The sequence below is a fragment of the Hylobates moloch genome, unplaced genomic scaffold (assembly GCF_009828535.3).
Source record: "Hylobates moloch isolate HMO894 unplaced genomic scaffold, HMol_V3 SCAFFOLD_20, whole genome shotgun sequence".
NCBI lineage: Eukaryota > Metazoa > Chordata > Mammalia > Primates > Hylobatidae > Hylobates > Hylobates moloch.
The window spans coordinates 16,644,161-16,853,423 of NW_026652295.1; the positions used below are offsets into that span (position 1 = coordinate 16,644,161).

Below are 209,263 nucleotides of genomic sequence, written 5' to 3' on the forward strand. Positions count from 1 at the left end.
TTGAAGTGCAGTGGCATGATCTCAGCTCATTGCCACCTCTCCCTCCCAGGTTCAAGCGATTCTCCTGCCTCAGCTTCCCAAGTAGCTGGGACTACAGGTGTGCACCACCATGCTCGGCTAATTTTTGTATTTTTTTAGCAGAGACAGGGTTTCACCGTGTTGGCCAGGCTGGTCTCAAACTCCTGACCTCAAATGATCCGTCCACCTCAGCCTCCCAAAGTGTTGGAATTACAAGTGTAAGCCACAGTGCCTAGCCAGAATGCACAAATCTTTTTACCTTGTAAAAGTTTCAGTCCTGTGAAGATATAGAACATCAACATAACCCCAGAAAGTCTTCTCATGCCCCCTCCCAGAGTCAGTCCCATGTCCCCTGCCTCCAACAACTAGAGGCATCAATTGTTCTGATTTTGTTTTGTTTTGTTTTGTTTTTGAGACGGAGTCTCGCTCTGTCGCCCAGGCTGGAGTGCAGTGGTGCGATCTCGGCTCACTGCAAGCCCCGCCTCCCAGGTTCATGCCATTCTCCTGTCTCAGCCTCCCAAGTAGCTGAGACTGCAGGCACCTTCCACCATGCCTGGCTAATTTTTTTTTTTTTTTTTTTTGGTATTTTTAATAGAGATGGGGTTTCACCATTTTAGCCAGGATGATCTCAGTCTCCTCACCTCGTGACCCGCCTGCCTTGGCCTCCCAAAGTGCTGGGATTACAGGCGTGAGCCACCGCGCCTGGCAGCCTGTTCTGATTTTTATTCCTTCTTACTTTAGCTTGTTCTAGAATTTCATATAAATACAATCATACAGTCTGTGTTCTTTTGTGTGAGGCTTCTTTCATTCAGCATAATTTAAAAAATTTGTCCATGTTGTTGTATGTATCAGTATCTCATTCCTTTTTATTGCTGGCTAGTATTCTATTGTATGTATATATATATATATATATACCACAGTTTGTTTATCCATTCTTGTGTTGATGAACACTTGGGCCCACTTCCAGTTTAGGGTTATTATAAACAAAGCGGCTGTGAACATTTCCATACAAGTCATTTTTTGAACATACGTTTTCATTTTTCTTGGGTAAAGACCTCAGGAGTAGAGTTGCTGGGTCATAGGGTAGGATTATGTTTAATTTTATGGGAAACTGCCAGACCATCTTCCAAAGTGGTTATACTATTTTATACTTTCATCAACACTGTATGGGAACGTCTGCTTTCTCTTTCTGCACTGTAGCTTTATTTCTCATTCACTCCTTAAGATGCATGCCTTTGAGAGCTGAGCTTTATATGGGGAGTTTCTAATCGACTCCCACGTTGGATGGTCCTGAGACTTCATTCCCTTCTTGTGTGCCCTAAGTGTCAATCAACGTTTTGCTACAGTTCACTGTAATTGAGAAAATACCCTTAGGATAAAAGCCAGTTTCAGGAATATGCCTCCTAGGATTCCTGTTTTTATTTCATTTTGGCATTTGCAAATTCTTCACGTGTTTGCCAGATCGTTGAAATGTTAAAAATACATAATTATTCATAATTCTTCGTTGTTTTCCATGAAAGAGTCATTTGAGAAATCTAGTCTGCTATGCTATCATAATGGGAAGTCTGAAGAATATACTTTTAAAAAGTAGATCAGGCCGGGCACAGTGGCCCATGCCTGCAATCCCAGCACTTTGGGAAGCCAAGGTGGGCAGATCACTTGAGGCCAGGAGTTCAAGACCAGCCTGGCCAACATGGCGAAACCCCATCTCCACTAAAATACAAAAATTAGTGGGCATGGTGGCAGGCACCTGTAATCCCAGCTACTTGGGAGGCTGAGGCAGGAGAATCACCTGAACCAGGGAGGTGGAGGTTGCAGTGAGCTGAGATCACTCCACTGCACTCTGTCTCAAAAAAAAAAAGTAGATAAGATCATCTCGTACCTCTGATTAAAGTTTTCTGATGGTTTCATCTGGCACTTAGAACAAAACTTCAGCTTCCTGGCTGGGCGTGGTGGCTGACACCTGTAATCCCAGCACTTTGGGAGGCCTAGGGGGTGGATCACCTGAGGTTGGGAGTTCAAGACCAGCCTGGCCAACATGGTGAAACCCCATCTCTACTAAAGATACAAAAAATTAGCTAGGAGTGGGGGCACACGCCTCTAATCTTGGGAGGCTGAGGCAGGAGAATCGCTTGAACCCAGGAGGTAGAGATTGCAGTGAGCCAAGATCGTGCCATTGCACTCTAGCCTGGGTGACAGGATGAGACTCCATCTCAAGAGAAAAACAAAACAAACAAAAAAGAAACACAAAAAACAAAAAAACCTCAGCTTCCTATTTTGACCTTTATGATATGACTTATGCTTACTTCTAGGTCATCTTAAAACATTGTCCTCTTGCTATGTTCTTCTTGCTGATCCTCAAACACACTTACCTTCTCTCCATCTTGGGGCAATAATTCCTCCATGAAGCTGCCTCTGTGTTTCATCTTTAATGCTTCAGAGAGACTTTTACTGACTTTGCCGCCAAAAGTAGACCTCCCCCAATACCACTCCTTATCCCAATAGTCTGTATTCTCATAGCTCTTATGACCATAAGAAATTGTGTTATTATTTACCTATTTATTTGCTTCTTGTCTGTCTTGCTCTCTAAGAGAATGTAAATTCTATGAGAGCAGGCACTGTTTCTTTCATTTCACTGCTGTTTCCCCAGTACCTAAAATTGCACTTGTAACTTAGAAGGGACTCAATGAACAGTTGTTAAATGAATGAAAGAATGAATGAATTCTGTAGCGACTAACATTGCACACATATATAACATATATTTATGAACTGTAAGTGTAGTCATGCCTGAATATGTAGATATTAATTTTTTTTTTTTTTGAGACAGACTCTTGTTCTGTCGCTCAGGCTGGAGTGCAGTGGCGCCATCTCAGCTCACTGCAAGCTCCGCCTCCCAGGTTCACGCCATTCTCCTGCCTCAGCCTCCCAAGTAGCTGGGCCTACAGGTGCCTGACACCACACCTGGCTAATTTTTTTATTTTAAAGAATAAATTGCTTTACGTTTATGTCTCCTTTACATGGTATTATTGGAATTCTTAAAGAATTTATATGTGCATAGGCATACCTCAAAGACGTTGCAGGCTCAGTTCCAGACCTCTGCAATAAAGATATCGCAATAAAGGGAATATTGCAATAAAGCAAGAGTCACACACATTTTTTCTTTCTAATGCATATAAGACTTATGTTTACACTATACCATAGTCTATTAAGTGTGTAATAGTATTGTCTAAAAAAACCAATGTGGGTCAGGTGTGGTGGCTCTTGCCTGTAATCTCAGCACTTTGGGAGGCCGAGGCGGGTGGATCACCTGAGGTCAGAAGTTCAAGACCAGCCTGGTCAACATGGTGAAACCCTGTCTCTACTAAATATACAAAAATTAGCCAGGCGTAGTGCTGGGCACCTGTAATCCCAGCTACTTGGGAGGCTGAGGCAGGAGAATGGTGTGAACCCGGGAGGTGGAGGTTGCAGTGAGCCGAGATCATGCCATTGCACTTCAGCCTGGGCAATAAGACCGAAATTCATCTCAAAAAAACAAAACAAAACCAAAAACAATGTACATACCTTAATTTAATAATGCTTTGTTGCTAGAAAAAATTCTGGCACAGAGACATAAAATGAGCACATGCCATTGGAAAAATAGCATTGATAGGCTTGCTCAACACAGGTTTTCCACAGTCCTTCAATTTGTAAAAAGTGCAGTATCGCAAAGCACAATAAAGTGAAGTGCAGTAAAACAAGGTGTGGCTGCATATTACCTATACATTGCAGAAGTGATACTAAGTATTTATTTTAAAAGGAGATGCTGGTTTTCAAAGGGTTGAGAACCACTGTCCTAAGTGCTGATGATTCTCTATCCTCCAAGCACCAACCCGTATTTGTCTGACATTCTACTGGACAGCCTACCCTCAGATATTGCATGGCATTCTAAGTTCAACACCTCCAAAACAAAACTCAGCATCTGACTCCACAAAACTTCCTCCTTGTGCTTGGCTTCCAGGTGTTACACTTTTGCCCAATCATCATTTAATCAGTTGTCAAATACTATCTTTGTACCTGCTTGACACCACTTGCAATTGTCTATTCCTTTTCTTCCCCATTACCATGTTGTAGTTTACATGCTCATCATCTTGCCCCTGGTACCTTGAAACATTCTTCTCTGGAGTCTTCTGCTGCCCTTATGCCACTACTATTTACTCTCTAAATAGCATTTATAGTATGTATATCAAATAACGCACAGCCTGTTGTGGGACTTTTCAGCCTCAATAGTTGCATGAGCTAATTCCCCTAACAAATCTCCTCTCATTTATCTGTCTATCATCTATGATCTCTCTATCCATCCATCTTTCTATTTATGTCCTACTGGTTCTGTCTCTCGAAAGGACCATTACTAATACAGATTTTGTTACCAGCAGTGGTACTAGAGGAACAGAATTTCTTTTTTTTTTTTTTTTGAGACGGAGTTTCACTCTTCTTGCCCAGGCTGGAGTGCAATGGTGCGATCTCAGCTCACTGCAACCTCTGCCTCCCAGGTTCAAGCGATTCTCCTGCCTCAGCCTCCTAGCTAGCTGGGATTACAGACTGCACCACTGCACCCAGCTAATTTTGTATTTTTAGTGGAGATGAGGTTTCTCCATGTTGGTCAGACTGGTCTCGAACTCCCGACCTCAGGTGGTCCACTTGCCTTGGCCTCCCAAAGTGCTGGGATTACAGGTGTAAGCCACCATGCCTGGCCAAGGAACATAATTTTAAGGTAAATGTCCTTAATTGGTTCTGGGGCTTCTGGAAGTGGCTCGTTAATTTGATTAGACCTAAAAATGCTAGGGACTCTACTTCTAGTAGTACAGAGGGCACTGATAGTCCATGGCCTGAACTGTTTTAGAGATACGCAAAATAAATGCATTTTATACTTGTAATTTACTACTTATAAGAGGCAAAGAATGTAATGACGCTATACATAATATTCTCAAACATTTGTGGAAAATCAAGAAATATAATTGTGTCCGAAATTGGTTCTTTCCGGTGGGCTCTTGGTCTCGCTGACTTCAAGAATGAAGCTGCTGACCCTCACGGTGAGCTTTACATTTCTTAACGATGGTGTGTCCAGAGTTTGTTCCTTCAGATGTGTCCGGAGATTCTTCCTTCTGGTGGGTTCATGGTCTTACTGACTTCAGGAGTGAAGCCAAGACCTTCAGAGTGAGTGTTATAGTTCTTAAAGGTGGCATATCTGGAGTTCTTCCTTCCTCCCAGTGGGTTCACAGTCTCGCTGGCTTCTGGAGTGAAGCTGCAGACCTTCGTGGTGAGTGTTATAGCTCATAAAGGTAGTGTGGACCCAAAGAGTGAGCAGTAGCCAGATTTATTGCTAAGAGCAAAAGAACAAAGCTTCCAAAGCACAGAAGGGGACCCAACCAGGAGCGAGTTGCCACTGCTGGCTCAAGTGGCCAGCTTTTATTCCCTTATTTGGCCCCACCCACAACCTGCTGATTGGTGCGTTTTTACAGAGTGCTGATTGGTGTGTTTACAAACCTTTAGCTAGACACAGAGCACTGATTGGTGTGTTTTTACAGAATGCTTATTGGTGTGTTTACAAACCTTTAGCTAGACACAGAGAGCTGATTGGTGCATTTACGATCCTTTAGCTGGACAGAAAATTTCCCCAAGACCCCACCCGACCCAGAAGCCCAGTGGGCTTTACCTGTCATAATGATGTTGGTTGATTGGTCCTAGTGTCACTGGATAGAGTGATGAAGGAAATGGATGATCTCCCGGATTGGATTTCCTGACTCCCAGTCCACGTAAGTGACTTAAGAGTCTCTAGGTGTGTCCTGAGTCAGAATCTTCTCTCCTGTAACTACAAGTCTGAAATTGCCAAAAATCAAACACAAACCCTCATCACATGACTGGTTGAATTGCAAGAAAAGCTGAACTCTCAGCCTCACAGACTATCTACTGCTAAAATGAGGGCATTGATTAGGAAACGGTGGAATTCTGCAAATTGTGATGAAGACGTGTAGGAAGACCCTGATGAACCTGATGAGTCTCACTGGCCAGAAGTGACCTCCCCATTTCTACTCCCACCCTCAGAGGCAGCAGTGTCCCCACACACAGTGGTATCAACCTTTCTGCTCCCTTTGAGGGGATTAACCGGAAATAGTAATGGCTTCCCCTGAGGCAGTAGCCATACAAGATAATGCTGATTCTCCTCAGGACCCAACCCCACCACCCTTTTTTGCTTCTAGAACTGTAACTAAACTCAAGTTTCATCAGGTCCCTAAAGGCGAAATACCAAGTGTGAGTCAGGAGGAGGTGTGCTACACTCCAAAAGGGCTACTAGACTTTTCTAATTTATAAAGCAGAAATATGGAGAACACGTGTGGGAATGGATATTAAGGGTGTGGGATAATGGTGGAGGGAACCCACAGTTGGATCAGGCTGAAATTTGTTAATATGGACCCACTAAGCAGAGATTCTGCATTTAATGTTGCAGCTCAGGAGTAAGAAAGGTGCTAACAGTTTGTTTGGCTGAAACATGGATCAAAAGACGTCCCATCAACAGCAAGTTAGGAATGGCTGATGTCCTGTGGTTTACCGTACAGGAAGGGATTCAAAGGTTGATAATGCTAGAGTGAATTTGCCACGTGAAACCTCACCCACACTAGGAGGGCCCAGAAGACATACCTTTCACCAATGCCTTGAGAAATGGATTTGTAAGGACAGCCCCCGAATCCCTGAAGAGCTCTGTGACTGCTCTTCCCTGTAGACCATACCTTAGAGTGGGAACCGTAGTCACTTAATTGAAAAACATAAATGCAATGGTAATAATTAGATTCCAAGATGGTAGGTCCCAAGTGCTGGCACTCAATGGTCAAAGGCAATGTAGGGGTAGTTACTGTAAAAACAAGAGGCAAGGCAACAATTGCCACCCTACCTACCTTTCTCTCTCTTAGATGGGCAGAGATGACTCATGTAGTTCCTTTTATAAATGAATCCACAGCCAGGCGCGGTGGCTCATGCCTGTAATCCCAGCACATTGGGAGGCCGAGGCGGGCAGATCACGAGGTCAGGAGATCGAGACCATCCTGGCTAACTGGGTGAAACTCCATCTCTACTAAAAATACAAAAAAAATTAGCCAAGCATGGTGGCAGGCACCTGTAGTCTCAGCTACTTGGGAGGCTAAGGCAGGAGAATGATGTGAACCTGGGAGGCGGAGCTTGCAGTGAGCCAAGATCAAGCACTGCACTCCAGCCTGGGCGACAGAGCGAGACTCCGTCTCCAAAAAAAAACAAAAAAGAATCCACGATCCCACTTCACTCTACCATCATAACCTAATCACCCCCTCATTAGGCCCCACCTGCCATCACTGTTGCATTGGAGATTAAGTTTCCAACACATGCTTTTGGAGGGACATTCAAACCTTAGCTCAGACTTAATGGAATCACTGCATATCTGTCATGGGCCGAGTAATTTAAGCTTGGAAAACCCCCCAGAACACTACAATCCCTACTTAGTGTTGTGAAGCTCACAATCTTGTTAGAAAATGATGGTATCACAGAACGTTAGAGCTGGAAGAGACTTTTGAACTTTAATCCAGTCCATCATTTTACAGAAGAGGAAACGGAGTGGAGGACACACCCTGAAGGCAAGTTGTAGTAGAACTGGACTAGAACCCAAATTCTCTGGTAGGAACACTAGAATACACACACACAAATACACACAGTTGTGCCTGCACACACACAGAGAGTAAGAGAGTGCAATAAGTGCATGCAGCCTTACTGGTTAGCCAGTAAATGAAACCCTATTTAAAAACTGGGAAATACAGCTGGGTGCAGCGGCTCACGCCTGTAATCCCAGCACATCAGGAGGCTGAGGTGGGCAGATCTCTTGAGGTCAGGAGTTCGAGACCAGCCTGGCCAACATGGTGAAACCCCATCTCTACTAAAAATACAAAAATTAGCTGGGTGTGGTGGTGCACACCTGTGGTCCCAGCTAATCGGGAGGCTGAGGCAGGATAATTGCTTGAACCCAGGAAGCAGAGGCTGTGGTGAGGCACTCCAGCCTGGGCGACAGAGTGAGACTTTGTCTCAAGATAAATAAATAAATAAATAAAATAATAAAAACTGGGAAATACTAGTGAAGTGATTGAGATCAATGTGCAGCATTGGATAAGTAACTTAAATTCTTTCTGCCTCTGTTTCCTCACTTATAAAATAGGGATGATAATGGCTACCTTTCAGGGTGTTCTGGGAAAGATCAATGATGTATGTAAAATACCCTATCAGCTAGGGATGCTTTTGGCTGCAAGGAACACAAAATCCAACTGCTGGTGTTCTAAACAAATAAGGGTTGATTTTTGTCCTATTAAGAGCATGAAGGGGCCGGGCGCGGTGGCTCACACATGTAATCTCAGCACTTTGGGAGGCTGAGTTGGGCGGATCACGAGGTCAGGAGATCGAGATCTGCCTGGCTAACACAGTGAAACCTGGTCTCTACTGAAAATACAAAAAAATTAGCCAGGCTTGGTGGCAGGCGCCTGTAGTCCCAGCTATTCAGGAGGCTGAGGCAGGAGAATGGCATGAACCTGGGAGGCAGAGCTTGCAGTGAGCTGAGATCATGCCACTGCACTCCAGCCTGGGCGACAAAGCGAGACTCTGTCTCAAAAAAAAAAAAAAAAAAAGAACATGGAGGTAGGTGGCTGCTGGCATTTAGTGGCATGGGTCCCTGAAAGTTTCTTGGCCTTTCCTTTATGCTTGTGGCTTCATGATGTTCAAATAATGTGAAAGTTCCACATGTCATGTTTGCATTCAAAGTAGGAATAAGAGGAAACGAAGAAAGACTCTCCTAGGCACATCTATCCCTTGTCCTGGGGACAGTAGTTTCACCTAGACATGCCCCAGCAGGATTCTGCTTATGTCTCATGGACCCAGTGCCATCAGGTCATTACCCCTAGCTAGATGAAAAGGTATAGGAAGCTAAATGTTTGGCTGCTAAGCCTCTGGAGTGGGGATGGCAAGGGAAAGGGGGTTGGGAATAGCTTTTTAGTAGCCAATGAATGGGACCTGCCATAAGAAACTATAAGAGGCCTATTAAAGCGCAGTTTTTGGAATTTTAAGTAAACCTTTGAGGCTTGCCATGACCCTATCCAGGCATTTTGACTTTCAACAATGAACTTTCATTGCAAAGAGTTAATAAGAAAGCATGAGCTTGTTTTGGTGTGCAGTTTGTAGCTCTATCTCATCACTTACTTTTCACATTTTATGGATTTCTTGAAATTGCCCTGGGATTATGGGAATTTGGTGACTCAGGTCATGAACTCCATTATTTTGGCTTTAGCCTTCAAGGTAAAGATCTGATAGTAAGCTGGTCTTTACATCTATTTTTAACATCTTGGATTTGGAGGTAAAGGCGATTGTATGGAACCCCAAAACACATTCAAGGTTGTGAAATAATGAAAATGTAAGTGGAGGCATGAAGATTCAATGTGTTCTTTATCATCCTTCGCAGCTTAAGTAAATGACTGACTATTCTCAGAGTCAAAAATAATTCAGGATTTAATTGGCAAAGGTATTTTAAGGTTCTGTCTTTTTCTATTTTTCTCCTGCCTTGGTAAAGCTATGAGTTATGTTGTAAGCACTGAGCATCTTGAAATAGTAGTTACTAAGACAACGTATTAAATTAAGAATTAATTGGATTTTTAAAAATTCTCCTGTGTGTACATACAAACATATTGGTATTATGGTTCTCATTTTACCTTGGCATAATATCCTCCTAAAGAGAAGCCCATATATCTTTGGATTCTGAAAATTATCATTTTCACACCTCCATAAGCAAATAGAATCCTTTTGACATATAAAGGATCTCCTTCCTAGGGAAAAGTTACTTATTATATACTCGTTAGTAGGTCTCCAGGCTGGCTTCCACCAAATTTTAATAAATCATTGTGTTTTCTATAAGTTGATTCCCCAGTTCCCATAATTATTTGCCGATAATGTCCAAGCATGTTTTCCGTATGCTTTCCTTAATTTATTGTGAGCACATGAGAGTCCTCTAAAGTGGTAAATTATGCATCTCAAATCTAAGCTCTGTAAGGGCTAGCAAGTGCTACTGATGATATGAACTACGTAGTCCAGTATATTGTTGCAATTGTCTACGGAAACAAATGTAAGCTTTCCTGTCAATGCAGAAGGTTAGGGTCAGAAGGCATCTTAAAGAGCACACAACACATCCTACTTATGTTACAAAGAATCAAAAGCATAGATTTTTGCGGGGTTTTTATTTTCCTTTTTGTTTGTTTGGGGGGGACAAGGTCTCACTCCGTCACCCAGGCTGGAGTGTATGATCTCAGCTCGTTGCAGTCTCAACCTCCTCGGCTCAAGCAATCCTCCTACCTCAGCCTCTCGAGTAGCTGGGACCATAGGCACAGGCTACTACACCTGACTAATTTTTGTACTTTTTGTAGACATGGAGTTTCACCTTGTTGCCCAGGCTGGTCTTGAACTCCTGGGCTCGAGCAGTCTGCCCACCTTGGCCTCCCAAAGTGCTGGGATTACAGGCATAAGCCACCGTGTGCCCAGCCTGCATATCTTTCAGTAGAGATAGTATGGCAATATGCTTCTCCCCATAGGCTTCATTCCCTACCTCTGCTGGATGTAAGGCACTATGCTAGATCTTAGGGATACAAAAAGGACTCAGATACGACCTTTCCCTAAAGAGCTCATGATCTTAGGAACCTGCAAGAGGAATGAGAAAGGTGAAGGGCCCTGATTTAGGTAGATGTCAACTCTGCCCATCTAAGGGAGAGAAAGGTAGGGAGGGTGGTGATTTAAATTAAATGAAGCCTCTTCTCTTGTTCATTCTGTCTTCTCTAAACAATCTTTAGCAGAAGGCAAAGTGATAGCTTTATGTTCAGAAGACTGAGAAAATAAATTTTGACTCAGCTATTTACCCCTTTGCATCTCAATTTCTTTATCTGTAAAAAGGATGATAGTAATACCCATTATGACAATGTACATAGTAAAATAGAGCCCCTAACTTGTGCATTTTAGGGGGAGGAGAATGTACTATTCTCCAGGTGGACTTCAGTGAATTTGATTTTCCTTATGTTTATCCAGCCTCGTTTTTCTCCCTCATACAATTTGTCCTTCAAGGCTAAGACAAAACTTCCATCAACAGCCTTCCTCTTGTGACTCTCAGATCCGGTGGCTTCCAGGGCTGTTGGCAACACAAACCCCTTAGAAATCACAAGAGTGAAGCATAGGTTAGGGGTGTGGGGTTGGGGTGGCTCAGTAGGGTGTGTGGAGTAGGGAGATGGAAAGAAGATTGTAGCTGCCATCATTGCAGGCTCCTCAGCTGTGATTGGGATGTGGCTTCCAGCTCTTCTATCTCTAAAACAGACGATGAATAGAGAGCCTTCGGCCTCAGCACTCAGTTTCCACTCCATCCTCACTTCTCATCTCCCACCACGAGGGCACAAACCAGGGCTTCTTTAGCATGGTTTAGGCAACTGCCATGCCCTCCACTTAGAATAATTGGGCACTTCATAATTCTTTTTTATTATAAACAATGATGATTTTCTTCATTATAGAAAGAATATATGTTATTTTTTAATCAAAAAATTGAAATACACTTTTTATTATTTTGAAGCTTCACCATCTTTTAAATGCAAGCACGTAAGTGAATTGTTGAAAAAAGTTTTTATTTATTTATTTTTTTTTTGAGACGAAGTCTTGCTGTGTTGCTAGGCTGGAGTGCAGTGGCATAATCTCGGCTCACTGCAACCTCCACCTCCCAGGTTCAAGCGATTCTCCTGCCTCAGCCTCATGGGTAGCTAGGACTATAGGCGCCTGCCACCACACCCAGCTAACTTTTTGTATTTTTAGTAGAGATGGGATTTCACCATGTTGACCAGGATGGCCTTGATCTCTTGACCTCGTGATCCGCTTGCTTTGGCCTCCCAAAGTGCTGGGATTACAGGCATGAGCCAACGTGCTTGGCGGAAATATATATTTTTTTAATTAGCGTAGTGCGGTGGTGCGTGCCTGTAGTCCCAGCTACTTGGGAGGCTGAGGCAGGAGGATTGCTTGAGCCCAGACTTTCAAGGCTACGATGAACTATGTTCATGCCACTGTACTCTAGACTGGATGACAAAGTGAGACCCTGTCTCTGAAAATAAAACATAAAAATAAGTAAAAAATTAACAAAAAAGCAAAAAGTTTTTAATGATTTGCTAAAATTAAATCTATAAATATCAATATTTCATCACCACTGTCTCATGAAAACTGTTTTTTTTTTTGGCTTAAGCTTTTAAGCATCACAATAATAATAGTTGTATTCAGAAGATTCATTTGCATCATTTCAGGTATGTTGGGTAGATATATATATTGTGTATATTTAGTGTGACATTATTTTTAATACCCACAAAGTTGGGAAACAATGAATAAACATTATGTCAAGGACTTTTTTTTTTTTGGGATGGATTCTCCCTCTGTCGCCCAGGCTAGAGTGCAGTGGTGGGATCTCGGCTCACTGCAACCTCCACCTCCCGGATTCAAGGGATTCTCCTGCCTCAGCCTCCCAAGTAGCTGGGAATATAGGTGCTTGCTACCACACCTGGCTAATATTTTGTATTTTTAGTAGAGACGGGGTTTCACCGTGTTAGCCAGGATGGTCTCAATCTCCTGACGTTGTGATCCACCTGCCTTGGCCTCCCATAGTGCTGGGATAACAGGCATGAGCCACCGTGCCCGGCAGGTCCAAGATTTTTTTTAAAAGACATCTTGGGCTGGGTGCGGTGGCTCATGCCTGTAATCCCAGCACTTTGGGAGGCCGAGGCAGGCAGATGAGGAGGTCAGGAGATTGAGACCATCCTGGCTAACATGGTGAAACCCCATCTGTACTAAAAATACAAAAAATTAGCTGGGCATGGTGGCGGGCACCTGTAATCCCAGCTACTTGGGAGGCTGAGGCGGGAGAATGGCGTGAACCCGGGAGGCACAGCTTGCAGTGAGTGGAGATCGTGCCACTGCACTCCAGCCTGGGCGACAGAGAGAGACTCTGTCTCAAAAAAAAAAGACATCTTGGCCTGGCACAGGGGCTCATGCCTCTAATCTCAGCACTTTGGGAGGCCGAGGCAGGAGGATTGCTTGCGGCCAGGAGTTTGAGACCAGCCTAGGCAACATAGTGAGACTCAGTCTCTAAAAAAATTAAAAAATTAGCCAGGCGTGCTGGCACACACCCATGGCCCCAGCGACTCAGGAGGCTGAGGAGGGAGGATCGCTTTAGCCTGGGAGGTCAAAGCTGCAGTAAGCTATGATCACACCAGTGCACTCCAGCGTGGGTGACAGAGTGAGACTCACCTCAAAAAAAAAAAAAAAAAAAAAAGACATCTGAACTCACAAATCAACTCCATTGTGGAGGTGATCAAATTATAGAAGAAACAGTTGCACACTTACCACTAGTTCTGTGGTCTTCTTTGTCTGTCTCTGGTGCTCCACCATACATCACTTTCTCAAGGACAGTGCACAGCTGAGACTTTGTCCTGCTCACACACTGAGATGTAGAATAGAGGAAATTATTCACGTGGGTCAGCCATTTGGGGCTTTTAAATGATCAGATTATTTATCTATAGAAAATTTTACCCTGAATTACCTAAATATCTGCCTTGGTCCTTTGATCCATTTTATAAGTGTACCCACAGGGGAAGATTGAGTCATAGTTAAAAGAATGTTTGTTTATCTACTTATGTGGTACACTAAAAGAGGGAGGCATCTTTATCCAAATCTGAGTTGCCTGGCAACTGAATCAGCTTTCCATTTCTAGTTAACCAGCTGTGAATGGAGCCTTACAGAGTCCAAGAATCACACTAATACTCACGTATTCATGGGAGGCCTAGAACCAAGGTCAGTAACTCAGCTACAATCTCAATAGAATCTATATTTCCTGCATTTATTTATTTATTTATTTATTTTTTGAGATGGAGTCTCACTCTGTCGCCCAGGCTGGAGTGCAGTGGCGCAATCTTGGCTCACTGCAAGCTCCACCTCCCGGGTTCACGCCATTCTCCCGCCTCAGCCTCCCGAGTAGCTGGGACTACAGGCGCCCGCCACTGCGCCCAGCTAATTTTTTGTATTTTTAGTAGAGACGGGGTTTCACCATGGTCTCGATCTCCTGACCTCATGATCCGCCCGCCTCGGCCTCCCAAAGTGTTGGGATTACAGGCGTGAGCCACCGCGCCCGGCTATTTCCTGCATTTATTATTTATAAGTCATAGGCTCCCGGATTTGAAAGAGGTCTTAAATGTATTGGAAGAGGCCTTACTTTTTTTTGAGACGGAGTATTGCTCTTTCGCCCAGGCTGGAGTGCGGTTGTGCGATCTCGGCTCACTGCAACCTCCGCCTCCCGAGTTCAAGTGATTTTCCTGCCTCAGCCTCCCGAGTAGCTGAGATTACAGGTGCCCACTACCACGCCTGGCTAATTTTTGTATTTTTAGTAGAGATGGGGTTTCACCACGTTGGTCAGGCTGGTCTCGAACTCCTGACCTTGTGATCTGCCTGCTTCGGCCTTCGGGATTACAGGTGTGAGCCACCGTGCCTGGCCAGAAGAGGCCTTACATATTAATCTAAGTGCCATCCTGTAGTTAACTTCACTGTGGAGTTATGGGCCAACCTCGGCATGGACATCTGCCAAGTTTAGTTCTAGCATACTCGAATTTTAACAGATGATGAGGTTTCAAACTATTAACCATGTGCCTATTTCAACATTTTTTGTTTTCTCATTTTTTAAAAGGACATGCATTATGTTTTCAATGAAGAAAATCACTATTGCTTATTCCATCTTTGGACAGTTTTTACTCATAAAAATTATTCCTTATAATGAGACAAAATCTGTCTATTAATTCTCCCAGACAATCATAGTTTATCTCTTGGTGCCTTATAGATCAAATGTAATACCTTTCCCATAAGACAGGTTAGCAATATGTTATCCTCATCTAAGTTTTTCCTTCAGGCTAAATTTTCCCAGTTTCTTCAGTCAAACCTCACACATAGTGTCAAGTCCCTTCACTACCCTAATCAGTCATCTCTCAACTCAAATTCATTTTTGCGTATTGTTTTTGAACCAGGACTCTGGAAGTAGAATGCAACCTTCCAGAAATGACACAGTGAATTGGGACCATGCCCTAACTTGAATAATACCATTATCTTGTGAATGCAACTCAAGATTGCATGATCTGCTTGATACAAACAATCTCTAAAGTTGATAGGTATTGGGTTTATTGAAGATGAAAACCTCTGTCACTTAAACATATCTCCTCCACCATGTTCATACACTTTGGGATTTTTTTGGACCCAAAACAAGACCTTAAATTTATCCTGCTAAATTCCATTCTATTTAATTCTGTCCCTCATATCAATATATCAAAATCTCTAGATTCTTTCTTACATATATCCTTTCTTTCAGCTCAGTGTCTTGCAAATATGTGATGTGCCACACCTTGTATACATTTACCCAAGTAGATGACAAAAAAATTTAAGTAGATAACAAGGATAGAGTCTTATGCTAAGCCTTGAAACTCAATGCTAGTGATCCATTAATCTACCCCTTGATTATTGCCATTGAAGCGGTTGCTAATCCTTACATATAGCCCATAATCCTCTATCTTCATGAGGAACAAACTATGAAGAACCTTATCAAATACCTTGCAGGAACCAGAAAAAGAGAAATAAAATATATTGCCTACCTCCTGCATTCAGTTATCTTTACATCACCTCATTTAATTAATTTGTGTTTTTTTAAACAAAGATTTAGTGAGTACTTATTATATGTCAGGTGCTATTCTAGGCTCTGGGTATATGCAGCAAAACTTCTTTTTTTTGGTATTATCATACATTCAAGTATTATCCTCATTTTGCAGAGTAAGAAAATGAGACTCAGAAATGTGAACTACCTCACAAAGTGAATATATACTGTAATAGCATCAGAGCCAGGATCCAAACTTAACCATGTAAATTTCTTTTTCACTGATGGATTTCATCTCTGAAGTACACACTCACTGTAGCTACTAATACTCAAACACTTCAGTTTTTCAGCTTTTGCCTTCTATACATAATACTTTTTTCTTTTTTTTCTTTTTTTCTTTTTTTTGAGACGGAGTCTCTCTCTGTCACCCAGGCTGGAGTGCAGTGGTGCAATCTTGGCTCACTGCAAGCTCCACCTCCTGGGTTCAAGCAATTCTCCTGCCTCAGCCTCCCAAGTAGCTGGGACTACAGGTGTGCACCACCACACCCAGCTAATTTTTGTATTTTTAGTAGAGACGGGGTTTCACCATGTTGGCCAGGATGGTCTTGGTCGCTTGACCTTGTGATCCGCCCACCTCGGCCTCCCAAAGTGCTGGGATTACAGGTGCCCAGCCTAACCGGATTTTTTAAAAGTAATTGAAATTTGGGTCTTTTTTTTTTTTTTTAGTAAAAGTAAAAGGCATAACAAAAAGGCAGCCTCCCGAATTTTCAAGTCTCTTTGTGCCTCTCAGAAACAATTGTAGATAATAGTTACCTGCATGCTCTCCACACCTAATTCTCTATGCATGTATGTATATGTATGTGTATAGTTTTTGGACAACTTTCCATATTAGGGCAACTTGTCACATTCTTTTTAATGTGTGCATTATATACTCCTGTACAAATGTAGTACTATATTTGATTTAACCAGATTCCTGCTGATGGATATTTAGCTCTTTTCCAAATCTTCACAATGAAAAGCAATTATTTTAACTTAACTGATCAATTCAAAGTATACTTATAAGGCACATACGAAATGCCAAGCTGTGTTCTAAGCACTTCGTAAAAGTGCGCTCATTTAATCTCTAAAATAACCCATTGAGGTAGGTTTTACCATTATCATCTCTGTTATACAGATGAGAACACCGAGGATAGAGTGAAGTAACTTGTCACCGGTCACACTGCTAGTAAAAGTCAGAATTCAACCTTGTTCTGGCTCAAGACTCCATGCCAACCTTTGGCAGGCTTTGATGCCTCTCTGTTGCTGCAACACAATTGTCTATTCCCAAAGTAGATCAGCTGCTAAGCATAAGGAATGAAAGATGCTTTTAGTAGCCAGCATTAGCAATGCTGTGAAAAAAACTAGGAAAGAAGATTAAAAAATTGACAGAATGGATCAAGACAGCCACTCCTATTCCACCCTACCACACCCATTCAACAACCTCTGCAAAGATTTTTAAAAGGTAGACAGACCAAATTCCCCTGCAAATGTGACAAATTTCCCTGCAAACATGAAATTACTTCTACCAGACACATTGAGGGAGTGGAGGTGGCAGCTCAAAGAGCTCTGGTTTTTAAATTCTGCAGAAAGACAGTACAGACACGAATACAATTTTGTACAAAGCTTCACTGGAGTCCATGATTTTAAGTTAAGGGTAAACACAATCTAATCAAGGCCTTTTAAAATAATTTGTCTCGAGAAACCTTTTTATCAGAGCTATTTTCAGTCAGAGGAGAAACAGTTTTGTTGCTGAAAAGCTCAAAAGCCAAATGCATTAAATCCTTTTTCCCAGATGCAAAGCAATTGGTTCTCTGGTGCCAATTTTTATATTTCTTAAGAACGGTGGCCAGGTGCAGTGGCTCACACTTGTAATCCCAGCACTTTGGGAGGCCGAGGTGGGCAGATCACGAGGTCAGGAGATCACGACCACCCTGGCTAACACGGTGAAACCCCGTCTCTACTGAAAATACAAAAAATTAGCCGGGCATGGTGGCGGACGCCTGTAGTCCCAGCTACTCGGGGGACTGAGCCAGGAGAATGGTGTGAACCCGGGAAGCAAAGATTGCAGTGAGCCGAGATCGCGCCACTGCACTCCAGCCTGGGCGACAAAGCGAGACTCTGTCTCAAAAACAAAAACAAACAAACAAACAAAAAACAAGAATGGCATTGCATGCTGCCATTGGTAACACTGTTTGAATACTGTTTGAATCTCAATACTGGCAATACTGTTTGAATCTCAAAAGACTTGAGAACCCTGCCAATGTTTTGGGTTTTAAACTTGATAAAGCCCACCCTCCCATTCCCAAGGGGTAAATATGAAACATAAGTTTCAGTTCCTCTTTGTACATTCAATGCTAATTATCTCAGTTCTCTAATTTTATTTCTGCCCTTTGGTACAGCTGAAGCTTTGCTGGTGTATTAGTAACGACATAAATGTTTGCACATTTCTGAGAGTCTGCGGATATGAATCACCTTGAGAGAAATAGCTTTGATCACAGCATGAGAGCTACATTTCAACAATTTCTTTACTGTGTTGATGTTATTGGTGGTAAAAAGGGAATTTGAACTTTAGGATGAAAAACATAGAAGATAAATAAAAGAGAGGGAGCTCCTGCAAAGTATATGTAACTCTTACATCAGGCAGCCCAAAGAGAAAAAATTCAGAAAATTAATGGTTCATTTGGGAGACACAAATTAATTTGATGATCTGATAAAAGAAAAAAATAACATTTTCCTAGGTTTAGAAGAATTTACAAATAAATTTTCAGAAATGTCGAAAATCTTTGAAATGTTTCTTGACGTTTCATTTGACAACCCCAGAGGTCAGACCCACTGAGGGTTCAAAGGCTGTTGGCTTCCCACTTCCATCTGATGGTCCCTCATTTCTGATATGTCCCCTCCCATCTAGTGTGCTCTTATTATACCACATGAGACACACAGTCCGGGAGGGGATTTGAGCTCTCAATAGCCATTTTGTTCTTCTGCTCTTGCAAGTGAAAGATGAATCTTCACATCCAAAAATTAAATATACATCATTGCTCTGTTTGGAATGACACCAGAAATATAAACTAAGAGAATGATAATTACCAAGGCCAGGGAAGAGTGGTGGGGTGGAGATGAAGAGAGTTTGATTAATGGGTACAAACATACAGTTAGATAGAAAGAATAAGTTCCAGTGTTCGACAGCACAGTAGGATGACTATAGTTAATAATTCATTGTGTATTTCAAAATATCTAGAAGAGAAGATGTGAAATGTTCTCAATACAAAGAAATGTTAAGTGTTTCAAGGAAGATATCCTAAATACTCTGATTTGATCATCACACATTGTGTGCATGTATCAAAACATCACATTTACCCATAAATATACACAATTATATATCAATGAAAATTTTTTTTTGCCTGGGGGTAGTGGTTCACACCTGTTAAGCCCAGCACTTTGTAAGCCAAGGTGGGAAGATCGCTTGAGCTTAGGAGCTCGAGACCAACCTGGGCAAAATGGCGAAATCTCATCTCTACAAAAAATACAAAAATTAACCGGACTTGGTGGCATGTGTCTGTAGTTTCAGCTAATCAAGAGGTTGATGTGGGAGGATCGTGGGTCACCTGAGCCCAGGAGGTCGAGGCTGGAGTGAGCCATGGTGGCACCACTGCAGCCAAGCCTGAGTGACAGAGCCAGACCCTGTCTTAAAAGAAAAGATAAGAGAAGCTTTTGTTTTTTCTTGGTTTTATATAATCTATGTAGAAAACATGTGTGAAAGACTTTGAAATGTACCAAAAGATTACTGAGTGACTTCAGTGGAAAACAGTGTTCTGCTTATGGTGTGCCCTTGGGTTATCTGGTTCTATGGAGCATGTGTCTTTCATTGACTTTGAGCTATCTTACAACTATGCAAGTTACAGATAAAAGATTTTGCAAACATTTTTGTCAATAGACCTGCAAATAAATTCCACTTGGTGAAGACCCAATTGATTTATCCACCCTGCAGAAATAGCCAGTTTTGCATCTATTTGCAAATTTATTTCATGGCTTATGTATATATCTCCTCTTTTCAAATTCTCCTTGGAATCAGTTATAAAAAATCTTATTTTTCATTCAATTGATTTCATTTTGAGGCTTCTTTTAAAATTTCCATCAGTACATTGTCCTGGCTCCAAAGTACTGTGCCAAGAATTTAATCTTGTTTTGTTTTGTTTTGTTTTGTTTTTGAGACAGAGTTTCACTCTCACCCAGACTGGAGTGCAATGGTGTGATCTTGTCTCACTGCAACCTCCACCTCCCGGGTTCAAGTGATTCTCCTGCCTCAGCCTCCTGAGTAGCTGGGACTACAGGTGCTCGCCACCACGCCCATCTAATTTTTTTTACTTTTTAGTAGAGACAGGGTTTCACCGTGTTAGCCAGGATGGTCTTGATCTCCTGACCTCGTGATCCGCCTGCATTGGCCTCCCACAGTGCTGAGATTACAGGCATGAGCCGCTGTGCACAGCCAAATATATTCTTAACCCCTCCATCGGATTACTCATGCCAATATTTTCACAGCTTAATTTTTTTAAGCCATAAAAATTGCTACTGGCTACCTTGATTTTGTTGTTGTTGGTGGTGGTAGTGGTGGTGGTGGTGGTGGTGTTAAGTTAGGGAGAAAAATGACATGCAAGTGAAAAAGCAAACAGATCCATTGCAGCATTCATGTTGAGTATGAAATGGGGGGGAATTTGTTTCTAGGTGTGTAATGCAGTCAACTGTAAAAATTGATGCAAGTGGTCAGAGGTACGCTAGTAGTTATTTAAGTACTCTCCAGAAAAAAAAAAAATAGCTGATTTGCAACCTAGGTGCCCATCAACAGAGGATTAGATAAAGAAAATGTACATATACATCATGGAATACTAAGCAACCGTAAGCAAGAATGAAATCATGTCCTTTACAGCAATATGGATGCAGCTGGAGGCCATTACCCTAAGCAAATTAACACAGGGACAGAAAACCAAATACCACATGTTCTCACTCATAAGTGAGAGTTGAACACTGGGTACACACAGACACAAAGATGGGAACAATAGACACTGGGGACTACTAGACAGGGAGGGAGGGAGGTGGGGACTGAAAAACTACCTGTTGGGTACTATGCTCACTCCCTAGGTGATGGGATCAATCATGCCTCAAACATCAGCAGCACTTGATGTACCAGTGTAACAAACATGCACATGTACCACTTGAATCTAAAATAAAATTTGACATTTTTAAAAACTAAGAAAATAAGTGATTTGTAACATTTTCCAATTTCTGTGGCAAAAATACTTCCACAGTGGTCAATTTCAAGCTTCTAGAATGAGCATCACTGAACTTGGGGTGGAGAAGAGACATGCTAATAGGCCCTTATGCGTCAAGTGAGCCCCCTCAATTGGAAGTGAGGGGACCAATTTTGGCCAGTACTTAGGGGAAAAAATGCCTATGACATTTGACTCCTGGAGTGAATCATTTTTCATAAAAGATTTTGTAGAGTTATTTAAGGCTGGTTTGGACCTGGCACATTAAAATAAAGCAGTATTTGTTTATTTTTCCTGACTTTTTGCCAACTATTTTGATCAGCTGTCCAAATTTGCTTTCTTTCTAAAAAGTATTTTAAGAATGAGAATTGCATCTATTCTAATATTTATCTTGAAGTGTTTCCCATCATTGTGAAGTTTAATCTGTATTTTTATATCAGGAAGAAACTTTAATAACAATTAAAGCTAAGTGGTTATAAGAAGAAATATAATTTTATATCTTTTTTTTTTTTTTTTTTTTCAGATGGAGTCTTGCTCTTTCACCCAGGCTGGAGTGCAATGGTGTGATCTCAGCTCACTGCAACCTCCACCTCCCGGATTCACGCCATTCTCCTGCCTCAGCCTACCGAGTAGCTGGGATTACAGGCCCACGCCACCACGTCCCACTAGTTTTTGTCTTTTTAGTAGGAACGGGGTTTCACCATGTTGGTCAGGCTGGTCTCGAACTCCCAACCTCAGGTGATCCACGGGCCTCAGCCTCCCAAAGTGCTGGGATTACAGGTGTGAGCCACCATGCCTGGATAATTTTGACTTTAGAATTGCTCGAATACCAGTGATACTCCTTCCTCCATAAATACATACATAGTTTGATCCCATTCAATATAGTTTTTTTTTTGGCTGTTTGTTTTGTTTTTGAGACAGTCTCGCTCTGTCGCCCAGGCTGGAGTGCAGTGGCGCAATCTCGGCTCACTGCAAGCTCGGCCCCCTGGGTTCATGCCATTCTCCTACCTCAGCCTCCCTAGTAGCTGGGATTATAGGCGCCCGCCACCACGTCCGGCTAATTTTTTTGTATTTTTTTTAATAGAGACAGGGTTTCACCATGTTAACCAGGATGGTCTCGATCTCCTGACCTTGTAATCCGCCTGCCTCGGCCTCCCAAAGTGCTGGGATTACAAGCGTGAGCCACCGCACCCGGCCCCCCATGTGTTTTTATAGAGATTGTACCACTTCAATTCTTTTAAGGCTATGATGTCTTTTGAGCTAATTTTTGAGTATAGTGTGAGATAAGATTCCATGTTTGCTGATTTATATGTATATATATAATCTATTGAGGTATTGCTTTTTTTTGTAGTGGATATCCAGTAAGCCTCATCACTATTTGACAAAAAGACTTTCCTTTCTCCATTTGTCATGACACCTTTGTTGACACCTTCATTTCTGCATTCTCAATTCTATTTCACTGGTCTATGGCAGAGATCACAAAATATGGTCAGTGGCCTAAATCCAGCCTACTACTTTTTTTTTTTTTTGTAACATTTTAATAACATAGCCATTCCCATCTGTTTCCACGTGTCTGGGCTGCTTTTGCATTATAATGGCAGAGTTGAGAAATTGTAGCAGAGACCACAATGCCTCAAATACTTACTCTACAGCCCTTCATAAAAACAGTGTGCCAACTCCTGATTTATGAACTTATCATTATGTCAACACCATACTGTCTTTATTACTGTAGCTTTATAAGTCATGACATCAGATAGTGTAAATCCTCCAACTTTGTTTTTAATCAAAAGTGTTTTGGCCATCCTAGATAATACTTTGTATTGCCATATAAATTTTAAGATCAGCCTGTCAGTGTCTACAAAATAGCATGCTAGGATTTTGATAGGGATTGTGTAGAATCTATAGATTAATTAGATGAGAATGACTATCTTGACAATACTGCTGTCCCTCTGTATTTGTGGGGGATTGGTTCCACAACAACACCCACCTCCCACTCGGCAACCCCCGAAACCGCCACACCCCCTAGCTTTTTTCCCCTGCTACCAAAATCCATGGATGCTCAAGTCCATATAAAATGCCATACTATTTGCATATAACCTCTGCAATCCTCCCCTATAGTTTAGATCATCTCTAGATTATTTATAATACCTAATAAAATCTAAATGCTATGTAAATAGTTGCTATACTGTGTTGAGGGTTTTTTGTTGTTTTATTTTGTTTGTTTGCTTGTTTGTATTTTAAGAAACGGCATCTTGCTCTGTTGCCCAGGCTGGAGTGCAGTGGTGCGATCATAGCTCACTGCAGCCTCAAACTCCTGGACTCAAGCAATCCTCCCACCTCAGCCTCCCAAAGTGCTGGGATACAGTCGTGACCCACTGTGCCCAGTTGTATTATCTTTTATTTGTATTATTTTATTGTTGTATTATTTTTAATTATTTTTTCTGAATATTTTCCATCTATGGTTGGTTGAATCATGGATGTGGAACAGGCAGATACGGAGAGCTAACTGTATTGCATCTTCCAGTTCATGAGTATGCAGTCTCTCTGTTTATTTAAAGTTTTAATTTTTCTCAACCATGTTTACTTTTCAGTATACAAGACTTTGATATTTTTGTTAAATGTATTTGTGAGTATTTTATTATTTGTGATGTTATTTAAAAAGAAATTGTTGACCGGTCGCAGTGGCTCACGCCTGTAATCCCAGCACTTTGGGAGGCTGAGGCGGGTGGATCACAAGGTCAGGAGATCAAGACCATCCTGGCTAACATTTTGACTGAGGCAGGAGAATGGTGTGAACCTGGGAGGCAGAGTTTGCAGTGAGCTGAGATCGCGCCAGTGCACTCCAGCCTGGGCAGCAGAGCAAGACTCTGTCAAAAAAAAAAAAAAAAAAAAAGAAGAAGAAATTATTTTCTTAATTTCATTTTCGGATTTTTTATTTATTTCTACTATATGGATACACGATTGATTTTTGTATATTGATCATATATCCTGCGAACTAGCTAACATAGTTTATTACTTCTCTTTTTTTGTGGATTTTAAAGGATTTTCTACATAGAGAAATGAACACAAATAAACAGTTTTACTTCTTTCTTTTCAACCTAGACTGGATGCATTTTGTGTTTTTGTTTGTTTGTTTGCTTTTTAACTTGCTGCAGTGACTACAGAATATATTGAAGAATATATTGTTGAACAAAAGCAGTGAGAGTGGACATCCCTGCTTTCCCCCTAATTTTAGGGGTAATGTTTTCAGTCTTTCACTATGTAATATGATTTTAGCTATAGGTTTATCATAGATCCCTGTTATCACGTTGAGGAAATTCCCTTCTATTTCTAGTTTGTTGAGATTTTTTAATTCATGTATGGGTATTGGATATTTTTCACGTTTTTCTTCATCAATTGAGATAGTCATGTGATTTTTGCTACTTACTATTCATTCTATTAATATGATGTATTACATTAATTGATTTTTTAGGTGTTGAACCAACGTTGCATTCATGAAATGCATCACACTTGTTCATGATATATAACCTTTTTAATACACTTGAATTCTGTTCCTGAATTCATTTTTCTAATATTTTTTGAATTTTTTTTCATGTATGTACATGATACTGGCTAATCGTCTTTTCTTGTGACTGCACTATCTGGCTTTGTTGTCAGGGTAATACTGGTCTCAGCATGAGTTTAAAGGTGTTCCCTCCCTCCCTATTTTCTAATAGTTTGGTGAAAATTGGTATTACTTTAATAAAATTCACCAATGAAGCCACTTGGACCTGAGCATTTTTTTGTAGGAATACAGTATTTCTAACTGCTAATTAGATTTCTATTAGAAATTACTGGTGCAATTTCTCTTTCTGTTTTAGGTTTATTCACATTTTCTATTTCTTCCTCAATTAGTTTTTGGAATTTGTGTCTTTCTGCAACTCTCTCCCCATCTGCCCAATTTCAAAGTTTGTCTTATTAGTTAGCATAATATTGCTTGTAATAGTCTTTATACTTTCAAATTTTGATAGAATCATTAGTGATAGCCTCTTTTTTGTTCTTAATTTTGGTAATTTGTGTTTTCTCTCTTATTTTCTTTGTCAATCTACATAAGGGTTTGTTAGTTTTATTGTATTTTTGATTTTATCTATTTTCTCTATTTTCTGGGTGGGGGTTTCTATGTCAGTGGTTTTCATTCTAATCTTTATTATTTCCTTCTTATGCTTGCTCTGGGTTTAGTTTTCTCTTATTTTTCTAGTTTTTTAAGTTGGAAGCTTAAGTTATAGATTTGTGAACTTTCTTTTCTGATACTAGCTTTGCTGCAGATTTGATGATATTTCTTAATGAATTCAATTTAAAATTACCAGGTAAAACAGTACGTATCTGTAAAGTTTATACCATGGTAAGATCATTTTGACAACTAATGTTTAAATTACAAATAATATCAAAATGCTTTGCATATCTTCTGTGCTGGCAAAAGCTAAAATAAGAAGGAAGATCTGTATTAATATGCTAATTTTCATAAGATGTATTTTCTGATCTTAAACTATGAGATAAGACTCTGATAGGATTCTATAAATGCCTTTCAAGCAATGAATATGGTCTGTGTTTGTTATTGATACCAATACTTGGCAGTACCTGTCTGCGTAAAAAGCCATTTTCAAACATGAAATACAGAAAGTCTCATTACAGATCAGCATAAACATAAGAACATTTGCAGTTGACTGATGTTAGGGAATACTAAATTTGAACCCTAATTAAGCAAAATGTCGTCTCAGAAAAAGAATTGCATTCTTGTGATTAGACCTGTATTACAAAAAGTTCTTAATTATTATGATTATATTTTGAATTTCATCATTGAAAAATGCAAGAAAATTTATTTTCTCATATATAGATAACATCACACATAAGATCCTTGATTGCTTCTTGGCCTACAAAACCTAAAATATTTATGATTTGGCACCTGACAACAAGAGTTTGCCAGCCCCTGTCTAAGATAATATCTGCCTAACAAATTAAAGGTTTACCCCATCTGGGAAATGATAACATCTCTAGCACCTCTAGAATTTTTCATACACAATGTCTGGCATTCAAAGAAAAATTACTAAGTATTTTTAGCAATAAAACAAATTACTAAAAGCCAAGAGAAAAAAACAGACAATAGAAACAAAGATATGTATTATAGATATTGGAGTTATCCAATAAAAATTTTATTCAATTTAATGTATCCCTAGGTCAACTTCTTCTTGGCTAGATCCCAAAATTGAATATCACCACCCTTCCTTCCTTGATAAAGCTGGCACAGGTGTGTCAAGTGATGATTTCATCAGCCCTACAAACTAGAAAAGTAGAGGAAATGTGCCTTTAGAGCAGCATTGTCAAAGAGAAATGTAACGTGAGCCATGTATGTACATTTAATTTTGAAGTAGCCACATTTTAAATAAAACAGGAAAAAGACTGAAATCAATTTTAATATGCTTTATTTAGCCTAGTACATTCTAAATATTATTTCAACATGTAATCAAATTAATTTTTTGTGAAATTGATTTTTGAGATGACTTTTTTGTACAAAATCTTTGAAGGAAGTTGTAATGGAGAGAACGTTGGAATGGAAAGAGACAATGGCCTTAACTTATTGTTGTTGAAAATATCTTATTTTTAAAAGGTTACAAAAATATATTTCTTTGTGAGTGCATTGCCTGGAACCCTAGCCAGGGACTTGGAAGGAACTGAGGCAAATGAAGCTTAAGCTTCATTAGCTAGAAGGATAAAGGAGAAACAAATATTATTGGCAAAACCGCAATTACTTTTGCACCAACCTAGTAACAACCGGTATGCACTGGAGACTAGGGAGCTGAGAAGACAGAGGACAAGGATAAAAAAGAAACATACTACCATTTGCATTTCATCTTTCTGATGTTTGTGTCACCTATTAAAAATTAAATTTGGACTGGGCGTGGTGCCTCACATTTGGGAGGTTAAGGCAGGTGGATTACCTGAGGTCAAGAGTTTTAGACCAGTCTGGCCAACCTGGTGAAACCCCATCTCTACTAAAATACAATGATTAGCTGGACATGGTGGCGGGTGCCTGTAATCCCAGCTACTTGGGAGGCTGAGGCAGGAGAATCACTTGAACCCGGGATGCAGAAGTTGCAGTGAGTGGAGATTGTGCCATTGCACCCCAGCCTGGGTGACAAGAGTGAAACTCAATCTCAAAAGATAAAAAATACAGGCCGGGCGTGGCGGCTCACTCCTGTAATCCCAGCACTTAAGAAAGTCAAGGTGAGTGGATCACGAGGTCAGGAGTTCGAGACCAGCCTGGCCAGCATGGTGAAACCTCGTCTGTACTAAAAATTAAAAAAAAAAGAAATTAGCCAGGCATGGTGGGGTGCGCCTGTAATCCCTGCTACTCAGGAGGCTGAGGCAGTAGAATTGTTTGAACCCAGGAGGCAGAGGTTGCAGTGAGCAGAGATCATGCCACTGCACTCCAGCCTGGGCGACAGAGCGAGACTCTGTCTCAAAAATAATAATAATAATAAAAGTAAATGTTTTAATTGAGGCCAAATATTACAAATTGGAAATGAGTGGCAAATACATTAGACACTAAGTAAACACTGCTAGAAGCCTAACTAAAAAAAACAGTTGACAACCAGTGAATAAAGCATCTATCCAAGAATTCTGAGGGCTATCCATAGACCCTAAATGCCAAACAAGTAGTAGGATAATCATTCCATTTATCATCAACCCTCAGTCTCTCTCTCCTTCACAAATATTACACTGAAATATATCTAAGTATTGCATAATTCAATTCTTAATTTAATTACATGGATACAAAAATTCTGCTAATATTAATTCAGAAAGTGGAGAACTTTAAAGTTGCGCTATGGCCCTAGCCTCATTTGTCTACTAAGCACGTAAAACGTGCCCAGTACAAATTGAGATGTGCTATAGGTGTAAAATACCTACCACATTCAAAGATTTTGTAAAAAATTGATCTCAAAATTAATTTCACAAAAAATTAATTTGATTACCTGTTGATATAATGTTTAGAATGTACTAAGCTAAATAAAAGTATATTAAAATTAATTTTATTCTTTTTCCTGGGTTTTTTTTTGTTTTTTTTTTGTTTTTTTTGAGGCAGAGGGTCGCTCTGTCGCCAGGCTAGAGTGCAGTGGTGCAATCTCGGCTCACTACAACCTCCATCTCCCTAGTTCAAGTAATCAAGTAATTCTCCTGCCTCACCCTCCCAAGTAGCTGGGACTACAGGTGCATGCCACCATGCCCAGCTGATTTTTGTATTTTTAGTAGAGATGGGGTTTCACCATATTGGCAAGGCTGGTCTCAAACTCATGACCTCAGCTAATCTGCCCTTCTCGGCCTCCCAAAGTGCTGGGATTACAGGCGTGAGCCACCACGCCCAGCCTCTTTTTCCTGTTTTATTTAAAATGTGGCTACTTCAAAAACTAAAGGTACATGCATGGCTCACGTTACATTTCTCTTTGACAATTCTGCTCTAAAGGCACATTTCTTCTACTTTTCTAGTTTGTAGGACTGATGAAGACATCACTTGACACACCTGTGCCAGCTTTATCACTTTTCAAGAGAAAGTTAAATTCCAAAATACCAAGAGCAAAAAAACCTCCCAGAATGAGAAAATTACATATCTATCACTATAATTGAATAGATCTATTAAAGTGTTATATAATTACATTGTTTCACAAGTTTGAAATCATCTCAAGAATTCTCTTTAAAGTAATAAGTAGTTTCTCCAAATAGTTCGTTCTAGTTTTTTTATTACCAACACACTTTATGCCTCTCTTAAATATCTTAAATTATATAAAATGAGAATGATGAATTTTTATAAACTTTAGAAAATAATCTTATAAGGAAAAATTTATAAGCAAGCAAAAAAAAGACATACAAAATTTGATGTTTTTTAAGGAGTCAAATTCACTTATTACAGTAAGTAGTGTACTGGCTTACCCATCAATATCAGTCTACAGATAAAAAACTTGGCTGGGTGCGGTGGCTCACACTTGTAATCCCAGCACTTTGGGAGGCCGAGGTGGGTGGATCACGAGGTCAGGAGTTCGAAACTAGCCTGACCAACATGATGAAACCCCATCTCTACTAAAAATACAAAAATTAGCTGGGCGTGATGGCGTGTGCCTGAATTCCAGCTACTCAGGAGGCTGAGGCAGGAGAATTGCTTGAACCTGGGAGTTGGAGATTGCAGTGAGCTGAGATCGCACCACTGCACTCCAGCCTGGGTGACAAAGTGAGACTCCATCTCAAAAACAAACAAACAAACCCTTAAGGCAAGGTGCTTCAACATATAAAAATTATGATAATATACTACATTAACAGAATGAAGGAAAAAAAGCTACATGGTCATCTCAGTTGATGTAGCAATAGAATTCTCGACAAATTCAGCACCCTTTCATGACAAAAATACACTCAACAAATTAGAAATAGAAGGAAATGGCCGAGCACGGTGGCTCACGCCTGTAATCCCAGCACATTGGGAGGCCAAGGTGGGCAGATGCCCTGAAGTCAGGAGTTCTAGACCAGCTTGGCCAACACGGCAAAACCTCTTCTCTATTAAAGATACAAAAATTATCCGGGTATGGTGGCATGTGCCTGTGGTTCCAGCCACTTGGGAGGGTGAAGCAGGAGACTTGGTTGGACCTGGGAGGTGGAGGTTGCAGTGAGACAAGATGGTGCTACTGCACTCCAGCCTAGGTAACAGCACAAGATTCTGTCTCAAAGGAAAAAAAAAGTACTTAGAAGGGGAGCAATATAAACTTTTAATTTTAATTTTAAAATTCAACCCTCACCACAAAGAGATACCATAACACACCTATTAGAATGTCTGACATTGGAACACTTGAACATACCAAGCGTGGGTGAGGATACAGAACAACTGGAACTCACATACAAGACTGGTGGGAATCCAAAATTGTACAACCAATTTGGAAAGCTTTTTGGCAGTTTCTTTAAAAGTTTCAGCCAGGCGCAGTGTCTCACACCTGTAATCACAGCTACTCGGGAGGCTAAGACAGGAGGATGACTTGAACCTGGGAGGTGGAGGTTGCAGTGAGCTGAGATCACACCATTGCACTCCAGCCTGGGTGATAGAGAGAGACTCTGTCTCGAAGAAAAAAAAAAAGTTTCAAAATACTCCTACCATATGACCCAGTTATTCCACTCCTAGGTATGTATGTATGTATGTATGTATTTATTTATTTATTTATTTATTTATTTATTTATTTTGAGACGGAGTCTCGCTCTGTCGCCCAGGCTGGAGTGCAGTGGCGCAATCTCGGCTCACTGCAAGCTCCACCTCCCGGGTTCACGCCATTCTCCTGCCTCAGCCTCTCCGAGTAGCTGGGACTACAGGCGCCCGCCACCATGCCCAGCTAATTTTTTCTTTTTTTGTATTTTTAGTAGAGATGGGGTTTCACTATGGTCTCGATCTCCTGACCTTGTGATCCGCCCGCCTCGGCCTCCCAAAGTGCTGGGATTACAAGCGTGAGCCACTGCACCCGGCCATAGGTATTTACTTGAGAGAAAGAAAAGCATATGTCCAAATACTTGTACACAAATGTTGATAGCAGCCTTATTTGTAGTAGCTCCAGACTGGAACAATTCGCCATCAACATGTGGATGAATAAACAATGTGAGATACAGCCATAAAATGGAATACTACTCAGCAACTTAAAATAATGAATATGGATAAATCTCAAAATAATAATGTGGAGTGAATGAAGTCAGCCAAAATATTAATACAAACAGTATGGTTCCCCATATATAAAATTAGAGAACGTGAAAATGAATCTATAATGACAGAAAGTGCATCAGTGGGTGCCTGGGGATGGGAGAGGGGCCACAAAGGGCGTGGGAACAGGATTACAAAGAGACTCAAGGAAACTTTTGGGGACAATGGATGTATTCATAATCATGATGCTGGTGATGGTTTCCTAGGTGCATACAGATGTCAACACTTAAATTATCGAATTTAAATATGTACAGTTTATTTTATGACAATTGTGCTTTAATAAAACCTGCTATCAAATTATGCTTTACTCACTCCCAGTACTTTGGGAGGCTGAGACGGGTGGATCATGAGGTCAGGTGATCGAGACCATCCTATCTAACGTGGTGAAACCCCGTCTCTACTAAAAATAAAAAAAATTAGCTGGGCGTGGTGGGGGGCACCTGTTGTCCCAGCTACTCTTGAGGCTGAGGCAGGAGAATGGTGTGAACCTGGGAAGTGGAGCTTGCAGTGAGCCGAGATCGCGCCACTGCACTCCAACCTGGGCGACAGAGCGAGACTCTGTCTAAAAAAAAAAAAAAAAATTATGCTTTAATAAAACCTGAACCTTAACAATATCTGCCAAGTGTTTGACTTCCTTATATAAAATTAATAAACAAGAAGCCCTCCTGATGGCTTTAGACTATAGGCCTGTGGGGTTTTTTTGTTGCTTTTGTTGTTTGAGACAGAATCTTGCCCTGTCACCCAGGCTAAAGTGCAGTGGCATGAACATGACTTCCTGCAGCCTTGACCTCCCAGACTCAAGGGCTCCTCCCACTACAGCCTCCCAGGTAGCTGGGACTACAGGCGTGTGCCACCACTCCTGGCTAATTTTTATATTTTTTGTAGAGAAAGGTTTTCTGCATATTGTCCAAGCTAGTCTCAAACTCCTAGGCTCAAGTGATCTACCCCCTTTGGTCTCCCAAAGTGCTGGGATTATAGGCATGAGCCACTGTGCCCGGCCCAGGCCTGTGTTTTTTAAAATCTCTGAAGCATGAGATAATGGCGATGAGGAAGAAGTGCTGGAGATGCATGGAGTGGAAGAACCTTTTCTCCTCTCAACTGTTTCTCCTACAACCTATTGGTCAGCTAAATGCTGTAGTGTCCAAAACAGAAGCCATTAGCCACATATGTCCATTGAGCACTTGGAATGTGGCTAAAGAGGAGTTAAATATTTTATTTTATCTCAATTCATTAATTGAACTAATTTAAAATTTAATGATAATAGCAACATGTCTAGTGGCTGCCATGTTGAACAGAACAACTATAAAACACTTCTTGCTAGAAGTCTCTTTATCATTGTTCTGTCCCTGTCCAATTGCTATTTTATTTTATTTATTTATTTTTGGGGGCAGGGTCTGGCTGTGTTGACAGACTGAAGTGCAGTGGTGCAATCATAGCTCACTGCAGCCTCAACCTCCCAGGCTCAAGCAATCCTCCTCCCTCAGCCTCCGAAGTAGCTGGGACTACAGGCGCATGCTACCACACTCAGCTAATTTTTGTTATTTTTTGTAGAGACAGGGTCTCACCATGTTTCCCAGGTTGATCTCAAACTTCTAACATCAAGCGATCCATCCACCTCAGTCTCCCAAAGTGCCTGGATTACAGGCGTAAGCCACATACCTGGCCCTGCTATTTTAGTTTTCTGTGTCCTCACAAAGATGTAGAGGAGACTTATTCTATGAGGGATACAGTGGGAGGACAGAGGGAAAAGTACACCTGAACTCCTCCACCAACTTGGACATGAACACCTCCATCATCACAGAAAGTTCTTTTGGTGGCCGGGCGCGGTAGCTCACGCCTGTAATCCCAGCACTTTGGGAGGCTGAGGCGGGTGGATCACCTGAGGTCAGGAGTTCCAGACCAGCCTGGCCAACATGGTGAAACCCCATCTCTACTAAAAATAACAAAAATTAGCCAGGTGTGATGGCTCACTCCTGTAATCCCAGCTACTCAGGAGGCTGAGGCAGGAGAATCACTTGAACCCGGGAGGCAGAGGTTGCAGTGAGCCGAGATCGCGCCTCTGCACTCCAGCTTGGGTGACAGAGCAAGACTCCGTCTCAAAAAAAAGAAGAAGAAGAAGAAAAAAGAAAGTTATCTTGGCCCCTGCTGCTCTTGGTTTGCTGACCATGTTTGAACATGATAGATTTGAACCAATGTGAGAAATGAAATTTGCTGTCTGCTTACTTCCAAAGCCAAGAACTGATGAGTGATTGAACTGCACTGATGGCCTGTCTTAAAATACACAAAGCAAATGCTACCATGAGTCAGCCAAGATCAAGCCCCGCTCCAGAATGCAGACTGTCCATCACTGCTCCAGAAACCAGGGAAAAGACATCTGGGACTTTAAGCACTGGGGCTGGATTGTATGTGAAGAGTTGAAAAACTACAGAATGTATTCTTACATAATGGCTAAGGTTCCTCCACTGATAAATGCCAACATTCCAGTGGACCACGGAAAATTGTCTATTTTGGGCCACTCTGTGGGAGGCCATGGAGCTCTTACTCATGTTGTGAAGAATCCTGGAAAGTGCAAATCTATGGCAGCATTTGCTCCAATTTGCAACCAGTTCTCTCTTTTTGGAGGGTGGAGGTGGGGATGGGGCAAAAATCTCTCAATGGATTTTTGAAATCAGATCACAAAAATAAAAGGCTTATGAGGCTGCCATTCTTAGAAAGTTCTATTCAGGTTCTGGTTAGACGTAATCAAGGAAATGATGATGAAACATTTCAGCAAGATAGCTACTTCCTTACACCAACTGTTTTTAGATTTCAAGAGGCTTATAATTACAGTTACCTTTCTTTGAAGTCTTCATTAATGACCACATCAGACTTCATGCAAAATACCTGAACGCAGGAAATTCAGACACTGAAGTCCCTTCTGAATTATATATTACAATAAAGGAAAATGCAGTTATTGTATTTGAAAATATGAGTTTTATGACCCTAAGAGATCTTCATTCATAGTAGAATCATCTTCCAAATAAATGTACATAATACAAACAACAAAAAAACTTCAAATGTATACTCATGATTTTAGAAAGTGTATCAACCTTCAAAATGTTTGAATGGCCCCATCCAGTTACTTAGACTTTTCTATAGTTCCTTTATTTATTTATTTACTTATTTATTTATTGAGATGGAGTTTTGCTCTTGTTGCCCAGGCTGGAGTGCGATGGTGCGATCTTGGCTCACTGTAACCTCCGTCTCCCGGGTTCAAGTGATTCTCCTGCCTCAGCCTCCCAAGTAGCTGGGATTACAGGCATATGCCACCACGCCCAGCTAATTTTTAAAAATATTTTTAGTAGAGATGGGGTTTCACCATGTTGGCCAGGCTGGTTTCGAACTCTGGACCTCAAGTGATCCGCCCGCCTCGGCCTCCCAAAGTGCTAGGATTATAGGTGTGAGCCACCGCACTCGGCCTGCTTTATTTATTTATTTATTTATTTATTTATTTATTTATTTTTAGATACGGAGTCTCTCTCTCTGCCACCCAGGTTGGAGTGCGGTGGCACAATCATAGCTCACCGCAGCCTCAACCTATAGGGCATAAGTGATCCTCCCACCTAAGCCCCCTGAGTAGCTGGGACCACAGACACTGTGCCACTGCACCTTGCTATTTATTTTTTTAAAATTTTCTGTAGGGACAGAATCTCCCTCTGTTGCCCAGGCCAGTCTTGAACTCCTGGGTCCAAGCAATCCTCCCTCTTGGCCTCCCAAAGTGCTGGGATTATAGGGATGAGCCACCTCGCCCAGCCAATTGCTTTTTTAAAAATGTGGGGCAGATAGGTCTTACTTTACAGATTTCTTTGACACTTTTTATAAAGTTGTAGTAAATTATTCAAGATTTGGCTGAAGATGAGTTTTGTTGCATAAAGAATGAATTTTCACTGCTGCATATGTGAGAAGTAAGAAATTAATCACTTTTTTTTTTTTTTTTTTTTGAGTCAGAGTCTAGCTCTGTCACCAGGCTGGAGTGCAGTGGTGTGATCTCGGCTCACTAAAACCTCCGCCTCCCAGGTTCAAGTGATTCTCCTGCCTCAGCCTCCTGAGTGGCTGGGACTACAGGCACGCCACCACACCCAGCTAATTTTTGTATTTTTAGTAGAGATGGGGTTTCACTGTGTTGGCCAGGATAGTCTCGAGCTCCTGACCTCATGATCTGCCCGACTTAGCCTCTCAAAGTGCTGGGATTACAGGCGTGAGCCAACGTGCCCTGCCCATCACTCTTTTTTTTTAGAATCAACTTAGATTCAAGACCCTGGAATTTTTCTTCTTCATTAGGTCAGAAACTGGAAATATCAACTTTATTCCATTCTGTGCCATAGAATTCTCTCTCTTCTCAGATACTGCCCCTCTTCGCAGGCATTTTGCAGAGGTGCCATTGAATTTATTTCGTCGCTACTAGGAGAAATCCACAGAATTGTAGTTAGGTGGCTACTGAGGTTCCAAAAATGCAGAATTTCACCCATTAATGCTTTTATTATTCTTAAAACGTGAAATTAAAAAGGTAGCCTCACCAGACTCTTTCAATTTCAATTCAAGATTACTTTCAGCGAGACCCGCCATATGGTCATGGAAAGTTGACTTGAAAGATTTTGTTCCACTCAGGCCCTGTTTCCATGGGCCAGTGATGCTCGCAGCCCGGCCAGCCATGCTCACCACCCCGGCACCGTGGGCTGTCTTGGTTCTGTCTGTCCTCACTGGCCGCATGGTGCATTCTGCCTTTCCTGCTGCCTGCTCCTGGGCCTGCCTGCATGTGCACATTGCTGTGGGGCTCCATGGGAATCCTCACCTCTTTTTGTCTCAGTCACTGCGCCTCCAGTTTGCCAAGCGTCCAGCTCTTATGAATCCCTGGAAAGTAGAAGCCTGGGGAAAGAGCCAACACCAAGGAGGGCCCCAGCTCCCTTCTTCACACCACTGTTCCACTCACTATTAACAGATCTGATGGGGCCCATAGAACTTCTGAAATGGTATGAGTGAACATATGCTGTCTCTAAAGCATAGAAAACCCAGCTGCTTCTGATCTAGTACCATATGAAATCTTATTCAAAAGAACAGGAGTGGCTGGGCATGGTGGCTCATGCCTGTAATTCCAACACTTTGGGAGGTGGAGGCAGCAGGATCACTTGAGGCCAGGAGTTTGAGACCAGCCTGGACAACAGAGTGAGACCTCATCACTACAAAAATTAAAAAATTAGCATAGTGCATGCCAGTAGTCCTAGCTACTTGGGAGGCTGAAGTAAGAGGATTGCTTGGGCCCAGGAGTTCGAGGCTACTGTGAGCTATGATCCCACCACTGCACTCTACCCTGGGTTACAGCATGAAACCCCATTTAAAAAAAAAAAAAAAAGGAAGAAAGGGAGGAAGGGAAGGAAGGAAGGAAGGCCAGGTGTGGTGGCTCATGCTTGTAATCCCAGCACTTTGGGAAGCCAAGACAGGTGAATCACTTGAGCCCAGCAGTTTGAGACTAGCCTGGCCAACATGGCAAAACTCCATTTCTACAAAAAATACAAAATTTAGCTGGGAGTGATGGCACACACTTGTAGTCCCAGTTACTCGGGAGGCTGAGGAAGGAGGATTGCTTGAGCCTAGGAAGTAGAGGCTGCAGTGAGCAAAGATTGCACCACTGCACTCCAGCCTGGGTGACAGAGTGAGACCTCGTCTCAAAAACAAAATAAAATAAAAATTTAAAGGCTTGAATAAATTTTAAGAGAAAGAAAGAGAAAGGAAGGGAGGAAGGAGGGAGGCAGGGAAGGAGAGAAGAAAGGAAGGGAAGGAAGGAAGAAAGGGAAGGAAGGGAGGGACAGAGGGAGGGAGGAAGGAAGGAAGGAAGGGAGGGCAGGATGGCAGAAGCTAATTAAGATATAGTTGACAAATAAAAATTGTATACAGATGCCCGTTGACTTACAGTGGGGCTATGTCCCAATAAACCCACTGTAAGTTGAAAATACTGTGAATGGAAAATGCATTTAATACCCCAGATAAACCCATGGTGAAGTCAAACATCCTAAGTCAGGACTGTCTGTGTATTTACCCAATGTGTACAATGTGATGTTTCTATATATGTATACACTGTGAAATGGTTACATTAAGCTAGTGAACATACCCATACCTCACATACTTACTTTTTGTTGTGGGACATTGAAGATCTACCCTCTCAGCAATTTGCAAGTATATAATATATTATTATTAACTGTGGTCACCATGCTACACAATAGATCTCCAGAACTTGCTCCTCCTCTCTAACTGAAACTTTGTACCCTTTGACCAACATCTCTCCATGCCCCACTCTAGCCCCTGGCAACCACCATTCTACTCTCTGCTTCCCAGTTCAACCTTTTGAGATTCCATAAGCTAAGTCTTTATTGTAGCCTCAGAGATTCTTGTGCGAGCACTGATGAGATGACTACCCCAAAGCCCGCATGGTGTAATCAAAGTGTGCATGCTGATACATTTCCTTAATTCAGGAATTTCCCCCGTGTGATCAAGCTCTCATGTCGGCAGCTGAGAAAGCCACTAACAGCTGGGGAGCTATTTTCTCCTTTAGTCACAAGATGATAGAGATAATCCTGGATGGGAAGTGTGGGGGAGAGAAGGAGGAGAATGTTCGTTTTTCTGACCAGAATTGGTAAGGGGGCTCCTAGAGCTTCCTTTCCTGTAGACTCAGCATCTAAATAACTCATGATGTTATCCTGTACGTTCAATGAGAAACAACTGGATCAGATCAACAAAACACTTGAGGTATCAGAAAGAAAGATCAGGTTTTAAAAAATCAGCCTTATTTTTTTGTTTGTGTTTTTGAGACGGAGTCTCGCTCTGTCTCCCAGGCTGGAGTGCAGTGGCGCGATCTCGGCTCACTGCAAGCTCCGCCTCCCGGGTTCACGCCATTCTCCTGCCTCAGCCTCCTGAGTAGCTGGGACTACAGGCGCCCGCCACCACGCCCGGCTAATTTTTTGTATTTTTAGTAGAGACAGGGTTTTACCATGTTAGCCAGGATGGTCTCAACCTCCTGACCTCGTGATCCGCCTGCCTCGGCCTCCCAAAGTGCTGGGATTACAGGTGTGAGTCACCGTGCCCAGCCAACCTTATTGTTATTTTTAAGGATCATTGCAAAAATATTTCACCCAGACTGCATTGTTGCCAAAAACTGAGGAACCCATAACACTCAATAGAGTATTGTTTTCCAAGAGTGAGGTCTGGCCAGGACAATTATTCAAAGTTAATCCCTCTTGTTTTGGTCATCAACAAAACAATGACTATGGAACTAAAACAGGCAGAAACTTGTATATCTAGAACTGGTCTTTGTAAAACGTTTGTACGTACCCTGACTAGGAATCTCCCTGACTGGAGGGAGAGTTACTATTTCGGAATTTTCCACTGGCTGTCTTAGAGATTCCATGGAATTACAGGTTAATCCACTCTTTTTTGTATATATTAAACATTATAAATATTCTGTATTTAATGGTGCCAGGTATATAATATGCACGGTATATACAATATTAAATTCATAATACACCACTGACTTTCATTTATTGTTTAAGATTGCTTTTGGACAATCAAAGTTTCTTCTAGGCAATACATATTTTCCCTATTTTTTCCTAAGTGTTATGTGTCACAATATTCACTTCAAGTGATATTTATTGAGAGCCTTCTATGTGCCAGGTGTGTGATATTTGGGCATTTGTTTCACTTCAGAGGGGGTTGTTAATTTCAGCTAAGTTCTGGGTAGACTTCTCCACACCTCTCAGTTTTCTTTCTTTGCCCTCGCCTGCTGCCCCATTTCTAGCAATAGTATAAAAACTTACTTCTGCCTTGATTAAATGAGAGGGGCAGGATTCTACTCAATACTCACAATTTTATCTTTAAAACTGAAATCTAATGCTTTTTTTTTTTTTAACGGAGTCTTGCTCTGTAGCCCAGGCCTAGGCTGGAGTGCAATGGCATGATCTCTGCTCACTGCAACCTCTGCCTCCTGGGATCATGGAATTCTCCTGCCTCAGCCTCCCCAGTAGCTGTGATTACAGGCACCCGCCACCACGCCTAGCTAATTTTTGTATTTTTAGTAGAGACAGGGTTTAGCCATGTTGGCCAGGCTGGTCTCGAACTCCTGGCCTCAGGTGATCCACCTGCCTCGGCCTCCCAAAGTGCTGGGATTACAGGCATGAGCCACCACGCCCAGCCTGAAATCTAATTCTTGATTTCAACTATAGATTATGGCTTCTCTTTTAACTTACAACTACAAAATATACCACATAGAAGAGATATGAAAAGAAATGAAAGAATACACAAATACATGCTGTTAGGATGATGTGATATTTTTATCTGTTCTATATTTTCATTACTTTTAAGATTCTATATTAAAATGGAAAATAAATAAACTTGCTTTCTTACTAATAAAACCTAACCATCGGCCTCAGGCAATTTCACCCTCTGAAGCCTTCTTTATACTCAGAGTACAAGCGTTAAATATCATATTGGTAGCTTTTTCTGGATTCAAATTGGCCTACAGGTCTCTTACATTCTCTCAAATAATTTCTCTTCCTCAGACTGTCTCTAAATTTTGACATCTGGCTTTTCTCTTATTAATTTTGCTATCAAAACCATTACCGTATTTGTTCTCAATAATTGTAATTTTTATAAAAACATGTTACATGCTTTTGGCAATCGTTTTATTTCCTACATTGTTTAAGATAAACTTGCCAGCCAGGTGCAGTGGCTCACGCCTGTAATCCCAGCACTTTGGGAGGCCAAGGCGTGAGGATCATGAAGTCAGGAAATCGAGACCGTCCTGGCTAACATGGTGAAACCCCGTCTCTACTCAAAATACAAAAAATTAGCCGGGTGTGGTGGCGGGCGCCTGTAATCCCAGCTACTGGGGAGGCTGAGGCAGGAGAATGGCGTGAACCCGGGAGGCGGAGCTTGCAGTGAGCTGAGATCGCGCCACTGCACTCCAGCCTGAGCAACAGAGCGAGACTCCATCTCAAAACAAAACAAAACAAAACAAAACAAAAAGATAAACTTGCCTATTTCTCTGCAAGTCCCAACTTTAAATCTGGATTCGTTTCATTAAGCAAACTAATGAAACTATAGACTCACCACTGATTGCATATCATGAACTGTCCTTGTTCAGGAACACCATGTATAGGTGTGTGGGTGGCTTACGGATGAATGGAGGATATTTGCTAACAGGTGACAAGAGGAAGAGACACCACATGGGCTGGTAGCAGCCCTTTCCTTAGGATTGAGTAATGACATAAAAGACATTTGCGATATCTATGGCCTTGCTTTTAGGCACTTACGGGTTGATAGGGGACACTTAGAAAACAGAAAACAGAAGAAATTTAAGATAGTAATTTCTTTCTAATTTAATGAATAAACTGTAAATTTCAAAGGTATTTGAGGAAGAGATGCAAGTGGACTGAAGCATTCAGGTACAGTTCTAAAAGTCAGTGGCATTTAAAAAAGATGATTATGTTTGTTAAGATCAGTGGTCTTATCTATTTTTAGTTACATAAAATTTTTATGTGGGGACAATCTTATCCACAAGGTAGATTATCAGAGACACACACAGTGGTTTGAGTGGTGTCAGGCACCTCCTTCCTCTTCTCAAATACCTTCTTCTAACCCACCCCGACTTCAATACCTGGAATTTGAGTTAAGGTACGGCCATCATAAGATGGTCTTTTAAAAAAGAAGATATTTCCAAAAGGCTAAACCTACCAAACATGATCTACCCAGATGATTCTGATGAATGAGGCCATTTGTGTCTCAAGTCAAACAGGCCCTCAGGAGAAGATTTGGAGAAGAGATCATAGAAGCCAGGATGCCATCTGATACAGCAGCCTGTGGTTTTGTTTTCTTTGGTTCAGTTATCTGTGCTCATCTGTAGTCTGAAGATATTAAATGGAACGTTCCATAAATACACAATTTTAAATTTCAAACTATGCTCCTTTCTGAGTAGGGTGATGAAATCTCAAGCCGTCCTGTTCCATCCTGTCCATTTGTGAATCATCCCTTTGCCCAGTATATTTATGCTGTCTAACAAGCTTGTCCAACTTGGGGCCTGTAAGCCACACGTGGCCTAGGATGCCTTTGACTGTGGCCCAACACAAATTTGTAAACTTTCTTGAAGTGTTATGAGATTTATTTATAATTTATATATATATATAAATTATATATATATAAAATTTTTTTTTAGCTCATCAGCTATCATTAGTATTTTATGTGTGGCCCAAGACAATTCTTCTTCCACTGTGTCCCAGGGAAACCAAAAGATTGGATACCCCTGCAGTCCAGGCTGTCTGTTGACATCATCAGCTCCTGCATCCAACCATAGCCATGGTAATGACTCCATGATCCAGTGTCACTGATATGGTTTGGATCTGTGTCCCTACCCAAATCTCATGTTGAATTGTTATCCCCAGTGCTGGAGGTGGGGTTTGGTGGGAGGTGATTGGAGCATGAGGGCAGTTTCACATGGTTTGGCACCATCCTCCCTTGGTGCTGTCCTTACAATAGTGAGTTTTCGTGAGATCTGGCTGTTTAAAAGTGTGTGGCACCTCCCCCCTCCCCTTGCTCCTGCTCCTGCCACTTAAGATGCCTCACTCTCCCTTTGCCTTCCACCATGATTGAAAGCTCCCTGAGGCCTCCCTAGAAGCAGAAGCCGCTATGCTTCCTGTACAGCCTGCAGAACCATGAGACAATTAAACTTCATTTCTTTATAAATTACCCAGTCTTGGGCATTTGTTTACAGCAATGCAAGAATAAACTGATAAAATCACCCAAAGCAGGTGACTGGTCTTCTGACATAATCATCAGAAGATGAATAGTAGCCTGACTCCCCATCACAAAGCCTACGTCATTCACCTCAGCTCATTAAATCCCACAGGCATCTTATCATCTCACATCACCACAAGAAGAAGAAGGGCAAGTATAGTACAACGAGATACTTTAAGAGAGGGAGAAGGACTACATTCACATAACTTTTACAACAGTATATTGTTATAATTGTTCTATTTTATTATTAATTGTTATCACTGATCTCTTACTGTACCTAATTTATAAATTAAACATAATAGGTACATATGTATAGGAAAAAAATATACTGTATAGAAGGTTCAATACGAATCTGTGGTTTCAGGAATCCATTGGGGGTCTTTGAACGTATCCCTCGTGGATACGGGGGGACTGCTGTATTGTATAAGCTTTATAGAATTTTGAGGTCCTGGGTCACCTCCTCTGTTGAGATTCTAGCAACGCCCCTTATATAAAGAGTGCATTAAAAAGTTTTATTTTGTGTAAACAAAGGTAAAAGAGCAGTAGAATCATTCTAACCATAGGTTAAATAGGGAAAAAGGATTTTTCCCCTGAGTCTACTGTGTTATCAGCCCTTGAGTTCAGCCTTGGCTGTTGCAATTGGAGTGTAATCCATGGGGACAAACTCAGTGCAGAGGAGGTGGCTCAGAATGCAAGGACAAGGGCACAAGGTGGAAAAAGAGACCAGAATACTTTTAGCAATGACAAGGAAGGAGACATCAACTCAAAAGAAATATACAGGACAAAGGAGATGACGGGAGACATTTTGAGGTAGAGGGGAGAAAAGTTGAAGGAGCAGAAGTTAACACAGTTATCAGCCTCTTTGTCTGGCACATCATGAGATCATGGGCTAAGGAAAAAGGCAGGTTTGGGCTGCAATCTCAAGGGGAACTGAAAAGATTTAGAAAAGCCCAGCTACTGTCCTCTTCTTTCCAATTCCACTATTTTCTGACCCAATACTGTACAAGAAAATGTTATCAACAAATATGTAGTCAATGATCTTCATGTGTCTGGCCTAAGAAAATAGCGATTAACCAAACAAACCTAATCCCCACTTTCTTGGAATGTATAGGTCTAGTTGGAAAATACGGACAATAAGTATCAAAGAGTTGTGAGGAAGAAGTGTTCACTGGGGGCTAGCCCTTTTGGGGAGACATCATATAGCAGACAGATGCTATGATAGGGCTAGTTCAGGGAAGAGTTCAGGCTTCAAGTTGATGCTCGTTACTTTCCCCTCCAGACTAGCTTATTATTTCTTAGTGGATTTCCCTGCCTCCTATCTCTTTCTAGTCCTATATACCACCACCAAATTAACCCTTGTTATCATGACTATGCTCAAAAATGGTCAATAGTCCCCCAGTGCCTACTACTTAGGCTTCAAACATTTTAGGCTGAGATTGAAGGCTTCTACCAGCCAGGGCCTAACCTTCCTTCCATACCTGGCTTCCACAACCGTCCATTCCAGCTAAACTCACAGACTGTCCTTCATACATGCCATCCTTTATTACCTCTCCACTTTTGTCCCTGCCCATCATCTTGAGGGTTTTTCCTCCACAATCCACTCTTCATGTCTAATTTCCACATGAAGACTCAACTCTCATGTCCATCAGAAAGTGTTCTCTGATCCCCAGTCTAGAAGCAACCTTCCTCTCTTCTGAACATCCATGGAAATTTGTTCATACTTCTTTTAGAATTTTTTTACGACATTCCTAGAACTGTGGTTATTTTTATACTCTTCACATCTTCCTACTATATTATCAACCTAAAGACAGGATTTGTGGCTCATCCACTCTTAGACTCCATAATACTTTATACTCCAATAAAAAACAGATTTAGCTAAGGAAATACTCTGCTAATGTTTGTTGAAGTTAGTGCTAAAAAAATGTCATATGAATGGATGCTTGGAACTTCCCTGTGATCCTGCACACATTGATTCTTATGGATATATATTTTTTCCGCATTTCTGGAATACAAATGTTCTAAATGCATACATACTTCATCCATCCATCCATTCATTCATTATTTAATACAAACATATTGAATGCCCGCCATATGCAAGGTATCCACAGGATAGGGAGGGTGCTGGCTCTGGCTCTATGCAATGTACGCACTCATTGATCAATGTTTATGTCATTTTGTTTCCCTTCTTTCCAGACAAAGGGAAGCAAAGACTCACTGCACCTCATTACTGTCAGCAGAGAGCAATGTGTAATTGGAATGACCTTTGTATAAGTGCTGACCTATGGGGTCAGAATAAGCCTTATAATGTACAGAACCAACTTATGTGCAATTTTAACATCGACAGAGAATACTGGCCTTTAAGAAATTCATCTCATATTTATTGTTTGGAGATTTTACTTTCAGAAGATATCGGTTACATTTCCCCTCTTTTTTTCTCTTCTCTGCAATTATTTTCCTGGCATTCATTCAATAAAGAGATTCAAGTCACTTTTTTAGACTGAAATAAACTTTGATGAAAATTGAAAATCAATGCTTTCCTTCTAATGACGTTAAGAGAAAAGCCTCCAATTTTGTAATTATAATCAATATGTAAAGGGGAAGTGGCCACAAATATGCTGCACATCTTAAGAAGCCGAATGGGTTTGGTTACTTTAATTTTTAAATAATCAGGACATTTTAAAAGTTGCTATTTATAAAATACTTTTTAAAAATGTCATCACATGCACTGAGTGCACCCAGTCTTGATGCCTCGCTAAAGGGTTAGCTGTCTAGCTCCTTCTCCTCCCAGAGACTTTATCCTCATATTGGGTCTGGGGACACACGTGCCGTCTCTTGATTCCTAAGGATCCATTACCCATTTCTCTGCACAAATCTTCGGGGATCCAACCTATCTGTGCCTCCTTCAGCCAGGAGCCTCCGGATCTTTCCAGACTTCTTTGCAATACTGCCTCATGCACTGAATCCATTTCTCGCATAGACTGGCGCTTGGCAGGCAGGCTGGCGTTCCCTGGCTCTGCCTTCCCCATCTCCCTGTCTTTTCTCCCACGGCCCATCTGCCCCTCCTTTCCTCCACCCCCTTCTCCTCTCTGCTCCCCTTTATTTCCACTCCCCACTCGCTTGGCTTTGCTCTCCCTCTCCCCCCTCAGCTCGTCTGTATTTGGAGCTCCGGAAGCTGCCGGCGACTCTCCCCTGGAGCAGCGTGACTGACACTGGCTCCTATTCAGCTGGGAGGAGGGAGAGGGGAGGAGAAGGGGAGGGCCGCGGGAGGAGGGTGCGAGTGGCCGACCACGGATTTGCATTGCCGAAGACGGGACCCCAGGGCAGCGAAGCAGGTAATCCTGCAGCGGTCGGGGCCCGGCGAGGCGGGGAGGGGTCGGGGTGCAGGTGCTGGGGGCGCCTGGCGGCGGGCGCTGGCAAGTTGCGCCCGATGAGTGGGGTGGGGAAGCGGCTGGGACGCGGCGGCTGTGGCGGCAGCGCGCGGGGAATAAAGGCGGCGCGGGCGAGGGGTCCGGGGCGCGGCGACCCGGGCGCGGGGCGCGGGCGCGGGCGGACTCCCATCTAGGTCAGCGGAGCGGCGCGCCCTGCCCCCGCCTCCCCAGCTCCGGCGTCCTGGCCGCTCGGAAGGCGGGGTGCGGGCAGGAGCCGCCCGGGGTTGGCGGGCGGCCGCGGCCTCCCCACCCCAGCGCCGCGGCCCGCCCGGCCGCTCTAACTTTGGGGGGTCTCGTACGCCGGGCTGTGAGTCTTCCGGGGGGTGGGGGTGGGAGTCATTGCGCCGGCTCTGACCAGAGCCACCTCGATCAGAAAGTGCTGGAAAGAAACAGACCTGGCTTCCCCTCTGCAGAACCTGACTTGAGGCGATGAGTCACTTCTAAAAAATGCAGAGGCAACTGAGACTGGGGGAACGGCTCGGAAAAACGGCACCCGCCGCTGGCTCTCTGACTGCTTTGGGTAGAGGGGTGTTCGTGGAAGTAGCCGCCCTATCATCACTTTTAGGGCCAAAAATCAACCTGCAGATGGCCTTTTCTTTATTCTCATCAGAGTGGTGTTCGCTGCAAGTTGTAGCAATATTTGAATGGATGCATTCTTAAAAATTAGTAGGTATGGGTGACTGCATTTAGGAAATTGAACCAGGACTAGGTCCAAACAGCAGAGTGGAGATGAACACTTGGTAAAAACATCTAGGACCTTTGGTTTTATAGTCATGGAAATGCAGAAGCTTCTGAGACTTGAGCACTGTAGTTTACTGAGTACTCCTATTTCCTTGCTGCTTCTGTAGATTTCATTTAAGCAATGTTCCTTAGAATTCTTGGTAAACTATCTAAGCCCACTTAGTGTAAAATTACAACGGTAGAGTGAACTTCAGAGAATTGGATTTATAGTTACTAGAGTCTAATTAGACTGCAAGCCTCTTGAGAGCAAGGATGGGTTGTTTGGTAGTTCCTACAGCACCAAACAGTATTTGGCTCACAGCATGTAATGGATAGACAATAAAAGTGTGTGAGATAGTTAATTCAGTACCTTAAGTGTAGATGGAGCATGACTTCTTGAATACACTGCATATTTTGCAAGGAAAGGCGACTTCTCCATGAATCCCGAAATTTAAAAATTCTTAATAACCTTACAATCAAAGTGTCATATAAATACTTCTTAAGGATAAAGAGAAAAAGAAGTTGACTATGAGATATCAGGAAGGTGATTATCAAGGTGGTCTTTGCTAGTAGGAAGTAAGTTTTTGTTCCCCATCGTTAATATGAGAAGTAATTTAATTTGTTGATACAGGGTAGGGTTTGGTAAACCTTTGAGTTAAGAGCTAGATAGTAAACATGTAGGTTTTGCAGGCCGTATGGTCTCCTCAGCAACTACTCAGTTCCACGGTTATAGTTTGAAAGCAGCTAAAGACAATACCTGAAGGAATGGTATGTTTGTGTTTCACTTTATTTACAGACATTGAACCTTGAACTTTTCACCAGTAACAAAATATTCTTGTTTTTTTCCAGGCATTAAAAAATGTAAAAACTATTCTTAGCTTGAGGGAGGAGCAGAAAACACAAAAGTAAGAGAGAGGGGAATGGATTTGTCCTTCTAGTAGTAGTTTGCCACTCCCACTGATTGATTCTGTGCTAGAATCTGGAGAGGAGCCTATTGAAAGGATTAATGGGCCACATTCTCTTGAGTGCCTGTTATACCTTGGTAGTTAAGTTAAATACCCTCCAGAAAAGCATTAACTTATTTTGAGCATTATGGAGTTTTGTTTTGTTTTGAATATTTTCTAACATCTTTATGCATGAGGTTTTGTTTTGTTTTTAATTTATTATGTAACATTTTATATGTAAAAATAATATGCTAAGTCTAGGTAAGTTATGAACATTATATTCAACTGAACACCTGCGAACCCACCACTAGGTTTATAAACTAGGGCTTAAGAACTAGATAGTTGTGAAAAGATAGCTCATAGAATGGGAGGGAATATTTAGGAATCATGTATCTGATAAGGGACTTGTATCCACAACGTATAAAGAGTTCTTACAACTCAATAATAAAAAGAAAAATAATCCAATTTAAAAATGGGCAAAGGATCTGAATAGCTATCTCCAAAGAAGATATACAAATGGCCAATAAACCCATGAAAAGATACTCAACATCATTATTCATCAGAGAAATTCAAATCAAAACCACGATGGGATACCAATTTATACTCACTACCATGGCTATAATCAAAAAGTCAGATAATAACAAATACTGGTGAGGATGTGGAGGAATTGGAACCTTTGTACACCGCCGATGGTAATATAAGATGGTACCCTCACTTTGGAAAAGTTTGGCAGTTCTTCAAATTAAACATAGAGTTACCATATGACCTAGCCATTCCATTGTAAATATATGTCCAAGAGAAATTAAAACATATGCTCACAAAAAAACCTGTACACAGATGTTGACAGCAACACCATTCATAATAACCAAGAGGTGGAAACAAACCAAATGACTATCAGTTGATGAGTGGATAAATAAAAGGTGGTATATCTATACAGCGAGATATTATTTGGCCATAAAAAGGAGTGGAGTACTGATACATGCTACAACATGGATGAATCTTGAAAACATTATGCTAAGTGAAAGAAGCCAGTCAAAATACCACATACTGTGTGATCTATTCATTTGAAAATGTCCAGACCAAGGAAATGTATAGAGCTAGAAAGTAGATTTTTTGTTGCTTAGGGCTGAAGGGGCTGGAGGTGGGTTGGGTAGGGAAGTGATAGATAAAGGTCACAGGGTTTCTTTTTGAGCTGAAACATGAAAATATCCTCTAATTGACTGTAGTGATAGTCGCACGTATCTGTGAATACACTAAAAACCATTGAGTTGTACACCTTAAATGGGTGAATTGTGTGGTATGTGAATTACATCTCAATAAAATTGTTCAAGAAAATAAACAGAAAATTGGGGGAAAAAGTACTAGATTGTTAGCATCCAGTTGCATCTTTGTGTTTTTCCTCTGTGTCTGCTCTCATGTCCATCCCAACCCTGAATTTTGTGTTAATCATTCCCTGGTTTATTGTAAAACAGTTTTATCACATGTGTATGTATTCTAAAACAATAGTATTTAGGTTTGTTTTTTGATTTATAAAAAAAGGTACTTATAATCTCGCATTCTCTTTTGAGATGGAGTCTCTCTCTGTCGCCCAGGCTGGAATGGAGTGGCATAGTCTCAGCTCACTACAACCTCCGCCTCTCAGGTTCAAGAGATGCTCCCGCCTCAGCCTCCTGAGTAGCTGGGATTACAGGCGCGGGCCACCATGCCTGGCTAATTTTTGTATTTTTAGTAGAGAAGGGGTTTCACCATGTTGGCCAGGCTGGTCTCAAACTCCTGACCTCAGGTAATCTGCCCTTCTCGGCCTCCCAAAGTACTGGGATTACAGGTGTGAGCCACTGTACCCAGCCTAATCTCGCATTCTTAAAATTCAACATTAGGTCATTAAGAATTCCCCACGTTGGGCCGGGCATGGTGGCTCAGGCCTGTAATCCCAACACTAGGAGGCCGACACGGGTGCATCACGAGGCCAGGAGATCGAGACCATCCTGGCTAACGTGGTGAAACCCCGTCTCTACTAAAAAATACAAAAAATTAGCCGGACGTAGTGGCGGGCACCTATAGTCCCAGCTACTCCAGAGGCTGAGGCAGGAGAATGGCGTGAACCCGGGAGGCGGAGCTTGTAGTAAGCCGAGATCACGCCACTGCACTCCAGCCTGGGCGACAGAGGGAGACTCTATATCAAAAAAAAAAAAGAATTACCCACGTTGTGGCATGTAGGTATGTAATATTTCTTGGCAAATATTCCATGATTTATTTCACCATTCTCGTTGACAGGCGTTTGGGTTGGTTCCTGTGTTTTGCTATTACAAAGAATCCTGCTTCGAAGACTTTTTTTCGTGTCTTGGCACACATGTGCAAGAGTTCTTCACCGTGAATGTGCCGTGTATTTTAATGGAAAAAAAAAAAAGGAAACCTGATTTTCCTTTGACTTACACATTGATGGCATGTAACCACTTACTCATTTCCCCAAACCAAGATAAAATGACTAGATCTGACGTTCTGACTTCTCATCCTATTTACATTCTAGTTGTAAATGTATTTCCAAACGTTTTAAGAAGTGTGGAAAATCCAAAATTTCACAACTGAATTTCAGAGCAGAGCCTTTTAACCCGATCACTCACGGACATCTTCATCTCCTTATATCACCTGGGTTTAGGATGGGAGGGAAGACAACTTTATTATTACATCAAAGGAACATTACTTTAATCAAAGCATATGAATGGTTACTAAACCTCACTAAAAGTTGCCTTGTATTGTATATCCTGCTGGGTGGTCTAGTATTTCCGATACGATTTAGTTAGGTAATTCTGATAACAATGAGCCTCGGGCAGATCTAGATCTGTCATTGACTTAGGCAGTGAGCTTTTGCCGTTCATTCGGGATATTTCTCCTTGAACTTAGAAGGGGGAAAGCATCTTAAAGTCAGAACAAACCATTATAAGGAATTTTTAAATTACTTTTACTATTTTAAGATACATATAAATTTACGATTTCAAACTTTTTTTTTTTTTTGAGACAGAGTCTTGCTCTGTCGCCCAGGCTGGAGTGCAGTGGCACAATCTCCGCTCACTGCGGAGAGGGTTACAAGAGGCTGAACATAGAAGGGAGGTAACCTAAATGGCAGTTCTGAAGAGGAAGATGGTTCCTGGAGAAGTTAGATGCTGGAGACACCAAAGACAGACCTGTAGTGGCTGGGCATGGTGGCTCACACCTGTAATCCCAGCATTTTGGGAGGCCAAGGCAGGTGATCACGAGGTTAGGAGATCGAGACCATGCCAGCTAACACGGTGAAACCCCGTCTCTATTAAAAATACAAAAAAAAAATTAGCCAGGCATGGTGGCATGTGCCTGTAGTCCCAGCTACTTGGGAGGCTGAGGCAGAAGAATCACTTGAACCCGGGAGGTGGAGGTTGCAGTGAGCCGAGATCATGCCACTGCATTCCAGTGTGGGCAACAGAGTGAGACTCCATCTCAAACACACACACACACACAACAAAACAGACCTGTAGCACATAGACAGCTTTGTTGTCCTATTATTGTGCACGGTTTAATGAGAAAATAACCTCTGTTACTTTGCATCATTCCATTTGGAAATCCAGAGAAATTCTGGGATCCATTGGTTGATTTACTCCCCCTATGTTGAGGGACTGCCATATCCCTAGCATCTGGGGATGCAAAAATGAACATCAGTGAAGGAAGACAGAATGAATAGAAGATGACACTTAAGCTGTAAACGTAAGTCTCAAAGGATCTATTCTGATGATTGTCATCATTTCCTACTTTGTTTCTGTTTAGTTTTAGTGAGAGAAGAATCACTGGATTCTTGGCCAGGCGTGGTGGCTCATGCCTGTAATCCCAGCACTTTGGGAGTCTGAGGCAGGCGGATCACAAGGTCAGGAGATCGAGACCATCCTGGCTAACATGGTGAAACCCCGTCTCTACTAAAAATACAAAAAAAAATTAGCCAGGGGTGGTGGCAGGTGCCTGTAGTCCTAGCTACTCGGGAGGTTGAGGCAGGAGAATGGCGTGAACCCAGGAGGCAGAGCTTGCAGTGAGCCGAGATCACGCCACTGCACTCCAGCCTGGGCAACAGAGTGAGACTCCGTCTCAAAAAAAAAAAAAGAATCACTGGATTCTTATGAAAATGAATTATTTTATCCTAAGGCAACAAGAACAGTTAAATTGGACCACACTAAAAAAATGAGATGATCAGATTTTTCAGAACCAGGTAAAATAGGCTTCCAAGTGGTGGATGTATAGTTCAGTGTGGTTATAGTGTGATATACTGGAGTTGGAGGCGTCCATTTGTAATCTTAGTTTCGAAGCTGCTATGGTCTGAATGTTTATGTCCTCCCAAAATTCACATGTCAAAATCCTCACTGCCATTGTGATGGTATTAGGAGTGGAAGGCCTTGGGAGGTGAATAGGTCATGGGGCAGAGCACTCATGAATGGATTAGTGCCCTTATGAAAGAGAACCAAGGGAGACCCTTTGCTTCTTTCGCCAAGTAAGGACACAGCAAGAAAGTGCCATCTATGAGCCAGAAAGTGGGCCTTGATCTGCATTGATCTTGGACTTCCCAACCTCCAGAACTGTGAGAAATGAATTTCTATTGTTTATAAGCTATCCAGTCTGTGGTGTTTTGTTACAGCAGCCTGAAAGAAACTAACATAGTAACCTGTGTATTACCCAAACTGTGCAAGTGATAGATCAATATGATATAAGTGTGATCTTTCCATCGAATGTGTACTGTCCTGGTATTGCTACTCACCCCTCTCCAGTGGCAGGAAAACCAAATGTCTGGCCTAATGAGTTAGGTTGATTGATGGACAGGTTCAACTAATTGGTTACTTGACAGGAGGTAGGCTAAATGCAGATAGTCTTTCTCTCGGCAGTCATGCTGGAAGCTGTGGCTAGAGATTTTCAGGGTACAATGCAGATCCACAATTATTTAGGCAATTTTTTTTAAGTTTACATTTTTATTTCTCCTCCATTTGGATTTCTTCTCTGTTTCTTAGTACTCCTCTCTGTGTTCAAAGATCTCACTGTAGACGACCTTCCACTCCCCCTCCTTCCATCTTGCTTCAGAACAGCCTCTCTCTTCTTTAGGAATTCACTCCCCTCAATGCCTCTTTCTGAATGGAAGGTGGACTATTATCAATTGAAAGTCTTCAGTAATTGAAAACTTTAAAAAGAGGCTTGTTAATAGTGTGAGTCTCTATATAATATATAATTGGGGATGGAACTCATTTTTATGCTTCTTATTTTGGTTCAGCAATCTTTAAACTGTGTGCATTTACTATATGCAAAGGCTTGCCAAAGGTACATGTGCACAGGTGCTTTGAGAATATAAAGGTCCAAATCCTCCTCTTCCATATGTGCTTTTTCCTAAGGCTAATCTTGATGAGAATGGACCTGTAATGGAGACACAAGTTCTCTTTCCCATCTGCTTTTCCATAATCAACTTCCTCTCGCTTTCCTTGTGAAAAGCATATGTCTACCCCATTTTCCTAATCCATTTTACTGAATGGTTTATGTCTAACTCATTTTAGTAAATTGCTTTCCCCAAGGATGTAAAACTCTAGGGGATGGGGAGGACAAAAAAGGGGGAAATTTCTGAATATAAATTTCGTTTCAGGGGTGAGAAAGCAAATGACTCTAATGCCTGAGCAGAGACCCTTTTGCAAATCATGTGTTTTCTAAATCTATCTTAAAAAACAAAAAGTGAAGGCCAATCTAATCAAATAGTAACCCGATATTAAAGGATAAACTCTAAAAGAGAATGAAATTTTGACTCTCATACAAATAAAAAATAGACATTTTCAAACTTATTTAAAAAATGAGAGAGCCAGAAAGGTTTTGCAGTCGGTTTAAAGGAGATCATTTATAAGAATGCTGGAATGAATTTGCTTAATACATGTAAAACTGGCTTCTTCCACAATGGGAGAGGGAAGGTGATTTGACTTCCACAGGATAAAGTTTATTTGCATGTCTGTATGACTTGCTTTACTATCAGTTTTCTGCAACTTAACATATATCTCTACAGAGTTGTAAAATAGCTTAGTCAAATGCAATCAATGACTGAGATGACCCAGATGAATAAGTAGTAGGGTACTCATGAAATTTGTCTTCTCAATTTTTCCTTACACTGACAATTAAAATAAATTTTGATATTTCACTACCATGTGATGTTGGAGTTCAAAAATTAAGTGACATTTCTGTAACAAAATTCCTCCCATTTCCATCTCCTCATTATGTTTCCCAGCATTACATTGATAAAAACAAAAAATAAGAATTAAATTGATGCTCAACATTGACCCATTTTATTTATTTTTATTTTATTATTATTTTTTATTGAGACGGAGTCTTGCTCTGTCGCGCAGGCTGGAGTGCAGTGGCACGATCTTGGCTCACTGCAACCTCTGCCTCCTGGGTTTAAGTGATTCTCATGCATCAGCCTCCTGGCTAGCTGGGACTACAGGCGCGAGCCACCATGCCCGGCTAATTTTTTGTACTTTTAGTAGAGATGGGGTTTCACCATGTTGGCCGGGCTGGTCTCAAACTCCTGACCTCAGGTGATCCACCCGCCTTGGCCTCCCAAAGTGCTGGGATTACTGGCGTGAGCCACTGCCCCCAGCCACCTTGACTCATTTTAATAAGTATACACATGCCCATATCCATAAAGTAATGAAAAATACGTGTTCAAAAGAGAGATTTCCAATAAAGTTGCTTTTTATTTACTTTTAGTAATTATTTGTCAAAATTTGTAATACTTGTGTTATTTTCTAAGTCACATCCTACTAATAGTAACAATGGTATTGAGATATGACAGCCTGCTGGCAGTCCTCACAGCCCTCGCTCGCTCTTGGCACCGCCTCTTCCTGAGCTCCCACTTTGGCGGCACTTGAGACCTTCAGCCCACCGCTGCGCTGTGGGAGCCCCTTTCTGGTCTGGCCAAGGCAGGAGCCGGCCCTCTCAGCTTGCAGGGAGATGTGGAGGGAGAGAAGGCGAGCGGGAACCGGAGCTGCGCGCGGGCGCTTGCGGGCCAGCTGGAGTTCCGCATGGGCGTGGGCTTGGCGCGCCCTGCACTTGGAGCAGCCGGCCGGCCCTGCCGGCCTCAGGCAATGAGGGACTTAGCGCCCGGGCCAGCGGCTGCGGAGGGTGTACTGGGTCCCCCAGCAGTGCTAGCCCACCGGCACTGTGCTCAATTTCTCACCGGGCCTTAGCTGCCTTCCTGCGGCGCAGGGCTCGGGACCTGCAGCCCACCATACCTGAGCCTCCCACCCCCTCCATGGGCTCCTGTGCGGCCGGAGCCTCCTCCCCGACGAGCGCCACCCCCTGCTCCACGGCGCCCAGTCCCATCGACCACCCAAGGGCTTGAGGAGTGCGAGCGCACGGCGCGGGACTGGCAGGCAGCTCCACCTGCAGCCCTGGTGCAGGATCCACTGGGTGAAGCCAGCTGGGCTCCTGAGTCTGGTGGAAATGTGGAGAACCTTTATGTCTATCTCAGGGATTGTAAACACACCAATCAGCACCCTGTGTCTAGCTCAGGGTCTGTGAATGCACCAATCGACACTGTATCTAGCTACTCTGGTGGGGCCTTGAGAACCCTTATGTCTAGCTCGGGGATTGTAAATACACCAATCAGCCCTCTATATCTAGCTCAAGGTTTGTAAACACACCAATCAGCACCCTGTGTCTAGCTCAGGGTTTGTGAATGCACCAATCGACACTCTGTATCTAGCTGCTCTGGTGGGGCCTTGGAGAACCTTTGTGTCCATGCTCTGTATCTAACTGATCTGATGGGGACATGGAGAACCTTTATGTCTAGCTCAGGGATTGTAAACGCAGCAATCAGCGTCCTGTCAAAACAGACCACTCGGCTCTACCAATCAGCAGGACGTGGGTGGGGCCAGATAAGAGAATAAAAGCAGTCTGCCTGAGTCAGCGGTGGCAACCTCCTCCGGTCCCCTTTGACCCTGTGGGAGCTTTGTTCTTTTGCTCTTTGCAATAAATCTTGTTACTGCTCACTCTTTGAAGTCACACTGCTTTTTGTGAGCTGTAACATTCACGGCAAAGGTTTATAGCTTCACTCCTGAAGCCAGCAAGACCACCGAGCCCACCGGGAGGAATGAATAACTCCAGACCCGCTGCCTTAAGAGCTGTAACACTCACCGCGAAGGTCTGCAGCTTCCCTCCTAAGCCAGTGAGACTTCAAACCCACCAGAAGAAAGAAACTCCAGACCCGCCACTTTAAGAGCTGTAACACTCACTGTGAGGGTCTATGGCTCCATTCTTGAAGTCAGTGAGACCAAGAACCCATCAATTCCGGACACAGTATCAGAATAGCTTTTTTTAAAAAACGTTTTGACCATTGAATTAGAGTTTAAATTTAAATGTTTTTGATGCAGAAAAGTAAGGTAGCCTAGTGAGTGAAATAGACTAAAGCACAAAATACGTAAAATTAGGGTAAACTTCTGTAGGGCAAGAAGTGTGGAAATACAAGTGCAAGGAGAAAACGGAATTATGCAAAATTTGTGACTATTAAAGAGCAGCCTGTTCCAGTATTCTTTTAAAATGAGTAAGAATGAATTTCACTGGACATATAAGAAAGCTTTATATGTCCATATTTACACAATGTTGGAAGTTACATTCTTTGCGACTATTCACATTTTGGTGCCAGTTTCTATATGCCAATCTAAAAATGTGCAAGAGGCTTTTACAAAATTCTTTCAGGGTATAAACAAGTAAAAAAATTGAAGATTCCTGTTGTAGCTCACTCTGCTGCTATGTTCTGACCAAAAACCAAGGGTCAGTAATTGTGGCAAAACCTTTCTAGCTCAGTATTGGTAAATGAACCAATTCATTAATTGACATAGTTCTAGTGACTCCTTGTTTTACTGGATGTCCCTAAGGAAGACATTTAAGAATTAAAGGTCTCGGCTGGGCACGGTGGCTCACGCCTGTAATCCCCAGCACTTTGAGAGGCCGAGGTGGGTGGATCACGAGGTCAGGCGTTCAAGACCAGCCTGGCCAACATAGTGGAACTCCATCTCTATTAAAAATACAAAAAATGGCCAGGTGCGGTGGTTCATGCCTGTAATCTCAGCACTTTGGGAGGCCAAGGTGGGCGGATCATGAGGTCAGGAGCTGGAGACCATCCTGGCTAACACGGTGAAACCCCATCTCTACTGAAAATACAAAAATTAGCCAGGTGTGGTATAGACCGGGCGTGGTGGCGGGTGCCTGTAGTCCCAGGCACTCGGGAGGCTGAGGCAGGAGAATCGCGTGAATCCGGCAGGCAGAGGTTGCAGTGAGCTGAGATTGCACCACTGCATTCCAGCCTGGGCGACAGAGTGAGACTCCATCTCAAAATTTAAAAAAGTTTAATGTATAAATTAGGTATAGTAAGAGATTAACAATAATAACTAATAATAAAGTAAAACATTATTGCAATATACCATAATAAAGGTTATGTGAACGTGGAGTCCCTCTCCCTCTCTCAAAATATCTTACTGTACTGTGCTCACCTATATTTGGACCATTGTTGATCATGGGTAACTGAAACTACAGAAAGTGAAACGGGGCAAAGGGCAACTACTCCATTTGGATCTGTAAATATATAGCTTTCACCAAGTTTGGAAGTTTTTGGTCATGATTTCTTCTTTTGTTTTATTTATTATTTTCATTTTTATTTAAAGCACAAAAGCATAATGTTTTGCTTTTTTGAAACAGGGTCTCACTGTCACTCAGGCTGGAAGGCCGTGGCACGATTTTGGCTCACTACAGCCTCCACCTCCTGGGCTCAAGTGATCCTCCTGTCTCAGTTTCCCAAGTAGCTGGGACTATAGGCTCACGCCACCACACTCAGCTAATTTTTAAGTTTTTTGTAGAGACGGGGTCTCCCTATGTTGCCCAGGCTGGTTGTGAACTCCTGGGCTCAAGCAATCTCCCTACCCCAGCCTCTGAAAGTGCTGGGATTACAGGTTTGAGCGACCACGCCTAGCCTGAGCAGTGGTTTATGTCTACTTCAGTTTGCAAAGCCTTTGGGACTACACAGCTCAGGGACTTGTGCTGGTTCATACACAGAGCCAGGGCATCCCCTTCTTTAGCTTTCTTCTCTCTGGGATTCTCGCCACACACCTCTACCCCAAGATCCTTTTTTCCTGTTCTGGAAAGACTAGATTTCTTTTAAAGTTTAAGGTGCTTATGCTGCTGTAGAGTTCTCCAAGACTTGGGGCCATCCTCAGGACAAAGTAGCGAAAGGAATAAAATACCAGGAATTCTTCCCATACTCTGTGGACCATGAGGTCCCCTGTTCCCCTACTTTTCTGTCAGTAAGACCAGATTTCTTTTTCTTTTTCTTTTTGAGGCAGAGTCTCGCTCTGTCGCCCAGGCTGGAGTGCAAGGGCGCGATCTCGGCTCACTGCAACCTCCGCCTCCCGGATTCAAGCAATTCTCCTGCCTCAGCCTCCTGCATAGCTGGGATTACAGGCCCATGCCACCACACCTGGCTAATTTTTGTATTTTTAGTAGAGACGGGGTTTCACCATATTGGTCAGGTTGGTCTGGAACTCCTAACTTCATGATCCACCTGCCTCGGCCTCCCAAAGTGCTGGGATTACAGGTGTGAGCAACCTCGCCCGGCGCAGGTTTCTTTAGAAAAAAACCTTCAGGTGCCTGTGCTGCTGCTCACTGTTCTGCTCACTGGCACGATCTCTGCTCACTGCAAGCTCTGCCTCCCGGGTTCATGCCATTCTCCTGCCTCACCCTCCCAAGTAGCTCGAGTAGCTGGGACTATAGGCGCCCACCACCACGCCCAGCTAATTTTTTGTATTTTTAATAGAGACGGGGTTTCACCATGTTAGCCAGGACGGTCTCGATCTCCTGACCTCGTGATCCGCCAGCCTCGGCCTCCCCAAGTGCTGGGATTACAGTTGTAAGCAACCGTGCTTGGCCCTATGAAATGATAGCCTCTTTTATGCTTTCAGTCCATGGTGCTTTTGGTATCCCCCTGCTTGCAGTCTGCAGTGATTTTGCAGTGTGCTTGTTCTGTAGCCTGGTTTGAGAAGTGCGGTGTGTGAGGCCGGGCGTGGTGGCTCACGCCTGTAATCCCAGCACTTTAGTAGGCTGAGGCAGGCGGGTCACCTGAGGTCAGGCGTTCGACACCAGCCTGGCCAACATGGTGAAACCCCATCTCTACTAAAAATACAAAAATTCACCAGGTGTGGTGGTGGGCACCTGTAATCCCAGCTACTCGGAAGGCTGGGGCAGAAGACTCACCTGCACCCAGGAAGCAGAGGTTGCCGTGAGCTGAGATCATGCCAATGCACTCCAGCCTGGGTGACAGAGTGAGACTCTGTCTCAAAAAAAAGGAAGTGTGGTGTATGAGATGTTACCATCATTGGGTCTGGAAGATAGAGGAGGTAGTAACACTTGCCATGATAATTCAGGGATTGAGCACTCACTGGGTGCAGATCGCAGTGGTGAGTGCTGTGGACCATTCAGAGGGAAATTATAATAATGACATGTAGGCATCACTTTGTAGTTGCAAAGTTCACTTCATGGTCTCCTTTCACCTTCCCAAGAATCCTGAGGCATGTATTATTATTGGGTAGCTAATACTTACGACATATTTCCAGAAGGCCCCTGAGCTTTAGGTCCCTACTCGTAACTGCCAACTGTAGGCACTTGAAATGCAGATCCTCTAACTCTGAACTCCTCTGCCCTGGGCACCTCCACTCCCTATCTCTGTTTTGATTGGCACCACCTTCCCTGAAGCAAAACATCTAAGATATCCTAGCTTCTCTCTTTCCCTCCAAACCTCCAACAATTTAATCTTTTCTCAAATCTTGCCTAATGTAAACTTCTCTTAGATCTTCTTCAACCCGCTGTCACTTTATTCCCAACTCCCCTCCCAGCCCTCACTACCACCCCTTCTAACTACTCATCAATCCCTTGTTTCTCATGCTCTGTTAGATAGCTCCTGGCACGTAATGAATGTTCAATTAATATTTGCTCGTCATTCATGCTTCCATGCCTTTGCATATGCGAGGCATAGGCGCTGGGATGCCTTTACTTATTTTTCTTCTTCTGAATACCATCCTCTCATCTTTGAGACTTAATTTGGTTCTTATCATAACTTTAGTAGCCTCTCTACTTCCCAGGGCTCAGTTGCATGTCTGCCTTTCTTGAGCTCCCCTTCCCACATGCTCCCACTACATTCCTGCATGCCTCTGTTACAGTAATTCTCAAAGTGTGGGCCCTTGTACTCTGAAGAGTGCTTCTTAAAAAGGCAGATTCCTGGGAATACCCAGAACTACTACATCAGTATTGTTGAGAGTGGGGCCCAGGAGCCTGCATTTAAGAAGCCTCACCTCTCCCCCAGTGATTCTTACGCAGAGAAAAAAGAGTGGTGGGAATCAATGTTTTATTCTCTCACCTGCCTTGGCCCGTACAACTAGTTCCAGGAGTGGGGAGTATGGCCACTTGGAGCAGTCTCTGGGTAAGTTTCACCACCACTTCTGACCGTTGGGAGATGAGAACAGCAAAGTTACTCAGATTTAATGTTTTTTTTCTTTTTTTGAGACGGTGTCTTGCTCTGTCGCCCAGGCTGGAGTGCAGTGGCATGATCTCGGCTCACTTCAAGCTCCACCTCCCAGGTTCATGCCATTCTCCTACCTCAACCTCCCGAGTAGCTGGGACTACAGGTGACCACCACCACACCTGGCTAATTGTTTTGTATTTTTGTAGTAGAGATGGGGTTTCACCATGTTAGCCAGGATGGTCTCAATCTCCTGACCTCGTAATCCGCCTGCCTCGGCCTCCCAAAGTGCTGGGATTACAGGTGTGAGCCACCATGCCCAGCCAGATTTAATGGTTTTTAACTGTATCTTTACAAAGAGGCACAATCCTTTTTCACTTGTTTGTTTTTAAACCTTTTTTGAGTTATAATTTTATATGCAATAAAATTGACCCATTTTAAATGTCCTAACCTACTTTCTGTCTCTATAGATTAGCCTTTCCTGGATATTTCTTATAAATGGAATCATATAACACACAGTCTTCTTGTCTTTCATTTAGTGTAATGCTTTTGAAGTTCACTTGTTTTGTAGCATGTATCAGTATTTCATTCTTTTTTATGGCTGAATAATACTCCATTATAATACATATGCCATATTTTGCTTAGCCATTCACTGTTAATGGACATTTGGATTGTTTCCATTTTTTGGCTATTATGAACAGTGCTGCTATGACATTTGTGCACAAGTCTGTGTGCGAACATATATTTTTATTTCTCTTGAGTGAAATAGAGTGGAATGGCTGGTTCACATGGCAAACATGTGCTTAACTTTTGAAGAAACTTCCAAACAGTTTAAACCAACTGCCCCATTTTCCATATTCACCAGCAATGTCTGAGGGTTCCAATTCCTTCATATTCTCACCAGCACTTTTTATTTTCTGTCTTTTAGGTTGTAATCATCCTAGTGTGTGTGAAGTGGTATCTGATTGGAGTCTTGATTTGCATTTTCCTAACGACTACTGATATTGAGCCCTTTCACATGTGCTCTTGGCTATTTGCCTGTCTTCTCTGGGAAGATGTCTATTTCGATATTTTGCTGATTGTTAAACTGGCATATTTGTCTTCTTATTGAGTGTAAAAGTTTTTTTATACATTCTGGATACAAGGCGAGTAATACATCTACTTGATGGAGGGAGAATGGTTCACGACCCCCCTGCCCAGTCTGTAGTGGCCTGGCCAGCAGGGTCTTCATGGCTCTTCTTTTCGCAGTGCCAGCGTGTGGCCCTTAGGGGACTCCTAGAAGCAGTTCTTTGAACTCTACCTCCTCCATGGCGTAAACAAGCGCAAAGGGGCAATGTGGGGACACAGGAACAGAAAGAGCTTCCTCAACTGCATAGGTGCTTAGAAAGGGCTATAGAGGGGCCTGGGGAATGAGCTCCTCTTCAGTGAAGGGTTTCTATCTCGTGTTTAGCCAAGCGAGTTTCCACTCCGTGATAGGGGAATAGCACAGGGTTTATCCTGGTCCTGGTCAGCATTCAGAGTCCTTTATTTTATGGCTCTGCCTTACTCAGCCCCATCACCCCAAGTCAGTGCACAGAGCCAGGCTTCGGGGTGTACTTAGCCTTCTCCATGGCCTCAGTTCTCACTGGGCTCCCTCCTGCCACAGTAGCCCAGTTCCCTGTGGCCCAGTGCTGTGGACAGCTGGCCGGCCCCCAGTGGCTGAACTGTCTACTCCTCAAGGAGATTGTGCCTTGAGGACACAGTCTGTGTCTCATCCACCTGTGTAGCCCCAAGCCAGTACCGAATGTAGCTCAAAACACCTTTGCAGACGATTTTCTTAAGCCACTGAAGGAGGAAGAAGGAATGAATTTGTATATTGGAAATAGGAAAACTGAGACTCAGACAGATTAAGTAGTCTGTCTACTAGAAGACTCAAGACCTCCAGAATCAAGTGGGTTGTCAGTGAAGGGTCTGGGTCTCAAATTAAGATTCTCTAATCCCCAGACTTCTTTTTCCACTACATTAAGTTAGGAGTCCTAGCCTTTTATCTTCAGACATTTCAACTTAGAGGACAAATGCTTAAACTACGAGGCAGATCAGAGATGGTTCTGAGGGGTGATACCTCCGGAGTGGAGGGGGCAAATGGGATGGCGAGGTAATTGTACATGTGGTTTCAATGGAAATGTCAGGGAGTAAGTATTTCTAATTTCAACTTAGAGGAGGAATATTTGTATACAAGGCAAATTAGGGATGGTTCTGAGGGGTGAAACCACCACAGTGGAGGCGGCAAATCGGATGGCGAGGAAATTGTATATGTGGTTTCGATAGTCGATGGAGATGTCAGGGAGTAAATACCTCTCCAGAGATTACTCTGATTTGTGAGACACTGCAAGATCTCTTGGAGGAGCTGGGATTTGGGGAGTGAAAGTAATGGTGCTAGGAAGAACCTTATAGGCAGCAGAATCATGGCATAGGAGAGGGATAGGGTAGGACATGTTTGGGACTTGGGGAGTTGTCCCTGTGGCTTGTGGGTATCTCAGGAGCATGGGGAATTGTAGCTAGAGAGCTGGGGTGAGACCTTTCTGAAGGTCAAGCTGAAGCATTTTTCTCCTGCAGTGAGACCTGATTAGAGGCCCTAGAGGAGTCAGTTGGCTAACCAGGATCTCATACATGTTTTCTCCAGTTTCATGAAACATTGAGAGTGTTCCTTTTCTAATATAACTTTCTGGTCTCAGCTATTCTGATTACACCATCTCAAAAATCAGAGACTCTTGAAATATCTTTGCAATAAAAAGAAAATGGTGCTTTTTGTTTGCTGTTTGGCGAGAAGCTGGCTCCAGAAATGCTCTATAGGAGAGTAAGCAAAAGATACGAAGGCGGGCACCTTGGCAATGTGAATGTATCTTTTAGTTAAACAGCTCCCTAGCTTGACTGAGCAGGGTTTGCTTTCAGCCCCCTCACACTACAGTAGGGCAGGAAATGTTTTTTAATCAGCCTTAGTTTTCTAGATATGAGCATTGTGCCTAGCAGATAGTGGGAACTGACTGATTGAGTGAACGAAACAAACATATTTAATGAGCCAGTTAAAAAATGAATGAATGAATACTGTGATGGTTTGTTTCTCCTGTACATACCATTACCCAATTAGTAATAGTGAATCACAGGGTTACTTCTCCCAGTGCTTGGTAGTTTCCTGGGAAATAAAAGAAAGTCACTGATACGGTTACAGTAAAGAGAATTTAACAATTGGCCAGGCGCAGTGGCTCACGTCTGTAATCCCAGCACTTTGGGAGACTGAGGCGGGCGGATCACATGAGGTCAGGAGTTTGAGACCACCCTGGCCAACAAGGCGAAACCCTGTCTCTACTAAAAATACAAAAATTAGCCTAGCGTGGTCGTGGGCGCCTGTAATTCCAGCTACTTGGGAGGCTGAGGCAGGAGAATCATTTGAACCCAGGAGGCGGAGATTGCAGTGAGCCAAGATCGTGCCACTGCACTCCAGCTTGGGTGACAAAGTGAGACTCTGTCTCAAAAAAAAAAAAAAAAAAAAGAGTTTAACAATCTAGGACAGTCTGATTTGATGGTAGTTTACCAAATATTTTAAATTTTGATGGACCTATAGAGAAATTAGTCCATTGTAACTTTATTTTTTGCAGAGAGTTCACATATAAACCAGTTGCCCACCCTCACTATGAGAAAAGGTTTGAAAGTCTCCAGTTTCCTGTCACCTCAAGTCTATTTCCTTTTTTTTCTTTATTTCTTCTTTAAAAAACACTTTAAAAAATGGGGTACATGTGCAGAACGTGAAGCTTCGTTACATAGGTATACTTGTGCCATGGTAGTTTGCTGCACCTATTGACCCATCCTCCAAGTTCCCTCCCCTCAGTCCCCATCCCCCAACAGGCCCTGGTGTGTGTTGTTCCTCTCTCTGTGTCCATGTGTTCTCAATGTTCAACCCCCACCTATGAGTGAGAACATGGGGTATTTGGTTTTCTGTTTCTGTGTTAGTTTGCTGAGGATGATGGCTTCTAGCTTCTTCCATGTCCCTGCAAAGGACATGATCTCATTCCTTTTTATGGCTGCATAGTATTCCATGGTGTATATGTACCACATTTTCTTTATCCAGTCTATCATTGATGGGCATTTGGGTTGGTTCCATGTCTTTGTTATTGTAAATAGTGCTGCAATAAACATATGTATGCATGTATCTTTATAGCAGAATGATTTATAATCCTTTGGGTCTATACCCAGTAATGGGATTGCTGGGTCAAATGGTATTTCTGGTTCTAGATCCTTGAGGAATTGCCATACTATCTTCTACAGTGGTTGAACTAATTTACATTCCCACCAACAGTGTAAAAGTGTTCCTGTTTCTCCACAGCCTCACCAGTATCTATTGTTTCCTGACTTTTTAATAATCACCATTCTGACTAGCATGAGATGGTATCTCATTGTGGTTTTGATTTGCTTTTCTCTGATGATCAGTGATGTTGAGCTTTTTTTCATGTTTCTTGGCCACGTAAATGTCTTCTTCTGAGAAAAGTCTATTTCCTATTTAATCTTAGATTCATGATCTTCAGAAGCCCTTGGATCTGGGTCTCCCTTGCAGAACTGGAAGAGAAACACTCACTACCGTTATTTCTGTATTTTTGTTCTAGTGAGGAGAACTTTCAGCTAGCAATCAGGAAACCTGAAAGACCTACCTCTTTTATTAACATGAAAACATTATCCAAGTAGCATTATCTCTTACTTGTTTTGTGAACTTGTTGTGAGGAATTTACAAAACCCTTTAGACAATGCGGAGTTTTAACACAATTTGAAATCCTGAAGAAAAAGGAGCCATGAAAGAGACCCAAAGGCTTACATTAGAGGGAGCAAGTGTGCTCTTTCAAGTCATGAGAGGGAGCCACTGTGGTTCCAGGTAGGAAAAACTAATCTAGCAGCTTCTTTTAAATGAAAATTTCTCCTATGAAAACCTGGCTTTCAGCCTGATCTGGGATGGTGTCAGTGAGTGGGTAGGCAAAGAAAAGGCAGTGAGTGGTAGCTAATTAATTAATCAAAAAGTATTTATAGTTCTCTAGGTATAGGGCACCGTGCTGGACTCAGTGGGAGATGCAAAGAAGAGTAAGATCCAACATCAGCCCCTGAAAAGCTTGCAGCCGGTATCCTTGGGAAGCGAGGTGTACATGTGCTGACAGGAAAGCACAAGGCAGGTTTTTAATTGGGCAGTATGTTCACAGATGCAAAACAGGTAATCCAGGCACATAGGTTGTTATTCTAGGCTTATCACCATTTACATTGGGCCTTGGAGTGTCAATGTTCAAAGCATCTATGAAAGCTGCTTTTATAACTGGTTAGATTGAGCTAGTTAAGGGCTTAACAGACCCTTCACCAATGAGCATAAGATGGGTTGGGTGAAGAAATGGGAATGCTCACATGTCTCCTGGTATAGTCTTTCTTTTATTTATTCTTCAGTTTGTCTTAGTAACTGTTCTGAAAGTTTTAAGGGATGAAGGAGTGCTGCTATTTTCCAAAAATGACCCCAAAGAGATTGGGCCTTCATCCTTTGCTGTTGAGAAGCAAAAGAGTCATTGTAAAAATGTTTCATAGGGAAAATATGTGATGAAAAAAACGAATTACATGCCACAATTTTTATGGTAACCGCACATACACGTAGACTTGGGAAAACTCTTTTAAACATGTTGGAGGAATAAGTACATGGACAGAGGAAAATGAAATGTTGGGGACAAAAATAAGGCTATACGGACCTGAAGTTTTCCATTAGTCATTTCCACTGACCAGATCTTCTAGATGACTGCTTGACGTTTCAAATATAACTATTCCCACTGACAGCAAAATGAGATGGGATGACTTAATAGCTGCAGCTAGCATTCATTATTGACCATGTTCCAGACTCTCTCTACCTTTATACTTAATGGCAACCTTGTGTATAGTATACCTCATGGCTCAGATGCAAATAGTCATAACTGTGTTAACACTGGATATTGATCACAGAAAAATTGTGATATGACACTATTGGGAGGACAAGACAAAAGGCAATACGCATGTAGGTGGTAGTGGGGACTGGGCAAGAAAAAAGTAAACCCGTGTATTTTTGGTGGCACCTCAGTAGATAATGACCCAAACTGAAGAAAAACAAACAAGACACAGAGATAGAGTCATGTTATTTAGAGATGGGGGGGGCTGCGATTATCAAAGAAACAGTTAAAATTATTGAAAATAGTTGGCATTTATGACACAGAATGGAAGAGTATAGAACTACTGATTCTTTAAATTATGTGCATGTCTAGCTTTGATAAAAATAAAAATTAGCCTGGATGCCATGGCTCATGCCTATAATCCCTTTATTTGGGAAACTGAGATGGGAGAATTGCTTGAGCCCAAGAGTTCAAGACCAGCTTGGACAACATAAGGAGACACTGTCCCTGCAAAAAATGAATTTAAAAAATTGACCAGATGTGGTGGCATGCACTGTAATCCTAGTTACTAGGGAGGATCTTTGGTGGGAGGGTCCCTTGAGACCAGGAGGTGGAGGCTGCAGTGAACTGTGATTGTGCCACTGCACTCCTGCCTGAGAAACAGAGTGAGACTCTGTCTCAAAACAAAAAACAAACAACCTTAAAAAGTGAGGGGAAAATTCAGATAAGAAAAAAAAAAATGACCAAAAAGGAGGATGGGTGCACTTCTCATTATAATGAAACTTAAAAGAGAATACAAAAAAATTAATTCAAAACAAGGAATTGACATTAATCTCAAGTACAGTTTTTTAAAACTGATTATTATTATTTTTTTTTCTGAGACAGGGTCTCATTTTTTCACCCAGGCTGGAGTGCAGTGGGGTGAACATGGCTCACTGCAGCCTCGACCTCCCAGGCTCAAGAGATCCTCCTGCCTCAGTTGTCCAAGCAGCTGGGACTATAGGCGTGTGCCACCACAACCAGCTAATTTTTCAATTTTATGTAGAGATGGATTTCTCTATGTTGCCCAGGCTGGTCTAGAACTCTTGGGATCCAGCGATCCACCCGCCTCCGCCTCCCAAAGTGCTAGGATTACAGGCGTGAGCCACTGGCCCCGCCCCTAAAACAAATCATGAAAAGGAGAAAGTTGTGCAATGTTATGTTCCTTCCTCTTTTTTCCCCACACACACTCACACTCTGGTCAGGTGCTTGTGTGTATCCTTTGACCTTTCCTTGCCATTGGCTTCTACTTGAATAGGATGACTAGCGAAGACCTGGGGGGCCAAGTTTGAGCTGTGTCATTTAACCCAGTCTCTTCATTCTCCAGCTGTGAATCTGGCTTCTTTTTGTTCTTCACTGGGTTCTTACAATATCTTCTTTCCTGCCATCTTGCTGTATCCCCCTATTCTGCTGGCCTCCTGAACCAAACTCCTCGGTCTATCCCCCTGGCTCTGACTCATTCCTTACCCTGACCTTGCTGTCTGTATTTGCTTTGACTACTCTATGAGTTTCCTCAACCTAATTCTTAATTCCTGGCTGCCACCTCCTTGTCAAAACTTGGCTAAATCCACTTTGGAATGCTAAGGCGGATGGGACTGCCTGGGAAGAATTTGGAGAATCTGCAGCTCTGCTCTTTCCTCATTCTTCAGAGCCAGGCTAGTGGCTGAGGGTGTATGGGGAGAGAGACAGGGAGAGGGACAGAGAGAGTTTGGAGAGAAGGCGGCATGATCATACCGATCATCTTGGGCCCCATCAGTCTCCTTGGGAATGCTAACATGTCTCCTGGTATAGTCTTTCTTTTATTTATTCTTCAGTTTATCTTAGTAACAGTTCTGAAAGTTTTAAACCCAGAAACATCTCTCCAGCTTCCTTGCATGAGCTGTATTTTGACCGCTTTAGAGGCTGTGGCAGGATTTCAGTCTTGCTCGTGGTGATTTTACATGGAGTGACATCTGAGTCGCTTTTCGACTGCATTCCACACCAATCTGTCCAGCCCTGCAGTTTGTGGGCTGACTCCTGTTGTCTTTCAACATACGGAGCACTATGAGATAGTGTGAGTTTGGGTCTTGTCAGGGAGTCTGATTAAGCCACAGTCAGAGACGGCAGTCCTAAGTGTGAAATGTAACAGGCCTTCTCAAGACAGCTTCATCTGTGAGCTGCTGGAGGTGGCTGGTGCCGTTCTGTTGGGAATAGGGGCTTGCTAACAAAGCAAACATTTTTTTTTTCTATCGCAGGCTAGGTCTACGGTGGTAACATTTGGCAAGTTGAGTAACAGGGAACATAGATAACTGTGAACAGATGGGCAACTATTAAAAGATTTGAGGGGCTTTCATCATTTCTCAAATGGCCTTCACCCACCTACAGGATACCCAGCTCCCTTGCAAGAGGATTACGTAAAGGATTCAATTACATTTCTCTTTCTTTTTTTTTTCCCTTCAATTGCGATGGAAGCACAAGCTCTGACGTGAAGAGGAGAAGAATAGATGAGAAATTTCTAATTTTGAATTCCCTTAGGATTCGATGCTGATTTCAGCTGTGCAGAGAACACTGCCCCATATTTTGCAAGAGTAACTGCTGCCAGTTTCAGGAGAGATGACTTTCCAAAATAGACAGTAAACTCCGCCCTCCATAGCTGATGACCATCTGACATTCAGACAGAATTACAGAGCTATACAAGTTTTGATAAGTATAACCTTGCTTTTGAAAAACGGCAGTGGCACGTCATCACTGTGTTTAAGCTCAAAACTGATGGACTACAAAACACATAAGAGAAATGTATTGCCTGGTCCCCAGCAGAAACATAAAATATTTATCCATCTGAGAGCAATTAAATTTATTTACCCCTGCTTTAGGACAGCAGCGTCTCTGATTCAGAAGCATGCTGTTCCTCTTTTCCTCAGAATGATGTTTGGAAGGTTCTTAAGAGGGAGAAGAATTCCAGGCACTGATTAAGAGGAGGCATGTGGTCTTCTCTTAAGGGGCAGCAGCCTGATTTTGCCAAAAGCAGCCATAAGTTGATATGGCCGGGGTTAAGGTGGCTATCAGCTAGATCTCCGTAACCTGAACAAATTAGATTGGGTTTCATTCCTCAGAGGTTGCCTTAATGACATATAAATTCTAGGGCCAATAATCTTAATATAAGTTTATAATTTTAGTGGGTACTTACCCTATGCACACTCATTTAATTTTCTGTTTGGAAGCAGGAAGCATGGATACCCTGCCCCCTCGCCATTTTTTTTTTTTTCTAGACAGAGTCTTGCTCTGTCACCCAGGCTGGAGTGCAGTGGCGTGATCTCAGCTCACTGCAACCTCCACCTCCTGGGTTCAAGCAATTCTCCTGCCTCAGTGTCCCGAGTAGTTGGGATTACAGGTGCCCGCCACCATGCCTGGCTAACTTTTTAATTTTTATTATTTTATTTTATTTTATTTATTTATTTTTGAGACAGAGTCTTGCTCTGTCACCAGGCTGGAGTGCAGTGGCACAATCTCGGCTCACTGCAATCTCCGCCTCCCGGGCTCAAGTGATTCTCCTGCTTCAGCCTCCCGAGTAGCTGGGATTACAGGGGTGTGCCACCACGCCCAGCTAATTTTTGTATTTTTAGTAGAGACGGGGTTTCACCATGTAGGCCAGGCTGGTCTCGAACTCCTGACTTCATGATCCACTTGCCTCAGCCTCCCAAAGTGCTGAGATTACAGGCGTGAGCCACCACACCTGGTTACCCTGCCCCATTTTTATCCCCAGTCCTCTAATCAGCTTTAGTCCCTATTTATCCCAGCCAAGAGTACTGGGTAACTGAAGATCCCTGTCTCTACAAACCATCCCACCTAAGACTAAATTTTTCTTAAACATAACCAGCAGCATTACAAAAGGAAAATAACCATTTGTCATATTTTAAATTAAAACCCTACATTCAGAATAATTATAATTTAAAATAATTCAGCAACAGAAACACCAAAACAAACCAATCAGTAATAAGTGGGAAACAGTTAGCTCTTGGAGGTGATGGCCTCTTTGCCTGCTAAATGATGCTCAGATTCATAAACTCAGTTCTCTTGGGCTGGGCTGTTTGGTTTTATGTAATTGAGTAAATAAAGATTATCGGTGGGTTTATTCTCCCCTGGAGAATTATACTTTAACAGAAGGAATTATTGGAAATAGTGAAAAAATGTTCTCACCATTAGCAGAAGAAGAGCTGGCAATATTAATTTTTCCATATATGTTTTGTGGGCTTTTAAAAAGTTAAGTGCTGTACATAGATTGTGTCATGTAACAAGGAAGCATCCACACAGGCACTTGGAAGCAGTATAAAGGGAGTGAATATTTGTGTATTACATATTGGGCTTGTAGTAATCACTAATGGAATAGAAAATAAGCTCAATATAATGCCAATTTTTTTTTGTTCCAAGTTTTAGGTTCTTTTGAATTTCACATATTTTTCTGATATTTAGAAATACTCTGTAGGTAAATAAAAGATGCATGCACACACATTTATAGCAGCACAATCCACAATAGCAAAGATACGGAACCAACGTAAGTCTCCATCAACCAATGAATGGATAAAGAAAATGTGGTATATATGCACTATGAAATACTAGTCAGTCAAAGAAAGGAACAAAATAATGTCTTTTACACTAACTTGGATGGAGCTGGAGGCTATATTATTCTAAGTGAAGTAGCTCAGGAATGGAAAACCAAATATCATATGTTCCTCACTTATAAGTGGGAGCTAAGCTATGAGGATGCAAAGGCATAAGAATGATATAATGGACTTTGGGGACTTGGGGAAGGGTGGGAGGGGGATGAAAGACAAAAGACTACACATTGGGTACAGTGTACACTGCTCAGGTGATGGGTGCATCCACACCTCAGAAATCACCCGTAAAGAACTTATCCATGTAACCAAAAACCACTTGTACCCACCCCCAAAGCTACTGAAATAAAAAACCAACAATAATACATACAATTTCATGGTTAAAAAATAAAAATGAAGCCATCCCCAGTGATTGTGTCTTCCTCCTCGCTGTTGTTGAGACTGATGGTGTTGGTTTGTTCATCCTCCCTGATGCTCACGCAGCCTCCGTTTGTGCCTGTGCTTTTCTAGAATGGCCAACATGCAAGGACTGGTGGAAAGACTGGAACGAGCTGTCAGCCGCCTGGAGTCGCTGTCTGCAGAGTCCCACAGGCCCCCTGGGGACTGCGGGGAAGTCAATGGTGTCATTGGAGGTAGGGTCACAAACTGTTGTCATTCCTGGTCTTCTTGTGGGTCACTTCATTTTGTTTCCATCATTTCACTCTCAAGGAACATTTCTGTTATCCTTCTGCTTCCCTACTCCTTCCATTGTATGTGACTATAACATTAACCAGAGGCAAGCAATCCCTGAAAAAAAGAAAGGAAGAAAATCTTTCAACCCACAATCCCCCAAAATTATCAGTATCTGTGCCTTTTAGAGACACGGTCTCGCTCTATCACCCAGGCTGGAGTGCAGTGCTGCAATCATAGCTCACAGTGACCTCAAACTCCTGGGCTCAAGGCATCTCCCTGCCTCGGCCTCCCGAAGTGCTGGGATTACAGGTGTGAGCCACTGTGCCCAGACTCAGTGCCTCTTAAGAGCATATTCATCTTTCTTTCATTTAGCGTTCATACTGCTGTCCCGCACTCAATGACTAAATATATTATCTACGTAATTATCAAAAAAGAAACTAATGTTCTCGATTAGAATGTAAATTGGAAGGAATTATCATTCTGTAGATTTTCATTTTAAAAAGAACAAATCACTAAATTTAGGAACTAAAGTTTTGAAAGAAGCTAGTCTTATGCGAAGGCAAATATGACTTTGATGTAACATAACTACGTCACGGTGTTTTACTTTTGCCTATTCTTAACCAAATATGCTTTTTTTTTTTTTGAGATGGAGTCTCGCTCTGTCGCCCAGGCTGGAGTGCAGTGGCATGATCTCGGCTCACTACAACCTCTACTTCCCAGATTCAAGCGATTCTCCTGCCTCAGCCTCCCAGGTAGCTGGGACTACAGGTGCCCGCCACCATGCCCAGCTAATTTTTTGTATTTTTAATAGAGATGGGGTTTCACCATGTTAGCCAGGATGGTCTCGATCTCCTGACCTTGTGATCTGCCCGCCTCGTCCTCCCAAAATGCTAGGATTACAGGCGTGAACCACCATACCTGGCCAACCAAATATGCTTTTAAAACTATATCCTAATATCATACTGTAAAACATTTTTTAATTACATCATCAAAAATAAAAGGTTGGCTACTTTCTCAAAAAGGGTACCACATATAGCAAGCTCTGCAAGTTATCTACAATAATTTTTCCAATTCCTTCTTGACTAAGGGACAAATAAAAATTACAAATAATTTACTTAATAATTTTTTAACAAATAAAAATAAAGGACAACCAATTAAATTTGAATTTCAGATAAGGAACACTTTTTCAGGGGGTATAAGGATGTCCCAAATACTGCATGGGCTATACTGCGTGTTACGCACCTACAGCAAACATTTATTCATTGCTTCTCTGAAATTCAAATTGAACCAGGCAATCTGCATTTAATATGGCAACTCTGTTCTTGTCACATGGGCACTTCCTCCTTATCTGACCCATATTGAATCCTGTCAGGTTTTTTGGGGCTGAGAAAAGCCGTGGGGAAGAAGGGACTTCAGAAAAAGCTTTCACCAGGAAAGACCTACATTGGTGCTTCTAGAATTTCAGGCGAATTTGGACCCGTGCCTGTATTACATACCACGGGACAAAAATTACTGTGTGAGCACAAATGTGCTGGCTGGTTTATTTCCCCCCTGAACATAATGAAAATTAAAATGCTTTGAATGAATTGAAAGGGGGTGTTGTTTTAAGGAAGGCTGCCAGGAGCCTGTAAGTTTTTTCCGCACCAACTGAGACACATCTATGATTTCATTTTAAGCCTCTTTTTGTTAACTGTATACAGTTGGTGTATGAGATTCAATGAACCTTATTTGTAAGAAAATATTTTCACCCTCTCTTCAGTAACTTTGTTTCATTATACTGTTGGCATCAGAAGATTAAAGACATTTCTCTAAACTACTGACCACAAACATGAAGCCTGTGAATACACAAAACAAAGTTAAAATCCAACTACCAGGAGATTATATAGTATTATTGAGTAAAGAAAAAAAACTCAATAATTTGAACTTCACTTATTCAAAGAGGTACTAGACTGAATTTGGTACTTTGTAAAAAAAAGATTTTTTTCTAGGAAAATTAATAGGCTAAGTAGAATTAGAGGGTATGTAATTAAATTATTTAAATTATTTAAGTGTTTAAACAAATATTTTCTCATATAACAAATCATTCCAAACCAGTTATTAAAGCAAAGCTCTTCTGAAACAACTTAGCCCATAATTTACTTCCTACTTGAAATGAAGTAGGATAATTAGTAAATTGTCTGAATGATATCCATCCTTAAAACATTTTACTAATTCTAAACAACACCATTTCCATTTCTTCTTAATTAGTAAGTTTTGACAATTTTCTAAATTCTATTTTTAACAAATCCGCAGAACAACCTTTTACCTTACATGTAAACATCATTATGACAATGTTATAACAAAAGTTATTATTATTTTTTTAACTTAAAAGAAACTTAAATATGTTTAAAATCGGGCCGGGCGTGGTGGCTCACTCCTGTAATCCAGCACTTTGGGAGGCCGCGGCGGGCGGATCACGAGGTCAGGAGATCAAGACCATCCTGGCTAACACGGTGAAACTCCATCTCTACTAAAAATGAAAAAAACTAGCCTGGCGTGGTGGCGGGCGCCTGTAGTCCCAGCTACTCGGGAGACTGAGGCAGGAAAATGGGGTGAACCCGGGAGGCGGAGCTTGCAGTGAGCGGAGATCGCGCCACTGCACTCCAGCCTGGGCGACAGAGCAAGACTCCGTCTCAAAAAAAAAAAAAAACTTTTAGAAGGAACATAATCTCTTACAAATGCATAACAAGCATAGATCAAAGGACCACTCTATTGTGCTACTGATATTATGATGTGCTTTAGAAGGTAAGTGTTTTTTTTCTCTGATGATAATCAGTTAAGTTCCGCTCAACAGTTGAAGAAATATTTTTGCGTTTTTATAATGCGACAAACATTGTGCTAGGTGCAAGAAAATTGAAGATGAATTATACACAGTCCTAATGCTCCAGAATCTTTGGTCTCAATGCATTACTGTTCATGGCCCCAAATTCTTTGATTAAGGGATGCTCAAAGGATGCAGTTTGGAGAGAAAGACAGGTCTGCCCGCAGGAGGTGTGAACAGAGCTGAATGATGAAAGGAAATTGGAAAATATTCCCTTTTATCATTGTACCTTCTGCTATGTAGAGGACTCTGTCACTTTTCTGAAACTTTCTCCCACTTTAAATACTCAGCAGAGACCCCCGCGCCTCGGGCCTCTTCCATAGCAACAAACGGGTTTATCTGTTTCCAAACCGATCCGTAAGGAGCCTTTGGGCTTGTGTCCTTTTTATGTTCCAGAAGTTGTTACATACTGTGCTGTGAACTTTAAGATAACTCAGCTTCAACGTCTAGCTTCAACATCCTGCTCAGAAGTTAGAACACACCTGCAGAGAGTGTAAATAACTTGTTTCCATCACCCTTTGGGCCTGTGGAAATGGGTAATTGGGAAAAAGAGAAAAAGAAAGACACTCTCCTAATAGTTTTGTGAGCATGGATGATATATTTGTACAACATGAGAAAAGGAATCTTAGGTTTTGGTTAGAGTTTTCATAGTTTCTCAGCATTGTATTTCTCAATGTTAGGGACATGAAATCAGGGACTTAGATTTTTTTTCTGTTAATTAAAAGGCAGGGAAGGAAATGCAGAGCACACCTGTTGGGCAGTTGCCACTTGAGCTTTGCCAGTAATTTGGCAGCTCTGAACCCAACAGGTATGGGCTCAGCAGTCAATTTCATTCCCACTATGGTTGTCCCCACACGCCCCCGGGGAGTGAAGAAGGAAGAAAATGAGTGAAATCAGCTTTCTTTTCCTCCTTGCCCAGAGTTCATTATTACCTTCTGATTGCCCTGGGTAATCTTGGTAACTGTTTGTAAGGTCTTTATAGCACCTGAGCAGGTCGCTATGGAAGAAGGGCCACTGGCTTTGGATGAATCGGCTGGGTTCAGGTTTTGGATCTGCCTTTTATTTGGTCTGTAACTCTGGCCCTGTCAGGTGCTGTGTTTGCAGCCATTTCCTCATCTGTGGTGGTGCTACCTACCTCCCTGGGTTTGGAGGGAATGAAATGAAATTATGTAGCGTCTTTACTCAGGAGGATGAAAAATAAGAAAACAGTGTTTTCCTGAGCTATTGAGAAATGTTTAATAAACGTTGATGGAGATCCGGGCATGGTGGCTCACGCCTGTAATCCCAGTACTTTGGGAGGCTAAGGTGGGCCGATCACTTGAACCCAGGAGTTTGAAACCAGCCTGACCAATATGGTGAGACCCTGTCTCTACAAAAACTGCAAAAATTAACAGAGCATGGTGGCATGCATCTATGGTCCCAGCTACTTGGGAGGCTGAGGCTGGAGAATCACTTGAACCTGGGAGGAGGAGGTTGCAGTGAGCCAAGATCACGCCACTGCACTCCAGCCTGGGTGACAGAGTGAGACCCTGTCTCAAAAAAAAAAACAACCAAAAACACTGATTGAGTGAAGGAATGACTTAGCAAATGAATTACTGAGAATGACATTAATGATATTAAACTTCCATATTGCCTGTGGCAAGACAGTTCCAGGTTTTCTTTTTTTTCTTTTCTTTTTTCTTGAGATGGAGTCTTGCTCTGTCACTCAGGCTGGAGTGCCGTGGCGCGATCTCGACTCACTGAGATCACCTCCACCTCCCAGTTTCAAGCGATTCTCCTGCCTCAGCCTCCTGAGTAGCTGGGATTAAAGATGCCCACCACCATGCCTGGCTAATTTTTGTAATTTTAGTAGAGACGGGTTTCACCATGTTGTCCAGGCTGGTCTTAAACTCCTGACCTCAGGTGATCTGCCCGCCTCGGACTCCCAAAGTGCTGGGATTACAGGTGTGAGCCACCGTGCCCGGCTAGTCCCAGGTTTTCATTCAACGGCCAGGGAATAACAAACTGCTCCTTTTCCCCAAGGTGTGGCACCCTCTGTGGAAGCCTTTGACAAGCTGATGGACAGTATGGTGGCCGAGTTTTTAAAGAACAGTAGGATCCTTGCTGGGGACGTGGAGACCCATGTAAGTACTTTCCTCCCCTGTTCTCAGTAGCGAGTTTAAACTTACCAGCGCAGCCTCTGACAACTCTAACAGCCTGAGGAGATCTTTATTTATTTATTTTTTACTCTGGCTAGGCAGATGGTGGCTAAAACATTCATTTACCCATTTATTGATTTAATTGTTCCTGCAACGCCTATGGATAGAGTATTGTCCGGCACTGTTCTGGAAGCTAGGAGCATGGGGATGAACAAGATAGGCCACATCCTGCTCTCACAGAACTTCTACTTTAGTCTGGGAAACAGATGATATATACAAATATGTAAACTAATTCAGGTAGTTTTAAGTACAAAAAGAATAAGAAAGCAGAGTCATGATTTAGAGTGCTGGAAGCAGGGCTATTGCTTGAGATAGGAAGGTGTATCTGAGGTGACACTGAGCAGAGATCTGATGGAGAGAGGTAGTGAGCTGTGGAGTGATGTGGGGAAGAGAATTCCAGGCAGAGGGAACAGCAAGAGTGAAGGCTCAGAGCAAGCTTGTTGTGTTCCCAGCAGAACAGAAGGCCTGGGAAAAGATAAGGGAGGGGGGTAACAAGGGCTCAGAGTACAACATGCTCTTCTAGTCACAGTGAGGGACTTGGCTCCCCTTCCCACTGTGATGGGAAGCCACCCGGGGTCACCGGGCAGAGGACTCAGGGCGATTTGATTTATGCTTTAAAAAAGTTCCCCTGGCTGAGCTGACTCAGTCACCAGCCACTCTTCTTCTTTCTGTAAAATGCGGCCTGAGGATAGCACCTCATATCCATTGGGATGGCTACTATCCAAAGAACAGGAATTAACAAGTACTGGTGAGGATGGGGAGAAACTGGAGCCTCTACGCACTGTTGGTGGGAATGTAAAATGGGGCAGGCACTGTGGAAAACAGTGTGTTGGCTCCTCAAAAAAATTAAAAAAAAAAAATAGAACTACCATAGATCCAGCAATTTCACTTCTATGTATATCCTCCAAATTTAAAAGCAGCATCTCCAAGAGACACCCATGTTCATAGCAGCATTATTCACAATAGCCACAAGGTGGAAGCAACCCAAGTGTGTGTTGACAGATACACTAAATGTGGTCTGTACATACGATGGAATATTATTCAGCCTTGAAAAGGAAGGAAATGCTGTTACATGCTGTAGTATGGATGAACCTTGAGGACATCATGCTAAGTGAAATAAGCCAGACACAAAAAGACAAATACCGTATGATTCCATTTATTTGCAGTACCTAGGGTGGTCAGATTTGTGGAGACAAAGTAGAATGGTGTTTGCCAGAGGCTGGAGGGAGGAGAGAATAGGAAATAGTTCAATGAGTACAGAGTTTCAGTTTTCCAAGATTAAGAAGTTCTGGAGATTGTCCAACTACGTGAATATACTTAACACTACTGAGCTGTACACTGAAAATGGTTAAGATGGTAAATTTTATGTTATGTATATCTTACCATAATTTTGAACAAAGTACAGCTTGAGGAAAAGCAGAAACACAGAATTTGATAATCTCTGGATTGGAAGAGAACTTTAAAGTTACCTAAGCTAGCCTGCCAGTTTTAGACACTTTTCATATTTTAAAAAATATTAACGTCAGCTCCGGGGTTAGTTATTGTTTGCATGCATTTAGTGAAAATCTAATGTGATAGCCAGACCAATTAAAAACATAAAAAGAAATGTATCACTGGGTTCTTCTTTTTCTTTGGCCTTTGTTTCTCACTAAGGATTGAATTCCAAATCCATCTACCTATAGATTTCTCAGCAATGACAGAATCCTGGCAAAACCATTTTCAGTATAGATTCACAGAAAATCTGATTCTTGAATAAAGTTGTGGTTTGGGGCTTTTAAAAAAAAGTATAAAGGGATTCCCTCTTTGCTCCTCTCCCAATTAGACATCATATGCAACACCCAACACCAGTCTCCCAGGGGATCCGGTGACTCTGGTTATGCCAGAGGCTCCACGATTGTAATTAAATAGGTGCTTATCTCATCACATTGCAATGTATTTGTTTGCCACATCTGAGAAAAACAAAGATACTTCTCCATTTCTGTTGAAGTACCCCTTGGTGAAAGAGACAAACCTTGATATATACGAGTTCTGGAAAAACCTGGGCACTAAGACGCATCCGCATCAAATGTATCCCACAGCTCTATCGTTACTACTCTAGTCTGTTCTTTTCCTCGGCGTTTTTGTTTACAAGAAACCTTGTAGGCAGCAAGAGAGTGGCTGAGCCTCTTGTATTCTGAGGTGTGATAACTCCTGAACGCTAGCATACACAAAGGAATATTATCAGCAATACACTGAAAAAGAGGCTTGAGTGATTGATGAACATTTTCTCTCTTGAACACTATCACAGTAATCATTGTATCATTGTGGTTACTATTAATTAATGCCAACATTAGGCTTCTGAGGTACACAGTACATTATAACTCATTAGGAGTATCTCAAACATTCTAGATAGAAGCTTTTTACAAGAGAATAATGAGACCTATAAAGAAGTATATTTAACTTTGCATTTTTTAAAAAAGTAAGATTTGTATGCTGTCTTCAAATTGCACAGTAAACAGTCCCTTTAAGTTCTTTTTAGAACAAAGTGAGTTATAAAGTGTAGCTTGATTAAGTTTTTCATCTCTTCGTTCATCAGGCTGTAAACAGGATGACTCAGATGAAGGAATATTCTCAGTAATGAATGCTTAAGAAAATTTATGTTCTCACTAGTTTTTTAAAAATAGAGGAAAGGAAGGAAAAGAATAAAAGGGAAGGAAGGAAGAAAGGCAAGCAAGAAAGAGAGAAAGAAAGAAACACTTGTCATCTGAAAGTTTAGACTCCAGCTCTACAACACAAAGAAAAGTACAGGCAGCTATAGTCCATCTGCCCATGACTTTAATACTTTGAACATGCCATTTATTTTTTCTCTCGCTTATAGAACCATGTGTCATTGGCATTAAGCTTGCAGCTGTTGCCTCTCACATCAGCCAGAAGTGGGGGTTGAACTTTATTCCAAGAACACACCTGTTGCCTAGAAAAAAAGCCCTCACATACCTGATTGTACAGGATGGAAATTTGAGAGTGACACAAATGTGTATCATGTTAAATCCTGTGCCTGTGCTTAAAAGCCATTTCACAGATACCAGTAAGGAATAAGGGCAGCCAAGCTATGATTTAACGTCTGTCTCAATGTGTTGGCTGCTGGTTGGGCTTAATTTACTGAACACTCTATAGTCTATTGACAGAACAGACCACAAAAAAGGGGAACTAATAGCTACAATTAGGAATCTCTGCTGAACTGAAGAGCATAACAGGTTTAGAAAAGATTAGAACTTGTAAAGCCTTCTTGTGTGCAACCTAAACCAAAGGGCTTATTTAAACTACTCTTCAACCCAAGAACCTTGACACAGCTTCCACCCCTTTTAAAAAAGAATAGATAATTTAATGCATAATTGCATACATGCATGATTTTATAATAGATGTTGGGCAAATAGAGTTCTCAATGTCAAAAAGGCAGATCCTCTAGAAACTGGGCCTATATAATACCTAGCCCTTGGTTGGACATCATTTATCCATAAATAGATTTATGTGACTTTGGGTTTTTTTTTTTTTTTTTTTGAGACAGTGTCTCGCTCTGTTGCCCAGGCTTGAGTGCAGTGGTGTGATCTCAGCTCATTGCAGCCTCCACCTCCTGGGTTCAAGTGATTCTCCTGTCTCAGCCTCCCAAGTACCTGGGATTACAGCCACACGCCACTATGTCTGGCTAATTTTTGTATTTTTAGTAGACACGGGGTTTCACCATGTTGGCCAGGCTGGTCTTGAACTCCTGACCTCGTAATTCACCTGCCTCGGCCTCCCAAAGTGCTGGGATTATAGGTGTGAGCCACTGCACCCGGCCATTAGGGGTTATTTTTTAACAAAGCTATCCTATTGTTAGGATTCATGGCAGAACTGATCTCAGGTCTGTTTCTAATTGATGTGACAAATATGAAGCAACTGCAAATCATAGCTTTTCCTAACCCAAGTCCTTTTTGGAGATTTCTAAAATTTACATTTTAAATGTTTCTAGGAATCTGGAATATTTATTTCCTGTTCTTGATTGAAATGGATTTAAAAAACTGCTGTTACCACATGCTCTCACTAATAAGTGGGAGCTAAACATTGAGAACACATGGTCACAAAGAAGGGGACAGTAGACAGTGGGCCAACTGGAGGGTGGAGGGCAGAAGAAGGGTGAGGATCAGAAAGTACCCATCAGGGGCTATGCTTATCACCTGGGCAGTGAAATAATCTGTACACCAAACCTCCGCGACACAAAATTTACTTACATAACAAACCTGTATGTGTACCCCTGAACCTAAACTAGTTTACAAAAAGATATCATTAAAAAAATAATTCTTAATTATTTAAAATGAAAGAACCACAATTTGAACAAAAGGGCAATAAAATTCAACTAAACGTAACACACATAGAGCATACTATGATTAAATCACATGCTGTATAACGTTCTGTCCTTGAGTTCCCTGACATCTATAAAGGATGAACATGATCAGAAAGTTATTAGAGCCTCACTTTTAATGGGTCATAGTCACTATGCTAGATATTCCTAGTCTTTACCATTTATTTAAATCATCTACAAAATAGGTTGCTCATTTTGTGCCATGCCGTTCAGTTAATGAGTTCAAAGAGTGACAAAATGAGAAGTCTCTCTTCCTCTGACTCGCACTGGCAGTTTGTATTAATATTTGGATTTAGAGTGGCCCTGCTTTTGAAAGCATGACCTTGAGCTAGTCCCTTCATCTGCTCCTTAACGAGGCAGGACGACATAATTTATCAGGGTCTCTGGCTCTCAATAGCCCATGCACCTGACTCATCAGTTTTCTCAGCCTGAAAGCATGAGGGAGCAATTTGGTTTCCAAAGGCTTGCAATAGAGTGGCCTCATCACCTTTATAAAGAGCATCTTCAGCCACGCCGGGAAAGATACCCTGAGAAACAAGCAGAAGGAACCATGTCAGAAAAAGAATACGCAGAACACTAAAGACAAAACATCTTTCCACTTTGTTGTGGTATAGATGAACATCTGGCTCCTTCATCTTAAAGGACCTGTAGGCCTCTACCAGTCTGTGCTTTCCAGTCCTATGAGTTGTCACATCTTCCTTTACATGAATCTTATCTCTGAAACATATAATAACCTTATCTCTGGAATAAATGGTACAAAATATCTGCATGTTTATTTTACGGATGGTATCTTGTATTCTTTCAATTCTTTTGATTCTTGAAAATATTTATGGATCATCTGTACTCATTTTAAAAGTGTCCATTTACATGTTTGGTGCTTTAGAATCTGTGTCTATCCAGGATCCCCATCCCAAAAAATCTTATCAGAAGCACCACTGTGGGGCAGACTCAGCAAACCAGCCCATTCCACGTCGATCTCCTGACCTTCCCACTCTGCCTTCAGCCAACTTGCTCTTCCCATGAACTTCCAGTTTCCTGTTCACTGTTTTAATTTGAACATTAATTTTTATTACCACTAGATGTGGAATATCTTGGCAATTGCAAGCCCGAAGAATCTGTATGTCTTTCAATTTCACCAAATGGCAGAGATACAAAAAATGACTTGTATCAAGAATTCTGCCTCTAGCTTTCATCCAGGCTTTAAATCGGGCACCTTCTTTCTTACTGTCTTAGCTGTTAATGATGGCCAGAATTTTTAGAGAAGGAAGCATTTAAGGTCATCCATTCCAGTTATCCACCCATCCACTCCCTTGCTTGCTTGCGTGTTTTCTTTTTTTCTTGCTTCCTTCTTCCCTTCCTTTCTTCTCCCTCTTTTCTTTCTTTTTCTTTCTTTCCATTTATTTTCATCCTTCTTTCCTTGCCTACTTCCTTCTCTCCTTTTCTTTTTTCCCTCTTTTTTCTTCCTCCTTTCCTTCCCTCTCCCTTTCTTTCTTTGCTTTTATTTTCTTTTACTTCCTTCTTTCCCTCCTTTCTCCTCCCTCCCTCCCTTCCTCTCTCCCTTCCATTCATCTGTCTTTCTATCTTCTACAGAGAAGGAAGTTGCAAATTAGAGAGGCTAGGTGATGCGCGTGGTGTGTTAAAGATCTCAGCAATGCAGTGGCAGAGCCAGGAATCTAGTCTCCAGAGTCTCTGTCTGTCACCTTGGCAGGTGCCTACTTTAACGTGCAGTAGAGTGGCCTCATCACCATTATAAAAAGCATCTTCAGCCATGCAGGGAAAACACCATGAGAAGCAAACAGAAGGAACCATGTCAGAAAAAGGATACACAGAACACTGAAGATAAAACATCTTCTCTTCCTGCTCTCTCCTTGTGGTATAGACGAACATCTGACTCCTTCATCTAAAAGGACTCTAGGCCTCCACGTGTCTGTGCTTTCAGGTCCTACAAGTTGTCATGGCAGCTGTGTCTCCCACCACCCTGTGGTAACTGGCTGCCTGGTGAGAAGCAAGATCGCACTGACCTGCCTCCTTCCTCACTCCCTCTTTCTAGAAGAGGAGGATAGGTCTCCATGACCAGGCTCAGGCCCGGGGCAGAGGAGAGGGTGGAAGGCTACTGTGCCTCTCAGGGACCAGGAGAATGCTGCCTCCAGGACAGAACTCTGTCCCTCTGGGTCTTCATTTCTGCTCCTTTGCACTGGCGTGGGCTCGGCCTGGTCATTGCTCCCTATGCTGTTGGCACCAAATTTGCAGAATTCAGAAAAGTCACAGATAGATCAGCCTCTGTTATCATGTCTTCCCAAGAACGTGGAGAAGTTTTATTCTCAGTGTAGAACACATGTTTCTACCAAACATGCTTTGATTCACAGCCCGTCTCCTGCTAAATCTCAGGCCTTGATTGGACATCCCTGTGACTCCTTTTTTGCTTAAAGTTTGTTTCTAGAGCATACAATCCGCATCTATCTCACTGAACATTCTACTTTCATAAACACACTTAGAGCTTTGGGGACTGGCCAATAAGAAACTGGACTTGGAATCAAAACCAGACTTCGAAGGGCCACCAGGCCTCACCAGCCACAGGGTTTCCCATTTACTCTACCAATGAAAAAAATCACCAGGATACCTTGCTGAAACAACGAATCAGATTCCATGAGTCTCTAAGGTTAAGATGATACCTGCCCTTTTTCTTTTCCTGGACAGCAAATACACTTTCTGCCAAACTCTTGCCTCAGTGCTTTTCTTTCTGCTTTTTTAGTAATTTAATTTCTTTTTTTTTTTTTTTTTCTGAGACACAGTCTCACTCTGTCGCCTAGGCTGGAGTGCAATGGCGCGAGCTCATATCACTGCAACCTCCGCCTCCCAGGTTCAAGCAATTGTCCTGCCTTAGCCTCCTGAGTAGCTGGGACTACAGTCCCGCACCACCAAGCCTGGCTAATTTTTGTGTTTTTAGTGGAGACGGGGTTTCGCTCTGTTGGCCAGGCTGGTCTCGAATTCCTGACCTCAAGTGATCCACCTGCCTTGGCCTCCCAAAGTGCTGGGATTACAGGCATGAGCCACTGCACCCGGCCTGATTTAACTTTTTGAGTAAATGTTTGCATGGGTTAAAAAATTGAAGCCAGGAAAAGCACCACATGTACTTTGTACAGTAACATGTACTAATGTACGTGTTCATCCCATTTCCCTCCATACCCCTGAAGGTAACGACTTTTCAAGTTTCTTATGTATCCTTCCAGTGTTTGTTTTTGAAAATACATTTTTTCTTATTTTCCTTTTATTACTAAACGGTCATCTCATTATATACACTGCTTCACACCTTGTTTTCTTCACTTAACAATATATTGTAGAGATCTTTTCTATCATTCCATCTAGAGCTTCTTCACTGTTTATTACGGCTTCAAAACACTCCTCTGTGTAGATTATCACAGTTTATTTGACCAGGTCCCTGTTGCTGGACATTGGGTTGTTTCTAATCTTTTGCTACAGTGCATAAGCATGTATGCACAGAATTTTCTATATACACAAGTGTATCTGTGGATAATTTCTCCAAAATGGGATTCCAGGGTGTATCAGTCAGGGTCCTGGAAGGATACTCATGGACAGATCCTGTGAGTCTCTAAGGTTAAGATGACTAAACTCTTAATCTTGGCGTGGTTAAACTAGGGAATCAATCTTTCTTTCTTTCTTTTTTTCTTTATTTCTTTCCTTTCTTTCTTTCCTTTCTTCCTTCCTTTCTCTCTTTCTTTCTCTCTTCCTTCCTTCCTTTCTTCCTTTCTTCCGTCTTTGAGATAGAGTCTCACTCTGTCACCCAGGCTGGAGCACAGTGGTGCGATTTCAGCTCACTGCAACCTCTGCCTCCTAGGTTCAAGTGATTCTCTTGCCTTAGCCTCCCAAGTAACTGGGATTGTAGGCACGTGCCACCCTTTCAGCTAATTTGTTTTTTCTTTTGTGTTTTTAGTAGAGACAAGGTTTTACATGTTGGCCAGGCTGGACTTGAACTCCTGACTTCAAGTGGTCCACCCGCCTTGGCCTCCCAAAGTACTGGGATTACAGGCATGAGCCACCGCGCCTGGCCCAAACAAGGGAGTTTGAGGAGAGTTTAATAAAGGGACTATTTCCAAAGCTGTGAGCAGGCAGTCAGGAAACAAGAAATCATAAAGGACCCAGGACTACCAATCACAGGAATCACTGCTACACCGAGGTTTGGAGAGGAAGAGAGAGGGAGGCGGGTATCAGAACCTTCCACAGAGAGACACAGCCATGCAACGGAGGCCAGCAGGAAGAACCACGGGAATAAAGGCCACCTCCCGCTTGCCCCTCTTGCTCCAGTCTCCTGTCAAGCCTTCCACTGACTGAACCCAGTGAGAATCCAGGAGCCAAGGAGCCTGTGGATGTCAGGGGTCCCTGACCCTGTTAGGAACCAGGCTGCATAGCAGGAGGTGAATGGTGAGTGGCGGGCAGGTGAGCGGGCAAAGCTTCATCTGTACTTAGAGCCACTCTCCATCCCTCGAATTAATTACTACCTGAGCTCTGCCTTCTGTCAGATCAGTGGCAGCATTAGAGTCTCAGAGGAGCGTAAACCCTATGGTGAACTGCGCATTCGAGGGATCTAGGTTTTGTTCTCCTTATGAGAATCTAATGCCTTATGATCTGTCACTGTCTCCCGTCACCCCCAGATGGGACCATCTAGTTACAGGAAAACAAGCTCAGGGCTCCCACAGATTCTGCATTATGGTGAGTTGTATAATTATTTCATTATATATTACAATATAATAATAGAAATAAAGTGCATAATAAATGTAATGCACTTGAGTCATCCCCAAACCATCCTGCTCTGTCTGTGGAAAAATTGTCTTCCATGAAATTGACCCTTGGTGACAAAAAGGTTGAGGAGCACTGGTCTAGTGGTCGACCTGGAGCACAGAGGAGGGTGCAGCAGGGTAGAGAGTGGGTCTAGAGCAGCAGAACAGGGATAGGCAGGATGCTGGGTGAAGGGAAGGGCACTGTGCTTTTGAGATCTATTGTAAATTGCCTTCCGTGGGGAATATGCCTGTTTTACTTTCATCAGCAATGGATGAGTGTGTCTGTTTCCCCAAACTCACCTACAGAGGGGGATGTCAGTGGAGTTTTGCCAATCTGATAGGTGACAAACGGTATTTCTGTGTCATTTTCAATTTGTATTTTTCTTACGATGAGTGAGGTTGAGCACTTTTTCGTATGTTTAAGAGCCACAGGCTGGGCGCAGTGGCTTACACCTGTAATCTCAGCACTTTGGGAGGCTGAGGCGGGCGGATCATGAGGTCAAAAGACGGAGACCAGTCTGGCAAACACAGTGAAACCCCGTCTCTACTAAAAATACAAAAATTAGCTGGGCGTGGTGGCACATGCCTGTAATCCCAGCTACTTGGAAGGCTGAGGCAGGAGAATTGCTTGAATCCAGGAGGTGGAGTTTGCAGTGAACGGAGATCGTGCCACTGCACTCCATCCAGCCTGGGCAACAGAGCACGACTCTATCTCAAAAAAAAAAAGAGTCACTTATATCACTTTTGCTGTGAGTTGTTTATGCATTTCTTTTGTCCATAGGCAGGAGCAAGAAAGTCGTTGGTTTATTATTGATTTCTAGAGAACTTTACATATTGGGGATATTAGCCTCTGTCTGTGGTGAGAGATGCAAATATTTTTCCCCATTGTCATTATGACATTATGACTAGATTATAACATTGCTGGCCGAGCGTGGTGGCTCAGGCCTATAATCCCAGTGCTTTGGGAGGCCGAGGTGGGCGGATCACAAGGTCGGGAGTTCAAGACCAGCTTGGCCAACATGGTGAAACCCCATCTCTACTAAAAATACAAAAATTAGCTGGGCGTGGTGGTGGGTGCCTGTAATCCCAGCTACTCGGGAGGCTGAGGCAGGAGAATTGCTCGAACCCAGGAGGTGGAGGTTGCAGTGGGCCGAGATCGTGCCACTGCACTCCAACCTGGGTGAAAGAACAAGATTCCATCTCGAAAAAAAACAAAAAAAGACATTGCTTATGTTGGTTTTTTTGTTTGTTTGACCATCCAGAAGTGTTTTTTTTTTTTTTTTTTTTTGAGACAGAATCTCTCTCTGTTGCCCAGGCTAGAGTGCGGTGGCATGATCCTGGCTCACTGCAAGCTCTGCCTCTCAGGTTCACACCATTCTCCTGTCTCAGCCTCCTGAGTAGCTGGGACTACAGGCGCCCACCACCACGTCCGGCTAATTTTTTTGTATTTTTAGTAGAGATGGGGTTTCACAGCATTAGCCAGGATGGTCTCGATCTCCTGACCTCGTGGTCCGCCCACCTTGGCCTCCCAAAGTGCTGGGATTACAGGCGTGAGCCACCGCACCCGGCCCAGTTTTTTTATGTAGTAGGATTTATTATAAACGTATCTTTTTTTTATGGCTTCTAGACTGTGAGTTGTCATTTAAAAGGCTTTTTCTGCCAGGTGTGGTGGCTCACGCCTATAATCCCAGCACTTTGGGAGGCCAAGGTGGGCAGATGACAAATGTCAGGAGTTCAAGACCAGCCTAACCAACATGGTGAAACCCCGTCTCTACTAAAAATACAAAAATTAGCCGGGTGTGGTAGTACACACCTGTAATCCCAGCTACTTGGGAGGCTGAGGCAGGAGAATCACTTGAACCCAGGAGCCGGAGGTTACAGTGAATCAAGATTGTGCCATTGCACTCCAGCCTGGGCTACAGAGTGAGACTCCATCTTAAAAAAGAGAGAGAGAGAGAGAAAAGAGAGAGGGAAAAAAAGGCTTTTTCTTCTAACACTTTCATGGCTTCATTTTTGACACATAAAGTTGATCCACATTTGAGTTTGTCTTGGTGAATGATGTAAGGCATGGGTCCAGCTGGTTTTTTTTTTTTTTCCAGGTAGGTTCCTGCAATTCCCATCACTATCATTAATCAGTCCATTTCCCCCATGGATCGAAATGCTGCCTTTATCACATGCTAAACACCTGTATGTCTTCAGGTCTGTTTTTGGACTTTGTGTTTATTCCATTGTGCTGTTCATGTCTCAGTTCCAACTGCTTTAGTCACTGAGGATTTAGAGCAGCAGTAGTCAACCTTTTTGGCACCAAGGATCCGTTTCATGGAAAACAGTTTTTCTATAGACCAAGGAGAGGGATTGCACTTATTTCTATTATTATTATGTACTCATCAGAAGATAGAATCAGTGAGAGCCTTGAGCTTATTTTCCTGCAACTAGATGGTCCCATTTAGGGGTGATGGGAGACAGTGACAGATCATCAGGCATTATATTCTCATAAGGAGCATGCAACCTAGATCCCTTGCAGGCACTGTTCACAATAGGGTTCACGCTCCTATGAGAATCTAATGCCATTGCTGATCTCACAGGCGGTGGAGCTCAGGCGGTAATGCAAGCAATGGGGAGTGGCTATAAATATAGACGAAGCTCTAGTCACTTGCTTGCTGGCTTGCTTACTGCTCACCTCCTGCTGTGCACCCCACTTCCCAACAGGCCATGGACCCGTGCCAGTCTGTGTGTCCTGGGGGTTGGGGACCCCTGATTTAGAGTATGTTTCATGTGTAATAGAGTTAATTCCCCCATGGCTCTTCCTATCCAGAGTTCTCCTGGATGGTCTTGCTTGTCTTTGCCTTTTTATTTAAAATCAGCTTGTCTATTTCCAGAAGAAAAATGTTGGAGTTTTTATTGGAATCGGCTAAAATTATAAGTTAGTATTAAAATGTTCACATCTGTGTGATGTTGAGTCTTCCTATCCAAAACCGGGATATGTCTCTCCATTGATTCAAGTCCACTTTTGTATCCTTCAGGAGTAGTATTAAGTTTTTCTGCAGAGTTTTGGCATGATTCTTGAGTTTATTTTGGAGGACAGGGGTTGTTATTTTTAGTAAATGGGCTAATTTTGTCTGTGTATTTTTGAATTGGTTCTTCGTATATGTGAAGGCTGCTGATTTCTGTGTGTTAATTTGTGTCTGGCTACCTTTCTGAAAGTTCACTTTTGTTGCTGTTTATTGGAGCTTTTCAGTTGATTATCCAGCACTTTTTAAATATAAAGTTATTTGCAAATAGTAATTACTGACCTCTTCCTTTTTATACCTTTCATGTCTTTTTATTTACTATTACCTTTAAGACAGTATTTTTAAAATATTGACAGAGGCATATCTTTTAGCACGAATGCCAGCCCATTAAGTATGATTCTTGTTTTGGACTGAAAAAAACTGTGTGTGGTGTGTGTGTGTGTGTGTGTGTGTGGTCATTTTAATGTTCAATTCTGTATCTCTCATTTTTTTTTATTATACTTTAAGTTCTAAGGTACATGTGCACAATGTGCAGGTTTTTTACATATGTACACCTGTGCCATGTTGGTGTGCTGCACCCATTAACTCGTCATTTACATTAGGTATTTCTCCTAATGCTATCCCTTCCACATCCCCCGACCCCATGACAGGCCCTGGTGTGTGTTGTTCCCCGCCCTGTGTCCAAGTGTTCTCTTTGTTCAGTTTCCACCTATGAGTGAGAACATGCGGTGTTTAGTTTTCTGTCCTTGCGATAGTTTGCTCAGAATGATGGTTTCCAGCTTCATCCGTGTCGCTACAAAGGACATGAACTCATCCTTTTTTATGGCTGCATAGTATTCCATGGTGTCTCCCATTTTTAAGCAAGAAGATTGTTGAATTTTTTTCAAAGGTCTCTTTCAGCATCTGTAGAGATGCTAAAAATATAACTTTTCTTCTTAGATCTTTTAATAAATTACATTAATATATTAATATTTCTTCATATTGAGTCATTCTTGTAGTTCAGGAGACTATTTAGTTATATCGAAGTGACCATTCTAAACTTTATCTCATGAGCCACTAGGCCCGGCTGACCCCATCACTATTAAAATAAAATTCTTGAGAGTAACCAGCAACTTTCTTCCCAACATTTTCTCCTCAAAAATACCCTTTCATTAGCTGAGCATGGTGGCACGCACCCGTAGCTCTGGCTTCTCGGGAGACTGAAGCAGGAGGATCATTTCAGCCCAGGAGTTCTAGGCTGCAGTGGGCCACGATCACGGTATTGCACTCCAGCCTGGGTGACAGAGGAGGCTCTGTCCTAAAAAAAGAAGAAAAAAATATGCTTTTAGAGGATTGTTCCCAATGTCCTGAATTAATCATGTTACTGAATACTGCAGAATATATGTTCTTTGTCTTGCCTTGCCTCATTTTTTCCCTATCTTTCCTTCTTTCTAAAACTATGCCTGTAATTGGAAATTTGTTGTTGTTTTCTGTCTGGACTTCAGGATAACTCTGTTGTTTGCCTGGGGGCTGCTTCAGCAATACTCTTGTACAAAAGGAATGACCTCTTTACATACTGATTTCATTTAGCTTATCTTGTTATTTCTATTCATGCACCCATTCCCACAAAACACACACACACCGCACACGTGCGCGCGTGCTCCCTCCACTCATCTATGAATTCCTCATGATATTGTGTTGGCTACATGTAAGAAAAAACAGTCTCAGTCAAATGTATGGGCACACTGGCTGAAGCATCACTCTGATTCTAGGGAATGTGTTTGCAGATTTATTATATTACTATGCATAAAGCAAGTACAGAATATGTTTTCCAACCTTCAGTATTTTTTTTCCCTTTCTGGTTGTCTTTACATTGTGGTTTAACACTGTTAGTTTTAAAACATGCCAGATTTTACACACACACACACACACACACACACGTTATAACACATTACCCACCAAGTCTTTTTCATGTATCAAATATAAGATGTTTTAGTGATATAAAAGAGAACTCACATGTGTTTGCAGTACAAATCCTTTCTCTTTTAGAAAGCCCTTTTAAAAAATATTTTAAATAGTGAGATACTTGGAATGCTGGTACTTGACTTTCAATTTTTTTAGTTAAACCAATATACAGGCAAAGTAGCATGATTCATAACTTTGGGCCCACCTGTTGAGAGTTGGGGTTTATTACAAGGTTCCAGAATTATGCTCTTTTCTTCCAGCCCTCTCTCTGTCTAGCACTGTGCCCATAATAGTTAATAAGTGTTTTCTAAATAAATAAGTGAAAACAAGTATTTAAATGGATGAATCAAATTATTAAGGAACAATGGACTCGATGGACAGATGAATTTACTGTGGCTGACAGCTTGAATCAAGCCAAACCTAGAACAGTAGTTAAAAAACAAATCATCAGCTAGGCGTGGTGGCTCACGCCTGTAATCCCAGCATTTAGGGAGGCCGAGGTGGGCAGATCACAAGGTCAAGAGATCGAGACCATCCTGGCCAACATGGTGAAACTCCGTTTCTACTAAAAATACAAAAATTAGCTGGGTATGGTGGCGTGCTGGGACTTGTAGTCCCAGCTACTTGAGAGGCTGGGGCAGGAGAATCGCTTGAACCTGGAAGGCAGAGGTTGCAGTGAGCCGAGGTCGCGCCACTGCACTCCAGCCTGGCGACAGAGCAAGACTCTGTCTCAAAAAAAAAAGAAAAGTCATCACAGCCCAGGTTTTAAGTCATGAAATTAGCAAGTGAAATGTTGAGAAACATAGGCTATTATCAACACCTGTGAAAAGAAGGGGAAAAATACATAGACTATTAGATTGCCATGTCTCTATAGATTTTTGTTTCTCTCTCTACACACACACACACACACACACACACACACACACACACAACACGAGTCCTGAATTTATTACAGCTGTGACAGTTTATCCAGTACCCCCCTCATTCCCTTCATTCTCGTTGCTCTTTTGTAGTTGAGGAAAGTGAGCCATTGAAAGACTGGGGCTCTGAGGCAATTTAGGAAAGTGAGACAAAGATTCATAAGTTACCTGAAAATTCATCAATATATTGACTTATAGTCACTGCCAATAGAAACACCTTTAGCTCCACCTGAGACAAGATATTTATGTGAACCTTACTATAAGTATTTTATTTTATTATTTATCTATTTAGAGACAGAGCCTTACTCTGCCACCCAGGCTGGAGTGCAGTGGCACAATCTCAGCTCACTGCAACCTCCACCTCCCGGGTTCAAGCAGTTCTCCTGCCTCAGCCTCCTAAGTAGCTGAGATTACAGGTGTGAGCCACCACACCCAGGTGATTTGTGTATTTTTAGTAGAGAGGGGGTTTCACCATGTTGGCCAGGCTGATCTTGAACTCCTGACCTCAGGTGATCCACCCATCTCAGCCTCCCAAAGTGCTGGGATTGTAGGCGTGAGCCACCACGCCTGCCCTCTATAAATATTTTAAACCGAAGGTCAGGTTAAGAAATAGAATTTTGTTTGGTTTTCCAGTTTGGATTGGGTTGTGGCATATTGCTTCCCCCTCAATTGTTAACATTCAAAGTGAGAGATCGGGCAAGAAATGACTTTGGAATCTGAAAGGATAAGTTGGGAAATTAAACTTTTGGTGGGGACTTTACTGTGTATTTCTAATAATCAGATCTCCCTGCTTTCAAGAGTCTTTCACTGTATTTATATCATTGTAAACATCTGGATGGAAAGTGAAAAATTCAGTTGATTATCTCAATATATACAAATACAGGCAGTCCCAAACTTCTCAGTGAGCTCCCCTCTCCCCAAAGCTCATTTGTAAATTATTTCTTAGAAACTTGGAAGACATTTTCCCATAGACCATGGGTGGTTGGGCTCCCATGAAGATATCGAACAGCACCTCCGCACGTGCTGTGCACAGAGGCTGCAGCTCGAAAACTATTCACTAACGGTTTGTACCATGAGATAAGTACAGAAATTATGCGTTACACTTTGAAAACTTGTATAGCAGTGCAACAGAGGAATTAAGTCTGCTAAATCTAGTAATTGAAATAACTTAGACTTATACTACACTTTGTATTTCAGTTTTTTAAATTTCATTTTTCTAGTACTGCATTTTTACTTATTTTACAAAGGTATCAGTCTGTGATAGATGAGACATTATGAAGAAAAACCTTCCCTATAGGTTACTGAGCAGTACTTACATAATGCAAAATACTAAAACATTTATTTCACCATGCTTTTAGTTAAATGAAACAAGAAAACAATAACATGAAATGAAAAATAGTCATTTGTTATGAATGCTGATACCTAGGGGAATGTGAGTTTAATTAGAGAAAGTCAAAGACATAAATAGGGATTTCTACGTGTATTTTCAGCTGACTTTGGGTCTGATTCCTTTCTACTTTCGATACCAAACAAGATTTTTCTTTTTTCTTTGTATGAGTATATAGTTATGCTGCTTTGGTGCTTAGCAACCATTATTAGGGTTACCTTGGAATTCACATGGGACAAAAAGACAGGAAAAGAGATTTTCTGAGGATAACCAAGTAGGAATTGAAAGAAAGAAGAGTAGGGAGGTGGTATATGCACTTAAGAGAGATTTGTCTTGTTAAAAATAAATTCTGGAGGGATATTCATTGAATTACTGACGGTGGTCACCTTTGTGGGGTGGGATTATTGAGTGTTTTTACAGTTTAAACATCCATGTCTTTTGAACTTCTTACAACAAGCATGTGTTGCTGTTATCATCAGAAGAGGGGAAAAGGAATATTTGGTGCTAGAATAAAAATGCTTGGAATCAAGATATTGCCTGAAAGGCAGTTCACCAAGCAGCAAAAAACAAAGTAAAGAGAAAATGTGGGGACCAGCTGGTGCGACCAGTCCTGCACAGCTTGGCTACAGGGCAGCCTATTGGTCAGGGGTCCCAGCTGCCTGGGAATCCACGAGGAATGAGGAGCCAGTGTTTAGCAAGGACCTTTCATGGTTGAGCGGTCATAGTGAGTTCTCAATGCAGATGAGTTAATATTGGCTGGGCCTGGTTCATGAATGACCAAATCCGGTTCTTAGCTTTTTTATTTAAGAGGCAGAGTCTCCCTCTGTCACCCAGGCTGGAGTGCGGTGGCATGATCATAGTTCACTGCAGCCTCAAACTCCTGGGCTCAAGAGATCCTCCCACCTCAGGCTCCCAAGTAACTGGGACCACAGGCAGCTAATTAAAAAAAAAAAAAAAAAAAAAGTTTGTAGAGACAGGGGGATCTCACTATGTTTCCCATACTGGTATTGAACTCCTGGTCTCCAGCAGTCCTCCCACCATGGCCTCCCAAAATACTGGCATTAGACACGTGAGCCATCGTGACTGGCCCTTAGCTAAATTTTACAGTCCAGTCACTAGAGATCAACTTTCTTTTCTTGCCTTATTTTTGTTTTCCATATTAGTAAGAGAGGCAATTTTTTAAAAGGGGAAGGAAAACTAGCATTTGTGGAGGGTCTGCTAGGTATCAGGCCCTGGGCACAGCTATCAACAAACATTACTTCCTTAATCATTAGGAGAACTTTGTTTGTTTTTCTGAGACGGAGTCTTGCTCTGTTGCTCAGGCTAGAGTGCAGTGGCATGATCTTGGCTCACTGCAGCCTCCACCACCTGGGTTCAAGCAATTGTCCCACCCCAGCCTCCGGCGTAGCTGGGATTACAGGCACTCGCCATCATGCCTGGCTAACTTTTGTATTTTTGAAGAGACTGGGTTTCACCATGTTGGCCAGGCTGGTCTTGAACTTATGACCTCAGGTGATCCACGTGCCTTGGCCTCCCAAAGTGCTGGGATTACAAGCTCGAGCCACCACACCCAGTCAAGAGTTTTTAATGTGTCTTTCAAGGGAATGAAACCATGCCTCAGAAAGGTTGGGTAAGTTGGGAATGGCTATGTGTGTAGTAAGGGGTAGAGTTGAGTTCGATCCCAGGCCTATCTGAAGCTCATGCTTGTGGTTTCTCTACTACACCACACTGCTTTACAGTAATTTCAGTCCTTCATTATTAAGCAGTAATTGCTGAGCTTCTGTTGTAATAAAGGCCCTTCTATATAGGCACCTACTGGCTTAGTCCTCTGGAATATATTTTTGACGTGGGGACACAAGGCATATATACATGCATGAAAACTTGGATAAGAATATGACTTAAATAACACAAAATGAAAGGATAATGCCATAATGCTTAGTGTCACAGTGGATTCTAATATAAGGAGTACCTTGTTGTCTCTGATTTTTCTGAGCGGCCTTAGTAGCCAAGTGTCCTTTGTGAAGACCCAAGATTCATCAACCATGAAGGATTTGCTGGTTCTCTAAGTCAAAAGATTTGGCTTAAATATGTTGATAAAGTGCTTTAGATTCCTTAAGTGACAGAAAAACAAGTTAGAGAATTTGGAGAGGAGCCAGTCTGCCAAGTGTTTTGTGGCTATACAATGACTGAATTTGAAAATGCAGTTTATTCACGAGAATGTCAATATTCATGCCTGTCAGAAAAGCAAATGGATTTAAACATGCAATGGTGTTTTCTTTCTTTTCCTATTCCCATGCCCTGATAACTACTCACTGTTTTAAATTCTTTCCAGTCTTTGATCTTTTAAAATATAAATTGCAATAATAAATTATTTAGAAGAGTTCAATGTTGGGCTTTTTAAGTTACAATGATGGGTCTTACATTATAGATTTTGCAGACTTTTCTGCACATACTGTTTCTGTAACCTGCTTATTTAACCTAGACCATGTCTTCTGGGTCTCTTTCCATGTCAATGAGTTGAAGTCTACATTATCTTTTTTTTTTTTTTTTTTGAGACAAAGTCACTCTGTTGCCCAGGCTGGACTGCAGGGGTGCGATCCCAGCTCACTGCAACCTCCGTTTCCCAGGTTCAAGCGATTCTCCTGCCTCAGCCTCCCGAGGAGCTGGGGTTACAGACACCCATCCCCACGCCAGGCTAATTTTTGCATGTTTAGTAAAGACAGGGTTTCACTATGTTGTCCAGGCTGGTCTCGAACTCCTGACCTCAAGTGATCCGCCCACCTTGGGCTCCCAAAGTGCTGAGATTACAGGCGTGAGCCACAGCGCCTGGCCTACATCATCATTTTTAATGCCTGTATAGTATTTCTTCACGTGTTACACCGTAATGGATTCAAACAATCAAAATTATATGTAGGTGAAGTAATGTATGTACAAGAATTTAGAGCTTGGACTAAGGTGACACAAGTGAACATTGCAGGGTGTGACCTAAAGAGAGAGCACGTCTTAAATTCCATACCATGGGCTCCTTGCTAGCTCTACCCTGGTCCTATCCCTGCAAGGATGGTTATCTAGTGGTATTTATAATCATTTAAAAAATTAGTGTCATTTGACTTGTTTTCAGTTTTGACCCTATTGTAAACCAAATTGCAGTTAAAAGCCTTGTACAATTATTTTATTATTATTATTTTTTGAGACACAGTTTCATTCTTGTTGCCCAGGCTGGAGTGCAATGGTGCGATCTCAGCTCACTACAACCTCTGCCTCTTGGGTTCAAGTGATTCTCGTGCCTCAGCCTCCCAACTAGCTGGGATTACAGGTGCCCAACACCATCCTTGGCTAATTTTTTGTATTTTTAGTAGAGGCGGGGTTTTGCCATGTTGGCCAGGCTGGTCTCAAACCCCTGACCTCAGGTGATCCACCCACCTCAGCCTCCCAAAGTGTTGGGATTACAAGCATGAGCCGCCATGCCCGGCCAATTATTTTATAGTTATATAATTATTTTCTCAAGGAAAATTCCTACAATTAGAAATTCCTGGCTAATGGCAAGTGGTCCCTAATATTTATTGCCAAATTATTCTCCCACGTATATGTTGTACTGATTCATACTCTCACAGTGTCTTAAATGCTTTAGGCTATTTGGTGATAATTATGAACTAGGAAAATAGGAGTTTTAGGGAAATGGTGCATGATTTGAATGCACATTAATATTCATGACATTGATTGTTTAAAAATACTTTGCCGTCTGCTGAACAAGCAGGAAAATAAAACAACCCACATAAATCATCGGTTTTGCAAAAGAAAACCATGTATCAGTTTTACCTTTTTTTTGTTTGTTTGTTTGAGACGGGGTCACGCTCTGTCGCCCAGGCTGGAGTGCAGTGGCGCAATCTTGGCTCACTGCAAGCTCCGCCTCCCGGGTTCACGCCATTCTCCTGCCTCAGCCTCCCGAGTAGCTAGGACTACAGGCACCCACCACCACGGCCGGCAAATTTTTTGTATTTTTAGTTGAGATGGGGTTTCACCGTGTTAGCCAGGATGGTCTCGATCTCCTGACCTCATGATCTGCCTGCCTCGGCCCCCCAAAGTGCTGGAAATGCAGGCGTGAGCCACCATGCCCAGCTCTAATTCTACCTTTGATCTATTTGATGCACCAAGAAATTTGTTTAAATTGCCTCTTTGGGATTGGATATGACATATTTTGGATGGGATTGGTGGGGCATTGAGGTCACCTTAACTGAGACCAATAATGCAGCTGAAATATATAATAGAAGATTCTAGGTCTGGATGTAGAAAAGACACATTGGAGCTGTTTCTTAGTCAGAACTGTGCACTGATGTAAATAATTTTGTGAGCTGGAAGTTGCCAAGGCAACTGTCCTATTAATGAAGAATAAACCTCATTTATTATCAGTGCCTGAATAATTATTTTTTAAATAAATGTACCCGGTGGTCTAACATTGACATTCTCAATCTACCTACTCATCTTTCCTTCCCAGATTGCAAAACTATTTAGCCTTATTCAATAAGCATGCCTCCTTTCTCCGCCAATGAGAGTAAAATCATTGAAAAAAATCAGTAAAATACAAGGGCATTAAAAATGCTAATTTTTAACAATTATCTAATATAAAATTATTGCCCTTTTGATTTGTGCTTTGGCTAAGGCAGAGCCTGAAATCAACTGTGATTTGGCTGGTATTTGAGCGGGCCAGAGTCTTTAAATTAACTTGTCTTTACGATTTAATGGAATATTGCCAACATATTTGTTAAGTAAGTGGAGTGTGACATTACTGCTTCCTTCCTCCCGTCAGACTGTAAATTTAGACTCCATTTTATTGTGCACACATGAACACTTCAGAAAGGCAGCTGTGGCTGAGTTGTAGCCTTTATGAAATCTCTTGTCTTGAGGAGCCCGAGAATTGTGTTAAGGGAGACAGTGGTTCCAAATGACTGAGGACCAAGCAGGGTACTTTCTGGATTTTAGAGAAAGGGAAATCTTCTATCCAAAAAAAATAAATAAATTACATTTCCCTTTTCATTTTCTTTTTTGTGAAAATGTTTCTTGTGTTTTGTCAAGCTGAGCAAATGGGAACACTCACCTTTTCAACCATGGGTCATATCAACGAACCTCCTGTCCAGGTTGGATGTTTGCTGTCTGCTCCACACAGTTCACACCTCATCACTTGTTGCTCACATGCACTAATGATTCTGTGTTCCTGTCTTGTTTCCCCTGATTTATATCTAATTTAGCATCTCAGCACATAGTAGGTATTCAGAAAATACTTTTTTTTTTTTTTTTTTTGAGACAGAGTCTCGCTCTCTCACCCAGGCTGGAGTGCAGTGGCGTGATCTCTGCTCACTGCAACCTCCACCTCCCGGGTTCAAGCGATTCTCCTGCCTCCGCCTCTAGAGTAGCTGGGATTACAGGCGCCCGCCACCACGCCCAGCTAATTTTTGTATTTTCAGTAGAGATGGGGTTTCCCCATATTGACCAGGCTGCTCTCAAACTCCTGACCGCAGGTGATCCACCCGCCTCAGCCTCCCTAAGTGCTGGGATTACAGGCGTGAGCCACCACGCCCTGCCCAGAAAATACTTTTTGATTATAAAATTGTGTAGTAAGTTTCTGTTTCACTCAGGTCTTTTCAACAGATTTTTTTCTGATAATGAAAAAAATGTTTGACATAGGAAAAATGGATAATCCATATTTGAAAAAGAGAACAAAAACCATTCAGAATCCCACTACTTGAAGATAACTTCCACTGATACCATGGCATGTTTATTTCATAAGGACATTTTTTCAGAGTCTAAAAAACCCAATCATTGTACAGTCTGTTTTCTCCTTGATAAGATAGAATCACAGTGTAATCTGTGCTGGCTGTGTGTATAGGGCAAGTAACACCTGCCAAGCACTAGCAGGGTATAGGTAGTTTAGACGAGATATTAAAATGCCAACTAATAATGGGACCAATCACAGACCAAGAAAAGCTGGCCCTTCTGTCTCACCATGGCAATTTCAGATTCAACCACAAATAGCAGGCAATCTGATTTCTCATTTCTTAACTCTTCGTGTTAGACTGTGTTACTCACAAAACAGATTTTACCCTCAGAATAAGTTTTAGCACAAGCAGACGTATATGTTTCTTTGTCGATGGCACTTCTGGCTTACTTCTTTGTGCCGTTTCCTAATGGCACACTGGGAAGAGAGTAATTTCCCAAACTTATCAGGCAAAATAGGAAAAAGTCCATGGGAACCTAAGAAGTCATAGCAAAGAAACATTCCATACTTCTTTATTTTATTCTTGGCTATGACAGCACAAAGGGGGCAGTTTGGATGTTGGTTTAATGCCCCCCTCCATCTCTATGACACCTCCAACCATCCCCAAATAAATATGCTAAAATAACAATAATAAGCACAAAGAATAAAATCGTATGTAGTTAGTATAAGCATCTTTAGAAGACTTTGCTTTTTTTAATAAGCCGAAGCAATCCAAGTAAAACAGCACTTATCAGAGAGTTTCTTAGTGACTTCCCATATCACAGTTTCACTGTCCTTTCCCCCAGATAACTGTCTCTAAGCCCCTGTCACATAAGTATTTATCACACTCACCCTCACCTCACCCGTAGTCTCCCCACACATGTCAGTTCATGGGGAGACGAACTGGAATGGAAGTTCCATAATATTGCCTGAATAAGTCCTTTCTAGTTTTTAAAAAAAGTGGAGGAGGGGGCCACATATTTTAACTCACAGGACTGATAGCAAAAGTTGGGAAGATACAGGGATGTTACGGCTTCTCCATCAACTACTTATAAATCAACATTGGTTGGGTTTAACTTTTAATAATTTATACTCTGTTCAAATTCTGACCATGTTGTTCCAGTCATTCTTCCATCTGCTCGGCAGATCTTGAGCACCTGTTGTGTGGCAGGCAATGGGCAGGGTGGAAACTGAGATTGGAAGGTGGGTTGGGACTTTGAAGTAGAGACTTGGAAGAATGCTAGAGGGAGCAGACTAGGACAAAACCAATGATGGCATGGAACACTACTGCTGACTTTGGAGAACTTCTCTATTGAGGTCTAGGTGGTGTAGACTAAGGAATTGCCTTTTTCCTGCCTTACCATTATTGATTCGTTGCATGATTGGTATTACTTGGAACTGTGTATCGGGAAAAGGCGAATGCCTATGAAATCCATTTGCGTCTTGTTTTTGAGGATGGTCATATGTCCCATCTGTTGTTCTTTGAGCCCTCACCAGTAAAGTAAGCTCTCATACTTAATTTTCAGTCACGTTGCCTTGACCACAGTGAACGGAATCCTTATCAAACGGTTAATACGTGTAAGTTGTCTGCATATGCAAAACCCCATGCTAGGCTCAGCAGAGGATACAGAAGAAGGGAACTGGAAATCTTGGCTCTTTAGGGATGGAGAGTGCCACTGAGGAAGCAGTGAAGACACTATTCTCACAAAGTTAACCCACAGTGGTGATTAGTATGGGATTAGGGAGAGGGCAGTAGGCTCAGGTCAGCAGACCCAATTGTAATCTTACATTTGTCCACCAATCTTGGGAAATTCACTAACCTCTCCAGGTCTTGATTTCTTTTTTGGAGAAGCAGAGACCTGTCTCTGGGTAAATAAATATACTTATTGTCCCAGGGCTCTTTCTCTTTTTATTCTTTCTTTCTTTTTTTTTTTTTTATTTTCCTTGCCCGGGCTGGAGTGCCGTGGCATGATCACGGCTCACTGCAGCCTCAGCTTCCTGAGCTCAAGTAACCCTCCCGCCTCAGCCTCCCGAGTAGCTGGAACTACAGGCAAGTGCCACCATGCCTGGCTAATTTTTTAATTTTTGTAGAGATAGGGTTTTGCCATGTTGCCCAGGCTGGTCTCAAACTCCTGGGCTGAAGCGATCCACCCACCTCAGCCTCCCAAAGTACTGGGATTACAGGCATGAGCCACTGAGTCCGGCTCAGGGCTCCTTCAAGCAGATCCCTGGGATGCATGGGAGACCACCCTGACTGGAGCAGAGGGTACTTGGAGAGGAGTGGTGGCCGTGACGCTAGAAGATGAGGATCCAATTGTACAGGGCTTTGGAGGCCAGGTAAAATTCTAGACTCATCCAAGCCTTTTATAAGAAATGAGAGCTCTTGAAGTGATTATAAAAACATAAGTGTCCAGGCGCTGGCTGAGTAGGGATATGATGAGGCATTCTGTCCTCGGCCTGCAGCCTCTGCTCCCAAACACCATTAGCACATTTTTACCCTGGGGTCTTGTTTTCTTTCCTTTCACTCTTCTTTTGTAATCTCCCATTACCATGGCTGCCCTGTGCTCAGCAGAGAGGCAAAGTGCTCATGTGGCTGCTTTATAAATACTTTTGGGTGGTGATAGTTCCCATGACTGGCTTAACTCTGCCCACTTGTCTTCTTCCATTAGGTAAGTAGTAGTAGCTCTGAAGTCAGTCTTGCTGATATATTTCAAAAGAACATTGGCTTGACGCAATTATATCCAGCTCTCATGATCTGCATTGTTTTCATTTTCTTTTGCCAAACTTCCATTTTCTATGCTTCAAACCTCTCTGGGCAATAAAAGAGAACTTGGAAAGAATCAGGATTTGGGAATTCTTGCTTCAGCTTTGACACTTGGGCAGAGAGCTTTATTTTTTCTACACGTTCATCCTGTCACTTAAAAAAAAATGCAAGGATTGAACGAAATGAGCCCCTTCGGATGGTATGAGTGCATGGTTTTGTTACAGTAGGTTGTTAGTCAGACATGAGCAGGGCAGGAGAGCCCCCGCTCCAGGAATGTCAGGCCACCATCAGGTGATGGTCCAGAGGTTGTTAACTGTCTCGCTAAAATAATAATTGGTCGCAGCTGGCACCAAGGAAAGGCAATCTCCCAATAAATAGGAAAAACCTGAAACTAGTGATAAGGTCCCGATAAGATCTAAGCTTATAAGGAGACTCAAGCATGAGCACGAAGAGGCAAAATGGTGGAGTTTAACTGGTATATGACCTTCCTCTAGGAATGCTCTACTGGTAAGGGAAAAAAAAATGCCTCAAGTGAGCATGCGCACAACTTAAATAACACACTGCCCGTGGTTCCTCCCAGGGGCTGGCAGGTGTGCATACGGACAGCCCACCCCGAGGGAAGAATCAGGGGAGAAGAGACACAGACCCAGGAAGAATGCTAACATGTAGAACCCCAAATCAAAGGGCAAATCACACACTTGAAACTCTCAAGTCACCCACTTGGCCCTCTTCCAAGTGTACTTTACCTCCTTTCATTCTGCTCTAAACTTTTTTTTTTTTGAGACAGAGTCTTGCTCTGTCGCCCAGGCTGATGTGCAGTGGTGCAATCTCAGCTCGCTGCACGCTCTGCCTCCCGGGTTCATGCTGTTCTCCTGCCTCAGCCTCCCAAGCAGCTGGGACTACAGGCACCCGCCACCACGCCCAGCTAATTTTTTATATTTTTAGTAGAGATGGGGTTTCACCATGTTAGCCAGGATGGTCTTGATCTCCTGACCTTGTGATCCGCCCTCCTTGGCCTCCCACAGTGCTGGGATTACAGGCGTGAGCCACCGCGCCCAGCCTAAACTTTTTAATAAACTTTCCCTCCTGCTCTCAAACTTGCCTCAGTGTCTCTCTCCACCTGTGCCCCTCAGTTGAATTCTTCCTTATGAGGAAGCAAGAACTGCGTGGTTGCTGCTGACTTGTACGGATTTGCTGCTGCTAACAGTTTTGTAGTGGATGCCCTCTGAGCTGTTTTGTTAATTCATCTGCTAATGAAAATGGAATAGAATTGAGAGACAAAATATATGAGGTATCATTTAGGCCAGTGGTTTTGAAAGTGCAGTGTCCAGACTTGAAGCATCAGCCTCACCTGAGAACTTATAGAAATGCGAATTCTCAGGCCAACCCAAATCTACTGAATCAGAAACTCCAGAGATGCGACTCAACAATCAGTTTTAAGAAAGCCTCCAGTTGATTCTGATGCACACGTAGAACCACTGATTCAAGCCTTCTGTGAGATGCATATGTCAACTCAGATATCTTTCTTAATCTGAAAAGAGAGAAAAACGGGGTTGGTGCTTATGTTCATGTTTACAAAATCAGGCATCTTCAGTCTTGTTTTAAGCAAAATCATGAAATGGGCGAAATTTGTCTTTAGCATTCTATTACCTCCTTTTGGGGCTCATTTCTTGTCTCAATTTCATCTGTCAGGTTCTTCTTTACCTCTTCATTGGCAGAAACTCTAGGGACTTTTCCTTTAGGGTAGAGTAGAGGACCCTAAACAACAAATCTGAAAACACAGTGTCTCTAATTACGAAAAACAGGGCATCAGTAGACCAACTGGGGAGGTATGTGGGGATGGCATTGGCAGTAGGGCCTGCAAATTGCACTGAGTACACAGATGCCCATTCCCCCATCTTTAGAGGAAGAGGGGCCCCTTCCCTTTGCTATCTGGTTCTCAAGAAGAGGGCTGATGCAGTTTCAGAAGGATCTGGAAATGCCTTTAGCACAAGCACCCAGTGTGGATGCTTTTTCCATCTTCCAAGTATATTGCCTGTGGCCTTTCCCCCCATTGTGCCTGTTCATTTTGCCATCCACATGGGACTTTGCAGCCTGTAGCACTTCCAGTGAAACAATGCAAAGCTTTGATGAGTATCCAGAAATCAACTGGGCTTCCCTAGGGAGCCAGCTGTCTTTCCTGAGGGGATTAGATGGAAATAAGTCATATTTCACTAGTGTCTGCTGGCTCCCAAGGATGATTTTAAACTGATTTCTGAAATTCATTCCCCTATTCTTCATCCTAAGACCACACAGCAATAGATGTTCCACCAGCCTGTCTGAGAACCTCGGTTGCTGGTGTGATAACTGATAAAGTTCAAACAGAATGCACAGACTTGACCTTGCCAAAATTATCCCTTTCCTCTCTGCACACACATGCTCACAGGCAGATAGATGCACATGTTCACCCACAAAGGTTGCCCAGGCATTCCGAGCCCTGCACACATGTGATGGACAAACTCAGCAAAACCCCTCGATTATTTGTCGTTACTGAAAACCCCTACGTTTGGCTTTTTCTTTCACAGTGTTTTGAACTGCCTGAGTGAGCCAAATTCTCCCTTTCAAGTTACCAGACTCAGCAGGTTCAGTAAAATTGCTCCTAAATAGGATGCTGTCTGGTCGAAGGGACTCATGGAACTTTCCAGAAGGAAGAAGCAAGTGGATCGGAAGTTGGAATGAAAGTCCTTTGACATGTTGACTGATAAGGTTAAAAATGAATGTAGATTAGAGTCTGCTAATTATTCCCAGAGTTCCAGGAAGCTGAAAGAAGTACACAGTCAAATTCTCAGAAAGGTTTTGTCTACATAAGCAAAATGGAAGGGAGAGTTGAAGCAGATATCTCAATATTGGGCCATTCTCCACCCCAACCTCAACTTCTATTGTTCCCATGAAACACCATTTGGAGGAAGAGACTAATTAATGAAATTGGCCATCTTTGCTCATCAGACCTGCCAGAAAATTGCTCTATTAGCAACAGGCTAAATGTTGTTACTAGGGAAAGTAAAAAGGCTAATGATCATGCTCATCTTGGGATAACTACAAAAATATTGTTAATGCCACCTCTGAGCTACAATTTTAACTGAAGAAGTCAGACCATCCGAATTACTGTTTCCACAGCAACTACAATTCGGTCGGCTCTGCAAGGCTTGTTATAGATGAGGATGTTACCTCTATATTATCGTTGCTGGGGAAAAGTGCACTTATTTTATTTATAGCCAAGCTGTGCAAAGTTGTATTTTGTAGTCTTTTATTTGGAAACATGGTCATTAGAGACCGACAAAAGTCCTTCTGAATCACTGAAATATATGTTTTAATACGTGGAAAAATACTGCATAGCTCAGAGCTTCCCATTCATAATGTCATCATGGCCTCTAGGACAGTGAGATTTGAAAGCCCTCTATTCTTCCCTACTGAATATCCAAAATTTGAGATCTTGAGCAGTACAGTCCCAGCAATCAGGCTACCAGGACAAAGGGAAAGAAGATGGTGTCCTCCAAAATGGCTTCGAGAAAAACATACACTAATTTAAACATTCAGGAGACTTATATCTGTTGTGTTAATGATGATTGAATTTGTGATTTTAAATGTAAATAGTCTACAAATCTTGGTTTGATTTCAAGCATTTTCGTCTCAGTGGGAAAAAATATCCTTGGATGAGAAGTGACAAGGAATGTTAGAAACAAGAATAAGATGTTCGTTCATTTCATTTATATTTTGGAACATTTGTCAGATGCCAAAACGTTAATATGAAGTGGTTTGACAAAAACTAGTCATTTTCCAGTTAACACATTTACCCTTCCAGCCAAGAAAATTATCTGATATTAACACGGGGATGAAATTAACCTGATCCTCTTGTTATTTTGTCGTTTTGGTATCCATTTTTGAAAATGTATTAAGCTAGTTCTTGCCTATCTACTAGAGAAGTCAGTTCATATCCAAGATTGCAGAGAGATAGAAACTGCCCATAAACAGATGTGGAGCTAAAAAGGAGGAGATTAAAAATGAAATTATGTATAGAAGAATATAAACTCATGACCAAATAAAACCGAATCACAGAATTTTTCCCTCCCCACAAAGGAACAACAGCAACAAAAAAGAATTAAAGAAAGACACCTCACTAATAGTAAGCAAACAAAAAACCCATAACCTAAAGCAATACATTTTAGTAACTGGTGGCTGAGTGGCTTTTGATTTCTAACCCTGTCCCCAAGCCCCCTTAAAGACATTCCTTAGGGGAAATGAAATCAGGAAAGGAGAATATGAAGCAAGAAAAAAACATCATGGACTGCTTCTGTTCATAGATGTAAAGCCCTCATGTCTAGGTTCTGAATCAGAGAAATGATCTAAAGTCGGAAGGGACCACTCCGTCCGACTGGCGTGTGTTCCAAGTAGGTGGAGTGAATCCTGGTTTGGGGCATTTAGCAAATTCCCAGAAGAATGAGCAGCACTTGAAGACACAAATAAAGACTGGACATCACCTCAGCCAAATTATTCCTCTCCCTGTACTAGCAGGCCTTAAAGAATAGAGAGCAGAAAGCATTTAGCCCCCAGATTCTGGCTTGAAAGGGCAAAGGAGCTGATCTCCAATATGATGGCAAGGAATCACCCACATTTTATCAGAAAAATTAAAATATCTGAAAAAATTAAAATATGTGCAAGATGGGAAGAGCCAATGTGGCAGCTACAAGTAATATGTCAGAAAAGGGGCTAGCATGCAAAGTAGAAAGACATGGGCTTACCCTTGAAGAAAATAGTATTTAAGGAACAGAAACAGGTTCCTCACAATGGCTTAATAAGAAGATAACTTGTACTCTTAGAACTTAACAAGAGTTTAAAAAGTATTTTTAAAATAGCCTAAAGACAAGGTGATAAAACAAGAACGAAATGAAAAGGGAAATTTAAAGTCTGACAAATCAAGAATTAAATACATTAATGCAAAAATGATATATAAATTAGAAATGGTAACATATATGAGACCTGTTGAAAATTTGTTTACTAACAATAGAAAAAGTATTCTTATAATCAGAGAATACAGATAACAAACAAGGAGATTAAAGACAGAGAGACTCTAAAAGATATTAAGACATTCAAATATTCTACACTGTGAAGATAATAATTGGGTCCCTGAATAGAGACTCTAACAAAAGGAACAGAAGAGACACTGAAAGATGTAATAAAATTTCCCAGAAATGAAGAAAGGACCAAATCTATTCCAGGAAATATACTATGGAATGTTCAAAACTCAAACATATCTTAGTTAAGCTATTAAACCTCAAGGATAAAGAAATAATTCTTGAGATATCAAATCAGAGTAAGTCAATTTCCTACAAGGGAGAAAAAAATTAAGCTAGTCTCAGATGTCACCATTGCTACATCTGGGGCCACGCTCTCTGAAAATGGAGAGAGAAAGTGACCCAAGGATATTATATCCCATCAAGATCTTGTTAAAATATAAAGACAACAGGGAGACTGCTTCAACCTGAAAGAACTAAAACAACTTTGAGAGCTTGTTGAAGAAAATACACAGTAATGAATGCCCGGCCAATTAAAAAAAATAAATAACTCAGAAACGGAGAAGTTATGGTGAGAATCATTAGGTTTGCTTAAATGCAGAACTAATACTTAACAACTATGTACACTAATATTACAGATCGAATATGAATGCTATCAGTTTGGAGAAAATAAAAATAATAACTAAAAACTATGGAAGATAGGGATCAGAGATGGAAAAAGTGTAAGTACTTATGTTCTCATCTTTCCCAGCAAGAAGTCAGTCAATACTATCTAGAATTATAACATGTCATTTTAGAACGCAAACACATAATTATCCGAATTTCAACATTTTATAATCTTTTTTTTAAACTTAGAATGATCTTTTAGGACATAAAAACTACTATGGTGCAGAAACTTTTCTTTGAAGTTTAACAGTTCTTTTTCATTTTCATCTCTACTATTCAATCATAATTAAAATGTAGCTTTTTAAGTCTTTCTGCATATATTCTTAAAAGGTGGTTACAATGATGTTCATTTAATGATTATTTCTAGGTTGTGAGGCATTTTTTAAAAACTTTAATCTTTGCTGGGTATGGTGGCTCATGCCTGTAATCCCAGCACTTTGGGAGACCAAGACAGGAGGATCGCTTGAGCCCAGGAATTTGAGACCAGCCTGGACAACACAGCAAGAACGTATCTCTACTAAAAATTTAAAAGTTAGCCAAGTGTGGTGGTGTGCGCCTGTGGCCACACCTACTCAGGAGGCTGAGGCAGGAGGACTGCTTGAGCTCAAGACTTGGAGGCTTCTGTGAACCAAGATTGCACCACTGCAGCGCAGCCTGGGTGACAGAGTGAGACCCTGTCTCTAAAACAAACAGACAAAAAAAGAAAAACAAACAACAACAACAAAAACCCTGTAAACTTTGAAACATTCTTTTTTTTTTGAGACATAGTCTCCCTCTGTCACCCAGTCTGAAGTCTGAAGTGCAGTAGCACAATCTCGGCTCGCTGCAGCCTCCACCACCCAAGTTCACATGATTCTCCTGCCTCAACCTCCCAAATAGCTGGGACTACAGGCGTGCATCACCGTGCATGGGTAATTTTTGTATTTTTAGTAGAGACAGGGTTTCACCATGTTGACCAATCTGGTCTCGAACTCCTGACCTCAGGTGATCCACTCACCTCGGCCTCCCAGAGTGCTGAGATTACAGGCATGAGCCACCATGCCTTGCCTAATCTTTGAAACTTTCTGCATTAAAAAAAATTATTCCAAGTCAGTATGCTTTATCTTACAAGAATAACTGCATGAATTTTCTTAAAAATTAGAAAAAAAATGCCAAAATGGTTAATTCTGGGTGATCTGGATATTTTTTCGTGGTACACTTCTGTTAATTTTTTTAATTTAAAAAATTAACCAAGCTGGGCGCGGTGGCTCACGCCTGTAATCCCAGCACTTTGGGAGGCTGAGGTGGGCGGATCATGAGGTCAGGAGATCGAGACCATCCTGGCGAACACTGTGAAACCCCATCTCTACTAAAAATACAAAAAATTAGCCAGGCTTGGTGGCGGGTGCCTGTAGTCCCAGCTACTCGGGAGGCTGAGGCAGGAGAATGGCATGAACCCGGGGGGCGGAGCTTGCAGTGAGCCAAGATCCTGCCACTGCACTCCAGCCTGGGCAACAGAGTGAGACTCTGTCTCAAAAAAAAAAAAAATTGACATAACAAAAAAAGAAAAAAGAACCAAAAAAAACCCCAAAAATTAACAAATTAGTTGAATGAGTCAAGGGTGAAGGTAAGATAATATGCGTTTGAGGCCATTCCTGCTTGCACGTCTCCTTATGGGGTGTTGAGTCCAGGTGGGGCCCCCTCTACCAGGGCCCAAATGGCACTGAAATCTCTCCTGGGCCCATCTTAATGATTATAAGCCACTGGCTTTCAGTGAGCATATCTAAATGGGGATGGCTTAAGGGACAATTCTCTTTCCTCTAGAAGGTGTAGAATAGAATTTGGGCACAGTGTGAAAGAGGCTAAGAGAGAGACAGCTTTTGAAAACAAATGCACTTTGGGGCTCAAACATTTTTTAACAGCTTTATTGAAATATAATTCACATGTCATAATATTCACCTTTTTAAAGGGTATGATTCAGTATATTCACCAAGTTTTGAAACCATCATCATTGTCTATTTCCCGAACATTTTCACCACCCCCAAAAGAAACCCCATACCCATTAGCAGTTCACTCCCCATTCCTCCCTCCCAGCAGCCCCAGCACCCACTCATCAGTAGTGGTTTCTGTCTCTATAGATTTGCTTCTCCTGGACATTTTATATAAATGGGATCATACAAATGTACTCTTTTGCGACTGACTTCATTCACTCAGCATAATGTTTTCAAGGCTCACCTACGTCGTAGCAGGTGTCAGTACCTTGTCTCTTTTTCATACTGAATAATATTTTGTTGTATGGATATATCACATTTTGTTTTTTGGTTCATGAGTTGATGGATATTCAGGTTGTTCCCATGTTTTGGTTTGTATATGACGGTGTTATGAACATTCATTTACAAGTTTTTGTGTGAAGATATATTTTCATTTTTCTTGGGTATATACCTATGGGTGGAATTGCCAGATTATATGGTAACAATTTTTAAGAGTCAAACATTGAAACTGCCATCTTCCTCTTTGTTCCCAGGCAGAAATGGTGCACAGCGCTTTCCAGGCCCAGCGGGCTTTCCTTCTGATGGCCTCTCAGTACCAACAACCCCACGAGGTAAGAGAGTGTCCTGAGAGGGAAGGTGTCCCAGGGTATGAGCAGTGTAGATGGAAAACAAGGAGGCAACAAAAGCATTTATTATAGTCGACCTCCTAAAAATGAGACTTATAGCACGTGTAGGTTCTGTCTCTAATCTGGATCATGGTATAGAACAATTCTTCTCTCTCATAATCTCATTAATAGTCGATAAGTTTTTTTTTTTTAAGTATGCTATTTACGAAAAAAAAGAAAGAAAAAAAGCAGTGTGTCTTCTTACTATTAATATATCATTATGGCCAAATTCTTACTGTAACAAATGGACATTACCAGTTTAAAAGGTGAGGTGACTTGTGTCATCATCTTTATACTAGTCTCAACCTTTTTATAATCAAGGAAGTGTTTATAACTAATTTTTAGCTCAGATTTTGAGCTGCTTTGTTACCAAAGACTGTTCACATCTGTGATCATCTCTAACCTCCGTGTATGGATTTTATTAGCTCCTATTTCCTAAGTAGCGTAGATGGGCTAAATCGGTGGTTAAGTGTTTTGTGTTTATGGGTCATCTACGGAGCTTCATTACAGTTTCTGGTTCATCAGGCCTGGATCGTGTCCCAAGATTCTGCTTTTTAATAAGCTCCTGGATGATGCCCATGCTGCTAATCCTCATTCTCAAAACATCAAAATTGGAAAGAATTTTCATGACTCTATAAGAACTTAGTCCACCTCGCCTTTCTCTTCCACCATAAATATGAATGAACTTTTCTTAGGTTAAAGATATTTAGAGGTGTGACAGGATCTGATGCTAACTGCAACAATATTACCAATGTAGTAATTTTAACAACTTTTAATCTATCGTAAAGTTACCAAGTAAGGCCCATGGTAAATTTTAATACAGAAGGAATAAAATTGTGAGAACAGATGTTAAGAGCAAAGTAATGGTTGGCGGAGGTCCGTCTCGTTCCCCAGGTCCTGTAAATTTCCGATTCTCTAAACCAAAGCGTGATCACCACCTGCCCAAACTACTGACATTGTGTCATGCAAATAACTGCGTTCCCTCTACCAAGGGTTCATAATAATAACTTTTGACCATGCTGATTGTGTCACGAATGAAATTATTCATTAAAAAGTAGTCCTACTACCAGCATACTTTGTTTTATCAGAAAAAAATAAAAATTATTCTTTTGGCTAAATATTCTGCATCTGAAGTTTAAGAACATTTATATAAATAAAAAATAAATTGAGCATACGTTATGACACAATAGCTTAAATGTAATAGCTCACTTTGAATTATAAAACAAACTCCTGAAATTGAAAATTTTGAGCTAAGAATCCTGGGAATCCAGAACTTTGACCTTCAGGGGATGACACTCAGCTCCATAAAGGGGCAAGACCGGAGATCCAAGACCCTCCCTGGAACGGACATTCCCAGCCATGCTTGTGCAGTAGAATCACCTGCAAAATTTTAAAAAATACCAGTACCTGGGTCCCAACCCAAGGGACTCTGACTTCGTTGGTCTGAGGAGTGGCCTGGGCTTTGAGATTTCTATGGGCTTCATGGGTGATTCTGACTTTCAACCAGAGCTGTAAGCCCCCACCCGAAATGGATATATCACCTCCCTCCACGTGAAAGGAGTTAGCTCACAGCCTAGGTAGGAGGCTCCGTAGGGGTGAAAATATTCCGTATTCCACCATGGATGGAATTCCTTGCTCTTCTCAATCTCTGCTTTGCAGAAGAGCAAAGTGAAACTGGGAAATCACAAAGTGATGTGTTGTGGATTCAGCCTTAGCCTGCCTTTTCTGTGAAGTGGAAGGAGAGGTGGTCCAATTGAGATTCTCAGGTAGAAGAAGAACTGTGACTTTCCTCACTGGGTTACCACTCCATCCCTTCCCTAAGCCTCAGAACAAGTGGCCTCTCCAATGGCTTTGCAGGCCTTAGACAAAAAAGCCACTCACTAAATATTGGATGAAAATGTGAGTGAATGAACAACGAATGAATGCATTGGGTCTGTGGCATTCCAGCATGAGCCATGGTCAGGGACAGTGTGTGGCCTAGCATGTGGCTGTGCAGATTCTTGGGTCATATCTGCAGTTTCCCTTTCTTACTCTACTGCATTCTCTCTTTTTTTTTCTTTTCTTTATTTAAAGATGGGTTCTTGTTCTTGCTCTGTCACCCAGGCTAGAGTGCAGTAGTGCAATCCTAACTCATTGCAGTCTCAAACTCATGGGCTCAAGTGATCCTCCCACCTCAGCCTCTTGAGTTGTTATTGTAGGCATGAACTGCTGTGCCTGACTCTATTGAATTCTTGATAAAGGGGAGGGAAACTGGTTCCTAGGGAGGCATGCACTGGAAATATCTGGCAGCACTTACCACAGTGCTCCATGTGCAATAAGGCCTGGACCAGGACCAGCAAAATGCAGAGCAGGCTTATGATGGCTACCTCCCTTCCTGGCCCTTCCCTCTACTTCCCTTTCCTCTTTATTCAGAACACCGTCCTACTACTTCTACCTGAGAGAAAAGTAGACCTGAGAGATCACCACATGTTGTTCGGAACCCCTATCCACTCCAGTGGGGACAGCACAGGCTCAAGGGGCTGAAGAAGAGACCCACAACCAGCAAACGAGACCTGGGCTTTTATTGGGGACTTGCATGCAGGGGAGAGAACCCAGTAGCAGAGGGCTGGACAGGAGAACTACAACCACTTGCAAAAGGCGTGTAATTTATATAGCATTTTCATGTAACATCCTCCCTCTAACAATCTCCACCTGGTAACCTTCATTTAACCTAAAACTAAAGGCCTCCATCCCCCATATGGCCAGTGTTCCACGGCGTTCCCCGGCAAGCACCAGCGGCTCAAATGTTCCTCATAGAAGAGCAATGGATCTCCAGGTTGGCCACTCCCAGATTCCTTAGTCGCAGACTCTGAACACACATTCAGGTGGATCTGCCATACAAGATCACTCTCAGGGTATGTTCAAGTCATTGCTGTCAACTGCGTCTGTCATACACAATCACCACAGTTGTGAAAACAGTCTATGGCCAGACCTTGATCCACCCAGTATGCATTCTAGAAGATGCATCTTAAAGATCAGTATCATAATGCAGATCATATTTTCTCGTAGGAACAATTATTATAACCATTTGTGTCTTACTGTCCTCCTTCTTTCAGGAGGAAGAGAATTAACTGCTGTAATTTCAGCTCTCATTGACATACAACAGCGATTCTCCAACTTTAGCGTGCATGGCAGTTCCCTGGAGGGTTGTCAAAACTCAGACTGCTGGGCCCCACTTACAGAGCTTCCAATTCAGTAGGTCTTGGTTGAGTCCCAAGATTCTGCGGTTCTAAAAAGTCACCAGGTGATGTGATACTCCTGGTCCAGAGACCATACTTTGGATCCTGTGCTCTATGGGTGGTTGTCACTGTTACAATTCAAGCTCAGATTTATTTCAGGTGCTTCAGAATTTCATTTCCAACTGTCTCTAGACCACTGCTTCTCAAACTTCAGTATTCATTTGAATCATCTGGAGATCTTGTTAAAGTGCAGAGTCTGATTCAGTTGGTCTCAAGTGGGATGCAAGAGTCTGTCATTCTAACAGGCTCTCCGGCGATGCTGGTGCTGCTGATTTCCCACTACACATTGAGCAGCAAGACTTTAGTCATTGCCATCCAAAATCCCAACAAGCACAGAGTCCCTTGGTACTCAAGTCTCAAATTCATATTCTCTTCCCCTACCATTTCTGTAGCAAAGTAGGCCGTGTTATGCTACAGTAACAAACATCTCTAAAATGTTAGTGATGGATAACTGCAGAGGTTTATTTCTTGTGCACACTATATAGCTATCTGTTTCAAGTCAGCTTAATATCTAGTGGATGAGTTACTAAATAATGACTCATATAATTATTTACTTAGCGTTGTAACAGGGCTCTGAGAGAAAAGAGTATAGAATGAATCTTTAATATGAGTTTTGGGCATTGGGGAGGGAAGATCTTTCAGGGCTGGAGAACCTTCCAGGGAGTCCCTTGGATCCTGCTAATGAATGCAGGTGACCACTCTTGCTGCCACAGCATAAGGCAAAATTAAACCAACATGAGTGGTCGGTTGTGGCTCATATTAGCCTTGTGAGACCCTGAGAGAGAACCTAGCTCTGCCTTGGCCCAGAATTCTGATCTACAGAAACTGTGAGATGATAAATGGATATTGTTTTAAGCCACTAAGTTTGTGGTAATTTGTAACACAGCAATAGAAAACTAATAGGGATTCTCTCAATTCCCTTGTTGCTGAACTCTAAGATAATTTTTTAAAACTTTTTGTGGGTACATAGTAGGCATATGTATTTATGGGGTTCATGAAATGATTCGATACAGGCATGCTATACATAATAACCACGTCATGGGGAATGGGGTATCCATCCCCTCAAATATTTATCCTTTGTATTGCAACCCAATTATACTCTTAGCATTTTTTGTTTTTGTTTGTTTGTTTGTTTGTTTTGAGACGGAGTCTTGCTCTGTCACCCAGGCTGGAGTGCAGTGGCACTACCTTGGCTCATGGCAACTTCAGCCTCCTAGGTTCAAGCAGTTCTCCTGCCTCAGCCTCCTGAGTAGCTGGGATTATAGGCACGCGCCACCACACCCAACTAATTTTTGTATTTTTTAGAAGAGACGGGGTTTCATCATGTTGATCAGGCTGGTCTTGAACTCCTGAACTCGTGATCTGCCTGCCTCGGCCTCCCAAAGTGCTGGAATTACAGGCGTGAGCCACAGCACCCGGCCTACTCTTCGTTATTTTAAAATGTGCAATTATTGTTGACTACAGTCACTCTGTTATGCTATCAAATAGTAGGCTTTATTCATTGTTTCTAACTACTATGTTCTTACCCATTAACCATCCCCACCTCCCTGCCTCAGCTCCCCTGCTACCCTTCCCAGCCTTTGGTAACCATCCTTCTACTCTGTATGTCAATGATTTCAATTATTTTAATTTTTAGATCCCATAAATAAGTAAGAACATGCAATGTTTACCTTTCTGTGCCTGGCTTATTTCACATAACATAACAATCTCCAGTTCTATCCATGTTGAATTTTTTTTTTAATAAGACCGCAGGCCACAGACCAGAATGTGCCCTTCAGTTCTTCCACCTTCACCCTTCCATCTATCCTGGCAGAAGCAGGATAAGGGATTCTTCGACAGCCCTGATTGACAATGGTGACCCCCAATTTCAAATTTCCTTTCTCACTTTGGCAATGAGGAAACAGATCTCTTGCATTCTCTAATACTAGGACATTCCAACATTTCGGCCTTGACCGACAGAAAAAAGGATATTTTACTTCACCACCCAGTTTCACAAAACACTATTCTTACCACGTGAGCTGCATTCTGACATTTTTCTTCTAGTCTATTCTGTGCTGTGGTCATGACCCACTGAACTGATCTTAAGATGCACTAGTGGTCACACCTTGCAGTTCAGAAGCACCCTTCTCATTGATTTATTACGTGCTCATGACATAAAACATATTATAAAACATTTGCAAAACATCTCAGCTTTTCTTGTCTCCCCTTGTTGTATTTCACATAAATAATCTTTGGGCAAAAGAATGGCCCAGTTCTTATAGTACTTATAGTTCTTACAGTCTAGAATTTGTCAAGCCCATCCTCTTCCAGTTGATGGAAACATGTGATTCCATGTGATTCTCACATGGAAAATGGCCAAGAAGCCCCCACCCTGGCTTGCTCAACTCTTCACTTACTTTTACAGCAGGTGAGCATAGGGAAGATACGTTATTTCTAGTTCTCAAACATAAAAAACAATATTCAGTGATACATTAATAATCCAGCCCCAGGATGTAGACCTGGGCCCATTCCTTTATTCACTATCCAGAGTCCTTTTTGCAGACACTACATGTAAGAGCCACACTACACAGTCATTTATAAGAGTTGTATGTCAAAATAAAACTGTAGAAAGTGTTTAGTTGACATGAACAAGTGTTTTTTTGGCCTGAGGCCACCTCACCTCACCTGGGAGAGATGAGAAAACAAGAGTGTTAACAATTTTAACCATGGGTGACTCCAAAACTCTGGCCCGAGCTGCAGAGGTAACCTTTTGTAAACCATGCATCTGATGCCTTGATGGGCACCACCCCAAGGAAGACTATCATTTGGGGAATTCCTGGGAAGTCTCCCACTGATGTCCCACCAGTCTAACCCTGAGTAGTTTGCAGGAGCAAAAGAGAAGCACCTGGAGGGTGGAGAACTACAGCTGGTGGGCCATAAGTACAGCAGGCTTTCTGCTGCCTTCACACTTTCCCTATTTTCTCCAGCATTTCTTGTGCTGCTAAGACCTGACAGTGAAATGATCTCTGTGTGTGTGTGTGTGTGTGTGTGTGTGTGTCTGTGTGTGTCTGTGTGTGTCTGTGTGTGTGTATGTATTTGCATGGAATCAATATGTACCTGCACATAGAGAAAAAAATAATCTTAAGTTTTTCAACTTCAGGGAAGATGATTTATGGTCATTGGCTGCCCGGTGGGTTTTATTCTATCTAGGAAGTCTGAGTTCTGTATTCCTCCATAAGGAGGAGAGAGAAAGAGCGTTTCTACTATTCTCCCTCTCCTTTTCTTGTCTTTATTTGAACTTGTACTTTAAAGGGAAATAGTGCCTTCCTGTGCATAAAGCAGGCATCTAAAACTGATTCTCTTTCCTTTCATTGTTTATACAATCTGAAAAATTAGAAGGAGAAGGAGAGTTAGCGACCCCTCTTGGCCATTCCTCCATCTCTGAGTGAATGCACATGCCCAGCACAGTCCCCCGCTCAGCATTTTCTCAATAAGGATTTTCTAAGGCATGGAGCAGTCATCAAATTTGTTAATACTTTGTTCACATTAAACTAAGCAAAAAAGCCTAGTGGCAGTGATCTTAGGACTTAAGCTAATTATTTAGATGCATGAGAGATCCAGATTATTAGTGGGCATAAATATGTTCAGGATTTTAATAAAACATGTTAATTTGTGAGAGTGGTCAAGAGCAGAAACTTTGAACTTGGGCCTGCTTGGATTTGAATTTCACATTTTCTACTCATTAGCTCTGCTAATCCAAATGCAAGAAAAACAAATTCATCTGTGTCTTCTAAGTTTGAGAATCTTCTATCTTTTTCTCGGTATCTGCTGGAGAATTAACTTGGTAATCCACTGACCCACTCTAAGCAAACCAACTTGTCAAGTTACCCACTTGGGGAAAGGCAGTTAAACTTTCTAAGCCTGTGTTTTCTTGTCTTTAAAATAGGGATAACAAATAATTCCTACCTCAAAGGGTTATTGTGAGGATTAAATGAGAAAAAGCAGGCAAGGGTCATGTGACTGAGTAGAAAAGTTCATTATTAGTCAGTGTTGTCTGACTGCTTTAGCAGAAAGTCCCCAAATCTCAAAGGCTTAACAGAAGAGATGCTTTTTCTTGCTCACATAAGGTCTGCTCCAGTGTTTTTGGTTGCCAGTCTTCCACGTGGTCCTTCAGGGACCAGGCTTCTTCCATCTTGGGGCACCCAACTCCTCTAAGTCCTCAGCCATTGAATTGGAAAAGAGAATGCAGGAAGGTTTTATGGGCTGGGCTTGGAAATGGCCTATCTCACCTCACCTTCATTCAGCCTTCTGGTCATTCCTAGCTGCAAAAGAGACTGGGGAATTTAACCCACCTCTATGCCTGGAAGGAAGAAGTAACAGATTTGGTGAGCGTTTGGCCAATCCACCAGAGTGAGTCACTTGGATTGGCTAAAATGAGCTCTTTCTCTGTGGAAATGTATTGTCTTTCCAAAAACTCATAGGGATTTTCCAGAGTAATACCCCATTTCTCTAGCTGTCCAGGGAAAGACAAGAAAGACTTTGAAATCTAACAGCTGAATTTTTATTGCACTTGGGTATGAATAGATGTATCTATGTATGTATGCAATATTTCAAATTTTCTTTTAATTACAGTGAGTTTATCCTTTTTGCCTATAAAATGTTTTACCATAACTATAAGGTGTCAAGTTATTGTCCAGTATTTAAAAATGCCAAACAAAGTAATCATGTGACTGATCTCAGAGCATACCTTGGGTAAATTACTTGGTGCTAGTGGCAAGTCTAGAAATTGCAAAGGAAAAGCAAACGAAGGAGCACAGAGCCAAACTCCCAAGTGTTTCTTAAGTCCATGCCCAGAAAATGTCATAGCATTGCTCAATCAGAATTGCTGAATCTTCCTGAAAGATTTGGCCATGATTAGGGCTGCTAAGTTCTGTTGTCAAGGGCCATATGACAGATAACATAATGCAATAAAGTAATTCTGGCCCTAATGTAAAATGAAATGTCTATTTTGAAATATTATTATGAAGTTGGGTTTTTCTTAATACAAAGGCATCAAGAAAATTTTCTGTTGAGTAACTACTGTTAATTATATGTGCACAGCAAGAATTTTTAATGGATTTTTAAATATCTGTTTCATTGATCTTGGAAGTAGAAAAAAACTATAAGAGAAGTAAAAGGTAAAAAAAGTTTCATTCTTTGTATCACGCTTAGTTATGTTTCCGTTTAGCCATTTAGCCGTGGTATTTCCCAGTGGTCTGGATTGACAGTTTCAGGAAGGAGTAGCACCTTAGAATCTAAACCAATGACTCACTTTATGGCCTTTTCCAAATTACCTCGATAGTCTCACTTCATAAATATGCGTAAGTTTCTGCTCCATTGATAGTGCTGAATGGGTTGGCTGTCTTCACTACCAACACAAAAGCACCCAAAGGTAATATATGCTTTTAATTTCTGGAGAAGCATATTAGTTTAAGTTCAACTAAAATATCTGCTTAAATATAATTTATGTAGTATAGGTAAAAACCAGTTGCATTCTGATACTTACAAGATGGCTTTTATGTAAACGGCAGCTTTCTGAGTAGCAGAAGCTGGAGAAATGAGGCAAAAAGAAGCCTTTTTTCCTTTTCCTATGAGCCTTCCAGTGGCAAGAGAATTACCTTGGTAATTACATGGTGGCTAGCATGTGAGGGCTGCTGCCCGTGCTGGATGTAGATGCTGGTTAACACACAATAAAACACCAGGGAAGGAAGGAGAGGCAGGGGTTTGTGTGATATTATCAGCGTCTGCTTGAGTTGACAGCCTGAAGCTACCCAGTCAGGGCTGAATCCCAACAGGAAAGCTAATCATTAGTTTATCAGGATGCAGAGAGGGAGGTAATCAGAAAAGAGAGTAATTCTGTCATTCTTCTGCCCAGACTGTTTGCTTTAGCAACATAAAGCTGTGGGTGAGCCTGTGAGCTGTGACTATGAGTTGGTAGCTTTATAGGTATTTAGAAACCCAGGACTGTGGAGGCAGAAGGGATTTGCTAAGATCCTGTCCTGTTGGAACATCACTCATGGTGACCTTTTTTTTTTTTTAATCTGATAAGGCACATTAGCTCATCTCTCTTTGTATAAGACATGAATTAGATAATGAATGGCTGCCCAAAGGAAGTGAGGTGGTTATCACACCCTGGGGATTCGAGAGATTATCTGAGGGGTAAAGGTTAATAAAGAAGGATAATATCCTTTGTTTGATCAACTGTTCTATACTGAGTTCGTTAGAATTCCAGACTGCCTTGATGGCAAATGCTACATAAATGATAAAACTGTGTATGTACCAATATTTGACTAGGGAATTTTTTATTCTCCATTTAGTTAAATATTGAGATCACTTTATGTTTTTAATAAAATAATTATCAACGATATAACATTTTCCGCTGTGAAGCTCAATATTTGCTTGCTTAGCCACCATCAAATGTGATATAAAAAGTTGTAAGGGTTGCAAGTTTTTCTGTCATGACCTGAATCAAAAAGTAATTTAGAAAGAGGTCACTGTGTCATTCAACAAATCTTTTTAAAAGCCAAACATATTTTGACCTTTTATTTGGATTTGCTATTTGTTAATTGTTTCAGCAGCCTTAACTTAGATCCTCTTTGCAGAACATAGCTTCTGTCATCTGTACAAAGCTGTATATGTGAAAATTGAAGGCAAGGAGAAGGTAATTCCAGCTGGCATTCCAGTCTGGATCTGCTGTCATAAATTACTTAGCAGAGGGCATGGTTCGTTACTTTTTATGGTCATGTTCTATATTTGTATGTGCTGGGGGGGGTGGATCACATGACAAAACCATCATTTGATATTAGTGTTTATGTGCACCAACCAGTGAGGGCTCGATTGAAGCTTCACCGTGCAGTACTTTTAATTTGTATATTTAGCTCTTAATTGAAAATGCAGGCACTTCCATAAGTACTAAAACTACAAATAATCTAAATAAATTTTATATAATTGTCTTTAGGAGAAGAAAAACTGCTGTATACCAAGCCAATTGAAATACACTCTGCCTTTCAGAGATTTAAAAACATAAAATTTTGAATGAGCTAGTCAACATTGCCAGAATAATAAAGACCAAAGTTTACCATTTTCCATTTTTTAGCCCCTCCCCTGATTAGCTGATGTCTGTTTAAGAGGAAAGACATCTTTCAAACTAATCAAGAAAGAGGAAAAAAACATAGTTTTTTTTTGTTCTATTCTCCAAATCCCTTCCCCTAGTGCAGCTTCATATTTAAGTTTATAGTGGCAAGCACCTCGAAAATGTCCTTCTTGTTTGATTTTTTTTTTTCCCATAAACTAAACAGGAAAAAAAAATGATCTTGTCAGGTTTTGGTGCATCCACTGCTTTGAGAACTAGTGTTTCCATATCTGGAATCGTTTGTTAGATAAATTTGCCTGTAAGTAGTTGCTTCAGATCTTTGTCAGGCCTTGTTCATCTTACATACTGCAGCCCTCTTTAATTTCCTCAACTCCATTAATTAATTTTTCAGGCTTTTCTTTCACTAAGTATTTATTGCATGCCTACTCTATAGTAGTCAGAGCACTTAGCACGTCTACATCTATTATTTCATTTGTATGAGAACATACTTTGGAAAATAAGGTCAGGGTGATGTTATTTGAACTTCCTCAGCACCTATATAGCAGTCTCTGTCAAACCACAAGTAACTTCTGAAATAATTATTTTAGAAACACTTCTACTGTTATTTTTTGTGCATATCCATCCCCTCTACAAGATTTGCAGAGCCTCAGGGATCTTTAGAGTTGATATCTCTTTGCTTTTCTGACATATTGTGGTCTTCACAATATTTTTTATTAGATGCCAAGTTTGATGAGAAGAGAGGCTTGGGTTCCGAGTCACTTGTTTTGTTTGAGGAATAAAAGCTAGGTTCGGCCAGGCACGGTGGCTCACACCTGTAATCCCAGCACTTTGGGAGGCCGAGGCAGGCGGATCACAAGGTCAGGAGTTCGAGACCAGACTGACCAACATAGTGAAACCCCGTCTCTACTAAAAATACAAAAATTAGCCGGATGTGGTGACGTGCGCCTGTAATCCCAGCTTCTCAGGAGGCTGAAGCAGGAGAATTGCTTGATCCTGGGAGGCGGAGGTTGCAGTGAGCTGAGATCTTGCCACTGCACTTCAGCCTGGGCAACAGAGCAAGACTCCATCTCAAAAAAAGAAAGAAAGGAAAGCTAGGTTCATGGATTACAGTGGTGCAGGGAAGGAAACTGAGTGAAGGAGGGACATTGTTGTTTGGTGATGCTGTTATCTTTTACTGAAAAGGAACTTGATGTTTGGTAAGGACTTAGTTATCAATTGACAGCATAACTGGTAACATGTAAGTCCTGGATCAGCCTTGAAAGAGTATTCCTTATGGGAAATGGGAAGATTAGAGAAGAACAAGCGAGATGGTGTTGGTGAGGCATTTCATTTCAAAGGTTTGTTTCTCTTACACCCCCTTTTACTAAATGAATGCCTTTGAGGGGACCACGGAATGGTTCATTTCTAGATGTGTGGCGCTAACGATGAGAAATGACGGCAACCAGATTTGGGTGACAGATGTCGCTCAAGCCTTCAATGATTATAGAATATAGGTTCTGGGAAGAATGTGCTGATTAAATTCACATGGGCTGTGGAGATCCAGCTGGCCTGATATTTAAATGCTGCTGAAAAATGTTCCAATTAGATGGATTCTTCCCTGTGCAGAGTTTTCATGTAAATTGTGAAAAACGGTAGTTTCTTCAGGCAATGAAATTGTTGTGAATGTCCAATGTCAGTCCTCTGAAGATGGTAATTATGCAGCTTGAACTACAGAAACTGCAGCGCAGAAGAACTTCAGGGTTTATCCTGTCTCTGTGCAGATGGACTCTCTATATAGAATAATGACCAACACATCACACAAATTGGATTTAAATGACTTGAACAACAGGAGTCCCATCATTTTCTTTGGCTGAATATCCTATAGTTGAATGTGTACAGGATTCCTCTTGGATAGTCATAATTGGATTATATTTCCCATAGGAGCAGGGTTGTAATTTGAAGCTTCATATTTTACCAGCTTGACAGCAAATTAAGCACAGACAGGACAAACTATACATCATACAAACCAAGATACAACTAAAACCTTTCTAATTATTTAAAATGGGAAAATGTGGCTCCATGTCCTGTAAAGTGGTTAAAATATACTGTTCACGTTGATTATAAGAGTTGCTAATGAATTCTAACTGCAATATAGCTCATAAAAAAAGTCTATATCATAACTTACCTATCTGAAGCTGATGATGGATGGCCATAGTAGGTAATCATCAATAATAATTTTATTTGACTCTTTAGAATTTGAAATGTCTTTTCGTAGAAAAGCACTGGACCACCCATATTTTTAAAACATTTTTTGTGATTAAGTGAGAGCTCTTGTCTTTTCCTCTCTTGACAGCATTTCTCTGGCCTGGACAGATATGTTCAAAATCATTCTGTAATTCTCTAATACCACACTTGAGATTGGATTATCTTTTTCAAAAGTAACAATCAGAGAATCACAGCATTCTGAGGCTGTACCCAGGAGTGCACTGGGGAGGCCTCCCTTGGCACTGGTCTTTTCATTCAACTTTTCTTTGTTCTGCAGTCTCCCAAGGCTTAAATGGGAAAAGGAGACAGACGAGAACAACCGGAAGTATGTGAGGAGAGCGGGTAGAGAAAGATAATCCTATCCCTGTGGCTTGTCAGTTAGAATGAGGGAGTTGTGAGCTGATCATGTGACTATGCACCTTAGAACTTTTTCCCACAATACTTCTCTGAACCACTTTGGTCTTATTTTCTTCCTTCTTTTCTTTTTTTTTTTTTTGAGACAGAGTCTCGCTCTGTCACCCAGGCTGGAGTGCAGCGGTGCAATCTCGGCTCACTGCAACCTCCACCTCCCGGGTTCAAGTGATCCTCCTGCCTCAGCCTCCTGAGTAGCTGGGACTACAGGTGTGTGGCCACTCCCAGCTAATTTTTTGTATTTTTAGTAGAGATGGGGTTTCACCATGTTGGCCAGACTGGTCTCGATCTCCTGACCTCAGGTGATCTACCCGCCTCGGCCTCCCAAAATGCTGGGATTACAGGTGTGAGCCACCACGCCCGGCCTTATTTTCTTCTTTCTTTCTCCATCTTTTGCAGCCTCCAAGGCAGGGAAGCTGAAGTGTAGGTGTTAATTAGTAACAAGGCAGTAATGAATGAGTGTAACTGTGAGATGCAGGGCTGCCTGCGCTGTTACAGCATGTCATCTGGCCATTTTCATTTCCTTGACTTATTTTTGTACCTTTGTTTCAAGTCAGGTTCCCTAAACTTAGTTGTTTCCCTTACATTGACCCTTGATGCTCTTGGGTTTTCCCAGTCTCCAAATCAGTTTAAGTGCTGACTTAGGTAGTGAATAATCACTGAAATGACGGCCAATAAGTACCAAGGAGAAGCTGATAGAATAGAATATGATTAGTCAGTACTTCTGACAGGGAATGCCCAGCTCTGTGTCCAGTGCTCATAACGAGTGCTCAACAAGAGACAAAATGAATAAACCATCCAAAACCAGCCAGACCCCAGAAATTTGAGATGATTAAGGTCTTTTCCCAAGATCACTTATTAAATGAGTCTCTGAAAACCTCGTCTTGTCTTTCTGTTTGTGGAAAGTCAACTCTAATTACTTTTTACAGTAAGAGAAACTCAAGGAGTCTGGAAGAGGGTTTTCTCCCCATACTTAGGGGATGCACAGAGGAGATTTATACTTAACAAGATCATCATTAAAACCTCCCCATAATTATCTCCTGACCTATGGATTGCTTATGAAAAAGCTATTGTTCCCATGTAGATAAGGAATAGCATAGATCTTTGTGATTAATTTTGGGGAAAGATCTATTTTTCTTGAAAAGAAACTGTGATTTAAATGTAATCCTGTCATTTAGGTTGTTTCATATAATTGTTAGTTTTTTCTTAATGATTACAATTTTTAACTTTGCTTCTGTTCTTTGTTTAGTTGTTCAGGTATGTCCTAAGCAGAGTTTTAGCTTATGTAATTACTAATTTTACTTCTTGCATTTTCCACTTTTCATATATATGAAATATATAATATATAAAATATATTAATTATATATCATTAATAATAATTATGTATAATATATAAAATTTTATGTTGCTTTGGGCATAAACATTTACTCTTTTAGATAGGCTGTATCTATTGCAATCCTATAGTGACCCCTCAGCTGCTTTTTTTCTTGAGACAAGGTCTTGCTCTGTTACCCAGGATGGAGTGCAGTAGTGTGATCTTAGCTAACTGCCACCACTGCCTCCTAGGCTCAAGTGATCCTCCCACCTCAGCCTCTCGAGTAGCTGGGACCACAGACGTGCACCACTACGCCAATTCTTTTTTTTTTTTTTTTTTGTATTTTTAGTAGAGACAGGGTCTTGCTAGGTTGGCTAGGCTGGTCTCAAACTCCTGAGCTTAAGCAATCCACCCGCCTCAGCCTCCCAAAGTGCTGAGATGACAGGCGTGAGTCACCGCACTGGGCCTCTCAATTACTTTTTATTCAGAATACTTTTTTAATCTGATAACATTATAAATATCCCTCTTCATGTTGTTGATGTGATCTCCTACCTTCCCTAGAACCTTATCTAATCAGTCATTTCCTTCTTTCTCTCCCTACTGGATCCTTCTGTTTAGTCTACAAGCCAAATCAGTTTTCTCTATTTAAAAAAACCAAACCAAACAAAACAAAAACAACTTCCTTCACTGCCTAAAATGTCTCTGTCCTCCTCTTTACTGCCAGCCTTCTTAGGAACACTCTGTCCTCCCTGATGTCATGCCCTCACTTCCCTGTCACTTTTTAATCTCCTGTCCTCTGTCTTTCCTCCTTATCATTTGACCAAAAAAGACTTTCCCAGTGCCCTGCTTGCTTCCTAATTGTCCTCATTCCATTCAGCTTCCTTGAAGAATTTTTACTGCTGATCATCACCCTCCTCAAAGTTTTTCCTTCTGTCGGGTAATAACACTATGCTTTCTGTCTGTTTTACTTCATTTCTTGCTCTGACTTCTCTTCTTCCCCCTATGCCTTAAGTGTACATATCCCTTTAAGATTCATTCTATGTCATCAGAAGAGGACTTTCTCAAACCTGGTCTCTCCCCTGTCAGTTTCATCCATTCCCATGGTGGGGTCCGTCACTCATCTGCTCGTGGTGCCCGCTGTACGTCTCCAGCTGAAGGCTCTTATTCCACGGCCCTGGGCCTGGGTGTCCTCCAGGAGCTCAAATGCAGTGCATCTGTACCACATACACCTCCCCCAGATGCTGGGCTCCCTCCTCATTCTTTCTCCCAGTTGATGGAACCTCAAGCCACCCTGTCTCTTGAACTAGAACTCCTAAGTCCTTGTGACTCCTCCTTTCCTTCGCCCCCACATCCAGCCGATCTCTGAGACCTGACGATGCCCTAACCAGGAGAATCTATGGGATGTGAAAACTTCACTTCATTCCCATTTGCTCTAATCTGGAAAGGAAGGCAGGATGAGAGCGAAGAAGAGAAGGGAGGACGAAGTAAAAATGAAAGAAGGAAAAGAGGCAAGGAGGAAGGAAAGAAGGAAGGAAAAAAGGAAGGGGTAGAAGACAGAAAGAGAGAAGAAGAGAAAAAGATCTTTTTAATTAATTAATTTATTTATTTATTTATTTATTTATTTTGAGATGGAGTCTCACTTTGTTGCCCAGACTAGAGTGCAGTGGCGCGATCTTGGCTCACTGCCAGCTCCACCTCCCGGGTTCACGCCATTCTCCTGCCTCAGCCTCCCAAGTAGCTGGGACTACAGGGGCCTGCCACCACGCCCGGCTAATCTTTTGTATTTTTTTTTTTGGTAGACATGGGGTTTCACCGTGTTAGCCAGGATCATCTCGATCTCCTGACCTCGTGATCCGCCTGCCTCGGCCTCCCAAAGTGCTGGGATTACAGGCATGAGCCACTGCGCCCAGCTTAATTTTTTTAATATAAGGATATTACAAGCTTGCTTTTTCAAAATCTCTGAAATGAAGAAAAGACATAGAAGAAAAACAATCCCACCACTCTCTGACAGACACTACAGTATGGCCTCTTCAACCAGTCTCTGCCTCAAAGCTTCCCCACCTCCAGTCTGTCTTCCATTCTTATCATCGTAACTGTTGCTACAGAACAAAGCAAACAAGCAGAAAACAAAGCAAATCAGGAATGCTGCCATAATCCATTGCCTATGCAATCAATTCCAGACTGCAGAGGATGACATTAAAGGCCCTTTGCAACTTATTTCAGCCTCTGAGTCCTCTCCTCCAAAACTTCTCCCCTACAGCAAATCCATTATCCCAATCACATTGGACAACCCAAGTGCTATGAACATGTATAATGTGTCTTTGTTCATGTAAGGGCCCAAAATGTCCATCCTTCTCCTCCTAATCTGTATATTCTTCATTTTAACAGGTGTAGTGTATTCCATAATTTGATTAGCTGGGTTTGGAGACACCAAGAACTGCTTTCTCTAAAAGCTCAAAGGCTAACGAGGGCAAAAGATAAACCTAAACCTTGTATATTGTAATAAGGGTATTGTAATAAGTACTGAGCAGGTGGGGGGCCCTAGGTAGCAGTCCTGAACACCGCATAGGGATTGGGGAGTTGGAGAAGAGGTCACAAGGAAGGGGTCCCTTGAACTGGGACTTGCAAGAGAAGCAGGATTCATGCATGAGAAATTGTGCCTGACAAATGGGAGCGCCTGAAGTGTCTTTGCTCTGGTATTCACACAAACAGATTCAATCTCAGTCCATTCTCCCCCACCCCATCTGCCAAGATGACTTGGTGCTAAATGTGTTTTTTGTTTTTTTTTTTTTGGAGACAGAGTTTGCTCTTTTTGCTCAGGCTGGAGTGCAATGGCACAATCTCGGCTCACTGCAAAATCCGCCTCCTGATTTCAAGTGATTCTCCTGCCTCAGCCTCCTGCCCGAGTAGCTGGGATTACAGGTGTGTGCCACCACACCTGGCTGATTTTGTATTTTTTTTTTTATTTTATTTATTATTTTTTTTTATTATACTTTAGGTTTTAGGGTACATGTGCACAATGTGCAGGTTTGTTACATATGTATCCATGTGCCATGTTGATTTCCTGCACCCATTAGCTCGTCATTTAGCATTAGGTATATCTCCTAATATTTTTTTTAGTAGAGACAGGGTTTCACCATGTTGGCCAGGCTGGTCTAGAACTCCTGATCTCAGGTGACCTCGGCTTCCCAAAGTGCTGGGATTACAGGCGTGAGCCACTGCACCCAGCATAAATATGTATATTTTTTAAACAAGATTGTTGAATTTTATTTTTTAATCCAGTCAATTACTTTTTAATTCTAATAAGCAAGTTTAGGCTGTTCACACGTGCTTTTTGGTATGTCATTTGTCCTGAAGCCCAAGTAAATGTATCTTTATTGTAGTCGTTCTTGCTTTCTCTTTTCATTTCTGTAGTTTTTATGGCAGATTTTAAACTCTTTCTTTCTTTCTGAACTTGGTCAAAGGATAATCTTAAGCAGTCTGATGTTAACATTTTAACAACAATATATTCCAGAAAAACCATTTCAACTGCTTCTATTTATTTCAATTAACTAAGTAAACTTGGATTCTTTTCTAGGAAACAAAAAGAATCTTTTGTTCCTCTTCAGCTGTTCATTATTTGTAGTTATTATCTGAGATCCTTTTTGAGATTCTGCTAATACCTGATAGTTCCAAGAATTTATTTGCTAATTTACTAACCATTTCCATTATATTCTGTTAATCCTTGCATAACATTCTGATTTGTTTCTCAAATATGTCCTTATAAATCTCTGTCTAGTTTTGTTTCCTACAGTGGCAAAATGGATACGTTTCTATGTGACACACTGTTCATATTTTTTTTTTTTTGAGATGGAGTCTCGCTGTTGCCCAGGCTGGAGTGCAGTGGCGCGTTCTCCGCTCACTGCAGGCTCCACCCCCCCAGGTTCACGCCATTCTCCTGCCTCAGCCTCCTGAGTAGCTGGGACTACAGGCACCCGCCACCATATTTTTAATTGGTCAGTTTTTCTAAGTCTGAAAATATCCTTCTCTGCCTTCAAAGAGCAAAATGACCCTGGGCAAGTACCTTCTCTTGACCTTGTCATAGCTTTTCCACCCCGTCCTCTCCTCCTCCCAAGTCTAAGGAGAGAAATCTAATTACTATTCCATGTCATTAAATACCAGCTCTCTTTACCTGTGATCACTTTAAAGCTTTGCCTTGGCCTTTCTATTTCTTTAAGGTGACAGACATGCATATGAAGGGGAGTTCGGGCATGGGAAGTCACCCACCACTGAGTGAGTGGCTTTCTCTGGATTCTCATGATGTTCGTGCCAAAATTCTATTTCAGTCCAATAAATTTTCTGTTATCTCTGTTCCTAATTTTATACTCATCACAATCTTTCCTTTCTGTCCTTCAAAGCTTGAGCTTCCTTATTCTGTTTTGTAGGTGTATTCGTCAGCTAGGGCTGCTGGAACAAAATAACACAAAGTTAGTGGCTTAAACAACAGAAGCGTATTCCTTCATAGTTCTGGAGGTTAGAAGTCAAGGTGTAGGCTGGGCGCGGTGGCTCACGCCTGTAATCCCAGCACTTTGGGAGGCCGAGGTGGGGGGATCATGAGGTCAGGAGATCGAGACCATCCTGGCCAACATGGTGAAAACCCATCTCTACTAAAAATACAACAAATTAGCTGGGCATGGTGGCGTGCGCCTGTAGTCCCAGCTACTTGGGAGGCTGAGGCAGGAGAATCGCTTGAACCTGGGAGGCAGAAGTTGCAGTGAGCTGAGATCGCGCCACTGCACTCCAGCCTGGTGACAGAGCAAGACTCCATCTCAAAAAAAAAAAAAAAAAAAAAAGTCGAGGCATGGGCAAAGCCATGCTCCCTCAGACAGCCCAAGGGAAGAATCTCTTCTGAGACTCCCTCCTGACTTCTTGAGGGTTGCTGGCAATCTGGTGTTTCGTGGCTTGTAAATGCATCATACTCCGTCTTTATGTTCACGTGGTTTCTCCCTATGTGTCTGTCTCTGTGTCTACATTTCCCCTTTCCATAGGGACACCTAGTCATACAGTACTAGGGGCCCTCTCTACTGCAGTACAACCTCATCTTAACCAATTACATCTGCAACAACACTATTTCCAAATAAGGTCACATTCTGAAGTACTTGGGGTAAGGACACCATCATATGAATTAGTGGGGGCACACCACTCAGCCCGTAACACTAGATTTGTCAGGCATTGTTCTACTGTTATTATCTGTGTAATGCAGGCGTCATTTGGGCCAGTTGTTCTAGCATGTCCTGGCTTAGACCATCACATATTCCTCTGTACCAGTAACTGCTTCTTCTCTCTCTCTCTCTTTGGAAGCTTTCATCGTGAGCCCATTCAGACCTGCTCAGGTGGAGAGTTCCAGGCCCATTTGCCCCTTTAATTTGCAAAAGTGTGTTTTCATAGGAGTCAGGCTGCCAATTGGTGGGATTTCATTTATTCGATTTCTTTATTGTTTATGAAGCCTATCATACTGTGTTTGTTGTGTCTTGTTTTCTTATTTTCTAAAATCTTACAGATAACAATATAAGGAGGGATTACCATCTGTGAAACTCCTTCCCAAAAGTGCAGAGTACATAGATAGCATTCAGCAATTTTCTTGAATTCTTTTTTTTCCTCCATTGTTTTCCTGTCTAATTTTTGTGGACAGTCATATGAAAAGCTCAGTGACTTCCTGAGACTTCACGTGCACACGTAGAACTCACGTAAAAGTGAAGGAGCAGCATTGGTGTGCATTTGATCACACTCCAGGGAGACATACCCAGATTAGACCAGCTCCTCAGGGTGCAGACAAGGTGACGTCAAAGGACACAGTTGGACTGGGATTCATTCTTACAATGGGATAAGGCAGGGCTTAGGCCCCTGTGAGAAAGAACCAAGTACTGGTTCCTAAAGGAAAGGTATGAAAGACGGAAATGCAAACTCTCATGGAGCCCCAGGGCCCCTTGATAGAGAATTCTCACATGCCCAGCTCCACCACTGTGCCACAAAGGCTTCCAGAAGCCCAACCATCAAGGCTGCTGAGAGATTCCTCTCCCCGGCATGGCTGACGGGGGTGTTTTCACACCAGGAGCCACCAGCCCACTGTTCAGTGATAAGGAGCACTCATGAACTCTGCACACGAGCATCCTGAAAAAACCCAGAGGAGCTTGCCCTGGAAATAGCCTCATAGGTTCTCTCCTGTGTGCTTCTTGTCTGTTTCTGGTCACTCCTGCTTGGAGTTGTATGAGTCTAGTGAGAAGAGTCCCAGAGAGCAGAGTGGCAACTGCTACACTCCCAAGCTTATGTCCTTGGTCTGCCAGCCTGAGATGAGAACTATTTTTGCAGACCAAAATGAAAGACCATGGACTCCCTTTGTTTTTGTTTTTTTGCAGACCAAAATCAAAGACGGATGGACTCTATTTTTTTGGCAGACCGAAATCAAAGATGATGGGCTCCATTCATTTCCTTTCCAGAGCTCTTCCCTGATAGCAAAGATGTTGTGGGCAGAGAAGGATAGAAAAGAATCATTTCTATAGCAGTTTCACGAGTCTGCGTCTGTGTATTCAATGCTTGGGTGGGGCTCCCCCTTCTCAGGCAAGGCCTTGTCACAAGCTCCTGTGTCATGAATTGTTGGAACCCGCAGCCTGGCTCAAATGACCACAGGGATGCCTCTTTGTCAGACATACGCTGCGCATCTGGCGGCATCATAAGGGTAATGTGATATGGCTCACAATTTTAATTTTAACAAAAAAATACATCTGTCAGACTCATTTCAGCTGACAGGATAAATATCATATTTCATTGCCAGTTTGTAAACACCTCACTTTTCATCTCTATCTAACATGTTTCCTGGGTGGTTTACAAATTGAAAAATCAAATGGAATACATTTGGGGCTGAGCATGTGTGCTGTGTCAGTCAAGTCTGAGGGTAGTGTTTATGTGGAGCCGGGTCCGTGCAAGCAATACATAGGTGACTGACCAGGAAATGTGACGGTGGCAGATTTGCCTTATGTAGCATTGTCTATAGTAATAAAACCCAGTAGAGAAAGTGGTTTTGAGACTGTTCGGCAGCTGCCTTGGACACCTGGAGCCATTTCTTCTACAGGTGAAGATGCATTGTGTCATTGTCTCAGGATCCTCGTCCTGTTGCTTCTCTGGCTACAAATTGTTCTTCACCAAAGATGATTTTATTTCACTGTCATTGAAAATGATTCTTTATAGGTAGAATATGAAGATTCTCTGAAATGATTCCAAAATGCAAAACTCAAACACTATTGTCCAATTTCTTTACTTGCAACAGGAGAGTAGAAGGGACGGTATTTGTTTTGTGATGTTGGGGTGTTCGTCAGGGAGAGAATTTGAGATAAGTAGAATAGCAAATAGAAATAGTGAAATAACTAGATTCCCAGTCCTGAGGGGTTTTTTTCTCAGTCCTGTTATAAACAGTACTGATGGCATTTTATGTGAATATTTATGAGGGACCTTTTAATTAAAGGATCTCAAAATTCTCTTATCACCTGTTAGTTAATTTTCAAAATGTCATGCTAGAGCACGTGGGTAGTAATGTTATATGCCACGTACAGATGGAGAGATCAAAGCCCGCAGATGTTCAGTTACAGAACTTGCCAAGAACCTGCAGTGATCAACTGGGCTTTTTCCAGCCTGGGGCACCAGCCTCTGGTTACTGGTGCCACCCAGCTTTCCCAGGTTTGGTAACCAGTGAGAATCAGGTCTAGGGCTAGCTGGAAAACGACAGGAATGGTGACTTTGGACCCACCCCAACCCTTTCCTGCCATGTGAACTCCCACCTCCCACCCACTCATCTTCCTTTCTTGTCAGTCTATTACTTCCTTTCTTGTCAGTTTATTACTCTGGGCTGATTTCCACTGACCCCGGAAAAGGATTAATTGATAACTACAGGGGTTAGTAATTATTGACAAGGTCACACTTTTCCAAAAAGTATATGCATTTTCAAATGGAAATCTAAATGCCAGCCAGGTCTTCCCCAGGCTTGGCTTCCTGCTGTCCTGCTTCAAATACTCTTTTCCTTCATTGTTAGGAACCAGAGATGCATAAGAACCTTCTACAGAAGTAGCCCTCAAACTACCTCTCCACGGCAGGCTCTGCCAAGCCACTACTTAATGCAGAGGCTTCTGAGGATGAGGAGGGGAAGGATGGAATGGGAGAAGGACATCCTGTTTGTGTTCCCACAATCCACAGCACTATAACTCTCAAAGGGTGAAGCAGTGAACATTGGGTACACCAATTCTGAAAGCCTAAAGTCCCTCATACACAACAATCACCTCTAATATATTTGTGGCCAAACATGTTCTAAAATCCAGTAAAATAAGCCAGGCATGGTGGCATGCACCTGTAGTCCCAGCTATCTGGGAGGCTGAGGTCAGAGGACCCCTTGAGCCTAGGAGTTTGAGGCCAGCCCGGGCAACATAGCAAGACCCTGTCTCTCAAAAAAATACATTAAACAAACCAATGAGATAGAAAAACTCTGCAAAATCTTGGGAAGTAGAATTCAAGGAAGTCGTGACAGTTGATAATTTAAGCTCAAGTAAATTTTCTCAAGGGAAAAACCTAGATAAATAACTGACAGTGGGTCAGGTGTGGTGGCTCATGCCTGTAATCCCAGCACTGAGAGGCTAAGGCGGGCAGATAGTTTGAGCCCAGGAATTCAAGACCAGCCTGCACAACACGACAAAACCCTGTCTCTACTAAAAATACAAAAAAATTAGCCCGGCATGGTGGTGTACACCTGTAGTCCCAGCTACTTGGGAAGCTGAGGTGGGAGGATCACTTGAGCCCAGGAGGTCCAGGCTGCAGTAAGCCAAGATCACACCACTGCACTCCAGACTGGGTGACTGAGCAAGACCCTGTCTCAAAAAATAAACAAATAAGTAAATAACTGACAGTGTTTAAGCATGGCCAGGATATCATAAGACGACCAAGATTATTCTTTAGAAATCAGCCTCAAAATACCATCGATTAGATGTTTAAAGGCTAGGGATCTAAACATGTTTTCTCTTACCCACTCTGTTACTATAATCCAAAGGCCAACTGAAGTCACCGTTCCACTTAGGATCCAGTAAGATGTGCTGGAACCCACATTCATGTCCTGTGGACATGCCAGGATATCTGGAAGTGCTCGCGCAACACACTGTCACGGTCGCCCCGGCTTCCAGGCTGAGCCACTGCGGAGGACTCAGCTGTGTCTTTTCTGCTCATGGAGCCCTGCAGTTCTCCTTGATTGCATTGGCAGGAGGCAGTTGCAGTTTTAAACAGCAACCTCTAAGCAAGGAACTCAGAATCATCCTCTGTGTCCCCCACTGCCATCACTTTTCTCGCTCACCTCATTCATTAACTCAGCACTTAATTGCTGAGCACGTACTATGTGCCAGGTGCTGAAGATACTGAAGAAAAGAAGCCATCCTCATGCCTGCTGGAAGCCCTGTCCCTTACCTGCCTTTCGGAGCCATCTCCTCCTGTCCTCCTTGCTGTGGACTTCCCCAGTCACTTATCAAGCCCCTGAGAAACACTCTCAATTGGTGTCTGCTCTGACTTGGTGCTGTCCCCCTGCCCTGCCTTTGACTCTCTCCTCCCTGACAGGTCAGTTATTCTAAACTTCCAACTAGGCCACTGCTCTGCATTAAATCCTCTTAGAGCTCCCCAAGAGCACATGCCTGTCTGGCTCAGCAGCCTCATCATCCAGAATGCCCCCAGGTGGATTTGTTTGTTTGTTTGTTTGTTTTTGAGATGCAGTTTTGCTCTTGTTGCCCAAGCTGGAGTGCAGTGGCACCATCTTGGCCCACTGCAACCTCCGCCTCCCGGGTTTAAGCGATTCTCCTGCCTCAGCTTCCTGAGTAGCTGGGATTACAGGCACCCGCCACCACACCCGGCTAATATTTGTATTTTCAGTAGAGACGGGGTTTTCACCATGTTGGCCAGGCTGGTCTCGAACTTCTGGCCTCAGGTGATCCGCCCACCTCGGCCTCCCAAAGTGCTGAGATTTCAGACATGAGCCACCGCCCTGGCCCAGTTTTTTTTGTTTTGTTTTGTTTTGAGACAGGGTCTTACACCGTTACCTAGGCTGGAGTGCAGTGGTGCCATCATGGCTCACTGCAGCCTCAAACTCCTGGGCTCAAGTGATCCTCCCACCTCAGCCTCCCTAGTAGCTGGGACTACAGGTGTGTGCCACTATGCCTAGCTAGTTTTGTTTGTTTGTTTGTTTGTTTGTTTTGTAGAGACAGAGTCTTGCTTTGTTGCCCAGGCTGATCTCCAACTCCTGGGCTCAAGTGATCCTCCCGCCTCAGCCTCTCAAGTAGCAGGGATGCCCAGTTAGTTTTATTTTAATTTTTGTAGAGATGAAGTCTCACTATACTGTCCTGGCTGGTCTTGAACTCCTGGACTCAACTGATCCTCCCACCTCGGCCTTCCAAAGAGCTGGGATTACAGGCATGAGCCACAACGTCGGACCTGATTCTTACTGCATGCCATTCAGGAAAATTTGTTGTTTCCTGAGCATAGCTTGGCTTTGTGCTCTTTTTGGTATTTTTGTCTGCTGTTCTCTCAGCCTTTCCCTTCAGATTTCTTCTCATCCTTAAGTAATCAGCAAACACCTCCCCTCTGGATTGTCCTACCTGGTGCCACCCACAGTCAGACCAGCAGCCTCCCAAGCCCTCGATGGCTCGGTCCCACAGCCCCACAGTAACTGTTTGTTCAGAGACCATCTCATTCATCTTTGAATAGCTCAGGGCCAGGAAAATGGTAATTGTGATAAATTTAGTCATTTATTGTAATTCTTCAGTGAATTTCACATCTCGTTTTTTAAAAAAAAAGCCCACTCATATCACAAGCCCACATTCAGCTCAGAGACAAATGTTAAATCGGCCTAAACCTCACTTTCCTCTGCTGAAAAATGAGGATAATAATACTGAATTACAAAGTCACTAAGAGAATTAGCATCTATCTTTGTGGAAGCCATAGTTTCAATCACATCAGAGCATCTCCTTATAGAGCTGCAGTTTGTGTTAGTTCTGTTGTCATCAACGTTTGCACGCCAAGTTAGCACACTTGGTCTTGAATTATACCCTCTGGACATCTAAGGGATTCATGAACATGAACATGGTGCACCTGCTGCTTCATATCTGTTCCATGAGGTGGATATTCTCTCAGTTAATAAGGGGCAGAGTCAAGACTAAAATCCAAGACTGACTCTGATGCCCATGCTGTGTGGAAAATCCACTGTGCTGAGGGGTCTGTGCTGGCAGGACGTCCTACCATTACCTGTTTTGCCTTTGGCTCACTCCTGCCAACACAGGAAAATACCTCCACCAGAAAATCTACAAACTAACTTGCCTTCCAAAATTAATAAAATTGATGGCCACCATGAGCCACAGAGAAACTGCCTTTAAAGAAAATCAGGCTGGGTGCAGTGGCTTACGCCTGTAATTCCGACACTTTGGCAGGCTAAGGGGGGGGCACATCATGAGGTCAGGAGTTCAAGACCAGCCTGGTCAAAATGGTGAAACCCCATCTCTACTAAAAATACAAAAATAAGCCGGGTGTGGTGGCATGCACCTATAATCCCAGCTACTCGGGAGGCTGAGGCAGGAGAATTGCTTGAGCCTGGTAGGTGGAGGCTGCAGTGAGCTGAGATCATGCTACTGCACTCCAGCCTGGGCAACAGAGCAAGACTCTGTCTCAAAAAACAAACAAACCAAAAGAAAAAAACAAAAGAAAATCACAGCACAGTAACTAACATTCAGTACAGTTTCCAACAAGCAACATTGTTAAGTCCTCAGAGTCCCACATGGTTCCCCAAAGGGTGTTGAATGACCGAATGTCCCACAGTTGGCATTACCCAGTGTCAGCTACCATCACGGGGAGAGTTCAGTTGCTGCTACACTCTTCCATGCGTCTCTCTGCTTGCCTGTTGGGATTAGCTTCTTGAAATGTGTTGCCTTGCCCCTTACTAGCCAGGGTTTTGCATTAATTCTCTCATTTAACAAACACTAGTTGAGATTCTATTTGTCAGATCCTGGTCTGGAGCTGGGAAAACTGCAGTGAGCAAAACAGATCTGCCCTCCTGGAGTTTGTAATCTAGCCGGTCCATCATGATAGTTGTGCCATTTAGCCAGATCTTGAGTTCTCCACGGGGGTGCTAACGTCCTCCAAAAGGGCATTTTGGAAATGCGTGAGGTTGTCAAATACAGGAGGTTTCTTTTGGCATTTGGTGGGCAGATGCCACAAGCTCAGCAACACACAACACAATGCATTATCCCTCCTCTTACTTGACTGTCACCCACCATGTATGCATGTAGGTGAAAAGCATTTTTAATCATCTGAGCTTAGAACCTAATTTCATTCCATATTCTATATTAATATGCATAGTAATTTTAATATATATCCTAAATTACCCTGGAATGCAGCTGCAGTGCAAATTGAGAGAAGATGACACTTTGTTTTGTTCTGAACTTTACCATATGTTATTTTCCATGTCAGAGAATGGCATCTCCAGATATCTCCAAAAGATTTCTTGTATTTGAGTTGCTAAAACGCTCACCTGTATGAGTCCACATCTGTGGCTGTCTCTTTCTGCAGGATTCTACGTGCAGTTGCAACTTTGAGACTACATCATATCTTCCTGGTGCTGTTGTGGCCAAGCATTTATGTCTTGAAATTACTTTCCTTTTATTTCTCCTTTATTTTACAATTAGACACCATATGGATTTCTTAAAGTGATGTGTACATGTAGTTTATATTATCTGTGAATCTCTTTCAGGCTAGAAAAGAGAGGATTATAAAACACTTGCAATTTTAAAATGGAGTATTGGGTTGGGTGGGGTATAAGTCACAAAGCTAGGGGTTCCTGCCATGTCAACAGCACTCCTTTGCGGGCAGAGCTCCTGCCCATGAGTTTTCGGTTGTAGTCCTAAGATTCTGCATGGGTCCAATCAGAACAAACAGAATGAGAGCCTTGGAGAAGGATCCTGGAGGCCTCCTACTAGGCCAGGATTGCTAGAGTGTGGGGACTTTGAGGAGTCCTGGAAGAGAGACTGGGGCAGCCAGGGCAGCAGGGGGTACCCAAAGGGCTTGGAAAGTGGCTGTTTGCCAACCACTACAAAGGATCACGGCGCCTTAACAGCTGGTGAAGCTGCCCTTGTGCCCTTTGGCTGAATGTCAGCTATAAGCTCAGCCCTCCTGCTGACATGTCTGTTTCCCACGCAAGTAAACTCTTCAGGCTGTGCCCATAGCACCACTGGGTAAACCAGAGGACGTGTGCTACTAAAAGAAATCTGTTTCTCTTTCATTCTTCTTCTGCCTTGAGCTGGTAGAAGCTCAGTGTCATTAACATCATGCCCCAGAAATGCGAGTTTCTGATCCGGGGGTTCTTCTAGCACCCTTGCATTGAACTTAAACAGCTTTTCCCAAGGACTGTCCCCCAGTGCCCCAGAGATTGTCAGGGTGCTCCATCTGTTCTCCACCTTTTCCGGTATGTCCCAGAGTCACGTAAGTAAATTGCCTGAGATTCTCAAAAAGAGATGACCTAAGTTTCCACCCTGTTCAAAAGGGCCTGCATTGTAAGCAGGTCCTTCTTACCGCGTATCATGGGCACCGTGTTCTCAGTTCTTTCATCAGCTACAGTGTTTAACTCAGCAATAATTATTCCATTTTGTCCAGCTATCCATGATATGCTTTTTCTTCAGTATTTGAGGTCAGTAAAATTGCTTGAATAATTACAATAATAGCAGCTGTCATTTTTAGGCCTCTATTATGTGTCAGACATGAAGCACATATTTCTTAGGTAATCGTCATCAGAACCTTACTGATGACATAGGAAGAATACTGGGGCTCGGACTAGTGTGAACGATACGGTTTAAACCCAGATGTTTCCTGTTCCGAAGCCAATGCTTTTTTTGTTTTGCCTAAGAGTATTAGCTGTGGGAGCCAGACATATCTGGTCCAAATCTCAGTTCTAGCCAGATGATCTTGGGCAAGTTACTAAGTATTTCTTGATCTTGTTCACTCACTCATAAAACAGGGATAATAATGCTAATGTTTCCACCAAAGTTTTATGATGTTTACATAATATATAGAATACAAAGTACAGTGCCTGATTTATAGTAAGCAATCAGTAAATTTTCATTTCTTACCTCCCCACAAACTGATCTTAAGATGATAGTCATCCCACAGGACTCTCACAGATTTCTGCGGGCTTCCTAGCATGACCTGCTGATGAGGACCAAGTAAATCCCATTGTCTATCCAGCTCAGCTGCTCTTGGCCCCAGCCTTGTCCCTGTGTTTATTCTGGAAGGAGTACTTAATGTGCCAGGAGGAAGGAAAGGGTTTGACCTTACTGGTCTTTGCAGGAACTGTGTTTTGTGCTTTGCAGTACCCATGTGTGATGCTGGAAAGGTACGTCTTAGAAACTCAGAGAAATCTTCTATAACCAACCATGGCAAATGGTTGTCTATTTTTTCTCTCTATAAATTTCCCAACTTCTTGTGATGTTTGCCAGTGGTGGGGTGCGTGTATTTTGATTTTAACTTTGTATTTTGGGGTCACACAAAAAAAAATCAAGACACAAGTAAGCTTATGGGCTGGAAGTCAGAAGGAGCAGAACTGAGGGAAGTTAACTGAAAGAGAAAAACAAGATTGGTGAGGCACCAGAGGGTCCAGCAGGAACATGGAACTGCAGCTGGCAGGCATTATTCTGTGCTGCCAATCAGCACCAGGCATATTATATCCTGGACTGTGTGCCGGCGTCCAAAGTGGCTGGAATTGAATGTGAACTTTAGCCTATGCGTGGCTGAATTCAGGTCATCCAGTTGGAGGGAAAAGCAGCTTTTATCCCTGTCCACTTCCTGATTTCTCCTCACTGATGTTCCATACTCCGTTCTGATCAGCTGCTAGCATGTGACAGGCTGGCTGGATCAAACAGCATCAACCAAATGTTCAGTCAAACATTGTAGTCAGCTAAATATTTTCACATAAGCCTTTTACATTAATAAAATCTCCCCTGCTCCTCTGACCCCTTTGCACTGCTTCACTCCTTTTTTTCATAGTACGATATCTTTAATATGTCTGTTGTTTACTGTCTGTTTACTGCTTGTAAACCCCAAAGGAAAGACCTGTTTTCCCCACTTATGTATCTCAAGTCCCTAGGACTATGCCTGGAACCTAGCAGGTGCTCAATAAATATTATAACAGATAAAAAGGACAAGAAAACATGAGGTCAGAGTTAGTGCACATCAGGCAGAAAAAAATGTTTATGAAGGAAAACAGAGGAGGACATAAAAGACAGTATCTGATCATTTTATTCACATATGAATGAAAAATCTGTATCAAAACAAGATAAACTATTACCATCTTTAGAGAGGTACATTTTATTTCTGATTTACCCAGATCACATTAGACTTTTCAGAAGCTTAATTTTTATTTGTCACTTCAGTGTTAGTTTGTGTATTCATTCCCTTGTTCATTCATTCCTGTTACACGACACTGTGTTTAGTATAAAAATGCAAGCTAGACCGCCAGCATCCACTCATATAACCCAAATAAGCCATTTTAAGTAGTGCACCTCTCTCTCACCTCAATTTGTTAAAATATGGTAGAATGAAACCAAGGCTAAAGGTTGTTTCTCTCTACAGGCCAACACATTTTAGGATACAATGAGTAATTGACCTGGGAAATTAAACAAAAATAATTTTACCGCCAACCACAGACTGTACCCGTAATGGAGGCTGGCTGTCTCACAGACTTTTGCTGCTGGCCAGAGTGAATGACTCAGCACAAGTCAACCCCAGGAGAGAAACAATACAGAGTTCACCCCTGGCTGATTGAGGGCCAGAAGCGCCATTCTTGTAGGTGAGGAATAGAGCATGTACACATTGTGTTGTTCTGAATTGGAACGGAATTGTACTGAATACAGGAACATATAGCACATTTATGAATCATGTATACTGGATTGAAAATGTGAGAAGAGGCTCCCAAGCAAAGACACACTGAGGAGTGGAGGCCAGAAACGAACTGAGCTGGGGGGGGTGTGGGGGGCCAAAAAAAAAAAGCATGCCTGTCGCAGCTGCCCTGCAGATATTACTCATCAGTTGTGGCCCCTGGGAACGCCTGGTTGAGGGCAGCCGAAACAGTATGTCTACATCGGAATTCCTGGTCTTTGCGCTAAAGCCTGCTTCTTCTGCCATTTCCCCCATCTCAGTTGATGGCGACTCCATCCTTCTAGTTGTTCAGGTCAGAGACTAAGGAGTCATTCCTGACTCCTCATTTGCTTTGATACCCCACATCCGGTCTAAAATCTACTTTTCACAATCTCCACTACGTTCACTCTGGCCTGAGCTGCCTTCATCTCTTGTCGGAATTATTGCCGTAGTCTCAGATACGGTGTCCCTAGTTCTGCGTTTACCCTCCAATAATCTATTCTCAATACAGCAGCCAGAGCGATCCTTAGAAAAGAAAACCACATCATGTTATTCCTCTGCTCAAAACTCCATGGTGATCTCTGCTTCATTCAGGATAAAAGCCAAAATCCTTTCAGCAGCTCCCATGGTTGGTGCCCCAACACCCTGTCATTTTCTCTCTGACTTCAAAGCCTGGCCCTTTCTCCGTCAGTCGCTCCATTCCAGCTACACAGGTCTGCTTGCTCCTTAAACACTGGAGGCACATTCCTACCTCGTGATCTTTGTAGTGGCCATTTCCTCTCTCTGGGGAGCCCTTCCTCCAGATGTCTACATGGCTAATGCCACTTCCAGATATTTATTCAAATGTCACCTTCTCAATGAGACCTGCTCTGGCCATCGTATTTTAAATGGGAACCCACCTCCCCATATATATTTCTGATCCTCCTCACTAGGTTCTACCTTTTTCCCTCCATGGTTTTTAACAGTTAACATGCTATATAATTTAGTTATTTATTATAATTATTTCTCTGGGTCTCTCTCCCCCTGTGATGGTTAATTTTATCTGTCGACTTGACTGGGCCCTGGGGTGTCCAGATATTTGGTTGAGTATTATTCTGGGTGTTTTTGGATGAGATTAACATTTAAATTGGTAGACTGAGTAAAGTAGATTGCACTTCCCAATCAGTTGGAGTGCCTCATCCAATCAGTTGAAGGCCTGAATAGAACAAAATCTGACCCTCCCTTAAGTAAGAGAGAATTCTTACCTTTGAGCTGGGAAATTGGGTGTTTTGTTTTGTTTTTTCCCTGCCTTTGGACTCGAATTGAAAGATCATTGGCTCTTCCTGGATCTCCAGCCTGCCAGCCTTCAGACTTGGACTGGAAGTTACGCCATTGGCTCTCCTGGGTCTCCAGCCAGCTGACTGCAGATCTTGGGACTTGTCAGCCTCCATAATCACATGGGCCAAATCCTTGTCATAAATAAATAAGTAAACACATCCTATTCATTGTGTTTCCCTGGAGAACCCTGACTAATACATGCCCCTTGCCACTTAAACAAAAGAGGGCAGGGACATCAGAGTGCTGTCTGTATTGTTTACTGCTCTACCCCAGCACCTGGACCAGCTCTGGCACGTAAAAGTCACCAGTATATATTTATTGAATAAATGGAGAAACAAATGAACCAGCAGGTAACAAAATAACTCTCTTTACCGATAATAGTGAGCAAAATTGTCTTCATTTTATTACACAGTCCTGATTTATAAGCTTTACATCTAAGAACTGAGTCAAAAATCAAAGAATGGTCCTTCCAGCACATGCCTCATAGAAAGTAGTTCTGGCTGTATATCACGTTTCATGCTGGATTTATACACACTGTTAGCTGCACTTTTCCTTTGGGGTCAATGTCAAAATCCAGGCTCAGCGGTCTACAAGCACTGATAAGACTTGGAGTCCATGGGATTTATGGCATACGGAGCTGTGGGACTCCTCCGGACTTGGAAGTGGCCAAAAATCCCCTTTGGACAACAAAGAAGCATCTCAGCTCAAGACTCGAAGATGAAAGGTCATTGGCCACGAGTGTGTGCTGCAAAAGAAAAGGACTGCAATTTAGTGGCTTTTTTCCTTAAAAAGCCTGCTTTTTCACACAAGTTTAGGTGCGTGAAAGAGAAAGCAAGAAAATACAGAGAAAGGACAGGAAAGAGACTGTAACTGTCAATGGTGGGAGTTGTTAGAAGTGGGGACAGGGCTGGCCAACAAATGACCTGCAGAAAAGACAGCAACAGAGGACAGAATCCCAGTGCAGTGGGGGGATGGCTATGCCAGCAGCCCATCCAGAGATGTTTATAGCTCCTGAAAGCAACTGCTGTGCATGCATGTGGCGTGTGTGTGTGTGTGTGTGTGTGTGTATGTGTGTGTGCGTGTGTGTGGTAAGTGAGGGAAAACAGGCTGCTTTACCTCTGTTAAATGCCCTTGAAAGCATCTCCATGGTTATGAGTGAGACAACCAGAGAGGAAAGGGCAAATGAATACACGGTGAGCAGCCCAGCAGGCCTCCATGAAACCCTGAAGCTACCCCACAGGCCTCCCTGGGTCTGTTCACAGAATACCAGTTCCTTAGAAAACTGTGGGTGGAATTAAAAGCTCCATGGATCAAAAAGCTTGAAAAACCTCAGGTTAAGTAAAGTTAAACTGGTTTCTTTAGTATCTTGTTCAGTATTCTGAAGTGAATTGTGGGCCACCAAAAGAGGGGGCGCCATATGCAGAATCCTCCCAACCCTGTTGACCAGGAAGCACGGCTCATGTTGAGCTACTCGCCAAATGAGCTAGTGCTCTATGGGATGCATTGCTCTGTTTTTTCTTTTCTTTTTTCTTTTTTTTTTTTTTTTTGTAAAGATGCGATCTCACTCTATTGCCCAGGCTGGTCTCAAACTCCTAGGTTCAAGCCATCTGCCCACCTCAGCCTCCCAAAATGCTGAGAATACAGGTGTGAGCCGCCACGCCCAACTCTTTGCTCCTGAGAATAACAAACAATGGAATCTTAGAGAGATGATGTTACCCTTAAAAGAGAAAGCAGTTTCCGATTAAGGATCATTGGAGCTAAGCATCAGTGGCTCGGTACAATGGCTCATCTACCCTGTGGAATATCTTAACACTCACAGGGGAGTTGTTGAAATTCTTTGCATCTGCTGAGTTTGAGGTGGAAACTGTAGATTTACATCCTCTCAGCCACGTTCTACATAAATGAATCTCAGAGAAGAGATCTGGCCATCCCTCTACCATGGGCCACTTAAGAGGGGAGAGACAGTGACCCAGCAAATTCAGTTGACCGGGCTGGGAACTTTCAAATGGTGGATTTGGTAGTTTAAACTGAGATTTATCATTAGAAAGTAGAGATAACAGATGAAAACCAATCAGCATGGTATTTGGCATATAGTCAATGCACATCAAATGTTGACAGAATGAAAAATGAATTGCAGTTCAGAAGAATTTTTTTCTTGCTATTTCAAAGAACTAATTTCTGATCAATATACATTGTCATAGATTTTATAAAGCTGATGAATTCGAATGGTTTCAGCAGTTTTCTCCAATTTTTGTCCCTAGGGATTTCTAGTGAAGTCCCTCTGGGTTTAAGTAAAGCATAGGTGAGACCTTCTGCTCCTCAGCTTTTATGTGCAGAATCTCACAAAGTGAAATTATAGGTGATTATAAAATTCATCGCTGTCAGAAGCCAGATGATACCTCCCCGTTAGGGTAAGAGTTGGTATCTTCTCAGCTGAACCAGTAAGCTGAAATAAGAACAAAATACAAAATGAGATACTTCTTAGCCACCTGATCTGTTCTGTTATACTTATTGTAGACAACTAGGTTAAGCTTTGGTTTTCAACTTAATTTTCTCTCCAAAACGTCTGGTTTCTCTCTGCAGCAATTTTGTATGTCGTTATTTGTCATTGCCTAGTATTGATCCACTACTTCCTTCCTGGATCTCAAATAATTCAGCTAAACCCATGCCCCTGCCATGAATCCAGCATTTTCTGGAGTTCATGTTGTCAAGTCCCCTTATACAAGGGAAATACACTAGAGCCTCCTCTGTCTCCCATATTCATTAGATAGCTGCACACTGATGCATGAATGGAAAAGATATGTTTTCTCTGACTGGACTGTTAGCTTTTTGCACTACCAGTCAAGTATCTATCAGAACAACTATAATGAAAACTATAAATCTCAACCTGAGGGAACAGTTAATGTGAAGCATTTTCTTGTTTGTTTATTTTGTTCTGTTTTTATGGTCTCCCAAGCTCTAGTGTTGCATTAAGATTCAGGACATGAGCTATTGTGAGGCTATTGTAACATCATGGGTTGTTGTGTTAAATGTTTACATTTCCATTCAACTTGAGTTTTCCTCTCACATAAACTATCCTTCGGAGAAGTGTCAAACATTGACAGCATAGAGAAAATTGTGGCCCACACATCATGTCAACAGAACTGTGTTCTTGTTCTGATGTATAACTTGTAGGTTTTAGAGTGAGCACTCCCTCAAATTCTGCAGCACAAAATCTAGAAATGATGAGAGATGAGAATCACATCTGTGAAAAATGGCAAAGACAAAGAATAGTAAGTGGGAAGTGACAAAAAAAAGTCTACTGTTCATTGTGTCAGTGGCCCCAAAATCCTAGAGACTTTGAATGATTCTGACAAGTTAAAACATATTGATAATGACAATATACATTATTATCTATCTGAAGGGTACAAAAATGACTTCAGAGAAGGCTTTTTAGCCTATGATTTGCTGAACACTTTTGCAGAAAAGATATTATATTAAAAATGCCCAATTTGCAACTGCAAGTGTATTATTCTACCTTTATAGAGCAGTAGAACAATCTCATGTCAAACTTCAGTGCTGCCCCAGAGGTCTTATCTAAATAGTTCTATGTCCCAGGCTCCAGATCTCTTCCTTTCTAGTTCTCCTGAAGATGTCAGTAAAGGGGCATCATAATGATTTTCCTGGGCCCCCATGAGAAATTGAATTAAATTATAAATGGGAGCCTGTCATTATTATTATGTTTTTCTGTGTGTCTAAAATAGTTTATTTTATTTTATTTTATTTATTTTATTTATTTATTTATTTTGAGATGGAGTCTTGCTCTGTCACCCAGGCTGGAGTGCAGTGGCACTATCTTGGCTCACTGCAAGCTCCACCTCCTGGGTTCACGCCATTCTCCTGCTTCAGCCTTCTGAGTAGCTGGAACGACAGGTGCCTGCCACCACGCCCGGCTAATTTTCTTGTATCTTTAATAGAGGTGGGGTTTCACCGTGTTAGCCAGAATGGTCTCGATCTCCTGACCTCGTGATCCACCTGCCTCAGCCTCCCAAAGTGCTGTGATTACAGGCGTGAGCCACCGCGCCCGGCCAGCTTGCTTTAAAAACAAAAACTATTACTGAAAAAAAAAAAATGTGCCAATGAGATTGTTGAAAGATTAGCATTAAAAATTAAAGTAGGGGCCAGGCCCGGTGGCTCATACCTGTAGTCCCAGCACTTTGAGAGGCTGAAACGGGCAGATCATTTGAGGTCAGGAGTTTGAAACCAGCCTGGCCAACATGGAGAAACCCCGTCTCTACTAAAAATACAAAAATTAGCCGGGCATGGTGGCACGCGCCTGTAATCCCAGCAACCTAGGAGGCTGAGGCAGGAGAATCGCTTGAACCTGGGAGGTGGAGGTTGCAGTGAGCCGAGATCACGCCATTGCACTCCAGCCTGGGTGACAGAGCAAGACTCCATCTCAAAAAAAAAAAAAAAAATTAAAGTAGGAGTTTATGCATGTTAAAAAGCTTCTCTCTGAGATACCAGGACAATGTAACTATCCAAAGCAATGCATCCTCTGGAAGACCAAGTCACCAGGTTTTATATTCTTGAAGAATGATTTTTAAAGAATATAAGCAAATATAGCTTGGGCACGGTGGCTCATGCCTGTAATCCCAGCACTTTGAGAGCCTGGGGTGGGAGGATTGCTTAAGCCCAGGAGTTCAAGACCAGCCTGGACACAACACAGGGAGACCCGGTCTCCTCAAAAAAATCAGAAACTTAGCCAGGGCTGGTGGCACATGCCTGTGGTTCCAGCTACCTGGGAGGGTGAGGCTGGAGGATCTCTTGAGCCTGGGAGATTGAGGCTGCAGTGAGCCAAGATTGCACCACTGCACTCAGCCTGGGTGACAGAGTGACACCCTGTCATAAATAAATAAATAAATAAATGCAAATATGGTATATAAGGAACATAAAGTTTAGCAACCCTAAAATAAGGAATATATATGAACCACCAAGTCTTATAAAGATGTAAAAATATTTCCCAAGGAATCTGTTATTATTCAATATAATGGCAACTGCTGTAAAATCGTGTACATGAGTGGTGCTCACCAGGTTTTGCAAACATTTTAAATTGTTTAAATTGTACAAGTGTTTTTGAAAATATCTCCATGGATGTATTCTGAAATCTCCAAAATGTTCCTGGACAGTAAAAAATTTTTATTTAATGGGACTCAACAAGAAGGGAACTAGCCAAGGGAAATACCTACAATTGCACCAAAGCAAAAGTTAACTCAATTGAACATTTCTGATTTGTAAAAAATTGCTGCTGACTTTAAATGGTGAAAATAATTGCTTCAATTATTAGAATGTGTCCAAATATATATGTGTGTGTCCAAATATATATATATCTCTCTATATAGAGGGAGAGATTTTTTTTTTTTTTTTTTTGGAGATGGAGTCTTGCTGTGTTGCCAGCCTGGAGTGCAGTGGCCCGATCTCGGCTCACTGCAAGCTCCGCCTCCCAGGTTCAAGCTATTCTCCTGCCTCAGCCTCCCGAAATACTGTTCCTGATTTGGATAACCTTTGCTTGAGAAAATTTTATTCTTCTTCACCTGTATAATTTATTCTGGCAACTTCCGCATGTGTTTTCCTAAAGCTTCTTCCCTGATTGGAAGGAGGTTTAATATTTTGTTGACACATGCAAACTTAACAGCTCCTATGTGAAATATTTTCTACTTTTGAAGGTGTGAAACTGGTTAAAATGTTTTAAAACTTTTCCCTTAATTGCAAAGGAAATGTATGTACATGTTAGAAGATTTAGAATATATAAATAAGCCAATAAAATTAAATAAAAGTTCTGTGTTGACACTTTTTGATGTGTATCTTTCCATATATTTTCTGTGCTGTGCACTCACACACATACACACATGCATCCAAATGGAATAAACTGGTGAAACTTTGCACAAAAACACATAAGCCAAAGTAATAATGATTAATATTTGGTAGTGTGGTTTACGAATGCATACTGCTTGATATGAGCTTTCCTGGAATTTTAAAGGTAGGTGGAACCCAAACCTTTTTCAAAATTTTACTTTAATGCTATTAAGTTTGTTTGAATTGTGGTGGTAATGCAAATGTCATTACCTTGAAATCATTCTTTCTCAAATGATAGAGTTCTCACAGTACACGCCAGGAACGTACTGATGGGATTTTATTTGTGTGCTTGTTTGTTTTCATTAAACTGTTTGAATTAAACTCTTAGAATCATTCTTGATGGTTTGAATCACCATTACTTAAAAAGTAATTATTATTATTTCTGAAAATATCTGCAGTAATTACATCTTCACTTGATCTTAGCCAAAAGGCCAAGAAGCGATGAATAATTACATCTATAGGAAAAAAAAATGAACGCCAACTTTTAGCACTGCTTTTTTTCCATGTGGTGGAATGCAGAATGTTTATTGTTCACTTATGTTTTACATCTGTATTTTTCAGTGTTTCACGAAGAGCATATATTGATTTTTATAATCAGAAAAAGAAATTCGTTAAAAAGAAGTAACAATGACTGAACCATTTTCACCTGATACAGAACTACATGAGAACCATGAGTTCCACAAATAACAGACCTATTTTGTTTTGCTCAGTGATACATCTTTGAAGTCAAACTCCCAGAGTTTGTGCAGTCTCTTAACAAAACAGCATGAGTGGGAATCTGGTTTTCCTTTTTGGGTAAAGTTTCTACAAAGCTTGCTGATAAAACTCATTTTACTTTTGCAAAACAATTCCCTTACTTTGGGAGCTAAACAGAGATGAAGCTGATAACGGGACTCAGTTCTTCAACTTTAAAGCAGAAGCTAGGGTCATAAAGACATGGAGACCTAAAATACTCTTCCAAAGTACAGTTGCATCCAGCTAAGATAACCCTTGGAAACGTTTGCTGAAAACATGCAGTTTGTTCATGCGTCTCTTCCATGTTGGCCCTTTCCATCTTCTGTCAAAGCCACGGAAACTAGGGGAAGGCCAGGGAGCAGGTTCAGCTCATCTTCACATGAATTCTGAGAAATTATTGAGAATCAAAGAAACCTCAGTGAGACGTTAACAAAAAGTAATCTGAGTGACATCTATGTAAAAGTCATTGCAAAGCACACTAGCTGCTAGACATATCCGGGGAGCTACCACCACCAATGCACTCCCTTGACAGAAAACTAGGACACCTCTTAGATGAGCTCCTTCTTTAGTGGAAAACCCTTATGTAATTTTAATTGACATCAATGCAAATCAGCCTGTATTGAGTGAGTGTACCTAATATATGCTTAATACTGGAACAAGTTGAAGTACCTCTCATAGACCCCCCCCCTTGACTTTTCGTCTGACATCCCACACAACCAGCTCCAGCTTTGATGGAAGTCACACCATCACTCTAATGTTCTCTTCTATTTTTGATTCCAGCCTTGCAAGTCAGGATGAACTGGTGAAGATAAGACTTCTTTAAAGTACAGGAGAAATCTATTGGCACAGAATAAAAGCACTAATGTTTATTAGAGTTGTGCAAATAGCTGTTGTACTTAGTTCCGTCAACATTGCTTTTTTTTTTTTTAATGATGACAATTCTTCACATAATTGCCAAACTAAAGCAAAAGAAAACTTTCTCAATCTTTATGATGCTTTCATCAGATAACCAATATAAAGTATCTTCCAGAAGACTCCTGTCTCCTCAGACTTCAGAGTTTGTTCTAGGGAAGTTAGAGATAAACAAAGATGGCCTTAATAAATCTCTCTAACGTTATAAATATACAGTTTCTGGTTCTTTTTCCCCTTGGGGCAGTGGGCCAGGTATCATCAACAATTCAGATATTCTGGCCTTTCTCAAAAATGTCATTACATTAAGAACATTATGACTTAGCAAATTGTTGGAGAAAATTAGGATTTTTTTTTAGTAGTTCTGCCATCATTAAAAATCAGCTGCCTTCTGGGGAAACTGATGCCACACCTTTGATCAGGTGTTGAATTTGGACTGAAAAGAATCCCCCAAAGAAGGAGATGTTTGCTTTCTAAAAAATGAAGCTCCAGGGAGGGTATTTAAAACTGATTTTTGGCAGCCATTAACAAACAAGCATGATATAATTGTGTTTGGGGCCAGGAGTGTTTAGAGGGGTTTTTGTTTGTTCTATTGTTGAGAGTTTGGAGGGAAGGAGTCCCTGAACTGCCGTTACCCTTGCATTGGTTTGCTAGGGCTGCCCTAACAAAGTACCACAGACAGGTAGATTAGAAACAACAGAAATTCCTCACAGTTCTGGAGGCTGGAAGTCCAGGATCACGGTGACCGCAGGGTTGGTCTCTCCCCACGCCTCTCTCCTCTGTGTGTCTCTGTCCTCATCTCCTCTTCTTATAAAGACACCAGTCAGGCCGGGTGCAGTAGCTCACACCTGTAATCCCAGTACTTTGGGAGGCCGAGGCGGGCGGATCACAGTTCGAGACCAGCCTGGCCAACATGGTGAAACCGAAACCCCATCTCTTCTAACAATACAAAAATTAGCTGGGTGTGGTGGCGTGTGTCTGTAATTCCAGCTACTTGGGAGGCTGAGGCAGGAGAATTGCGTGAACCTGGAAGGTGGAGGTTGCAGTGAGCCAAGATCGTGCCAGTGCACTCCAGCCTAGGCGACAAGAGCAAAACTCTATCTCAAAAAAAAAAAAAAAAAAAAAAAAAGACACCAGACATATTGGATTGAAGCCCACACTAATGACCTCATTTGAATTTAATCATTTCTTTAAAGACCCTATCTTCCAATATGGTTGCATTCCCACCATATTTAAGATCCTTTCTCCAAATATGTCACTGGGGGTTAAGGCTTCAGCATATGAATTTGGTTGGGGGGTGGGTGCACAGAGTGCAGCTCCTAACAACTCTGATTCAAGGTCTTTTCACCAAATCCATAAGCCCTTTGCTTTGTAGTGGTCAGAAGGGAAAGAGAGGAGACAGGAAGATATTCATGGCTTTTCCACAAGAGCTGACTAGCTTCTGCAGCAAATGTTTTTGTTTTTCCCCTCCTTCAGTACGGGATAGCTAAAAAGTCCACTAGGAACCTTGAGAGCACTTTGCTTTCTTTCCCTGTATTTCTTTGTTTCCCCCAAAGAGAAGTGTGCCTCTGTCCCTCAGCATATGTCAGTTAGGAAACCGCTCTCCTTGTGTTTGCATATAAGGGATGGGAAAGAGCTAGTCAGTGAACTTGGCCAATCAGAGGCTTTGTAACTGGCAGGTACCTTGGAGACCACCAGCCACCTGTTGTGCACCCAAAGTATACCTGACCCTTTACCAAGCATGACATGTTCTCTCGTTTACTCCTCCTAACATCTCTGTGAAGCAGGTACTGTTGTCAACCCTAGCTTGCAGATTGGGACAAGGGAATCTTGGGAAGTTTGGTCATTGGTATAAAGCCCCAGAGCTGAGTACACTGTGGAGCAAGGATTTGAACCCAAGAAGTCTCATTCTAGAACCTTTGCTCTTAATCTCTTCCTTTTTTTTTTTTTTTTTTTTTTTGAGACGGAGTCTTGCTCTGTCGCCCAGGCTGGAGTGCAGTGGCGCCATCTCGGCTCACTGCAAGCTCCGCCTCCCGGGTTCACGCCATTCTCCTGCCTCAGCCTCTCCGAGTAGGTGGGACTACAGGTGCCCGCCACCACGCCGGGCTAATTTTTTGTATTTTTAGTAGAGACAGGGTTTCACCGTGGTCTCGATCTCCTGACCTCGTGATTCGCCCGCCTCGGCTCTTAACACCTTTCCCTAGTCTTATTGGTAGAGAACTGTATGTAGAGAACTAACCATATTTTTCTCAGCACCCAGTATCGAGAATTGTCTCAGGGCCTCCCCGAAGACCTAGCTTGTGGCTCCAGCTCCACTAGCTGGTCTTGACATAGTAAATTAACCTCTCTGAGCTTGTATTCCATATGTAAAATAGGAGAATTGGATTATGGCCATGTTTCTCAAACTTTTAGGCTAGATCCATAAAAAGAAATACATTTTATTTGGCAACCCAGTACACACACACACACACACACACACACACACACACAAACTTCATAACCAAAACAAGTGTTTAATACCAAAATATCCATCCTTATTACATGTGAATGCCCTCTGATATTTTCTATTCTAATCTATTTTCATGATTTTTAAATACTAATTGTGACCTATTCTGTTGGATTTGTCAAAAAGCTGAACTAGGTGACCCAGTGTAGACTCCTGGAATCCTAAAATCCTGTTAATCTGTGTAGATGTCTGTTTGGAGCTTCTCATATCTTGAATGCATATTTATTTTAAACAAATGAATATCACATATTACAGGGGACAGCATCCTTTTTACCTCTGGTGTGAGTTAACTGCATCATGGAAATAATAATTACTTCTATTTATTGTGTACCTCCCATGTGCCAGGGCTTTAAAATGCAGTATCTCCTGTAGCCTGTAGGTGGTAGGTATTATCTCTAATTTATAGATGAGGAAACTAAGGATCTGATTAAGTAATTTGCTCAAGGCCCCGTAGGCACCAAAGCTATTTGAACCAAGGCCATTCTAATTCCAAAGCCCTTACATTCAACATTCTTTTCAGAGGAGGGTATATAAAGGGGTTTAGAAGGAAAGGTAAAGTCTAAAAGCTACTGCAGCTGCACATAATTTATTTCCTAATAGTTTGCTGTCCCTGGCAGAAATGACTGTCCTCTGGGGTCTGAAGCCACCGCTGCAGCAATGATTGAAATCACCTGGGAAGCTTAAACAATTCCCCCTGCCCTCACCCAGGCCATCCCCCGACCCATTAAATCAGAATTGCTAGGGGTGGAACCCAGGCCTTAGTGGTTTTTAAAACCCCCAAGGTGGTTCTAATGTGTAGCCAAGGCTGGGAACCATTGCTCTGAAATCTCAGAAATTAAAGAGCTGTAAGGAGCTTTTCTATTTTACCTCCTGCAAACAAGATTTACTAAAATACTGCTTAAAGCTCTTTAACTGCTTCCACAGAGCTGAACTATAGAACCTTTGCTGTTTCTTTGGAGCACACATGAAAATCTGATAAACAACCTTGTATCTGCTTTTCAACACCTAGAGAAATTAGAGAATGCTAAGGATGTAGATGAGGAGATGTTTAAAGCAACTGTGGTATTCTGGAGAATCTAGCTCTGAGATACTTCATAACTCAGCTCATGTCATTTTGTTTTTTATTTTTAATTTTTACTTATTTACATATTTTTTCAAATAGGGTCTCACTCTGGCGCCAGGCTGAAGTACAGTGGTGAGTCACAGCTCACTGCAGTCTCAAATTCCTGGGTAATTCTAATTCTCCCAGGATTGGAGTCTCCTGAGTAGCTGGAACTACAGGTGCACACCACCACAGCCACCTCATTTTTTACATTTTTTTGTAGAAGTGGGGTCTTGCTGTGTTGTCTGGGCTGGTCTCGAACTCCTGGCCTCAAGCAGTCTTCCCGCCTCAGCCTCCCAAAATGGTGGAATTACAGGTATGAGCCACCACACTCAGCCAGCCAGCTCATGTAATTCTGAAAGTCATTTTTGTATGAATGGAAAAGTCAGTTGTTGAATTAGCAGAATTGAGTGTGACCTGTAGCCATAGGCCAAGCGGACTGGGGACAATGTAGAATGCCAACAAAGACTAAAGTCACTATAAATATGATAAGCCATCACATTTTCTTAAAAAGGGCCAGGTGCGGTGGCTCATAGCTGTAATCCCAGTACTTTGGGAGGCCAAGGGGGATGGCTCATTTGAGGTCAGGAGTTCAAGACCATCCTGGCCAACCCCGCCTCTGCTAAAAATAAAATTAGCTGGGCGTGGTGGCAGGCACCTGTTGTCCCAGCTACTCAGGAGGCTGAGGCAGGAGAATTGCTTGAACCTGGGAGGCGGAGGTTGCAGTGAGCCGATATCACGCCACTGCACTCCAGCCTGGGACAGAGTGAGACTCCGTCTCAAAAAACAAAAGGGTAGGGGGGTTGCCTCGGTGAAAGATTTCCACTTTTTCACATGGATTATGGTAACTGTGGTGAAACCAGGAAGCCTCGCCCAAAGCATTTTCCCACAGGAATAGGATGATGTCATTTTACTAACCTTCCGGTCTTACCCAACTTTATGCCGGGGTTATTGCTGTGTGTGATCTATTTGCCGTTTGAAATACAAATGGTCAACACTCAATTTCACTGTCTTCCATGAAGGAGTCTTCAAAATGGGGGCTGTGCCATACTGCTGGGTTTTTTCCACATCTCAAGCCACAGCGTTAATAATGTTAAAAAATCTGCATTTTTCATACTTCAGACAGTAAAAGCGCAGCATTACCATAACCAAGAACAAATGCGTGCTATTCTCAGAGATGATTATATGTTTCTTTTAGACCCCTTGACAGATGGCAGGTCCTGAATTCTCCTGCTTAGGCCAACATGGATAGAGGTGCTATGCATCTGTTCTGTCTGTAGTAACAGCCCCCGATGTTTGACTGCTTACAGAATGACGTGGCCGCACTTCTGAAACCCATATCAGAAAAGATTCAGGAAATCCAAACTTTCAGAGAGAGAAACCGGGGGAGTAACATGTTTAATCATCTTTCGGCCGTCAGCGAAAGCATCCCTGCCCTTGGATGGATAGCTGTGGTGAGTCCAGGTGCAATGTTGCCTCTTCACCTCATCACACGTTTGGAGTATTTAGGAGAACTCGTAGCTTAGCTACTACCTTCATGCTCCTTGCACTGAAGGAAGCTTCTTCCTAGGCTGAATGCATCCGCTTTCTCCTACCCTGTTTAAAGTTCAATGCTTTCTGTTCTGAGATACGGTAGAAAGTGTTTTTATCAACCTTTACAAAGCAACATGTGCCTCCCACTTTCAAGTCTCCGTTGCTTTTCTTCTTCTTTAAGGCATTTTCTTTCTTATCCTATTTTTTTTTCCTTCTATGCTTGCGTGACGGTCCTGTTTTCTCAGTCCCCCAAACCCGGTCCTTATGTCAAGGAGATGAATGACGCAGCCACCTTTTACACTAACAGGGTCTTAAAGGACTACAAACACAGGTACGTACCTTCCTTTACCCACCCAATTTTCAGTTGATTACTTGTTAGACATTTGTCCCTAAAACTCAGTCCAGTTAACTACTGATTCCTTTCCAAGGCTCTACACTAATGTACTATAAATTTTAAAGGAAAATCTAATCTTTGCAGATAAAGTCAGGTGGAAAGTGGAATCAATTATCCAGATAATATATGGGTTTTAGAAAGTCCGCCTCAGTTCTCTCGTAATGAATAAACTCTCCCCCACTTGAATGCATGTCACTATCTTATGTATTCCCACAATAATCAGAGAGCTTGGTGATGGAGCAACCCTATATGGTACAGAACCTTTACATGGATCAAAGTAGAGTTGGAGGGTGAGCTATAGAAGAGAGGAGGAATCAGGAAATGAAGTGTGAATCAAGAACAGAAATGAGATGAAACAACAAACCAGAGCAGTGAGAAGGAAACCAGAGACTCAGTTAATATGAAACACAACTGGGGTGGAAGCAGGGATACCTGTAAGACTAGCAGCCATTCAGAGTGCTGCTGAAAGTATAGATGAGACTAAACCAAGGGGCTTTGCCCGGTGAACCATCGTGAAAGGACCTTGCGTTCGACAGCACAAGTAACAGATCCCAGAGTAACTTAAACTGGAGTCAGAACAGAAAATAGGCCCTAACGTAGACGTGGCAGAGCTGAAGAAATGTCTAGGAAAATGTGTCCTACACTATTTAAGGGATATCATGAGATTCCTCCCCCTCTGATAAGGTCGTGCCTTGTACTCTAAACAGCTGGCTAAATGTGATGTGGCTGGTGCCTAGGAACTAAGGGAAGAGATGAGGCAAATATAAGAGCAACAAGGTTCTACCTGCTTCTGGCCCTGGACTTGAGAGTGGATCTCCCTCTGAGCTCTTAGATGGCAGCAACAGAAGTGACCATTGGTCAGCAAATGCAGAGGAACCTGGGGACGTCGCATGTGTTGACCCAGGCTGTTCAGGTGGAAGGAAATTAAAGAACCTGCATTATTGCTTCCATTCACCTTCTTTTTTTTTTTTTGAGATGGAGTCTCGCTCTGTTGCCAGGCTGGAGTACAGTGGTGCGATCTTGGCTCACTACAACCTCTGCCTCCCGGGTTCAAGCGATTCTCCTGCCTCAACCTCCCAAGTAGCGGGAACTACAGGCACGCACCACCACGCCCAGCTAATTTTTGTAATTTAGTAGAGACGGAGTTTCACCATGTTGGCCAGATGGTCTCAATCTCTCAATCTCTTGACCTCGTGATCCGCCCACCTCGGCCTCCCAAAGTGTTGGGATTACAGGCATGAGCCGTCATGCCTGGCCTCAATTCACCCCTTAATTTTACTAATGCAGATCTGAAAATTAGAACCAGAAGAAAAGGGTCTACAACAATATAAGACAAATTTTATATGGAATATAGAAAAATTGCATAAAATATATAAATAAATACCTAGTATACTTCCAGGCCATTAAATAATATTACATATTCAAAATTTTCATCACTTTTTTTGTAGATTTTTTAATTTTAAAAATATTGAGTAGATACAAAAGAATATTTATAAAATACACACGAGATGTAAAGGATTACAATACAAAAAAATACCTATACATCCATCCCTCAGGTTAAGAACTATGTAACAATATTTTTTTACTATAAAAAGCAGGCCAGGTGTGGTGGCTCACACCTGTAATCCCAGCACTGCGGAAGGCTGAGACAGATGGATCACTTGAGGTTAGGAGTTCATGACCATCCTGGCCAACATGGTGAAACCCTGTCTTTACTAAAAATACAAAAATTAGCCATGCGTGGTGGCGGGCACCTGTAATCCCAGCTACTCAGGAGGCTGAGGCAGGAGAATCGCTTGAACCTGGGAGGTGGAGGTTGCAGTGAGCTGAGATTGCACCACTGCACTCCAGCCTGGGTGACAAAGTGAGACTCCATCTCAAAAAGAAAAAAAAAATGGAGCCATATCCAACAATTCCACTCCTAGATGTATTTCCAAAAGAACTGAAAACATATGTTCACACAAAATCTTGTACACAATATTCATTGTAGCATTATTCATAATAGCCAATAGGTGAGAACAACCCAAATGTTCATCAGCTGATGAATGGATAAATAAAATATGGTATATCCACACAATAGAATATTATTTGGCCATTAAAAAAAAAGAATGAAGTATTGATACTTCATTCTTTTATTCCGGCAACAGCATGGATGAACCTTGAAAATATTGTGCTAAGTGAAAGAAGCCAGGCACAAAGACTACGTATTGTATGATTACATTTATATGAAATTCCAGGATAGTCAAATCTATAGAAACAGAAAGTAGATTAACAGTTGCCTAGGGCTGGAGAAATTTAGGGAAAACTTAAACTTTTTAAAGTTTAAGTTTTTTTTTTTTTTGAAGTTTTAAGTAATGATTCCCTTTTGGGGATTAATTGCTAATGGGTATAGGGTTTCTTTTGGGGGGTTAATGAATATGTTCTAAAATTGATTGTGGTGGTGATTGCTCAACTGAGTGATAATTCTGCTGAGCTAAACTATGGAATTGCACACTGGAAATGGCTGAAGTATATGGGATGTGAATTATATTTCAGTAAAGCTGTTATATTTTAAAAAACAAAAAGAAAAACAAACAGCCATTGTATTCCCCTCACAGAATTTAGTCGTTCCATGTTGCTTTTAGGAAGAGGAGCTTTAGCAGACAGAACTCCTAATTCCAAGGCCTTCAGTGCGCCTCTTTTCCTCTTAGGGGCTCTGTCCACCCCGAGAAAACTTTGGTTAAAACAATTGTGCTCAGTTACAGACTTTTTGCATCAAGGCAATTGTGCCCCATGATATGCCTCCAAATGTTGCCGTGTTGTATTAGAGACTTTAGAACTGTGCGGCACGCATGAGAAAGGCATCAGAAATGCAAGGTGGTCTGTTCTTCTGACATAAAAATAACATTTCATAAAAGAGCAAGTTTCATTTCCCAAACCTGGATATCATATGACAGCATGAACATACACCCATGGTGACTTCCTTTGTTCCAGATATACAGACGCACACCTACACATGCCAGTTCAGGACAGCTCAAGCACTACCTAGGTTTCTGCCTTTTTACCTTTCACCCTTGGAGACTATTTTAATTAGTATCTTAGTTCATCAGCTCCTGTCCTTCTCCCAGTCCCTCCTTGAGTATATGTTGGGGCTGTGGGTGTGAGGGGTTCTCCCCAGGTAGCAGCATAGTCAAAAGGGTTGGGCTTTTCTACATGCTTTTGTTCACAAAGAGGGTTCAGTATTTGCCCCTCAGTGTTAACTCTAGCAATTAAGTAGAAAATGTACTTCCAGTAGTACCAAAGATGACTCAGTTAAGCTCAGTGGACCACCTCAAGACTGTACAAGAAGCTGAAGAAATACAGCTGGAAGTGCAAATGCATTCGTTTTACTGCTAGGAGTAGTCAAAGCACTCCCAGGTCACCCTTGAGCTTCTGAAAGCGGGCTAAGCAGCATACTCCACACCATGCAACACCCATTTACCGGTGGACTCAAGCCCGCGGTGCCGTCTCTGTGTCGCAGTCATTTGTGAGTCGCTGCTGCCCATTGGGCAGATAGGACCTAGGTAGAGGAGTAGAAAGGCAGACTTGCCTGAGGTTTAAACAGGACTGTGAGCAGTGGAATTTGTATCTGTGCAACACTTACCACCAGCTTGACTGCTCATTGGCTGTTTTTCTCTTTCTTTTTTTTTTATTTTTTTTTGAGACAGAGTCTCGCTCTGTCACCTAGGCTGGAGTGCAGTGGCACGATCTCAGCTCACTGCAATCTCCGCCTCCTGAGTTCAAGCAGTTCTCCTGCCTCAGCCTCCTGAGTAGCTGGGACTACAGGCATGCACCAGCACGTCCAGCTAATTTTTTTGCATTTTTAGTGGAGACGGAGTTTCACCATGTTGGTCAGGCTGGTCTCAAACTCCTAACCACGTATTATCTACTCGCCTCGGCCTCCCAAAGTACTGGGATTATAGGAGTGAGCCACCCTGCCCAGCCTGGTTCTTTCAATATATGAATAGAGCAAGTCATTTATTTTAGCTTTATAGAGGTGTGGCCTCTCTGAGTCATAATCATTAAAATTCACATTCCCCTACCATAGCTTCTTCCAGAGTATATGAAAACTGAAAATAGGTTTGCAGCTCCTAATGTGTATTTGGGTCCTGCTCAATTTGTTACCCCTTAAAGACTGATTTCAGGTAAAAGGGCATGATACTCTTAGTCCTTATTACAAGTTTTGCTAGAACGTTCTTCAAGTCAAAATAATACTGCATTGGTTAAAAAAAAAAAAAAGAATTTGCCCATATAGACTTGAACTTCATCCATTGTTAAATTTTTTAATGGAAAATATACTGAATCAGACATGGTGGCTCATGCCTGTAATCCCAGATCTTTGGGAGGCTGAGGAGGGAGGATAGCTTGAGGCCAGGAGTTCGAGACCAGCCTGGGCAACATAGTGAGACCCCCCCCACCTTTACAAAAAAATTTAAAAATTATCTGGGCATGGTGGCGCACACCTGTAGTCCCAGCTACTTGGGAGGCTGAGGTGGGAGGATCACTTGAGCCCAGGAGGTTGAGGCCACAGCAAGCTATGATCTCACCATTACACTCCAGCCTGGGTGACAGAGCAAGACCCTGTCTCTAAAAAACAAAAAGAAAAGAAAGTATATTGAATGCCAACATGCTATTTCTATAATGTCCACAAACATACATGTGTGTTGTATGTACATACACACATAAACATAGACATATGTATGTACATTTATATTGAAGTAATGTTCATGCTCTAATAATAGCTACGTGTATACTGCTTCCTATGTGCGAGGCACTGTACTAAGACCCTTACGAAACCCTACAGACTTAGGAAACTAACAAGAGAGACCATTGGAGCTACACTTAGTTTTTGAGTTTTGACTTTGAAGGTGAGATAAAGCGACAATGAGATTTTTCATACATTTGATGAAATAATCAGTACATCTAAAAATGTAGAACAAAACCACACTCACATTTTTTCTATTTGTGGAGTGAATAATTATGACTTCGGTTCCCAATTTCACTCTTTCTAAATGGCATGGCTTAATACAATAGGATTCTAAACATGCCGGTGGTACTTTAGGGCTTTTCAAGGAAAACAAAATATGTCTAGAGACAAGTCATTATTACAAGAGCTTTAATAATAGAGATTTCCATTCGTGCTTATCTTCAGATTAATGGCCCAGGAACATAATTAAATTTTTCTTAACTCAAATGTCAGTTCTATAAGTGAGAAAAAATATATTATAGGTTAAAATTGCCAAAAGGAAATGCAACTATTTTTACCTATCTATAAGCTTAATATTTCTAACAATTCTTTCAATCTTGTATGTTAATCCCGTTATAAAAGGTAAGCATTTTACTAGCCCTTGGTTCAATAAAATAGAGATAAAAATACTGGCGATGCCCTGCCTGGTTTGTATTGTCATTCAAAGTATTAAATTAAGGGAATTTAAGTAAATGTCCCTTTAGAAGTAAGGGGTGTAACCTGTTTGTAAGAGATCAATTTTCTTCCTATACCAACTTCTTTGTCAGTCATAATGGCTAAAATTCTCCAATTTGGTTATACTTTTAACCAAATAATTCAACAGAATTATTAGAAAATGAACCCAATGACTTTTTTTTTCTTTTTAATACCATTCTTATTCTTGGGAGCATATTGTCTCTCATTTCGCATCAGAAGCAGTGCAGAAAGAAACAGTCTCCCCTCCACGCCCCCGTCACGTGAGGGCTGACTGGGACAGTGTGAGGACACCCTACTTAAGTCAGCTTAGCTCTGTTGGGTCCCCTCTCTGTGGTCCCTCTGCTCCATACCTGGAGCTCAGGGCATCCGGCCACCTGCCGCCTCCCCTGAGGAGAGTACTGGGCCAGCTTCCTCCTAGGGTTCCCTTCTGAAGCCCTTCACGGTGACTGGGCTGCAAGGACAATTGCTCCGGGCTCCAGGGCCCCTAGTCACTAGATAACCATGTGCCCCCACAATCTTTTTAAAATTTTATTTTAGATCCTAACTCTGCTTTCTTCCACTCTCTTTCACAACAAAGTGATTTGCGTCATGTGGATTGGGTGAAGTCATATTTGAACATTTGGAGTGAACTTCAAGCATACATCAAGGAACACCACACCACGGGCCTCACATGGAGCAAAACAGTGAGTACCAGGCCTTCCTCCACCTGTGTAAAAAAAGGCCACAACTATATATACACCTTGTGGCCCAGTGATCTCACGCCTTAAAACTTACCTCAAGGAAAACATAAGATTAAATGTCCATGTAGAGGGCCAGGCACGGTGGCTCACGCCTATAATCCCAGCACTTTGGGAGGCTAAGCCGGGCGGATCATTGAGGTCAGGAGTTCAAGACCAGCCTGGCAAACATGGTGAAACGCTGTCTCTGCTAAAAATATATAAATTATCCAGGCATGGTAATGCACGTCTGTAATTCCAGCTACTCAGGAGGCTGAGGCATGAGAATTGCTTGAACCCAGGAGGCAGAGGCTGCAGTGAACCGAGATTGCACCATTGCACTCCAGCCTGGGTGACAGAGCAAACTCTGTCCAAAAAAAGACCATGTCGAAACTGTTTATGGAAATGTCATTTGTTGTAGGAGAAATTTCAGAACTGCCTACATAACATAGAAAAGAAATAGAAAAGAAAATGGCTGGCCGGGCACAGTGGCTCACGCCTGTAATCCCAGCACTTTGGGAGGCCAAGGTGGGCGGATCACCAGAGGTCAGGAGTTCGACTCCTACCTGGTCAACATGGTGAAACCCCATCTCTACTAAAAATACAAAAATTAGCTGGGTGTGGTGGCACATGCCTGTTCCCAGCTACTTGGGAGGCTGAGGCGGGAGACTCATGTAATTCGGGAGGCGGAGGTTGCAGTGAGCTTAGATCGTGCCGCTGCACTCCAGCCTGGGCCACAGAGTGAGACTTCATCTCAAACAAACAGCAACAACAAAAAAAAGGAAATGGCTAAGTAGTCCACAGTAAGAATGCAGTGAAACACTCTACAGCCATTAAAATGCTTTACCCGTTAATATTAAGTAATAAAGTCAATTGCAAAAGTTTATGAGTATTAAGATGATGTATATGTTAGAAATTGCATGATAGAGGCTGGGCATGGTGGCTGTAATCCCAGCACTTTGGGAGGCCAAGGTGGGTAGATCACCTGAGGTCAGGAGTTCGAGGCAGCCTGGCCAACATGGCAAAACCCCCGTCTCTGCTAAAAATACAAAAAATAGCCGAGCGTGGTGGTGCGCGCCATAATCCCAGCTACTCGGGAGGGTGAGGCAGGAGAATCGCTTGAACCCGGGAGGCAGAGGTTGCAGTGAGCCAAGATAGTGCCACTGTACTTCAGCCTGGGTGACAGAGCAAGACTCTGTCTCAAAAAAAAAAAAAAAATGTGTGATAGAAATTGAAGAGAACAAGAAGGTTTGAAGACAGGTGTACATGGAAAGCTATGCAGCCATAAAACAGAACAAAATCATGTCTTTTGCAGCAACATGGAAGCCGCTAGAGACCATTACCCTAAGCGAATTAACACAGGAACAGAATGCCAAATACCATGTGTTCCCACTTACAAGTGGAAGCTAAATAATGGGTACGCGTGGACGTAAAGATGGGAACAACAGACACTGAGGACTACTAGAGATAGGATGGAGGGAGGAGTCCAAGGATTGAAAAACTACTTACTGGGTACTGTGCCTACTACCTGGGTGACGGGATCATTCACACCCCCAAACCTCAGCATCACACAATATACCCAAGTAACAAACCTGCACATGTATCCCCTGAACCTAGAGGTTGAAATTATTCAAAAAAAAAAAAAGGAAGATAGATATAATTTTAATGAGGTGGAATTATGATTAAAATGTCCTTTAAATATTCTTAACTTCTCTTTTAGTGTTCTAAAGTGTATTGAATAGTATTTTTGAATACCTAGGCAATCCTAGGACTTTGGTATCTTAGTAGCAGCATAAGATCCCGGCCTGCGTCTGTTCCCATTTTAATTCCCATGTGAGATGTTGCGCTGACCTTTGCCCCTTTCAGCTTTATCTCTCACATCCTCTCCCATGTCTCACCGTGTGTTCCAGCAACCCCTCACTCCTTGTGGTATCCTGAACAAAGTCAGTGCTTGGATTGCACCAAATGAAACTGATGTTGTTTCAAAATTTACCAAACTCATACTGTGTAACCTTTATTGCAATGTCCTGAACCTATATCCTGCTGTATAACCTAATTTCCCCCGGGGAAGTACCCCTACCTCTTCTGCAAGGCTCACCTCACACATCACCTTTTTAAGAAACTTCCATTGATCTCCATCAGCTCCCCATCTGGGTTGAGTGGCTCTGCTCTCTGTCTGCCTCCTTTGCATCTTGAGTATACCTCAGCCATATCCTTAGCATGTGGAATGGTGCTTTACTGTGTGCTTTTGAGACTCTCCCACTAGATTGGAAACTCATCTCTGTCTCCAGCCCCAAGTATAGTGCCTGGCACAGAGTAAGTGCTCAGTAAATGATTTGAACTAAGTGATCAGTGAGGGGACTCTTAGAATGTTTCTTGCCCTTTTAAATCTCTGCACTTGCTTTTCATGGAAACTCCTTTCCATTAGAAGTTAATGTTACAGTGGACTTAGGGGACTTGAGGGAAAGGGTGGGAGGGGACTGAGAGATAAAAGACTACAAATTGGGTACAGTGTATACTGCTCAGGTGATGGATGCACCAAAATCTCACAAATTACCACTAAAGAACTTACTCATGTAACCAAACACCATCTCTTCCCCAAAAACCTATGGAAATCAAAATAAAATAAAAAAATTAATGTTAACTTGAATGAAACAGCTTCTTTGTGAATTCCATTCAGAGGTAAAACTCACTGTCCTGAAAGCAGTACCCCAGCACCTAACCCTCCGTGCTGGATGTCCCTGTCGGTATAGTAAGCAGGCTTCATGCTAAAGGAGAGTTTGTGGTTTTTCAAGAGAGTGTGGGGCCTTCTACATTTGTTTTCCAACACTTATACAAATGTTAACATTGACCCTTCAAGACCAGTGTTTCTTTTTATATTCTACTTTGCCTATTTTCTCCTATAGCACTGAAATGCACAGTGCAAAATACAACTAAGTGGATTATTTTTTTTTTCTGACCACAACATTGTGACTTTTGAGAAGAGAGTTCAAAAACATGTGAAGGGTTTTAATAAGTAAGGGTATGTGTGGATATGGATGGGTGTTTATGTAGACTAATTGGAATTATTTTTTATCGATTTCCAATGAGATAGTGTTTTGTTGTAGAGCCATGTATCATAAAGAGAAAGTGTCACATCTTTGCAATGGAGTTAGATCATTATTAGAGAACAGTAAAATGAAAATCAGGAGCCCTTGGTTCTATTATTATTTCATGGTAGATGAATGCCAGAGGAATGAGAATCCATTTATGGAAAATAGTGTCAACAAATGCTAGCCTGTTAATTCTCTAATGGTGCCCATGGAAAATGAATAGAAAATTACTTTTAAATGGTTTGAATACCTTTAATGCAATGTGCAAAGCTGAGTAATTGTGTTTATGAATATAAAAGAGAAGAATTGATTATTAATTACAGAAAAATATAAATGTAGTTGTTTTTCTTTGTTCTAAAGTGAATATTATGTTCAAGCTTCACAAAACAATACTTGCTCTTACCATGTACAACACATTCAGATATTTTATTTTTTATTTCATTTTTTATAAAATTCTGGCTGAGACCCAATAAATTGATTTCATGACCCCACTAGTGAGTCATATCTCACATTTTTAAAAATGTGTTATAAGCTAGGTGTGGTGGCTCACGCCTGTAATCCCAGCACTTTGGAAGGCTGAGGCGGGTGGATCACCTGAGGTCAGGAGTTTGAGACCAGCCTGGCCAACATAGCAAAACACTGTCTCTACTAAAAATACAAAAATTAGCCAGGCATGGTGGCGGGCACTTGTAATCCCAGTTACTTGGGAGGCTGAGGCAGGAGAATAGCTTGAACCCGGGAGGCGGTGGTTGTAGTGAGCCAAGATCGTGCCACTGCCCTTCAGCCTGGGCAACAGAGTGAGACTTGGTCTCAAAATAAATAAATAAATAAATAGTTATAAAACGTGTTACATTTATACAAAATAAATATGATCCATAGAGCACATCAGGCATCATGGATTGCCATGACAGCTGTTATTTATATTATACATATTATGTGCTCACATAATATGCCAGGGGAAAATTCTGTTCAAAATGGTAAAAGCAAAGCATCTACTTCACTTCTTTAATGGAAGAGTAAAATGATAAAGTTTTGGTCAGATATTAAAAATGACTAAAAATCTTTTGTCAAGCTTTAAAACATATGCCTTGAAATATATTTCCTGATTTTTTGTCTTATTCTTCCAAAGTTTAGGAAGCTATTAAAAAGTATATTATAACAATTATATTTTTGAATTTTAAAATCAAATTTCTTTTGAATTATTAAAAACTACCTAAAGATTCCAAAGCATAGTCCATAGCATAAATCAAGCTAATTTCTCCTCTTTTACAATGGCCTGTTGACATTCCAGCAAAATGAAGGATAAACAGTCATAGCCAGAGTTGCAGCATTCTTGCAGAGAAGAGAAAAGGGCTACTAGAATCATCTGATTGAATGGTCTTTGGGAGGAAAAAATAAAACAAGACCATTTCATTTGTTTGCCCACTGATCACAACTCTGTAAAAACTATGTATTTATAAAATGATAAATATCATGAAAGAATACAGAAAGATGTGGTGTTGATGTTCATGGACACCACAGTATTCAGAGATTTTTTTTAATTTATTTTTTTATTTTTTTGAGGCAGGGTCTCACTGTGTCACCCAGGCCGGAATGCAGCGGCACAATCATGGCTCACTGCAACCTTGACCTCTTGGACTCTAATGATCCTCCTGCCTCAGCCTCCTGAGCAGCTGGGACTACAGGCCTGCACCACCACTCCTGGCTAATTTTTTTATTTTTTGTAGGCAGAGTTTTGCCATGTTGCCCAGGCTGGTCTCGAACTCCTCAGCTCAAGGAATTTGCCTGTCTCAGCCTCACAAAGTGCTGGGATTACAGGCGTGAGCCACCGCATCTGGCCCAGAGGTTTTTAAAAAAAAACCATTCCATCTTAACAGACAGTCCATTGCACAAAACTCCTACTTGAACTGTGAAAAGTTTATGATGACTTAACATCTCAAGTAATTTCAGTAATTGTTGTTTTTTTCTATTTTCAAATTGGATGTTGAGATTTGCACTCTGTGGGGTTTTTAGTGACTGACAGCATGCTGTTTGAGACCTGGACTGTCCAAGGGCACGTAGCTCTACAAAATCATCCTTCCCTGAGTTAACAGTTGGAGCTGAAAGTCCCTGATCCCATCTCCTAACCTCTGCCTCCAGACCGCAGCTGTGTCAGGCAACTGCTGCCCTGTTCAGTTGTCAGGGTGAAATGCCAAACTTTGAGACCAGTGATTGGAAGAGAGTCTATGTGCGTGTGCAAGTGTGCCGGGTGGGGTGGGGATGAGTTGGGTGGGAGGAAGCAGCTGTGGAGTAATCTGTCTGGAATGTCTTCTTACATTTACCATGGTAAATGGAATCTTGTCATTTCTATGAGCTTTTTTCCAACATTAAGACAGCTGTCAACTAGAAAGACCCCACACCAGAAACTACTTGCCGTTTTCAGTTAGTTTCATCTTTGGGACCGGACCTCTTTTTCATATGAGTTTGTGTCATTTCCTCAGTGCTAAGTTTCAAATGCACTTTGTTGAACAAATTGATCTTTGGGCACAAACCCATTAGCAGCACTGTTACTTAGGATCCCTCGCAGTTGGTCAGAGCTGTAATATTCCCTGGCATTTCCTTCAAATCAGATAACTAAAGTCGAAAGACTAAGGCCTAGTCTTTACACTTGTAATTACTGAAATAATTGATTTTTTTCCTACGAAACTGTTCGTTTCTGTGAATCTATAAATGCAGACTATTATTCTGTTCTAAAAAAAGGTCTGTTCAGAAAATTCTGCTCAGATAAAGGTCATGTAAAGAATTCTATGATTAGGATAAATATGATTATTTTATTAACATTCGGTTGTTAAACTTGTTGACATATTTCTGTCCTTTCCTATATTTCTGAATTACTTTAGCTTTGGGATCAAATAGGATATAATTATTTGTAGAGTAGAATAAAACTGCACATGGATGAATGTATATACAGTCTTAGGTAATAGTGATGTAGTTCTATTTTTTTTGTTGTTACTGTTTTTTGTTTTGTTTTGTTTTTTTGATACTGAGTTTCACTCTGATGCCCAGGCTGGAGTACAGTGGCACGATTGCAGCTCGCTGCAGCCTTGACCTCCTGGACTCCAGCAGTCCTCCTGCCTCAGCCTCCTAAGTAGCTGAGACCACAGGCATGCACCAACATGCCTGGCTAATTTTTATATTTTTTTTGTAGAGACGTGATTTCACCACGTTGCCCAGGCTGGTCTCAAACTCCTGAGCTCAAGTGATCCGCCTGCCTTGGCCTCCCTAAGTGCTAGGATGATAAGCATGAGCTGCTGCACCCAGCCAATGTAATTCTTAATAATACGGGTTTTAAAAATCCGTCCTATACACTATCATCCATCCTAGCCTCTCCTGAACCTCCAGGAAAATGCAAGTTGTTGGGGGTGGTTACAATTACAGACAAGGTGGCGTTTCATTTTTCCCAAAGCAAAACGCTTTAGGATCACTTCTTTTCCTCCAGGTAGATATTTCTTTTCTTTCTGTTTCTTGGTGTAAAGGCCAAATGTCTGTTAACAAAGTGAAAGTTTAATAGCTTACTTTTGATCAAATTAAAACTCAGCCAGAGGGTATCCTGACTTATTATAAATAATGTAGACTCTGTGGCATGGCATTAAATACGAATATGTATGCCTTGTACGTTTTCAAGTCTTCAGGCCTCTTTACCTTCCTCTTGCTATTTACAAGAGAAAACTGTTCTTAAGCTTTTATATCCAAATTTTTATTTAGAACTTATACCAAACCCACACCTTAGGGGTATTAATCAAAGTGAATGGGCAGCGCCTCAGATGATGTGTTGGATGAGACAAAGCTCACTATTCTCTATGGCTGTTCCCCCGGAGTGGCTCTGGCCAGTGTACCTGATCACAGCTGCTTCGTTCTACTTAGCTCAGTTTGGGCTTCTAGGTCCCTTCTGGGGCTCTGGGTGGCCAGTTACTCTCATTCTCCTATGGAAGGGTTCCACATTGCTCAGCAGGGGTTAGAAGTGTCATCAACTGGCCGGGCGCAGTGGCCCATGCCTGTAATCCCAGCACTTTGGGAGGCCAAGGCGGGCAGATCACGAGGTCAGGAGATCGAGACCATCCTGGCTAATACGGTAAAACCCCATCTCTACTAAAAATACAAAAAAAAAAAAAAAAATTAGCCGGGCAAGGTGGCGGGTGCCTGTAGTCCCAGCTACTTGGGAGGCTGAGGCAGGAGAATGGCATGAACCCGGGAGGCGGAGCTTGCAGTGAGCTGAGATTGCGCCACTGCACTCCAGCCTGGGCCACAGAGCGAGACTCCGTCTCAGAAAAAAAAAGAAGTGTCATCAACTAACAAAGGAGCCTCAAATGCACAAATAGATAATAAAGTTAGGTTGGAAGTGGCTGTGAGTTCAGCCTGACAGAGACCACATAATTAAACCAATATGGCTTAAGCATCTACTATGCACCGAGTTCTCGGCAAGGGGCTAAGAATACAAAGATGGGTAGATGGCATTGTGGACACGATTCTTGTCCACGGAAACACACATTCTAGCTGAAGAAGATAAGCAGTGCAGCATGATAGAATAGGGGGAGCAGTGTGCTGGGGAATCCACACAAGGCATGACGCTTGCATAGACCAGGACAACGTGGAAGATATGGCCCATCCTGTAGTGCAGCGTGGTTCTGGGGCCAACAGCAACCTGGGCACTTGTTAGAAAGCTCAGGCCCCTTGACCGGGCGTGGTACCTCAAGCCTGTAATCCCAGCACTTTGGGAGGCTGAGGCGGGTGGATCACCTAAGGTCAGGAGTTCCAGACCAGTGTGGCCAACATGGTGAAAACCTGTCTCTACTAAAAATACAAAAATTAGCTGGGCGTGGTGGTGCAGACCTGTAATCCCAGCTACTCAGGAGGCTGAGGCAGGAGAATCGCTAGAACCTGGGAGGCGGAGGTTGCAGTGAGGCTGCATTGCACCACTGCATTCTAGCCTGGGTGACAGAGCAAGACTGTGTCTCAAAAAAAAAAAAAAAAAAAAAGAAAAGAAAAAAAAGGAAAACTCAGGCTCTCAGGCCCCACCTCAGCCTTCCCGAATCACAACCTACTTTTCAACAGGATTCCCAGGTAATTTATATGCATAGTGAAGTTCGAAAAGCACTGCTCTACTGTATTTAAGTTGGGCCAAAGGAGTTGTTATAGGGAAATCATTCACTTTTACACGTTCATTTATTTAGTAATTCACTTCCTTGATAACTATTTATTGGCTACTTACCATGTACCAAACACATACCAGGCATTATATTGATACTACAGTTCTTCCGTGAAGCAGCAGGGTTTTTATTACGATGCATAAATAAATAACAGCAATACAAAGCTAGATTTGAAAATAAGCCTTGTGAATTAGACTCCTTTCTGGGTGGGCAGGAAGAGCCACAAAAGGGCTGACACTTGATTTGGATGGTGAGGGTGAGCAGGAGTTCCCTAGGCAAACAGTAAAGGGAAGGGCAGTTTTGGGGCAGAGAATTCAGCATGTGTACGTAAGACATTAACAATGTACTTTGAGAGAAAGGCTGGTGGTTTTACAGAGCTGAATGTGGCAAAAGGTGAGACCAGAAAGGCAGGTTGGGGCCAGATGGTGAAATCCTTATGCATCATGCTAAGAAGGTGGGGTCATGTGGTGTTTGAAGTTGTTTCCTTTGCCATAGGTTTTGTTGTTTGTTTTTTGTTTTTGAGACAGAGTCTCACTCTGTCACCAGGCTGGAGTGCAGTGGCACGATCTCGGCTCACTGCAACCTCCGCATCCTGGGTTCAGGTGATTCTCCTGCCTCAGCCTCCAGAGTAGCTGGTACTACAACCATATGCCACCATGCCTGGCTAATACCTCAGGTGATCCACCTGCCTCAGCCTCCCAAAGTGCTGGGATTACAGGTGTGAACCATCGCACCCGGCCTGCATGGGTTCTTAAGCAGAAAGCAACACATTGTGAATAATGACTTATGAATTGCATAAGATAGATGGAGAGGGGAAGAGATTAGAGGCCCTGATAAGTGTTAGGAGACTTTAGGGGATGGCTAGAGGGTGAGGTAGTTAGTGTGTGACCTAGAGTGTGACAATGGCAATGCAAAGAGATGGAGTGGCCACTGAGTTGGAGGACGAGGGACATAAAACCTAACTCAAAATTTCCAATCTGGAAGTCTGGGAGAGAATCGTGGTAATATAAAAATAGGGAAATCGCAAGGAGGAGCTGGTAGGGAAGGAAGAAAAATCTTCACCTGGGGTTTCACTGCATTGTGTTTGAGGTGCGAGAGGTATAGGAGAGACGTCCAAACACGTGGAGTCAGGAGGTGAGATTCAGATCTGGAATTCACTGGAGGGGAGACCCCGATGTATGTGTTGGGAGTCATCTACCTAGAAATGACTGGCAAATGAATAAGATGATTAAAAAAGAGAGTAAGATCAAGGATAAAACCTTGGAAAACACCATTATTTCAAGAATGGGGTAAACTAATCAAGGAGACAAGAGATAGGAGAACTAAAAGAATGGAGGGTCTCAAAGCTATAGGAAAAACAGGCTGGCCAGTGATAACAACTACCGTAAGCTGTGGTGAATAAGGATTGGACAAAGGCTGTCATCAGCCATGTTTACCATGTTATTAGTAACCTTCCAAGAGCAGTTTCTGGAGGACTGGAGGCAGATGCAGTTTCACAGAATTAAGGAGTAAAAACTTTTTGTAATCAAAGTACTTGGGAGGTCGAGGCGGTTGGATCACAAGGTCAAGAGATCAAGACCATCCTGGCCAACATGGTGAAACCCCGTCTCTACTAAAAATACAAAAATTAGCTGGGCGTGGTGGCGCATGCCTGTAGTCCCAGCTACTCAGGAGGCTGAGGCAGGAGAATGGCTTGAACCCAGGAGGCAGAGGTTGCAGTGAGCTGAGATCGCGCCACTGCACTCCAGCCTGGTGACAGAGCAAGAATCTGTCTCAAAAAAAAAAAAAAAAGGAGTAAGAACTTTTCCTGTAATGATCTCTTGATTATTTCTGGACCAGTTGTCTAATTTGATGGATTATTTCTTATGGCTTCAATTTCTGCCTTTTGAAATTTGGGGTATTTGTGAATTTTCATTTTAATCTGTGCTATATCTTCAATAGAATAAGTTTAGGTGAAAAACAGTCAAATATCTCCAATTTCACACACAGTCATTAAGAGCTGTACTGTGAAGCTCTAAGTAAATGTGTTCTATTTAGAACTGTTTTTATTATCTCATAAATACCTTTGAGTTTTAGTGTCAGTTGATAATGATGCAGGGAAGGTGAACCCCAAAAGTGGGACTTAGCTGGGAGGGTTCTTGGCTTTGCCCAGGCGAGAATTCAAGGGTGAGCCAGCGGTGTTAGACAGCAGCTTCTATGGCAGCAGCAGTGTGCAGCAGCAGCAGAGGGACCATAGGAACTGTGCCCAGAGTAGCAGCTCAGGGACCATTCTGCTGTCCTATTTATATTCACTTTTAATTACAGGCAAATTAAGGGGTGGGTTATTCAGAAAGTTCTAGAAAAGAGGTGATAACTTCCATGTCATTGCCATGGAAATGGGTAACTTCCAAGTGTTGCTATGGCAGTGGTCAACTGACGTGGCCCTGGTGGGCATGTCTTCTGGAGAGGTGCTTTCACCACTTTCCCCCACTGCAGCGAGTCTTCAGTCTGGTTTGGCATTCAAGTCCTGCCCACCCCCTGTCAAGCCTGCCTCATACCTCAGTAAGAATCCATAAATATTTTAGAGTATTTCTTTTCTTTTCTTTCCTTTTTTCTTTTTTTTTTTTTTGAGATGGAGTTTCGCTCTTGTCACCCAGGCTGGAGTTCAGTGATGGCATGATCTTGGCTCACTGCAACCTCTGCCTCTCATGTTCGAGCGATTCTCCTGCCTCAGCCTCCCGAGTAGCTGGGATTACAGGTGCGTGCCACCATACCTGGCTAATTTTTGTACTTTTTTTTTAATAGAAATGAGGTTTCACCATGTTGGCCAGGCTGGTCTCAAAATCCTAATCTCAGATGATCCTCCTGCCTTGGCCTCCCAAAGTGCTGGGATTACAGGCATTGAGCCACCATGCCTGGCCATTTTAGAGTATTTAAATCTCTCTCTCCATCAATCAAAATAGTAGTAGCTTTTAAAGCTGCTTACTTTAATGGTCAGTATTATTTTATTTACCAAAACTTTTTCATAATCAAGAATTCAAAACTCTCTAAAATAAGGGCTAGCAAGTTAATATACATTTCTAATTTATTTAAACCATCATTCTGGGAAAATATTCATTTAAAATTCCTTAATTCATGGCGTTGAAGGCAGTGGTGCAGCTGAGTGTGTCCTGTTGTCCATTCTTTCCTCCACCCCCTCTTAGGAACATCAGGAGGTGGTGGTTTAGGGGGGCAGGCAGAGATGCCCCCCAGAGCAAAGCAGGGGGTCACTGTGTGTGAGGAAAACTTGAGTGACCCCAGCTGCTGGCACCCCTGTATTGTCATTTGTCACTGAGATGCCACACTCTGCGTCTAACTGCCCAGCCTTTGCTCCCTAGTCCACCCCCACTTCCCGAGGTGGAGCCTCCCAGCAGTCACTGCCACAGCTGAGTGATTTGCTCCATCTCACTGTCCCTCCCAAGGCTGGAGTAAGAAAGGGCAACAGCAGATGAAACCCTTGGCCCATCTCTTTGGGGTCATTCAGGAGTGGCAAATAATCTTTCTTTAACAATGAATTTTATCTTGTCACATGGCCAAACTCCATTGAGACCCTCTTCTGAGAGGGATCAATTCGAGTAATACTCTTTTCAGTCCAAAGGAGCAGAGTATAAAGGCATCAGTGAGTATTTGGTGTGCATGTTTTTGTAAACAGGTCTGAAGGCAACCAAAAGACATTTTTTTGAGTAGTAGTGGTTTCATGAAGAAGTCTGTAGCATCCGAAGATCAGGCTTTGAAAGACAACACTGATGTGGATCCGTAAGTTCTTATGTGATTGTTAACAATTCCATTTCATTTATCGTAATGACAGTGTTCATGTCCCCAGCTCCTAGAATCCCCTTCCTCTTGCTTCTTTACATCAAATCCTGTCCATCCTTCAAGGTCTACTGAAACAGTCCTCACTCAAGAAGCTTCTCTGGGCTGGGTGCGGTGGCTCATGCCTGTAATCCCAGCACCTTTGGGAGGCCGAGGCAGGTGGATCACTTGAGGCCAGGAGTTTAAGACCCACCTGGCCAACATGACAAAACCCCGTCTCTGCTAAAAATACGAAAATTAGCCAGGTGTCATGGCACATGCCTGTAATCCCAGTTACTCAGGATACTGAGGCAGAGAATCACTTGAACCTGCGAGGCAGAGGCTGCAGTGAGCGTAGATCACACACTGCACTCCTGCACTCCAGCCTGGGTGACAGAGCAAGATTCCATCTAAAAAAAAAAAGAAAAAAGAAGCTTCTCCAACCTCTGCTTATCACCATGCCCGCCACAAGCTGGAAGTTATCCTTCCATCCTCAGCAACTGCATAGTACTTCTTATACTCTCTGTTTCTTTTGTGATGCTTAGCATTTCCTACCTTATACAGCAGCTATTTTCTCATTCAGTAACATGTTTATGAAGCACTTACCATGTTTCAGGCACTGTGCCACACTGAAACATGGAATTCCCTCCTAAAAGAGTTCCAAAAACCCTACAAAAGGAGGAAAGACACATTTTGGTTGAGGCTTGAAGGCTGTTTTCCAGATAGTGAATTGGGCAAGAGCCTTCCAAACTAGGCACACCCTGAGCAAAGACTCAAAGTCTGGGAGCCAAGTGCCTGCCACATCTGGGAACACAGAAGTATCCTCTCTTCCTAAGCTATGAGCTCATTGAATGCAGGCTCCATTTCTAGTTCAGCCTGAGATCAGTAGCAATGACTGGTACCCTGGTTCTGGGACAGCAGTGACTTGAAAACAGATAGGATTCAAACACATTTGCTAAATCCACTGTATTCATTTGTCATCACAATGAAATTTCCAAAGCATTAGTCCATTAACTATAGATCATGTCTGTTTTTCAAAAGCTGCATAAAAATGTGTCTTTTTTTTTTTTGATGGAGTCTCGCTGTGTCACCCAGCCTGGAGTGCAGTGATGTGAACTCAGCTCACTGCAACCTCCACCTCCCGGGTTCAAGCTATTCTCCTGCCTCAGCCTTAAGAGCAGCTGGGATTACAGGCACGCACCACCATGCCCGGCTAATTTTTGTGTTTTTAGTAGAGACAGCATTTCACCATGTTGGCTGGGCTGGTCTCAAACTCCTGACCTCAGGTGATCCGACCTTCTCTGCCTCCCAAAGTGCTGGGATTACAGGCGTCAGCCACCGCACCCAGCCAAAATGTGTCTTTCCTTCTGTCCAGTGATAGAATGGAATGGGCAATGCATTTTATTCAGGAACACCCATCGGCCGCCCACACCTCCTCTGCTCCTGTCCCTTGTCACCCACTGCCTTTCATTCTCAGTTGGTATAAATTCAGGAAACAGAAGGTAGTATTAACTTAAGCAAAAACTATTTTCTTAAAAAGGGAAATGGGGGAAGGTGCAGATTATCTTCTAAAGGTAAAACAAACCCTTCATAACACAGAACACACAGGCTGGGCGCAGTGGCTCCCACTTGTAATTCCAGCACTTTGGGAGGCTGAGGCAGGCAGATCCCCTGAGGTCAGGAGTTCAAGACCAGCCTGGCCAACATGGTGAGACCCCGTCTCTACTAAAAATATAAAATTAGCCGGGCATGGTGGCACATGCCTATAGTCCCAGCTACGCGGGAGGCTGAGGCAGGAGAATCACTGGAACCCAGGAGGTGGAGATTGCAGTGAGCTGAGATCACGCCACTGCATTCCAGCCTGGGCAACAGAGCAAGACTCTGTCTCAAAAAAAAAAAAAAAAAATAGAACACACAGACAAGCCCTGGCCACGGTTTATTGGTCCAGTCTGCACCCTTGATGCAAACTGAGCATCCCTAAATAAACAAAATGTATATATAATATGGAGCCAAAGGTAACTAATCTTTCTAACAGCTATTATTTTGCCTTAACCTCCACCCCTACTATCTACTAAGTATAGATAATTGGAGAAAGTACAGTCATTTCTGTATGCCCCTGAAATCTGAAAGAAAAAAACCTGAATTTAGTGGTAGTTCAGACTTAAGCCCTTCTGGCCAAATGAAGTAGCTGTCCAGCTAATTCAAGCCACATGTCCCTCTTGGTCTTTATATAACTGTTAGGCCTCTTGAGTTTGTTTCTTTGATGAGTATACTCTGCTATCTTTAACCCTGGAAAGTTTTCCCATGGAAAATTTAATTTTATCTTTCCTTTTTTATGAGAAATTGTATTCTCAAGCTGGCAGACAAGAAGAAAAGACAATCTGGAAATTCCAGATTTGATCTAAATGTCAGCAAAGCCAAACTAATAATTACGGCCACATATCAAGGCAATTTATGCAGAATATATAGATCACTTGAGCATATTAGATTGTGTTCATTATATTCTTTTTCATTTTTGTTCTCTTTTTTTTTTTTGAGACAAAGTCTTGCTCTGTCGCCCAGGCTGGAGTGCAGTGGCACGATCTCGGCTTGCTGCAGTCTCGCCTCCCGGGATCAAGCGATTCTTGTGCCTCAGCTTTCTGAGTAGCTAGGATTACAGGTTTGCGCCACCATGCCCGGCTAATTTTTATATATTTTGTAATGACCTCAAGCGATCTACCGGCCTTGGCCTCCCAAAGTGCTAGGATTACAGGCGTGAGCCACTGTGCCTGGCCGTGTGTTCGTTATATTCTTCTGGACTCTGCTCTGAGGGCTTGGTCTGCTTTTATCAAAAATTTTTACTTTGAGCATGTAGAACAGAAATCACCACCTATGTTTTTAGAAGGGCCACATCTGGGTATACAGGTAGCGGTTTGAGTACCCATACAGGCATTCTGTTTTTGACTTCAGTACGGTATTTAATAAATTACCTGAGATATTCAACCCTTTATTGTAAAATAGGCTTGGTGTTAGAAGGTTTTGCCCAACCATGGACTAATGTAAGTGTTCTGAGCACTTTTACATTAGGCTAGGCTAAGCTATGAGGTTCAATAGATTAGGTGTATTAAATGCATATTTGACTATTACAATATTTTCAACTTATAATAGGTTTATGGGACGAAGCCCCATTATAAGTCAAGGAGCATCTGCATAAATTAAGAGAAAAACAAACCTAAAAACACTTAGTTACCGGTTTACAGGTACTAATATAGACAGCACATGTTATTCCCAGGCTGTTTTCTGATTTTAAGCTGTTGTTACTTCTCCAAAGCAACTTTGCTTTCTCTTCTGTCTTTTTTTCATCTACTGCCAAGGCTCAGATCTTTCCAGGTCAACAAACGAATGACATACAGGGGCCACGGGAGGGTGGGAGGAGTGGAGAGTCATGAAACTATCAGAAATTATCGACAAAACCATGAGATCTGAGTTTTTATGACCTTTCCCCTGGTCTTTGTATCTTGGGATAAGGGCGTTTGGAGCTTTGCCTCTGAAGAAAACGGATCCAAATGGGCCCCACAATTCCTTCATATTTGTGGGACTGTCTTTTTATTTTGACTATATTTAAGTACCGTTAGTACTTTCATGGAAATCTGAAATTCCAGTAGTGTTGTGTTTTCCCCAAATTGACTTTTTAAAAATTATTAATAAACATACATTTAAAATATTATACAGCACTTCACTGTGGTATTATTAACAATTCTGTGTTCTTGGAAAGGCCCCCAGAAACTTTGTTTTTATTGACAGAAGTCTCAAAATTCTAAGAAGTGGAGCCAGGTGCGGTGGCTCACGCCTGTAATTCCAGCACTTTGGGAGGCCAAGGCAGGAGGATCATTTAAGCCCAGGAGTTTGAAAACAGCCTGGGCAATGTGGTGAGACCCCATCTCTACAAAAAAAAAAATTTTAATTCCAGTAAGTGATAAAAATAAGAGAACAGAGACAGAAGTCATAAATTCAATTCAGTTACACTCCCATTATACAGGATAATCATCTTTTAGTTTTATGTGCAGCCTTTTTACTTGACTATAGTTGTCTTCTAATAAAAGTCTGCTATAAATATGAATGTAAAATTTGCTAGTTATTATGGAAATTAACAAATTTGGAAAGGTGTCAGTTTCACTAAGTTATTGATCAATGTACATCTTACGTAAAATAGAAAGAAATTAGTTTTGACATTGAAAATATAAACACACCCTGGCCGGGCACGGTGGCTCACACCTGTAATTCCAGCACTTTGGGAGGCCAAGGCAGGCAGATCACGAGGTCAGCAGATCGAGACCATCCTGGCTAACATGGTAAAACCCCGTCTCTACTAAAAATACAAAAAACTAGCCGGGCATGGTGGCAGGCGCCTGTAGTCCCAGCTACTCAGGAGGCTGAGGCAGGAGAATGGCATGAACCTGGGAGGCGGAGCTTGCAGTGAGCCGAGATTGGGCCACTGCACTCCAGCCTGGGCAACAGAGTAAGACTCCGTCTCAAAAAAAAAAAAAAAAAGGAAATATATATATATATATTTATATATATATATATAAACACACCCTAGAATATGAATTTGTGAAGGAAGACCATCTGATTTATGTGTATAAAACATTAGGTCTGTTCTAAAACTGGCAGTTCTTTCTTTTAATCACTCCCTCCTATTATGCTATAGGAGAGGCTTGTCGTGTTCGTGTTTTATGTTCCATATTACACAAGGCCATTTGGGATTCTTTGTCTTTGGAAAAATTAATAAACAGTATTTTATTAAAATATTCAGTTGTCTCTTTGGGAGGCCGAGGTGGGAGGCTCTCTTGAGCCCAGGAGTTGGAGACCAGCTTGGGCAACATAGTGAGACCAAAAAAAAAAAAAAAGTTCCGTTGTAAGGCATTGTTAGTCTCTATAGTTGTACCATGAAGATGTAAGTGTATTTGTGATTGAAATGGCTTTGTGATTTTGAAACTGCTTTTAGTTTTTGAGACAGGGTCTCTGTCTCCCAGCTAGAGTGCAGTGGTGCCATCATAGCTCACTGCAGCTCAATCTCCCAGGCTCAAGCAACCCTCCCACCTCAGCCTCCCAGCTCCCAGGTAGCTGAGACCACAGGCACATAACCACCACACCTGGCTAATTTTTTTTACTTTTAGTAGAGGCAGGATCTCACTATGTTGCCTGTGCTGATCTCTAACTCCTGAGCTCAAGTGACCCTCCCACTTCAGCCTCCCAAAGTACTGGAATTACTTTACTTTACTGGGATGAGCTACTGCACTGGGCCTAAACTGCTTTTAAAGTGTATAATTGGACACCTATAAGTTGTCACTGCTACCTAGAGATCATTAATGATAAGCCGGGTGGTTATTGGGCCAGGATGGTTCAGAGATGGGCAGTTAAAGAGAATCTAACCGACAAACAGAAGGGAGTGTGTGTTTGTTGTGTCCAGGAAGGACAGTTTGAGGAGGGGCTCATAAAGGAGGGATGAGGGAGAGGAAACACCCATGAACAGTGCCACGGCATGTCAGCTGTTTCATTTTGTGGCTTTATGTACAATCTCCACAAATATGTAAAGACAGGTGGCTCACAACAGTGCTACCACTAAGCTAGCTCTGTGGAGGAAACATCTTAACAAAAATTGTTCTGTAAGCAACATAATCCACCTGTTCAAAGAGACCGTCAGGTGATATTTTTTTCACTTTTTTGGTCTCCTGCTTTTTTTTTTTTTTTTTTTTTTCAATTTGAGAGCAGGTACTATTTATTAACTGACCAGCTTAGAAAAATAATCATGGCAGACACCTTAGTTCATTCTTCTAATAAGCCCGTTGATCTGGTCCTCCCTGTTGCCAGCATCTCCACCTTCTACAAAATGGGTGGTCTTTTTCTTCATTCCGCCTCGTGGAGAAGATAATTTGAAGGAATTTATTTGCTTCTTTGAAGCGTTTTCCAATGGTATAGATCTCATGAATCAGATCCTCCCTGCAGATGATGCCGTATTTACCGAGAGATGGAGCCATCAAAGCCTTGTCTGTCAAAGCAATTCGCTTCTTACTGATTTTGCCATAACCACACTTATAGATTAGTTCATTTACTGACTTCAGACTTGGGTACTCCCATGCAATATATGGCTCTACAATCCTCCGCATGTTAATTGAAGCCTTGTTGAGCTTCACAAAGGTTCTGTTGAAGATTTGACAAAGGGAAGAAGTTGCAACACCTTTCAGACCTTTGGGCTCACACCATTGATACCTCTGATCCTGATGACAAACGCCAATTTGGGTTCTGCAGGTACATAGAAGTTGCCAGCTTTTCTTGCCATCCTCGCCATTCGAATTTCAGTTTTGCACATCTGCCTATATTCCTTGTGATAGTGCTTTGTTTTTTCATAGATAAGCTTCCCCCTTGCCTTTCGAAGCATCTTTTGGGCAAACTTCTTTCTCAGGCGCTTGATCTTCAGCTCTGCAAAATTCCTTCCCTTTTTCTTTTTTTTTTTGAGACAGAGTCTCACACTCGCCCAGGCTGGAGTGCAGTGGTGTGATCTCGGCTCACTGCAAGCTCCGCCTCCCGGGTTCACGCCATTCTCCTGCCTCAGCCTCCAGAGTAGCTGGGACTACAGGCGCCCGCCACCGCGCCTGGCTAATTTTTTGTATTTTTAGTAGAGACAGGGTTTCACCGTGGTCTCCATCTCCTGACCTCGTGATCCACCCGCCTCGGCCTCCCAAAGTGCTGGGATTACAGGCGTGAGCCACCGCGCCCAGCCGCTTTTTCTTAAGGGTTTCTGGCACAGCAGGAACCTTCTTCTTCTTTTCTACACCTTCCATGGTTCCAGCCAGAAAAAGAGTGGCCTCTGCTTCTTAAAAATGGTTAAGAACACTAATAGGTTGCCTGACCTGTACTTAAAGTTGGAGATCAATGTTATCTATATACATTCCCCTCATGCTTAAAGCCCTTCAGCTTCTCCTTTTAGGATAAAGATACCTGCAAATCACCCATACCGTCCTGAGGACAGTTGGTCACTTCCACCTTTGCACCCCAGCATCCCTCATTCATGTGATGTGTGACTCATATCACACTTCATCTACAATTACTTCTTTGTGCATTTGCCACCTCCACTAGATTGTGAGCTTCTTAAAAAACAGAACATATGCCTGTTTCCTCATCGAGTACCCCATTCCCAGCAAGGTAGCCCTTGGTAAATGTTTGTTCAGTGGACTGACAAAGCAGCCTTAGTTATTCAATTCACTTTTAATCCAACTATTAAGACTTAGATTCTACTCAAACCAAATTCTCTACTACCTCTATTGTTGGGTTTGAAAATCTTTTTTTGTTTTTTTTTGTTTTTTGGAGGCAGAATCTCACTCTATCCCCCAGGCAGGAGTGCAGTGGCGCAATCTGGGATCCCTGCAACCTCCGCCTCCCGGGTTCAAGTGATTCTCCTGCCTCAGCCTCCTGAGTAGCTGGGATTACAGGTGTGTGCCACCATGCCTGGCTAATTTTTGTATTTTTAGTAGAGACAGGGTTTCACCATGTTGGCCAGGCTGGTCTCGAACTCTTGACCTCAGGTGATCCGCCAGCCCCGGCCTCCCAAAGTGCTGGGATTACAGGTGTGAGCTACCACGCCCAGCTGGGTTCGAAAATCTTAGAGTTTAGGTAGGGCACAGTGGCTCACGCCTGTAATCCCCACACTTTGGGAAGCCGAGGTGGGTGAATAATATGAGGCCAGGGGTTTGAGACCAGCCTGGCCAACATAGTGAAACCCCTTCTCTACTAAAAATTCAAAAAAATTAGAGAACCGAACCAGGAGGTGGAGGTTGCAGTGAGTGATCGGCAATGATCCACCTGGGGCAATGACGATACTCTAAAAAAAAAAAAAAAAGTTGGCCAGGCGTGGTGGCTCACGCCTGTAATCCCAACACTTTGGGAGGCTGAGGCGGGCATAACACCTGAGGTCAGGAGTTCAAGACTAGCCTGACCAACATGGAGAAACCCTGTCCCTACTAAAAATACAAAAAATTAGCTGGGCGTAGTGGTGCACTCCTGTAATCCCAGCTACTCGGGAGGCTGAGGCAGGAGAATCGCTTGAACCCGGGAGGTGAAGGTTGCGGTGAGCCGAGATCACACCATCGCACTCCAGCCTGGGCAACAAGAGCGAAACTCCATCTCGACACCCCCACCAAAAAAAAAAAAAAAAAAGAACTTGGAAGTGTTTTCCCTTTCCTAATAAAATCTAAAGTAATAAAGCGATTAGTATTTCAAGAAGTAACATTTAATGAAAGCAAATTTTGATGTACATTAGTATAGAACTATATTACATAGAGTATACTTATATATAGTATATGTATCCAAAAAAATCACAAACCTTCCACACGCTGCATATTGGTTTCATTATTTTATAGCTACAGTTCATATATTTAAAAATAGAGGAGGCAGCTGTTCCCAGGACAGCTGAAATTAACTTAGAGAAAGGGATTTGCAGTACAGTAGCTTTTTAAAAAGTCTTTGTGCCAATTAAAAAAAAAGTATATAATTGAATATCTGCTCTCAGAATTAATCTTGATAGACCTTAAATGCAGCATTTTTAGGCGTTGTGCTGTGTTCTTGCAACAGAAGTGAACTTTTGTACTCTGAATATGGGCATTTAAAATCATAGATGTGCAGCTTTTCTTTTTTTCTTTTTTTTTTTTTTTGAAACGGAGTCTCCCTCTGTCACCAGGCTGAAGTACAGTGGCGTGATCTCAGCTCACTGCAACCTCTGCCTCCTGGGTTCAAGCGATTCTCCTGCTTCAGCCTTCCTAGTAGCTGGGACAACAGGCGTGTGCACCACACCCAGCTAATTTTTGTATTTTTAGTAGAGATGGGATTTCACCCTGTTGGCCAGGATGGTCTTGATCTCCTGAACTCGTGATCCACCTACCTCGGGCTCCCAAAGTACTGGGATTACAGGCGTGAGCCACCGCGCCCAGCCTCATTTTTTTAAGTTGTAAGCCATTGTTACAATGACTCCAATAGAATGTACTTTTTCATTATTCCCAGTCTGAGGCGTTAAGATACTTAAGTGACTCATTTCATCAACATAACAAAGTTGTTTTTTAAAAAAGCATTTGTGTATGGATCACTGCTCCTTAACTAAGGTTAAGTCTGTCTCCCTTCAGGCTCCTAGGCCGGGATACCTCCATTCAGTTCTCAACTTCACTTTCCTGTCCCTGTGGCTTTGTGCAAGTCACGTGACATCAGAATCCTGTAGGTCCTGGAAGCTTTTAGATGTATGAGTCTACATTGTAGAAATAAAATGAAACTAATTGTTAGGATAAAACATACTGTAAAAGAATTTGTTATTAAGAAAAGGCTTCTTTTGAGAAGGACCAGAAATATTCTGATAATTTACAAGTAAACAACATCTTTTATTTGGTGTCTTTGTTGAATTCTCCATGTGCAGATCCAACCACATAGCTTGTGTTCATTCTGCAGAGGCCCGAATGCAGTCTGCAGGCTATGGCTGCAGTTTCTCAAGACTATCACTGGTAAATGGTACAGAAGAGAACCCTGTCATGTCTTACCCATCTCAGTCGGGTTCCTGGGCAGGTACTGTTAGTTCAGAGGCTCTTCCTAGCCCTCGTTCTTGGCACCTCCTAGACAAGTTTGCCCATCTGGGAGCGATCCTTCTGTATCTCTAGACTGACCTAACTCAGACTGTAAAGGATACAAAATATGCCCTCTGCCCGTGCCCCCTCTCCTGTGAGCTCTGCTGTCCCACAGAGCCCATTCTCCTACAGTTGCCCACTGGGATGGAGAAGTAGTGGATCACTCGATGGGCACCCAAGGCTGCAGGTTCTGATCTGATCCTTTCCTTCTCATCCAGTTTAGACAACCTGATACGTTACCTCTGCCATGAGAGTCTATCTTTAAAAGGAAATCACCCTGAGGGATCGTGTTGTTCAATCTCTAGTCTCCAAAAGACAGGTCACAACCCTATCTCAGAACAACTTGAGCCTTAGACGGAGAGTCAAGATCTGGGTACATGTACCCCACTACTGCAACCAGTGGGTACTCAGGAAAAATGAATGAGGCAAGAGGCCAATTTCTAGAAGCAGGGCACAGAGTCACAACAAAACCAGCATCCAGAGTGACTTAATTGTCAAAGCACAAGACATCTTATATTCCCATAGGATCAAGACTGGTTCCAGAGGTGCTGTAGGAGCTCAGTCAACTGCTAAAAGGCATCGGGGGATGGAACAAGGGGTTGTGGAGATAAAAGCTGAGCCAGATATTACACCACTTCCCAATACTTCTGTCATATGTATTCTATCTGGAGGCCCACAGGCTGCGCTACATATGAGTCAAGGTAGCCCAGACCTGCCTTAATTTGGCTAATGACTTTTTTTTTTTGAGATGGAATCTCACTCTTGTCACCCAGGCTGGAGTGCAGTGGCGCGATCTTGGCTCACTGCAACCTCTGCCTCCCAGGTGCAAGTGATTCTCCTGCCTCAACCTCCTGAGTAGCTGGGATTACAGGTGCCTGCCACCACGCCGGGCTAATTTTTGTATTTTTACTAGAGACGGCGTTTCGCCATGATGGTCAGGCTGGTCTTGAACTCCTGACCTAAGGTGATCCACCGCCTCGGCCTCCCAAAGTGCTGGGATTATAGGCGTGAGCCACCGTGCCTGGCCATGACTTTTTTTTTTTTAAGTCCAAATATAGCATAAAAGATTTCCCTGAAGAAGTCTTTAGAATCAAGCAGATATGTGATTCAATAATGTCTTTACCATTGACTGGCCATTTAATATTGAATTGAAACAGCCTTTCTGATTTCCTGCCATATTTTCTGTTAAAGAGATATTTCAGTACAGTCCCAGTGATATGGTTGTCATAATTAAGATTAATTTCAGCATATAGGAAAGAATGGTTATTCCCAAACTTGTCTACAGATTGGAATCACCTAGGGAAGGTCAAAAAATACAGATGCCTATGTCGCTGCCTCCTCCACCCACAAGAGTATTTCTGTGACACAACCTAGTCTTCTTTGGAACTTTTGGCCTCCCAAAGTGCTGGGATTACAGGCGTGAGCCACCACACCCAGCTAATTTTTGTATTTTTAGTAGAGACAGTGTTTCACCATGTTGGCCAAGCTGGTCTTGAACTCCTGACCTCAGGTGATCCACCCGGCTCTGCCATCCAAAGTGCTGGGACTACATATAGGTGTGAGCCTCTGCGCCCAGCCTCCTCTCTGTTTTTTCTTGGGACATCTGAAGACAGTGTCAGGCTGTGATTCCACTTGTGGCCAGACAGAGGAGAATGTAGAAAGTTCCCGTGTCATGTGCTGTAATCTCCCACAAAATGAGAAGAGACGGAGGCAAAGATAAGTGACTCTGCAAGGGGCAGCTCACGGAGATCCAGTGAAGGGAACATCTAATCAGTTTGATTTCGAGTCCACTGTACGGTAAAGCGCCTGAATACTAATTGAAAAGTAACCTTGGAAACAAGAGCCCGGTATTGTGCTCTTGCTGGGGCTGATATGGGAATGAGCCAGGACATACAAAGGATTAGTCCAAGACGGAGTTTCAACTGGTCCTGAGTTCCCTTATGTTTTGGCTTTTATTTTCTACTTTGTAGCATTAAATCCTTTGTCTCGCATTCCTGGGCCAGCCATCTGAATGTATCAAAGTTCCAAAAAGCTGAATATGTGGCTTTTTAGTTTCAGTGTCTTTTAATGGCTCTTGGAGAGAGACTGTGAATTCTGAGAGCTAGGGAACCATCTAAATCATTCTAAGATTTAGAAGCTAGCATCGTCTTCCCTTTACACAAAATAGGACTATAAAGCTGCAGTGTTTCAGATGTTGGGGGAAGGGGCTGTCCCTTCACCGGCTGTATGAGTTATGATGTGCTTATGAGTAAAAGTAATACTTCGTGGTTCTCAGTGTCTGAGGACTAGAATACTGTTTGATGTCCAAAGCTTATATTATACTCTCTTTCTGATTCAGAGCAAATTCTCAAATTTTATCCCAGTAACATAGAAAACATTTCAAATACTGGTGAGAAAAATGGTCAGTCTCAGGAACTGTGAAATCATTTTCTACTTGACCTAAGAAACCTGATGGAATTAGGCTGCTCTTTCTTAGAAACAAAGACCATTGCAAATTAAATCTTCAGGAGATGAGCCCTCCAGCCTGCAGGGTTTCTAAAACATGCATTCTGAATAAGACAATTATATTTTATTTTCAGGGTAATTCTACACTTAATAGGAATTATATAAGTACTTTGAAAATAGCGTGTTTTTTTGTTTTGTTTTGCTTTGAGACAGGGTCTCACTCTCTGTTTTCCAGGCTGGGGTACAGTGGCTGATCTCAACTCACTGCAGGCTTACGTGATCCTCCCAGCTCAGCCTCCGCAGTAGCTGGGACTACAGGCATGCGTCACCATGCTCAGCTAATTTTTGGTATTTTTTGTAGAGACAGGGTCTCACTTTGCTGGTTTCAAACTCCTGGGCTCAAGTGATCCAAGCAATCCACCCTCCTCAGCTTCCCAAAGTGCTAGGATTACAGGCGTGAGCCACCATGCCCAAGCCAGCATGTTTTGTTTTGTTTTGTTTTTAACTGAAAACTACTACAGATTAAGAATCGCTGATTTTGATACTGCATAATACTAAATTGTTTATGACAATAAGGATATTCTGTTTTCATTAACATTTGGCACTTATGTAATGTTTTACCTTTCATATTTGATATTGAAAATTGATGAGTCCAAGCCACATTTCCATTACTCCCAATTTTTTAAGCTTCATGACTATTGAATTTGTTTATAGTTTCCTATTATAGGTATACAGTTCTACTTGAGGGTTCAAAAGTAAAACAGGGCTGGGCCCAGTGGCTCACACCTGTAATCCCAGCACTTTGGGAGGCTGAGGTGGGTGGATAATTTGAGGTCAGGAGTTCGAGACGAGCCTGACCAACATGGCAAAACCCTGTCTCTACTAAAGATACAAAAATTTGGCTGAGGCAGGAGAAGGGCGTGAACCTGGGAGGCTGAGCTTGCAGTGAGCCGAGATTGCACCACTGCGCTCCAGCCTGGGCGACAGAGCGAGACTCCGTCTCAAAAAAGAAAGAAAAAAAAAGAAAAAATTGCTGGGCTTGGTGGTGCATGTCTTTAATCCCAGCTACTCGACAGGCTGAGGCAGGAGAATTGCTTGAACCTGGGAGACTGATGTTGTAGGGAGCCGAGATCATGCCACTGCATTCCAGCCTGGGCAACAGAACAAGACTCCATCTCAAAAATAAATAAATAAAAGTAAAACAGTATATAGGCCAAGTTTGTAGTATATGTGTGTTTCTATCCTACCAATTTTAAGTTCTGTGAAAATATCACAGATATACAATATTTTGGATATTTTCCAAAATATTAAAACTGGTACTTTGGGAGGCCAGGGCAGGAGGATTACTTAAGGCCAGGAGTTCAAGACCAGCCTGGGCAACATAGTGAGACCTCATCTCTACCAAAAAAAAAAAATAATAAAAATTAGCCAGTTAGAGTGGCAAAAAAACAAATTAAAAATTAGCCAGTTAGAGTGGCACATGCCTGTTGTCCCAGCTATTCAGGAGGCTGAGGCAGGAGAATCGCTTGAGCCCAGGAGTTTGGGGCTGCAGTGAGCTATTTTCACACCACTGCACACAGCCTGGGCAGTAGAGTGAGACCGTCTCCTTAAAAAAAAGCAAAACTGAACTAAAGCAAGTCTCTCTTGTCTATCACGTCTTATTGCCATTTGAATTTGTTAGGCTTTCATACCGAAAATAAAGGTTGTGCTTTACACAGCAGTGAAAATAAGAATAACCATAGCTCTTGGATCAGGAAGAATCTAATTTTTAGTTGGTTCACTAACAGCCAACATTTGATGAAAAGTCATATGGATCCTGGACCCTCATTACCTTCGGGTTTGACAAGCATCTCGGTCACATATGCTCCTTGTTTGGGGGTCAGTTTGTGGCAGGCATATTTGGAAAATCAGGTCCAGAGAGTTTCTGTATCTCTCTTTCACTGCTTAAAAAGGTTCGGAAACATCCAATCACCACTGAATATTTTTACCCTTCCCCACACCCCATTGGTGATTACAGTTTCCAGTGTCTCAAAAGAGCTAATCGTTTTATCAGTTGGGTCACTTTTTTCTTGTGATTCTAAATTGGCCAAGGCCCAGTGTCATTTAGATCCTGAGCCTTGGACCTGGACTTGGGAGTATGGCTCGTTTGCCTCTGATTTGGCAGCAGGGCTCATTGCCACACAGATCCTACTGACAGGGCCACACAGCTAAGTCATGTTCCACGTTCCCAAGCTGGAGCTGCCATAGTTCAGATCCTCCCAAACAGACCCATGATGCACAGGTGTGCCCTCTGGGAGCCTTTGCTCAGGTTTCAACCCCACTCCCTCATTGGCAGCAGGTTTTGACTCACTCAGGCAAAATCCCAGCAAGGGCGCAGTCTCAATGCAACGCTCTGTCTTCTGTCTTCTCAGGGTCCTGTAGCATCCACAGTATCAGTGTTTTCTGTCCTCTCCTCTGGGCCTGGCCTTCCTCCACCCCCTCCTCCTCCGCCTCCTCCAGGGCCACCTCCACTTTTTGAGAATGAAGGCAAAAAAGAGGAATCTTCTCCTTCACGCTCAGCTTTATTTGCCCAACTTAACCAGGGAGAAGCAATTACAAAAGGTAAGAGAGAAAACAAGACCTTGAAGCTGCCTCGCTTTCCCTCTGGCTCCCAGACACAAAGAGCCGCTGGAGCCCCAGTGATGGATACATCACTCCATCCCCGCCTCCAGCATGCAGGGAGAGGGGGAGCTGGTGCTGGGAAGACAGGAGCCTGCTATGTTCCTTACGTCCGTGCAGACGGGCTCAGGGGGTCACTGTGTAGACCAGAAAGAAGTATTCAGAGACTCTGGGTTCTAAATAGACCACCGTGCTGCATCCTTGCTTTAGCCCCCGGTGCTTCCACATCACTGTCCACAACCAAGGCATCAAGATCAAGTGAAATAAAAATGGCAGGTTGGGCACGGTGGCTCACGCCTGTAATCACAGCACTTTGGGAGGCCAAGGCAGGCCTATTGCTTGAGCCCAGGAGTTCAAGACAAGCCTGGGCAACATAGTGAGACCCCATCTTTACCAAAAATTAACAGAAGTTAGCTGGGCATTGTGGCACACACCTGCAGTTCTAGCTACTAAGGAATCTGAGGTGGGAGCCCAGGAGGTGGAGGCTGCAGTGAGCTGAGATCGCACCACTGCACTCCAGCCTGGGTGACAGAGTGAGACCTTGTCTCTAAATAAATAAATAAGTAAATAAATAAAAATGGCAAACATTAGCTCCTCTGTCCTGAAGCAGTGTGCAGGCTTGTCAAAGAATTATATCCCACTATGCTGGGCTTGGAGCTAAGACTCCAAAATTCTAAATTTTTCTCTGGCTCCAACTGGTTCTGCTGTGCCCTGTGAAACTCATTTGCAAAATAAAGGAATGGATTCATAAAGTCAATTCCATATCCTGATATATACTCACTGGAATGGCCTAGCCTTTTAGGCTGTGTCTGGAGAATGATTTAGCCGTAAGAGAAGAAGTAAGACACGATCCTTTTTCATGAGGTGGTTTGCTCTTTGCAGAATTTTTATCTATTATTTTATCTCCCAACAGAAGAGGTTCCTCAAATTAAAAAAATAAAAATAAAAAAATAAACTTGGCCAGTGCAGTGGCTCACGCCTGTAATCCCAGCACTTTGGGAGGCCAAGTGGGGCAGATCACCTGAGATCAGGAGTTCGAGGACCAGCGTGGCCAACATGGTGAAACCCCGTCTCTACTAAAACTACAAAAATTAGCCGAGCGTGGTGGTGCGTGCCTGTAATCCCAGCTACTTGGGAGGCTGAGGCAGGAGAATCACTTGAACCCAGGAGGCAGAGGTTGCAGTGAGCCGAGATCATGCCACTGCACTCCAGCCTAGGTGACAGAGCGAGACTCCATTTCAAAAAAAAAAAAAACAACTTACAGTGCTTCTGTCAACTCTAAACTTGTACAGGACTCAGCTCCTGCATCCTGACTTGGAGAAAGCACTAGACTGTTTTGAAAGTGGCATTTTACCAAAAGTTCTTGTGCTCTTTATTTACATCGTGTTGATCTAGCAAGTTAGAGCCATTTCCCTTTGCATAAAATAAATGTGTCCATGTGTGTTGTCCTCCTAGGGCTCCGCCATGTCACAGATGACCAGAAGACATACAAAAATCCCAGCCTGCGGGCTCAAGGAGGGCAAACTCGATCTCCCACCAAAAGTCACACACCAAGTCCCACATCTCCTAAATCTTATCCTTCTCAAAAACACGCCCCAGTGTTGGAGTTGGAAGGAAAGAAATGGAGAGTGGTAAGTGAAGCATTTTAACCTTTACTTTCCTGACACACGCCAATGAAAGGACCAACAGCCAAACCATTTACCAAGATCTGAAGGATTTTTTTTTTAATTTTTTTATTGATACATAACATTTGTACATACTTATGGGGTACCTGTGATATTTTGTTACATGCATAGAATGTGAAATGATCGGCACTTTGGGAGGATCACCTGAGGTCAGGAGTTCACGACCAGCCTGACCAACATGGTGAAACCCTATCTCTACTAAAAATACAAAAATTAGCCAGGCATGGTGGCACATGCCTGTAATCCCAGCTACTTGAGAGACTGAGACAGGAGAATCACTTGAACCCGGGAGGTGGAGGTTGCAGCGAGCCGAGATCATGCCACTGCACTCCAGCCTGGGTGACAGAGTGAGACTCTGTCTCAAAAAAAAAAAGAATGGGTAATGATCAAGTCAGGATATTTAGGGTGTCCATTACCTTGAGTATTTATCATTTCTATGTGATGGAAACATTTTGAGGCCTCTTTTCTAGCTATTTTGAAATATATAAGACAGTGTTGTTAACTATAGTTACCCTACTCTGCTGTCGAAAGTTAGAATTTATTCCTTCTGACTATACGTTTGTACCCATTAACCACCAAAGTGAAGTGACAGAGGCAAAAACTACTGGCTAGAGTAGAAACCAGGGTGTTTCTGAATGCTTCTATAAACTTTATTTTCACAGGTTCTCATGCATTCTTTTCTTCAACTTTTTAAATTATTTTGTAAGTGGTGGTAAAATACACGTAGCATAAAATGGACTGTTCACCATGTTTAACTGTCCAGTTCAGTGGCATTAAGTCTGTTCACATGGTTATGCTGCCACCACCACCACCTACCGCAGAACTCTTCATCTTGCGGAACCAAAAGTCTGTACCCTTAAACAATAGCTCCCTATTTCTCCCCCCGCACCCCTCCCAGCCCCTGGCAATTACCATTCTACTTTATGTCTCTATGAATTTAGCTATTCTTTCTATAAGCTTTTAATCAGGCAGCAAGACAGACCATTAATATATGGAACTGGGAAGTCTGTGCCCCACTCTGATGTGCTGTGAGATGTTTCGTTCAGTCCCATGGATGGAAGGGATTGATACCTCTGTACCCTACTGCTGCCACCCCCCACTGCCCGGGCTAAGTGTATGAGCAGGACATAGACACTTCAAATGGGAGTGAAAGCCGTTGTCTCCTTCTGATCTGGAGGGCTTCCCTAAAGATGAAGGACCGAAGTCCCTGGAGAGTTGTCATCGCCTTGAAAACACAATGGGCTTAGACCACTGCTGTGACCCTTCACCAGCCTGTTTGCCCAACTCCTGTTTGACACAGCAGGTTTTGCTGCAGCATCAAGTCCAGACTTGGTATCAAGGCCTCAACAAAAAGCTCTCACATCCCTGCTCCAGCCTCCCACCTGCTAGGGTGCCTGATACCTGATGTTTACAAAGAGATACTGACTTGCTTCCAAGAAGTGGTTCGGTTTTTCCCATCCTAACAATGACAGAGTAAGACCTGTGGTTTCATCTATAAGGAGATGGTTCCGAAAGAATATATTGCAAAGCCATACTTCATGCTGAGCTCGTAGTAATTTCAGTGTGCAGTGGATTCTGTTTATACATGCTGATGTTTAATATTTGTATTTGTCTTAATTCTAGGAGTACCAAGAGGACAGGAATGACCTTGTGATTTCAGAGACTGAGCTGAAACAAGTGGCTTACATTTTCAAATGCGAAAAATCAACTCTTCAGATAAAAGGGAAAGTAAACTCCATTATAATTGGTAGGGCAGAATTATGGCTCTATGGTTATTATGATGTTTTATAAACAAGCTGTATGTATTTAGTGGAGTTGGTTTTTTGGTGTGTTTTTTCTCCCCACAGACAACTGTAAGAAGCTCGGCCTGGTGTTTGACAATGTGGTGGGCATTGTGGAAGTGATCAACTCCCAGGACATTCAAATCCAGGTAAGCAGAGCCTTTCCAACCACGCTGTAATAAGCAGCCTTTCCAACCACGCTGTAATAAGCAGCCTTTCCAACCACGCTGTAAGCTGCGGCCTTGCACAGACCATCCACTCTGCCTGCAAGAAGGAGCCTTGAGGCCGGGCATGGTGGCTCATGCCTGTAATCCCAGCACTTTGGGAGGCCGAGGCGGGCGGATCACGAGGTCAGGAGATGGAGACCATCCTGGCTAACACAGGGAAACCCCGTCTCTACTAAAAATACAAAAACAAAATTAGCCTGGCGTGGTGGCAGGCACCTGTAGTCCCAGCTACTTGGGAGGCTGAGACAGGAGAATCACTTGAACCTGGGAGGCAGAGGTTGCAGTGAACTGAGATTGCACAACTGCACTCCAGTTGGGCAATAGAGAGAGACTCTGTCTCGAAAAAATAAAAAAAAATAAAAAAAGGACAGCTAAGTAATCTTCATAGCCCCAGAAACTTGCACAGTACCTGCACATAGTAGGCGTCCAGTAAATGTTTGATGAGTATATGATTTGAGTGAATCAACTAATGCATAAATAAAAATACTGTGACAATCTCCTAGTATGATTAGCACCATTCCAAAGAGAACTTTTTTCTCAGGAAAAATTGGTCCTAGATCATGAGGAGGAAAAGTTTTTCTAAAGAATCAGTGAAATCATCAGAAAAACAACCTGAGAAGTAGGGTTGGAGTTGAATTTGCAAAACAGAAGAAAATCTGTGAATTAAAATCTTTAATAATTTTGATTTAGCCACATGGAATTTTGTGATATGCCAAAATCTAAAGGACTTCTTGGTTTTGGCCAATTATAACTTCTATCTTTTTTTTTCTTTTTCTTTTTCTTTTTTTTTTTTTGAGACGGAGTCGCTCTGTGGCCCAGGCTGGAGTACAGTGGCGCAATCTTGGCACACTGCAACCTGCACCTCCCAGGTTCAAGTGATTCACATATGCCTCAGCCCCCTGAGTAGCTGGGATTACAGGTGACCACTACCACGGCCCAGCTAATTTTTTGTATTTTTAGTAGAGACAGGGTTTCACCGTGTTGGGCAGGCTGGTCTCAAACTCCTGACCTCAAGTGGTCTGCCTGCCTCGGCCTCCCAAAGTGCTGGGATTACAGGCATGAGCCACAGCACCCAGCCCCAGTTTAGTATTTCTGATCACTACAGTTATTCATTTAATAACACTGCTTTCTCTCCAAACTATTATGCATGAAAATTTTAAGGAGGTCACTCATCTTCAGAAAAAGCCCGGTACTTCAAGGATTATCGTGGTTCATAGAAACTTAATGAGACCACACTTTCTGAAGAGCTATTTTGGATGGTGGGAGTTCCTATGTAAAGAACCATGCTTTTTCCCACTTTACATTATTTTTAATTTTAAAAAACTAGAAGTAACAACAGTGAAGTAATATTTGATGGCAGAGGTGAGAGTACATGTTCAGCCATAGTCATGCAATCATAGTGTTACAGTTGAAAAGTATCTTGGAAAGAATGCAACCTAACACACATACCACAAACACACCTTAATTTTAGAGAGTTTATTTCAAGCTCTCTTTCATTCTTACAGAACTTAAGCTTAGGTAGCAATGGTGAAACCATATATAAGGAGTTAGCATTTTTTTTTAATGTAAATACATCACATCCAAAATACACAACCAAGTAAATTAAGTATAAAACGTGAAAATAGGAAGTTCTAAATATTCATCATGTTTTTGGAGGGAGAAAAAAATCTTAAACCAAGAAGAAACAGAGGAAATTTTCAAACAGATAGGCAGATATGTCTACCTAAAAATTTAAAACTTCTGAATTCCATACAATGGAATACTGTGTAACCATTTTTTTTATTATACTTTAAGTTCTAGGGTACATGTGCACAACATGCAGGTTTGTTACATATGTATACATGTGCCATGTTGGTGTGCTGCACCCATTAACTCGTCATTTACATTAGGTATATCTCCTAATGCTATCCCTCCCCCTCCCCCAACCCCACAAAAGGCCCCAGTGTATGATGTTCCCCTTCCTGTGTCCAAGCGTTCTCGTTGTTCAATTCCTATGAGTGAGAACATGCGGTGCTTGGTTTTTTGTCCTTGGGATATTTTGCTGAGAATGATGGTTTCCAGCTTCATCCATGTCCCTACAAAGAACATGAAATCATCCTTTTTTATGGCTGCATAGTATTCCATGGTGTATATGTGCCACATTTTCTTAATCCAGTCTATCATTGATGGACATTTGGGTTGGTTCCAAGTCTTTGCTGTTGCGAATAGTGTCGCAATAAACATACATGTGCATGTGTCTTTATAGTAGCATGATTTATACGACTTTGGGTATATACCCAGTAATGGGATGGCCGGGTCAAATGGTATTTCTAGTTATAGATCCTTGAGGAATCACCACACTGTCTTCCACAATAGTTGAACTAGTTTACAGTCCCACCAACAGTGTAAAAGTGTTCCTATTTCTCCACATCCTCTCCAGCACCTGTTGTTTCCTGACTTTTTAATGATTGCCATTCTAACTGGTGTGAGATGGTATCTCATTGTGGTTTTGATTTGCATTTCTCTGATGGCCAGTGATGATGAGCATTTTTTCACGTGTCTGTTGGCTGCATAAATGTCTTCATTTGAGAAGTGTCTGTTCATATCCTTCACCCACTTTTTGATGGGGTTGTTTGTTTTTTTCTTGTAAATTTGTTTGAGTTCTTTGTAGATTCTGGATATTAGCCCTTTGTCAGATGAGTAGATTGCAAAAATTTTTTCCCATTCTATAGGTTGCCTGTTCACTCTGATGGTAGTTTCTTTTGCTGTGCAGAAGCTCTTTAGTTTAATTAGATCTCATTTGTCGATTTTGGCTTTTGTTGCCATTGCTTTTGGTGTTTTAGACATGAAGTCCTTGCCCATGCCTATGTTCTGAATGGTATAAAAACTCTCAATAAATTAGGTATTGATGGGATGTATCTTAAAATAATAAGAGCTATCTATGACAAACCCACAGCCAATATCATACTGAATGGGCAAAAACTGGAAGCATTCCCTTTTAAAACTGGCACAAAACAGGGATACCCTCTCTCACCACTCCTATTCAACGTGACGTTCTGGCCAGGGCAATCAGGCAGGAGAAAGAAATAAAGGGTATTCAATTAGCAAAAGAGGAAGTCAAATTGTCCCTGTTTGCAGATGACCTGATTATATATCTAGAAAACCCCACTGTCTCAGCCCAAAATCTCCCTAAGCTGATAAGCAACTTCATCAAAGTCTCAGAATACAAAATCAATGTGCAAAAATCACAAGCATTCTTATACACCAATAACAGACAAACAGAGAGCCAAATCATGAGTGAACTCCCATTTACAATTGCTTCAAAGAGAATAAAATACCTAGGAATCCAACTTACAAGGGATGTGAAGGACCTCTTCAAGGAGAACTATAAACCACTGTAACCATTTTTTTTTTTTTTTGAGACAGAGTCTCGCTCTGTCGCCCAGGCTGGAGTGCAGTGGCGCGATCTCGGCTCACTGCAAGCTCCGCCTCCTGGGTTCATGCCATTCTCCTGCCTCAGCCTCCCGAGTAGCTGGGACTACAGGCGCCCGCCAACAAGCCCGGCTAATTTTTTGTATTTTTAGTAGAGATGGGGTTTCACCGTGATGGTCTCGATCTCCTGACCTCGTGATCCGCCCGCTTCGGCCTCCCAAAGTGCTGGGACTACAGGCATGAGCCACCGTGCCCGGCCCCACTGTAACCATTTTTTAAAGTGATCTAGAAATACATTTATTGTATTTTATTAGGAGAAAGTAACTGTCTTATACCATTATGTAGAGCATGATTTCATTCTTCTAAATGTACGCATGTAAATACATATATATGCACACATATATCTATAGATATATCTATATCTGATAACCCTAGGTAAAAGTCAGAAGGGTTATACTACCTTTCATAACTGAGAGTGTCTGTGGAACTCCTATAGCAAAAATTACACTTCATTTGAAACTTCAAAATTCCCATTAAAATTCTGCAGCAATGAATACGCATAGAAAAAAAAAAAGAAAGAAAAAGAAAATAAAGTCAGAAACAAGAAGAGAATTCCTCCTGTCATTGCTTCTTGTTCAATAATGCATTAAAAGTCCTAACTGGCCCGGCACAGTGGCTCACGCCTGTAATCCCAGCACTTTGGGAGGCCAAGGTGGGCAAATCATGAGGTCAGGAGATCGAGACCATCCTGGCTAACATGGTGAAACCCTGTCTCTACTAAAAAAACAAAAAATAAGCCAGGCCCGGTGGCGGGTGCCTATAATCCCAGCTACTTGAGAGGCTGAGGCAGGAGAATGGCATGAATCCAGGAGGCAGAGCTTGCAGTGAGCCGAGATCACACCACTGCACTCCAGCCTGGGCAACAGAGTAAGACTCCATCTCAAAAAAAAAAAAAAAAAAGTTCTAACCTGTGCAATAAGATAGTGATCGAGAGAGATAAAACTGGAAAAGGAAGAGACAAAAATGTCCTTATTTCCCAACAAAATAAGTGCCTTTATATAAAACCCAAGAGATTCAAGAGACTATAAAACTAAAAAAAAATTCAGCAAGATGGTATAATATGAACATGCAAAAATCAATAGCATTTCTTTCTACCACAAATAAGTTTTAGAAAATGCAGTAGAGGCCATGCATGGTGGCTCATGCTTGTAATCCCAGCACTTAGAGAGGCCAAGGCAGGTGGATCATGAGGTCAGGAGATTGAGATCATCTTGGCTAACACGGTGAAACCCTATTTCTACTAAAAAATACAAAAAAATAGCTCGGCATGGTGCAGGAGCCTGTAGTCTCAGCTACTCGGGAGGCTGAGGCAGGAGAATGGCGTAAACCTGGGAGGTGGAGCTTGCAGTGAGCTGAGATCATGCCACTGCACTCCAGCCTGGGCGACAGGGCGAGACTCCATCTCAAAAAAAAAAAAAAAAAAATAGGTAAATCTCAAAAACAACATTGAGCAATAAAGGCAAGTTACAGAATTGCAGGCTCTGTATAATGTATCCATTTATTAAAAAATTGAAAACATGCAAAACAATAACATACATATTAAATATGCTTATGAGAGTTCCATGTGGCCATCCCAGGCATCTCACCTAATGGACAGACCTGGTGAATGACAAACACAAAATTCAGAACAGGAGTTACATCTAGAGAGGGAAGGAAGAAGGTGAATGAAGCGTTGGATGGTACAGATTGGGGGCTTCAACTATATTGCCAAATTTTAGTCCTAAAAAAAAAAAAAGCAAATAAGCCAAAATGTAATAGTCTATAAAGCTGTTTGGTGGTTGGACATATACGTACTTATGTACGTGTTATATTATTTCTATATGTTTCTGTGTTTGAAATATATCATAATTTTTAAGGATATGGACATGTGTTATAAAAATACTCTCTGAAAGGATAAACCATGGTGACCTGTGCAGGAGAGCTGGAAACTTGGCCATGTGGCTCAGAGACAAGAGAAAGACATTTTTCTGAATATTTTTTGAACTTTTGAATGTTCAAACCAAGTGAATATCACGACCTATTTAAAACACTTAATACACTGTTTTAAAAGGGCTTGGTCATAATGGGACTAGAAGGTAGATGAGCAGTTACCTGGGGGTGGGGATGGGGATTGACTATAAATGGGCATTAGGGATATTTGGGGGCTGATAGAAATGTTCTCAAACTGGATCGTAGTGATGATTGCACAGCTCTGTAAATTTATTAAATATCATTGGGTTGTACACTTAAAGTGGGTGAATTTGGTCAGGTGTGGTGGCTCACACCTGTAATCCCTCCTTTGGGAGGCCGAGGTGGGTGGATCACCTGAGCTCAGGAGTTCGAGACCAGCCTGGCCAACATGGTGAAACCCCGTCTCTAATAAAAATATAAAAATTAGCTTGGTGTGAAAAAAAAAAAGAAAATAAATAAATAAATAAAATAAAATTAGCTGGGTGTGGTGGCACACAGCTGTAATCCCAGCTATTCAGGAGGCTGAGGCAGGAGAACCACTTGAACCCAGGAAGTAGAGGTTGCAGTGAGCCAAGGTTACACCACTGCACTCCAGCCTGGGTGACACAGAAACACTCCATCTCAAAAAAAAAAAAAAATAAATTAAATTAAATGGGTGAGTTTTATGTTTGCAGATTTCACTTCAATAACACTAAAAGACTGAAAAGAGGGGAGAAGGGGAATGGATGAAAGTTCATATGATTTGGCCCAGCATTCCTATTTTTGGCAAACTATCCTAGGATGATAGTACAAATTATGGGGGAGAGAAGAGACTAAGATAATCAATGGAAATTTTTTAAATTTTATGGAGAAAGAAGTTCATGAAAAACAATATTAATGCAGAAACACGTTTAAATACACGTCACCCATCGCTCAGCAGAGGAGCTATTCTTCGGCCCAGCTCTCCTGATAAGAAACAATCTCTGTTCTCAAGGTGTTCACAGGCTACCAGGGAAGAAAGACGTGTTTATTACATACTCAAATGCAGTACTGCCCAAAATGCTGTGGAAATTAAATTCTGACATACCAGAGGTATTCTTAAAATTCCAGTACACATAGAGCATCCCTAATGAAAAAATCCAAAATCTGGCCAGGTCCAGTGGCTCATGCCTGTAGTCCCAACCCTTTGGGAGGCCAGGGCGAGCGGATCACTTGAGATCAGGAGTTTGAGACCAGCCTGGCCAACATTGCGAAACCCCATCTCTACTAAAAATACAAAAAAATCAGCCAGGCATGGTGGTTCACACCTGTAATCCCAGCTACTTGGGAGGCTGAGGCAGGAGAATCGCTTGAACCCCAGAGGTGGAGGTTGCAGTGAGCCGAGATGGTGCCATTGCACTCTAGCCTGAGAGACAGAGCGAGACTCTATCTCAAAAAAATAAAAATAAATAAAAAGTTTAGAAAGGACATTTAGAAATTACCAAAACATTACTGCAGATACATTCTTGAAATATAGATATATGTGCCGTATTATTATTTGTGGTAGAGCCCTATGTGTACCTGACCTTGAACTACCCCTGCTTTTTTTTTTTTTTTTTTTTTTTTTTTTTTTTTTTTTTTTTTTTTTTTGCACTGGGGCTCAATTCCAACTCAGTGTTCAGTTTCTATGGAGAGAGAGGAGGAAACAGAGAACTAGAGTGACCTGGCCAGACTCCCCACAAGGAATTCTTTACATCACTCACACCATCAGCAAGAGTTGCTCCTGGTTTGCAATCCAGCCTTTTCTCCACGGTGAAAGAAGAGATGTCTTTATCGCTTTAATTACCATGACAAGAAGGAAAATCATAGAGTTGTAATATGGTCTTTGGGGAAACAGTTCGCCCTTTTGGAGATTTTGGGGGGATGTCTGAAAACTGTTAGAAGAGAAATTTAAAACTGATCAGAATTTTTATAGCACTTCGATATTTATAAACAATACAAAGAATGGCCTCCGCTTTTGTATGATCCTATTTATCTATATAATGAATGTCCTGAGCCGAGCCCCCAGTTTTGTCTCCTGAAATGAATACATTTCAAAATACCTAGACATTCATCTCATGTAAGCCTCAAATTCAGCCACTGTGAGATTTTTATCTGGCAAAGGACTTCTGTGAAAAGAATGGTGGTGTTTCTTATTTAAGTTCAGGAAAAATCTACTCAGTTTTTACTCAAGAATAGTTTTACTTGTAAGTGACAACATTAGAACTTTTTTTAATCCTAGTTTCATAGAGATGTGTCAAAAGTAATATTTCAAGCAAATGAATGTGAATGCATCTTGTTTCTTTTATCATGGAATCAAATACATGTTTCGAATCCACTAACAGGGTTGTGAGGCTTTTTCTGAACATCTAGCTGCTGTTTCCAAATTAATCCCTTAATTTTATCTCGGGAAAGAGACCCTGAGGTTTGAGAATCCCCTTGTGTGGTCTTTTCTTTTTTTTTTTTTTTTTTTTTTTTTTTGAGGCGGAGTCTCGCTCTGCTGCCCAGGCTGGAGTGCAGTGGCGCGATCTCGGCTCACTGCAAGCTCCGCCTCCCGGGTTCACGCCATTCTCCTGCCTCAGCCTCTCTGAGTAGCTGGGACTACAGGCGCCCACCACCACGCCCGGCTGATTTTTTTTTTATATTTTTAGTAGAGACAGGGTTTCACCGTAGTCTCGATCTCCTGACCTCGTGATCCGCCCGCCTCGGCCTCCCAAAGTGCTGGGATTACAAGCGTGAGCCAGTGGTCTTTTCATTCTGTCCCCGAGTGACACCTGTCCTATTCTGCCTGAAGACTTTGCCATTAACCCACCTCCCCAGCTTTGACCCAGTGAATTCTAATGCTTGGTTAAGCCCAAGCTAAAGCCAAGAGGAATTGAGATTGTATTTATTCGAGGGCATTGTTATTTCTGTTTCTTTGCTTTGGTCCCAAGTATTTTTTCCTATTTCAGGTAATGGGGAGAGTACCAACAATTTCCATTAATAAGACAGAAGGTTGCCACATATACCTCAGTGAAGATGCTTTAGACTGTGAGATCGTGAGCGCCAAGTCATCTGAAATGAACGTACTTATCCCTCAGGATGGTGATTATGTAAGTACCTTTCAAAAGGCCGTCAAGAATCTTTCTGGAGCCTTCATTATTAACATTCTTAGAGATTGATTAATCAGCCACCAACCTGCGAGCTTTATTTGTAGCATAATCCACAGGCAGGCGAGGAATTCAGGGAGCTGTCTTCCACATCTCTTCCCGCCTATTAGCTTCTTGACTGTACTCACTCCTGGATTTCCAATTCTCAAGGGAGTGTACTAATAATTCATTTAATGGACCAGCGTTTATCAAATAGCACAGCATGCATCTGAGTTCGTCTTATGTAGGACTAAATAGTTTCCTTTGCTCTGGTGGAGGTAAACAGGAAAGAAGGAGAAATAAATACTTAGGGGAAAAAATGTGAAGACAGAGAAAAGACAATAAGTAGGGCTATTTGTGCAGCTATGCTTAAGTGAGAGGTTAAGTGTAAGAATCGAGAAGTTTTATGAAAATGCCAGTTCCCAAATCTTCCACCTGGAGGTTGGATTCAGGAGGCCTGGAGTGAGGCCCAGGAATCTGCATTTTAACAGGCATATCCCTTAAGTCCATCCAATGGCCCTTCTGAGAAACACTAGCCTAAGAGACTTGGCCACTATTTATTTTCTCAGCTTTCTCTCCTCAACAAAGCACTTTCTCAAAGAAGCATACACATATTCTCACACTTTGAAAAGGGAGTGTTAATAAATAAGTACATTTCCTGGTTCATGAAGTGTGATGGATCTGCTAGTTGCTACTTGAAAGTGGGGAAATAAATACAGAGAAGGCCAAGCATGGTGGCTCACCCCTGTAATGCCAGCATTTTGGGAGGCTGAAGCGGGCAGATCACTTGAGGTCAGGAGTTTGAGACCAGCCTGGCCAACATGGCAAAAGCCCGTCTCTACTAAAAATACAAAAATTAGCCATGTGAATCCCAGCTACTCAGGAGGCTGAGGCAGGAGAATCACTTGAACCTGAGAGGCAGAGGTTGCAGTGAGCTGAGATTGTGCCATTGCACTTCAGCCTGGGTGACAGAGTGAGACTCAGTCTCAAACAAACAAACAAACAAACAAAAACAGAGAAAATTCCCTCCAAGTCTGCCTGTGCAGGGAGCCAGTGAACCAGGGAAGGATGGGAGAAAACACAACTTAGCAGGCAAACATCTGGAAGAGGAGCTCCCTCGGCCTGAGGCATCAATTGCCAGGGCCTACACAGCAATCAACACACAGGTTGATCTCCTTAAGCAGACAGTGTGACTGCTGCCACATTCTCCCTTCCCCACCTGGCAGTAAGTTCTTCAGCTCTGCTCAGCCACGTGTCATACATTACAGGCCAGAATTCATCATTTCAGTTTGAAAAAACAAAACTCTGCAAGCCTCAGGCCATGCTTTCCTAGTAAGTGTGTATAGACAGTCTAACCCTGAGATAGAGAAGAGTCCTCTCTTGGGCCCTCCACCTAAAAAAATTCCTGGAGAGGTGATGCCAACAGCTTCAGGGTAGGAGAGCCAAAAATTGGAGGGAGGCCTGGCCTTTGCAGCTGTTTAAGCAGAAGGCTCAGCTGCATGGGACTGGATCTGTTAAGAAAAGCAGTGAGATTTGGATGATCACTGCAGACTAATGAAGCTGGAATCTGTGGGTGTGGGACCCAGGCACCTGTAATTGTTAAAGCTTCCCAGGTGATTCCAGTGGGGAGCCAACGTTGAGATCCACTGGCCTAAAGGATGAGTGTAAGTCGAAACCTGAGCGTTCATGCTAAAAACCAAGGTCTTGGCCGAGTGCAGTGGCTCACGCCTGTAATCCCAGCACTTTGGGAGGCCGAGGCAGGCAGATCACGAGCTCAGGAGATCAAGACCATCCTGGCTAACACAGTGAAACCCTGTCTCTACTAAAAATACAAAAAATTAGCCGGGTGTGGTGGCACACGCCTGTAGTCCCAGCTACTCGGGAGGCTGAGGCAGGAGAGTCACTTGAACCTGGAAGGCGGAAGTTGCAGTGAGCCGAGATCACACCACTGCACTCCAGCCTGGGCAACACAGCAAGACTCCATCTCAAAAAAAAAAAAAAAAACCAAGATCTTGCCTCTTACAGGTCAATGACCTTGTGGCCCTCTTCACATATTCTTGGTTGGAGCTGGTAGGGAACAACACAGAGGACCTGCCATGGGCATTATGGTGTGGGAATGGATGGAGGAGATGATTTGTCCTGAAAGAAATCGGTCTCCCAGAGAAGACTCATTAGCATATTACTAACCCCTCACTGCCAGGAACAGATTTGGGACACCTGTAGTGCAATTACTATCAAAGAGGTGCCTTCATCTGGCACATTCTCTACTTGGCCTGGTTCTTGAGAACAAACACCAAGCCTCATCTACCCATCCAGAAGAGCCCCAGAAGGAATATTGGCTGCACAAACACACACATGTTATTCAGATTGTGGGTTCTTTACTTCAAGATTTTTCCATTGCAGATTTTATTCAAGAAGAATACATCACTCGTTATAGCAAGGGCTTTGCCTTTTACTTTATTTATTTATTGTTTGCTTGTTTGTTTGTCTGAGACAGGGTCTTGCTCTATTGACCAGGCTGGAGTGCAGTGGTGCGATCATGGCTTACTGCAACCTCGACCTCCTGGGCTCAGTCAATCTTCCTGCCTCAGCCTCTCAAGTAGCTGGGACTACAGGCGTGTGCCACCACACCCTGTTAATTTTTGTATGTTTTGTAGAAACAGTGTCCCTGAGGACAGGCAGAGATAAAGGAGAGGGTGAGATTACCATCCCCACTCCTGGGAATCCTTCTCTGCAACTCTGCCAAAAGAGATGCCGAATCAGAGTGGCTCTTCAGCAGCACTACACTATGTAAAGCTTGTCCTTATACAGTGGGGTCTCGCTACATTGCCCAGGCTGGTCCCGAACTTCTGGGCTCAGATGATCAGCTGGCATCAGCCTCACAAGTACTGGGATTACAGGTGTCAGCCACCGTGCCTGGCCCAGGCCTTTCCTTTTGAATGAATGAATGGCTTCATCCCAAAGAAACAGTTAGATCCTACATCTAGGAAGATAGGTACCCATGTGTGTTCCATGGAAACACCACAGCTTATGAGCATGGGCATCAGCTTATCAGACACATGAGGTTTCAACAAGCACTGCATGGACTGGAAGTCCGAGGAGGCCCAGGAGACAGGTCCAAGGCCTCCTTGCCTTGGAGAGGTTTTCTATCTTCTTCTGAAGGTCTTCTGTCCTTCTTCCTTGCCTTGGAGGAGGTCTTCTATCCTCTTCTGAAATGACTGGAGAATCACTGTCGGGGAAAGGAGAGTGTTGACTCAGACTTTTATTTTGACTATTCTGTATTATTCTTTGTGTGTACGCGTTTGTATGTGTATTTTCCAATGGGAGAAGTAGAGTGCCTTGGTGAAGTGTAACAAATGTGTATATAACCCTAAGCTCATTTTTACAATTTATCAAAGAGTAGAGAGCTACCTCTGGGATAAAACCTTTCTACTCCATGTGATTGGAACCAGCAGCACTGGCATCACCTGGGAGCTTGCTAGAAATGCAGATTCTTATTCCATTCCCCAGACCTACTGAATCAGAATCTGCATTTTCATAAGATCCTGAATCAGAATCTGCATTTTTTTTTTTTTTTTTCTGAGACAGAGTTTCACTCTTGTTGCCCAGGCTGGAGTGCAATGGTGCAATCTCGGCTCACCACAACCTCTGCCTCCTGGGTTCAAGTGATTCTCCTGCCACAGCCTCCCAAGTAGCTGGGATTACAGGCATGTGCTACCACGCCTGGCTAATTTTGTATATTTAGTAGAGACAGGGTTTCTCCATGTTGGTCAGGCTGGTCTCGAACTCCCAACCTCAGGTAATCCACCCACCTTGGCCTCCCAAAGTCCTGGGATTACAGGCATGAGCCGCGGAGCCCAGCCAGGGAGAATCTGCATTTTAATAAGATCCTGGGTCAGAATCTGCATTTTATTATTATTATTATTGTATTGTATTTTACTTTTTGGAGACGGAGTTTTCACTCTTGTTGCCCAGGGAGTCCAGTGGCACGATCTAGGCTTACTGCAACCTCTGCCTCCTGGGTTCAAGTGATTCTCCTGCCTCAGCCTCCCGAGTAGCTGGGACTACAGGCGCGTGCCACCATTCCTGGCTACTTTTTTGTATTTTTTTAGTAGAGATAGGGTTTCACCATGTTGGCCAGGCTGGTCTCGAACTCCTGACCTCAGGCGATCCACCCACCTTGGCCTCCCAAATTTCTGAGATTACAGGCGTGAGCCACTGCACCCGGCCAGAATCTGCATTTTCATAAGATCCCAGTTGATTCATGTGCATGTTAAAGTTTAGTGGAGAGTAGTAGGTAAGATAGAGCCCAGATTTGAATTCTGGCTGCGCTGTTACTGGCCACATCATTTGGGGCCAGTTGCTTAATCTCTCGGGCCTCCGTTTCCTACAGATGGCATCCCCAAGAACACCTAGCTTATAGGGTTATTATAGGAGATCTGCTGAGTTCATCTATGTCCAGTGCTTAGAAGGATGCCTGGTTTGTTCTAAATGATGCTTTTAGCTTTAATGATGATACTGGCTTGAAGGCACAGAACTGACACATGACATACACAAGTCTCCACGTGACAAAGACCTCCCCATGACACAGCTTGAAATTCGATCGAATTTCTTTGCCTATCATGTGGCACAAATCAGCCTCCCCATCTGTTTGCAAAAGGAAGCCTTAGTTTAAATAACTTTGTTGTAGTTTAAATAGCTTTGTTGTTCTTGCCCTTTTCCAGAGAGAATTTCCCGTTCCTGAACAGTTCAAGACAGCATGGGATGGATCCAAGTTAATCACTGAACCTGCAGAAATTATGGCCTAACTTCCCGAGAGACCGAACCCCCTCACGTAAATCCCCCCTATCAAACAAACAAAAAAGCAGCAGTAAAGAGCTAGAAGTTGCAGTAGCCCCTACTGCTTTAGCTTTGGCCTCCAACGATTCTGTGCTATAGACACAGCACTGTTTCTGGCACGCCTTGTGGGCATTTTGAAATATTTAACATTTCCTCATGATTCGCCTTTGTGTGTGATTTTAGTTCCACATGATGACTTGTGAACATTATGGATTTAAAGGAAAAAAAAAAAAGAATTCTGTTCCCCTCATATCATGAACACAGTAACTGATAGGTAAAAAGACTGCATGATTCACTTTTACACTTATATTTCATTGCTAGTTAAAAAATAAAACCTTTGAGACTCTAAGATGTACATTTTTACCTTTTAGGCAATTTCAATATAATGTAGAAGTAGTAGTGTGCCCTGAAAAATGTACACGTTTTTTCTTATTGTTACCACATGTTCACCTTTATCAGCGTGGATACTGTCAGCATGAGTACATATTTCAACCTACGCTTTTAAAAGACGTAGAGTTTATATTAAGGACCAAATTCAGTTCCTTGGTCCTTGGAAGACCTATATTCTCTGTAGTTACTGAAAATGAAAGTCAATTCTAATTATTCATCTTACATATTTTTCCACCATGTCGTTTGAAAACTTACTTTTCTTCTGCATAAGAGATTCTTATGCCAAAACATTAAACAGAAGAAATCATTTTTTTGCTATGTAATACCTCGCAACTTTGCTCTAAAATCAAGCTCAGTTTTTATTTTCCAAGTTTGAACATGTTAAATATCAGATGCCTTGTAAATTATGTCTTTAATGTTTTCTTATAGACTAATTTCCTCTTTTCCACCTGCCAGACTTGCTAACCAGGCTCAAAAATGAACATGAAAAAGCCATACATGTATTATTTCTCCTAAAACCTAAGGCATTATCTGTTGGTTTGGCTTGCTGCTCCTATTTTGTAGTCTTGATAGTAGATGCTTCTTCAGCGTAAGAGTAGCTATGATACTCCTTTTTATCTTTTCAGTACATAGTGCTGAAAAATCTGCAACTTCTTGGATCACGTTTAATGAATTATAGTATAATGCTTGCAGGCCCAGTACAAGCATATATATTGTGCCTCTTATAGCTTTTGGAATACATCGTTTCCATTTTTTAGATATCTTCTATATCCATATAGTATTCAAATTATTAATGCTCATGTACCAAGGTTTTGCTATAAAAGTTTTGTCTGTATGAATAATGTGGCTTTAGTAAATAATCATTTTTCAACTGTAAACTTATTCTGAAATAAAGTAAAATTCTAATTGTTTAAATACTGTGATGAATTCTGGATGTTAAAATGATTTTTTTTCTACTTTGATTTGCTCCTTGCTTATGTGTCAGACTTAGAAAAGACAGCTGAGTCCTTCGGGTTGAATTAGAGAATTTATCCAGGATGCCATCAGCTTCCCTGATGAATGATGTCTCCTTTGAGATAGATATCAGATAAAGCCATTTGCAATTGGATTGACTGTCAGAAAATTCTAGAATTCAGTTTTGTAAATCAAGTCCTCTTTACTGAGAAAATCCTCCTCATAGATCTTTGTTAACGTAAACATCCCAGAACATAAGTGATTTTATAAATACCATATACACCTTATAAACATATAACTATAAATAACATAATAAATGTATAAGGAAACTCCTAAAAGAAAAAAAAACTGAGAAGATCCTAAAATGGATATATTATATACCCATAATATAGTGATAATTTTGTATTGAGAAATAAATCCACCCATAATTCTTAGAATCTGTCAACTTGCCTCATACTTGACATCAGTCTTTTAGCATGCCTCACCATATGTATTGAAAATCTGGACTTGAGGCTCAACGATTATTTTACCAGCCCTGTATTCCTTAAGCCAGGGGTCCCCAACCCCCGAGCTGTGGACTGGTACTGGTCCGTGGCCTGTTAGGAACTGGGCGGCAAAGCAGAAGGTAAAGGGCTGGCGAGCCAGAATTGCCACCTGAGTTCCGCCTCCTGCCAGATCAGCCACAGCATTAGATTCTCATAGCAGTGTGAACCCTGGTGTGAATTGTGCATGCGAGGGATCTAGATTGTGTGGTCCTTATGAGCATCTAAGGCCTGATGATCTGAGGTGGAACAGTTTCATCTCGAAATTATGCCCCACCCCCCCACCGTCTGTGGAAAAGTTGTCTTCCACAAAACTGGTCCCTGGTGCAAAAAGCTTGGGGACCACTGCCTTAAACCATCTACTTAAGTAACATAAGAGTAGGTTAAATTTGTTGAAAAACCTTTGGCAATGTATAAGCAATTACCAAAATCAATGCTGCATCACCAGTGTGCCTTGTTTCTTGCACCTTTTGAATTCCTGTGTTACCAATGCTGTGACCTAATAAATATTGTCAAAGCATTAAGAAATCTGTACCTAGCAGAATTGCTGTCACATCCATTCCCAAAAAGTCAAAATGAAAATCAGTGTCAGGGCTGGGCGTGGTGTCTCATGCCTGTAATCCCAGCACTTTGGGAGGCCGAGGCGGGTGGATCACGAGGTCAGGAGATCGAGACCATCCTGACTAACACGGTGAAACCCCGTCTCTGCTAAAAATACAAAAAATTAGCCGGGCATGGTGGCAGGCGCCTGTAGTCCCAGCTACTGGGGAGGCTGAGGCAGGGGAATGGCGTGAACCCAGGAGGCGGAGCTTGCAGTGAGCCGAGATCAGGCACTCCTACATCTCGTTACTTTGTAGCATTACAGGATAAAAGTGACAATTAAAAAGAGGGCTTTGTTGTCTTGAAAATTCATTTTTTGATAATACTCTCCCCTTAGATAATCTATTACTGATAGTCGACCTCTCACAGCAAGCCATCTTGAAGTACGGCTTCAATTCTAACCACTCCTCCCTACATATAGAACTGGCAAGAAATACGTGTAGTTTGATTCACTTATTCTCTCCTTCATTGAAAATGTCTGCTGCAACTTCTTAGACTCTAGATGGGTTTATCTAGGGGATCCCTTCATTTTAAAGATGAGAAAGCTGAGACCCTGGGCTAGAACACAACGCACACCTTTGTATAACTACTGTAGTTTAGCTTCTAGTCTCAACATACGCCTCAGTCTCAGAGGTCATCAATCCTGTGGCTTCATCTCATCCTTCATCGGCTGAGATTCTCGACACTACCTTCATCTTATTAAACTCCCTTTGATGTTGTGATTCACGATGTGCTTCTCTGGCTCCCCTCCCTCCTACATTTTTTGTTTCCCTCTCAAATGCTCAAATACCTAATTTCAATACCTCTATGTAGAAGACTCCCAAATCCACATTCCCAACCCAAATCCACCTACCTCCCCAGAGCCTTCACTCCCACGTGTCCACAGAGTATTTCTACCTGCCTGTCCCAAACTCATGCAACATGGCTAAAATTAATGGACATCTCTCACACATATCTATCTATTCCTTATCTGCCTTTCTGGTTTCAGTTAATGGCCCCCTCACATTTATCATAGATTTAAAACCAGCCATTTGCTGTAATAAAAAATATGAAAGAGGCCAGGCGTGGTGGCTCACGCCTGTAATCCCAACACTTTGGGAGGCCAAAGTGGGCAGATCACGAGGTCAGGAGTTTGAGACCAGTCTGGCCAACATGGTGAAACCCCATCTCTACTAAAAATGAAAAATTAGCCAGGCGTGGTGGCTGGCACACACTTTTAATTCCAGCTACTGGGGACGCTGAGGCAGGAGAATTGCTTGAACCCAGGAGGTGGAAGTTGCAGTGAGCCGAGATCGTGCCACTGCACTCCAGCCTGGGTGACAGAATAAGACTCTATCTCAAAAAAAAAAAAAAAAATTGCCAGGCACAGTGTGTCACACCTGTAATCCCAGCACTTTGGGAGGCTGAGGCGGGTGGATCACCTGAGGTCAGGAGTTCGAGACCAGCCTGGTCAACGTGGTGAAACCCCATCTCTACTAACAATACAAAAATTAGCCAGGCATGGTGGCGGGCGCCTATAATCCCAGCTACACGGGAGGCTGAGGCAGGAGAATTGCTTGAACCTGGGAGGCAGAGGTTGCAGTGAGCCGAGATCATGCCACTGCACTCCAGCCTGATCAACAGAACAAGATTCTGTCTCAAAAAAAAAAAAATTTGATATTACAAAATAGGATCACAGGTCGTTGTAAAATAAGTCATTCATTTAATCAAAGTGATAACTCAAGGATTTCAAAACAAGGCAAAAACTTTCATTCTTTGACAGAGGAGACTTAATTTTCCAAACAATAAGCCCTCATAAATATAGCATGAAGCCAATTAAATTTGTTGTCCAAAATTTTATAAACAATCTATAAAAGTTTCATCTTGATCATAACATATAACTTCCATAAACCTTTATACCCTTTATAATCCTTATTAAGGAGTAAGTTAATGGCAAGAAAACTTTGTTAATCTGACACAGGGGCCCATATGCTGGACTTACATCAGTGTGCCTTTCACATTAATTATTAATCTATAGAGAAACTGAACTTATTTTATGTCTCAAAATTGGCCCTTACAATCTCTTATGACCACCTCTTCTGCAATATGCCCTAGGCCTTGAGGAGTTGAATAGCTTTAATTTCTGGCCCTGTGTCTGAAGAATGCAGTTTATTTTGATTGGCATCTTCTACTGGGCCTAAAGACAAGGCTTTAATTGCTGTCAGTGTTTAAGATTTAGCAGGACTTGCTGTTCTTTTTAGACCCAGGAGTCTATCGCTTCTCGGCCTTTTGGCTAAGATCAAGTGTAGACCCAGGAGTCAAAGCCCTGTAACTCAATGTCACAAAGACTTTAAAAGCACATACAGGAGATACAAGGAGGTAACAACCTTAATTACCTTAATTAAAAAAAAAATGTTTAAATCTCTGTTTTTCCTAAGCAAACCAAACTTAATAATAGTGGCATAAGAATTATTTCAATAAAACATAAAATCTGTTAGGCCAGTTACCAAAAGACAAAAGAAAAGACCTTCTACAGTAACAAAAAAGAAATGTTGGAAGAAAACGTTTCCTTTAGATCTTTAAGAAAATATTGTTACCATCAGGCCACAACAAACAACAGAACTCAAGGGGAAAAAAAAAAGACTCATATGAGCTGAAAATGAGTTGAAGGAGAGTGTTAATATTTTGTGGCTTTTAAAAGTGAAGAGAACACCCAAACTGGTGACATGCAATAAAAGTTGAACTTTGGGTTAAAATTTTAAAAATTAAAATCTCTTATAATTTATTGCACAAGGCCGGGCACGGTGGCTCACACCTGTAATCCCAGCACTTTGGGAGGCCAAGGCGGGTGGATCATGAGGTCAGGAGATCGAGACCATCCTGGCTAACACAGTGAAACCCTGTCTCTACTAAAAATACAAAAAATTAGCCGGGTGTGGTGGCAGGTACCTGTAGTCCCAGCTACTCAAGAGGCTGAGGCAGGAGAATGGCAACCCAGGAGGCGGAGCTTGCAGTGAGCTGAGATCACGCCACTGCACTCCAGCCTGGGTGACAGAGCGAGACTCCGTCTCATAAAAAATAAAAATGATAGTAATAATAATAATGTATTGCATAAATCAAACCCTTAAGAAAATTTCATTGTTCTAACCAATTATTTCATGTAGAACT

At 42.2% G+C, this 209,263-nt stretch overlaps 1 protein-coding gene, 1 long non-coding RNA gene and 1 pseudogene across 2 annotated transcripts; 1 reads left to right on the top strand and 2 right to left on the bottom strand.

Moving 5' to 3' along the window:
* The first annotated feature begins 44,643 nt into the window (after nt 1-44,643).
* Nucleotides 44,644-204,976, top strand: CAP2 (cyclase associated actin cytoskeleton regulatory protein 2). The gene is made up of 13 exons (XM_032140419.2): nt 44,644-44,955; nt 70,319-70,440; nt 75,363-75,463; nt 108,711-108,788; nt 152,927-153,070; nt 153,395-153,480; nt 159,582-159,687; nt 186,306-186,495; nt 188,008-188,183; nt 189,861-189,984; nt 190,085-190,167; nt 198,615-198,755; nt 203,516-204,976. The coding sequence occupies exons 2-13, from the start codon at nt 70,320-70,322 to the stop codon at nt 203,597-203,599; spliced, it is 1,434 nt and encodes a 477-aa protein (XP_031996310.1). The 5' UTR covers nt 44,644-44,955; nt 70,319; the 3' UTR covers nt 203,600-204,976.
* On the bottom strand, nt 146,859-157,013 carry LOC116459719 (uncharacterized). Its single transcript, XR_004245658.1, has 4 exons — nt 156,853-157,013; nt 154,328-154,448; nt 148,720-148,856; nt 146,859-147,485 (listed from the first exon to the last, which is right to left on the bottom strand). It is a non-coding gene; the product is annotated as an uncharacterized LOC116459719 (long non-coding RNA).
* LOC116459718 (60S ribosomal protein L7-like) lies at nt 177,609-178,629 on the bottom strand (annotated as a pseudogene).
* Nucleotides 204,977-209,263: the final 4,287 nt, after the last annotated feature.

Bases quoted from the DNA above. Each gene is read 5' to 3' on its own strand.
- CAP2 (XM_032140419.2), top strand. From the start codon at position 70,320: ATGGCCAACATGCAAGGACTGGTGGAAAGACTGGAACGAGCTGTCAGC. The intron at 75,464-108,710 runs GTAAGTACTTTC...CTTTGTTCCCAG, and splicing joins CTGGGGACGTGGAGACCCAT to GCAGAAATGGTGCACAGCGC. The intron at 153,071-153,394 runs GTGAGTCCAGGT...CTGTTTTCTCAG, and splicing joins CCCTTGGATGGATAGCTGTG to TCCCCCAAACCCGGTCCTTA.